Source organism: Kogia breviceps, chromosome 4, assembly GCF_026419965.1.
Source record: "Kogia breviceps isolate mKogBre1 chromosome 4, mKogBre1 haplotype 1, whole genome shotgun sequence".
Taxonomy (NCBI): Eukaryota; Metazoa; Chordata; class Mammalia; order Artiodactyla; family Physeteridae; genus Kogia; species Kogia breviceps.
In genome coordinates, this window is record NC_081313.1 from 158297528 (window position 1) to 158585885 (window position 288358).

General features: G+C 36.9%; 1 protein-coding gene across 2 annotated transcripts; it reads left to right on the forward strand.

Moving 5' to 3' along the window:
- The first annotated feature begins 4913 nt into the window (after window positions 1–4913).
- Window positions 4914–129913, forward strand: GABRG2 (gamma-aminobutyric acid type A receptor subunit gamma2). Of its 2 annotated transcripts, XM_059059801.2 has the most exons (10): window positions 4914–5600; window positions 39567–39718; window positions 41423–41490; window positions 43761–43981; window positions 46242–46324; window positions 48965–49102; window positions 118167–118319; window positions 123854–124059; window positions 126100–126123; window positions 127440–129913. In XM_059059801.2, the coding sequence occupies exons 1-10, from the start codon at window positions 5494–5496 to the stop codon at window positions 127713–127715; spliced, it is 1428 nt and encodes a 475-aa protein (XP_058915784.1). In that variant the 5' UTR covers window positions 4914–5493; the 3' UTR covers window positions 127716–129913. The 2 variants fall into 2 exon arrangements, with proteins under 2 accessions (XP_058915784.1, XP_058915789.1); XM_059059806.2 differs by lacking the exon at window positions 126100–126123 and having other exon boundaries at window positions 5004–5600.
- Window positions 129914–288358: the final 158445 nt, after the last annotated feature.

A 288358-nucleotide genomic window follows, 5' to 3' on the forward strand; every position in this document is an offset into this window, starting at 1 on the left:
ACTTTGTGCAGTTGTTGACATGTATTTTATATATATATGTGTTATAAACTCCAAAATGCAGTGTTATAATTTTTTTTATAATTTTTGCCTTAAAAAGTCAGGTGTTGCTTAAAACAAATATATATAAAACTATATAGTTTCCTCACATGTTACCCATTTTCAGGGCTCTTGCCATTGATCTGAGTTCCCATCTGCCATCACTTTCCTCAGCCTGAAGAATTTACCTTAGCATTATTTTCATCTCATCTCTGCTGGTGACGAATTCTCTCAGCCTTCCTTTATTTGAAAATGTCTTTTTTTTTCCTTTCACATCTGATGGACCTATTTACTGGATATACAATTCTATGTATAATTTATTTGCAGCACTTTAAAGATATCATCCACGGTTTCTGACCTGTTGTTTTTGATCAGTAAGCCATCATTGTAATACTAACCCCTAGCAATTGTAATGTTTCATTTTTCTCTTACTACTTTCAAAATTTTCATTTAATCTTTAGATTTTAGGTGTGTGACTATGAAGTTCCCGGGTATAGTTTTCATTGTGTTTACCTGCTTGGGGTCTACTAAGCTTCTTGGATCTATATGGTATATTTTCACAAACTTTGGGAAAGTTTTTGGCCAATATTACTTTAAATATGTTTATGTTTATTCTCTCTTTCTTCTCCTTCTACATTACTTTATCAGGCGGCTTGATATTGTCTCACAGTTTCCAGTAGTTCAATTTTTTTCAATATTTTTCTCTGTGGTTTTCATATTGGATAATTTTTTTTGATGTGTTTTCAAGTTTACCAATCATTTCTTCTACTGTTATTCTTCAATTACCAATCTGATATTAAAACATGCATGATTTTTTTTCTTTTAGGCATTATAAATTTCAGTTCTAGAATGTTCTATTTTGTTTTATTTCAAAAACTAGTTTCCATTTCTCTTCAGAGAGTCCCTACTGTACACTCATTGCCTATATAAGCATCATGGCCATGTTTTGTTTTAAGTCCTTGAACTGTTTAAAATAGTTGATTGAATGTCCTTATTTGCTCATTGCATCTCAGGTTTGGTTGGTTTGTACTAAATGCAATTTTTAAAATTATATGTCTTATTGTTTTGTACTTTGTATGTCTTATGACTTTTTTTTTTTACCATGTTATCAGATGTTTTACATATTACCAGCATTCTGATTATAATACTCCTCTGAAGAATATTGATTTTTGTTCTACTAGGAGTTAAATTTTCTTTTTAATTTATTTATTTTATTGATTTTAAGCTGTGTTGGGTCTTCATTGCGGTGCAGTGTCTTTTCTTGTTTTGGAGCATGGGCTCTAGGTGCCCAGGCTTCAGTAGTCGTGGCTTGTGGGCTCTAGAGCGCAGGCTCAGTAGTTGTGGCGCACGGGATTAGTTGCTCCGCGGCATGTGGGATCCTCCAGGACCAGGGCTCGAACCTGTGTCCCCTGCATTGGCAGGCAGATTTTTTTTTTTTTTTTTTTGCGGTACGTGGGCCTCTCCCTGTTGCGGCCTCTCCCGTTGCGGAGCACAGGCTCCGGACGCGCAGGCTCAGCGGCCACGGCTGACGGGCCCAGCCGCTCCGCGGCACGTGGGATCTTCCCGGACCGGGGCACGAACCCGCGTCCCCTGCATCGGCAGGTGGACTCCCAACCACTGCGCCACCAGGGAGGCCCTGGCAGGCAGATTCTTAACCATGCTCCACCAGGGAATTCCCTTAGTTAAATTATTGACAAATCACTTTAATGTTGTATAAGATTAGTTTTTTACTGTTTTCAGGTTAGTTTCAGTTTTGTCCTTAGGCTTAGAGCAAATCCTTCAAACTCCAAATTCAGTATCTCCTACAGGGAATGGCAGCTGAAATACTGGCTCAACTTTTTCAGTCTTTCAGTTTTTGTTTTCTTGCAGTCTTCTTGGTGCCTTTCTGCTCTTGCCATTCAAAAACGAATATCTAAACAAAGTTTGCATGTAGATCTGGAGTCTTACCTTTCTGTTGTTACTTTGTTTCTATGATTTCCCCCTCCCCCCCTTAATTTGAGATGCTCTGGCAGCTCCAACTCCCCTCTGAAACCTCAAATCAGTAAGATTGTTGCCTTCTGATAATTTTAACCATCCTGTACCTCTGCAATTAAGGGTTTTCCTGGGATAGGGGACTTTCCAAGCTAAAACCAGGGAAGTTCCAGGCCAATAGGGAGAACTTGATCATTTTTTAAGTGTCCTCAGGGAAAAACCTCCTAATCCTAGATCTCATCCAATTCAGTTTCCTCTTTTTATGGTCAAATCTTCACCACTTTCGGCCTGCTTTTGGTAACTTTCTAGTAGTTTACATGCACTTTACATGTTAATGTTTTGTCCACCAGTTATAAATGTTATCTACAGGGTGGTTAGTCAAATTCATCATTAACCTAAGTATTTTAATTCTGCAAGTGATAAGAGATTTGGTGTGAACAACCAAATTGATCCAAGTTTTGACCTTATAATTCACTTCTGTGTGTAGTAATTATAATAATAGTAATAGTAATAATAATAATATATATCATAATATATAATAATGTATTATAATAATATAATATCAAAATAAAAGTAAACTTCATTCAGAGAAAATTAACCTGCCAAACAATTCTCCAATATATTGACAATGGCTTGTTTGAATAAGAAGTTGCAGGTGGTAGTTTTTATCTTTAATAATGTAAAAATATTAGTATAAAATGTAGGCATATATACACATATATTGTTTGCAATGAAAATATGAACATCACATTTATCAAATAATGGTAAGTTAAATATGTATCACAACATATCTTCTTAAAAATGGGCAAGATTAAATATAGCTAAAATGTGATTATAAAAGAAATTACTAGATAAAGTGTCTTATAAATACCAGTGAATATATGTGTGGCAAAATCTTAGAAAATTTATTAAAATACTTTTTTTTCAGAGAGCAGCCGCCAGATAGGAAAGCTCCACAGAGGAAAAATGAAGCTTACTAGCCAGGAATAGCACAGTTAAAATTGTACCCAGATACTATAAACAGTAAAATTTCCTCTATGGATTCTCTTAATATGCTGAGAGGTATTCCATTATTGAAATAGATTATAATTTACAGGGATCATTATTATACCAATAAGGAATCAGAATTTGAATTACTACTTTGTGAACGTGATAGCATTCATTCTCACAGCTTCAGTATGCTTATCACTAAACTCAAGGGGGAAAATTTTTTTATATTGGAAAACTGGAAATGTTGTATTTGGTAGAACGCAGAATTGTCGCATCAGTTTTTATTTGCAACCTAGTGGCCTTACATATATGTTGGGTTTGGCCTCCTTTGTATTTTAAAAATTAGGACATTTCTTACAGTTGTATTCCCATTTCCTCTGGCAACTGCCTGGAACAGAGCAGTGGCAACTCCATTCAGATGGGATATAGCCACCCCAGTGTGCATGGTTTCCACCACTTTAGTGTTTCACAATTAGCCCTTTTCTTTTACCTATCTCACTTGCTTGGTTTTTGTAGGCATGGGAGCATGTAAGCGTTGGCCTACAAAAATATGAGAGAATGTCTTTACTGAAAACACAACAGTATACACCTATTAACAATGTAGGCTCTTTCTGTAAAAAAAAAAAAAAAAAAAAAAAAATTATAAATATAAGGAAGGCCAAAATTCCTCACAGGGCAGTAAGGGATAAGAAAATTGCAAAAAATGGATTTGCATTTGTTCTGCCTCTAATTTAGTCACCAAAAAAGAAGTCAGTTGGCTACTGCACGTGAATGTTGTTGGTGTTTTAACTGGATTTTGTTCAAATGCCATAAAATAACTGCCTAAGTTCTAAAGGCATGCAGGATTCCAGGCGTGTCTGTTAGGGCTTTTTTGCTTCAGAATGTGTCTCCTCAGCCTCAAGGAAGCCACCAGTACTTCTCTCTGCTTTCCTTAAGTATATTTTAGGATTGTAGATGAAGTGTGCACCTACTCATCCCATGTTCTATTTCTATGCCTCCTGGACTCCCTTACGCAAGTTCCCTACCTGGAAGACTTTCTTGTAGAAAAGGCACTGGTTTTGAAATGACTCCCTGCTATGTTCCAGGAAGGGGTCTGATCGGTCCTCTTCACTTGTACTTCTACATGAACATCTTTGCTGTGGTCTCAAGTTTGCAGGAACCTTGAAACACTCCACTTTCTTCTCCATGATGAGTGAATGGGATTTCCTCTGAGATGGGTGAGCTAGGTTGGCATAAAGGGATATCTCCCATGTATCAGTATCCATGGTAACATTCTAGGCAAGAGGCAGCATGCTAACACCACTCATCCACCCCAGAAATGTTCAGAATTGTCACCAAGCAGAGCAATAATAACAAAAGTCAAATCCCACAGAGCAAACAGAAATCCCTTTATATTGTTAATGACCTCTTGACCTTCCCCTTTGTCCAACCTCCTTTCAAAGAGCAGCCCCCTATTTTGTGGTCTGTAGACTTTACTCAGGCAGCTATTTTCATGCATTTATTTTCTTCAACCTTCAAGAAGTTTGTATTTGTACATTTTCACTGCGGATGGAGAGCAGAAAAAGGAGTGAATACTGGGGATCGTAGATTCTTCTTGTTTTGTAATTCTGTCAATGTTTTCTCCCTTCATTAAAATTGAAAATTTACGAAATCTGTTTTCTTATGGGATGGTTTACAGAGAAACAGCCAATCCTCCCCCACCGCCTGCTCCCCCTCCCGCTACAGTGTAACCATGATTTCTAATATTGCATGATTTTAAATAAGGATTCTTGGCAGATCTGAAGAGAGAAACCTTCTGTCGTTGGTGATATAGTATATGGTCTTCCTAAAGCACCTCTTGTCCCCATGAAAGCCCGTCCTTGCATACTTTTGTGTGCAGGAAAGGGTTAAAAGGCGCTGGAAAGACACCACGCATGTGTTAATTCCTGCTGCAGCAGCACGCATTGTTTCCACTTTGACCTCATAGTTAATCTGCGTGATAGTTAAATCACGCAGAGGCTCGTGTATTTCTTTTAAACACACACACACACACACACACACACACACACACACACACACACCTGCTGCCCTCTAAAAGAAAAATCAAATCAAACAAATAAACAAACCTCAATTGATGGACCTGGAGGAGTATGTGTGAGCGTGGGGGGCCAGAGTATGTGTACGAGTGTGCATGCGTTTCCCTTTCCCTTATTTGTCTCCTGTGCGTCTCTCCCTGTACCCTCCCCCTGCCTCAATTATATTATTCCCCGAGACTTGGAAGCTGCTCCCAGAGCTGACGCTTTGATGGTATCTGCAAGCGTTTGTGCTGATCTTATTTCTGCCCCCTGAATATTAATTCCCGAAGCTGCTAGCAATAAAGCTCCCCAGTGAAGGGACCTACTAGAGGCAGGTGGGGGGAGCCACCATCAGTTCATAAGCATAATAATAATACAAAGGGGAGGGATTCTTCTGCAACCCAGAGGCTAGAGGCAGGGGAGAAAAAAAAAAAAAAAAGCGATGAGTTCGACAGATATATGGAGCACAGGAAGCTCAGTCTACTCGACTCCTGTATTTTCACAGAAAATGACGGTGTGGATTCTGTTCCTGCTATCGCTCTACCCGGGGTAAGATATGCCCTTTCCGGCGTCGTTTTGTTTCAGCGAGGTTGGGGGAAGGGGTGGGGACAGAGGAACTCGGGAGACCACCCAGATTTAAAAGACTCTTATAGGATTTGGGGCTTTGTAATTTAGGGGAATGTGAATATTTGGGGCGGGGAAAAAGGAGGGAGGAAAGAGAAAGGTCACTTTCCTTTATGTATTAATTTATTGGATTTTCTTTATTTGTTTTAGAATGGAAAAGCTAACGTCATAAAGACTTTGTGTTTGGGGAGTAGCATTTTGATAGTACTGTAATCTGATGTCTAGGTGGGCTGTGCTGATACATGCCGGCCTTTGAGGCCATGTTGGAGGCGTTTGGGTGCGGGTCTGGAGGAGAAAACTGCAAATGGGGTCCTGGCGCACAACCGGGGGACATGTGTGTGTGTTTGTGTGTGTGTGGCGGGATGGGTTCTGTTCCTGTATCCAAAGTATTGCTTGCTCCTGCACCTGGGCATTCTTAAGATCAGCCAGCCAGGTTTTCTATCCAGCCTCATTGACTTGGCCCCAGACTCCCTGGTGGGCTAACAGGGTTCAGCACCAGGGACAGCAGTCCTGTCAGGGCCAAATGAAACGAGGCTTGTCTAACCCCACGGGACAACTTTACATCTACACAGGACATCGTTATAGTATAGACAGAAGGCCGATGGAGCCAAGGAGCACTAGTGACGTCTGGGGACCCTGCTCTGATTATCCCTAACCCCTCCTTGAGATAGGAGGGGCATTGCTGGGCATGGGGTAGAGAATGTAGTTAATCAGTGCATGGAGGGATATATGTCTGGAAAAGAGTTGGCTTTGCTGCAGTGTTGAAAAATATGCTGAGCCAGGTGAATGTGATGCCAAAATTGTGAAGTTATGCATTAATGTCTTAGAGCCTTGTTGCACTGAATAGAAAAGATGGGAAAAGGGGGTGGTGGATTTCCCAAAATCCTGAGCAGGTGTGTGTTGTGAAGTGTTTTGCACCTAAATTTTTTTGAACTTCCTTGCACCAGAGGTATCAAAGAACTATCCCTTCACATACAGTTCATCATTTATCCATCCACCAAAACAACCCCCCTGCCCAACACGTACCATCAGGATTTCCAGAGGTCCATTGTACATATATTACTTGCACTCTTCTATACTGTCACTTTGAAATAAAGCTGTAAAAATATTACCCCAAATCTGCTCAAAAAGAAAGAAAGAAAGAGAAAGAAAGAAAAACTAGCTATAGAAGAAATCAAGCCATTGCCCTAAGGTTTTCCTGGGAGTTGACACTCTTATGTAGTAGTTGTAACAAAGGGAGATAAAAGGGATGGGGGTTGAAAGATTATTTTATTTTATTGAAAATTTCTAGTTAACTTAACTGGTCCTCCATTCTCTAGGGTAGGTAATGTGAGGTACAGATTTCAGTAAAAAAGAGACCCAAGCAAAACAAGGAGTGAAAGTCTCTCTTTGGAGTCTTTGGAGTTTCCAAGCAGAGAGAGGGGCCTGCTTAATTCTACCAGCACTTTTCATACCTTCCTCCTTTACTATAAAAATAGAATATATTTTCTTTAAGAGTGTAAGATTAAGTAGTTTTCTCAGAAGAAGGCTTTTTACTGGAAATGGTTTATGTGTAATACATTTTAGTGGAATACTGGAAAAACATTGTTTTTAATTAAAATTTGCACACATGTTTTACTATTTAACGTTGTATGTAACTCTTAATTTGTTTCAGACATTATAAATATAAATCAGAATTTATAGTTGCTTGTTGATAGAAAATATCATTCTCATGTTCTTACCATTTATGAAACCTGTGGATTAAAATCTAGTCAAGACATAGGGAAATATGTCTTTCCTTCTTACACACTTACATCCATCTTAGTAAACAACTTCATAACTGAATAGATGAGAATATTTTTATATATTTTACTCCAATGGTCTTATAGTAACCTAAAGTGTGCAATTTTATTATTTTTCCTAATACTGTCATATTTGAGATGTCTTCTTATTGCAACAGTCCCACCTTTTCTTTTCCAATTATCATATAAAAAGTAATACTTAGTGATACATTTTAATTTTCAATTCTTATCATAGTAGCTTAGATGAGCTTTTTAAACAGCTCTAAATAATGGGAGTTATGTGTCATATAAACTCTCCAATAGGAGGATATTCACATTTTCTCAGTAATAACAGAGAATGGAGTCATTGCAGTTTGGTGCAGAGAATGTGATCAGAGTTTCAGTTTGCTGCAATCCCATTAAAAAAAAAAAAGCCATTTGAATGGCTGAATAGAGCTGGATGAAAATAGGAGCTTTGATCTCTGAAGCTGATCTTGAAGAAAGACAAGTGACTCAAAAAATGTGGGATTCTGGGAGCAGTTTGAAAAAGGCTTTTTGGGTAAACAGTGGTAGTAGAACTACCTAGAAACTTGAAGGGAAATTTAAAAAAAAAAGAAACATTTAAATGACTTTGCATTTACATAACTCCAAAGAATATTTTTCTCTCTCATTAAAATGACTAAATTAATTAGATTGTGTCTCTACAAAAGTAAAACAAAGAGGAATATGAAGCATTGGAGTGAGGATGTTAATAGCTAATATCTCTTCTTATATGTGGGATAGTTAATTTCTGAAACTCAAAACTATCTACACTGCCACATATCTTATATGCAATGCTATCATAGAAATGGTCTGGGAAACTTGCTAAACTTATTCTTGAACCATTCAAGCTTGTTATTTACTATCCTTCCAAATTCTCCACTTGATTTTATTAGAAAAAGAAAAATGAAATCACTTCCTCAGCATATTTAATTGCTTACCGACGTAACATTTCAAATAGTCTACCCTGAGGCAAGTATCTATCTGGAAAAAAAAAGAAAAATATTTATCACCCAGTATTTCCCAGGATCCAGCTGCTCACTACCCTCTAAACAAAATATCTGGATTGTAGGCAGGAATTTAAAAATTAGCTTTTAATTTAAATTCGTTACATAAGTGTCTCTGATATCCTAGACTCAGTTTAGAATACCTAATCTCAAAATGATTGAATTACAGAATGTTTAGTGATAGAGGTCCCTGTTCTCCATATTTTAACATTTGCTTCATATCAAGGATTTCTGCTCAAATTGGAAGAATGTTAAGACTTACTTTAGAGACTTTATCTTTGTTGTAAATATTATTTTACTAGGGTTGTGGCTACTTCTCACCATCATAACTTCATAGTCATTCCAAGACAGACTTTCCACAGCTTAAGTACAAGTAGGCTTTATTGGAATGACATATACTTGTTGAAGGGGAGCAGAATTTGCCAACCCAAAATATGCCTCTTTGGCTTAAGGATTATTTAAGGTTGATTTATTTTTAAGAAACAGCAGATACAGGTGAAGCTTAAAACTGAGTGGAAGTTACCCTTTTTAAAAAGGCATTCACATTTATAATGGAAATCTCTATTTTTAAGGGTGTCTCTCTCCCTGTACCAGAAAGAAGAGTTTGGCTAAATACCGAGAAACCAATGGTGAAGGCAGGGACTTAAATCTGCCTAACAACCATCCCCCTGTTGACTGTGCTTTACTTAATAACCTCCCATAACTGGCTTCCCCTACTCCCAACATCTTCTTTTGTCTTTAGCTGGAAACGGTATTTAAGATGATGACTTGGGCCATTTGAAGGACTTACTCAGCTTTCTGGGTATCTCCCATGTATACAGGAAATATACATGTTATTACTGTTCTTTTTTTTTTTTTTCTTTTCCTCTTGTGCATCTTTTTATTACAAGGATGTCTCAACCAAGAACCTAGAAGAGTAGAAGGAAAATTTTATTTTTCCTCCCCTACATGGTCATCCAAACTACTTCTGGTGAATTCAGTGATCACAGAAGATTGGTAAAAAGTTATAATTAGTGCAGTTCAGGAATTGTTTGGCCACCCAGGTATCAGAACAATTTAAAAATTCAGGATTTCATTTGGGATGGGCACATTACCTATTCAGGTAAATGTGAAAGAAAGAATTCATCTTCTGCTACTGGGTTAGAAGAGATCCATGTGATATCTTCAAAGTCAGAAACCAGATAGTCACAATACAATATTTTCAGATTTTCCAATCTATTTGTGTCATGTATATACATACACTGAATCAAATTTTTAAAATATATAAATATTAACATATAATAGATTTTAATTAACATATACAAAAATTATATAATATATTTTAAATGCATAAAATATAATTATATTATACATAACATACACATACACACACACAATTTTTACTAAAATCTGCAACATAGTTGTCAACCACATTCGACAGACTTGGAAACCAAGATTATAGAGAGATTAAATGACTTGTTTAAAGGCAACAGATAATTAGAAGTAACATCAAATAATAATAATTATGTATGTGGATAGAAATAGAGTTCTATAATGAAAGGTGTATACATTTATATATACTTCCTACCATCCTGGGGTTCCTTCCTGGATCCCTTGGTGGGTGCTTTCCAGGAACCAGGACATGGTTCTCACTCCAGTCAGCAGCACTAATTGACCCGCCCCCACCTCCCACCCCCGCCATAGTTTGCAGCAAGTCACTGTGAGCTCCATGCATGACCTGCCAACAGTGATGGTGCAACTGGAGCTTTCTCCCTTGTGTAGCGCCCCTCCCCCGCCCTTCAGCACTTACCCAGTACTTTTCACCACTTTGCCCCAGACCCCTTCTCCCATAGCAGGATCTCAGAAGGCCTTTCACCTCCCTCCCTTGTCTCTTGGGCCATCGCCGCTCTGATCTCAGTGTAACTTTTGCTAAATACACTTTTTCTGTATAAATAAAAAATGACGTGGAGTTGTTCTCTGAAAAAATATTGTAAAATGTATATATACATACAAGATAATGATAACTGATTATATTTTAGATCTGTCACTAATGATCTTCTGAATTTTGTTTTGTGTTTTCGGTTTTGTTTTATTCCTGAAGTTTTTGATCAGTTTCATTTCATCAGTACTGTTTGCTCATAAGTGTAGTAACTAGACTAGATTATTAAGATACCAATCAATTTTAGTTTTTATAATTATCTGATTTCACCTTCATATAATAGAAGTTAGAATAGATACCTTACATCCAATCAGTGCACTGAATAAATTAAAATATTGAATCTACATAGTAGTGTGGTTTGAGGTCCTCAGTCCCATCAGTCACTCTATTTTTAAATTTACCTTACAATTTTGATTGAAAGCTCTAAACAGATATACTTAGAAATAATCTACTCTTCAGTTGTTTCATGAGTTTAATAACATGTTAAATGATATTATTTAGTCCCTGGGGAAAAATACATTAAGAAAGTATATTTTCTTAATGGTTATGTGTAAATAAAGCATAGTTTAATCTGCAATTCAGTCATTACCCAGAAATTTAACTACTGCTTGCCATCCCATTTTCAAAGAAGAGACTTTGTCCTCCACTGAGAAAATTTATAGGGTAATTTGCTCAATGTTGTCCCATAGTTTTCCTACAGAAATTCTATATTGAGGCAACCATACTGAATATTAAAGTAGAAATAATGTTACTGTTTCAATATCTGTTTATCTCTATCTTCAATATATAGATATTTAAAGTTGACATTTTAAATCACCTCAGTCAAACGAGCAACAGCTTGATTAACTGTGGCACGTGAAAACTTAATATCAAAGTGCTTAAGTTTTAATTTCTAGAGGAATAAAAAGTTACACTTTCTAGAAATTAAGGCTTTATTTTTTTTTTCTGAGAATGTTTTCGTGCACACTTTTATTCTCTCTATAGCTTTGTAAGGTAGATGAGGAAGATAACATTTTACCTTGTCCAGGTCTTGAATGTTGGTTGTAGAGCAAGGGTTGAGACTTCCCCAGCCACATTCCTAGTGCAATACACCACACCAGTCAACAATAGTCACCCTTTTTCTTTGTAAAATTCAGAAAATACTTGGATTGTTTTGAGGTGTAAAAGGCTTCTCCAATTTGCTTTACTGGGAAAGTTATTAGCTATTCATTTCTTCCATATTCTAGAGAATACACATCTTTTAAAAGGAAATAAAAACCTCCTTTTAAGTTATACATTCTTGGCTTACGGTAAAAATAAAATTTATCTCAAAATCATAATAATCCCCACTGTATTATGAAATAAGAGGGCAAAATATGGTAATAATTCTATATTATTATAAAAATCATTATGGAATTCTATAAAGTACCATGTAAATGCTAAGTAAATAGTGCTGATATTACATTCTCTACCCATTCATAAAGAAAACCATCTGAATACCAAATAACATAATAGTGAGGAAAATAAAGAATGCTTTTTAAGCAAAGGTCCTTTGTAATAATTGAAACCCTGCCATGAACTCAAGTATAGTAGTAGAACCAAAGTCTATGTGGTGAGACAGATAAATATCAAGTTCTGTAATTTATTTAGGCATATTTAAATAAAATGGCCAAAACAAACTGAATATAACTTTTCAGTGTTATCTTGGTAGGAAGAAATAAATGACTTACTCTTATTTATGATCTTTTGTGCAGGTTAAAAGTCCCTTTATATAAACTGCTTTTGAAAACACATTTGAAATACAATAAGTGAGGGAAAAAACTCTAGATATAAACTGTAGAAATGAATTAATTCTTAATTCATTAAAGGAATAGTATTGCAGCCAGGTATGTTCTAGGAACTTGGTATATAATTATGGGGCAAAAGTCTTGATGTCCGCCATCATGGAGTTTGCAGTCTCATGGGGTGGCAGGCAATGATCAAACCGATATACGAATAATTATTAAGTTTTACTCAGGTAAATGCTACACAGGAAAGTCATACGGTGCTATGAGAGAATATATCAGCTTTCTAACTTGATGAAAGCATAGGCTAGAGAAACTGAGTGAGATCCACAAACTAGCTGAAACTGATCTACAATCATCTAATTGGTCAGTTTTAATATTTCAACATTCTTTTCTTGGTCATAATAGTCTTTGCTGGATTTTTTGCCCTCGGTTGAAGAGGTTGTCACTTGAAAAGTGAATGGTATTTTTGGGGAAGAAAAGTGGCGAAAAATTTTTTAATGTTCTGAAAACTATTTTTCTTTACTATTTAAAAAATTATGTAATAGACAAGAACTATATTAAGGATAATTAAGTAAAGTAACATGTCATTTATGACATTATTTTAATATAAACTACATTTACTAACCAATGGCCAGTTGATGGGCTTTTGCTCCACTCACCCCCATCCAGTAGGTCTTCAAGTTATATATGCATAAAAGTAGATCTGTTTTCCTGCCACCACCTCCAACTAAGACATCTTCTCTGATTCTTTGTCAATCCAATATAAATAGTCAACTACAATCAAACGGGGAAAAAACACATGACCATCTTAATATAAATACCAGTTGTGAACGTCAATTAATTTCAGATTTGGATATAATACGATAAGAAAAATACAGTGAATATTTTGGGGATTTTAGAATTACATGCAAAATGCACTGTGTATGACCTATAAAAATGTGTACAGAAGGAGACCCGACACCTTGTGGGATCTCAGTTCCCTGACCCGGGATTGAACCCGGGCCACTGAAGTGAAAGCCTGGAATCCTAACTGTTAGGCTACCAGGGAACTTCTGCAGTGACTTTTCAATATTGATAAGTTATAATCTTTCAGCAAGAGAATAGATGCTAGTAATTATATGTTTATAAATTATCAACTTTAAAAAAATCTATTTTACCTATTGTCTTCCAGTATCCCCCTTCATCTTATTCTTAGAATTAGCAAGTGTGCATTTAGTTCCTTTCAAATAATCATCATTCTAAAAGCAAGGTGTCCTATACTCATACACATACACACAAATCTGCAACTTTGGCTAATGCCCTTTTTAATCTCATAAAAGAATGCTTTTCCCATTATATTAAAGAGATTGAGTAAATATGTATTCTTGTTAAATTATTCCAAAAGAAAGAACAAACAAGGTACTTTAAATCTAAGGTAGTATTCAGATATTTCCGGTTTTTAATAGAAAAGTAATTTTGCTTAGTATTTCTTAGAGGGAAAATTTTAAGTGATAATTTTTAAAGTCAGTAACAACATCTCAGTGATTCCAGGTAAAAATTATCATTTAACTAAATTACCTCCTTTTAACTTAACTTTATTAATAAAAATGTGCATTCTTTATTTTAAAATTAATTCTTAATAATTTTCAGAAAAAAATTGTTGAATTTTAAAGAAGTGTACATTTGAAATTGATTATTCTTCATTAAATTCCACAACAAATTATTTACTTAAATTATTTAAATAATTACTTCATAACCTTCATAAACCCATACTTTATTAATCAAGTTATTAGAAATTGTAAACATTTAGACACTATTTTTTTTTTTTTTTTTTTTTTTTTTTTTTTGAGGTACACGGGCCTCTCACTGTTGTGGCCTCTCCCGTTGCGGAGCACAGGCTGCGGACGCGCAGGCTCAGCGGCCATGGCTCACGGGCCCAGCCGCTCCGCGGCATGTGGGATCTTCCCGGACCGGGGCACGAAGCCGTATCCCCTGCATCGGCAGGCGGACTCTCAACCACTGTGCCACCAGGGAAGACCCCCAAAATGTAGACACTTTTATTAGTTTATTCTACATCCAGGTAAATTTTTCATTATTTTTTATTTTATTTTATATTAGAGTATCATGGATTAACAATGTTATGTTAGTTTTAGGTGTACAGAAAAATGATTCAGTTATACATATATAAGTATCTATTCTTCTTCAAATTCTTTTCCCATTTAGGTTATTATAGAATATTGAGCAGAGTTCCCTGTGCCATGCAGTAGGTCCTTGTTGGTTATCTATTTGAAATATAGCAGTGTATACGTGTCAATCTCAAACTCCCCATCTATCCCTCCCCTCACCTTTCCCCCTGGTAGCCGTAACTTTGTTCTCTAAGTCTCTGAGTCTATTTCTGTTTTGTAAATAAGTTCATTTGTATCATTTTTTTTAAGATTCTGCATATAAGTGATAGCATATGATATTTGTCTTTGATTTACTTTGCTTAGTATGATAATCTCCAGGTCCATCTACGTTGCTATAAATACCATTATTTCATTTTTTAATGGCTGAGTAATATTCCATCGTATATATGTACCACATCTTCTTTATCCATTCATCTGTCAATGGACATTTAAGTTGCTTCCATGTCTTGGCTATTGTAAACAGTGCTGCAGTGAACACTGGGGTGCACATATCCTTTCAAACCATGTTTTTTCTAGATATATGCCCAGGAGTGAGATTGCTAGATCATAAGGTAGTTCTGTTTTAGTTTTTAAGAACCTCAATACTGTTCTCCATAGTGGCTGTACCAATTTACATTCCCACCAACAGTGTGGGAAGGTTCCCTTTTCTCCACACCCTCTATATCATTTACTGTTTGTTGACTTTTTGATGATGGCCATTCTGACTGGTGTGAGGTGATATCTCATTGTATTGATGGTTTTGATTTGCATTTCTCTAATAATTGGTGATATTGAGAATTTTTCATGTGCCTCTTGGCCATCTGTACAACTTCTTTGGAGAAATGTCTATTTAGGTCTTCTGTCCGCTTTTTTTATTGCGTTGTTTTTATGATTTTGATCGGCATGAGCTGTTTGTATATTTTAGAGATTAATCCCTTGTCGGTCGCATCATTAGCAAATATTTTCTCCCATTCTGTAGCTTGTCTCTTCATTTTATTTGTGGTTTCCTTTGCTGTGCAAACGTTTTTGAGTTTAATTAGGTACAATTTGTTTATTTTTGTTTTTATTTTCATTACTCTAGGAGATGGATTGAAAAAGATGTTGCTGCAATTTATGTCAGAGTGTTCTGCCTATGTTTTCCTCTACGAGTTTTATAGTATCGGGTCTTATATTTAGGTCTTTAATCCATTTGGAGTTTATTTTTGTGTACGGTGTAATTTATAAACTAAATTATCTTTGGGAAGTCCCTTAACCCTATAACCACCATTTGTTTTATATCTGTAAGACATTTAATTGATATTGGTATATTGTAGTATGTAATGCTCACCCCTAAAAATGTGGAGAATGAATGATAACAGAAATACAGCCATGTTTAAATGTTATTAATTTAAAAATCTTTAATTTTATGCCTTCTATTATGAAATGATACTTAAAATATGCCTGAATTTTCCAGTAACTGATTTATTGAACATGCTGGATTTAGATAGCTATGGTCTAGAAATTGTGATTCTCTTTAAACGTCATCTATTGAATCTCTCTTCCCCACACCTGAACAATACCTAACGTAAAACCAATGAATTTTCCATTCATTTTAGAGTTTATAATGATCTCATTTTCAGGTATTAAAGTCTCATCTAAATTGATCCTTCAAACTCTCACTCACTTTAAATTTTTTTCTGTTCTCTGATCAGCCCTGATCTAAGATTTCTGCTTCCTGCCTGACACTATTTCTTCATTTTTTTTTGTTGGGCTCCTCTTCTATTTTTATTATGCTGCTTTTGGCTTTTTCAAGATTAGAGTGGAGGGAGGAAGGACAGTTACCTTTGTGGAAAGATCTCATTGTACTCTCTGGGTGAAAAATGCCTAAGTGTTTAGTCATTCTTTCATGGGGGGTTGGATGGATTCTATGGAGCTAACCCTCTGCCTCCTTCCTCCTCCTGGGGACCTTTAGAATTGCACTCTTCCCTGACATGGGTCATGCTGTATGGGGGCTTGATGTTTTATGACAGGCCCTCAGCTCCACTCCAAAGATACATCTACCCCGACGTTCTACTAGCATTTTCTTGCCAAGTAGACTGTTTTTCTGGCATCCATTTAGCTCAGGAGGAATGAATGAATGAAAAACAAACTCAGGAAAATTGCTTGTCAGCTTCAGAAAGTGAAGATGTTTTTCTCACTCAGATTCACTATTGGGAGTGTTCAAACCAGCCTATCACCTTTAGACTTTTTCAGGAAAAAAAACAGGCTACATTAGTCATTTGGACTGCTTAAATTATAAAGACCACAGGCCAAATTTTGCTAAGAATTCTCTATCTACCTTGTGTTCAAACGGCATTAAGAAGCAGATATGCAAGTTTTCTGTTTTGGGTAGAGATAGCAATTACCCCTGTTAGTCTCCCCTAAATGGTAGACATCAATGAGTGGGTTTCTTAACTTTGTTTTCCGGTTGCCTTGAGGTAGAGGTGGAACATGTATCACTGTGAGGAGGGGATATGAAACTGCACAGTTCTTTCTACACTTAGGCCAATAAACTTTTTCCACAAGAACTGCTCTCTTACTGAATCCTTAAACTTCTATTTTACGGCCCCAAAGTGGGTGAAGGAAAAAGAACCCAAGACTGGTTTTTGGCCTTCTCTAGCATGTTCTGCCTCTTCTTGGCAGCCTACCACATTTGTGTTAAATGAGAATATAACACTTCTCACTTATTTTTCTCAGTTCTGGGACATCAGTTATGTTAACAATGGGGAAAGTATTTTTAATATTACGTTCCCCATGCAGTTTATTTCTTCCTGATATCCACTAGTTAATTCACCTTCTTCAAATCTTTGCTCAAATATTGCCTTCTCAGTGCCTACACGGATTACTCAGTGTAATACTGCAAACGTCCCTCAACTCTATACTCACAATTCCACTTATTCTCTTCTGTGTTTTACCTTTCCTTAGTCTTCAGTAATTAAGTAGAAAATTTTTTATTATGTAGCTTACTGATTTATTATTTTCACTTTTTATTTTCTGTCTTATTCAGCTAGAATCCAGGATTAATGAGAGCAGAAATGCTGTTTCTTCCACTGTTATACTCCAGGCTTTTAGAGAAGTGTCTTGCTTCTAATAGGTGTTCAATAATTACTGTTTAATTAAATAATAAAAACTGCATCTCCTTTTCCCTGAAATTTATCTTCTCTTAAAAAAGGAAAAAAGGTACTTCCCTGGTGGCTCAGTGGTTAAGAATCCGCCTGGCAATGCAGGGGACACGGGTTTGAGCCCTGGTCTGAGAAGATCCCACATGCCACAGAGCAACTAAGCCCATGTGCCACAACTGCTGAGCCTGCGCTCTAGAGCCTGCGAGCTACAACTACTGAGTCCATGTGCCGCAACTACTGAAGCACGTCACGTGTGCCTAGAGCCTGTGCTATACAACAAAGACAAGCCACCACAATGAGAAGCCTGCACACCGCAATGAAGAGTAGCCCCCACTTGCCGCAACTAGAGAAAGCCCACGTGCAGCAACGAAGACCCAACACAGCCCCCAAAATATTAATTAATTAATTAATTAATTTTAAAAAAAGGAAAAAAGAAGAATCTTTTCCATAGTACCTCACCCTAAGTCCAGCATATATGGCTGGTGACCAAAACAAAGAAAACCAAACAAATCCTACAGAATCATGCAGTCTTTAAGAGTATAAGCTATGGAGCCACACTTGACCAGGATTCATATTTCTACCCTTGACATTTACTACTTGATGGCCCTCAGTAAATTTATTAACTGCATTCATCCTTAGTATCTTCATATAAAAAAAGGAAGATAGGGCTTCCCTGGTGGCACAGTGGTTGAGAGTCCGCCTGCCAATGCAGGGGACACGGGTTCGTGCCCTGGTCCGGGAAGATCCCACATGCCGCGGAGCGGCTGGGCCCGTGAGCCATGGCCGCTGAGCCCGCGCGTCCGGAGCCTGTGCTCCGCAACGGGAGAGGCCACAGCAGTGAGAGGCCCGCATACCACAAAAAAAAAACAAAAAAAGGAAGATAATAATTCTTCAAAAGCTACTTTTGAGTAGCAATTGACATAATACATAGTACATGGCACATAGTAAATTTCTCTTACGTGTTGTTTTTGTTTTTGTTACTACCACAGGGTCATTATTTATTTCCTGGGGGTATTCCTAGAGACACAAATAGTCTCTCCACCCCTGTTAAATGCTAAATTTGGGGAAAGTACAGGAGAGGGGTTTCTTAATAAAAATTCAGTAATTTTCTAATCCCCTGTCTTAATTTGTATAAGATGAGAAAATTGGATAAAAGTCCATAAGTTTCTGGAATTACTATATTGTTCATCCATTTTAGATCAATATTAAAAACTTGATAAAATTCCTAACACATGTGGATTAGGTCCCAATAACAATAAAATATGTGCTGACACGTGGGACTTCTTCCTGAAGACAGCTTCTTTAACTATATGCAAAAAAGAGAGAACTGATATTTTTCTATTCAAGGTCATAACTGAGTCTTCATTTTTCTGTGTGCCTTATGGATCTGATAATAGAGTGAAATTCAACCTCCTCTGTCACCTAGGTTACTGCATCAGCCACCTAAAGTACCTTTCTGTTGCCAGTTTTGCTACCTTCTGATTCATTCATCACATAGCAGAGACTTTTTTCCTAACAAATATTTTCCTATAGTCCATGCTCTAGTAGGTCTGTGTTTTATTCCCGTCCTACCCCTAGTCTCTTCATGACATTTTTTTTTTCTTAGATTCCTTATATATGTGTTAGCATACGGTATTTGTTTTGGGGAGGGGAAAGGGTAAGCTGTGACGAAGTGAGAGAGTGGCAGGGACATATACACACTACCAAATGTAGGGTGGATAGCTAGTGGGAAGCAGCCGCATAGCACAGGGAGATCAGCTAGGTGGTTTGTGACCACCTAGAGGGGTGGGATAGGGAGGGAGGAAGACGCAAGAGGGAAGAGATATGGGAACATGTGTATATGTATAACTGATTCACTTTGTTGTAAAGCAGAAACTAACACACCATTGTAAAGCAATTATACTCCAATAAAGATGTTAAATTTTTTTTTTCCTAAATAAGGATGTAATTTAGATTCAATAACCTGTTGAGAGTTTAAGTGTAGAGTTAGATAAAATCTTTTTCAAATGTGTACACCGTGTATCACCACCACCCATATGTATATATACATACATATATTAGTTTCCAATATATATTGGTTTCCATCACACTTGGAGGTTTTCTTTTGCCCTTCCAATTAATCACCCTTCTATGCCCCCCCTTCTCCTTGACTTCAGACTATAAGTAATCTCCCAAGTACATTCTTAATAGATGTTTAAGTATCAATGAAATATTTCAGGAAAATCAAGATGTACATAAAGCAGAAGTTTCAAGATAGGGGTTATACACTCTGACTCAGGTGACCTGAATAGTGTCCTTCTGAATTGCTATCTGGTGAATCACATTTTGTTTAAACCTCAGTGACTGTGTTCTGGCACTATGCAACATGCAGAAGCTATAGCATTGAACAAGGCAAACACAGTCCTTGCACTTGTGGAATGTATATTTTAGAATAAAGACATGCTTTTAAAAACATAGCGCTACATTATATATAATATATCATATATTAAACCATAGTTTTATAAATCTTCTTATAGACAATATCCTACATATATATTGATTTGTTTCTCTTATTGCCTCTGATCTAAGTAAATTTGTGTAACCAGATAGACATTTTACACTCAACCATTTTTTAAATCCACATATCCATGTGATTCTGTCCATTTTCCCCTTGAAACTGGCTAACATGGGATATCATTTGACTCTTGTTGAGCTTTCAAGCACTATGTTAAATGCAGAATGAAAATAAATGCAAAGTAGACAAATTTCCTCCTTCCTATGAAGGAAGACAAATTTCCTATGAAGGCCTTCTGCCTTTCTGCCATAAAGAAATAGGTATTGCATTCCTAATGCTTGTTTGACACTGTACTAGGGACTGGAGATAAAATGGGAAGAAATACAGACATCTTCTTAATCCTCTTAGACATTGCAGTCTAGGGACAGGCAGATAGTAAACAAACAAATTTCAAATTGTGGTAAATGTTGAATAACTAAAAGGTGTGCTATGATGAAGAAAATAAAAAGTTGTTTTAGATAGAATACTCAGGAAAGGCCACTCTGAGTAACGGATAAGAAGTTGAGACTATAAGAGTATTAAAAAAATTCAGCCATGAAAAGATTGAAGAGAAGACCTCTCTCATTATAGGTAACAGCTGATTGCAAGGGCCCTGAATGGAGAAAAAACTTGGTGTGGTTTAGGAACTAAAAATAGCCCACATGGCTGGAGGACAGTGATCATGGATGAAAAAGTCAGGATATAGGATCTGGGAGTCAGAAAGCTGCTTCCTATGATACAACTTTGAGGCCATAGTGAATATTTAGAATTCTGGGAAATACTTCATATAATAATACCATCCGTTTTATTCTTTTTTTTTTTTTTTTTTTTTTTTTTTTGCGGTACGCGGGCCTCTCACTGCTATGGCCTCTCCCGTTGCGGAGCACAGGCTCCGGACGCGCAGGCTCAGCGGCCATGGCTCACGGGCCCAGCTGCTCCGCGGCATGTGGGATCTTCCCGGACCGGGGCACGAACCCGTGTCCCCTGCATCGGCAGGCGGACTCTCAGCCACTGCGCCACCAGGGAAGCCCCCATCAGTTTTATTCTTAAGGAAGAAGTGTGCCTCTATGATTTGGGGAATGGTGAGGGTTGCGATTTACCTACCAGTTTTCAGTTGCTGGGCAATTAACTAAACTGTTGACTTATAGCTTCTTTAGAGTTAGATATAGTGTTGACCTACATCTTGCTACAAAATCTTAGCAGGATCAAAATGATTGATTCTGCTATTACATCAGTTATTTGAAACATAGTCATTTTTTTTTTGGTATTACTATGAATGCCATAAAATTATGGCACTATGAAATGATTGTACTATATATAAACTTGTGTTTAAACATATATTTTTATAAAGATAAATAGTTTGCATGTAAAAAATGGCAAAGATAGTTTCTTAATTCCAAATTAACTAATATGTTTTTTGGGGGAAGCAGTTATTTTCCTGAATGATTTTTAAATTTTAAGAGATTCTCATAGGGAGCATTAACAAATGTACACTTATTTCCTAACCATAAAATATATTATTGAACTTAACCTGCATAAAATAGAACCACAGAATGTAATACTCCTTCTAAGAGCCTGAAAGAGATACAAAGATCTGTGTACCAAATTAAAAACAAAACAAAACAAAAAAACACTACCATTTTATTAATAAAAATTTCCTTCTCCCAAGGAGATTTTAAAATTGTTAGACTCAATTACCTCATACTTTAGTATCAGGAAATTTTACAAAAGTCTCATGTCAAAGAACATTGTGAAAAATTCAGTGATTTAGTTTACAGCATAATAGTTTTGTTTTTGTTTTATTTTTAAGTTAACATAGAGCAAACCTGGCCTTTATTGGTGGACAGTTGTATGAATTTTAACACACATGTAAATTCTTGTAATTCAGTATCTCGAATCAGGATATGGAACAATTCTATCTGCTACCCCCAAAGCTCCTTCCTACTACCCCTTTGTAGCCACACCCATCCCCCACTCTTAACTCCTGGCCACAACTGCTCTGTTATTCATCACTGTAGTTTTTCTTTTCAATGTCATATATGGGACTTCCCTGGTGGCGCAGTGGTTAAGAATCTGCCTGCCAATGAAGGGGACAGGGATTCGAGCCCTGGTCCTGGAAGATCCCACATGCCACGGAGTAACTAAGCCCGTGTGCCACAGCTGCTGAGCCTGTGCTCTAGAGCCCTTCAGCCACAACTACTGAGCCCATGAGCCACAGCTACTGAGCCTGCGTGCCTAGAGCCCATGCTCCACAACAAGAGAAGCCACTGCAACGAGAAGCCCACGCACGGCAATGAAGAGTAGCCCCCACTTGCCGCAACTAGAGAAAACCCGCGTAGCAACGAAGACCCGATGCAGCCAGTAAATAAACAAACAAATAAATAAATTTTAAAAAATAACATTAAAAAATAAGGAATGTCACATATGTAGAATTGTATAGTTCACTCAGCATAGTGCCTTTGAGATACATCTAAGTTACTGTGGTGTGCAAAAGCACATGAAAAGAAGTTCACCATTACCAGTCTTTAGGTAAATGCAAATTAAAACCATAATGTGATAAAACTACACACCTATCAGAATTGGTAAAACAAAAACAGTACTGACAAGACCAAGGGTTGGTAAGTATGTGGACCAACTGGAACTCTCACACATTATTAGTGGGAATAAAAAACGGGGAACAATTTGGCAATTTTGTATAAGATTAAGCATGAATCTAACATTACTGAACAATCTCACTCTGATTTGCATGGGAGAATTGAAAACTTATGTCCTGGAATAATGGCTTTTATAATTATCTAGTTAATTTGTTTTCAGAAATGCTTACATAAATATGATCACATGAGGTTTTCCAGACAAAATGGTGATTTCCTTTATTTGACTTGAGAGTACACTCTTGATTGAATTAATCAGAAGTTTCTTAATGGTTATGAGATCTTCTTTGATATTACTTGTGATCATGTACCTGAGGATATTGGAAAGAGTGGAAAGAATAATGATAGGGAAGATGCAGGGAGAAGCATGGATTCTGTGGGAGCTCCTTTTTAAATTTGTGCAATAGGTTTGCAGTCTCTTGAAAAAGGTAAAAATATACTACTGAGAAAAGACAGTAAGTTGTTATTCCCTTAAGTATTTTCTTTGTAATATGAATTCTTTACCATTTAAAGCATTTAACCTATCGTGTGACAGGGATCTAAATTTGCAAAAATATAAATAACACAAACTGACCTTTTTTCTATTATACAAACTTTTAGTTTTTTTATGAAACCAGCATGCTGATTTAAAACACCCTTAAACTTTGAAGTTAAGATGATTTCAAATCCATTGGGATTTTGTTTTTTACATTGTTCCAGAATTCTAAGAACAAAAGTAATTTTGGACTTTCTAAAATACATCCATAGAATACTTACTTATGCTCACTGCCAGCACAGAACTTTTTAAAAAACATCTACCATATTTTCATAGGAAAAAAAGTAATAATTCCAAGTGCTGAGAATGGTGTTTAGCTCATAGGAGATATCTGCGAATAATCACAAATTAGTGAATAAATATACAACTTCTATGATCTGGAGTATTCATAATTCTTAGTTATGTAAATTTATGTAGAGAGAAACATGGACTCTTGATATAATGAAGGTAGAGGGAATGAGGAGGAAGAAAAATGAGAGCAACAAAACTGAAACATAACACTTGATTTACTTTTTCAAGTGATTGATAACACATTGATTTTCAGAAAATGTTTTATCCAGGAAGAGCCACATAATGAAAACTTAAGAATCGTCTTCTAAAAGTGGCCACACCACACGAACAGATTTCAAATTTGTATGACTTGAACTTAAAGACTACAGCACGATCTTCTAGAAAAGAAACAAGGGAAAAGAAAAGAAAAAATGTAGAGAAAGAAACATTCCCAGAATCATGGTCACTCAGATGTACACATATTGATAAAATTCCTACATGAAAATGAAAATTCAGTCAGCCACCTGAACAAATTTGTTCCATAGTTTCAAACATCTGTATATTAACAAAATCAGAATATTTCATTTCTTGCTATGACAGAATAGAACAGACTATAGTGATATGAATTTCCAATACATCTAAAGTTCATTTGAGTTTAATACACTTGAATATACATCTGAATATATGTTGATATTGCATGCAGTATAATCAGGCTTCATTTTTATAAACTGGCTCTCAATGACCTTTATACTAAATTTGGAACAGTTTGGCATCTTGTTCACGGACTATGAGAAAATACACATTCGTTCTCCTACCCACCTGTTGCTCCCTTGTAAATAAGTGGACAATTTTGCATGTTTATATATACTACCTTCTATTTTGCTCTAAGAGGAATGAAAAGTTTTATCATTTCCCCAAAACGTTTTATGCTCTAGAGAAAAATATTATTCTTACCATAGAAGTGGAGATTTGGAACTGATTACAGAGGCATGCTGATAGAAATAACCTTCATTCATATCAAGTTGGAGGTGCTGGCAAACAGAGATTAGTCACGTTCTACCATGTGACAATGTTTTTCTTATTGCCTTGCACTGTTAATAAGTGTTGCATTTTTTCTAGCTATTCAGGTGTTTGTCTCTCCAAATAGATGAGAGGTGTTTTGATATCAGCATTGTACTTTGCACATCTTTCCATCTGCAACTGTACTTGGACAAAAGAGTCTCAAATACAGGCTGATTAACTGAAGGACTGAGGAATCCAAATTCACAAGGCATTGTTCCCCAGGTTCAACCACCTTCATGACTTTTGCCACATCTAAGTGACACTTGGTTATTTTTTTACTTAATATTTCTCATAAACCTATGTCTTTTTTTTAAATTAATTTTTTTGGCCGTGCCATGCAGCATGTGTGGGTTCTTAGTTCCCCAGCCAGGGATCGAACCCATGCCCCCTGCAGTGGAAGCACAGAGCCTTCACCACTGAACTGCCAGAGAAGTCCCAACCAATGTCTTTTAAATCTAATTATTTTATTTAATAAACTTAAAAGTAATTAAACCCAGAAAATCAGTTTCATTTTTCATAACAGAAGAAAACTGCAAAGTAAATGCAGTGAAGCCAGAACAATGTTATCAAGTTTCAGTTATACATTATTATCTACCAGAGGTGCTAAGCTTGTTGTTGCTCTTCTTTAGAAAGTAGGTTAGTGAATTGGAGAACATGGTTGTAACTAAGGCTTTGTCTTTAATATGATTGGATGAGCGGAAAGAAAATTTAAAAGAGAAAAACTTTCTAATTATGGATTTCAGTGTCTTTTAATGCTATGCATATGTGACACTTAAAATTGTCTTGGGTACTAGCATCAGGTGTCCCAGACTTTGGGAAACACTGTTATGAAGTTATCTTAATAGGACATAGGCTTTTAATTGCAAATGATGCTAATTTGAATTTCCAGTATACCTTGAAACACTATAGTTAGTGACATTTATATGACTCGCTTGAGAGCAGTTACCAATGTGCTATTTATTCAGAAAAGAAAGTTCAAGCAACTGTGTCATGCTCTCTTGCAGTAGCTCTTCATCCTGGCTACACCTTAGAATTAGCTGAATATCAATGTCTTGGTCTAATCCTAGTCTAATTAAATTAGTAACTTAAGAGGTAAGCCTTCAGCACTGTTATTTTTTTTAAAACCCTCTAGGTAATTTTAATGTGCAGCCAGGGTAAGAACAACTGGTCTGTATCCAGCATCAGACATTCAGTGTGTGCTGGACAGTGTACATTCTTAGTGAATGATAGTAATCATATAAATGAAGAAATTCAAAGTATTTCCTTTTTGGACTGTTTCTTGATGGTAAATAATTATATTCTTCTCTGACAGTAGCTTTATGTTTTGCATATCTTCGGTGGTTAAAATTGGTCTTGGATGTCAATAGTCAGAAAGTACCAAGAGGGCTTCCCTGGTGGCTTAGTGGTTAAGAATCTACCTGCCAATGCAGGAGACACAGGTTTGAGCCCTGGTCCGGGAAGATCCCACGTGCCGCAGAGCAACTGAGCCCATACACCATGGCTACTGAGCCTGTGCTCTAGAGCCCACGAGCCAGAACCACTGAGCCCATGTGCCACAACTACTGAAGCCCGCGCACCTAGAGCCCATGCTGTGCAACGAAAGAAGCCACCATAATGAGGGGCTTGCACATTGCAACAAAGTGTAGCCCCGCTCGCTGCAACTAGAGAAAGCCAGCACTCAGCACTGAAGACCCAACACAGCCATAAATAAATAAATAAATAAATTTTAAAATAGCAAGATATGCAAACTTCATTTGTGTTTCTAGAGTGAGAGAGAGCAGCCCCAAAAGCTGTGTTGGCTAGTTTGTCACCATGTTGTAATAGTTCAACAACAATGCAAGTACAGTATCTAAGTTCTGTTACCTTATAGAAAAAAAAAATTACTGAATGAGACCCACATACTTGGGGCCCCAATTCAGGTAACTGCCTTCTAAAAATTCTACTTTGGTGTACAGTGTGCAAGATAAGTTATCTCAGTTTCCCCAGGATAATTCAGATTTTGAAGCCATGTACGCTTTGCCACTTCCTTTTTTTTTTTAAACATCTTTACTGGAGTATAATTGCTTTACAATGGTGTGTTAGTTTCTGCTTTACAACAAAGTGAATCAGTTATACATATACACATGTTCCCGTATCTCTTCCCTCTTGCGTCTCCCTCCCTCCCACCCTCCCTATCCCACCCCTGCCACTTCCTATCTGTGGCAGTGTACCCAAGCAAAAAATTGAGAATATTATTTTGCCTTCTAGTGTATTTTTCATCTCAGTTATTGTAGTCTTCATCTCTGTTTGTTCTGCATATTTTCTCTTTGTTAAAAACTTCTAACTTCCCACTCTAAGCATCCATTCTCTTCCTGAGTTCTTTGATCATCTTTTTTTTTTCTTTAGATACCTGCTCCTTTTAATCACAAAATAACACAGTTCTCAGTTTCGTTTCTGCCTTGTTCAATTCCAACTATAGCCTTTTTAACACAACATTTTCCTATTAACTGAATTGTAAAAAAATACAACCAAGCTTGTGCTCATTAAATATACATGTATATAAAAACCATACAGGGCTTCCCTGATGGCGCAGTGGTTGAGAGTCCGCCTGCCGATGCAGGGGATACGGGTTCGTGCCCCGGTCCGTGAAGATCCTACGTGCCGCGAAGCGGCTGGGTCCGTGAGCCATGGCCGCTGAGCCTGCGCGTCAGGAGCCTGTGCTCCACAACGGGAGAGGCCACAACAGTAAACATCCAAAAAGTACAAATTGATTATGTTAGGAAACTTTTACAGTGTTAACAATCCTGTTTTTCTCTAAATCTTTAGTAAAGGGCCAAAGGTCAAATCTCTCTGCACAAAAACTCAATGTGACTGAACTCCTGAATTCAGTGTCTAGGCGTGCTGTGTACAAAATTAACTTTAATATGTAGTCCTTAAAAGAAAAAAAAAAAGACAAAATAGTAACCAAAAAACCAAAACACACCAGGGCAAAAAGTTCTTCTTAAATCAAATTCTATATATTTGTGAATTCAGCAAAATAATTTCTATAAAATAAAACAGAAAAATATTTAAATAGAATAAGGTGGACTGTATCTGTTTGAAGGGGTATTTGGTTTTTAGACAGATTGAGCATTGGTAACTTGAATGTGTGTAATTTTTTGAACCTGTCTTTGATCATCTTTAGATCATTACTCTGAACACTTTCTCAGGTAGATTGCCTATCGCCACTTCACTTCTTCTTCTGGGGTTTTGTCTTGTTCCTTCATCTGGAATATGTTCCTCTGATGTCTTATTTTGTCTAAGTTGCTATTTGTATTTTTTCTTCTTTTTTTTTTTTTTTTTTTTTTTTGCGGTACATGGATCTCTCACTGTTGTGGCCTCTCCCGTTGCAGAGCACAGGCTCCGGACGTGCAGGCTCAGCGGCCATGGCTCATGGGCCCAGCCGCTCTGCGGCATGTGGGATCTTCCCAGACCGGGACACAAACCCGTGTCCCCTGCATCGGCAGGCAGACCCTCAACCACTGTGCCACCAGGGAAGCCTGCTATTTGTATTTTTATGTCTATGGTAGATTAGTTATGTTTCTTGGCCTTGGAGAAGTGGCCCTCTGTAGGAGGAGTCCTATGAGTCCTAGCAGTACACTCTCCTCTCAGCACCCAAGCTATATGCTCTGGTGGTTCCCCCTAAGAGGGCTGCTTGGGTCCTTCTGTTGTGGCAGGCTGACTCTGTGGGTAGTCTTGTAGGCTTGGTTGGTCCCTAGTCTGGTAGGTTGCCATACCCTGCCTTGTGTGGATGCTGCTGGCTGCTGTTTAGTGGGGCCTGGTCACGTGGTGGCTGATTGAAGAGCCCTAGGGGGCCACAGGGCTAGTGCTGGCTCACTGGTGGGCAGAGTCACGGTGCCAAAGATTCTGGGGCCATTGCCTACCCACTGGCAGGTGAAGCCAAGTCCTGGGGTTAGTGCTGGACTTACTGGCAGGCAGAGCTGGTTCCTGGAATCTGGCTGCAAGGCCCAGGGGTCCCAGAGCTCATTTCAGATCTTTGGTAGTGGGTGCGGTTTCTGACACAGTTGGGTATGACTGCTGGGGTGTCCTGAAGGTTGCATTGGCCTGCTAGTGGGCAGAGCCAGCGCCCAGCTGGTCCCAGGGTAGGGTCTGAACTGATTTGTAGGATCATAATTTTCTTTCTTCTGGTGTCTGCCCCTGGCAGGTAAGGTTGATCTAGAGGCTTGTGCAGGCTTCCTGGCAGGAGGTGCCAGTGCCTGCCCACTGGTGGGTAGAGCTGGGTCTTGGCCCTCTAGTGACCTGTGCCCATGTCTAGGGGCATGTCTAGAGGTGGATGTGGGCTCTTTAGTCTTTAGGTAGCCTGTCTGCCACTGGTGGGCCTGTGTTCCCACCCAGTTAGTTGTTTGGCCTGAGGCGTTACAGCACTGACACTTATAGGCTCTTGGGTAGGGCCAGGTCTTGGTGCCAATGAGCTATGGCATCTGCTGTGTTCCCCAGTACATCTGATGTCAGTGTCTATGTCCCCAGGGTGAGCCATAGCACCCCCCCTCCCCCCAGGAGACTTTCCTAGACCAGCAGGTTAGGTCTGGCCCACAGTGCTCTCAAATTACTGCTTTTGTCCTGGGTCCCAGTGTGCATCGGGTTTTGTGTGCACCTTTAAGAGTAAAGTCTCTTGTTTCCTGCAGTCCTGTGGGGCTCCTGCAAAGCCCTGCTGGCTTTCAAAGGCAATGCTCCAGGGGCTCATCTTCCAGCTACCAGACCCCTGGGCTGGGGAGCCTGACGTGGGGCTCAGAACTCTCACTTCTGTGGAAGAACCTCTGCAATATAATTATTCTCCACTTCGTGGGTCGCCCAACTGGGGGGTATATGATTTGATTATATTGCGAGTCCTCCCCCCGACCTGTCTCATTGTGGTTCCTTCTTTATGTCTTTAGTTGGAGAAGGTCTTTTCTGGTAGGTTTCAGTCTTTTTCATCGATGGTTGTTCTGCAGATAGTTATGATTTTGGTGTGCTTGTGAGAGGAGGTGAGCCCAGGGTATTTCTACTCTGCCATCTTGGCCGCTCTCTGAGATTATTATTTTTTATCATTTTGTAAATTATCACATAAAAGTGCTTTATAAGTAAAGGAATAAATTAAGAATGTGTCAGTTTAACAATCATTGTTGTCATTACCAAAATGTATTATTATTTATGACATAAGAATTCCTGTATCCATTGATATGTCTTTCTTACCACAATTTAGCATCAACACTTATTTTTATTCTGACAGCCATAGACAATTCACATGACTTTAGAATTGCTTTCTTGGGTTAACCTTGGCCTTGTTTCCTTTTTAACCTCCCTAAATGTCACTATTTTCAATATATGTTGTTTGAGTTTTCACATGCAAGGAATCGATAGCATTTAATGAAGAGAGTGATGACAATCGCTGGATGGCAGTTTATATAGGCAGTTCATTTTAATATTACCTATAACTGTGACATATGCACATTTGTAAAGAGTGAGTTTTACCAAGTTAATTTTCACAAACATTGAACCTTTAAAAATAATCTATTCTCTCACTGATTCATTCAGTATTTTGAAAAAGTATTCATTGGTGTTTTGTCAAGCGCCAGACACTTGCAAAGTTTTGGGAAACAACACTGTTGAAGATAGATATTTCTTGCCTATTATTTTGCTTTTAACATTCAAGTCTAAACCAAAATTTTAAACACTCTTTGTTGTTATTGTGAAATAACATAATATAAAATGTATATAAAGTACATAAATATGGACCAGTGCATCATCATTAATTGAAATAAAAACTCATGTTACCACCCACCATTTCTGAAAATAAATATTGCCAACACCCCAGAAGACATCCTCAACTCCCTCCTGATTTCTATCTAATTTCTTCTCCCTCAGAGTAATCACTGTTCTGACTTTGACCTCCATAGTTGAATTTTACCTGATACTAAATTTTATACAAACAGAAGCACAGCGTATGTATGAGTGTGTGTCTTGGGTGTATGTGTTGCATCTTTTGCTCAAATGCTTATTTTTCAGATTTATTTTGCTGCATGTAGTGGTAGTTCACTAATTTGTATTGTTGTATAGTATTTCATTATGTAAATGTGCCATAATTTATTTATTCATTCTACTATTGATTTAGGTTATATAGATTTGTATTACCAATAATGCAACTGTGAACATTCTTGTACATGTCTTGGGGTAGATGTGTGCATGCATTTCTTTTCGGAATAAATCTAGGGATGCACTTGCTAGTTAATAGGATACACAGGTGTTCATCATTAGAATATAATGCCAAAATGTTTTCCTTCCAGCAGTGTTTGAATGCTAGCCGCTCCACATTCTCCCACTTTTATTTATGAGTGAGTTAAAACAAATACACAACAACAGCAACAGCAAATGCAGTGAGGGCACTAACTGTAGGAAAATAGACTTCAATGATTTGCCTAGAACGTGACGTGATATGTTTTTTTTCCTATTTATACCCTCTGTTCCTAGTGACTGCTGTGGTTCTCTTCTCCACATTTTCCCTCCTTATCTTAAATATCCCAGTTTTCATTTGCTCTCTGTGAAGTCCACATGCTTTTGGGGATGTTGATTTCATCTTTGATACTAGTGGTAGAATATATAATTATACTAAAATAATGAATATAGTCCCACCCTCTAGCTATAGATATGGCTTCATATGTATGAATTCATATGTATTCAGGACAGTGATTCACAAAATGAGACCATCTGGGGACTTCTAGAAAAGTAAACTGGAAGAGTTTATCTCTGTTTTCGTGGATATAAACAAGGAAGCATAGAGGTAAGGAGTTGTTGCTAGCATCTTGTGACTGTACAGTTAAGCCATCTTTGGGTTCAGGGTGATAGCATGGAGGACAGAAGGGTGAGACAGAAAGAGTCTGAGTTTTTAAATACATAGTTGAGAAGCTGAATCAAAGCACCATGAGGCTTATCCTACATTAAGCTTTAAAGTTATATATCCCTCCCAATTTAGTTTGAATGTTTTGATACTTGCAAAAAAAATTCATCTTAGCTAATAAACCCCCAGAGAAATTTATTTGATATGGGTCATTGGCGATTGCTAATAAACTGTTAGCATTTCATACATAGGAATACATAATCTGATAATTGACTCAGTCAAATAAACACACTTACCAACAGCTGTTGACCTAATTGTCAAAAAATTGAATGGGGTATGAGCTAAGGGGATCATTGTAGGCAGAATAATTCACACAGAATCGATAGTTAGAATTTACCCCCCCTGCCCTCTACCCTCTGTGCATATACACACTCACATACTCACCTGTGCATAGAGCACCCTTCCCAACAAGTGCTGCACAGGTTCTTACATGTCCTTACTAGGAGAGATAGAATCCCATAGGCCACTAAAGGCTGTGTATGAAAGAGTAACTTGGCCCCAATGCTCCTACTCACTAAGCCACAGTGTTTCTCAGGAATCCCTGGTCCTCCAGGACAGTACCGAGGAAGTCTCCTCCTCCCATGATCAGAGTGTAAGTCCCCTGTGCCCTCCGAGGATATATACTCACCTCGCATAGCTGTTCCTACACTTTATACCAAAGTCCACCTTTTGCTGTGCCTGGAAGACATTCTTTGAAATGAACTAGCTTATGCCTTACCCTTACAGTGTGCATTGCTTTCCAAGTCATGAAAGAGTTTAAGTGAGGCAGCTGATCACATCCGTTAAGTTAAATTACAAGCTCTACTTCTATTCCCCAGTGTGGGGAGATCAAATCATTGGTATCTGCAATGGCAAGTTTATGAAATTTGAACGTTATTAACTTTGTGCTGAAGGTGCTTTACTTTTATTGAACTCAGGCATAAACTAATTTATTGTCCTAAGGGAAAATGAGCTCGAGCAGCCATTTGTTTTAGATGATCTTATTTTTTTGATGAATGTACGGTCACAGATTCTTTGGTCCCAATTCTTTTTTCAAAGCCTAGCAGCATAATGGTTCAACATTTTGGTTTTGGCAAGCTAAAATGAGTATTGGTAAATATCATCATTTTTCTTCATTTGCAAAGTGGAAATAATTGTAGGAATATCAATGTTTTAAAGATTAAGTGGGAGAATGTATGTGAAGTCCTTAAAGTTATCCGTTGAACATGGTAAATATTTAACAATAGCCGTTGTTGGTAATATTATTTATCTTAGGAAACTAGTTAGCAAAAAAAAAAAGATTCTTTTCACAAATTTTAATTGTAAATTCCATGCACTCATGGAATTTTTAGTTTAGTAATGGAAACAGACAATAAGCAAGTCAGTAAACATACATTGTAACAAATGCTATGAATCAGTCAAAGGACTGGCTAGAACATATAAAGGGTCAGGTGGGTGACAAAGGTAGATAGAACAGGAATGACCTCTACTCCTATTCAGAAGGTGATTCTTGTGTTGAAAATTGAAAACTTAGAAGGACTAAGCCATGCCCAATATTGGTTTAGGAGTTGGAGAGAAGAAAAGATTGTAGGCAGAGAAAGAAAAATATATATTCTGCGTTTATGATACCAAACACCAATGGATTTGAAGATACCCAAATGAAAAGACAAATGTTTTTGTTTCTCACCCAAATGTTTGCTGTTATACTACCCTAGGAGAGTACAATGACTAGATTTTTCCTCCTACAAAACTCATAGCTTATTGAATCTGTAAAAATATGAAATACCTGGATTAAAATTGAAAATTGCATAAACTGCATGATTAATCTTCACAGTGACAAATATCCAAAATATGTACCAAAATTCAAGTAAAATCTTCTAATTGCGAGCAACCTCTCACTGAACATCTATTCAGTATTTGTTTGTTTTTAAAAGCTTCTTTGTTCTTAAATAAAATTGATTTTTGTTTCTGATTATAAACATGAACTCATTACATGTTTGTAATCATGCATAAATTCAAATGCATAAAAATGTAAAGATGAAAATTAAAATTAACAATCTAATTTACAACAGAGAGATTCAGAGTCAGAAGAAGTAAAGTAGGAAACTGGGAATCTGGTTTTTTTTAAAGATCCCACCCCAACACAAACACACACAAACACACACAAACATACACATAAACACATACACACACACACACACACACAAGAGTATGCACCCCTGGTTTAAACACTTTATGACTGAGATTCTCAAATTTTAATATGCGTATGAACCACTTGAAGATCTTGTTAAAATAAAGATTCTGATTCAGGAGTCCAGGTGGGGCCCAGGGTTCTACATTTCTAGAAATTTCCCAGGAGATTCTTATGCTGCTGCTCCAAGGCTCTTGGCTGGATGGCTTTCTAACAATGTTTTTAAAACTTTCAAAGATGAAAACTTTATAACCTTTTCTGGCACTGTCTTTCAGAAATTATCACTCAGACTACAAAAAAAAAAATGTTTTTCCTTATGGTAAGTTAATTTAAGAGTAATGTTAACTTCAGTTCTTTACCTTTATAAGATTATGTTTAGTCTATAAAGGGCATAATAAGGGGTAATCACTTCTAAAGGCCATTACATTTGTTTATTTTTATTATTATTTTTAAAATATCAACCTTTTATTTCTGATATTTGAATGCTCTTTGAAGAGGAAACATAATGTAGTACTAATTTGTAATAGTGGTGGGTTCTTTCCCAGATCCTTGAAAGTTAATAATCTTAATCTCCAGCATGATCTCTGAACTCTTAGTGTATGAATTTATCAAAAAATAGGGTGTGATAGCATAAGCTGATGTGAGGGAAGTTTCAGAGGCCTCACTTTGAAACAGTGGTACATGGGAGAAGATTGGAAAGGTTATTTGTACTGCAAAGCTGTTAAGTCTAGTGAGAAAGTGAAATAGGTGTAAACCATTGTGCTCCTTTATCAAAAGTCCATTACATTTATTTATTTATTATATTTTTATTTAATTTTCATTTTTAATTTTTTTAACATCTTTATTGGAGTATAATTGCTTTATAATGGTGTGTTAGTTTCTGCTTTATAACAAAGTGAATCAGCTACACATATGCATATATCCCCATATCTCCTCCCTCTTGCATCTCCCTCCCACCCTCCCTATCCCACCTCTCGAGGTGGTCACACAGCACGGAGCAGGTCTCGCTGTGCTATGCGGCTGCTTCCCACTAGCTATCTATTTTCCATTTGGTAGTATATATAAGTCCATGCCACTCTCTCACTTCGTCCCAGCTTACCCTTCCCCTCCCCATGTCCTCAAGTCCATTCTCTACGTCTGTGTCTTTATTCCTGTCCTGTCCCTAGGTTCTTCAGAACCTTTTTTTTTTTTTTTTTTTTAATTCTATATATATGTGTTAGCATATGGTATTTGTTTTTCTCTTTCTGACTTACTTCACTCTGTATGACAGACTCTGGGTCCATCCACCTCACTACAAATAACTCAATCTTGTTTCGTTCTCTAGCTGAGTAATATTCCATATTATATATGTGCCACATCTTTATCCATTCATCTGTTGATGGACAATTAGGTTGCTTCCATGTCCTGGCTATTGTAAATAGAGCTGCAATGAACATTGTGGTACATGACTCTTTTTGAATTATGGTTTTCTCAGGGTATATGCCCAGTAGTGGGATTGCTGGGTCGTATGGTAGTTCTATTTTTAGTTTTTTAAGGAACCTCCATACTGTTCTCCATAGTGGCTGTATCAATTTACATTCCCACCAACAGTGGAAGATGGTTCCCTTTTCTTCGCACCCTCTCCAGCATTTATTGTTTGTAGACTTTTTGATGATGGCCATTCTGACAGGTGTGAGGTGATATATCTCATTGTAGTTTTGATTTGTGTCTCTCTAATAATTAGTGATGTTGAACATCTTTTCATGTGCCTCTTGGCCATCTGTATGTCTTCTTTGTAGAAATGTCTATTTAGGTCTTCTGCCGATATTTTGATTGGGTGGTTGACTTTTTTTGATACTGAGCCACATGAGCTGTTTGTAAATTTTGGAGATTAATCCCTTGTCAGTTGCATTGTTTGCAAATATTTTCTCCCATTCTGTGGGTTGTCTTTCATTTTGTTTATGGTTATGGTTTCCTTTGCTGTGCAAAAGCTTTTCAGTTTGATTAGGTCCCATTTGTTTATTTTTGTTTTTATTTCCCTTACTCTAGGAGACAGATTGAAAAAGATATTGCTGCGATTTATGTCAAAGAGTGTTCTGCCTGTATTTTCCCCTAAGAGTTTTATAGTACGCAGTCTTACATTTAGGTCTTTAATCCATTTTGAGTTTATTTTTGTGTATAGTGGTAAAGAGTGTTCTCATTTCATTTCTAATTATAGTTTTTTACATGTAGCTGTCCAGTTTTCCCAGCACCACTTATTGAAGAGGCTGTCTTTTCTCCATTGTATATTCTTGCCTCCTTTATCAAAAATAAGGTGACCATATGTGCGTGGGTTTATCTCTGGGCTTTCTATCCTGGTCCATTGATCTATATTTCTGTTTCTGTGCCAGTACCATTCTGTCTTGATTACTGTAGCTTTGTAGTATAGTCTGAAGTCAGGGAGCCTGGCCATTACATTTAGATAGGTGCCTTTAGCTAGAAGTTCAAGTTTATGTTTGCTCTCAGCCCACTCAACTGTTAAGTCAGTTTTCTTGCATCATTATCAATCTATTTCTGCCCAGGATTTCTCATGGAGTTCACAGTTCCACAGAATGCCTTATCTAATGGTCATCTTCATTATCCCTAGAGAGCCCACCTATAAGCGAGGAGGTCTTGACTCCAGAGAATTCTGAAGAAACAGCCAATTTTGAATGAGAGAGGTTCTTTCTTTCTTTTTTTTTTTTTTTTTTTTTAACAAATCTGGAAACACCCTCAGATTATTCATCAGCCCCATTAATTTAGACCTCAGCTGGGAACACTCTAGAGAATAAAAACTTCATTTATTTATAATGTAGGGGTTCATAATTTTTCTTCCTGGGTAACATCTGTTTTTAGTTCTTCTCAGTCCATTCTAGATCAAAGCCTGGAAGCAGTATCTGTAGATTCAGGTTTTAGTTAAAAGATTGGAATGCTTGTTATAAATCTACTTTCAGGGCTATGTGTCAGGTACTGTGCTAAGCACTTAGTAAGTATTATCTTAACCTTGCACAAAAATGTGATATGAATACGAGTATTAACTCTATTTTAAAGATGAGAACTTTGTGAAGATTAACACGGTTAAATAATTTGCCCAAGGTCATAAAATAGTAAGTGGCAGGCAAGATATGAAGCCAGAAGTCTAACCTGGTACTTTCTAACTCCTGAGTATATGCTTTTAATCTCTCTACTCTATTTTACCTCTTTATGGCTAAGTGGGCATCCTGAAGTATGGCCAAATCTGTCACTGACACTTTTTTGTGAAATAATCTATTTGATTATTGTTATGGCATCCAATAGATGATGACTCTAAGAGAATTACTGGTGCAATTCTAGAAAGTAGTATTCCTTTTAAGAAATATGCTTTTTTTCTTTTTTTCAAAAAATATTTATTTGGTTGTGTGGGGTCTTAGTTGCAGCAGGCAGGCTTGTGGGCTCCTTAGTTGTGGCAGGTGGGCTCCTTAGTTGCGGCTCTAGGGTTCCTTAGTTGCAGCTTGCTAGCACCTTAGTTGTGGCATGAGGGCTCCTTATTTGTGACATGTGAACTCTTAGTTGCAGCAAGCATGTGGGATCTAGTTCCCTGACCAGGGATCAAACCCGGGTCCCCTGCATTGGGAGCATGGAGTCTTATTCACTGCACCAACAGGGAAGTCCCAGAAGTATCCCTTTTCTTTTCATTTAATGTATTTTCCCTCCTGGTCTGCCAGAAAATAGTAATAATGGTAACATGGCACCATCATACTTGGATTATTTATTTTTTAGTATGAGGAAGTGCTATGAACAAGCATACCAAACTATTTAATATATATTCTCTTTCCTTGAAGAAACTTTAATAGGATGCTTTTATCAGAGAGGGAAAGAGGGAAAGGGGAAGGGGAAGGACAGAGATGGAGAGAAAGGAAGGAAGAAGTTGGATTTTTTTGAAGAGGCACTTTTGCCTGAACAAATTCAACAGTGATAAAATTTCATAATGATGACATTCAACATCCAGTGGGCCAACTACATTCTTTTCTCAATGAGTTATCAAGGGGATTTGAAAATTTCTTTGTCAGATAACTTTTAATTTCTTCTTAAACTAGTAAGATTTAGGTCATAGGATTAGAACTCTATTACACAGAGTTCATCAGCTCTAGAGAAATGATGAATTGATTACTTGCTTACTAAGTTGATTCATGCCAGTCTGGCAGTTTGTGGGCGTGAATCTAATTATCAGTCTCTTCCTTTCATTAATAGGTTGGAGCAAGTTAACTTCTCAAAAGAGGAAGAAGTAGTAAGATTTAGGTCATAGGATTAGAACTCTATTACAGAGTTCATCAGTGCTCTGGAGAAATAATGAATTGAGGCTTAAGAGGAATTTTCCTAGCAGACAACTGCTCTCTGCCTGCATTGAAGTAATTCTCTCTGAGAGCTGGCTGAAGCTTTGTCCAGCCCCTCATACATACCCTCTAAGGGTGCTCTATGAAATTCAAATTTTGTTTAAAGTTCTTATGTTAACTGAAGTGCAAGATATAAGACTGGCTATGTCAGGTTTTATGCAAATGTGTGACTCAGTTTTTATGTTTCCTATTCATAAAGCTTTAAAGGAATCAAAAGATTACTTACTTACTAAGTTGATTCATGCCAGGTGATTACTTTTAAAATTTCATCTCCCATCCTCATTCTCAAACCAGATTAATCACATAATCAGCTTTCGCCTACCATATGTAGTCATCTATCTATTTATCTGTACATATACATATGTTATATATGTATATATTTATCTATCTTGACAAATGAGTATAATTGAGTGTCATGTATGGTTTGAGAATAGTGTACATATTCGGGGTAATGTGGCAGTGATTTGATTTCTGACAAGATTCTTTCTTACCATATATTTAAGAAAATACACTGAAGATGAGAACACTGGGATGAGAAACTTTATTTTGTATTTTTTAATTTCACCATAAGCAACAAAAGTAACCAGAAGTTACTGAATATAGATAAAAAATTAAAATGGCAGCTTTTGCAAGGTTTTACATTGCCCCTGTCTGGCAAATATAATCATTTTGTGTGTGGAGGGGAGGAGGATGGAGTTTGGGGCAGGGGAGAGGCAAACTATAGGAATTCCAATATCCTTCAAAAATCAGCCTTAGTTTCTGGTCCAATTGTGGCTTTTCTGACAGGTTTTGGCCTAGAAAACTGAATCATAGAATATTATGTCTCTTTTTGATTATTCAAAATAGGTAATTTCACTTCTGTGAGTGTAGTACATTAACCATTAGTATGAGTTTCTAGCTCAGGAGCTTTTGCTGTAATAAAGAGTGGTTTAAAGTCTACAGCTACATCTTTCTTCATAGTACCAGGTTCTTAACCATCAAAGATAAATGAACCGCCCTTGCTTTCAGTGCAAGTGAGGGAAAAAAAAATACGCATAACACACACCCTGGAGGAAGGAAAGGCAGCAAGACTGAGCCTCTCCTTAGTAATTCAATTGAGGGGGGAGAGACTTGTCTGGCAGTTTGTGGGAGTGAATCTAATTATCAGTCTCTTACTTTCATTAATAGGTTGGAGCAAGTTAACTTCTCAAAGGAGGAAGAAGTAGACATTATGCCTGAACTCCTAGACTACATTATGATCATTTAAGCATTGCTTTCACAAAAATAGTTGTGTTGTTGTTGGTTTTTTTTATAAGCCCTTTGTGAAATTGGGCAGGTGGACAGGAAGAACATCAACTATGGAAAAGGCAAAAGTAACTGGTAAAACATGGTATACTTAGAGATGGGAGGACAGAGCATTCTGGAAAACTGAAGAGTATACTTTAATAGATTTTAATCTACATCTGTGAAGTTTAATTAGCTAGACTAACCCTCAGCTGAGAATCTTCACTGTAATCCAGTGTAACGCAGTCCTGTCATCCTGTTTCATTTCTCCTTTCCTACCAGTGGTCTGTGAGTAAAAGTCAACTTGGATGGAGTCTGTATGTTTCTTGACCAATATTTTGTTTTCTTAGCCTCACTAGCCAAAAATCTGATGATGACTATGAAGATTATGCTTCTAACAAAACATGGGTCTTGACTCCAAAGGTTCCGGAGGGTGATGTCACTGTCATCTTAAACAACCTCCTGGAAGGATATGATAATAAACTTCGACCTGATATAGGAGGTATGTTAAAACCTTTTGTGATGTGGGTTAGATAAAAACAAGTCTACCACATTAGGAGAAAGCAGCAGCCCATTTCAATAACCAGAAGGATATAAATGATACTTTTACTAAATCCTGTAAAAATAAAAAATGTATAAACAGCATTCAGGTCTGGGGATAGACAGCGCACTGATAAGTTCAAAATGAAGAAAGATGATTTTCAAGTTAGCTTGAGAGATAGAAATTTAAATTTTCCTAGACATCTCAGACAAAGACTATGGAACAAAAGTGACAACTTCTTTCTGAAGAAACATCAAAAACAAACAAGCACACACTACTATATATAAAATAGATAACTAATAAGAACCTACTGTATAGCATAGGGAACTCTACTCAGTAATCTGTAATGAACTACATGGGAATAGAGTCTAAAAACGATTGGATATATGTATATGTATAGCTGATTCACTTTGCTGTACACCTGAAACTAACACAACATTGTAAATCGACTATACTCCAATAAAAACTAATTTTAAAAAAAGAAAGGACATACTGTGTATGTCTATAGCTGTGTAACAGACAACCACAAAATTTCAGTGGTATACAGTAATAAGCATTTATTTAGCACTTTGCTTGGGGTGGTCTAATCTAAGTTCAGCCAGGTTGGAGCTGCTCATTTCAGAAAGCTGTACTCTCATTCCACTCCTGGGACCAGCAGACTAGCTAGGAGTATCCTTCTCATGACAATAGCAAAGAACAAGAGAGAAAATAGAAGCTCATAAGGCTTAATGCTTTCGTCCACATATTATTAGCCAATGCAAGTCAAATGGTCAGGCTCAAAGTTCAGAGGCAGAGAAGTAGCCTCACTGATGTGAAGGCAAGGGTACAGATTCAGGGAGGAGTGAAGGATCCAATCCATCACAGAGAATTACAGCATGGCACTTCAAGGAAAATGGATAAAGATGCGAGAAATGTACTTGTTGAATTGAAGGCCAGAATGAATGGTATTAAGAATCCTCATTCATTAAATGTTAAATGAAAATGGAGCACATTCATTAGGTCATGGATGTAATACTACATGATTTTTAATATCAGTCCTCTTTGACAAATAGGTGTGTATTGGGTTTCCATATGGTTTCCTCATATTATTTGTTGAGTCACAGAATTCATTAAATCATTGAGGAAGATTGATTTTGTATTGGCTAGAGGTGAATGAGGATAAAGTGGTCATAAAAGGAATCAACAGGGAGGAATGTTTCAAAAACAATTCATAATACTTGTTTTTTATGTCTCCTTCATGTTTCTAATGCATATTACTTTCTAAATCACTAAGTAGCTATTTTTTTCTATATGGGCCCAGTCAAGTTGGAATAGTTAGAATGCCCAAATCAATTCTAGAACTTAAAGGAAAAATAATAAAATTCAGGATATCTGAGAGATGGATGAAGAAAATCTGAGCAGTGTTTTCTTATTTATTCATTTTTATATAATCTTAAAAAGATAATGAGTTTTAAGACTCTGCTATGCTTAGTTATTGTGATTATGTGCTTAAGATACTTCTTTGAAAATAAATAGCTAAATGTAGCAAATTAGTCACTAGCAACAAGTTAGCTGTGAATAAATCACTTCTAATGTAGCAAAATAAATCTCTATAGCATAACAAGGACTAAGCATTAAAATATTACGCTCCTCCATATGCACATATTTCTATGGTTCTCTTTACAGTGAAACCAACATTAATTCACACAGACATGTATGTGAATAGCATTGGTCCAGTGAATGCTATCAATATGGTAAGTTTCTAATTGTTTGTCTATTTTATTAACATATTAGAGAGGAAATGTGGTAACATGGAAATAGCAAGGGCTAGACCAACAAGAAAAATTTGGAAGGGAGAGAAAATCTTTCAGATCCTTTTTTCTCCCCTGTAATATAAAGCTAATTATTTTTAATGATTTGTTACAAAAATTAAATGTGATCATATGTATAAAATTACCTTGGGTAAATGCTATAATCTTAAAATTCAACACTCTCTGCTAATTTGGTAGGTCCTGCTTACTACAAAATAAAATATAGTGCTCTACTACTTTTTAGAATATTCAAGGTGTGAAGAGGTCATAGTTTGCTTCAAATCAGAATTGTTTCTCAGAGGAAACAGTGCATTAGATTTAACAATAAATGTAATTTTGTTCTTTTATAAAGCTTTCTATCCAAATTTGAAATAAGAAATTAGATTGGAGCCTATATAGAAAAGAGTAGAACATAACATAACATAACATAACATTAGTGATACTGTAACTTTAAAATAGTGTTTGCCAAGCAAGCAATAAGGATGCTCTGCTGAGTCAGAGATGAAAAACATTAATTGCTTTCAACTGGGCTGATTAAAAAAAGTATACCACCACCTGCATACTCCATGCAAGTAAGTTTCCTTGTTTAACTATTAAACAAATGCTAACATGTTACTTCTTTACAACTAAAATTCTGATGCAAGTTGTAAATATCTAAGAAGAATCAGCTATATATGTAGTTTATTTAAACACAGAACTTACAGTTTCAGGAATACTAGTGCCCAGAACTACTGCCCCAGGATCACAGTTTATGAAATGCTGGTTTAAAGAATTTTAAACCTTTTGTTTGTGTGTGTGTGTTTGCCAAAATGTGGATCAGAAATTATTGAGTTACTCTACCTATTTGCACATCACTTATTAGTTGATAAAGAATTTCATAAAAGAAGTTCCCCTCTCATTACTTGTGGACTGCAAATATGCAATTAACTTGTAAACAAAGTGGTATGACTTACCCTAGTGACAATGTAGTGAATTACAGTGAGATACAGGGGCAGGAGTACAAGGATATAATCCAGAACAATGCAAAGGAGGCAAAGGAAGAAGATTATAGTCTCATCCTGATTATTTTGTATTTTTCATCATACATGGTGGTAGGTTGAGGGGATTCGAGTAGGAAATGTGAATGACTCCTGTCCCCCAACTCTCATGTTCTAAGAACACTGGGGGTCGGGTTCTAAGAACACCAAGGGTTTGTTCTTTAATTTTCTCATTTACAGACATGATTAAAATAGAATTAGAAAATCATGCTAAATAATATCTAAATATGACAGGCAAATTAGATCTTGGGTGTTATGACTCCAGGTCTAATTCACATCACACTTTCTTTTCTTTGATTAATGTTGCCACTTTAGCAATATATATGTACATGAAGGTATAATTATTACAGAGTCACTTGTCATCATAACACTTTTTAAATATGTTCTGTGATAGAGATTAGTACAGTAGTAAAGATTGTCTTTTGGTGCATTTCCTCTTGTTTATAAAAAGACAACAACTGTAATAGTAAAAACTAAAAATAGTTACCTTATTTTGGGTGTTTGCTATCTGCCAGACAGGGCACAAAGTGCTTTTTGTGTATAGTGTATTCCCCTTTTCTATCTTCATACTACCTAACAAGATAGATTCTCTAGGATCCTCACTTCATTGTGAGGTGAGGCAGCTTAGCTTCCAGAGCTCTGGTTTAGAACTGTTTTGAGAACTGCTCTGGACTTTCTTTTACTCTGTAGCAGTGGTTTTTGAACCTGAATAATTGATCTCCTCAAGAGACAATTGGCAATGTCTGGAGATATTATTAGCTGTCACAACTTGGGGGTGGGGTTTGTTTTTGGTGCTACTGGCACCTAGTAGGTAGACACTAGGAATGGTAGTAAACATCCTAAAATACACAAGACAGCCCCCATGACAAAGAATTATTAGCTGGCCCAAAATAACATGAGAAACTGCTCCATAAATACCTACTGCAAACAACCATATCAGGGCTATGATCTTTTGCCAGAATTCACTCAGGGTCTATTTTTTTCATAATGTATTGTCTACAAAAGATGGGTGAGTCTCCTTAGCCAAGCTTCTGCTTTCTTTTGGACTATTCAAAGCCAAAGTAGCTTTGCTTTGTTTGGGCAATGAGAACATATGTGATAAATGCAAACAAATGCTCTACAATACAATCCTACTATATAAAAGATGTTCCATTTCATTTTTTTTCTTTAAAACAGGAATATACGATTGATATATTTTTTGCCCAAACATGGTATGACAGACGTCTGAAATTTAACAGCACCATTAAAGTCCTCCGATTGAATAGCAACATGGTGGGGAAAATCTGGATTCCAGACACTTTCTTCAGAAATTCCAAAAAGGCCGATGCACACTGGATAACTACCCCCAATAGGATGCTGAGAATTTGGAATGATGGTCGAGTGCTCTACACTTTAAGGTAGTCTTTTGGAAAAGGAAAGGAGTAATTGCTGGAAATAAAGCAAAGAGCAATCATGTTCTCTTAAAACGAAAAGAACAAAAGATGTCAAGCCTAAATCAGGGTTGGCATGCTTGATCAAAATAGTATGTGATGATACAAAATTAGGTTTTTTTCTGTTATCAATGAACTTTTCCAAGGGACACAGGTATAACATTTTCTTTGACTGATGTGAGAACTCTGTTTTCTCACAGGGACATGAGCCTAATAAAAAAGGAAGCACAGCAGATATTTAAATTATTTGTATATATTTTCAATAATAGATATGAATAGTATGATTCTTCTAGATCTTAGTATCCAGGAACTTTTAGCTTCAAAATGTTTCATGTTAAATGCCTTTCTGACATATATTTTATGCCATAGGTAATATTTAAGATATAAAATATAATACTTTAAACTGGATCCAAAGCCTTTATCATCAGAGTTATATCAGTTACTGGAAAAAAGAGCCACAATTACAAAAGAAATTCATTGCATATATTTTAATTTCATCATGAGTTTTATTAAATTAGATGTAAGGTAATGACTAGAATTAGACTCGAAGTGGAAATCAAATTTTGTCTGCTAATTAAGAGCTCAGTCTAACTTTGGAAGTATTAAGTAAAGTCACACTATCTCAAGTCCCTTTATCGTTCTCATAATATTATAGTCATTTTTCCACTTGTATTAACTTGCAGAGTCACTGTACAATATTAAATTATGGACCCCAGCTCAAAAATATCTCTCATAAGATTCATTCAAGATTTGAATGAGTTTGCCAGGCTATATAGAGAGATGATTTTATTCTTATCTATAATGCTTATCTATAATGATAAGCATTATCTATAATGAGTTATGAATATGTTGCTTATCTGTAATGAGTTGCTTATCTATAACGAGTTATGAATATGTGTGTATACACATAGATATATATCTATGTACCTATCTGCAATCTACATTATCTTCAATTTTAACATTTCCAGTTTAATTTGGAGAAATGATACTAATAAAATATCTAATTTAATTATAATTTCACTTATGAATAAAACTAATCTTTTCTTTGGAAGAGCGTATAATTACTGAGTGACAATGATTAAAACCTCTAGCTTTGGAGACATAATCTTGGGTTCAAATCTCAACTATGCCACTAGATTTGTGACTTTGGACAAGTCCAAGTACAATATAGCCATAATAACTCTTATTAAATGAGAGAAAAATTCACCTTACTCAGTGCCATGCAGACAATTAAGGGCTCAATGATTATTAATTATATCTTAAGATCAGTAATTGCTCTATTATACCATAGAAAAATAAAATCTCCCCAATTAAAATTTATGCTAAACTTTTAATATAAAAGTTTATAAAACAACTTTTATTACTTTAAGATTGATACCTGTAATTGTAAGAAATATAGCTAACAAATATGAAATTTTAAAAATCATCAACCCATCACCATTACAATTTAACAATATACTCATACTTCCCCAAAGGTGGTCAAAACGTCTAGGACTCCTTTCAGTTTTCTCCCTCCTAGAGTCCCAGGCTCTATTGGGAAAGAAAATCTGTATGTTTAATAAGCACCTTAGATGCAAAATAATTGAAACTCATTGGCAAACATTTTTCTGATATGTCTGTGTATATGTATTTAACATTTCGTGATTGCTATTAGACATTCTTCTACTCTTTAACATCCTATATAATGCCTTTATAGTGTTCCTTTGTAAGAATGCATAATACTCCATTGTGAAACATAGGTGTTTTTAAACTCACATATAGTAATTTAAAGCTAACAGCTAACAAGTACTTATAAAGAGAAGGTACTGCTTTAATTAGCAGATAAGATCTGAGAATTATCTGCATTCATTTACATGCAAACAGTGAATGAGTTTACGTTCTTAAAACAGTTTGTTCTATTCAGTAAGTTAAGTGCAGTCACTGAGCAATCTCCTGTGCAATTAATTTGCCAAAAAAATTATGGGATAATAAATATTGTGTAAATGGAGTTGAGGTCAATGAGATCCTATTGTTTAGTCTGTGAAAGTAAATGGACTATATTAAGTCTTAAACAATTTTCTCCTGGACTTGGTGAATTTCTTCAGTGAGGATCACCTTGTGTTATCAATAAGGATGGGTGACATACTCTCCAGGAATAAAAACAAATGGTCACGAGAAATTGTGCTAATGTACATTTTTTAAAACAGTCTAAAGTTTTTCTATTTATGTTTCATGTCTTTCTATTTAGGCTGACAATTGATGCTGAGTGCCAATTACAGTTGCACAATTTTCCAATGGATGAACACTCCTGCCCCTTGGAATTCTCCAGTTGTAAGTAATACTCATTCTATATTCTGCATTCCCTCTCACCACTTAGTCTTTCTGATTGCAATATCAGTTAATTGGGAGACTTAAACAGAATGCAAAATTGCATTAAGCAGTGTTGTTGACTTTGAAGATTTTGACAATCTCTTTCATCATAAAAAGGGATCTATTTTATCAGGAATTACAAATAGATTTCATTGAGGCATAAACTTTTAATAAACTGGCAGTTGTTTCCTGGAGCCCTTTGTTGAGAAGGATTGTAAAGCTTGTCCTGGTCTCAGTAGAAAGAGGTAAATGTGCATTATACATCTCCACTCCCTCCGCGGGTCCAGAAGAGAGTAGCAGTACATTTGCTAGTTGTTTTCTCCCTTTACATATCAGGACACACAGAGGTCCAACAATGTTGTTTGTTCATTCCAGTTTTGATATACCTATAAAGATAACAAAATTGAAAATTACCTCTTCCACCTGGAGTTCTAGTAATACCTAAAACTAGTTATCTACCAGTGAGCAAAAGACTGATTTTTGGTGTCATGTGGGTCCAGTTCAAATCCCAACTCCATCACTAAAGACTTGAGCAAATTACTAAATCTCTCAATGAGTTCATAACACAGGTGCCCGATAGAAATTATAAGACCTGCCTCACCTCAGTATTGTTTTGTTGATATATGTAAAATGGTTGGTACACTATTATGTGTGGTACCTCACACATAATAAGATTTAATCAAAAGCTCTATTTTATTAATTATTATTATTATCATCAGATAATAGACTATAGCAAGAAAAGCATGATGATTCTAATACAAATTCTAATACATAAAATATGTATTAGAATCATCATGTATACATGATGATTCTAATACAAATTAAGCTTTAGTAACCTTCACAGATATTTTCTGTCTGAATCGAAAACAAGCCTCATTTTCCCCACGTTTGCCTCACTGTTTGTTCTGCATTCGTGTTAGATTGCTCACCTCCTTCTTATTTGGGGACTGTCAATTGTGCATATTGGGTAAAATGAAAAACTGGCTGTGAGTTTTGAGTTTTTAATATAGGTATAATTTCCCAGCCAGGGAGTGATGGAGACTCCTAAGAACCAACTAAATCATAATAACAATACTTTCAAAAAAAAAATGAAAAGAAAGAAAAAAGATGAGAAAACCAATCACCTGTTTCAATAAACATCATTTCCAGAGAGAACCAAAGGAAAACTTCACTGTATATTATATATATTGAGAAAAATTCCCATTATAAATCTTATTTCATATGTTCTACTTCATCCAAGGATAGAATATTTTTTAGTGAAAGCTTACCTAAGGTTTAGGAGATTGGATTTCTTTTCCCAACTGGGACTACTCCTCCAGTGAGTCAGCTAAACCTTAAGAAATAGTGATTTCTATGCCATCAGGTTCCTGATTGACTATTGTCTTCTGAACCCAAAGTCAACTTAATAGTACTTATTGCTATTAAAACAATTCAATCACCAACATGTTCTCCATAGGAAGTTCCTTAATATTATCATTCGTAGTCTCAGTTTTCACCACATCCAGCCCTACCAGCCTGCTACCACCACTCAATAGCAATCTGGGGATTCAGCTTTCTTTTTTCTTCTTATTAATAAAATATAGTGGACAAAGAGTTGGACCAAAAGAAAGGAAAAAAAGGAAACAAGGGATTTTATTCCAAGATGTCAATCAGCCTCCATAATCAAAATTACCTTTCCACAGCATTATTAGAAGACAAACAATTGAGAAGATTTCTAGTTTTGTCATCTATCTTACTTGAGTTTATTCTGCAGCTTACTTATAAAATTATGTTTATGCATTCAACAAATATATATTGACCATCAATTCCATGAAATAAGTATGATCATCATCCCCATAAGTAAATGAATAATTTAGAAGAAAAATTGAGAAAGTTTTCTAGGATATTATGGCTAAGAAAAGGTACTGATAATCACTATATTATCAGTGTAATATTTCTTTCATGAATGCTTTCTGGTGTTTTGGCTGAACATAACTGAGCTGTAAGGAGTCTACATAGTTCTCATTGGTATCTTCCCTTTGGTATCTCTACTTACTGCTTTTAGTTGCAGATTTCTGTGTATATTAAAATGAAGCCTCAACAAATTGAGAGAGAGAATAATGTAAATAGTTGAGGTAATTTTTCCCAATCATCTTCTATTCCAAGGACATGCCCTGGGGAGGGATTTGAGTCTGCTCTTCTTCCATCATTTTCTGTTTTCTGCATGACTCTCAAAATCTTGCCCTGTTGACTCCGTTTCACCATAAACAATATCTTGCATATGTACTATTTACTATATATACTGGCTACTTTTTATATCTTACCCCAGACAATGTAAAGTATGCGTATAATATATACAAAACCATGTATAGTGTACCTTCTATGCAGTTTAAGTGCTTTTCATGGGTAATTTTGATCTCATGGTTTTTAAATCTAATTTCCCATTAGGATATGGGAAATTGTATTGATTTTCCCTATGGTAATGCTCTTTAGTCCAAGATCCTCATCTAAGTCAAAACTATCTCTCTTGGTATCTCCCTCAGTGTCTTGTTCATAGAAGGTGGTTGCCACATATGTTCATTTTTAATCATTTAAAATGTGTGCTTTTTTATCTCACGGCAGATGGCTATCCACGTGAAGAAATTGTCTATCAATGGAAGCGTAGTTCTGTTGAAGTGGGTGACACAAGATCTTGGAGGCTTTATCAATTTTCATTTGTTGGACTGAGAAATACCACTGAAGTAGTGAAGACAACTTCTGGTAAGATGCACTCAAAAATCATTTTGAGTGTCCCTTCCAGAGTTTAAATTCTGGTGTATATGATTTAGAAGCTTTCAACACTTGTCTAGAAATGATATTCAGAAAATTAAATGAAGTGTTTTAATTTACTAGAGAGAATTATAATTGATATTCTAGTACAATACATAAATATAAATGGATTTTATCAATTTAAAGCAAATTAGATTCAAATTGGATAAGCAAATTATTTGCTTAATTCCCTTAAGAAAAATAAGTAACATTTATTAAAAAAGAAGAAAATACTTATTAGGCATAGGTATAATGTTTCTTTTAAGAAATATGTTTCATATTTAAACTATCACATGGGGAATATTAACTTCTCAAAAATGCAGAAGAGTGACCAGACTGGATATGAACTAATTCCATGTTCAGTAATTAAATATTTTGAACCGGCTTCATCAGTGAATAAGGGACTGGGTTTTGGTGTCAGACAGGCCTGGGTTCAAATCCCAACTCCATCATTTGCCAGCTACATATTTTAAGAAATTACTGAATTTCTCAGGGGACCAGCTCTCCCGGATAACCAATGTGGACAAAAAGATCTGCCTCACAGTCATATTGTATGTATTAAAAAAAAAAAAAAAAAAAAGGTAAAATGCTTAGAATGATACCTAACACTTAGCATTCAATAAGTAGTAGTGCCTAATAGTATTAGTTATAATTATCAAGTATGCATGGGACCTAATGTGGTCAGGACTTCAGTTTTTTTCAAGAGAAACTAAAAATCTATAGTATTTTTATATCAAATATCATAATTTTTAATGGTATTAATTGAAGGTGATTTAAAAAAACATGTGGGGCAAGTCAAACATATTTCCAGACCAGACCTGTCTCATGGGTGGCTATAGGTTAATACAAACCCTCTGCAATGCTGAGTGCATTTTTTTTTTAAATTTATTTATTTATTTATTTTTGGCTGTGTTGGGTCTTCATTTCTGTGTGAGGGCTTTCTCTAGCTGCCACTCTTCATCACGGTGCACGGGCCTCTCACTGTTGCGGCCTCTCTTGTTGCAGAGCACAGGCTCCAGATGCGCAGGCTCAGTAGTTGTGGCTCATGGGCCTAGTTGTTCTGCGGCATGTGGGATCTTCCCAGACCAGGGCTCGAACCCGTGTCCACTGAATTGGCAGGCAGATTCTCAACCGCTGCGCCACCAGGGAAGCCCCTGAGTGCATATTCCATATAGATTATTCCAGCTACTCCTTTTTAAAGTTATGTGAATTTAAATGTCCTAATTTCAAATATAAACATTGTGTTCATAGCTTACCATATTAAGACATACTTTTTGTATTTGTTACCATGAATTAAGCTGTTTTCTGTTGATTTATTCATGCATACCTGATTGTTTTCCTCCTGAAATTCATAGGACATATTTTTGTGTTGACTAATTTAGAAAAAGGCCTTGGTCTGTTGTACAAGGAGAAATAAATTACGGACCTAGACAGAAATGGAAATTTAAGAGTCTACCTTCATAAGCATCATCCTCTAAATCAAAAACCTAACATTGTTTTTGGCATTTGCAGATTTCTTAAAAAAAAAAAAAAAAAAAAAAAAAAAACTCTTATGTTGCAAAAAGAATCTGAAATAAAATCAAAGAAATGCTCTAGTTTATTTTTTAAATGTGGCCTTATGTTCTCTTATTCATTGGAAATACTGACCATCAAGTACTAGAACAGTCTTTATTTTGGTCCCCAAAACAGATTCAGGACTGCCTTAGAACAGGTCTTCCATCTGTGAGAGAGCACATGTAAAAATAATCTCTAAGTCTATATGCTTCCAGAATAAGAAATTGGGCATTAAATTCTGTTGTATGTTCGTATCTCTGTAGTTATTACAGCACCCTAAAACAGAACCCACAAATTTATGACTAGCAGATCTTTTGTTCAGTCATTTAAGCCCGGAGTGGCATTAAAACCAAATGGTGGTGAGGGAAGTGTTGGCTTTATATCATAGGGTTTGACAGCATCCCCTCCCCAAAGAGTCATACTGAGAATAATCTAGAGTATTTACTGTCTAGTAAGAGATACATCCAAAAGAAAATAATCTATTTACCTATAGCATGGCAAGAAAATTTATCAAGGTATCACAAGGCTATTACTCTTCCTAGAGAAATCAAAGCAAAACTGTATTGGTATCAGATTTGATATTGAGTAGCATCATTTAATTGATTGTATCAACTCCTTGTGAATGTTAATATGGGGGTTAGCCTCCACCTTGGTCTTCCTGTCCACTCCCTGCTCTTGCTGGTTTGTTTTTTGTGTGTGGTATCATTTCAGTTGCCTCTGGGAAGAGAAAGGGCTGAGTTGAAAGTCAACACCAATGCCAACAGGCAGCCTGGTTATTGTGACAGTTGATTTTGTAATGATTGGAAGTTTCTGTGTGATCTTTGTTTTATTTCTGATGCCATTCTTATCTTCAGAGAATGGCTCCATAACTAGTTAATATCTACAAGGAAGTTACATTAACAACTTTCTTGGGAAGTTATCAGAAGATCAGAATTATAGCCTTTTTGAATCTTGGCCATTACAACAACGTGGTTTTCTCTTAGACTTAGAGTAAATGTATCTCCCTTTGAGAAGCCTCTGTCAAAACTGGGAGAGAATAGTGCCTAAAATTAGGCCTAGTTTACTGCGGAGATTGCTAATCGTCACTCATTCGTAAGTTCACCTTTCATGATCTTGTTATATCTAAGTGGTGACTGTACTGTGGGTTCCTTAGTGTATTTTTTCTTTAAATTGATTCCTTGTTATTAGTAAAATGATTTTTTAAAGGAAAGTTCATATTAGGACCATAATTGGAAAATGAGAAGCATTTGACATAAATAGAAATTGATATAAGAATATAATGAAGAATGAACAAATGTTCTTAAGTTTTCAGTGCACATATTTGTGTTCCCTGGGCTCTGAGTATGTGGAAAAGGAAAGAAAGAGATAGTATAGAAAAGGAAAAGGGTAACTAGCACCAAAGTAAAACACTGCCTTGGTTTAAACAGAAGGGTAGAAGAAGCAGGAAGGAATTTTCTTACACGTAATTCGAGGCTATGTGATAATTCTGTATACACCACCTGAATCATCTTTATCACCATTTATATGTGTGTCACTCCTGAGAAAAATATTGCCGCGGTGGTAGATTGATAAGACTTGAAGAATACCTTTAATTCTTGGTCAATACAGCAAGATAGATTCTGGATCCATGATTTCTCTTCAAACCATCCCCTCTTCCTGATTGTTCTGTGTGTGGTAATAGCACTGTCATTGTCCCAGTGAGCCAGGCGTGAACACTCAGAGTCACATGTCTGCCTCCCACATCTAATGAATCACGAAGGCACGTATACCTCTGAAATATCTTGTGTAACTGTCCTCTTTTCAGCTGCCTTTGCCACTGTCCTAGTTCACGATCGTGTCTGTTCTCATCTGGACTCTGTTGGGAGCCTATTAAACTACATCCCTGCTGTCAGTCTCTCTTTTCTACAGTCTATGCTTTATACATTAATCATAAAAGCTAGCACTTACTGAGCACTAACTACATGTACCATAGCAAACATTTTATATACATGACCTACTTTAATTCTCATTACCATAGTCATATTTAACATCATTAACACTGAAGGTATGACTGCGGTTAAGGAAACAGACTTCTAGGGGTTCATTTACTTGCAGGGATCAGATTTGGCAGCTGGGACATGAATTCAGGTGGTTTGCTTTCAGACTCATGCTGTTAATCACTGTACTATTTTTATTTGCACTGTGTCCCAGTAAGTCTTCCTGAACCATGGCTTTCCTCATGTCCCAAGAATTCAGGAGATTCAATTAAGCACAAGCTATTGTTCCTAATATGTAAGCCCCTGATCTCAGGAACTTTCCAGCTTGGTTTTCTATAATTTCTCAGCTTGTGACAGAACTACTTTGTTAATATTTTCATGAATATAAATAGCTAATCCTATACACACATGGAATTTCAGTCTCCTTTCTTTTTTGAATGGCTTGTGAACTCAGCCCTACCTTCTTTATGACTTTAAAACATAAAAAAAAACCAGCTTCTCTTCAGTGAGACCTTTCAGACCTTAATACCAGAATGCGCACTCTTGGAGCAGACAGCTCAGGTTTGAACACTGGTTTGTATACATTACTGAATATATCTAAGCTCAATATCACCAATGTTACAGAGTTACTCTCAGGATTAAGTAAGATAATCCACTGAAAATGCTTAAAATTGTGCCTAACACATAGAAAGGATGCAGTAAATGGAAGGCACCATCATCATCATCAAACTCCCCCAGGGCATTTTCACCTACTTTATGAAAACATAATTTCCACCTTATATTTTTTTAGCAGTTGTTTTATTTCCTCTTTTCTGCCCTCTCATTCCAATTAGTCATAAACTTCCCAGTGGAAGCCTTCTTTTAATCATCTTTGTATCCATGATGCTATTAGCCTGGTGATTTGCTTAGAGTTGTTGATCAGTAGGTAATTATAAAATGGATTTCTTGGGACAATTATATTGATAAAACCATAAAATTTCCCTCAATTAAATACGCAATGCAGAATTCTACTATATATTTTTCCATTGCTCATTGTTTTCTCTCAAGTAGAAGACCTTGTTCTTTCTAGTCATATTGCCATGGACAGTTCACCAAATTATCGACATGATTTTTGGTATCAAGCAGAGCTTTGTTCCTGATGTTCTCATCCTGAGATGTGGGTTAGAAAACTGGGCAAATGAGTTTCTTAGGAGAACCTACATTCTTGGGATACCGTTGCCATTATTATGAATCAAAAAGAAATACCTCATGTTCTTCCTACATTAGCAAAACGTGAAATCTTTTTTTCTTCCAGTTTTATTGAGATATAATTGACATACAGAACTATATAAGTTTAAGGTGTACAGCATAATGATTTGATGTAAATAGATCATGAAATGATTACCATCATAACTTTAGTGAACATCAATAATCTCATATACATAATAAATTAAGGAAATAGAAAACAAATTTTTTTTCCTTGTGATGAGAACTCTTAGGATTTACTCTCTTAACTTTTAAATATAACATATAGCAGTGTTAATTTGTCATGTTGTACATTACATGCCTAGTACTTATTTATCTTATAACTGGAAGTTTGTACCTTTTGGCTACATTCATCCAGTTCTCCCTCCCACCACCCCTGCTTCTAATAACCACAAATCTGATCTTTTTTCTATGAGTTTGTTTTTGAAGTCTGATTGACCTACAACACTATGTTAGTTCCTGGTACACAACATATTTCTATACATTTCAAAATGGTCACCATGATAAGTCTAGAAAACCGTTAAATCTTCCATATCGTCTTTAGAAGTGTAAACATCATTGTTTCATAGTTTTTTGGCATTCCCATGTACATTAACTATTATATACTTCCTTTTAGTCTTTAACCCACCTTTTTGGCTTCGATTCCATGTGCAAGTTATATTTTCTTGATTTCTATTACAATAAATGCATAAATACTAAAATAAAATTTAAAAAAGAACTCTGTACCACTAAATTCATCTTACTTTTCAACAGTGGCATGCAGACCACAATTTTAGAAACACCAGCTCCGTGGATAACGTCCATGTTCGTTGCTTGATTTCTAAAATATATGTAATCTACCCTATATCTTCAAACATTGCCCATTAGTCTCACACCATATCCTTTATTTTCTTGAGGTTTTTTGGATAAGTTGAACCTATTTCAGGTCTTTGTGCTCATTTTTCTTAATACTAACCTCAAGTTCAACCTTCTCTGCCTATATCAGTGTACATATTGGTCAAATCATTCTCCAAATAGAAAAAAAAAGTAGGGCTTCCCTGGTGGCACAGTGGTTAAGAATCCACCTGTCAATGCAGGGGACACTGGTTCAAGCCCTGGTCCAGGAAGATCCCACATGCCGCGGTGCAACTAATCCTGTGCGCCAAAGGATAGCCAAGACATGGAAGCAACCTAAATGTCTATCAACAGATGAATGGAAAAGAAGATGTGGTACATATGTACAATGGAATATTACTCAGCCATAAAAAAGAATGAAATAATGCCATTCGCAGCAACATGGATGGACCTAGAAATTATACTAAGTGAAGTAAGTTAGAAAGAGAAATACAAATACTCTATGATATCACTTAAATGTGGAATCTAAAATATGATAACATGAACTTTTTTACAAAACAGAAACAGACTTGAAGACAAAGAAGACAAATTTATGGTTACCAAAGGTGAAAGGTGGGGGAGGGATAAACTAGGAGTTGGGGATTAGCAGATACATACTACTGTATATAAAATAGATAAACAACAAGGTCCTACTGTATAGCATAGGGAACTATATTCAATATCTTGTAATAACCTATAATGGAAAAGAATATGAAAAAGAATATATATATCTAACAAAATCACTTTGCTGTCCACCAGAAACTAGCACAATATTGTAAATCAACTATACTTCAACTAAAAAAAAAGAAGGTTTAACTATTAAAAAAATAATCCCACATTGGAATTTTAAATTCCAAGGTTGCTCTGACAGTACCAAGTGAGGAAATGGGGCTTTAGAGGTGGAGAGGGGCTGCACAGAGGAGTCATAGGAAGTCTAAGGAAAATTGTTTTCAAGGTGACAAATTTCATTTCTGCTTGCATTCCGTGGGCAAGAACTAGCTGTGTGTTCCTGTGGAGATAAAAATGGGGCCAGGAAGTGTAGCTCAGTTGTGTGCCAGGAAGGGACAGTGGGTTTTATGACTTTCTAGCATCTGTGAAACATGCATGACATCATTTTATTTCTCACAAGCTTCTCAGAGAAGTAATATTTTTCATTTTACAGATGAAGCAACTTAAGTTTAGAGGAGCTAAGTAATTTGTTCAAGGCTGTTCAATAGAGTTATTTACCCAGTTCCCAAGTTTTTACCCCACTGCCTTTCACAAACAAACACATGAGGTAAAGAGATGAATCAATCAAAATAAAAAAGTTATTTCTAAACTTGATAATACCTACTTTTATGGAGACAGTGCAATGAAGTAATAGCATTTAATATGATAACTATATACATATATCAACAAAATGTTAACTTATAGGAATAGCAATTATATTTACATGGGGCAATAACATCAAGTGAGAAACAATTTAGCAACAATATTTTACTTTTTCAGAAACATATTTATTGCTTATAAGATATTATTATTCACTTGTTAAGTGAACCTATGGATCACCAGCCAGATCTGGCCTTAACTAAGAAACTGTTGGATCCAGTATATTTGTATAATAGTGTTACTTGCAGAAGAGTCTCATCAGAAAGAAAACATAATAAAAGGATTGCATGACTACTATTTACAGTATTTTTGAGGACTAATATCTTATTTTGACCATCTATCAAAACCAACCAGGTCAAGACAACATTAATTTTTATCCAAGTATATGGTGTTTCCTAATTCAATCGAAATTCTTTTGCTACGTTTAAAAGACATATTCATCAATGTGACTGATACAACTAAAAGAGCTCTCCTGTTCAGCTGCTGTCCCCAAATAAATGTAAACCATTAAATAATTTTTAAAAACATGAAATATGAGATGGTGGAGACTGACTCTATAGACACTGTGCTCTGTACACAGACTCATTGAATGTTTCTTTCACTCTATTTGATGCAGTCAAATAATTCCTTCATTTTATTTTTGCATTTTTAGAAAATAATGCTATCCAGTATTGCACCTATGCAAATTTGAGCATGTCAGAGTCTGAAAAGGGCATTAAATAGCAGTGAGGAAAATAATGCTTTTTGTTTTGTTTTGTTTTGTTTTGTTTTATACTTAACTTTCTTTTCTTCAAAAGGAGGTTATTATGAAGGTCAGGGCACACTGCAGGCGTAATAGCCCAGAAAAGCATTTCTGGGGTATACAAGCTGGAGCTGAGCAGAATTTGTTTACTGTTCTTATTTGCCACTCCTGAAGTCTACCTCGTTTAGGAAATCAAGAACAGCTAGTTTTATTAATCCAGGGCAGAAAGACATCAGGAAAGCCCAAGGACTAGAGAATTGACACATATGTTAAGCATGACTAAGTATATTATTTTTTTGCTTACTTAAAAAAAAATTTCTTCGGGCTTCCGTGGTGGTGCAGTGGTTGAGAGTCCACCTGCCGATGCAGTGGACATGGGTTCATGCCCCAGTCCAGGAAGATCCCACATGCCGTGGAGCGGCTAGGCCCGTGAGCCATGGCCGCTGAGCCTGTGCTCTGCAACGGGAGAGGCCAAAACAGTGAGAAGCCCGCGTACCACAAAAAAAAAAAAAAAAAAAAAATTTATTGAAGTATAGTTATGCCAATGCTGTGCCAATCTCTGCTGTACAGCAAAGTGACTCATTTATACGCAAATGTTTTTAAAAATTCTTTTCCATTATGGTTTATCACAGGATTTTGAATATAGTTCCCTGTCTATGTTATACAGTAGGAACTTGTTTATCCATATTCTAAATATAATAGTTTGCATCTACCAACCCCAAACTCCCAGTGCATCCCACCCCCCTCCCCCTTGGCAGCCACAAGTCTGATCTCTATGTCTGTTTCTGTTTCATATACTGGTTCATTTGTGTCTATTTTAGATTCCATATATAAGTGCCATCATAGGGTATTTGTCTTTCTCTTTCTGACTTCACTTAGTATGATAATCTCTAGTTGCATCCATGCTGTTGCAAATGGCATTATTTTGTTCTTTTTTTTTTTTTTTCTCCTGGCCGTGCCTTTTGGCATGTGGGATTTTAGTTCCCTGACCAGGGATCAAACCTGCACCCGCTGCAGTGAAAGCATGGAGTCTTAACCACTGGACCGCCAGGGAAGTTCCCCTGTTTACTTTTATATATGCTGTCTCTGCTATTCAAGAAACTGACAGTGCTTCATGTTTAACATATACACCACATCATAAATGTTTAATTTTTCACATTTGTCTCCTAATTGATCCACCCCCAAATTAACTAGACCTTGTTATACATCATCTCTCAGAATAATGTCAAAAAGAAATACTAAAAAATAGCATTTTCTCTAGTTCTTCTCCCCTACCCTCCACAAACCTAATTGTTTTGCCCATAAGCATTTCTCTATCAGCTCTATAAGATGGTATCTTTATTTGTGGTAGAATAAATGACATTGATAATAAGATGAAAGCTTCAATGTAGATAACTGAGTTTACTGGAATAGTTTCCAAACATGATTTCTAATCTGCCTTTACTCGTATGACTTATAGCACCATTCACTTTGATTTTCATCATATCTACTGTTCAGTGCTAAGTGGTGAAGAGCTTTGTAATATAAAAGACATGTGTAATGCATGAGCTGTGAAATACCTCCTTGCTAAACATATATATAATGCAATCACGAACATTAATTGTAACCACTCAAGGATTAAATGATTACATTTTCTAAGTTGGTGATTTCTTGTTACCAGTATTAGTAACTGAGAGTAAAATTAGCTTGATAGAAAAATAAAATTTTAGGGCTAAATATCAAAGATTAAGGCCAGTTGTAATTTTACTTAGGGTAACTACTCCAAAGAGGTAAAAATCACTGTTTGTAAATTGGCAGTCAATTGTGTAACTACAGACTATAGCACAAATAATTAGACATGGACAGAGTTAAATTTTATTTATTTCCATCAACATTGAACAGTTGAGAAATTTCATATGCAAATCTTAAACATCTTTACATCTTAAATATCTGGGTTGTCATTTGCATTTGAAAATGATTGGGTAGAGCTGAATTCTCACCTGTCCTAGTGGGTGAGGCACACAATCTCCTTTACCAAAATTCCTAACACCCCCTGTTGTATTTTCAGGACTATATGATTTTCTTCTTGAACTATTGTTTCCTTATTTTGGAAAACTATATGCATCTCATTCGAACTATATATATCTCACTTGAAATAGGGGGAAATAAAAGATAATTATTTCCCAAATGAGAACACATATGTATCTGTGGAAATGAAGAATATTCATTTACTTTTAATAGGCAGAGAGAATTTCTATCACAAAATGATACTGTGTGAAAACTATTAATCAACCAAGGTTTGCCTGAGAGTAGACAGTGAGTTGCAGAGAAGTGTCAGAATCTAGCCAACCTAGATCTCACTTGCTTTTCACATTCTACAAATGGGTTTATTTATCATAAATATCTAGCATATGCAATGCAAATTGATTTTAAGTTCATTCAGTTTATCTCTACCACCTGCTTTCATGGAAAATGGATTTTAAACAGAGTTGTGAAGTTCTATATATGGACATCTGTGCATCTAGTCTTCTCTGTATTTTCCTTTTATCTTTTCTTTCAGCTTACATCTAAGCAACTAAAACGTGTGTTGCAACTTTCCTGCACATTACTGATTAGCAGCCTTGCATAGCCAATTAACACTTTTTCCTTTATCTTCTTTGATAAAATAAGGCAGTTGGATATAGGACAAAAAAACACTATGATTCCTTTTAAGAGAGTTTCCTTTGTGGTTGTGTTACCATATAGTTGAATGGCCCTGAGCAAGTCATTTTCTCTTTTGGCCCTCAATAGCTTCATCTCAAAATAAAAAATTTAACTTGATTAAATGTGAAGGTCCTTTTCACCCCTAAAATGCTGTTCTGTATTTCCTGATATTTAGCAGCTCTGTCATAAAGCAAATGTCTGGTGGGTATTTAGGTTTTCCATGTTCCCATGGGTTCCTAAGAGAAATTTCTTCATGTTTTCTTATTCTGTAAAACTCAGCAATTAATAGATCTAGTTTATCTGTCAAGTATAGAGAACTCTGGGAGCTACTGTGGGGCAAGAGGCCCAGGGGGTTGCCATAGAGATGATTGGTTAATTAGTTAACGTATGAAAAAAATGAATTTGGCCTGGGAAAAATAGGCCCACCGTGGGTGTGAATAGCGAGGGTGGAATTTCATGGAATTCATGTGAATGAGAAATTGCAGAGGATGAAGATAGGACAATGGCTGTGACATGGCTTTCATAGAGGAGAAAGAATAGACACCTGGCATCCTAAAACAGAAATAACACTTGCAATCAAGAGCACATAGTATGAAATTAATTTACTATTTTGTGTTTAATTATATCAACTGGGCTGCTATGAATCAGCAGTCCATTAAAATAGTACTGATACTACCAACTCTGTAATAAATAAGAATATAATGTGCTAGCATTTGTAATACCTTTATATGTATATCATCTCATTCACTTTTCACAGTAATTCTATAAGGTGATACTTATTATCCAGGTGGCATTATGATGTACAAGCAGTCTTGTAGAAAAGTATCCAGAAATGGTAGAGACTTCTTCCAAGACCATAGAATAATTTACTAAACAGATACCTGTGTTTGCTGAGAGGCCAGTTTTCCAATCCAGTGATGACTGAGCTGTTCTGAATTTGTGTTTGCAGAAAGACTTGTCCTTGGCTATATTTTTGCCTAGTGTATAAATTCTTTTCTCTTTATTGTTATGGCATCTATCTATCTATCTATCTATCTAAGTTGACTGCACACATGTAAGGTAGAATCATACTGTATTTGTCAGGTTAAGCTAGACTATGCTATGGTAGAAAATAACCCTCAACTCTCAGTGGTTTAAAATTTATATATAATAATATACGTATTCTTGTATTGATCTTTCCGCTGTGTTTTTTCATTCTGTGGCATGCCACTCTCAGAGTCAAAGGTGAATAACAAAAGAATAAAATGATTCTTAAAGTTTCTACTTGAAGAAGCAGGAAGAACTACAATTCTGCAGCCTGTGGAACGAAAACCACATTCACAGAAAGAGACAAAATGAAAAGGCAGAAGACTATGTACCAGATGAAGGAACAATATAAAACCCCAGAAAAACAACTAAATGAAGGGGAGATAGGCAACCTTCCAGAAAAAGAGTTCAGAATAATGATACTGAAGATGATCCAGGACCTCAGAAAAACAATGAAGGCAAAGATGGAGAAGATGCAAGAAATGTTTAACAAAGACCTAGAATAATTAAAGAAAAAACACCTAGAAGAATTAAAGAACAAACAAACAGAGGCGAACGATACAATAACTAAAATGAAAAGTACCCTAGAAAGAATCAATAGCAGAATAACTGAGGCAGAAGAATGGATAAATGACCTGGAACACAGAATGGTGGAATTCACTGCCATGGGACAGAATAAAGAAAAAAGAATGAAAAGAAATGAAGACAGCCTATGAGACCTCTGGGACAACATTAAACACAACAACATCCGCATAATAGGGGTCCCAGAAGGAGAGAAGAGAGAGAAAGGGCCTGAGAAAATATTTGAAGATATTATAGTCAAAAACTTCCCTAACGTGGGAAAGGAAATAGTTAATCAAGTCCAGGGAGTGCAGAGAGTCCCTGGCAGGATAAACCCAAGGAGAAGCATGCCAAAAAACATAGTAATCAATGGACAAAAATTATTGAAAGCAGCAAGGGAAAAATGACAAATAACATACAAGGGAACTCCCAAAAGGTTAATAGCTGATTTCTCAGCAAACTCCCAGAAAGGAGTGGCACGATATATTTAAAGTAATGAAAGGGAAGAACCTACATCCAAGATTACTCTACCCAGCAAGGATTTCATGCAGATTCGATGGAGAAATCAAAAGCCTTACTGACAAGCAAAAGCTAAGAGAATTCAGCACCACCAAACCAGCTCTACAACAAATGCTAAAGTAACTTCTCTAAGTGGGAAACACAAGAGAAGAAAAGGATGTACAAAAACAAACCCATAACAATTAAGAAAATGATAACAGGAACGTACATATCGATAATTACCTTAAACATGAATGGATTAAATGCTCCAACCAAAAGACACAGGCTCGCAGAATGGATACAAAAACAATACTCATATATATATGCTATCTGCAAGACACCCACTTGAGACCTAGGGACACATACAGAAAGAAAGTGAGGGGAGGGAAAAAGATATTCCATGCAAATGCAAATCAAAAGCTAGAGTAGCAATACTCATATCAGGTAAAATAGACTTTAAAATAAAGAAAGTTACAAGAGACAAGGAAGGACACTACACAGTGATCAAGGGATCAATCCAAGAAGAACATATAACAATTATAAATATACCTGAACCCAACATAGGAGCACCTCAATACCTAAGGCAACTGCTAACAGCTATAAAACAGGAAATTGACAGTAACACAATAATAGTGGGGGACTTTAACACCTCACTTACATCAATGGACAGATCATCCAGATAGAAAGTTAATAAGGACACAAGATTTAAATGACACAATAGAACACACAGATTAAATTGATATTTACAAGACATTCCATCCGAATAGAGCAGATTACACTTTGTTCTTAAGTGCACACAGAACATTCTCGAGGACAGATCACATCTTGGGTCACAAATCAAGCCTCAGTAAATTTAAGAAAATTGAAATCATATCAAGCATCTTTTTCTGACCACAATGCTATGAGATTAGAAATCAGTTACAGAGAAAAATATAAAAAAACACGAACGCATGGAGGCTAAACAATACATTACTAAATAACCAAGAGATCACTGAAGAAATCAAAGAGGAAATCAGAAAATACCTAGAGACAAATTAAAAGAAAACACGATGATCCAGAATCTATGGGATGCAGCAGAAGCAGTACTAAGATGGAAATTTATAGCAATACAGTCCTACCTTAAGAAATAAGAAAAATCTCAAATAAACAACCTAACCTTACACCTAAAGCAATTAGACAAAGAAGAACAAAAAGCCCCAAAGTTAGCAGAAGGAAAGAGCTCATAAAGATCAGAGAAATAAATGAAACAGAAACAAAACAATAGCAAAGATCAATAAAACTAAAAGCTGGTTCTCTGAGAAGATAAACAAAATTGATAAACCTTTAGCCAGACTCATCAAGAAAAAGGGAAGAGGACTCAAATCAATAAAATTTGAAATGAAAAAGGAGAAATTACAGTGGACACCGCAGAAATACAAAGCATCATAGGAGATTACTACAAGCAACTCTATGCCAATAAAATGGACAAACTGGAAGAAATGGACAAATTCTTAGAAAGGTATAACCTTCCAAGACTGGACCAGGAAAAAATAGAAAAAATGATCAGACCAATCACAAGTAAGGAAATTGAAACTGTGATTAAAAATCTTTCAACAAACAAAAGTCCAGGACCAGATGGCTTCACAGGTGCATTCTACCAAACATTTAGACAAGAGTTAACATGTATCCTTCTGAAACTATTCCAAAAAGTTGCAGAGAAAGGAACACTTTCAAACTCATTCTATGAAGCCACCATCACCTGATACCAAAACCAAAGATACTAGAAGAAAAGAAAATTACAGGCCAATATCATTGATGAACATAGACACAAAAATCCTCAACAAAATACTAGCAAGCTGAATCCAACAATACATGAAAAGGATCATACACCATGATCAAGTGGGATTTATCCCAGGAATGCAAGGATTCTTCAGTATACACAAATCAATCAATGTGATACACCATATTAACAAATTGAAGGAGAAAAACCATATGATCATCTCAGTAGATGCAGAAAAACCTTTTGACAAAATTCAACACCGATTTATGATAAAAACTCTCCAGAAAGTGGGCACAGAGGGAACCTACCTCAACATAATAATAGCCATTGTAACAAACCCACAGCAAACATCATTCTCATTGGTCAAAAACTGAAAGCATTTCCTCTAAGATCAGGAACAAAACAAGGTTGTCCACTCTCGTCACTGCTATTCAACATAGGTTTGGAAGTCTTAGCCACTACAATCAGAGAAGAAAAAGAAATAAAAGGAACACAAATTGGAAAAGAAGAGGTAAAACTGTCACTGTTTGCAGATGATATGATACTACACGTAGAGAATCTTAAAGATGCCACCAGAAAACTGCTAAAGCTAATCAATGAATTTGGTAAAATTGCAGGATACAAAATTAATGCACAGAAATCTCTTGCATTCTTATACACTAACAACAAAATATCGGAAAGAGAAATTAAGGAAACAATCCCATTCACTACTGCAACAACAAAAAAATAAAATACCTGGGAATAAACCTACCTAAGCAGGTAAAAGATCTGTACTCAGAAAAGTATAAGACACTGATGAAAGAAATCAAAGATGACACAAACAGATGGAGAGATTTACAATGTTCTTGGATTGGAAGAATAAATATTGTGAAAATGACTATACTACCCAAAGCAATCTACGATTCAATGTAATCCCTATCAAATTACCAGTGGCATTTTTTACAGAACTAGAACAAAAAATTTCACAATTTGTACGGAGACACAAAAGACCGTGAATAGCCAAAACAATCTTGAGGGAAAAAAAGGAGCTGGAGGAATCAGACTTCCTGATTTCAGACTACATTACAAAGCCATAGTAATCAAGACAGTATGGTACTGGCACAAAAACAGAAATATAGATCAATGGAACAGGATAGAAAGCCCAGAGATAAACCCATGCACATATGGTCACCTTATTTTTGTTAAAGGAGGCAAGAATACACAGTGGAGAAAATACAGCCTCTTCAATAAGTGGTGCTGGGAAAACTAGACAGCTACATGTAAAAGAATGAAATTAGAACACTCCCTAACACCGTACACAAAAATAATCTCAAAATGGATTAAAGACCTAAATGTAAGGCCAGACACTATCAAACTCTTAGAGGAAAACATAGTCACAATACTCTACGACATAAATCACAGCAAGATCCTTTTTGACCCACCTCCTAGAGAAATGGAAATAAAAACAAAAATAAACAAATGGGACCTAATGAAACTTAAAAGCTTTTTCACAGCAAAGGAAACCATAAACAAGACAAAAAGACAGGCTCAGAATGGGAGAAAATATTTGCAAATGAAGCAACTGACAAAGGACTAATCTCCAAAATATACAAGCAGCTCATGCAGCTCAATTTAAAAAAAAACAAACAACCCAATCCAAAAATTGGCAAAAGATCTGAATAGACATTTTTCCAAAGAAGATATACAAATTGCCAACAAACACATAAAAGGATGCTCAATGTCACTAATCATTAGAGAAATGCAAATCAAAACTACAATGAGATATCATCTCACACTGGTCAGAATGGCCATCATCAAAAAATCTAGAAACAATAAATGCTGGAGAGGGTGTGGAGAAAAGGGAACACTCTTGCACTGTTGCTGGGAATGTACATTGATACAGCCACCCTGGAGAACAGTATAGAGGTTCCTTAAAAAACTAAAAATAGAACTACCATATGACCCAGCAATCCCGGTACTCGGCATATACCCTGAGAAAACCATAATTCAAGAAGACACATGCACCCCAATGTTCATTGCAGCACTATTTACAATAGCCACGTCATGGAAACAACCTAAATGCCCATTGACAGATGGATGGATAAAGAAAATGTGGTACATATATACAATGGAATATTACTCAGCCATAAAGAGGAATGAAATTGGGTCATTTGTAGAGGCGTGGATGGACCTAGAGACTGTCCTATAGAGTGAAGTAAGTCAGAAAGAGAAAAACAAATATCATATATTAACCTATATATGTGGAACCTAGAAAAATGGTACAGATGAACCAGTTAGCAGGGCAGAAATAGAGACACAGATGTAGGGAACAAATGTATGGACACCAAGGGGGCAAAGCAGCAGGGGGTGGTGGTGGTGGTGTGATGAATTGGGAGATTAGGATTGACATGTATACACTAATATGTATAAAACAGATAATTAATAAGAACCTGCTGTGTAAAAAATAAATAAAATGAAATTTAAAAATTCAAAAAAAAAATAATATATTGGCAGAATTTTGATAACAACCAGTAGTACATTTTTGTTAATATATTAGATATTCTGCTGTTGGCTAAAGTCAATAAAGTGGTAGAGTTACTGAAAAAAAAAGTTTCTGCTGCTTGATAGGCATAAATCATTTGTTTTTGCCAAAGTAAGTCACATGAGCAAGCCTGATGTCTATAAGGTGGGATGCATGCTTCTTTTAGACAAAGGGCCACAAGTGAAGGCCTCTGTAGGGATGGATTTGGTAGAAAAAGACAGCAAATATTTAAAACTACAAAACTGTAACCCAAACTTCCCATTAGTATAATCCTTCATGCTATACCTAGCCAGCCAACCTGGCCATGTAAGTACCTATAGCTCGAGATCACACATCAGGATAAGTCACCCCCAACAAGGGAAAGGGATGAGTTACTCTCAAAGAAAATAGAGCCCAGGCATAAAAATGTCTCTTACTCTGAGAATACTCCTCCTGAAGAGGAATTCTCCTCTTGTTTTTGACAAGCCTGCTTCACTTTGTCAATGATCTAGAGCCATGATTTATGTAAAATCGGCTTCAGAAGGAGCAGGTAAGAAGACACAGTATTAACATGAAAATTATCATAGGGTGATGGGAACTGTCAAGTTTTATAAATCTGGGGAAGATTGCCCTTGCTGTACTGCTGGAACAGCTTTATTAATTATAATGGAAAACAAGTCTGTAAATATTGGTCCCATACTAGATTCAATTTTCCAGATATTAGGCAGTGGTAACTTCTAAGAAACACTAAACCAGAATCATCCTCTTGTCAGGAGGGGGAGATAATTGAACATGATTTAATAATGAATGACCACAAAATAATGAAAAGGTCAAGCTTTCTTGATTACTGTAATTTTGTGCATGGAAAAAAAATCCTTAATATTTCTAATAGTCCTATGTTAGAAAACAGTATAAACAAAGTGGTTTCAAGTAAAACTTAAATGCTTTCTTTTTTTTTTTTTTTCCACGATACGCGGGCCTCTCACTGTTGTGGCCTCTCCCGTTGCGGAGCACAGGCTCCGGACGCGCAGGCTCAGCGGCCATGGCTCACGGGCCCAGCCGCTCCGCGGCATGTGGGATCTTCCCGGACCGGGGCATGAACCCGTGTCTCCTGCATTGGCAGGCGGATTCTCAACCACTGCACCACCAGGGAAGCCCAAATGCTTTCTTTTATTTAATCTTAACAGTATGCTATAATTTTAACTACTTCCTCTCTGAAACATTCTTAAAATTAATTATGTTCCTCTGTTTTATAGATGAAGTACGTGAAATACAGTGCTACCAATAATTTAAAATATTTCCACATGGCTAGTTATTAATGGAACTAGAACTAATCAACGGGCATCTGTGTCCACAAGCTACTATACCCTGGCCACTACCTAAGACTAAGCTAATATAAAAAGAAATTTTCATTTCATTGGCTGATACTGTATGAGTGAATAGCAGGGGATGTTTTGGTTCTAAAAAATCTGCCACTACTAATCTACACAGAAATAGTGTTGATAATGATGTCATGTGTAGGTTAAAGACAGCTTTCATGGAGCATTTCACATGCAATGGGCACTATGCTAAGTACTTTACAAGATTTATGTAAACCCGCAACAGCTTTAGAAGTTACATCTTATTGTTATTTCTGTGATCACATAGCTGGTAAGTGGCAGAGCTAGGATTTGAACCTGTGATCTAAGAGAGGGTCATAGAGTTTTTGTTGGGTCTCATTTGTAGGACGTAGTGATTTCTTTTTCATTAAGAAAGAAGGCTATTCACATGAATAGATGTGTGTGTGTTGTGTGTGTATGTGTAACACATAATAAAGGACACATGTTTTCAAGGTACCTTATGTGATTTGCATGTTGTAAGAACCTGGTATGTTTTGTTTTTCAAGTTGATGGCAATATTCAGAGTGTTGATAACTGACTCTAACCTGATAGGTCCAGTTTTTTTCTTACAAAGATAAGAATGAGGAAGTAATAGAAGTGTGTTGAACAAAGCTAGGTAAAATGCTTTCTAGATACTAGAAATAGTATCTACAACTCAGAGGAAAACTCTGGATAAAATTAAATTGATATTATATTAGTAAAACATCACTCTTAGTAAAATTTGAAGGGGAAAAAAATATTTGGTTAGGAGTGAGAAGGTCTGGCCTTAAGTCCTAGCAGAACTCATTAATAGGTATATACATCTGGGCAAATCATTTAACCTCTTGAACCTTACTTTGCTTATCTGTAAAATGGAAGAATTGTCCTATCAGAGTTGCTATGAGACTTAACTGAGATAAGTATCTGAAAATGCTTAGGAAATTGTGAATAGTTTTGGAAATAGATGACAGTATGATCATAATATAATTATATTTTCCTCTCTCTAACTCTTGAAATTAAAAAAAAAGTTTCTGCATGAAAATTCCAGGCATATTTAATGACTCTGAGAAAAGTATTTATAATTTATTGAAAGTTTGGAGAAGGTAGTGATTGATGCAATGATCCACTCCTGCTTGCTTTGTAACCTTCCAGTTAGACCAAAGAAAAGGAAGAAAGCTGAATTGTGTGCAAAAAAGCAGAAGTGGGAGTGGGAGTGCTCTTTTAATGGCTGTCCCATAAAGTGGCTTTGGAAGAAAAGTGCTTGAGGATTTGGGAAAGTGATACTAAGCTGACTTGTTGACTGACCCTGAGTAATTTGGAGTGTCTAACACACATAAACACACACACATTTGCTAGATCCATCAGAGGGGTTCATTATTTTCATTTCGCATTACTAACAATACCCTATACCAGCAGTCCCCAACATTTTTGGCACCAGGGACGGGTTTTGTGGAATACAATTTTTCCACGGATGGGTGGTTAGTGGTTCAGGCAGTAATGGGAGCGCTGGGGAGCACTGGGGTGCGCTGGGGGTGCTGGGGAGCGCTGGGGGGCGGCAGATGAAGCTTCGCTCGCTTGCCTGCTGCTCACCTTCTGCTGTGCGACCCAGTTCCTAACAGGCTGCGGACCAGTAGCGGTCCACGGCCTGGGGTTTGGGGACCCCTGCTCTATGCCACAGTTATGTAATAAAGACAAAAACACCCAAATCAAAGAGACCCTGGACTTGGCCAGTCAAGTTACCTTATTTCCTAGATTAAAGAAATGAAATCCAGAGAAGTAAAATGGCTTGCCTAAGGTCTCCCAGCTAGTTTCATAGGAAATGAAGCACCTAATAATTGGTTTTCAGATCTCATCCAAGCCTGTTTGTTAAGTTCTGTAACTCAGAAGTTTACTTTGGCAGCTCCTCTCTCTTGCATCAGATATTGAAGTAAAATAGAAAGAAGAAAAATAAAAATCAAGAGGGAAAGAATGACTGAGTTAAAAGGTGACCTGTTTGTACTTTCTGTGTTTGTTAGAAAATGTTGGTAATCGTTGCTTTCTGAGGAGTAAGTTACATTGGCTTAGCTTTTGTGATGGTGTAATACTATGCAGTATTAGTTGAAATATTATGGAGTGGTGAAAGGAAAGCTGGAGTAGAGAGTCTTAAAACCCAGGTTCTACTTCCAGGACTGCCTCTAACGTGCTACATTATATCCTTGATCAAATCCCTTTGTGTATCAGTTTCTTATCAGTAAGACGTACATGATATTAGCTGGAGTCCTTTCTCAAAAATGTATGGAGATAATCAAATGAGACAATGGATGTGAAAATGCTTTACAAGTTGGGAGTGTGGCACGTGCAAAGCATCATCATTATTGCTTTAATAATTATCCATAAGGACCCCTTACAGCTGAAGTTCTAAAGATGTGTGTGTATGTGTATATATACATATCTATCTATCTATCTATCTATATCTGCTTTGAAGTTCAAACACACACACACACACACACACACACACACACACACACACACACACACACACACACACACACACACACACACACACACACACACACACCCCTTTGTGCCAGTAAGGAGACTAAGACATGAGGAAAATGAATCATTTATCTCCAGAAGGAGCAAGGCTGGACTGGGAATGTGACTCAATTTCCTGCTTCTCACTCCTGTGTTCCTAGGATCAGATTTTGTCATCAGAACTTAATAAGGATGACAAGCTGATAACAATCAAGGATATTATTACAGCAACATGAAAGGCAAAATTCTTGTTTCTTTCTTGCTACTTTTTTGGTGGGGAAACTGCTATTAAAAGATCAAGGCGAAATGTGGAAATAAAAGGATGAAGGGAGTTACACTCAGAGGAAGATAGAGAAGGATGGAATTTGGGTGGCCCCTGGGATGAATGCATTTTCACCCAAAGCCAATAAGGGAGCTGTAGCTTTGACAGCTTTGAAGTCCGTGGGGTGTTTGCGGAGAGCACAGCAAGCTACATTCAGTCCTCTAACTTTCCTGGGAATCAAAAGTTAAACTGTTAGATGAGTGTAGGATGGAAAACATTTTGAAAGGAGAATTCATGTAGAGATTTGGAAACTTTAGGAGGATTATCCTTTCATTTCAAAGCATTCAGGGCAATCTCTTGCCTCTAGGAGAGGATGCAAGGAAAGTTACAGAACTTTGCATTAGCGCTAGTCTCTGTTCTGTTTGGGACGGAGAGAAACAAATGTTGATTTCTTGAGAACTGATGGCCTCCTTGAGCATTTCTAGTAAGATAATTGCTGTATTTTGTATTTTAAGACATCACCGTTATCCAGTATTGTAATAATAATGTGATTTATTTATTGAAAACGTGCTATGTGCAACAAAGGGCCTATGGAAATTTCTATGAAGTATCTCTTTCAAGTATCCTCGTAAGTACCTCAAAACAAATATGATGAGTACCCTCTTTTCAGAGATTAGAAAACTGTGACTCAAGGAAATTAGTCCAAGTCTTCACAGCCAATAAGATAAGTAGGGGTTGAAATCAGATCAAACAGGCCACAAATCCCAGGTTTTTAAACTTTCTGATCTGTAAGATTCTTAACAAGGATGCCTTTGGTGAGGGATAGGGGATGAAGAGGAAGAAGAAAAAGAATTTTGCAGTTAAAATGTACTTAAAAACCACTGTAAGTTGAGACCAGCTTGTCTAGGAGGCACTTGCCAAAATAGTACTAGGTTATGCCAAAGGCAGGTTCAAGGGCGCTGTTCTTTTGTAAAGGTCACCTGTTGGGCACCTGAATGTGTCAGCTTCCTTATTTCTTAGAGGCTTATTTACCACTGAATTTCACCAACTCTAGGAATAGAAACTCAACGTAGATTAGGGAATTCATGCAAATTAGTGGGTAAACCCACTCAAAACATATTGAATAGAAATATGGTTTCCACACTTTTTTCTTTTAACTGACTTTCATCGCTTTAAAGAAAATGTACCTTACTTTTAGGAAAACGTTTAAAAAATCCCCAAATACTATTTTTTTTTGCTATTGAGATTATTGATTCCTAGTGACAATGTTATTTATTCTCTCAATTAGTCCATGCAGAGAATATTAATTCAGCCATTTTACAAACTAAAAAAAGGGAAGCTCAGAAAGGATAAATAACTTGCTCGAGGTCACATGGCCAGTGAGTGGAAGAGCCAGAATTCGGACTCAGTCCAGACTGCAAACCTGCCTGTATACATCTATGCAACACTGCCAAACTCTCCCAGGAGTGGTTCCAGGCTCTGGTTAGCTCCTTTCTTTAGGGTCAGCTAAGTTGAGCTCCTTGGTTATTTATTCAGGGCTTCTATGTTCCAAGCATCATTAGTAGGGTTCAAGACGAGCAATTAGACGTGGTCCTTGCCCTTGAGCAGCTCTCAGTCCAATGGAATGACAATGAGCCGGATCTAACTGAATTTTAAATAGTATTTTACGTGACTCTCTATGTGACAAGACTGGTAAAGCATCACACACAAAAATCCATACTTTTTACTACACTAGGGCACCTTAATGCACATATGCTTCAATAGCATGTCATCCTCACTTTTTTTTCTTTTTCTGAATAAAGAAGCCATTATCTTTAAAATATCTCAGATTCTTAAAATACCTTAGTATGTGTTTGGAATATAATTTGAAAGCACTGGTACAGTCATTATCCAGTTTAAGGGCTATTGTAGTTTATAATTGTGACTGCTCCAGGGGCTTATGTTAGAGAGGTGCCTACCTCCACCCACCCCTCTTGCTGGCAGTTAGGATGCTCACCCCCATTCATGCAATGCCTGGTGCCTCCCAGACAGAGGTGGTGGGAGAGAGGTGTCTGTATAGACCAACTGCCAGCCCAGCGAACTGGAGTTTGCTTGGGAAACCTTTGCTAAAACGTTAGCCAATGTGGCATTTCTATAGCTGTGCCAATTTAATGTTGAGTGAGATGCTGCATGGTTTCTGCATGTCTTCCCCTGTCTTTTACGTTCAATTTTTGGCCCATGGAAGTACCAGCATGAGCTTTGCATCTAGACAAATCTAACATGTCTGTAGCTCTAGATATGATAATCATCTGACGTTGCATCCAACCTTTGAATTTACCCTCAGTCCCTCAGGAGTCTTTTCTGTGGCCTAGGAGAATATAATAGATCATTGTCAAGGAGAGTATTGAGATCTCTTTGAGATCCATCGCTCTAGTGTTACAATTTCATGTCTAAATATGAAGTTATACGTACTGGATTTCTCTGTACAAAGGAGATATTAGGAGGTTACAGTCAGCACTCCAGCACTGTAGCTTTTATTTGAATAATGCAGCCTTCCAGTCTAAGAGGTAGACTTGGGAGAATTTTGGATGAGCTCTGATGCCATGTCTGCAAGCATCATGGGCTTGGGCATGTTTCTAGCTTGAGTCATGGTTTCCATGCCTATAAAAATAAGAATTGAAATATTCTATTTGGTAAACCATATTATATAATTGCATTGTATAATCATTGAACTCTATTGGATCATTTGTACTGCATTGTACAGGAAGGAAACCAGCCAGGTTAGATGAATAATTTCCATTGAAACATGGTACTGAAATCAAACGTTGTTTTCATTAACCAAGGTATTCTTCAGTTAGTTACTTTCTTTATTATTCATTTAGTATTTCGTAGCATATATGATAAATAAAATCTGTACCAAGAGGTATTAGATTTCAAGTTATATGAGGTAAGAATCTCACTTTCAAAAAGCTTAAAGCCTAGTTATTTTAGTTATTTATCCAATGATTATAAAACTGTAGATGCTCTCTTTACTCTCCTATGTAATTCACTTAAACTAGTCTACACATCTACCCTTCCCATTCCCTCTGTTGAAAGTGTTGAATGATGTCCTTGGCAAGTTGAACACTCTAGGCTCATGGTTTACTCTATTACATGTCCATATAATTCTGTCAAATTTAATATTTACCCAAAACAAGTTGGGTTTCTGCCCAAATCTGTTCATGAATGTTGAACTATACTATTTTAATGATATATTAACTATTACATGAAGTCATACATTTAGGTGTGGGTTAAGAATGATTATAAAAATGACAAATATTAAAACAACTTTTGCACTTGATATATCTTAACTGGATGAATTTAGATGTGTGGTCCATTAATTTAGAGTCTATTTATGCGTGAAAGGTGACACTTTGAAAACCAACTGGCAGACTCTTGTTGAATGAAAAAGAGCCTTGGGCCTATTTTTCTTAATGGTGGATAAAGTGTGCACTTTGTAGATTTTTAGGTTAAAATGCATTTTAAAACATTGTATAAATTATATTGTTAAAACCTGATAAAAGATCACTTCTGATTAACTAACCTACCACAAGCTCTTTCTGTTTTGAGAGGGCTTCTCCTTTATAGGACTGAACATAGATAAACTGCCATAAAGTCCAACTTCATCATTATCTCCTTGGCAGCTAGTACAGGACCTGACACATAGTAGATGCTCAATAAATGTCTGTTGTAGAATTGAAGGAAGATAGCTAGCAAAAAGAATCATGGAGATAGAAACATTTGAACTGAATCTTGAAAACAGGGAGAAATTAGATTTTATTAGAGATGTAGACAGAGCAGAAAGAACATCAATGTGTCCTCATGAGAGTAAGGGATTAAGGTTTGATGTAATTAAGATTTGTAGGCATATCTCAGAAAAATGATTTACACTTCTGGGCTTCTACTTCTCACAATTGTTGGCCTTCAATAGAGAGTGAGACTGTGACATCAGGAAAATTAATTCCTGTTTTTACTGAAAAAGCTTAGTTTGGCACTTGAATGTCTATGCCTGTAAAATGTAGGAGAGCTAGATATCAAAGGGTCATACAGAAACACGCATGCATGCAGGGATAAATTAATGCTATCACTAACACGGCAATGTCTTCATGTTATTGAAGGCGAAAATCAGATTCAAAAATTATTAAAATTACATAAAGAAGCATAATACAATTTGTGGAATTGAATGAGACAAGTTTAATAGCTATCTTTCCTTATTCCACTAGCCTAGAGCTTGAAATATTTTGCTGACTGTATAAGGTACATACAGAGACACAAAGAAATACACATACAAACACACTGATGCATATGCTTCTTTTAAAATCTAACAAAATATGTACTTATATACTTTGAAGTAATTTTGAATTGTTCAGAGTCAAAAAGAAGTTGTATTGGTTAAAATTAAGGAGGAAGTTGAATATTTAAGTGCAATTCATAGATCCTATGTCCTAATAACTGTAAGAGTTAGACCTGTTGCAATGTTATACCTGTAAGAACCAAATCAAACCAAAGCAAGACTAAACTAACTGGCCAAGTCTTCTATAAAATTGAGTTAATATTGTCTGCATTACAGGATTATCATGAGATGCACAGGGACACACTGTAGGACACACTATAGGAAACAGGCCTTGCCCCATAGCTGACAGAGTAAATGATGGAGCAGTGTCTGTTTCTCCACTGTCATCCCACTACTATTCTACTCCCTCTCCTTGAAACACTCAGTCCTTTACTCTATGGCTAAATCACACACAACCTTCAAACCCAAGATCTAGTGACATTGTATGTGACCTTTTCCCCAACTATTGCTGCATATATTGCTATCTTTACCATTTTTATTGTACTGACAACTCATCACCATGCTGCTAAGAACTTTGTGTTTCTTTAATTATGGCACATATGTTTCTTGCCTCTCTAAATGGGTTGTAAATACACTGAAAACACAAATGTATTAAATGACGCCTCTTGTGGCATGATTTTGAGTGGATATTTGGTGGAAGCTCAGGCCATTCTTGGGGAAATGTCTAAAGCCTAGTTGGTCACTTGTTCTTGAGAAAACACAGTCAACATTTTTCAAGTTATGGAAAGATCCTCATATTCCTTTTGTCTCGATGTAGCCTAAGTAAAATTTACTTTTAGAATCAAAATGTGTGTCAGACAGGATTATTTAAAAGTCACAAATATCAGATTCAGTAAGTCAAAAAGTGTTTATCAAAGATCTGGCTTCTCTCCATGTCTCCCATCTTTTATCCATGGTGTTGGTTTCATCCTCAGACTCTACACAGAACCACCATGGAGGTCCAAATTCTCACTTTGTTGTAGTAAAATGGCTGCAGTGAGACCAGACCTTATATCATCCCACCGCACTGTCAAAGTACTCTCTCCTTGGAGTGCTTGGTATTTCTCCTCTGTTGGCTTTAAATTGGGTCAGGTTCACATCACTAAACCAATTGCTCTAGGCATGAGAATAGGACCCTCACATTAATCTCCACCCTACTGGGAGATTGGGATTGACATGTATACACTGATGTGTATAAAATGGATGACTAATAAGAACCTGCTGTATAAAAAATTAAATAAAATTAAATTTAAAAAAAATCCCCACCCTAGGATGTGGAATGGGGTGTGTCCCACCCAAATTCAATGACTGAGGAAGGAGAACAGGAAATTCTCCAAAGAATATTAGGGTATTTTGGTCAAAGAATAAGGGTTGGAGGGGCTAGTGAGTAAATGACCTGTAAAGATCCATAACATTGGTGCTGTTTTTCTTAAGCCTACAGAACATTATAATGAAATCCCAGTAATAGGAAGAAAAATAAATAAAAAGAGACATCACTTTAAAAATATATTAACATCAAATTTACCATTTCTCATTTAATATTAAGCCTAGAGGTTAAGAGCAATCTTTGGTGTCAGACTATAAGCAGAATATATTCTCTTATATTTCTTTTTTTTTAACATCTTTATTGGAGTATAATTGCTTTAAAATGGTGTGTTAGTTTCTGCTGTATAACAAAGCAAATCAACTATACATATACATACATGCTATTATCTCCTCCCTCTTGTGTCTTCCTCCCACCCTCCCTATTCCAACCCTCTAGATGGACACAAAGCACTGAGCTGATCTTCCTGTGCTATGCGGCTGCTTCCCACTAGCTGTTTTACATTTGGTAGTATATATAAGTCCATGCCACTTTCTCACTTTGTCTCAGTTTACCCATCCCCCTCCCTGTGTCCTCAAGACCATTTTCTATGTCTGTGTCTTTATTCCTGTCCTGCCCCTAGGTTCTTTAGAACCTTTGGTTTTTTTTTTTTTTTTTTTAGATTCCATATTTATGTGTTAGCATACTGTATTTGTTTTTATCTTTCTGACTTACTTCCTTCTGTATGACAGTCTCTAGGTCCATCCACCTCACTACAAATAACTCAATTTCATTTCTTTTTATGGCTGAGTATTATTCCATTGTATATATGTGCCACTACTTCTTTATCCATTCATCTGTCAATAGACACTTAGGTTGATTCCATGTCCTGGCTACTGTAAATAGAGCTGCAGTGAACATTGTGGTACATGAATCCTGTCGAATATGGTTTTCTATGGGTATACGCCCAGTAGTGAGATTGCTGGGTTGTATGGTAATTCTATTTTCAGGTTTTTAAGGAACCTCCATACTGTTCTCCATAGTGGCTGTATCAATTTACATTCCCACCAACAGTGCAAGAAGGTTCCCTTTCCTCCACACCCTCTCCAACATTTATTGTTTGTAGATTTTTTGATGATGGCCATTCTGACTTGTGTGAGGTGATACCTCATTGTAGTTTTGATTTGCATGTCCCTAATAATTAGTGATGTTGAGCATCTTTTCATGTGTTTGTTGGTAATCTGTATATCTTCTTTGGAGAAATGTCTATTTAGGTCTTCTGCCCATTTTTATATTGGGTTGTTTGTTTTTTTGATATTGAGCTGCTTGTATATTTTGGAGATTAAGCCTTTGTCAGTTGTTTTGTTTGCAAATATTTCCTCCCATTCTGAGGGTTGTTTATTCATCTTGTTTATGGTTTCCTTTGCTGTGCAAAAGCTTTTAAGTTTCATTAGGTCCCATTTGTTTAGTTTTGTTTTTATTTCCATTTCTCTAGGAGGTGGGTCAAAAGGATCTTGCTGTGATTTATGTCATGGAGTGTTCTGTCTGTTTTCCTCTAAGAGGTTTATAGTGTCTGGTCTTACATTTAGGTCTTTAATGCATTTTGAGTTTATTTTTGTGTATGGTGTTAGGGAGTGTTCTAATTTCATTCTTTTGCATGTAGCTGTCCAGTTTTCCCAACACCACTTATTGAGGAGACTGTGTTTTCTCCATTTTGTATTCTTTCCTCCTTTATCAAAGATAAGGTGACTATAGGTGCATGAGTTTATCTCTGGGCTTTCTATCCTGTTCCATTGATCTATATTTCTGTTTTAGTGCCAGTACCATACTATCTTGATTACTGTAGCTTTGTAGTATAGTCTGAAGTCACAGAGCCTGATTCCTCCAGCTTCATTTTTCTGTCTCAATATTGCTTTGGCTATTTGGGGTCTTTTGTGTTTCCATACAAAAGGTGCAATTTCTAATTCTATTGATTTGAGTCTTCTCCCTTGTTTTCTTGATGCGTCTGGCTAGTGGTTTATCAATATTGTTTATCTTCTCAAAGAACCAGCTTTTAGTTTTATTGATCTTTGCTATTGTTTTCTTCATTTCTTTTTCATTTATTTCTGATCTGATATTTATGATCTCTTTCCTTTGCCAACTTTGGGATATTTTGTTCTTCTTTCTCTAATTGCTTTAGGTGAAAGTTTAGATTGTTTATTTGAGAAGTTTCTTATTTTTTGAGGTAGGATTGTATTGCTATAAACTTCCCTCTTAGAACTGCTTTTGCTGCATCGTGTAGGTGTTGGGTTGTGGTATTTTCATTGTCATTTGTTTCTCGGTATTTTTAAATTTCCTCTTTGATTTCTTCAGTGATCTCTTGTTGTTTTAGTTTATTGTTTAGCCTCCATGTGTTTCTGTTTTTTACAGATTTTTCCCTGTATTTCATATCTAGTCTCGTAGCGTTGTAGTCAGAAAAGATACTTGATACAATTTCAATTTTCTTAAATTTGCCAAGGCTTAATCTGTGCCCAAGATATAATCTATCCTGGGTAATGTTCCATGAGCACTTGAGAAGAAAGTGTAATCTGCTGTTTTTGGATGGAATGTCCTATAAATATCAATTAAGTCCATCTTGTTTGATGTGTCATTTAAAGTTTATGTTTCCTTATTTATTTTCATTTTGGATGACCTGTCCATTGGTGAAAGTGTGGTGTTAAAGTCCCCTACTGTGGTTGTGTTACTGTCCATTTCCCCTTTTATGGCTGTTAGCATTTGCCCTATGTATTGAGGTGCTCCTATGTTGGGTGCATAAATACTTACAACCGTTATATCTTCTTCTTGGATTGATCCCTTGATCACTATGTATTGTCGTTCTTTGTGTCTTGAAATAGTCTTTATATTAAAGTCTATTTTGTCTAATATGAGAATTGCTACTCCAGCTTTCTTTTGATTTCCATTTTCATGGCATATGTTTTTCCATCCCCTCACTTTCAGTCTGTGTGTGTCCCTAGGTCTGAAGTAGGTCTCTTGTAGATAGCATATGTACAGGTCTTGTTTTTTTATCCATTCAGCTGGTCTATGTCTTTTGGTTGGAGCATTTAATCCATTTACATTTAAGGTACTTATCGATATGTATGTTCCTATTACCATTTTCTTAATTGTTTTGGGTTGGTTATTGTAGGTCTTTTCCGTCTCTTGTGTTTCCTGCCTAGAGAAATTCCTTTAGCACTTGCTGTAGAGTCGGTTTGGTGGTGCTGAATTCTCTTAGCTTTTGCTTATCTGTAAAGGTTTAAACTTCTCTGTTGAATATGAATGAGATCCTTGCTGGGTAGAGTAATCTTGGTTGTAGGTTTTCCCCTTTCATCACTATAAATATGTCCTGCCACTCCCTTCTGGCTTGCAGAGTTTCTGCTGAAAGATCAGTTGTTAACTTTATGGGGATTCCCTAGTATGTTAATTGTTGCTTTTCCCTTGCTGCTTTTAATATTTTTCTCTGTATTTAATTTTTGATAATTTGATTAATGTGTGTCTTGGCATGCTTCTTCTTCGATTTATCCTGCATGGGACTCTCTGCACTTCCTCGACTTGACTGTCTATTTCCTTACCCATATTTGGGAAGTTTTCAACTATAATCTCTTCAAATATTTTCTCAGTCCCTTTTTTTCTTTCTTCTGCTGAGATCCCTATAATTCAAATGATGGTGCATTTAATGTTGTCCCAGAGGTCTCTGAGACTGTCCTCAATTCTTTTCATTCTTTTTTCTTTATTCTGCTGTGTGGTAGTTATTTCCATTATTTTATCTTCCAAGCCACTTATCTGTTTCTCTGCCTCAGTTATTCTGCCATTGAATCCTTCTAGAGAATTTTTATTTTCATTTATTGTGTTGTTCATCATTGTTTGTTTGCTCTTTAGTTCTTCTAGGTCCTTGTTAAATGTTTCTTGTATTTTCTCCATTCTATTTCCAAGATTTTGGATCATCTTTACTATCATTACTGTGAATTCTTTTTCAGGTAGACTGCCTATTTCCTCTTCATTTTTTTGGTCTGGTGGGTTTTTAACCTTGCTCCTTCATCTGCTGTGTATTTCTCTGTCTTCTCATTTTGCTTAACTTACTGTGTTTGCGGTCCCATTTTTGCAGGCTGCAGGTTCGTAGTTCCCATTGTTTTTGGTGTCTGCCCACAGTGGGTAAGGTTGGTTCAGTGAGGTTTGAAGGCTTGCTGGTGGAGGAGACTTGTGCCTGTGTTCTGGTGGATGAGGTTGGATCTTATCCTTCTGGTGGGCAGGACCATGTCCGGTGGTGTGTTTTGTGGTGTCTGTGAACTTATTATGATTTTAGGCAGCCTCTCTGCTAAAGGGTGGGAGTGTGTTCATGTCTTGCTAGTTGTTTGGCACAGGGTTCTAGCACTGTGGCTTGCTGGTCGTTTTGTGGAGCTGGGTTTTAGCATTGAGATGGAGATATCTGGGAGAGCTTTCACCGTTTGATATTATATGGTGCTGGGCGGTCTCTGGTGGACCACTGTCCTGCACTCAGCTCTCCCACCTCAGAGGCTCAGGCCTGTCACCTGGCCAGCGCAGTAAGACCCTGTCAGCAATATGGCTCAGAAGAAAACGGAGGGGAAAAAAGAAAGAGAAAGAAAGAAAAGAAATGAATAAAATAAAATTATTAAAATAGAAAAAAATATTTAAAATAAAAAAATTTTAAAGTAATAAAAAAAGAAAGAGAGAAAGAAAGAAGAGAGCAACCAAACCAAAAAACAAATCCACCAATGATAACAAGCACTAAAAAGTATACTAAAAAAACAAAACAAAAAACGGACAGTCAGAATCCTAAAACAAAAGGCAAAACAACGCTATACAGACAAAATCACCCAAAGAAGCATACACATGCACACTCACAAAAAGAGAAAAAAGAAAACATATATATATATATATATATATATATATATATATATATATATATATATATAAAGGAAGAGGGCAACCAAATCAATAAACAAATCTACCAATGATAATAAGCTCTAAATACTAAATGAAAATAAACATAAAACCAGAAACAAATTAGAAGCAGAAAGCAAACCCCAAGTCTACAGTTGCTCCCAAAGTCCACTGCCTCAATTTTGGGATGATTCATTGTCTATTTGGGTATTACACAGATGCAGGGTACATCAAGTTGATTGTGGAGATGTAATCTGCTGCTCCTGAGGCCGTTGGGAGAGATTTCCCTTTCTCTTCTTTGTCCGCACAGCTCCTGGGGCTCAGCTTTGGATTTGGCCCCTCCTCTGCATGTAGGTCGCCTAAGCGTGTCTGTTCCCCACCCAGATAGGAGTGGGTTAAAGGAGAAGCTGATTCGGGGGTTCTGGCTCACTCAGGCTTGGGGGAGGGAGGGGTATGGAATGCGGGGTGAGCCTGCAGCAGCAGAGGCCAGTGTGATGTTGCACCAGCCTGAGGCACACCGTGCGTTGTCCCGGGGAAGTTGTCCCTGGATCACGGCACCCTGGCAGTGGCGGGCTGCATAGGCTCCTGGGCGGGGAGGTGCGGATAGTGACCTGTGCTTGCACACGGGCTTCTTAGTGGCTGCAGCAACAGCCTTAGTGTTTCATGCCCATCTCTGCTGTCTGAGCTGATAGCCATGGCTCATGCCCGTTTCTGGAGCTCATTTAGGCAGTGCTCTGAATCCCCTCTCCTCGAACACCCTGAAACAATGGACTCTTGCCTCTTAGGCAGGTCCAGGGTTTTTCCTGGACTCCCTCCTAGCTAGCTGTGGCACACTAGCCCCCTTCAGGCTGTGTTCACACAGCCAACCCCAGTCCTCTCCCTGGAATCTGAACTCTGAAGCCCGAGACTCAGCTCCCAGCCCAGAGCCCCCACCTGCCCCGGCAAGTGAGCAGACAAGCCTCTCAGGCTGGCGTGTGCTGGTTGGCACCGATCCTCTCTGAGGGAAACTGTCCACTTTGCCCTCCGCACCCCTGTTGCTGCGCTCTCCCCTGTGGTTCCGAAACTTCCCCCCTGCCACCCGCCATCTCCACCAGTGAAGGGGCTTCCCAGTGTGTGGAAACTTTCCTCCTTCACAGCTTCCTCCCAGAGGTGCAGGTCCCGTCCCTATTCTTTTGTCTCTGTTTTTCTTTTTTCCTTTGCCCTTCCCAGGTACATGGGGATTTTCTTGCCTTTTGGGAAGTCTGAGGTCTTCTGCCAGCATTCAGTAGATGTTCTGTAAGAGTTGTTCCACACGTAGATGTAGTTTTGGTGTATTTGTTAGGAGGAAGGTGATCTCCACCTCTTACTCCTCAACCATCTTGATGATGCCCCCTTCTTATAATTCTTTAATGATGTTTTGTTGGTAGAAATGGCCCAGAGTTGGAAACAGTGGCATTGTCAATAGCAAAATTATTACACAACGTTATTAAATGATGTTTACTTTGGTCACTTTATATATTAGGAATGGAAACTGAAGCCAGTAATGTAGATGCAAAGCAAGAAAGCTGGGTAACCAGCAGATTATGAATGCTGTGACAAGCCCATGAGATGATGCTACCAAAGCAATCACAAGGCCGTGTCTGTCTTCATAGGGGATGATTCAGTGGTTTTCTACCATGGTCCAGGCAGAAAGGAAAATGGGAACACTTGTGAACTGCACAAAGAACTATACAAAAGCATAACATGCATTTAATGAAATATTTTAGCAATTAATGGAAAGAGATTTCAAAGTTGTATGTATATTATCACCGAAGCAAATTTTAGTTCTTAATTTAGCTGTGAAGAGAGGACTTTGGAGTAAGGCAGTATACCACGGTATAAAAATATTATCATTAAAGTCAGACCAGCTGTGTTCTCATCCTGGCTCTGCCACTCACTAGCCTGGCCTTGCGCAAATCACTTTAACTCTCTGGGCCTCAGTTTCTTCTTCTTTACAGTAAGACTGATAAGACATTTCTTTTCATAGGGATACTGTGAAGACAACAGCAAGAACAAAAAATCGTATATAAAACACTACCTACAATGCCACACAAATATTAAGTATTCAATAAACTACAGCTTTTAAAGTCCATAGTATCTTATCCACAGTATTTGCTCTCTAGCTACAGTATTAATTTGAAAATTAAAGTTTTTCCATTATCATAAAAATAACGACTTGATCTCAACTCATTTGACAGAAAGAACTAACCTGAAAAGACATGAAGCTTGTCATAGACCTAATCTCACTTAAAGTATGAGCGTCCATACCTTTTCCTGCAGAAACATAAATATGTTTGATTATAGCTACTGCCTCAGACCCTTCTGAATTGTTCCATGACTGTGTCATATGCCTTGTGTTACTTTTGTAAAATATTTTTAGGAAATTGCTTCAAAATATATCTACCCCCAAAGAGGTGTGGGATAAAGAATGAAGTCTTTACTGAAATCTCTGCAGTTGATCTGTGTTACCACTCATGGCAGTCATTAAAATGACTTACAGAGACCTAACTGACTCTTTTCCCCTTTATGGTAATGAAAGGGCTTTGAAATAAAAAGAGGATTGGAATCACGGATTGGAATCACTCGGCTGTTGCTTTATTCCAAATGTTTGTTAATTAGTCCTTTACCTCTTTGATTTGTTTAGAGTATGAATTCTCTCAATACATTATGGATATTCTAGCATCACTCCAGCTACTCCATCAAGGTATAGATTTCCAGACTGCCCCCCCACCCATATCTGCAGAATTAGAATCTCCAGAGGTGTGGCCTTGGAGTAAGCATTTTAAACAGGGTCCCAAGGTGATTCTTAGGTGTAAGAAAGTCTGAGAAGTGCTGTCATTGATCCTAAGCATAAGCTGGCTTTCTTATTTCCTCTTGCATGAGTGATGCCATCTCACCCCAACAAATTTCTTCCCATATTACACTGTATAATGCATTCTGCATTCCTATTTCCAGGGGTACCATTTGAAGTCCCTTCTATTATATTTGATATGCCCTGGCATATTTGGTTGTACCTTTCTTATTGCCAGTGGTTGCCATCTGGGCTTTCTAAGTGGAGGTCTTGGAACATCTTCTGGAAAAGGAGAGTGCATTAACCTTCTTCAGAAAATTAATCCGGAGAGAGCAAGGAATACTAAGGAAACTCTTGTTCTCCTTTTAGAAATGGCAGGAGTGTAACCAAAGGCATGGTTTCTTTCTTACTACAACACCTGACCAAATATATTAAGAGTTGTTTGGTAATGTAGTTGTCTCTGTGGTCAGACAGTACTATGGAGCTTCACATATTTCAAAGGAAAACACCTAAGTAGACATTAATTTGTACCTTAGAATCATTAACTTCCAACTGGCCACAGCTCTTTAAACAAGCATGGGGAAAACACGGGCTAAGTAATTGGAAAAATTGAGCTTTAAACCACAGACTCCCAATTGACCAGTTTAGTGAGTCACTCTTTATTTATTTTATTTATTTCTTATTTTAAAAATTAATTTATTTGTGGCTGTGTTGGGTCTTCATTTCTGTGCGAGGGCTTTCTCTAGTTGTGGCAAGCGGGGCCACTCTTCATTGCGGTGCACGGGCCTCTCATTATCGCGGCCTCTCTTGTTGCGGAGCACAGGCTCCAGACGCGCAGGCTCAGTAATTGTGGCTCAGGGGCCCAGTTGCTCCGCGGCATGTGGGATCTTCCCAGACCAGGGCTCGAACCCGTGTCCCCTGCATTGGCAGGCGGACTCTCAACCACTGCGCCACCAGGCAAGCCCTCATTATTTATTTTAAATGGATGTTTCTTTATCTATAAAATGAAGAAAATAATGTGTACCTCAGAGTTTACTTGGAATAAATGAATTATATAGAGGGCAAAATATAGCACGTGGGCATTCAGTATTTTATGTAACAAAAGACTATCTTCAACTCATTCTAGAATTGAATTATTTTCTTAGCAAAATAGCTGCAGAGTGACAGGAAAATCAAGATACACATGTGAGCATCCTCATACACAGCACAAGTGGAAGTTACTAGCCCCAAGAAAATGAAACTGTGTTGAATAAGTTTTGAGTAACCTCTGTGGGTGTCAGTGACAACATGAATGGCAAAGCAAAGATAAATATAGGCTAAGAGGTATAAAACTGTTCACCCAGCTGGCTATTTGTAAACTCCACTGAGATCAACAACAAGTATAGCAAAATATAGAGGAGTATGAGCTAAGAAGTATAAAATAGGAATCTTTTAAAAGAAATTCCAAAGATAATTCTAAAAGTTGCCCATTTGTCTTTTTGTCTTAACATTCTTCCATAAGCATGTTGCAGTATATATTTTGACTTCTTCGACTGGAAGCCCAATCTGTTCAGTAGAGATGGGGAAGTTGAGGCTTTATGAAGCCAGGCAGCACTTCCGAAACACTGGGTTTAATAGTGGCAGAGCAAAGATTAGAAACAACAGGGCTTGATTGCTGTGATATCCAGTGTTCTACACACTATAGGGATCATATCATTGATGAAACTTTCATCATACATGTAGAAACTTTTAAAATATTTTATGAGTCTCTTCTTTGCTTCTCTATCCATAATTCATCATATACTCTGTCTCGTTTACATTAGTGGCATTACAGGCTCCACCAATGAAACTGAGGAAAAATACTGACAATTTATTGTGGGGTCTATGAAATTCCATGAAACGAATGGAATATAAATCAGAAAAGCCAAATAACAATTAAATAGATCTAGATACCACTTACAGGCTAAAACTTTGCTTAATGTGGCTTTTCTAGCTATAGCAATATTTTGCTTTGTTTAATGAACATTTTTATTGAAGGATAACAAAGTGCAAAAACAATGTTTTCGGCTCAGTGGGGTTTTTTTTCAGCTTTATGAAGTCACTTAAAATTTTTTTTTCTTTTCCATTACAGTTTATTACAAGATATTGAATGTAGTTCCCTATGCTATAAAGTAGAACCTTGTTGTTCATCTGTTTTACATATATATATAGTATTATCTCTCTTCTAATCCCAAATTCCTAATTTATCCCTTCCCTACTTTTCCCTTTGGTAACCATAAGTTTGTTTTCTATGTCTGTGAGTATATTTCTGTTTTGTAAATAAGTTTATTTATATCGTATTTTAGATTCCACATATAAGTGACATCATATGATATTTGTCTTTCTCTGTCTGACTTACTTCACTTAGTATGATACTCTCTAGGTCCATCCATGTTGCCACAAATGGCATTATTTCATTCTTTTTGTGGGTAATATTCCAATATATATATTGGATACGTGGCTACATATATATATATCTCACATGTTCTTTAGCCACTCATTTGTTGATGGACATTTAGGTTACTTCCATGTCTTAGCTATTGTAAATAGTGCTGCTGTGAACATTGGTGTGCATGTATCTTTTCGAATTAGAGTTTTCTCCAGATATATACCCAGAAGTGGGACTGCTGGATCATATGGCAACTCTATTGTTAGTTTTTTAAGGAACCTCCCTACTGTTCTCTGTAGTGGCTGCACCAATTTACACTCCCACCAACAGTGTAGGAAAGTTCTCTTTTCTCCACATTCTCTCCAGAATTTATTTGTAGACTTTTTAATGATGGCCATTCTGACTGGTGTGAGGTGATACCTCATTCTAGTTTTGATTTGAATTTCTCTAATAATTAGTGATGTTGAGCATCTTTTCATGTGCTTATTGACCATCCATATGTATTCTTTGGATAAATGTCTGTTAGGTCTTTTGCCCATTTTTTGATTGAGTTGTTTGTTTTTTTGTTATTGAGTTGTATGAGCTGTTTGTATATTTTGGAAATTAAGCCCTTGTCAGTTGCCTTGTTTGAAAATATTTTCTCCCAGTCCATAGGTTGTCTTTCTGTTTTGTTTATGGTTTTCTTTGCTGTGCCAAAGCTTATAAGTTGATTAAACCCCATTTGTTTATTTTTGCTTTTATTTCTTTTGCCTTGGGAGACTGACCTAAAACAACATTGCTATGACTTATGTCAGAGAAGGTTTTGCCTCTGTTCTTTTCTAGCAGTTTTATGGTGTCATGTCTTATATTTAAGTCTTCAAGCCATTTTGAGTTTACTTTTGTAAAGTAAAGGCGTGTTCTAACTTCAATGATGTACATGTGGCTGTCCAGCTTTCTCAGCACCACTTGCTGAAGAGACTGTCTTTTCTCCATTGTATATTTTTGCCTCTTTTGTCAAAGATTAATTGACTGTAGGGTGTGGGTTTATTTCTGGGCTCTCTATTCTGTTCCATTGATTCATATTTCTGTTTTGGTGCCAATACCATGCTGTTTTGATTACTGTACCAGCTCAATGAATTTTTAACAAAGGGAATACACCCATGTTGTCACTAACCAGATAAAAATATAGAATATTATTACTAACACCACAGAAGCCTCTCTAATAAATCTTTATTACCCACTTATCACTACCCCCATCACTATGCTGATTTTTATTTTCTTAGCAGAGTTTTAAAGTTTACATAAATGCGATTATATAGTGTGTATACCTTTTCATCTGGTATCTTAGATTTAGTGCATCCATCTATGTTTTGAGCAGCATTAGTTCATTTATTTTCACTGATATATAATATGCAATTTCATGAATATACCACAATTTATTCTATTCATGATGAATTTGTTTTAGTTTTTACTACTATAAATAATGTTGCTTATAGCAACATTCATGCATAAGTCTTTTGGTGCATTTATAATTTTTTTTATTTTTATTTTTTTTATTGGAGTAAATGTTCACTGCAGCACTATTTACAATAGCCAGGACATGGAAACAACCTAAATGTCCAATGATAGATGAATGGATAAAGAAGATGTGGTACATATATACAATGGAATATTACTCAGCCATAAAAAGGAATGAAATTGGGTCATTTATAGAGATGTGGATGGACCTAGAATCTGTCATACAAAATAAGCCAGAAAGAGAAAAACAAACATTGTATATTAACGTATATATGTGGAATTTAGAAAAGTGGTACAGATGAACCTATTTGTAGGGCAGGAATAGAAACGTAGACATAGAGAATGGACATGTGGACACAGGGTGGGAAGCGGAGGGTGGGACGAATTGGGAGATTAGGTTTGACATAAATACACATTTATACATTTTTTTATGGACATATACCCATGAGTGAAATTTCTGGATCATGAAGTATGCAGATATTCAGTTTTTGTAGAAACTGCTAGCTTCTCAAGGTGAGTGTCTCAATTTACACTCTCACTACAAGTTTCAGATACTCTACATACTAGGCAATACTGGGATTTCCAGTGTCTTTTTAAAAATTTAATTAAAAAATTTTATCCATTCTGATGGATGAATGGTGGTATTTCATTGTAGTTTTAACTTACATTTCCTTGATGACTACTGAAGTTGAGCAGTTTTTCATATGCTTATTGGTCACTTGCCTATTCTTCCTTGTGAAGTGCCTGCTCAAGACTTTGTCTATCATTTTCATCTTTTTCTTATTGGTTTGTAGGATTTCTTTACATATTCTAGATACATATTTTTTGAAAAAAATATATGCATATCTTCTATTCTCTAACTTCCATTCTCACTTATGATGTCCTTTAATGAACAGAATTTCTTACTTTAAAGCAAGTTTTTTTTTTTTTTTTTTTTTAATTTTAGTAGTGGGTTTTTTTTTTTGCACCTTGTTTAAGAAATATCTGCCTACCCCAATGTCATGAAGAAATTTTCCTAGGCTATATTCTATAATTCACATTTTACAGTTAGACCTTTAATATTTATGACCATGATCCATCTGGAATCATTTTTGTGTAAGGAGTAATGTAGCAATCAAGAAACAAGTTTTACCAAATGTATATTTAACAGATCTATCAGTAACTTTTGAAGACAGTCCTTTCCACAGTGCATTTCAGTGGCAACTCTGTAATAAATTGAGTGACTGCATGTATGTTTCTGATATGAAATTTAGTCTGATTTTCTTTGTGCCAGTGTCACATTGTTTCAATTACTCTTGTTTATAAATATATTGATATTTAGTCTTACAATTCCTTAGCTTTATTCTTTCTCTTGGCTATTACTGGTTCTTTTGATTTTTACGTAAATTTCAAAACGATCTTATCAATTTTAAACAAACCTGAAATTATGATTGATACTGCATTGAATCTACAAATAAATTATGGATAACTGACTTCTTTATAATATTGAGCCTTCTATGAACAAGGTATATATATCCCTTTATTTACATCTTCTTTAGTTTTGTCTCAAACTTTCTAGTTTGTGTCTGCACCCACATGTGTGTATGCATGCATGCATTTGTGTATAGGTCCTGCACATTTTTTATTAGACATCATAATAGACAAAGGCAAGAGGAAGAAGGAGAAGGAGGAGTGGGGGGAGGAGAAGGGAATGAGAAGGAAAAAGGGGTGGAAGAGGAGGGAGGTGGAGGAGGAGGAAGGACAAGAAGAACAAAAACAAGAAAAACAAAATCAAGAACAACAACAAATAAAAGAAGAACAAGAGTGAGAATAGGAACAAGAAAAAAGAAAATGTAGGCCAGTCTTGCTCATGAACTCAGAAGTAAAACTGTAATCCAAGCGTTGACAAATATACTCCAATGTTATATAAAAAGGATGGTATTTCATGGCCAAGTAGAGTTTTATTCCAGGGATGCAGGGTTGGCTTAATATATAAATTCAAACAGTATATGTCAGACTCATCACAGTCAGAGAATAAAAAGAGAAAAGCATGCAATCATCTCTGTGGATGCAGAAAATTCATTTGGAAAACCTATTTCCCATTAATGACTAAAAAATTAGTAAAATGAGAATAGAAAGAAATTTCTCTAGTATGATAAATGGTATCCAAAATAAAAACATATAGGGACTTTTCTGGTGGTCCAGGGGTTAAGAATCTTCCTTCCAATGCAGGGTACATGGGTTCGATCCCTGGTCAGGGAACTAAGATCCCACATGCAGGGGACAAATAAGCCTGTGTACTGCAACTACTGAGCCTGTGTGCCACAACTAGAGAGCCCATGTGCTGCAACTACTGAGCCCGCATGCTGTAGAGCCTGCATGCCACAACTAGAGAGAAGCCCACCCACCACAACTAGAGAGAAGCCCGTGTGCTGCAACGAAGAGCCCATGTGCCACAATGAAAGATCCCACATGCTGCAACTAAGACCTGACACAGCCATAAATAAATAAATAAATAAATAAATATTTCAAAAAAAAAAACCTATAGCAAACATTATACATTGTAAAATATTGGAAGATTTTCCACTGGAATAAAAATATAACAAGGTCACTAAATCAAATGTCAATAGAAAATTATTTCTAAATACTAGAAACAATAATTAGAAAATCAACTGATGGCATAGATTGTTTTCCAAAACGCCTCTTCCTGGTCTGTCCTGGAACTTCGTTTTTTACTACCATAGCATCATAAAACTGCTGAATCAAAAAATATGAGTTACTGCAGTTTTCTTCTCATGAACATTTTAAGACAGATTCTGGATGCCTCCTTTGTTTCCTGATGCCTTCAAACAAAATGCTTTCATTTCCTTTAAAAAAATTTTATCCAGCTTTTATAGTTTTATCTCATCAGGAGGTTTGGTTAAATATAAGCGCCTCCTTTTATAGTTTGAAGTAGGAGTCAGTATGATTATTTTTCTTACTCTGACCATTATTAGCATCCATTAAATTTTTATTTTTGAATTTTTTCTTTAATTGCAGTTAAGTCAAAATTAGCTATGAATAAAAATTTTGATAAAAATCTTTGATGCTTTTAAGCCCTAACTGTATTTTTCATATGTTGCCCACATAATTTTTCCTGATATTCATTAGGGCAGGAAAACTGCCTTTTGGCATCTGTTTTACACCCTGGCATAGAATCTGACATATATTCTCAATAAATATTACTGAGAAAAATCACCTTATTGATTTTAAGGTGCATATTTATTTTACATTTTAATCTGTCTAAAGTCAAGGCATTTTAAAACCAATGTTATCTCACAATACCTGTGAGGCAAGTAGATTCTGGCACAATAAGAGAGTACCAATATTAAAACACCTTAGAACATATTGAACATGATAATCATTTATGTTTGAAAACAAAATGCTTAGTCCTTTTAGTTCAAAGATGACTAATTAAATGTCTGGATATTCTACAAAGACTTAGCAACTGTCTTTGCGAAAAGATGGGGCATAGATACAATGTCTGAAAATCATCTTTCTAATATTACTTCCTTTCCAAATTCTGCTCCCTCTTGCTTTAAACATATATTGAACGTCAAGGGTATGTTTATCTGGGATTACTGATGGATGGAATACAGTCATACTTATTGAAATCTTTCAAAATTTTCTATGTATCGATGAAACTTCTGTTTATCCTTTAACTATTTTATATGATTATGGGATTTTATAGAATACTTTATATTTAACAGTATTTTCCTATGGAATTTGATGGGCATTAACCAATAAAATAATTATGCATTTTTAAGACAAATACAAAAAAATCTGATTTAGTTCAATATGTCTTGGGAGTTATATCAAAAATGAAAAGGAATATATATATATATATATATATATATATATGCATGTGTGTGCTCTGCACACAGGTATATTTATAAAGACTAACTGTAGCTATCATTTATTGGGTATTGACCATGTGTTAGGAGTTAAGCTAAGTGTCTTATGGCATTGCTCTTTTTATCATTATAGTAACTATGAAGAATTAAATTATTATTCTACAGATGAGAAACTGAGACACAGAGAGGTTAAGAACCTTGGCTGGGGTCACCTAGAATGTGGCAAAGCCAAGACTTGAAAATGGGCCTCACCCCAAAGAATATAACTGTGTTAAGGCTTTTATTTGTGTGAAATATTTGAAATAATTCCCACTATACAAGCCATGTCTTCAAACTACAGTCATCATAAAATCTAGGGAAAAAGTGAATCTCTTATGTCTACATGAGCAAAATATAGTAGTAACCGGCAAATCAAGATTAGGACTAACTAGAATTAAAGTAATTCCCAGACAGGAACAGAGATGCTTGATAAACCAAAGAAGGCCCCCCTGGAAAATAGAGTGCTAGAAGTGAGATCATCTAGAATTGAGATTTTGATAGGCTGAAGAGAGAGGAGAAGCATTTAGGCAAGGATAATAGCACAAATAAAGGCTCAGATATAGAAGGACCACGCTTATTCAAGCAACTGTGAATAGTGAGTGTTTAAGGAGTCCAATTAGCACCTCATTTTTGTCTCCTGTGTTCAAAAACAATTGGAAAATTAAACAAATGAATAAGTAGAAAGTGACCAGAGTATCCTCTTTATTACCAGCAAAGCTGATAACTGGAAAATCTCATAAACACCTGTGAGATAGTAGACTTTATAACATTAAACCCCAGAACTAGAATTATCCACCCAGAAGAATTAAGATTAGCCATGCCTGGAAAAGCAGAGTAGAACACATGTGCCCTATAGGGCTCTCACTCCCAAGAAGGAGGAGGAACAGAAAGGAATTGGGCAATGAATGTCCAGTTTATCCTTCTAAAGCTCACTACTCACCCCAGTAATTCCATCTCCCCTGGGGTGGACTGAAAGGATGTGGAGAGGCTAATAGTTACTCTAGCAGAGCTCCTTCACAGGGAAGGGAACATCAGGAGTAGATATGCAGCATCCCTCCACATTGAAAATCTATAGCTAAAATCCCCCAAATTGGCTACTTTTCTTAATTTTCTACCTGACACGATGGTAGAGGTCCACTCCTTCATTCCTGCTCCTCTTAAATATTCCCTGTAGCAATTAAATAGAACTGAAATTACTCCTCTGCAAAAAGGCTCAAGGGATCTCATAAGTGACCTAAAAAGAGCATCTTCTAAACATAAGAACAGTCTTGAAATAAATAAGATACACTGTCCTCTGTTCCTTTTGGAATGGAGGGACATGTGTGTATAGTTTCACCTAAGCATATGAAAAAATGCATGGAAGACAAGGTTTCTCACCTTGGGTCATGCTACCTTTTCAGCTGTACCTCATATGTGTTCAGTAGTTCAAATAATTGAATATGAAAAGATTAAGACTGGGATAAATATGCTGTAACCTGAGATGACAGAGATTTTCACTTTCTGGTAAAGGAACAACTAAAGGAATCTATTGTCTATTTTTTTCCTAACTCCTAGAATTTATATTTATTTGTGTTGAATCTTTTGGCTAACTATATTTGATACTGGAGTCCTTTTTAATCCTCTGGATATTCACTGTTATCTTGCTGTCTCCTCATGTATCCTTTCTGTTGTTAGTGTCTGTTTTTACAAATCATTTAAAATTTTGTTATGAAGTTATAAAATAATCAGTGGTATCTAAATTTTAGTGACTAAGACATTTCCCACCAACATTGTGGGTGACATGGACACTGACAGGGCCTCAGCACAAATGTATGTAGAAGCTATACTTTAAGTCCTGATGTATAAGGTTTGTTGGGGTCCTGGGCACATTTCTGAAGAGTTATGATTCCCAGATTTCTAGATACTAACTGGTAATTACTGTAATGTCGCTAGGGTAAAAGAATGCCTGCATTGTCTAAGGAACAGCAAGAAAGTCATTTTGGCTGAGAATAGGCATCAAGCACAAGGAAATTTGGGTTGAACCAAGGTGGTGGTTTTGCCAGATGAATCTGATGAATGGCAGCAGAGTTGAGAGAGTATAAAAGAGGGTGTGTAATGATCAAAGAATTGACACAGAGTAAGGAGAGAGAGAAAATATTGATGCAGTGAGGGAGAGTAAAAATGTTATAGAAATAATGGATTAAAGGTCCCTGTTAGGTCAAAAGATTTTGAAGACCAGACTACCTGAGGGAGTTAACTAGAAACAAATGAGATGCTAATCATATGGCAAGATTCATAAAACAGAGATTATGGAAAAGTTGCAGTTATTAATTTTTTAAAACATGGTGTTGAATATGCCACACAAGTGGGTGAATGAAGTAGTATTGAGACCAACAACACTGCATCATCAGATCTGAGGAATTCAAGGAACTCATGTGACAGAGTTTTATAGACTGAAAACTGTGAATTGATATCAGAGGTGTCAGAGAGTGTGGCAGTGGGCCAGGAGTTAAAAATCTTCAAGTAACTAGGGGAAGAAAATCTGGGCATACTAAGATTAGGCATGGTAGATTCAAGGTAGCTAGTGTTGATGTGGTTGTAGAGGATATGCCTGGGGAGGAGTTATCTGCAACTTAATCTTCCCCTATAAATGAGGAAAGACATTCTGGAGAAACAGGTTTCCCCAGTGTGTGGTGAAGCCCACCACAGTAGTTGACACCTGATGACTGGAAAGGCCTGGAGAGTCATTGTTTTAGACTAGTGCATTGATTCACTCTTGACCTATGTTGGGGAGGATGGGATTATACCAAGTGTGAAATTCCACGTGACACCTTTAAATGAAGTTGACACTTTGGGGGAAGGCAGATATTATCCTAGCATGGGGTTTCCCTACTCAGCCTCATAATGGTGATAGAAGGCCTAGGACATGCTTCATATTGCTCTAGGACTAATTCCAACTTCCTTAGTATGACGCACATGAAACTCAATATCTTCTTCTCCAAGCTTTCCTTCTCTACATTCTCCTTCACCCAGTCCAAACACTGTACATCACAGTCACAACAACTGTTGATAGCTTTTTAAACATTTAAGGCTCTTATGGGCCTTAGGGAATTTGCATTTGCTGCTTCCTCTGTAGAATGTTCTTGTATTCTTCACTTGACAACTGCTATTTCTCCTTCATTACTGAGTTGACATGAAGCAACCTCTGAGAATGTTTGGAACTCTCTTCCTTTGTTCTCCTCATTCAGGGCACTTATAAGAGCACCACAAATTGCCAGTTTACCTGAAGTACGTGAGTGACACTTTTTCAGCCGGGACATTCTTGGTTACCCTTGCATCTGCAGTTCTTACCACTGGGAGTGGCTTTATTTTTTAAATATATTTTTTAACATCTGTATTGGAGTATAATTGCTTTAAAATAGTGTGTTAGTTTTTGCTGTATAACAAAGTGAATCAGCTATATATATACATATATCCCCATATCCCCTCCCTCTTGAGCCTCCCTCCCACCCTCCCTGTCCCACCCCTCTAGGTGGTTACAAAGCATGGAGCTGATCTCCCTGTGCTATGCAGCTGCTTCCCACTAGCTATCTGTTTTACATTTGGCAGTGTATATATGTCAATGCTACCCTCTCACTTCATCCCAGCTTACCCTTCCCCATCCCTGTGTCCTCAAGTCAATTCTCTACGTCTGTATATTTATTCCTGTCCTGCCCCTAGGTTCATCAGAACCTTTTTTTTTTTTTTTAAGATTCTATATATGTGTTACCCTATGGTAATTGTTTTCCTCTTTCTGACTTACTTCACTCTGTATGACAGTCTCTAGGTCCATCCACCTCACTACAAATAACTCAATTTCATTTCTTTTTATGGCTAATATTCCATTTTATATATGCGCCAAATCTCCTTTATCCATTCATCTGTCGATGGACACTTAGGTTGCTTCCATGTCCTGGCTATTGTAAATAGAGCTGCAGTGAACATTGTGGTACATGACTCTTTTTGAATTATGGTTTTCTCAGGGTATATGCCCAGTAGTGGGATTGCTGGGTCATATGGGAGTTCTATTTTCAGTTTTTAAGGAACCTCCATACTGTTCTCCATAGTGGCTGTGTCAATTTACACTCCCACCACCAGTGCAAGAGGGTTCCCTTTTCTCCACACCCTCTCCAGCATTTAACGTTTATAGATTTTTTGATGATGGCCATTCTGACTGGTGTGAGGTGATACCTCATTGTAGCTTTGATTTGCATTACTCGAATTATTAGTGATGTTGAGCATCTTTTCGTGTGTTTGTCAGAAATCTGTAAATCTTCTTTGGAGAAATGACTATTTAGGGCTTCTGTCCATTTTTGGACTGGGTTGTTTGCTATTTTGATATTGAGCTGCATGAGCTGCTTGTATATTTGGGGAATTAATCCTTTGTCAGTTGCTTCGTTTGCAAATATTTTCTCCCATTCTGAGGGTTGTCTTTTGGTCTTGTTTATGGTTCCCTTTGCTGTGCAAAAGCTTTTAAGTTTCATTCGGTCCCATTTGTTTATTTTTGTTTTTATTTCCATTTCTCTAGGAGGTGGGTCAAAAGGATCTTGCAGTGATTTATGTCACAGAGTGTTCTGCCTATGTTCCCCTCTAAGAGTTTTATAGTGTCCAGTCTTACATTTAGGTCTTTAATCCATTTTGAGTTTATTTTTGTGTATGGTGTTAGGGGGTATTCTAATTTCATCATTTTACATGTAGCTGTCCAGTTTTTCCCAGCACCACTTACTGAAGAGACTGTCTTTTTTCCATTGTACATCCTTGCCTCGTTTGTCATAGATTATTTGATGACAGGTATGTGGGTTTCTCTCTGGGCTTTCTATCCAGGTCCATTGATCTATATTTCTGGTTTTGTGCCAGTACCATACTGTCTTGATTACTGTGGTTTTGTAGTATAGTCTGAAGTCAGGGAGCCTGATTCCTCCAGCTCAGTTTTTCTTTCTCAAGATTGCATTGGCTATTTGGGGTCTTTTGTGTTTCCATACAAATGGTGCCAATTTTTTGTTCTAGTTCTGTGAAAAATCCCATTGATAGTTTGATAGGGACTGCGCTGAATATGTAGATTGCTTTGGGTGGTATAGTCATTTTCACAATGTTGTTTCTTCCAATCCAGAACTTGCTATATCTCTACATCTGTTTGTATCATCTTTAATTTCTTTCATCAGTGTCTTACAGTTTTCTGCATACAGTTTCTTGTCTCCGTAGGTAGGCTTATTACTAGGTACTTTATTCTTTTTGTTTCAGTGGTAAATGGGAGTGTTTCTTTAATCTCTCTTTCAGATTTTTCATCATTAGTGTATAGAAATGCAAGAGATTTCAGTGCATTAATTGTGTATCCTGCTACTCTACCAAATTCATTGATTAGCTCTAGTAGTTTTCTGGTAGCATCTTTAGGATTCTCTATGTATAGTAACATGTCATCTGCAAACAGTGACAGTTTTGCTTCTTTTCTGATTTGGATTCCTTTTTTTTCCTTTTTCTTCTCTGATTGCTGTGCCTAAAACTTCCAAAACTATGTTGAATAAGAGTGGTGAGAGTGGGCAGTCTTGTCTTGTTCCTGATCTTAGGGGAAATGATTCCAGTTTTTAACCATGCAGAACAATGTTGGCTGTGGGTTTATCATATATGGCCTTTATTATGTTGAGTTAAGTTCCCTCTATGCCTACTTTCTGGAGGGTTTTTATCATAAATGCGTGTTAAATTTTGTTGAAAGCTTTTTTTGCATCTATTGAGATGATCATATGGTTTTTCTCCTTCAATTTGTTAATATGGTTTATCACACTGATTAATTTGTGTATATTAAAGAATCCCTGCATTCCTGGGATAAACCCCCACTTGATCATGCTGTATGGTCCTTTTAATGTGCTCTTGGATTCTGTTTGCTAGTATTTTGTTGAGGATTTTTGCATCTCTGTTCATCAGTGATATTGGCCTGTAGTTTTCTTTCTTTGTGACATCTTTGTCTGGTTTTGGTATCAGGGTGATGGTGGCCTCGTAGAATGAGTTTGGGAGTGTTCCTCCCTCTGGTCTATTTTGGAAGAGTTTGAGAAGGATAGGTGTTAGCTCTTCTCTAAATGTTTGATAGAATTCTCCTGTGAAGCCCTCTGGTCCTGGGCTTTTGTTTGCTGAAAGATTTTTAATCACAGTCTCAATTTCAGTGCTTGTGATTGGTCTGTTTATATTTTCTATTTCTTCCTGGTTCAGTGTTGGAAGGTTGTGCTTTTCTAAGAATTTGTCCATGTCTTCCAGGTTGTCCATTTTATTGGCATATAGTTGCATGTAGTAATCTCTCATGATCCTTTGTTTTTCTGCAGTGTCCATTGTTACTTCTCCTTTTTCATTTCTAATTCTATTGATTTGAGTCTTCTCCCTTTATTTTTTGACAAGTCTAGCTAATCGTTTATCAATTTGTTTATCTTCTCAAAGAACCAGCTTTTAGTTCTATTGATCTTTGCTATCGTTTCCTTCATTTCTTTTTCATTTATTTCTGATCTGATATTTATGATCTCTTTCCTTTTGCTAACTTTGGGGCTTTTTGTACTTCTTTGTCTAAATGCTTTATGTGTAAGGTTAGGTTGTTTATTTGAGATGTTTCTTGTTTCTTAAGGTATGATTGTATTGCTATAAACTTCCCTCTTAGAACTGCTTTTGCTGCATCCCATAGGTTTTGGGTTGTCGTGTTTTCATTGTCATTTGTTTCTAGGTATTTTTTGATTTCCTCTTTGATTTCTTCAGTAATCTCTCGGTTATTTAGTGGTGTGTTATTTACACTCCATGTGTCTGTATTTTTCACAGATTTTTTTCCTGTAATTGATATCTAGTCTCATAGTGTTGTTGTTGGAAAAGATGCTTGATATGAATTCAGTTTTTTTACATTTACCAAGGCTTGATTTGTGACCCAAGATATGATCTATCCTGGAGAATGTTCCATGAGCACTTGAGAAGAAAATGTAATCTGCTGTTTTTGGATAGAATGTCCTATAAATATCAATTAAGTCTATCTTGTTTAATGTATCATTTAAAGCTTGTGTTTCCTTATTTATTTTCATTTTGGATGATCTGTCCATTGGTGAAAGTGGGGTGTTAAAGTCCCCTACTATGATTGTGCTACTGTCGATTTCCCCTTCTATGGCTGTTAGCATTTACCTTATGTATTGAGGTGCTCCTATGTTGGGTGCAATAAATATTTACAATTATAATATCTTCTTCTTGGATTGACCCCCTTGATCATTATGTATTATCGTTCTTTGTGTCTTGAAATAGTCTATTTTAAAGTCTATTTTGTCTGATATGAGAATTGCTACTCCAGCTTTCTTTTGTTTTCCATTTGCATGGGTATCTTTTTCCATCCCTTCACTTTCAGTCTGTATGTGTCCTTAGGTCTGAGGTGAGTCTCTTGTAGACAGCATATATATATGGGTGTTGATTTTGTATCCATTCAGCTGGCCTATGTCTTTTGGTTGGAGCATTTAATCCATTTACATTTAAGGTAGTTATCAATATGGACGTTCCTATTACTATTTTCTTAATTGATTTGGGTTTGTTATTGTAGGTCTTTTCCTTCTCTTCTGTTTCCTGCCTAGAGAAGTTTCTTTAGCATTTGTTGTACAGCTGGTTTGGTGGTGCTGAATTGTCATAGCTTTTGCTTGTCTGTAAAGGTTTTAATTACTCTGTCAAATCTAAATGAGATCCTTGCTGTGTAGTGTAATGTTAGTTGTAGGTTTTTCCCTTTCATCACTTTAAATATGTCCTTCCACTGCCTTCTGGCTTGCAGAGTTTCTGCTGAAAGGTCAGCTGTTAACTTTATGGGGATTCCCTTGTATGTTATTTGTTACTTTTCCCTTGCTGCTTTTAATATTTTTTCCTTGTATTTAATTTTTGATTGTTTGGTAATATGTGTCTTGGCATGTTTCTCCTTGGATTTATCCTGTATAGAGCTCTCTGCCCTTCCTGGACTTGATTCACTATTTCCTTTCCTATATTAAGGAAGTGTTCAACTATAATCTCTAAAAATATTTTCTTAGTCCCTTTTTCTCTTCTTCTGGGAGGCCTATAATTCGAATGTTGGTGCATTTAACGTTGTCCCAGAGGTCTCTGAGACTGTCCTCAGTTCTTTTCATTCTTTTTTCTTTATTCTGCTCTGTGGTAGTTATTTCCACTAGTTTATTTTCCAGGTCACTTATCTGTTTTTCTGCCTCAGTTATTCTGCTATTGATTCCCTGTAGAGAATTTTTAATTTCATTTATTGTGTTGTTCATCATTGTTTGCTTGCTCTTTAGTTCTTCTAGGTCCTTGTTAAACATTTCTTGTATTTTCTCCATTATATTTCCAAGAGTTTGCATCATCTTTACTATCATTACTGTGAATTCTTTTTCAGGTAGATTGCCTATTTCCTCTTCATTTGTTTGGTCTGGTGGGTTTTTACCTTGCTCCTTCATCTGCTGTGTATATCTCTGTCTTCTTATTTTGCTTAACTTACTATGTTTGTGGTTTTCTTTCTGTAGGCTACAGGTTTGTAGTTCCTGTTGTTTTTGGTTTCTCCCCCCAGTGGCTAAGGTTGGTTCCATGGGTTGTGTAGGCTTCCTAGTGGAGGGGACAGGTGCCTGTGTTCTGGTGGATGAGGCTAGATCTTGTCTTTCTGGTGGGCAGGACCATGTCTGGTGGTGTGTTTTGGGGTGTCTCTGAACTTATTATAATTTTAGGCAGTCTTTCTACTAGTAGGTTGGGTTGTGTTCCTGTCTTGCTAGTTGTTTGGCATAGGGTGTCCAGCACTGTAGCTTGCTGGTCGTTGAGTGGAGCCGGGTCTTAGCGTTGAGATGGAGATCTCTGGGAGAGCTTTCGCTGTTTGATATTACGTGCGATTGCGAGGTTTCTGGTAGAGCAGTGTCCTGAATTCGGCTCTCCCACCTCAGAAGCTCAGGCCTGACACTTGGCTGGAGCTCTAAGACCCAAGGTCATAGCACTGTTACTTATCTGCAAAGTTGGGATTCATTCCCGCCTTGTGACCCCAAGTCCAGTGTGCTTTGATTTCCCCCTTGTATTAAAAAGAGGATCTGTATATTTCTGACTCCAGTTCACAGAACTGGCAGGGAAGCCACCTGGTTTGACAGCAGAACTCTCCCCACACAGGAAGCATCAAGCACTCACGAGGCTTGTCCTGGGTGGCCATGAGATGAGTAGTTCCATTTCTGCCTGCCAGAATCTTAGAAGTTTCTATAGAAACTTCTCTGTAGAGGTTTTAACTGGGTTCAGTCTAATATACTATCCAGATGGTCTCAACAACACCTACTCTCTCAAGGTTGTGTCCATGAGACAGCTTCCTGCTCAGGGAAGCTGGGAGTTGCTTATAGCAGGTGATCAATAAACACCGGTTGCTATAAAGCTATTTAACTCTCAGTAGTAATTGATCTTCCTGAACTTTTATTTTCACTATTCCAAAATTCCAGATGTAATTCCCAGACATCATTATCCCTTCAAATCTACCTCATTAGAATTCAACAGTGGCACTCTTAAAGGATAACAGAAAAAATATCTTAAGACACATATGTAATGGAGATTAAGAGACCAGAATTGCCTGGAGCTCCTGGATTCATGTTAAGGATTGTTTTTAGCGAAGTCATCAAATCACACACTGACAAATCTATGTGTTTTGAATATGAATGTCATTTCTTTTGGCATGAAACTCATCTCTTCACTATTGCCTATACTTTAGATATTTGGGGAAAATGGATTTTTCTCCCAAATTAAAACTATGCTAAAAAAATTGAGATTATTCTAGGTTCGTATTAGGATGTTTCAGTCTATCTTCTTTATCTAAACACTGATATGATTTGCTTTAGAGTTTATGACTAAACTTAAGCTTTTTGTAAGATTATAGAATTGGGAATATTCTTATTCATCATGTAATCCAACCCCTGGAAGCTCAAATCTCCAGACATGAGGAATATTGAGGTTTGGACTTAATGGTGGATTAGACAGTCTTCTCAGTGTGGCTTAGATGGAGCTGGATATGATTCTAGACTCATATGTGCTATGACACCAGAAATCCCAACATTAAAACTCTTGTCCGTTGAGTTAAAGCATTGTGTCTACAGGAATCCCCTGTAAAATGTAATGCTGCTAGGAAAGACAGTCATTAGACAATTAGTCTATCATGTCTTCTTTCACCTAGATCAACTGGAAGGAAGGGAATGTGACACAGTTAAGTGTAGACATGAAGAAACATGTCCAAAGAGTTACGTAACTTATCTAAAGTTATCTACCTAGTAAGAACTCGTGTCAGGGTACAGGTCCAGATTTGATCTCAAAGCCCACACTATTTTCACTGCATAAACATGACTCAGAAACAGTGTTGCTCAGGGAAAGCAGGTCAGAAAGCCCTGTGTGAAGTTGGGCAGTGGGTGGAAAGGAGATCTTCAGTCACACAGGACAGAGAGCATCAAGAGGAAAAGGCCAGAGAAATGGAAAACGTGAGATATAATTTCACCCTCTATCATGCTTTTGTTTAGATCCTCAAAATTAAGCAGAAAAATGGAAAACTGTTTACTTATAACTGCTGGTCTGACTTCCTGAATACTTTTCCTTTCCCGGGGATTAGCAAATATGGCTACATGCCAAGCCAAGTATCTCTGCTGCTTAGCTATCCCGAATTTTCTTCCCTGGCTAAGATACAGTGAGGAGGTATATTGATTACAGTTCAGATTATCATCTGGGTCATTCAACCTACATTCGGCAAGTGGTGTTCTTTTACTCGTGCAGGCAGAGAGACACTGTCAGTGTCTCCCTGAAGGACAGTTGACTAAGTATGGTGAGACAGTTTGTTAGCATCCCTTCCCTTTTCAGGGTTTCTTTTACATAACAGCACGTCACAGCTCTTCAAGGAACAATGCTAGAAACTGCCCTGGCTTCCCTTCTCATAACATACAGGAAGGAAACATCAGCACTTGCAAAATACTCTTGCTTCAAGCCCAGCTCTCAGCTGGCAGATAATCAATTTCCCCCAAAGCCAACCTCCTCCCACTCCTCTCCTCTCCATCTTCTGCAGTATTACGCATGGTAACCTATGACAGAGGATGAACTTTGAGTTTCCAGTTCTCTAGGAGGAAAGTTGGGGAGTGAGGGGCCTCTCTTACATTCCTCATTTCTAAGATGAAAGAACTAAACAAGTTGATGTCTAAAATTGCATATTTCTATGGGTTTAGTTATTGTGTTATCATTTCAGTATCATGCACCCCAAAATTGGTGCAATGCTTTTAAGGGAAAGTCACCATGAGAACATTTCAAATTGAGAATCAAGTTACTGAAATTTTTTAATTTTAGATCTGATCCTTTGTGTCCCTGGATGTATAATTTTAAGTCTCCAAGTTTCAGTTACAGCTGGACTAGATGATGTTTGAGATTCCTTCTAATTCTAAATAGTCTAAGCTATATGCTGTCTCTTTTCCTTTTAATACATTTTTTACTTACTTTAAAGCGATAGTGGTTTAAAGGAATGATTTTACAACTAGGAACAAAGGTGGTCTATTTATATTCTATTCTTTATCAGTGTCTTTTCTTTGTTTTTTAAAATTTATTTACTTTATTTATTTTTTGGCTGCATTGGGTCTTCGTTGCTGGGCGCTGGCTTTCTCTAGTTGTGGCGAGTGGGGGCTACTCTTTGTTGCGGCGCGTGGGCTTCTCATTGCGGTGGCTTCTCTTTGTTTCAGAGCACAGGCTCTAGACGCATGGGCTTCAGTAGTGTGACACATGGCCTCAGTAGTTGTGGCTCATGGGCTCTAGAGCACAGGCTCAGTAATGGGTGGCACATGGGCTTAGCTGCTCCACAGCATGTGGGATCTTCCTGGACCAGGGCTCGAACCTGTGTCCCCTGCACTGGAAGGTGGATTCATACCCACTGCACCACCAGGGAAGCCCAGTGTCTTTTCTTAATAAGAACAATGGCTAGACAATATAAGAGAACTACGAGGAAATATGGGGAATGTTTATGCAACCACAATTTTTTTGGTATCTACAAAAGATGAACTACACATAAGCTTGGTGACTTTGACATTCGCGTAGATTATGAATTGTCCATTAAAGCTGACACATGTATAAAACTCTTAGAGGAAAACATAGGCAGAACACTCTATGACATAAACCACAGCAAGATCCTTTTTGACCCACCTCCTAGAGAAATGGAAATAAAAACAAAAATAAACAAATGGGACCGAATGAAACTTAAATGCTTTTTGCATAGCAAAGGAAACCATAAACAAGATGCAAAGAAAACCCTCAGAATGGGAGAAAATATTTGCAAACGAAGCAACTGACAAAGGATTAATCTCCAAAATACACAAGCAGGTCATGCAGCAGCTCAATATCAAAAAAACAACCCAATCCAAAAATGGGTAGAAAACCTAAATAGTCATTTCTCCAAAGAAGATATACAGATTGCCAACAAACAGAAGAAAGGATGCTCACTCAACATCACTAATCATTAGAGAAATGCAGATCAAAACTACAATGAGGTATCACCTCACATCAGTCAGAATGGCCATCATCAAAAAATCTACAAACAATAAATGCTTGAGAGGGTGTGGAGAAAAGGGAACCTTATTGCACTGTTGGTGGAAATGTACATTGATACAGCCACTATGGAGAACAGTACGGAGGTTCCTTGAAAACTAAAAATAGAACTCCCATATGACCCAGCAATCCCACTACTGGATATATACCGTGAGAAAACCATAATTCAAAAAGAGTCATGTACCATAATGTTCACTGCAGCTCTATTTACAATAGCCAGGACATGGAAGCAACTTAAGTGTCCATCGACAGATGAATGGATAAAGAAGATGTGGCGCATACATAAAATGGAATAATAGCCATAAAAAGAAATGAAAGTGAGTTAGTTGTAGTGAGGTGGATGGACCGAGAGACTGTCATACATAGTGAAGTAAGTCAGAAAGGGAAAAACAATTACCGTAGGCTAACACCTAACACATATATAGAATCTAAAAAAAAAAAAAAAAAAGGTTCTGATGAACCTAGGGGCAGGACAGGAATAAAGACACAGATGTAGAGAATGGACTTGAGGACACGGGGAGGGGGAAGGGTAAGCTGGGATGAAGTGAGAGGGTAGCACTGACATATATACACTGCCAGATGTAAAACAGATAGCTAGTGGGAAGCAGCCACATAGCACAGGGAGATCAGCTCAGTGCTCTGTGACCACCTAGAGAGGTGCAATAGGGAGGGTGGGAGGGAGACGCAAGAGGGAGGGGTTATGGAGATATACGTATGCATATGGCTGATTCACTTTGTTGTAAAGCAGAAACTAACACAACATTGTAAAGCAATTATACTCCAATAAAAATGTTAAAAAAAAAAAAAAGCTGACACAGGGCAAAGAAGAAAAGAGAGAGACCTTTTCTTTTTGCAGAGAAGGGATCTTCTCTTTTTAATGTTTGGTCTTAAAACATCACCAAAAGTATCTTCCCTACCTTTGCAAAGTTTCAAGATACTAACATTTAACTTAAAGCAGCTATTTTCAATTCTGTAACGTTCTATACTTGCAAACCAGTTTACAAATGTTTCCCATTACTACTTCCATGCCACAAAAATCAATATATTGTTACAGAATTTTTGGGGGGTGAAGGAGCTATACATTAATAAATTCTACAAAGTGCACATCCTATAGAAACTGCTTGAAAACAGTCAGTGAGATTTTTCCTCCCTACAGGGAAGGCTGTAGAGGGGAAGAAAGGGACTTCCATTTTCTCACTATTTATAAACACCAGATTCCAAGTGGGCTACAATTTCATTAATGCCAACACCAAGTCCTCCTTGGGAAATCTCTCCTGATCAGCTGCTTGAGAAGTTGTTTCCTTAATGCTGAGAGAACAGTAGTGCTTAGCAAATAACATAACTGTCTAAAATTAAGGATTATTTTTTATTGTTTCTTTGCAAATCATAAAAGCAGTTACTCCACAGTAAGCATTGGTTAAATCTGAAGTTTATTCAGAAACTCAAGCATGGGAAAAAAGAGACAATCTAATTAAATCTTTAATGCATAAAACTATAGTTCAGTTTTACAACTCACAATGTAGTTATTTAAATGACAGTATTAATGAAGACGAAAAGGTTCTCAGGGTAAATTGAGGGATGTGGCTCCTGGTGCAAGTTGCATAGTGAGAACCCTGACCTCTGGGAGCCCCTGTACTCCTGGGAGCCCCTGTACTCCTGGGAGCCCCACTTTCTCTTTTGGAAAATGAAGAAACTGGCCTGGTCTCGAAACTCTCTTTTAGCTCTGACACTGTAGGATCAAATCCAAATTCTAATTCAGCAATGAAAGCACTGAAAACTCCCTATGTAATGAGGCCAAAGACACAGTTTTGGTGAGCAGAGCATTACACCATTGCTCTTGATGCTGATTAGACACAGAATACCATCTGCGAAAATAAAGCAAGTGCCAACTCAAAAAAAAAAAAAACAAAACAAAACAACACATGGATTTGGAAGGCTTTTGATCATCTCCTGCATCACTCCTGCCATAGCAGAAGTCAGATAGAAAGCAAATGCCGCATACTACAACTCACATGGTCCTCCTCTCAGAAGAGCTGCTCTCAGAGGCCCATTTTGCTCAAAAACAAAATCCTCATCTTCCCTGTGGACAGAGAATGCTGGGCATCAACCCCCTGGTCTAGACTGTCCTGTACAAAATGAAAGAGACACAACACTATGTGGCAAACGCATTGATGCTAGAATTCATTCTTGGACATATAAATTGAAAACCAAGACAGCCCTGAGGTCTGAATCCCAAATATAATCTGAAAAGTGGATGTGGTTGCCTACTTTTTCCAAGTTTTCATATTATTTTCCTTTATTACACAAGCAAGTCCACTACAAGGGTGTTTGGGTGGATAGAAGGAAGTGATTGTGCTACCAGTGAAGTAGAGGCAGGACAGATGTCGTCTCACCAGCTCTGAGGTGGACTCTTGAGTCTGCAAAGACTCATACCTCAAGCACAAGGCCTGCTGCCCACAGATAGGGAGGCTTCTGGTGTCACGGCTGCACTGTGGCCTTCTCATGCTTTTGTCTGTAATGGAGTCTTCTCAGGGGAAGGAAGAGAATGGATTATTCTGCTCTCTTTTCTTTTACCCCAAGTGGCCATTACAGTGCAAAAGGTGAGGTCCTGTCAGGTGTAGAGCTATAGAATCTTTAGGTTTAAAACCAGAGGAGGAAAGAATGAGATTAAGTTTTTGATTTTCTGACAGGTGGAGAAAAATAGAAATATTTATTGTAAATATAAATCAATATGCAAAGCTCTACATACAACTAAATTCTCAAGGTCATGAGACCCTCTGACTTATGTAAAGAGAGTTAAAAAAGAAAAAAAAATGGTTGTAACATTCAGGAACACATATTAAGCACCTACTATGTCTCAGTCTATGTTATAAACACTCTACAGGAATCATTCTACTTAATCCTCATCACAACTCTGTGATGTAAGGGTGACTATCACCTACATTTTTCCATGTGGGAAAACCGAGACAACAGACATTAAATAATCTGCTCAAGGTTATGGAGCAAATGAATGTCCAACTAAGAAATAGCTAGTGTTTTTTATCTTTTCTTTTTTTGGTTAAATGTCTCATTCCTCCATTTTTTTAAAAATAAATTTTAAAACTCCCATTGGTGAAATCTGGACATATATTTCAAATATGCAGATTTAAATAACATCACTAATGATAATTTTTCAATCTTAAAATAATATTTAACATTTGGTATAGGATTTCCACAAGGTCTGTTATCTAATTAAATCAGTCATATTTTGTAAAGAAGTCAAAAGAGGAGAAAGAGATTTAACCAAAGATCACACAACAAGATAGTAGCCAGACAAGAATTAGAACCCACGTGCTCACTTTGAGTTGCAGTGCTTTTCCACCCAAAAGATGAAGTTTCATGATTCAGAGATACTGAGCTTTTTTAGAACCAACTCTATGTAGTAGATATAATTTATGATGTAGTTGATATTTTTTACGGTAGTAATGACTTTTGACAGACATCTTAAAAACTACCTTGAATATCACAAAATGCAAAACTTCCTGGGTGAAAGAATTCCAGCAGGAAGGAAAACAAAATAAAGCAAGACAAACAAAAAAACAAACCTTTAAAATAGAGTGCTTGGGCATAGAGCAAAGAGCAAGTTGAGATCAAGTTTTTAAGCCTGCAATTGTGCACAGTATCCCTAGGAGTGATTTGACATCTTTGGGAACATTTTGTGATCTGACCTTTTGCAGTCATTGCCTGCAGTTGCCTGAATTCAGATGTCCTTTTTCCAGCTGCTTTCAAAGTCATTTTAGAAAGCTTGGTATTCTGGTAACATTAGGTTTCTCAACCTCTATGGAGTCTTTTCTTTAAGCAAATGTCAGTGCCTGGGTTAGACTAAGCACGTCTGCCTTCAAAGGCAAAGTTATGCCAGACCCATTGAAAGAGTGGGAAAAAAAATGAGAAAATAAAGTATTTTTGCTAATATGCTTATTTCTCCAGAAGAGTTTTCTGGGTTTTGAGGTACAATTACTAATAATATTTCTCTTTGTCTCCTGACTTTGAAACCATTTGTGAGATGCATTCATAACTTCAACAGAGGTCAAATATCATCTTCATTGCTGGTAGCATTGGTTTAGAGGATAAATTTGTAGTCAGAGTTGGGATTCTTACTGTATCTCATCCAAATCTAATCTTTGGTATTAACCAACTCAAAGGAGATTTGGGTGTGCAAGACCAACATACTTGCTTAACTGGCTAGCTCCAACTGAGTCCCTGTAGTAGGGAGTAAGTGAGATAAAGCTCTAGATTAACCTCTAAAAATTAGCCCATGGTTTGACTCAGGAGAGCTAACCAAATGGAGAACAGACACAAGTGACTGTCAGATCCATCTAATAAGGAAACACAAGTAAGGAAATTGGCTAACTGTGCCAATTTCATCGATCAGATAACACAGAATGAATAAATTGGGAAGAAGTCAGCAGGGAATGTTTTATTTCCAGTACTTCTGAAAGGGTGGAAATCCCTATTTAATAGGTCAGGAAAAAATGAGAGATAATGAAAACCATGGCTGCTTATGCCTAAAGACTTCATTATCCAGGGGCTGAACTATGAACCATGCCTTTTCCTACTGGGAAGTCTTGCTTCTTTCCAAAGATGAAGTCTGGGATTTCTATTCGTTTCCTGAGGAGTACAGTCTCATCATTTCTATGCTGGAATGGCAAAATATAACATATTGGTCACTTTTCTGTAGCCCTGGGATTATAACTGTGAGAAATCAATTGAAATTTCTAATTACAAGGAGCATAAAGTCCTTCCTCAGCTAGCATGTACCTCAGGTTGACTGGAAGTAAATGACTGCTATCTTTCTCATGATTTCTCAGATTTTCACTGATACCTCCATTAAGCCAGTCTAATTTTCTTATCAAAGTTGACAGACAGATATTACTCTAGTATGGTGTATGTTCCTTATTGGTATCTCTTTTCTGAGCTATTAAAAATATTTCCAGTCAGCAACTTGAAGCCAGGAGAACTAAGTGGAATATGAATTCACATTTTAAAAATTTACCTGAAATGAGACTTCTCAAAGAGAAACATTGTGAGATCTGGTGGTATCACTGTAATATGCTACATATGGAGTAACCACACATAAAAGGACATTTTCTTACCTTTCAATACCAAGCTATGTTGCTATGTAATTAGTCTGTACTTCAGAGTCCAAGCTGAACAGAAAAGAATATGTAATTTTTATGACGTAAATTTGTGAACTATATCAAAATGATATGTTCATATAAACAAGAACAAGGCTGACTTCTTAACTATTGTTCCTGACAGTTGCAGGTAGCCTTTTAACAGAGGCTAAAAAAAAAAAAAAAAAAAAAAAAAAAATCACTAAACAGGAAGCTGCATGTACTACTCATCTATACACTGTCTCTGAAAGGTTACAAAACACTTTCCCTACCATTAGAAAATATGGTTTTTCACCACAGCCTTAGTGATAGGTGTGATTATCCCTATTTTACTGGGAGAATTTGAACAATTTACCCAAATCCCTGCACCTTGTTAATGACATCACTAGTACTTGAATTCTGGGACTGGATCCTGTATATTTTCCACTACAGTGAACTACTCTGCCCTTATGTAAAATATGTTTTAGTATCTAGTCAGATGTTTGTAAGAGTTAAGTTTAAATACACTAGGACATTGCGTTTCTTTTGAATGGATCAAAGTAGCAAATGCATTCATTTGTATCTTCAGCTTTAGATTTCTGAGCCAGAGTTGTTTTATTTATATAAATCCCAAGGTGGATTCATTTGCTACAGTGTCGGAATTTGATGATGGGCTCAAAATTACAAAAGCCGTGTTGAGCTAAGAATCAGTGGTGGCTTTTTCAGAGGGTAAGGAAGAGAAGCTATTACACTAATACAAAGAGTGTTCTAGAAAGGAGTGCAGAGAACTGAGATCTTAGCAAATGCCTAGGTCCTATTTGAACATAGAGAAAACCACTATCTGGAGGCTTTGCCAATATTGAATTTCCTTTCATCTAGAGCTGTTCTCCAAGAGGAAAATTCTAGAATGGTTGTTAAGTTAGGCTGGCATCCTAGACAAATGAATTTCAATCCTCCTAAAAGTAACAGGTCTATTATATAAGGTTTAAGAGCAAATGAAAGGAATTTTTCTTGTTATGATTGGGGCCCAATCATATGGCCCAATCATCCATACCAGCCTTCTATATTATAACCCCATTCAGTAACTGCTCAACTTTCTGCTTTTCTGCTTTATCTCCATGAACCTTATCACTGGCTCAAAATGGGCAGGCTGTTTACTATGAAAAGAGTACTGGTTTGGGAGGCAGGAGTCTTGGGTCTGCCACTCTGTGTCCTTGGATAAAACACCTGTCTTTTTCAATGGGTCTCAATTGTTTAATCTTGAAGAGGATAGACTTGATTGATATAAATGCTAGGACCCTTTCTAACTTTAATTCTCTTTTGAATGTTTAGTAGCACTTCTATGCTTGTATGTGCCAGAATGGTGTTAATTATATTCCACAGATTACACTACTTTGTAATCGTAACGGACATTAATAGGCCTTTTACTGTGTGCCGGGAATTCACCAGGCAGGTTATATATCTTAACTCTTTTTATGTTCATGATAACCCTATGAGGTATATTCTCATCATCCCTACTTCACAGATAAGAAAGTCAAGACTCAGAGTTAAGGCACTTGCCTAAAATCATACAACCAGTGAGTGACAGGACTAGAACTTTTGAAGCGAGCCTGACACCACAGTCCTTGCAGTGGACGCTTTTGATGTCCCCTCCTTCCCATTACCTTTTCTGAGCTGGTGCACCTATTGCTCAGGTGCTGCAAGGGTTGGCTGCTAGCAGCTCATCACTGTCCGCCTCTCTGGAGGACTGCCTTTGACCAGCATAGAGCCATATGATCTAGGAGATTAAGACCACCCCACCTTAGCCTGTGGAGTACAAATGACTGCTGCTCTGGCCTCAAGGTGGGACTAACTCTGTGGCACAGTTTGTTCCAGAACCTCCTGGAAGCTCTCCTCCTCAGGCTGAAGGAAATCCATGCTTATCTTTTTTTCTGCTCTCCTTGCCTGCTTCCCTCACTCCCCATTTTCTAACAGCTAAACCGCAACACGTCACCCTTGCAGGAATTCTGGACTCCACCTTGGCTTCTAACTTGAAGCAGCTCCTGTCCTTCAAGACAAATCTGTGCTCCCTTTCCTCAGTGCAGACAGTCAGAGCGAGTCTTGAAAAGATGGATTTATCCTGGAAAATAATTATAAATCACACTTTTTATTTTTCATTGTATTCTCCCCAATTGCTATTTTGTTCTTTTTTCATTACCATATGAGCTTAAACAAACAACAGATGAAATAATAAGGAAGTTTTGAAATGAAAACACATATTAGACTTAACGTGGAGAACTGCGATGGCTTTTTCAGCCCTTTGTCCTCTTCCTTCCCTAACTGAATCTAGCTGAGACGCTCAGATCACCAATCGATTCTTTAATAAGCATTATGCAGCCACTCTGATGCAGCTGATTTTTCTTCTTTTTCTTCTTCTTGGCAAGCAGCTAAGACTACTAACAGCTCACTGTGACCTTATATCCACATCTTTGGGGATTAAGTTCAGCAAGGTATCCAGTAAAAAATATTTCCAGAAGCAATAATTTCTAAAGTAACGTGTAATATTTTAAAAGTCCATGTTGATCTCTGCCTTGGTCTTAAATGCTTTGGGTGTATAGTTCATCCGGAATTTTTTTTCATGGCCATCTGAGCTACAGCATTTATTCATTTAACAAATAACTGTTGAATTCCTTCTGTGTACCAGGCATTGTACTAGATGCTGAGAATGAAATAGTGAGCTAAATAGCTATAGCTACTTCTGTCATGGAGCTCATGGGTTAATTATAGTCTAAGATGTAATTCAATATTCACACCAATCATATACTTCCAATTAAGATCAGCTCTATGAGAGTCATGTGGTGCTATGAGATCTTACTGAGAACATCTGATGGAATAACGGCTTCTGTGATGATGGGATACATTCATTGACATCTGAAGAAAGAATGGAGTTAAGTAGAGATGGGGATATTAGACTTTGAGCTGAGCGAATCAGCATGTGAAAAGACCCTAATGTGAGAGGCAGCAGGGAGCATTTAAGGAACTGCAAGAACCCCAGCTGGAGTGTAAAGAAATACTATTTAAGATGAAGCTGGAGAATAGTCAGGGAAAAGACGACACGAAGTCTTACAGACAAGTTAGACTTTTTTAAAAAAAAAATCTTTATTGGAGTATAACTGTTTTCCAATGGTGTGTTAGTTTCTGCTTTACAACAAAGTGAATCAGTTATACATATACATATATCCCCATATCCCCTCCCTCTTGCATCTTCCTCCCTCCCACCCTCCCTATCCCACCCCTCTATGTGGTCACAAAGCACCGAGCTGATCTCCCTGTGCTATGCGGCTGCTTCCCACTAGCTATCCACCCTACGTTTGGTAGTGTATATATGTCCATGCCACTCTCTCACTTCGTCCCAGCTTACCCTTCCCCCTTCCCATATCCTGAAGTCCATGCTCTAGTAGGTCTGTGTTTTATTCCCGTCCTACCCCTAGGCTCTTCATGACATTTTCCTTTTTTAATGTGTCCTGATATCAATGGACAACAGTGGAAGGGTTTGGAGGTATATGTATATGACATGATTGGAGGTGTGGAAAGTATTTCAGAAATTGGAGGCAACATAGGCAAATGAGGACAAAAGAATGAACAGTACCCCTCGGGAGAGCAGAAGGTAAGTCAGGTTGGTTGGGCATAAAATGGAGAGATTATAAATGGTGTGAGACACAGCTGGGATGGTTCATTGTGGACCAGGGCAAAATGGACTAGAATCATGTGTTGAGTAGAATGGATTTTATTCTGAAAAGCTTGAAGGGAATGGCATGAGCATAAGTGCATTCTAGAAGGATTAGCTTAGACCAGCATTGTCCAAATGAGCTTTCTATAATTTAGTAACTTTTATAATTTTATATATAAATAGCTGTTAAGCACTTGAATTGTGGCTTGATCAACTGAGGAAATAGAATTAAAAATTTTTTTTAGTTTTCAATTTTACTTAAGATGGCTACCACTTAGCACAGGTCTAGTCACAGTACGGGGTATATGTGTGTAGCGTGTGCTGGTGTTGGGGGCGGCTGGAAGGTTGGAATGAGGAAAAGGATTGAAGAGGTAAGCTGGGAATCTGGGAGAGATATGATGCCAGGAAGAATAAAGACAGGAAAATCATAGAAGCATGAAATGAAAATATTTAATTTACTTTGTCTAGGGCTTAGAGAACATGAAGGGAATAATGAGAGGGAGAGAAACCTAGATTAAACTCAAAATTACAGGGCTTCCCTGGTGGCGCAGTGGTTGAGAATCTGCCTGCCGATGCAGGGGACACGGGTTCGTGCCCCAGTCCGGGAAGATCCCACATGCCGCGGAGTGGCTGGGCCCGTGAGCCACGGCCACTGAGCCTGTGCGTCCGGAGCCTGTGCTCCACAACGGAAGAGGCCACAACAGTGAGAGAGGCCCGCGTACCCCAAAACAAAACAAAAAACAAACAAACAAACAAAAAAAACCTCAAATTACAGATGGCCTTGCATGCCACACTAAGGAGTTTGGACTTTCTGTGAAGAGGAGCACGGATCTCTAAAGGTTTGGGAAGACTGACATTTAAGCAGAACTGTCAAAAATGTGCTTGCCAGAAACTTCATCTAATCAGGGTATGTAAGATAAATTAGCATCTGTGTGTTTTATTAGAGTCCTTGTGCCTTGGAGTAGTGACACTATATTCATATGTCTTTCTTAGCCTGAGGACTCCCTCATGGCAAGGATTACAGTTTAGCTATTTTGCCCTCTCTTGACCTCCAAGGACCTAGTTGCCAGAAAAATGTTGAATGTAATTCCAGAAGAGCTGAGAGCCTAAGCCATGACTGGGAATGGTTGGCGAGTGACAGATGCAGAAACACTTGGGAGTGACATGCATAGAAGTTAGCAGCTGATTAAATGTGAAAGCCTTTTCTCTCCCACAATGCCCTAGGTGCATAAGGTCAGGGATTGGGATTCTGCCCAAGGACTGGGTATTCTACTCATAATTTTGGGCATGGAGCAAATCTTGAAAAACACTTGGTGCTAATTGAAAGGCAATATTTAATAAACATTTTTTTGCAGTGTTTATTCCAAATATCTAGAAGTAAAATATATTGTTATGTGCTTCCAGATTACCTTCCAGCTTACGTCAGTGTACACCCCTACCAAGAGTGTGTAGCTCTGTTCTCTCTCTGTTTTGTCAGTACTAGAAATTATCAGTTTCTTTCGCTGATACCGTAGGCTAAAAATGAAATACTATGATTTTACTTTGCATTTCACTGATCACTACTGAAGTTGAGAATCTTTTCTTGTATTTAGTATCTATGAATTGTCCATTCATTTTTTTCAGCCTAGTTAAAAATGTGGGTCTCTTTCTCAATAATTAAGAGCATTACTTATGTATCAGTGATATTAGCCTTTGATTTCTTATTTATTTGGGAAGTATTTTATTCAAATGTGATATTTTGCCTTCTAAAATGATTTAAAGGAAAAATACCTATAATACACAAGTTCTAAGTTTTACATGGTAAACCTGTAATTTTTTTCTCCTTTATGTTTGTTTTATGGTGTACTTGACAAAGCCTTTTCCACACTAAGGTTATGAAGATGTTTAATTATATTTTTTCCTTATGTAGTATTTATATTCATGCTTAAATTTGAATCTTCAGTAGATCTTAAATTTATTGTTGTGTGTTAGCTGAGGTACAGATCTAATTTCAGAAAACCCTTTTCCTAAATGAAGTTGTAGCCAACAAACTTCCCTGCCTGCCTGTGGTCAAAACCAGCCCTGTGGAATTATGCCTCAGATTCAGTGAGGAGTGATAAAGGAAGATCTACTGCATTGTCTCAACACATCTCTCTCTGTCTCTCCGAGTTGTAGTAAGAGACAAAATAATCTTGTTATTTAATTTAGAATCAGTCTGTGAGATTCCATGGGTCTGTATCTCCACATTACCTTATATAGTGCTCTTTGCATAAAAATGATTAAAAATATTTGTTGACACATAAAAAAGAGACTAGAGAAAGGAATGTAAGGAAGAGAATATTAACACTAATTATGCCTTCAACTTAACCTGGTAGGGAATATATGCTCTATTCAACTATATTTAAGTGGAATAAGAAACTTGGAAGAGGAACAAAGTGGTTTTAGTTTTTTCAGCATCCTGACAAAATGTTTAGGAGGTTTAAAGATAATATTTGCAAGCCATACAGCCCAGTGTCTGCACATAGTAGGTCCTCATTCCTGGTAACTAGAAAATAGTTATTATTTCAGGCGTTCACTGGAGGGGAAGATGTCTCTATCATGGACTCTTTAAGTTTTTAAGAGGAGATAGCTTCATGTATGAAATAAGAGCCTAAACACTCCAATATATCTGAATTTTAAAGCTTTCAAATGGTTAACATCACCTAAAAATATAATAACTGAAGTTCATTATTCGCTAATGTTGCTGTCTTCCTAAAACTAGACATAAGATTCTTACAAAAAATAAAAACTGAACATTAATGGGTGTTATTCAACTTATATGTCTTCTCTACTCAGTCATAGGCTGTGTGTGTTACATTCTAAATTAGGAACCAAACTAATTTCTAAAATGCTATGACTTTAAATATCATATGTTAGAATAAATCAATAGAATAAATTTGAAGTGGCTGAAATAACCACCTTTGACTTTAATCCTTTTGGGCTTGGGGAAATCACTGATGTGGCACTTTCAGGAGATTTGATTTTATAGGGTCCTCAGCTGGAGAGTTTTTAAAAATACAGAAAGTGATAGAGCCTTAGATATAAGACAGGCATCAGGCTGTCACTGTGAAGCTGCTTTGCTTTTAAATGGCCCATTCCCAAGTTTGAATCCATAATCTAGTGACAGAAAAGCTTTGGATTTGCTGGCAAAGATGAAAGATGCTCAGAAGCTATTACCTTAAAATAGAAATTGATAGATAAATACGCTGTAGAAGCTTAGATTCTGACCTAATGGGAAGTGGAGAATTAAATTGAGATAATTATCTGTTCACTTGAGGCAAAATTAAAGTTCACCTTTAACAAAAGTCAGATCATTAATGCCAAAGTGTAGATTCTCATTCACTTACATGATAAGGACTAAAAAAGGAGTTACTAAAATTGTCTAGATTTATCTAAAATATTATAATTCATAAAGTTTCATTTAAACACGTTTAAAATATGCAGAGTATTCTCAAGGACTTGGAAAATAGGGAGAAAAAGTGCCCCCTGAATATTATTATTTAAAAAGAAAACGTCTCTTTCTTTGTGTTTCCTATGTAGAATAAGAAACTTGAATTCGCCTCTAGTATTGTGATCAAAGAAACAGGAAAGAAAAAGATATTAATAGGGATCATCTCAAGTTAAATGTCTTTATTCCTCAATCATCACCTCTGTTATATTCTAAATCAGAACAAAAGCAAAGACCAAACAAATTTATGAAATGCTATGACTTTAAATAGCTTAAGCCCAAATAAATCAACACAGAGAAGCATCATCTCAGGGAACTAACCAAAATCTAGTTATGATCAATAAGAAAATTCCTACCTTTAACTTTTCAGGGATAATTGCTAAATAATGGCTGATTACTGCTCTTGGACAGGGAACCAATGTTCCCATGGGAGCCTAATTCCCTAATTAGTTTCTGGGTCACTAATGTTGCCTTAACCAGGATACTGAATTAGCTAAGTGACAGTTCATCAATCCACCGAAGGGCAGTATTAGGATGTATTCATAACCCCACTTAGGAAACACTGCCGGATTAGAGGAGTCTTTACTCCCTTGAAGAGTACCCAGTGAAGGGTTTTCCATATCAGCAGCTTCGAAGGGTGTGGAGTGAAGCTTGAGAGGGGGAAGGAAGAAGTGGATTAGGTAGTAAAAATTCACCCAGCTAAGTCAGTCTTCTCCCCATGAAGCTTCTAAAGTGCCTTATTTTCGAATCAGATCTAAATCATCTAAGTAAGTAGAGAGACACAGACATGAAGCCAAATAATTCAACTAAAACACATGATTTGGATTTCACTGTCCATGCATTTTAGGACAAATCACAATTTAGTAAAGAAAAAAGAAGCAACATTTGAAAAGTGGTCTCGTGTTTTGCCTCACATTAGGAGAGTAGATATAGTCTTTGAAACTGATGTTCTCTAACAGTACTATAAAGAAACATAAATATATAGTAACTGGGATATGTCTGTCTATATATTTTCTAACTTCAAAAATTAAAATTTTGTAAAATTTCACTTGGAATCACACAAAATGAAAGACATGGAATTTTAAAAACAATGCATACTTCATGATTTTAACGAATCATAGACTTGGGATTATGTCACATTACATTGTTCTCATGCATAGCTATATGGTCGTTCTTGGATTCCTTGATTACTCTCTGTATTATTTACATAAACTCCTTTGTAACCCAAATGTTCCAGAATACAACTTCTTGATTTTTGTTTCTCTCTCTGTATTTAAATATATAAATATATTCATTCATTTAATCATTTACTCAACAAATGTTACTGAATGCCTATTTGGAATCAAGCAGGATGCTAAGTATTGATAGGGCAACGATGGGCTAGAGTAGGCACAGTCTGTGGACTCATGCAGATAAAGTCTAATAGGTGGGTCAGATATTACAAAATAACCACACGAATGAATGAGAAATTACAAACTGAAGTTAACTGCTATGAAGGAAAATCGCAGGATTCAACAGAAATATGAGAAAATGTCTCAGCATAGAAATGTGGTTATAAACTGAGTAAAACAGTCATTTATTAGTACCAAGCACCAGGATATTTCTCTCTGGTTTGTATGGAGAAAAGTCCTGAGAACAAGAGGAAATTGTTCCAAATCTTAGGATTCATTGCAGGCAAGAAAGGCACAGAGCAGAAAAACACTGTTTCTTTCCCTCTCCACCAAACAAAAAATTTCACATTGTGTGTATTAAGTAGGCAGAGAAGGCAATGTCAAAAATCACACGAAAGAAGAAAATACGAGCAATGTGCTCAAAAACGTTTCCTTCCATCAGTAATCACATTGCTTCTAAAAGGATCAGAATTCAGTACAGGTTGGGTTTTGCTTTTTGTTGTTTTTATTCTTAACACAGGTGGGTTAAAACTTTCAAGTGCACATAAGAGTTATATACATGCTTATTTTCAACCACTTTGCAATTCTGTTAAGGGTTTCCATGGTCTGTCTTTGTTCTGTTCCAGGAGATTATGTGGTCATGACGGTCTATTTTGACCTGAGCAGAAGAATGGGATACTTCACCATCCAGACCTACATCCCCTGCACACTCATTGTTGTCCTGTCCTGGGTGTCTTTCTGGATCAATAAGGATGCTGTTCCAGCCAGAACTTCTTTAGGTGAGACACAATTCTTTGTGTTGTACTGTCCCAAGGTAAGTACCAAATACAACTAATCTTTATTCCCCTTTAAAAATTGACTTGCTTTTAATTCAGTCATCAATTACATAGAAATGCCATTTGTTTCATTTTAAAGAAAACTAGCATGTTAAAAAAAAGAAGCAGTGTATAAAGTTTCCTAGTTTTGTTTGGCTAAATTACCTCCATAGGCTTTCTTCGGTAAGTTTTAAAATAATTTAAATTAACTGCGGGGAGCGGCGGGGTGGGGAGCTTTTCTTTTCAGTAGATTTTTTTGTTTTGATCTCTGGGCAGCAGCACACTAGAGCTGCTCACACCAGCTCATGAAAGCTGATTGTGTTTATCTTTTCCCAAAGTCGGGTTTAGTTATGCCACATTGGTAGTGAAATCAACCAAGGTGAAAATATTAACAACAGGGAAATAGGCAAACACTAAAAATCAGGGGCACCTTTTTTCTAGGGAATCAATTGTTACACATTTACTAGCACACCACTGGCTATTGATTAATGTCAACATGCATAATTATTGTGACATTTGAAGACATACATACACAGTAATCGGCTCCTTATAGAAGAACCATTGAAAAGATTATTTTGGGGAAAACATAATTACCTGTGAAATTCTGGGACCCCTCTCTCCACTTTTAAGATTATTTGCAGTTTGCTCGCTCTCTTGTATATGGTGATATCTGTCTTGGAGTTTCTCATCTTTTTCCTCACACAAGGAAAGAGGACTCATGTAGATTACGACAAAGCCACAGACTCACAGGGACATTGAAGGCTAGGCCCATGAATAAAATTCTCATACTACATAAAATTTCCTAAAGACTTAACTAAAACTACTGAAAAATGAATTATAAAACCACTGTCCTCTTTTATCATCTGTATGAAAACTAGAACCATATTTCTTGCTCACTCTTTGACTAGAGAGGCAGTATCATGTAATAGTTAAGAGCTTGGATTTTGAAGTCCAGAGAATCTCGATTTCAACCCACATATATGGTATGGCCTTGGATGTGCCCTTTAGTCTCTACAAATCACATTTTACTCACATGTGAAACATATATCATTTCCTGTACCTAACTGTGGGGTTTTATTAGGTGAAATTAGGTATTCCATGCAAAGTTCACAAAGCATAGTAGGACCTCAGAAATGTTAGCATTTACAGTCATTTTCTGACAAAGTGATCTGTACCACGTTATTAAAACTGAGGGCAAAAAAAAAAAAAAATAACAAAACTGAGGGCAGAAATGATTGCTGGGAAAAAAAGACATCATTTGCATTTTTGTTCTCCTCCAAACCTAATTTAGTCTCCCATCTGTTTCAAAATAAAGTTATTTTCAGTTTTTCTGTTATATGAGGTACTTTATGTTACAGGCTCTATTTAACAATTATAATGTCCTATTTAATGCTACATGCTAAGACAAACCCCAAATGTGCTGAGTCTATTACTTTAGGACTATCACCTGTGACTGTGAGTGGTGTATTGCATTACATGCTTATATGTCTGTTACATCAGAATGTAAATGTCTTTTTCACTCCCAGTATATAGTGCCTGGCACATGGCTGGTACCTCAGTGATTATTCAAGGAATGTATGCACTTATGAATGGATGGAAAAAATGCACTGATGCATTCCAACCTACCCATTCCAAAACTATTTTAAGGGAAGGATTTTAAATCAATCTCTTCTCTTGAAGTCTAGTTCCTGCTGGTCAAAATCCCTCTTAAGACCACTCTGGTAGCTCATTTCCACCACTTACTCAATGAGTGCTCACTGGCAAAGGACATATGGTAGGAGAAGCAATCAGGTGAGTGGGCTGAGGCACGAGGGACGGGTCCCCACGCAAAGAGCAGGTAGGTGCTCCTTGTATTTGCTGATCATTTACTGTAAGTCAGGCGTCTTCAACATGGTCCCCATGCTTTTCCTACTCTTCACAACAGCTGCATGTAGAAGTTGTAATGATAATAAAGGTTATTATCGCACTTTTAGAGCTAAGGAAGCAGAGGTGCTGTAACGTTAAATGACATTTACAAGGTCACACAGCCAGCAGATAGTAGATCTGCACCTTGGCTGACTGACACCTAGATTTGCTCTGGGTGAGACCTTGTTGAAGGCCAGTTGTGGGAAAAGGTAGGGTGCTGAGCTGAGCCGGTTTCTCTGTTTTTGCTTTCCTGTCTCACTTCTTTAGATCAGTGCTTCTTAGATTTAACTGCACATTTAACTCAGTAGGGGGCCTTTAAAAGTACAGCTGCCTTGCATAGTCCAACCTCAAGAGATGCTTATTTCATTTGTTGACAGCATGGGTTGGGTGTCAGGATTAAAAAAAAAAAAAAAAATTCCCCAGGTGATTCTAATGTGTGATCAGGTTTAAGAACACTAACCTAGATTTCACTGAGTCCAATTACCTTTTTGCAGTGTTTACGATCAAGAGTTGAACCAGATGACATTAAACATCTGTGAACTTCAAGTTTATTGCCATAGAACAGTTAGAGAGCCAAGTTATTTGATGAGTGAGATAAATATACCCATGTGGCTCAGAGATTGACTGCTTTCTAAACTCACATCACCACAGAACGGGGAATATTCATTTTGGAACTTATAACACTTGAGTATAGTTTGGTACACAAGTGGTAGCTGGTGAGGTTTAATCATGATGTAAGGATGATGGGTGAAACAAGGACAATACGAATTGGTATTTTTCACCCAACTTATGAGGTAAGGTAAACATGCCTGAAGAGCTTACTTCATGCCAAGACTGGAGGAATTGAAAAAAAGCTATGGATATTTTTCATGTATCTCAGGTAAGAGGACTCTAATTTCTTTGCTTAGCAAAACTAGGCTTAAAAACAAACAAAAAAACCACATCAGGCTATCTCGTTGTTGGTTGGTAAATCACTTAAAACTACCATTTGTCTGTTCTTCATTGTTCTCTTCTCTGTGGCTCCAGGCAGACCTGAAAATATCTTGAAGCATTTTTTAAAGATTCTTCTTTTACATGGCTGTGATGAACTTCCATGTAGCCTAATAATATGAGACAGGCCACCTTGTCTTAAGTGAGCTTATCCATGGTATCTACTCTGACTACTGACATTTCCACTTCCCATAGGTCATATGTGGTTTGAGGCCTGAGTGTGAAGTCAAGACCAAAGTGCCAATGTAGTTTGGAAATTCCCCCATAAAAATATCAGCTGTGATTAGGTATAATCAAAAACGTCTACATGAATTAACGTATAGACAACCTAAGTGAAGCTGTTTTTAGTTTGAGAAGCAGATCTTTCTTCTCTAAAATAAATGATAATAACATCTTCTATTTATTGAGACTTTACTAGGAATTGTCACTCTATGTGCATTCTTTCATTTAGTCTTCCCAAGAGCCTTAGGGAGTTCCCCCAGTCACTGCCATCCCCAGTTTGTAATTGAGAAACTTGCCCATTCTTATGTTTCCATCATGACAACATGGAAGGCCCACATATCTACATCATATCCCAAATCAGGAACTTACAGTAGCTCCCAAGTGTGTGGCGCTTCGTCCTGCATATTATGGACCTATTTATAGAGAGGGAATACAACAGTGTGGTTCAGAGCATTGCGTTTAAAGTCAGACTTGCTAGGCTTGTATGTCACCTCTATCACTTAACTAGTTTATTCCTTCTGTGCTGAGTTTTTCTCACCTGCAAGACAAAAACAAATGAACACAACGATGTGAGAGAGGGGCAGGGACACATACACACTACCAAATGTAAATTAGATAGCTAGTGGGAAGCTGCCGCATAGTACAGGGAGATCAGCTCTGTGCTTTATGACCACCTAGAGGGGTGGGATAGGGAGGGTGGGAGGGAGGGTGACACAAGAGGGAAGAGTTATGGGAACATATGTATATGTATAACTGATTCACTTTGTTGTAAAGGAGGAACTAACACACTATTGTAAAATAGTTATACTCCAATAAAGATGTTAAAAAAAAAAAAGAAATCATAAAAAAAAAAATGAAAACAAAAAACAAGGATGACAGTGCCTACCTCATTGTGAGGATTTTGTGGGATAATTACTTATACAAGTACTTAACGTAGTACTTGGCCAAAGGAAGAGATTCTTAAGTGTTAGTTTTAATTGCACAGAACAGTATCTATTTCCCCCAAGTCATCAATGTGGATTCCTATTTTCAAATGTAGGTTGAGTCTCTAGTCTTTCATATATACACTATTCTTCAATTGTTTTATTTATTCATTTGATATTTGTTGAGTCCTAGCACTATACGCACTATGGGATTACAGTGGACATCCAAGATATTTTTCTTATCTGTTGTCTCAAAGTATATAGACTAGACAGGGAGATGGAGGACTCCACGATCACTAACAGATGCAGAAATTTAGACTGTTGAAGTGACTTAAGTTCCCGTAACTGGAGCTATAACCTACGCAGATACTGAATCTGTGTTGCCTTTATTATAATTAACATAGCTGTTACAGAAGGTAAGCCCCTGACCCTTCCCCTGTAGATACATATAGGTTGTCTTAACTTTGTTCTTTGTTATTAAACTATTATCGGGGAGGACTAGTTTGCATGGGCACTGTTGCACAAGGGGGAAAAGAAGCGCTTTGAAATCAGACATTTAATTTTTGTGTTTAAATCCTTCTACTTTACTGTCTGACATGGCACTGGTCCTTTAGCCTCCTTTTCCTCAACTATAAAATCAAAATGAAAATACCTGCTGTAAAGATTCAAAGAGAGAATGCACATAAAATGCTTATCAGAGTGCCTGGCGTGAGGAAGTTTTCAGTAAATATTAGTTACGATATTACTTCTGAGATACCTATTTTCATCACAAATAGCCTCTAAAGAATCTATCCATCAGAACATGTCAGTCGCACACAACGGCACCTCCTCTACTTAATACTTTTAAATGACTTCTCCTTGCACTTTGAATAAAATGCAAACTCCTGTGCCTGCTCTGCATGATAGAACTTCTATTTCCCCAGCATCACCATGATTTCCCCGCCCATCCCCAGAAGCCAGGTATTTAAAAAATTCAAAAACAGATAAGGTTTCCCTTCCTCAGAACCTCCCTTTAATTTATTTAGTGCTAATAGCCAAAAGGTTGGTTTCTTCTAGTTTTTTAAGCTTCGCCTTAAATACCACCTCCTCAAAGAGGCCTTCCATCTAACATCCCTGCTCTTCTGCATGGCACATACCATAATTTGTAATTATACTTTTCTTTGCTTACTTGATCCATGGTGGTGTCTTTCGCTGAAATACAAGGGGCATGTGGGCAGGGACCATGTCTATTTCATTTCTCAGCACATTTTCAGCACCTTTCTCAGCACATACGGTAGATGATACATAGTCGGCAGGCAATACACATCTGTGAACTGAGTGAATGAATTTGAGTTACACCTCCTTTCCCAATACTGAGGTTGCTCCTCAGAAGTCACAAAACACGTTTGGTTTTATTAGTGACCGTTATCCAACTTGCTGATGTGGTCTCATGATCTGTTTTATTGTGTCTTCCTCCAGGCATTACCACTGTCCTGACAATGACGACCCTCAGCACCATTGCCCGGAAGTCGCTCCCCAAGGTCTCCTATGTCACCGCAATGGATCTCTTCGTATCTGTTTGCTTCATCTTTGTCTTCTCTGCTTTGGTGGAGTATGGCACCCTGCATTATTTTGTCAGTAACCGGAAACCAAGCAAGGACAAAGACAAAAAGAAGAAAAACCCTGTATGTATCATTTCCTTTTGGGACCTTTGACATTTGTATGCAGAGAGATCACCTGGTTTTGGTTTGGTTTGGTCTTGCTTAGCCTGTCTGCAGGCTATCCACACTTTGGGCCGCAAGATGAAAAGGGACTCTGTGACTTTGGCCAGGCCATAAGGATTCATTAAGGTCATCAGTTATTTGGGAAAGACCTGATTCACTAAGGCAGACTCTTGCTCTCTCTATTTCATTGGGAGTGTAACCATGGCTGAACAATGCATTCATCTTCTAGTAGCTTGTTATTTTAGGTTTCATTGATTTTCATCTTTCTGCCTCTTAACTAATATTTTTAAATTACTGATGTTTTAACTTACATTTTTCATCTAATGATTTCCAATAGGAAGCCACAAGGTTCTTAAAGTTTCAGGGATCACCACACTGCTGCAAATAATGTGCGTGTGTGCGTGTGTGCGTGTGTGCGCGCGCATTGCCAGAGGACTTCTATTGGTTTTATAGTTAGAATGTATTTTGTTTTTAGCCTCCCCTTTTTATTTTCTCATATATAAAATGAGTATTACGGAAAAGACATATCTTATGAGGCTGCTGTGAGGAATAAATGTGGTAATGGATGTAAAAAACATTACATAGTACCTTACATTTATAGTTGATGTTGATGATTTACGCAGTTACCAACCTGGATTGAGTTCGGTGACTTGGAAGCAGGTAGCGTGGCTTCACCTTGCCACCTAACTTTAAATAGAGTTGATGAAGCGTAAATAAAAATGCCTAAAGCAACTGCCTTTTATTATGGATGTTGAAAAGAGCATGTAGCTACCCGTCTGCCCACTTAAACGGAGTGTTTGGTTCATAGGAGGCCCCATGAAAATTAAGGTCCATTTCCTTACAATACTGGGGCAAAGGAACTCCTGAATATATAGCCTTTCCTGGTCTTCTGCTCTAAGAGCTATGAGGGTCATGATAGTGGCCATCTTTCTGACCCATGGCCTTTGGGGAGCTGAATTATAACCACAGAATCTAGCTGATGCTAGATTGCATCCTGAGGCATCTCCAGAAACCCAGGTGAAATTCTACAAATTGCACACGTTTACTTGAATGTAAGACATTATAACGGGTGAAGAAGCATCATTATTCTTGACGATTAATGCAAAAGAAACTGTTATCTTTAAGTGCCCAAATATTCACTATACTTTATGCAGCCCTCTCTTTCTCTGTCTGTATTGCCTCTCTTTACCTTTGCATTTTCTCTGTCCTTAGTTTATTTTCCTTGTTGTGTTGTTTTTTGTTTTCTTCCCCTCCTTCACTTGCTATTTCATTTTCCCCCGAAAGATGGTTCTACTGACACTCAGCGTTATTACCTGCCAGTAGAAACAAGGATGTGAGGACTGGCTAAGGACAAAGCCCTCTGATCCTCTCTATTGTGGAGCGGATTTTGTTGCAGAGATAGAAACACTTGGATTCCTTAAGCCAGGGTCATGAGATGGCAGAAGAAAAGAAGGCAGAGGAGAAAGGGAATTAAAGAACCTGCAAAAATGAAATTACCTGAATGAACTTCATGCATTTTTCCCCTTTTAAGCCAATTAGATGATTTATCAGATCAAGAGCCCAAGCTGTGAATGAGAAGCTGAAATTTCATTTTCCCATTTAATATGCCCTTGAGTTCATTGTGTCAAGGCTCTCCTAGTAAGGCCTCCTTGATGATAATTAGAAAATAAAATCAGTACTTCTGTACAGGGAAAATGGGCAATAGAAGGCTTCCTCACACGTGAAAAATACTGGCTTTTGCAGTTAGATCACTGTGGATTAATTTACTGAAGATTTCACTAGCAATCAATCAATCACCAAATTTCATTTTCCAACTTTAGGCATATGCTTTATTCCAAGCTCAGAACTGTCCTTCTGTGTTTACAATTTCAGTTCATTTCACTTGCTATGCTTTCAAAATGTATTTTTAATTTATCTTATTTTGTCTCTCTTTTTTTTTTTCTCCTTTTTTCATTAAAAAAAAAAAAAATGCGATTCTCTTTTCTGTCTACAAACCCAAAGCTTCTTCGGATGTTTTCCTTCAAGGTATAATGTTTTTTGGAATGGAAATTCACTGCATGCAACTGCTGAATTTAACTATTAACGCTTACATGGTGTTTTATTTATTTTTTATGAGCAGACATTTAAGTATCCCACTAGAGATAACACATTTAAGATGGAGAAAGTTCTATAGATTTCTAGAATTGATTCAGCAACCCTACATTAATTCAGAGGTTTTGACCTAACATGAGGCTAAAAATATCTCTAAGTTCTATGAGATGTCATTAGTAAAGTGGGCCTCTTTAAACATCAAAGCCAAGACTTACTCTCTCTTCTCAGATAAAAATGGAATCCAGTTTCACTGGTTGTACCTACCATGTTCCATATATACCATAAAATTTGACTCTCTAAATCCTAATTCAACAAAGGACTGTTTTTCAATAAGTACATGCAATAATCTCCACTGACCTGAATTTAATGAGATTTCTATTCTCAGCTGAATTCTGATAGCTGACTCACAGACAATATGATTTGGATTTATATTATCCTAAAACGAACTCATCCAAATTAACATTAAATAAATGTTTGAGTTTTCTAGCAATTTTGTAATTGGTGCAGCAGCAAAGATTAGATTTAGTTAATTGGTACTAGTTTCTTCTCATGCCAGACAGAGTTTGATAGCTAGTAACATTTAAAAAATTTTTTCATTAACATGTAGGTTAATATTGCTGACATTCTGAAGCTTCTAAATGGTGAACGTTAGACAAAGTACTTACATATTCCAGTAAAACATAAGTAAGTCATACCATTGTGGTATAAACTCAGGAAACTTCTACATTTATATATATATATATATATATATCTTGACATTTTCTATTAAAAGCATTTTAGTACATTTGCTCAGTGTTATGGGGTTAGTATTTGCCTATATAGATGAGCATGACACAAAATTTGATTTCAAAATTGACGCGTTTTTATTTCTCTGTTCTACTCATGTGCAACACCATTAAATGCCTTCATGTAACCAACCTCACATCTAATATTTACTAGAATAAGATTCCATGTAGTTGTTTGATTTAAATCTTTAAACTTTGAGTTCTTTTGGTGTTCAATCTTCTTGCTATAGCTATTAGCTTGGGGGTATTATTTTCAGCTGCATTGCTTAAGCTCAAAATTTGAAATCTGCAAATGTGCTATCCTTCTAAGTTCAATTTTACCATTGTAGATCATGATGTCATAGCAGTTCCCTGAGTACTCATTTTCAGATTCATCATTCACATTGGTGACACTGTGGAGAAATGGTCTAGGATTTAGCAAGTCTAACTAACTCTGATCCCTCTCCTTCCCTACCCTTATCTCAGGCCCCTACCATCGATATCCGCCCACGATCAGCAACCATTCAAATGAATAATGCCACACACCTTCAAGAGAGAGATGAAGAATATGGGTATGAGTGTCTGGACGGCAAGGACTGTGCCAGTTTTTTCTGCTGTTTCGAAGATTGCCGAACAGGAGCTTGGAGACATGGGAGGATACATATCCGTATTGCCAAGATGGACTCCTATGCGCGGATCTTCTTCCCCACTGCCTTCTGCTTGTTCAATCTGGTTTACTGGGTTTCCTACCTTTACCTGTGAAGAGGTATGGGTGTTACCGATGTGGGTCTTACTCACTAAATCTCATGGAGAGAGAATGTGCTTTCTAAGTCCACTTATATAATCCCCTGAGTGGTTTATAATACTCTGAATTTGTTTCTATGTTCTAACCTGGTAAATTGTATTCATGTCATCTTGTTTGCACCCAACTCTCCTGTGGTAAATAAGTGTAATTTGAGCTATACTGTTTGCTGTGTCTCAAACCTGCAAGGCAAAGTGAAATTAGAGCAAGAACATTGAAACCAAACAAGATTTTTTTTTTCCACTACAGGAATCACAATAGTGAAAGCCATGACTATTTACAGTGGTGGTATCTTTACTCAATTCAAAATACAATTAGACACAAAAGATCCAAAACTGTATCCTCTGTTCATCTGGGGTCAAGTTGTGGTAAATTTGATCCCAATAGGATATCTCCCTTATTTGAGAAAAATCACAACCTGCTTTAAATATAGGAGCCTACACTAGAAATCTATTTCATCTCCGGCCCAAGATATGAGGAAAATTTCCTCCACATCACATGTACAATGATGTAAATATTTCAATAACGTAGAATGCTTCAAGTTTAATGCATGCATCTCTCTAGAGCCAAAACAAATGGATTGAAGTTAACATCATAAAGTATTGTCTTTTATTCTGTGTCTTCGGGCTGTAAAAGAATCATGAATGTAATTATAAGGGCTTGGGGTTTGGAATTGGAGGGAGGAATTTTCTCTACCTTCTCCCTCATGCATGAAGATTCAAACATCTTATTTTTTCCTCGTATGACATATTAAAACACCTTACGTAAAATACAGACTGGTAATTGACATCTGCCACCTTGAAATATGCCCAGTTTCATAGAGAATAAAGTAAATGTGTGTGCTTGCTGCTATTTTTTCTTCCTTTTAGGATGATAGGTCATAACAGAACTTACTCTCCATCTCAAGATCTGCTTCTAGTGACTGTGAGTGCCTTGTGGGCAGAATCCTTGTCATTTCCTCTTTGGGTCCTCAGCACCTTGTATAGTGCTTGGCACATAGCTGGCGCTCAGTAAATGTGGTTGGAAGTGAACTGGCTTTATATGCTTCTGGTGAATCTCTCTGAGCTGGTCTGGAACCAGTGATTCATCTTTTCACATAGGCATTAGGCAGCGCTATTTGATCTTGTAGAAGTAAACAGAAGGATCCAAAGAATCTGGGCTATTTTTGTTCATTATCAAACATTTACTTTAGGCAAAGTCCATACTCCTTTTGGAACAATATTGACATCCTACATTTATGTACAGAAATGAATCTAGTGGGGCATAATTAGAACCTGTGTATTACTGTTCCAGGTTTGGAGGCGAGTCAGCTCTGACCCATCCACCCTTTCACTGAGGACACATGACAGGCATAAGCAGGAGTCATACCTGACTGGTGTTCAGAATGGAGTCATCGACGCTCTGTGAAAACCAAAATGTACTGAAGTTAACGTTTACAAAATGAAAGAACAAATGAAAGACTTACATGGAGGTTGAGCCTATGACTGTGTCCTCATTCAAGGATATTGTATTCACATGAAGTGGTGGTCCCAGACTTCAAACATGATGAGTTGAGCTCCATTTTCAAGTATTCATCCTGAATCCTTATTTTTCTAAAATAGCACCCTTTGCAAGTTCTTCCTTTTGGCAATCATTACTCCAAGTCAGAATTCAATCATAGCTATAGATAATCTAAAAAAGAGTAGAAAGGAAGAGAAAGTGGCATTGTTAATAGAAAACCATGTAAAGTCATGATCAAGTCATCTGAATGAATCCTGAAATACATTTAGCTGCCAATTTTACAAACCTTTACCGTATCAGTGCTCTAGTATATAACCTCAAACACATGTAAATAGAATTAATTATTTTCTTGTTTTGAATTGTTAACATATTAAATGTTGACTCTTTGGGAGAGTTGTTGGCAAATTTTCAATGACGAGAAACATGTTATTATTGTCAACTTGAAATGTATTCCGTTAATGGGGACACTCAAAAAAGCTAGCTTTCCAATGTGTGCATAATATTGGCAACATGAATATATATTATACATAATCTGATTCTTAATTATCAGCTGCTCCTGGTCTATGTATTTGAAAACCTTTTCACAAAGGGAATTGCTCAATATGTGGACTTTCACAATAAAAATGCTGCATTCTAATCTATGGTGGCAGGTCAGTGGTCTGGTTGGACTTGTCTTAAAGAGTGTGGCCCCTCTTCCCTGTCTCATTCTCCAACACTTCCCTCCCTTTATGTGACTTTTACGTGTGAGCAGTGCAATCATGTTTTGCATGATAATATTCCTCACTTCAAAGAAATTAAGAGATGTGTTTGGGGTGTGGAGTAGAGATACAAGACAGAAAAGGTATGAAGTGGGTGAAGCTCAAGACTTCTGTGCCTAAAACTCTGGTGTGCTTAAGAATACGGACAATGGTGTCAGACATCATTGGGATCCCAACCCTACCACTGACCAGTTGTTTGACAACTGTCAATTCAGCCTTTATAAGCCTCCATTTTACCAGCTGTAAATTGGCCACCCCATGTGGTGACACCAGCTCTCTGCTGCCGTGCTCCTCCCACTCCCATCAGATCAGATCAGCTCCCTAAAAGCATCCAGAACTATTCATATAGGTCTTAAATGTGGCTCTGTAGCATGATGTTTCATTTTTAGAGTACTTGAATTGCAAACCTTCCTTTAAACTATAGGCTGAAAATCCAAATCTCTTATTGAAAGAAATCTCACAGATCATTTTCACAGCCAAAGAACCCTTCTCTGTAGCCCCCAAAATTAAAAATATAGGGAGCCAGTATCTTATTTGCTTGAAGTCCTTTGAAATTCTCAGAAGAACCGAGTTAGCATAATCCTTTACAAACACAGCTGCCGTAACCTTCCTCTAGCTGTCATGCTCTTGGCCCCTTGTGGCTTCCTGCGTCCAATTTAAACATCTATTTCTCACCTTCCAGACACGTAAAAAAATTAGTTTTCACTTTGGTCTTGTCTTCTATCTAACTCCTTGACCTTATGTTTAGCTAAGTACATATTCATTGGATGGCCTTCATCCCTTTTTTAAAGTCTCAATATTATTCTGACTAGTAGCAGCAAGTTTTGTCTCTAATGAAGGTCAAATTAAATTTAACCAAATGATGCGGTCATTGGGGATTATGTCAAAAATTGTTATCTCTGTGACTGTCACTGTGGATTTTTGTTAAACATGTAGAAGAAAGGGAGAATGACCTAGACCAATAGCTCTGCTAAATATTTTTAATGCTCATTGAGTTGCCAGAGGTCACACAGCCAGTTAATGGCAAACCCAGGAGAGCACCCCAAGTATTACTCTTTCTACTGCCCCTCACAGTCTTTTAGGACTTGGAAGTCAAATTGTGGAATACATTCTTATCTTCCTGTTAATGCTTTTCTCTTTTGGATCTGCCAAATTTGAAGATGCCTTCTTACCCTGATCTTGACTTCACTTTCATTGCAGTGAGATAAATTTTAAAATATGTAGCAACAGAGATAAGTTGATAGATTTTACATTTATTTTATTCTCTAATACGATGAGCAATCACTTTTCAGTGTTACCCACTGCTTTCAGAATTCTGTTGCAAAGAAGGGATCGATCTCCAAACATCTGAAAAATTGTAGACCCAGAGTTGGCCTTTGTCCCTCTGAGCTTGGAGCAATAGAAAACCAGTTTCCTACAGCTAGTCTCTACAGGCTCATTCTTTCGACTATATCAGAAAAGTGGTAGGAATGCTCTATTATTACTTGGTCTGAGGTTAGGAACCATAGGCCAATGACTTATTATTGTTTGTATAACAAAATGGAAAAGCAGAGGCTCTTACTCCGGATTACACAGGTTCAAATCCTGGCCCTTCTAAGACTTTACTATTCAACTTTTCTCTGCCTCAGTTTCTTCATCTGGAAAATGGGGATAATAATGGTTTATAACCCATAGTTTTATTATATGGAATGACTGAAACAATACCAAGGAATTATTGGATTGTTAGTAATTTTCTTCAGCACAGATACGGAATGTCAGAAAACAAGGGGCATAAGGGTCATAGTCTACTTTGCTTGAGAATAACGATAATCATTTATGAAGTTAATTACTACATTTTTCCACTTTGTAGGAATGCAGTACAATAAACATCTTTATTGGCATCACACCACACTTAGGAAATTCATGTACATAAAGAAAATTATAGAGCTAAGTATCAATAAATAACTATTCCCAAGTAGAACAGTGTATCATTTAAATCATTATACGTGATATGCATGAAGATAAACATGTAGATATCTTTTGAAAATTTAACATGATCATTTCCCTTAAAAATCCCCAATAAGATGATTGCTAAATAAACATGCGAAACATTATCAATAAATGTGTAGCTCTATCTTAATACAGTATTTTTTTTGCAATGTAAGTATTTAGTTATATACATTTTGTAGCTAAGTATTAAAAATCCTTAATGAAATGAACATGAGGACTCAATCATTACTGAGGACTATTCCCATACTAAAAGAAAAAAATGTCACTGGACCAGGGATAGAGACTTTAAGTCACATCTGAAGATTTTCCAAATATTCCTATCTTGGGAGACTCAGTCTCTCACATGTGAATGAAAGGGTTTAGTCCCTTCTCCTTTTGACATATCTTAATTCTATCACTCCTCTGCTGTTTATTATGGTATGATATTATTGATTATCATCTAACATTCAGGCTCTCCTAAACTCTGCCATATCTCCACATAGCTGTCTTTTGACTCATCTGTCCTATTTCCTCGAGTCTTCTCCAAAATAGTGCCATATTCCTAGAATACATTTGTCGCTCCACATACTGAAGAGTCACTAATTAAGGATTCAACCTGGTCCATGAAGTCTTTCCAGTGTGACTGAAGTACGATAAGCTATTTTCTTTCACCTCCTCCAGCACTTGATGTGATTTTTGAATAGTCTAATCCTAATGTTTACCTCAGCTAAGTACTTACATTCATCTAATCCTCTTAGTAAACCAATTTTAAATGAACCATTATGTGACAAGAATATGATATAAATAATTCACTATCCATTTGCATCTTAAATCAGGTTTTTTATCCTCTGTATATACCAATTTGCTATACAAATTTGCCTCATAGGTTTTTTTTCCTGTTACTTGTATTTTTTACGGGTCTGTAAATAAGACCCCTGTCAAAGAAGTTTTGATTAAGCATCTATAAATTCAATTCAATATAAAGCTTTCAGTAAACACATATTGCAAGTTTCACATAGGGCACTGTGAGTGTGCAGGAAGACATGCATTTTAGGATATTATCTGCTTCAAAATGCCCACAATATGATAGACGAGTCAGACAAGAATACAAGTAACTATAATGAAGCTGCACAAAATAGTTGTATGTAGAAGAAATTGTTCTAACTGTGGGTGACCCAGAAAAGATTTCCTCTGTAATACAAAGCATTCTACCATATGTGAGGAGGACCCAGTACTGCTTTAAAACTTTCTTTCTGACTACTAATGAAAGCCTTGTAGAAAATTTGAAAAATATGAAAATGCACAAAGAAGAAATACTATCCTTTATCCACTAGCAATAGTTAACCACTAAAAGCATCATTTATCTTTTTCTCCTTTTTCAGTTTTCTTTCTCTATATATTTAAACAGACCGATGATATATAGATAAATGATAAATAGATAAAGGTGTAGATACAGATATAGGCATAGGTAAAATACATAGGTATGTTTTGTAGCCTGATTTTTCACACAGTTATGCATGTGTGTGTACATATGTAACATAAACATTTTCTGGCATTCTATTATATCACACAGCTATACTATAATTTATTTAGCCAGTCCCTATTCTGCTAATTTTTGTGGTTATAAGTAATGCTATAATCAATATCTGTATATATCTCAGTTACTGTATATATCTCCCAGTATTTCTATAGAATAAATACCTAAAAGTGGCTTTAATGAATAAAACGGTATAAGCATTTAACAGAGTCCTGGCAGAAACCAGATGGTACACTCAGAGGGATAAGTGAAGAAAAATTAATGAAGGGGTTAGTTGCAAAGATGTGGGCGAGGTTAAGACCCACCAAGAAAAGGATGATGTAGTACCATGGGTCTACCAACAGTGGAAAGTCATTATTGTCTGAATTAGTGTCCTATTGCCACTGTATCAAATTACCACAAACTTAGTGACTTAAAACAGCACAAATTCATCATCACGTCTGAAAGTTGGAAGTCTCACTGTCTAAAATACAAGTGTCTTCTGAGCTGACTTTCTGCTGGATGCTCTAAGGGAGAATCTGCTCTTTGCTTTTACAAGTTTCTAGAGGCTTTCTGCATTCCTTGGCTAGTGACCCTCCTCCATCTTCAAAGCCAGCAATCACATCAGTCCAACCTCTGTTTCCTTCATCATATCTCCAATTCTATCTCTGACCTCCCACTTACACGAACCATTGGGATTACACTGGGCCCACCCACATAATCCTGGATATTCATCACCATATCCTTAATGTAATCACATCTGCAAAATCCCCTTTACTAAGTAAGGTATATTCACAGGTTCTGACGATCAGAACATGAGCATCTTTGGGGGACTATTCTGCCTATTACACCCCTCTAGTCCTGAAAAGTGCAAGAAGGAGGAGCATTAATGGAACCTAGAAAATACTGTGGAACAGAAGCCACCCAACAGGAGCTGTGGATTTAGACAGATGATATAGCCACTGCCAAACAGTGGTCAGCGAGGGAAGGAGGGTGAGGATATTACCCACCATTCTCTCTTCTCCTCATAAAGCATCCCATTGGTCAAACCAAATGGAAAGTAGTAGAAGGCAGGGAAACCCACCCAGATAGCTTGGGCCAGAGAGGTCAATGTAGTAGGCATGCCACATAGTGAGGACGGTGGAGAATGAATCTAGAGAAATGGATGGAAACTATCCGGCAAATCTCTCCCAACATTAGCACATGTAGCACAGCCTCTTTGCACCCTAGTCGTCATAACTCTCTGATGATAAAGGTGAAATTTAGGTCATTTCAATGGATTCCTATTCTATGAAAAAAGTAATCTTTAAAAGGAATCACAGTGGAATTCTAGAGACCCATATATTTTATACCATGTGTTCTATTCAGCACAAATAACTTTCCAATTGGCTTTACAATTGGCAAACACCTTCAGAAAACTGCTTTCTGGGAGTTAATGTGGGTTAATAGCCACGGCCCTCTGGTGAGCCCCATGGCAAGGATGCCAAGTCAGGCAGTGATTTGCAGTCCAAAGCAGCCTGGAGATGTTTTAACAGAGGGTAGACCTTCTGATCCAGTATTTCTCATCTACTATTGCTCAGTTTAAAAGGAGACAAGGCTTCTGAGTCAGTGGGAACCCAAGGGTACAATCCTATACTGGGTTCAAGGCTGAAAATAGCAAAGCCAGAGTCCTCTTTCTGTAAACAAAATGGCTATAGGACAATTAAAACTTAACTGGCATAACTTAACTGAAAGTGAGTACAGCTGAACCATCTGGTGAATGGATAAATTCAGTAGGTGCTTTGAACGCAGTGTCCAACAGAGTACAAGACTATGATTTCCTCCCAGGGCAGTGCCCCCACTCTTTTGAAAGTCATGGGAAGAAGTAAGTCCTCATTAGGACCGGATTTGAACCCTGCTGGACAGAAGAATAGGGCAATTCTACTCGGTACTTCAATTTAGTTCCTTTTCTGTTCTAAGCCTCTACTGACTCTGTCTCTCCCCTTTCACTCTTTCACTGTTTTTGTTTTTTTTTTTCCCCCAAACGACTTGATCCCTTTGTAAGGTAATGAACATGTGATTCAATTCAGTAAATACGTTGAGCACCTACCATATGCCAAACACTGCACTATGTTTGGAGCTATCATGGCACAGGCTTTGTCCTTATAGAGTTTACAATATAATGCCAAAAAAGTATTAAATTTGAAATTCAGTAGGTGGTGAGAATTATTAATGCATAACTAAAGATCTGATTACAAAATTCTTACCCCCTCTCAGATCCTATATATATATGGGAAGTTGCCATGGGGCACAATATAAAGGACCTTGATAGAAAATCGAATCAATTTTATTCCAGCTCTATTTTTACAACAAGCATTATGACCTGGGGTGGAAGGGCGGAACAGCAGGCTCAGGATTTTCTAATGAAGGATTTGGACCACATGAACTCCAGGTTTACCTTTTATATCTTATATTATTGAATATATAAGCTATGTATGAAACTTCACATAAACATCGTGAGTACTAATACTTCCTTCGAAAAAGAATGGAGCAAATGGATGTAGTTTCTTGAGTATCAGTAGATCTGTTATTATGTTTATTTAGATTTAGACTTATACTAGCTCACTTTACAAAATGCATTTCTTAGATTGGTCACAAGTTTTAACTATACAACTGCATGTAGAAAAAATTAAAATAATATTCTAGTAGTTGGAAAATATTCTACAAGATGTATGAAAAGAATAATCCAATTGTGAAAATATACCTATATGTATATCCATATCCATACAGTAGCCTTCATTTCTTAGTTTGAGATTATGAACCCTTACCAAATGAGGAAATCCTTGATGCTATGTACCCTGATTTGTGCTATATACATTTACCAACCGAGAATTAGGCACATAAAAATTGTCTTTGTGACACGTGACCTGAAATAGTTTTCTCTATTCACAGTCTCAGTCCTGTAGGCTTATCTCTCCTGACCAGAGTCACATGGCCCTCTCACTGTGTCTAAATCTCAGTCACTTTGAGAGTCAGCTTTCAGAGAGAGTTCTCCCATGAGAATCATCAAGTCTTTTGCCACCCATCTGAGAATGAGCCATGAAAGTCACGCATGTTCAAAGCAAATCATGACCTGCAACTTCTCTGGGATCCTAACACTGGGTCCTTCAAAGTAAATTTTGAGTTGGCCACCTAGTGTATTTTAAATGAGAAAATCATAAAGATAACTTATGAATGTGTTAGAAAGATAGATAGATGACAGAAAGTTTTAAGAAAAAATGCTAAAAATATTGATGATGTTTAGAGCAGTGGACATTTTCTTTTTAATCCCATTCTGAGTTTTCTAAATCCTCAGTTGTTCACATGAATTAATCCTACAATCAGGAAAGGGATTTTTTTTTTTTTTTTTTTTTCGGTACTTCGGCCTCTCACTGCTGTGGCCTCTCCCGCTGCGGAGCACAGTCTCCGGACGCACAGGCTCAGCGGCCATGGCTCACGGGCCCAGCCGCTCCGTGGCACGTGGGATCTTCCCGGACCGGGGCACAAACCCGTGTACCCTGCATCGGCAGGCAGATTCTCAACCACTGTGCCACCAGGGAAGCCCAAAAGGGATGTTTTTAAATTTAAAAATTGCTATGATAAAAATCTGGATTTTAAAATACATTATATGTAGTCAGCTTAGAAAAGAACTTTCTTAGAGAACAAGGAATTCTACTTGGCAAAGCAGACTGCCGCGGTATGTACAATATTCACACACACGTAAACACACATACAAATACACAAGAGAAAACGTTTTTTTCAAACTGTTATATGTTCTGAAAACCAGAAGTAGAGCGCATTTACTTTCTGCTATTGCTCAAACACATTCCCTGTCCTCTCCTCCAAGCCCTTCTTGTTTCAGCTGGCATTTCAGGAAACTATATGAAGACAGCCCGTCCCACACCTGCACCTCCACTTTCATTCTTTTCTCTTTGAAAAATACAGAAAGTGCTCAAGGGAAGCACCAGGGTAATAGCTCTGGAGATTAGAGTTCTCTTTATATTTCTGTCATTAGAGCGGCCCATGTGGCAATAGTTAATCTGTGTTCCACCATCCCACAGTGTGGTTTTAAATGTTTCTACAGTGATGGGGCCCCCAAACTGGGTCGTGGTGGCCCTCCTCCAATTCGTGAGAGCCGCTCTGCTGTGAGGCTGATGGAAGAATACTGCAACATTCCTCTTCCCTAATGTGGACTGGTTAGGAATGACTGAATAGTGTGCTTTGCTTTCCACAGTACCCACACAGAGATAATTAAGTGACATGTTTACAGGACATGGTAGAATATGCATATGGATTGTTTTTTAATATTATAGAATCTCACACCTTACAAGGACCTTGAAGATCATCTCCTTCATACAGTGAGACTTTTATTCAATTATTCATTCATTCATTCATTCAAAATATTTGTTAAGCATTTACTAAGTGCTAGAAATGATGTTCCATGCTGAGGGTAGAATAATAAAGTCACAGAAACTGGCTTCTTCCTTCTTCAGAAAAAAAACGGTTCCCTTATTTAATAAATATTTCTAAGTACCTACTGTGTATGAGACACTGTGAAGCATTAGGTCTAGAAGAGTAAACCTGCAGCAAATGGTATAGAGACCCATATCCAACGTATACTTGCCCAACCTTCAACTGGCAGCTCCTAAATTTCTTTGCCTTGGGTTATTGGAGTTAATTTTGCTGTCTACACAGTAGGTTACAAGCGTTAATACATTCTCTTTCAGTCCCCTGCCCTCCCCTTAGCTACCTTCAACCATTACCTGATGAGAGCTGGTGACAGGGTGATTAACTAGTCTGGGATGAAGGGGCTACCCAGGGCTAAAAGTGTAACTTTCAGCACAACCAGCATAGTACGTGAATATGCCAACTCCTCTGTCCTAACTCTGAGGCACAGATTTTATACTGGCTCCCAGAATGCCTCAGCATATTAAACTCCACTTACCCAGAGTGGTAATGCACTTGGGCTCTTCACTGACTACTTCCCTTCCCTGTTTCACTTCTTACTCTGCCTCCAGTTCCCTGATATCACCTCCAAAATTATCTGCCCTTTGAATAATCCTTCTCTCAGGCTCTTCTTCAGGGGAAAGCTTGGCCAAAATAAAGTCATGATGCCTACTCTTGAAGGAACATAAAGTGTAGTAATAAAGTCAGGTAAGAAAATGGTTAATGACAATGCAGTGTGATGAACTGTATGATCAGTAAAATGACCATGCACTCTGGAAGAACACAGGGAGATCTTGGTGGGAGAGAGCTGGTTTATAAGAGAAAACTCTATCCAGACTGAAGCATGAAGGATGGGTTGCAATTAACCCACGGAATGGAGGAAGAAGGGTAACATTTTTATTTTTTTTATTTTTTTTATTTTATTTTTTTTTTTGCGGTACGCGGGGCTCTCACTGTTGTGGCCTCTCCCTTTGCGGAGCACAGGCTCCGGACACGCAGGCTCAGCGGCCATGGCTCACGGGCCCAGCCGCTCCGCGGCATGTGGGATCTTCCCGGACCGGGGCACGAACCCATGTCCCCTGCATCGGCAGGCGGGCTCTCAACCACTGTGCCACCAGGGAAGCCCAGGGTAACATTTTTAGGCAGGAGAAAAAAATCTTTTTAAAATCTTAGAACTGAAAGAAAGCACAGCCTGCTTAGGGATCTACAAATAGTGTCCAATGGTTGGAGCTTAGAAAGAAGTGAGTAGTTGGATAGAGAAGAAGAAATAGATTTAAATAGACACTAGGTCACAAATGACCTTGCAACCCCTAGTAAGGAGAGTGAACTTTATCCTGAGGGTAGTGGAATGGCACTGACAGGCTTTAAGTATGCAAGGAAGTGACATGATTGGATGTGACTTCATAAAATCACTCAGACTGCATTGTGAAAAATGGACTGGAGGGGTCATGACCTGAACCCAGCTAGGAAGCGCTAAGCTGATTCAGGGGAAGGTTAATAGTGTTTTTTTTTTTTTTGGTTAATAGTGTTGTGAACCATGGGGATAGGTAGAATGTGCTGTATTTTTAAAGTATTAAGGAAGTAAAAGTTAGAAAATTTGTGATTTATTAGATATGGTCTATAAGACAAAAAGTCCTGTTTCTTGTTTGTGTAAATGGACAGAGATTGGAAAATCATTGCGATAGTAAACCAAATGGAAGATTTCAGTTTAGGATCTGTTGGGTTTGAGTTTTTGTGGAGAAACCCTTGCATATATATCATTAGAAGCAGTATTAAAAATGGCTAACAGTATGGAATTAGGAATCAAACACATGTGGATTCTAGTTGTATGTATTGAGTAATTTATTAAATATCTCCAAGCCTCAGTTTATTCATCTTAAAATGGGAACATCTTACAATGAGATAATTTGTGAAATGGGTTTAGCAGAGAGCCTGTTCAGTAGTTATTTCTCAATTATTATGACCTTTACATTTAATAGTAGTATTACCATCTGAGTGGTGATAATGTAGTAGATACTTGGATCTGAGGTACTTAGATTGGAGCCAAGAAGAAAGAAATGAGCCAAAAATATAGTGTAAATTATTAGAATATAAAACAGTACATGAAGATCAGGAAATGGATAAGATAACTGAGGGAAAAGGTTTAGAATGAAAAGGGGAAAAAAAAGAAGATGTAACCATGAGGAAAATAAAAGGAAATTTTTGTGAGGAGGCCCAGAAGGACACAGCAAGAAAGGTGTGGTGTCACAGCAACCTCAACCCCTCTCAAGTTCAGTGTGACGTGATCTGTTCACAAACAGATCGGATTCTGCACAAAGGTTAACTAAACCTGGGATTGAGAAGTTTCCATTGAATTTAGTAGCAAAGAAGTCAACAGTGATTTTATCTACAACAATTTCAGCTGAGTGGAGGTGGCAGAAGTCAGACTGTAGTTGTCTGAGGCACAAATGGAAGCTATAAAAAATAGAGATAGCAATTGGAGACAACTTCTTTAAGACACTGGGTTTTGGAGGGAAGAAGAGAGAGAAGAAAATAGCTCCAGGGAGTCTAAAAGAGGTGAAGGGAAAGCTTTATCTTTTAAAGATGGGAGAGAATTTTACAGGTTTAAATACTGTTGGGAAGGAGTCATAGAAAAGAAAAGGTTGAAGATTAAGAAAATAAATTGTATCACTAATAACCCAGACTCTTAAAGAGACTGAATACAATGGGATCTGGTGCATAGGTGAAGGACAACATCGTTAATTTCATGACTAAAGAAAGAACAACAACAAAAAAATTGGTGCAGATGTGATGAGGTGTGAACGTGGCTTGTCAAAAAGATACTATACAACTGATGTATCATAAGATCCAGGAAGGAGAGCTAATACAGTAAATATTGATGGAGATGGTGAAAAGTCACAGAATAAATCTACATTACACAGATTCACAGACACCAATCCAGATCTACAGAATCATTATCTCTGAATTATTTGACCTAAGATTATACTTTTAACAACATCCTAAGTAATTTTTATGAAATAGAAGTACTTCAAATTCATGAAGAAGCATTTGGGAGCAGTGACCTATTTGGCATTAAAGAAGAGGTCAAAGAAAGAGATGAAACAATAGACCAGGGAGATTAGAGGAAAGAGATGCTGATCACAGCAAATTCCAGGTTATTGGCATTGACTGATCATCAAAGGTCTTGAGAACTGATATGTTCGAAGGACTCAGGTTATGTTATTGGATGAGTGATCCATACAGATGTTGAAGAAACTGAGAATCTTTTTAAGATTTAGGATGAGGAGCAAGACTGTCAGTCAGATGCTTAATTCTCCAGTAAATGATGGGGAGAAACAGGAAGATCTGTGAACATCACCCGTGAGTAGAAGTAAACAGTGACATAACTGAAAGTCATACCTCTTGAATGATTTTATTTTTAAATTTAATTTAATTTTTAAATAGTTTAGGAAGGTATAATTGCTTAGAATGGTTTCTCATAACTAAGGCTAATTCTGGTCTCACCAAGCAAATTTGTTGGTACAGAAGAATAAAGAGAACCAGAGGAAAAAAGTGAATTTTTCTCCATAAAATTTCTAATTTCCTTGATTTCTGCTATAAGTTTTTCTCCCTTATATCACCTCTATATTTTACAGATGAAGAAATGGAGACCCACAGATTTAAGTAACTTGACAGAAGTTACAAAGTTAGTCATTGGTTAAATTATGGTCTAAAACATAACTACCAAATGTGCTTGCCAAAATAACTCACTGATTTATATGGAAATTCTAGAATCTTCTCTAGTTGTAAATGATAACTTGCATTGTAGTCAAATTTGTCAAGGCTAGTTAACTGGATGGGGTTAGCTACTATGGCCTGAAGCAGAGTTAACCAGCATCTAGGAGACAGACTTCCTGTCCAATCACTTAACCTAAGTACCTGGGAGCACCTAGCCTTGAGAAGTTGAATTGTTTTCACCTTGTATTAGTTTCCTGGCTATTTAAAATGACAGAAATTAGTTCTCTCACAGTTTACGAGGCCAGAAGTCTAAAATCAAGGTGTTGGCAAATCCATGCTCCCTCCAAAGGCTCTAGGGTAGAATTCTTCCTTGTCTCTTCCAGCTTCCGGTGGCTCCAAGATTTTCTTGATTTTGTGGCCACATAACTCCAATCTCTGCTTCTGTCTTCACATGGCTTTCTCTTCTCTATGTGTCTCTTATAAGAACAATTTGCACTGGATTTTGGTTCCTCCTGGATAACCCCAAATAATCTTATCTTGAGATCCCTAATTTACTTACATCTGTAAAGACCATTTTTCCAAAAATGATCATATTCACAGGTTCCAGAACATGGACATTTATTGGAGGTTTATTGAGTGGGGGTCCATTCAAACCACTACATACCTCATGTGCCAATTTTTGCAAGTTAAAAATGATTCATTGAAATGTCACTGGATAAGGATTCATGTCCATGAAAAATCACCTAAGAGCATGGCATTGTATGCTCTAAGAAAGGAAAAGAGGATTGGAGATGGGGGTTGATATCACATATGCCTGATGTTGCACATGCCTTTCCTGTGCCATCATGGTTAGCTTCACATACATCTTCATTGGAAGATATATATATATATATATACACATACACATAACATATATATACATATATATACACGATGTTTAAATTGTTCTCAGTCTCCTATAAGGGCTTTGTTAGTCATTGGATAATTATCATAGGATGTTGTTAGTTTGCAAACAAGGAAATTACATACCAGGGGTCATCGGCACAGAAGTTAATGAACACCCTAGAATATTAATGGATAGATTTCAGGGATTCTGTAAATACTCTAAATTTATGTGCATTGTTTTCAACTCAAACAAATCAAAGGAGAAGCTTCAGTGTATATAATTTGAAAGAAATGCTGGGTAGTTGTGTTCATCCTGTTCCTAGCTGTCCTATGTACTACCATTTCTCTCCAAAGTAGCTGCATCATTAGACTTTCACCAGAAAGAACATGAGAGAGTTTTCATACTCCTGCTAATACATATTACTTTAAAATTTTTAATATTTTTTCTAATCTATTGGGTGTGAAATTGTGCTTTGTTTTAAATTGCATTTCTCTTATATTCATGAGGTTCAAAATCTTTCCTTGTGCTTGTGATCATCCAAATCTCTTTTGTAACCTATTCACCTATTCACATCCACCATACATTTTTCTTCCTATCTCTCCTTTCATTCTTCTTTTTTCTTTGTTTGATCTTATTCATTTGTAGGTTTTTTTTTTTTGTGGTCTGCATATTTAGCCTTTGCTGTAGACAAGTAGATGTTCTAAGTATCTTCTTTCAGTCTGTCCACTGTTTTTTATTTATTTATTTATTTTTATGTTTTTATTTTTTGCGGTACGCGGGCCTCTCACTGCTGTGGCCTCTCCCGTTGCGGAGCACAGGCTCCGGACGCGCAGGCTCAGCGGCCGTGGCTCACGGGCCCAGCCGCTTCGCGGCACGTGGGATTCCCGGACCGGGGCACGAACCCGCGTCCCCTGCATCGGCAGGCGGACTGTCCAACCACTGCGCCACCAGGGAAGCCCTGCCCACTGTTTCTTAAACTTTATGCTGTCTATCTCATACAGAAGTTTTTAATTCATTGCAATTAGGTTTGTGTACTTTTTCTTCAGAAAGCCTTCCCTAAACAGTGGATAAAAACTATATTTATATATTTTATTGTAATAGTTTTGTACTTTTAATTATTTTTAAATTATTTATTCATATTAGAATTTATTTTTATATGATTTAAAGGATTTAATATAATTCATATGCTTAACTACTTAATCCAACAAAAATTATTCACTAACCAATTACTTCCCACATTAAAATATGTGCTACCACTGCTACACAATACATATATATTTTCAGAATCTCTATCTGATCCATCTATTTATTGGTCTACCACAGCATAACTTAATGTCCACACAAATTTATAAAGGATATGTAAATATATAATGTATGCATTGCTGCATTTATGTTAATAATATAAACTTGAAAGCAGCCATTAAGAGGAGACTGATTATTATAAACATCATACTTCCATGTAATGTGTTAGTATGCAGCAGCTAAAGTAAAGATGTGGATCTAAGCTCATTGATATAAAAAAATCCATAATATATTGCTAAGTGGAAAAAACACACTGTAAAATTATATCTATTTATCTATTTATAGATAGATACATATAAAAGTCACAAAGCTGCACTTTGCACTTATATTCCACATGTAAAAAAGGTGTACACATATGTGCCCATATATACACAGATACATTGCATCATAAATACATATTTTAAAAATATGGAAGGGTTTACACTAAATTCTTGAGACTGTTGATCTCGGCACATGTCATGTTTAGGGTATGAGGAAGAAAGAGAGGAAGCGCATGTGGGAGAGAGGAAGAGAGGAAGAAGGGAGGGCAGGTGGGTGGGTGGGAAGGAAGGAGGAACAGTTAGAAGGGGAATTTTCACTGTATTCTTTCTACCTGTAGGTATGGTTTTAATATTAGAAAACAAGCATCTGTCTTTTATTATCAGAAAAACAGGAACCATCTATATGGTTAGATGTGCACATATCAGTTTCCATAATCATACCCAGAGCCAGAACTACATAGTTAATTAGGTATTATCAAGTGAAAACAAAAAAGGTTAAGTTTTCTCCTCTCATAGATTAATAGAACACTTACAAATGCATTGGCTGTATTAATTTGGAAAACTGTACTGAAAGGTAAGGGAGATATTACATGAGCTGGTGTGGTCAGAATGTCCTGTTTGATGAGTGGCATTTGAGTAGAAGCCTGAATCGAGCAGGAGTGGGAGTCTTGCAATATATTCATGGAAAGAGTATTTTAAGCAGAGGGAACAAAAAGCGCAGTTCCTGACTGAGGCTAGTCTAGGAGCAGTGCGGCTGGAGGGAGTGAGCAAGGAAGGAAGGCAACCACTGGTGAGATGAGGAAGGGTCTTGAGGCCATAACGACTTTGGACCTTCATCTTTCATTGACAGGTTTTAGCAGGCATGGTAGGATGGGGAAAACAAATAATGATAAATAAACAAACAAGATAATTTTAGAAACTGATAGGAAATTCAGGAGGCACAAAATAGGAGACTAAAATATCTGAGAACAAAAAACTCACAGAGGCAGGTGCTATGGCACCACCAATTTTGATTGGATGCTTCTAAAATGTCAGCCACTCAAAAGAACCAGCTTTTTGTTTGCATTCTGTTTTACCTCACTCTTGTGGTTATAAGGGTTCAAATATTATTTAGCCTTCTCTTATTTTGTTTCTCTTCCTAAGCTTTCTTGAGTGTACTGATTTATTATTCCACGACTACCTACCAGACCTAGTGTGTTTCAATCCTCCAATATAGTAGATTCCTCTTTTGAGAAAAACTGCCCAACAACTAATAACTACAATACACATTTTGCAAATAAGAAAACTGAGACTCAGGGGGGAAAATTATCTAAGGTCATTCAGATTGCACACATTTTCTGTACAGGGTCCCAAGCAGGTAGGAAGAATAACCCGTCATGTGACATGGCTTTAAACAGGGGTCTTAGTTCCCATTCAGACCAAAGACTTGTCTCTTGCTCCTGGGCCCTTGTTAAATCCTAAATCCCTAGATTAAACCGATGGATAACCATAGTCTTTACTCCCCTCTTGCTACTTGAGTGTTGTGTACACTTCATGTCTGACACCTATGGATTTTCCTCTCCTTGTGTAAGTCCAACCTTGCCAGCAAAATAATAAAAATAATGTGATTTATGCTATCCAGAATTTTAAGATGTTTGCAGCTAGAATTGTGCCAGAACCAGAATTTAATGGGTTTATACAACTGAGGAACTGAGGAATAGTTATGTTCTCATATACAAGGGACATAAAAATCTAGTATTTGCAGTGTTACAACATTAAAATCAAACTGTAAGTAAGCATTTACATATGACCTAGGTTTGTTTTTTTTTTTTTTTTAACTAACGCTAGAAAGACCAATTATCTTACTGTGTTAATGTAACAGTGTAAATATGTGTATATTTTGATATATTTGTTTTTTCATATATTAGCCATCTATCCGCCACTTTCTTAACCCATTCTCCCTTTTTTTTTTTTTTTTTTTGTGGTACGTGGGCCTCTCACTGTTGTGGCCTCTCCCATTGCAGAGCACAGGCTCGGGACACGCAGGCTCAGTGGCCATGGCTCACGGGCCCAGCCGCTCCGCAGCATGTGGGATCTTCCCAGACCGGGGCACGAACCCGCGTCCCCTGCATCGGCAGGCGGACTCTCAACCACTGCGCCACCAGGGAAGCCCCCCATTCTCCTTTTTAAGAGTAAAATTTCTATACAGTGAAATGCACAAATCCAAGTGTACTATTATATGACTGTTGACATATGACTACGCCTATGTAGTGCAAAGAGATATGACATTATCATTACCCACAGAGAGTTCCCTCATAACCCTTCCCAGGAAATTCCATCTGTCATCTCCGAAGAGGCAATCACTATTGTAATCTTTCCACCTTAGTTGACTTTCACTTGTTCTAGAATGTCATATAAATGGAAGCACACTATATGTACTCTTTTGAGTAAGACTTCTTTCTTGTGGATAATGTTTTTAAGATTCATCCATGTTATTGCATACATTAGAGTTGTTTATATTTCTGAGTACTATCCTCTTCTACAAATATAGTAAAATGTCTTTATTCATTCTTCTCTGATGGAAAATTAATATTTTTTTCTAGTTTAAGGCTTTACAAATAAAGCTAACATGAATGTTGTTTTTCAAGTAACTTTTGGGTATATACTTTCATTTATGTTGGGTACATATCTAATAATGAAATTGCTAGCTCATAGGGCAGATATCTGTTTAATTTTATAAGAAATCACCAGAACATTTTCCAAATATACTGCAATATTTACCAGTCCATCAACAATGGTTCAGTTGTTCCACATCACTGAAACATCTATTGGTGTCATTTTCTTTTAACTTTAGTCATTCTGGTGAGTGTATCTCCTTGTGGCTCTTTTATTTATTAATATTTCCAAAACTATTTCAGTGGAATTGACACTTCCAGAAGATACAGATTGATTACTTTGGGATTTTGCATACCACCTCCAAGAAACCACATAATTCAGAGGCCTATCCTTCAATTTTGCAAGCATGGCACCAAGGGTTAGCTTTTCTTGAAGACAACTGCATTCATTCAGTCCAACTACTGCCACACCAAAGATTCAAGTCCTCAAATTGATTAAAGGTAATTCCATTGAGAAAAGCAATTTCAGAGAAGGAGAGTTTGGGAAAGCAAGGTACTTTTTGATGTGTGCAATCAACGTTCTTGGTTTTTAATTAACCATATATTCAGTGATTTTGTATATATCTGTCACAAATAAACCAGAGCATATTAACTGAATAAGAGAAATAAAAATAAGGTTATTACAATTCTTAAGACAGTTTACCTGCTTTCTTGGCTATCTGCTACCTTTTTAAAGCTATATAGCATAAAATATGTTACCTGGCATTATAAACTATACAACAACAGGATAATCCATTGGGTGAAATCTGTAAACACTACCAAACAACTCCTTGTAAAATCACAATTTACATTGCCTACTTTTTAGATGGATTGATGTGAATTTCCTCACTCAGCTATCATGCACCATTAATATGTCTTACACCATTAATACGTTACTTCCAAAGAGGTAACTATTAAAAGACATTGTTTAATTTAGATGCTTGTGACACTTTTCCCAAGGGTGTGAAGAAAGAGATATAAGAGAGATATAGGAATTGAGTTTTCCAGCTGTGGGAAATCTGGTTCTGTTTTTTTTCTTTCAGTTCACTCTAGTGGTTTTCTTATCAAGAAAGCTTCATGTAGATTCTTAATCATTGGAATCATTTCATTTCCACTTTAGGAAAGGTCTATATCAACTACTCGAGTTTGAAAATAAGTTTTATGTTAAATCTTTATCAATGATTTATATGCAGACATAATTTGGAAGCTTTCCTATTATTCTTACTACTTTTCTATTCTACAGCATTAACATAGAAATAGTAATAGTCTGTAATTGTTGAGTCCTGCTATGTGCTGCTAATTTTCTCATGTTAATGTTTTTTAAGTATTCAATTTCCTTTGCCAATTTCTTTATAATTTATTTTTATGAAAGTATCAGCTGGCACCCCAGGGATCTTGCATGTGCCCATGTCACTTTGCAGTAAGAAGTAGAACTTTCAGACAATGCATTAGACTCCTATTTCCCTTCTTGATAACTTTTCAAAAGAGATGTTATTATGCCCATTTTATAATAAAATATATACAAGATGATCTGGTTATTCCCTCAGAGACAGGATGGACCTCCACGCAAAATTTGGTTTGGATGTTGAGAGTGATAACACACATGCACCAACATGTGCAAAGTAGGGGTTGCAATACATGGTGAATCACTCATTTTAGTTTCCTTATATTTTTTTTGTTTTGTTTTGTTTTGCGGTACGCGGGCCTCTCACTGTTACGGCCTCTCCCGTTGCGGAGCACAGGCTCCGGACGCGCAGGCTCAGCGGCCATGGCTCACGGGCCCAGCTGCTCCGCGGCATGTGGGATCTTCCCGGACCGGGGCACGAACCCGTGTCCGCTGCATCGGCAGGCAGACTCTCAACCAGTGCGCCACCAGGGAAGCCCAGTTTCCTTATCTATTGAAGTGTGTTGCTGATTGACACTTTGTGAAAGGCTGCTAGTGGAAGTGCATTTGGATTTTCCCCAATCACTCCTCTAGCCCATAACGAGGCACACATTTGTGTCCCACCTCTCAAAATATACTTATGGAAGTACCTAATTGTCTATATAGAAAATTCATAGATGACCATCTCCCTGAAATGACCTTTTTTAAGAATGACCTTGACTGAGACACTTGTCTGCTCTGAGGCTCATTCTCCTTTTCTGCAAGATAGACATAATAATGCCTTATAGAGTGGATGCAAAGATTAAATGAAATAATGTACATAAAGCAAATAGAATGCTTGAACCATACTACACATTCAAGAAATGAGAAATACTAATACTATTACTGTGATAGTGTTTTTAATGCAGCACCAATTGAAGCAGATTATTCAGTAATGTCCACCTCTGACCTTGAGTCTTTTTAAGGCTAGATATGACTAGAAGATTCAGTTTACATATAACATGTAAAATTGCATTTTAATGTTTTATAAACTCCAATGAAACCAGTTGGTTTCGTAATTTATTCGAACGTAATTTATTCCTTTGGGAAAATAGGATTCAAAGAGAAAATCAGAAAGTTCAGGATCCAATTCTTTGTGAGCACTACATCTTTTCTACTAGTTTCCATTGGCACCCCACTGCCCCCGCGGCTCCCGCACCTGCAACAAATAAATTGTGTTTGTTTCTATAATATGTTGTCTCACACTATCTACAGAGAACATGAAAACTATGATATTTTTAATATAGGCTTTTTTACTCCCCAGAAATTGGGCTAAAGGAAGGTGAGACTCTATCAGAGTTGCCAAAAGAGAAATGTTTAGTGATAAATTATCTATCTGAGCACGTACAGTGAACATACAAGATATACTGCAACTGTCACATCGAATGTGAGCATGATTAGAATAAAGCTGCTCTATGTCAGGGCCTTCCTTAAATAAAAGTGACAAGTTCTGACAGAATTTCTGTCTGGTGTGAATGAATGAGAAAGCAGCATTGAGACGATTTCCGAAATAGCTTTGTGTGAAGGAAACATTTAAAATTCAAAATTGTTCTGCTCCATACTGTCTGCGGACAGCACTTTGGAAAGGAAAAGCAGTATAGTTTTACAGAAGCCACACTTTTAGCAGGCTCTGATGGTGTGGTCTTTCTCCCATCATCTTTCACTTCTGGCAGGAGCTGGTCTTTGATCAGCTGTGGGTAAAACATTGTGGTTTTCAAAACTAAAGGGAAAGCCAGGCTCAAAAGGCAACTGCACTCTGGTCTCCAAGGTCTGGTCATTCTCTCCACTAATCCATTTCCCAAGAGAGCAGCTTACCTTCCCAGAGGTAGTCATGTGCCTTCAAAGGAAAGAGGAAGCTTTACTGCAGTTATAGTAGCTCTTGCTCCAGAATCTATTGAGAGCTAACAGTATGACTTGAATATGTCCTTTGCTTTCTCCTTGAATCATTTTTCTTTATATAAAATGGGAATAATACTCACAACAATTATTATATCCATATACACCTTAGGTGCCCTGATAGACACAGACACAGAAAATGTATAAGATGCACTCTTTGCCTCCAAAGGCTTCACAGTCCAACAGCTATTTACTGAGCAATTAGAGATGATTTAAAACAATATTTAAAACATAAAGCACTATGTCAATACAAGGATTCACCAGAATATTTAATCTACACCTGTGCATACACATACATGACACAGACACACACATTGAGAAGGAAAGATACACAGAGGGACAGTGGTTAGAAAAGAAACTTGTAATTATTACCATCTTTGGTGTGATTATAAGTAATATTTGATTTTGTACTTATTGTGTTTTTCAAGAGGAATATGTATTGCTTTTGTAATAAAATAAGCAAATAAGTGTTATTTCATCTGTATCCAGAAAAAAATAAACATTCTTACAAGAAAGCAATTTTGTAATTTCCCTCATTATCTGATGCCCACATTCACTAACTAACACAAATATGACCTCTCTGCTCTCCTGCAGACTATTTTCCTATAAGGGGAGGGTAAAGGAAACGGGAAAGGGATGTGATACAAATTTTATGCCAAGGGAGTTTTGAAAATTCTAGGAATTCAGTGATCAGGTAAAGGAAAATCAGACCTGATGACCAATGCTGAATGGAGGAGGGTAGCTGTATTGTTCAGTCTAATCCTGAGCGCTTACAACCATGCCCACTACATAACAAGTGCTCAGAAAAATCTTTGCTGTTGAAAGGTAAGGATGAGCTCCCAGGGCCAAGTTTTGGCTATGACACATGAGTCAAGAGATTCTTTCTTTTTTTTGTTTAAGTCTTAGTTTTCAAGAAAATGGAAAGACAAGCCACAGACTGAGAAAAAATATTGACAAAAGACACATCATAAAGGTCTGTTAGCCAAAGTATACAAAGAACACTTAAAACTCAACAATAAGAAAATAACAACCAATTATAAAATGGGACAAAAACCTTAACAGACACCTCACCAGAGAAGATTCACAGATGCCAAATAAGCACATGAAAAGATACTCCACATCATATGTCATCAGGGAAATGAAAATTAAAACAACAATGTGATACCACTACATACTTATTAGTGTGGCCAAAATCTAGAATCCTGACAACACCAAAAGCTGGCCAGGAGGTAGAGCAACAGGAGCTCTCATTCATCACAGGTGGAAATGCAAGATGGTACAGCTACCTTGGAAGACAGTATGGTAGTTTCTTACAAAACTAAACATACTCTTACTACATGATCTAGTAATCATATTCTTTGGTATTTAAATATTACAGTAGTGAAAAGTCAAAGGCATTGAAAAGTTATATCCACATGAAAACCTGCATATGGATGTTTATAGCAGCTTTTTTTGTATTGATAATTGCCAAAACTTGGAAGCAACCAAAATGTCCTTCAGTACGTGAATGGAAAAAAAAGATGCAGTATATACAGATAATGGAGCATTATTCAGTGCTAAAAAGAAATGAGTTATTAAACTAAGAAAAGACTTCGAGGAACCTTAAATGCATATTATTAGCAAGTAAAAGAAGCTAACTGGAAAGTGCTATACTGCATGATTCCAACTATAAGATATTCTGGAAAATACCAAACTACAGAGTTAGTGAAAATATCAGTGGAGCTAGTAAAAAAGGGTTGTGGTCTATGGGAAGGATAAAAAGGCAGAGCACAGAGGATTTTTAAGGCACTGAAACTACTTAGGATAATCCTGTAATAACAGACAAGTCTTCGTACATTTGTCCAAACTCATAGACTGTACAACACCAAGAGTGAACACTAAACTATGGACTTTGGGTGATTATGATGTGCCAATGCAGGTTCAGCAATTGTAATCAATGTACCAGTCTGGTGGGGGTACTGATAATGGGGGAGGCTATGCATGTATGGGGGGCAGGGGGGATACGGGAAATCTTTGTACCTTCCTCTCAGTTTGGCTGTGAACCTAAAACTGCTCGAAAAGAATAACGTCTTAAAGTCTCAGTTAATAAAAAACTAGTTGCAGATTCAAATGTTTTCGTAGAAACACTTTGTAGAAAAAGCCCTTGAATTGAATATGATCAAGTGTCCAACCCTATTCCCTACATGAAATACCTCTGCAGTCATCTGGGGATCAATTAAAAGCAAAAGACCTAAACAATCATTTAGTTGTATCAAGATATATTGTATCAGCTACCTATTGCTGTGTAACCAATATTCCCAAAATTAGTAGTTTAAAATAACAAATTTTTAAAATCTCGAGGCTCAACTGGTTGTTGGCAAGCATCCAGTTCTCACCAGCTATTTTCCAGAGGTTTTAGTTCCCTGTCATGTGGGCTTTTCTACAGGGTTGCTTAGAACATGGCTGCTTGTTTCCCCTGGAGAAAGTGATCCAAAGAGAGAGAGAAGTCCCAGTGCTTTTATGGCTTATCTCAGAGGCTTATACCATTAATTCCACTTTATTCTATATTTTTAGAAGTAAACACTAAGTCAAGACCAATTCAAGGGAGGGGTATCAAAGAATTAGATGACATATTTTTGAAATGATCACAGATGGGCTCAATTCTGGGGGCCGAGGGGGAGTCAGAATCACAGTTTTAGCTCTGGCAGTAACTAACTGTCCCTCACCCCTCCGCTTGACAGGGCCAGGATCAGTTATATTCTGACTCAGTTAATAGTGCTGAAATGTTTGACCCAACAGCCAAGTATGCCTGTATGAAGGCCCTACCCTGGTGAGTACTAAGATGAATTTAAGAGTCCACAGAGACCAGTTTCCATTTTATTGCATGGTTTCACTAACAATCATGCAATCCCCCAAATATGAGATTGTTTTTCAGTCCTTTATTTGTTCATCCTTGCCTTTCCCAACTGGTGTTTTTTTTTTACTATCTCAGAGGAAATTAATGTCGTACCTAGGAAGAGATGGAAACCAGAGACCCCTTTCCAGGTTAAATACTTGTGAAGGCTTTAGCTCCTATTCTCACAGCCAGAGGGGAAACTAAACAGGTTATTTAAATAAGAAAATAAATGCCTTCTTTTTTTTTCAATATGTTATTCCCCCCTCTCTCTTCCTCTTTCCTTCCTTTCTTCCCTCTTTCTCTCTCTCTCAATATGAAAACATTCACAGTAGAAACTATTATTTTAATCAAGTCTCCTTACAAAATTTACACAATTGACCAAGCAAGAATTGTGCTTTCTGGTAGTTAAAAAAAGTCTGGCTGAGAATCATACTATTACTATTCCTATCTTATGACTGCAAAGCACATCACAGTTTATAAATAACCTTACATATGTGATTTTATTTCAGCTTCCTGAAAAACCTGTGTGAGAGGTAAAATAAATATTAACCCTTCCATTGTATATATAAGTGGGGACACACAGATGCTTGGTATGAACTCAAGTCATATAACTGCTACCTTAAAGATATTTTAGAATAGGTTAGTGTTGAAAGGGGATGTGGGAGAGAGAGAGAATGGGAGATGGAGATGAGAAGCAACTACTATCCCATGGCAGGTACCTGATGGAGTCCATGCCAGACACCAGGCTGCTGAGGCCACCCAGCTGACTCTCAAAGTGAACACAACACTCTTATTTGAAACAAGAAGAACAAACTATGAAGATTTTTTTAGGCGTGGCGAGTCACAGCACTGTGGAAAATTCTGAGCCTTAAAACTTGCATTTCTTCCTGGAATTTCTCCTCTATTTGCTGGAAAAATTGTCCTTGACTACAGTCAAAAGCAACCCAAAATAAAAACAAATTATCAACAGTTAGAAACACCTTGTCCAAATCAGTCTATGAATTTACTCCAGTGCTTCTCAACCTTGAAAAAGCATCAGAATCCCCTGAAGTGTTCCTTGAAACAGAGCGGTGGCATGAGATGCCTCTGTACCAGGGTGCTCTGGCTCAGGAGCAGTGGGGTGGAGCCCAGCACCATGCATTTCCCGGGCTCTGATGGTGTTGCCTTTCTCTGCATTTTCCTCTCTATCACTACATATCCAGCTGTATCGTGGCAAACACGTATGGGACAGAGAAAGATACCATCCCTCTGTGGGAGGGGAACAATTTCCCTTTACTATTTTGTCACTAGGTCTAACATTTACCACGTTAGTAACTACTTTCTTCGTCCTAAAAGCTCTAATGAGGCACAAAGTTGAAAGATGGGGTAATACTTTAGACTTCTTAACACCCATTACCATGAAAATTGACGTGAATTAAGCAAACACACCAGTTAACAGAAGAATAGGACCCTGAGATAACAGGACAGAGGAGAGATTTACTTCAATGGGGGCTGTAGGCACTGGCTGCCAGGAAAGGCAGGCCAGGAAGGATACCTCCAAATTCCTAGGCAGTGAGGGATACAGGAGAGTCACAGAAGTGGAGGAGGATGCACAGAGAATAAAAGGACCAGTATAGACCCCACATTTGAGATGGTCCCATCTGGGGGTGACTAGGCACTTTCTAATGTAGCTTTGTTTAATCCTTGGTTTACCTCTTTCCTGGATATACTATTTCCATTTAAAAAACATGCTTACTGGTCAATACCCTTTTTGTTGGTGCTTTCATGTGGACCCATCCCAAGCCAGGATATCAAGGTATCAATCTGCTGTTGCTTAGTTAGTCTCTCAGTGTCCAGCAACATCCAATAACAAATCAATAATTGCCACCCAATGAGGTATACCAGGCACAGAGTAACTACTGTGTCCAAAAACCCAGGGGGCATCGTTGCCTTAGTGGGAACAACTTTTTGCCATAAGCTGCAATCCACATAATTATCAGTCACGGACATTTATATCTTAAAGGCTCAACAGAGTCTGTACAGCTTGGTGGATAGATCCTAGGACCTGGTGTTGGCCACAGCCTCTCTCGGAAGTGGCTGTCATTCTTATGTAACTGGCTGAGCAGTATCTTCATGTGACGTATAAAATAACTCCAATATCCGAATAGGCCTATTAAATGCTGTGCCTTCTTTTGGTTTGCGAATTTTTTTTTTTTTTTTTTTTTTGCGGTACGCGGGCCTCTCACTGCTGTGGCCTCTCCCGTTGCGGAGCACAGGCTCCGGACGCGCAGGCTCAGCGGCCATGGCTCACGGGCCCAGCCGCTCCGCGGCATGTGGGATCTTCCCAGACCTGGGCACGAACCCGTGTCCCCTGCATCGGCAGGCGGACTCTCAACCACTGCGCCACCGGGGAAGCCCTGTTTGCGAATCTTTAAGGCCAACAGGTCTCTTTTAACTGGTTCAGGGATTGTCCTCTGAATATTAGTCCATATGTTTCCTAGGAACTTCGTTAGGGTGATCAGCCTCTAATTTGCCAGGGTTAGTCTTCCAGCCCTAGTTACTCAGATATTGAAACATCTTATCTAAGGCAACCTGTCTTTCCAATCAGAATAATGTCATCAATATGATGGTACCAGTAGTTGTACTAGTATCCTAGTTTTTCTAGGTCTCTGCCTAACTACTAGAGACAAATCACGGGGGAGTTTAGATAGCCTTAAGGCAGCACAGTAAAATTATGTTGCGACACAAGCCATGAAAAACCAAATTGGTTTTGATCATCTGTGAGTACTGGGGTGCTTAAGAGGGCATTAGCAATGTGTTCCGCTGTATACTAACACCTTCAATCAGTGCAATGGACCCACATGGTTATGTCTGGAATTGCAAGGACAAGAGGGACTACTGCCACACAGACTTTGCAGTAGTCCACAGAGAGGCAGCGTGTACTACGGAATTTTTTCACTGGCCACATAAGGCTCTTACAAGCTGATGATATTTCTTTAAGCAACTCTGTCTCCACTACCACCTTGATCAGTGCCATGAAATCCTCCTACCTTTGGCCCCTCTAGTATCCTACTCTGCTTCACAGTAAGACATGACTAAGCAGAGGAAGACTGACGGACTCCCAGCTAGGCAATTTTTCTACTGCCACTGTTCTAATCATGGTATTTCCCCAATGACAACAGTTTTCATGAGAACATCTTTAACACGTCTAAATCCCACAATATATTCAGTATTAGCAGTTACTAATTGTACACTGGCCCCAAAGGATTCACCCAGATATTTAATCAGTATATGGCTAAATCTGAGAATTTTTCCAAACCCATTTAAAGTAATTAAAAAAAAAAATCACATCCATGGGTGCTTCCCACAACTAGAGGGTGAAAAGTTTTGGCAACCTTGGTTGCTGTAAAATTCTCAACACATCTTGACCAGTGAATCAGACCTCTAGTCCTCTTTAGGTAACCTTAGTCCCTACCCTAATCCTGTTTGTTCTTGAAGAGGGTAAAATCTAGGTAGAGAGGTAGCGTCAAAGTTACTGTGTCAATACCAGTCCAAACAGCACAGACCTCAGCAAAGGGGTTGAGATCCTCCTAGCTCACCTCTTATTCGTACACAGCAAATGGCACAATTAAATAGGGATTCTCCTCTGCTAGTGCCCAGATCTTCAAGTTGTGTGTCCCTTTCATGGCCTGAAAGTGAAGGGTACTATCATCTGGGGGCAAATCATTTATCTTCTTAGGGATTGATCTAATAGCTAGATTCACATGGCCCTACCGGTTGGACTTTTTTTTTTTTTTTTTTTTTTTGCGGTACTCGGGCCTCTCACTGCTGTGGCCTCTCCCGTTGCGGAGCACAGGCTCCGGACGCGCAGGCTCAGCGGCCATGGCTCATGGGCCCAGCCGCTCCGCGGCATGTGGGATCCTCCCGGACCGAGGCACGAACCCGTGTCCCCTGCATCAGCAGGCGGACTCTCAACCACTGCGCCACCAGGGAAGCCCCCGGTTGGACTTTTAATTAGTTTCCTTTTCTCTCCCATAGCCTGCAGGCCACTTTTCTTGTCCAAGCTTTCCCAGTAGCTTATTTCCTAGTAGCCGGACAGTTTTCTAGAGCTTACTCCCAGGACACAATAGGACAGTTCATTTTCCCCAATAGCATGGTGGTGCTGATTGCAGAAACTGATCCGTCTGGCCCAGGTGACTATTTCGCACCTGGGTGCTCATTATCTCCATTACGAATCCAGGTTGGGGTCACAGTGACTCTGAGAGAAGGTATAGCTTCCCCTAAGTCTTCCGTGGGTGCTTTTCAGAAGATTAAAAACTCATCCTGGCCAGGCCACTGTTTCATATGGGTGTAAAGACCCACTGCAGTAAGTCCTGATCAGTCTTTAAATGTTCTTTCCCCTGGGCCCATGTCATCAAGCAAGGCAACTGTGGCCAGGTTGGCTTGGAGCACTGGGTTGATTGTTAACCACCTAAATGAATTCCATTCCTTCTTATCCAGCAACCCTTGTATAGCTCCCTAACATGCTAACCAGATAAGTCACAATTTCTATTATCTCATTAGGCTTTTAGCCAGATAGAGCTCTAATTTCTCTCCTTCTGTGAGTAACCAATCGTCCTTGATTACCAGCAAACATTTCATCTTTTTAAAAAAAATTTTCTTGGCCGAGCCACACGGCTTGCGGGATCTTAGTTCCCAGACCAAGGATCAAACCTGTGCCCCCCCGCAGTGGAAGCGCAGAGTCTTAACCACTGGACTACCAGGGAATTCCCAAATATTTCATCTTTTGACACAACTACGAGTTGGAGGAAAGTGACCTCCATTTGCCAGTGGTGCAGATGGTGACTGACAACCCCCGTACACTCTTTAGCTTCACATGATCCTGCTGCTTTTTACCTGATTCTAACCATGAAGGCAATTCATCAGTCATCTCAAGGATGATGATCCAAAACTAGCTGTCTCTGTTGTTACTGAACACTTCAGCAACCATGTCCACTCCTACCTATCAGGTTACCACACTTAACCAGCCAGTCCACAGGACTCCAGTTGTCATTCGTCCAAAAGAGCATTGTGACCTACCAGCCAAAGATTGGAAGCCAAATTTGTCAAAAGGCTGACAGATGTGACTAGTAAAGAAAATGTAAGCCCAGATAGATTCACATAGTTTATGACTTACATACACAGTGAAAACAAGATCAGCAGTGATGTCAGCTCCCCATGTCACAGGATGACATTAAAGCAAAAGGGACCAGGTGACATGCAAACGAGTTAGGAACCAGGCTGTTTCTGAGGGACCAATTCCACACAGGAACAAAGCCGTTTTATCAGCAGCAGCTATACCCTAAGAGGGGACAAGGCAGAAAGCCCCTTGTCCTATAAGAATTAGGGAGACAGATGAGAAACTGCCCTGGGAAAGCTTCTCTCAAGATACAGAAGTAAGTGAGAAATTGCCTTGAATTAGCTCCTCACAACACTGCTTATCTCTCCCTGTTTCTAAGACTCACAGGGCATTCTGATAAGGCTAATGTCATTTGTGATTGACTCTTACCTAGGTGGCCTGTGTTGTACAAGGTCACCAGGGCACTGGCATAAATGTATAACAAGCACAAGGGAAACCCATGGGTTAGGAATTTTGCTCAGAAGAAAATATTTTGCTCCTTTGTTCCTTCTGTTATTCTGAATAACTTACTCCTGTTAATCTTCACTCTTGGGCTTCCCTGGTGGCGCAGTGGTTGGGAGTCCGCCTGCCGATGCAGGGGACACGAGTTCGTGCCCCGGTCCGGGAAGATCCCACATGCCGTGGAGCGGCTGGGCCCGTGAGCCATGGCTGCTGAGCCTGCGCGTCCGGAGCCTGTGCTCCGCAACGGAAGAGGCCACAACAGTGAGAGGCCCGCGTACAGAAAAAAAAAAAAACAACAAACCTTCACTCTTTTGGTATCTTGACTAGACAAGATAGGTTCTTTCCATCACCTTAGATTTTTTTCTATAAATTCCAAGATCTTTTCTAATATCATTACTTTTTCATCACATTCTTGCCTAAACATTTCTCATAAAAGACACTATTTATTTCTCACTTGGTGAAGCTGTTATCCTCATTTGACAGCTGAAGATTGCAGGAGAGGGCTTGCCCATGGCCAGAGTAGGCTTACACCATAATACACTTTAGCACATTCTCCCCTCAATATCAAATTGATTTTTTTCATATATGTCTGATCATATACATTTTCTAGTTAAAATCTTCCAATAGATTCCCCCATAACATAAAATTCAAACATTTAACATGCATTTAAGGTTCTATTAGGATCTCACCTGCAAACTTCAACCCCATCTCCCACTATTCCCCAGTCATTCACTATACTTCACCTACTATGTCTTCTTTCAGTTGCTCAAAAATGCAAAGTCCATTCCTGCCTCAAAGGCTTTGCCCTGGTCTTTTTCTCTGCGTGGAATGATCTTTTCAGTTCTCTGTGGAACTGATACTTTTTTATCATTCAGGTCTCAGACTAAGTATCACTCTCAATCACCACATTTAGTGTTATCAGATTAACTAGAAATAAGTTGATTCAGAATATGAAAGAGCCCAATTCCACACTGGCAATCAGATTATAGGTTTTCCAAGAAGGGAGTAGAATTCTAAACTGCAGAAACAATGAAGGCTGCTGCAAAGGTTAATCAAGAAATTCATGCCAAATTGGGAAAGATTTCAGCAGGTGTTAAAGAGTGAGCATGTAACGGAGTAGAGGAAGAAGAGTATATTCACAAAATATGTAGGTCGAAGTATATAAGCTCTGTGGGAATAAAGGCTATCGTAAGAGGTGAGAAGAGACAGGTTGAGAAATAGAGTAAGTGAAGAAGGACCTTGAATGTTGGGCTTAATACACGAGATGATTTGATTTGTTAGTTTTTTTTTTTTTTTTTTTTAAAGACAGTGCGTCACTGAATACTTCTGAGAAGAGGAATGATTTAGTGAAAACTGTTCCAAAGAACATTTTGCCTGCTATTTGCAGAATGATGTAACAGTTATACTAATTAGAGAAAATATATGACAGAAATAGTAAATATATACTTATCAAAGCAAACCTACAGCTCAGTAATGTTTAATTTGGCTCTTCTAAAATGCTGCATGCAGTGGGTTGGTCGTTTAGTGAGCATATTTTATATTAATAAGAGTTTTCAAATCAAGAATTTCTACTTCCAACAAGGACCTACTGTACAGCACAGGGAACTACATTCAATATCTTATAATAACCTATAATGGAAAAGAATCTGAAAAAGAATGTATGTATATGTGTGTGTGTGTGTGTGTGTGTGTGTGTATACACATAACTGAATCACTTTGCTGTATACCTGAAACTAACACAACATTGCAAATCAACTATTCTTCAATTAAAAAATTCACAAAAATAAAGAATTTCTATTCCCGTGTGTTTTCTTAGAATTAATGTCACTTTACGGGGTCTCTTGGGAAGTTAGTTAAAATTTCAGGGCAGACTTTTCTTTTGGGGAAAATAGGAACCATTTTAATTAATTTTCATGCATCTTTATCTATAACTCTGAAAAGAACATTCAGTATACAGTCAGAAGATCTATTTGTAATCTCATTTTTCCCATTTACTATTCCATTAACATTGAATAAAATACATTAAATAATTTTTATCCATACAAACTAATAGGGGCAAGTGTGAGGTAACTCACCATAAGTTTCTCAAAATCACACTTTCTATATCATGAGGTATTCTTCAAATGTCCAATATATAGAATAGGTGGAGTACGACAAAGGAAAATGCAATGTCTTCAATTTATGTAACAACAAATAGTTAATGTGTACCTACACTCTACCAGCATTTTACTAAATGTTGAGATAAAGTAAGGATCAAAATATGCCAGCCCTCAAGAAAATTAGTCTAATAGACAAAATACTTTCTGCAGTCCAGCTATATACCATCTTCTCTATCGCTATGAATGCACTATTCACATAGAATGAGTTTCATACAAATCAAAGAGAAGCTGGTGTTAAAGTGATTAAAGGAGGAAGCTATTAGACTGGGGTGGCTCTAATACCTTGGTAGCCTACTAAGCAAACCAAAACCTAAGCCAGAGTCAATGCACTAGAATCCAAGAAAATGAAAGAACAACCAATCACAAAATCATGGCTACCTAGGCTTTCCCGAATAAGGTAACTGCTTAAGCTATAGCCAATCAATAATTTCCTTGCTTTGCTTCTGTATCTTCTCTTTAAAACCTCTCCCCTAGCTCCTGTCAGACGGAATGCTCCTAACCACCTTCTGTTTGCCAGTGGTAGATTCTGACTGATGTGTGTTCAAATAAACTCTTGAAAATTTTTAATGTGCCTCCGTTGATCTTCTAACAATGGTAACACAGATCAGAACTATATTTCTAGAGTCATATACTTTCTTTTTATTCTAGATTAATTGCTGTATTATATATGCAACATACTTGACATTAGTAAGACATATCCAGATTAAATGATATGGCTCTATTTTGAAATATTCCACCCTTCAAATGATGCTATAAAAAACAGAGGTCAAGTTGACATAAAGACACAGTGATTATCAAATTTAATTTTCTTTGCATTGTATAGTTATCCTCCTATTTTAATGAAAGAGAAAAAAAGAATAAGTAAATATTGTGAACTTAAAAATTGTTCACACCATGCTATATGCCCTCTTACATTTTAAAATAATTACTATGATAATAAAAAGAGCTATTGTTTTCTTACTATATGTTAGGTACTCTACTTTGCATCTTATGTACGTTTTCCTATTGAGTACACGTAGCAACCTTATAAGGTCAAAATTTGCAATAAATACATTTAAGTTTTCTTGTTTAGCTCAGGATCCCTTCTTTGAAATTACCATCTACTATATGAATAGATGGGCCTCAGTATTACACTTACTTACATGAGATAATCCTATCCCTTTGGCCACAACTGAGTAGAGCACAACAGATTCTCTCTCCTGTTTCAGACTGGACACTAGAATACCGAGGAAATTAAATGATGTGGGCTTAAACTAGAAGACAATGCACAGTATAGGCCAGAATCTGTGCCTTGTCAGAACAAACCCATGTATAAACAGCAATTTTAGAGGCTCAGATAAGCTATGAAAGCTAGAAAAAGCTGATCTACAAGTAAACTATGGAGCATTAGGAAGGCTCACAGCAAGACTCAGAAGCAGAAATTCCTGTCACTGTGTGTGATGACTGAAATTTTTTGTTCTGTCAATAAAGTTGCTTAGCGTGCACATCAAATAAACCACTTGTTCACTTGAATAGTATTATCATATTCCTATGCTATTATTACTATTACTTTGTGCTAAATGATACCTGATTAAGCATGGGGATTTCATGTGTTCCACATTCTAGTCAAAATTTGGTATTTTAGTATTTATATTAGCCATTCGAGGGTTTGTGAAATATATTTTTGTAGTTTTAATTTTGTTTCCCTAATGATTAATGATTTTGAGCACCTTGAACAAGTTTATTGGCTATCTATTTATCTTTCTTCAGAAGTATCCAAGACTTCTGTCCATTTTTAATTGGATTGTTTGCCTTTTATTATTTATATGCTGAAGTTTTTTAAAAAATATGACTATGAGTCCTTTGCCAGGTGTATGTATTACAAACATTTTTCCCAGTGTGTGGCTTGTTTACTCATTTTCCTACTGGTGTCTTTAGATGGGCAGACTTTTTTATTTTGATGAATACAATTTATCACTTTTACTTGTATGGTTATTACTTTTCTGCCCTGTCTGAGGAGTATATGCTTGTTCCAACATTGTGAAGATATTCTCTCAAACAGTCATTCAGAGATTTTATTCTGGTTTTATATTTATGCCTATTACCTAACTCAAATTATTTTTTGTATATATAGAGAAAAGGGGTTGAGGTTCATTTTTAAAATCAAATATCCAGTTTTTTAGCTCTTTCATTATACAAATTTATTTTTGGTACTCCTCTTGTATTTCAGTTGGATTATTTCTATAGATTTGCCTCTCAGTTCATTGATTGTTTCCTCCATTGCTTCTAGGGGTGCTGTTATATCTATCAATCGATTTCTTCATTTGGTTTATTTTTATAGTTTGCATCTCTTTGATGATATATTCCGTTTGTTCATAAACACTGCACATAATTTCAATTAAATCCATTAATATATTTATTATAGTTTTCAAAACTCCCTGTGTGAAAATTCAGAAATCTAGACAAACTCTGCATCTGTTTAAATTTACTATTTCCTCTCTTCACCATGGGTTACATCTTGTTTCTTTATGTCTAGTCACTTTTATTGTGTTTCAGACATTGGATATAAAAGTACCTAGTATATTTTAAAAAGTGATATTTAGCCTAGAAAAGGGTACACCCTTGTTTCTGTAAGGTTTCTAGTAATGGAGCTGAGTTCAAATTTATTTCATCTCGATCCAGACTTTGCTGCAGTTTGATTGATTTGTTTCACCACTGACTTCAGCTATTTGAGTAAGGAATGATGTTTTCATCAAAGCTTGGAAGTTGAATGCCAGCAAACTTTGGGAAATCACTTTCTGATTTCAGTCTGGCTATCAGCTCTTTGGGGCACTGGGTAATTCTCTTTGATGTCCAGGTTAATTCCTGTGAGTTTTTCTGCCTTTGGGAATCTATCGTCCTCGGCTGCCCTACAATTAACCCTTTAAAGCTCCACTGCAATGTTCTCAGTAAACATCAAAATTGCAGAGGTTTCAGTGGGGTTTCAGCAACACTCAGATAAGATTTGGAGTGCCTTGGATTTATCTCAGCTTTCCTGCCCTCTTCCCAGCCTTTGGCAGCTACTACCTGGCATTTGATGATAGCCTACTGCATCCCAGGGGGTTGTTCTCAGCTCTCCAGCCCTGCTCAACTTTAGTAAGCCACTGCCTTACACTTTGAAAAGAACCTTTGGTTTTGGTGGGGCGGGTTGGGAGCCGGGGACCTCCCTTAACTCTCTTGTCTGCCTCAGCCTTTGACTAGGGAGGTGGCTTGTAGAAAGAAAGTTAGTTGAAGGATGCAAGTAGCTCAGTGGCTGAAGCTCCTCAGTATTCTAATCTATCTAACCAGCCCACAAATGGCCATTAAATGTTTATTAAATGCAGATTTCTCCACATGCCTCTCTGAATGATTTCTTATCCTCCTCTCTCTCTACCAGAAATCAAAGCAACTGCAGGCTCTTCCCTCTTTAGAGGGATTCATTACTTTCTGAACTTGTGTTCATACACCTTTTTGCTACTATTGTTTTGAATTCTCAGTTCTTTGATTTTTGTTTTCTTTTTTTAATGATGACTTTGTAGCTTCTCTAGTTTTGTTGCTGTGGTTGTTAGCATGAGGAAGAAAGTCTCTTAAAATGTTTTAACATCCTAATGGAAAGTTAATATTTACTATTAGGCTTATATTTTAATTATTATTTTTATCAAATAATAATTAAAATTATTAGTTATTATTTTCCTGAGCCATATTTACAAGAAAAACTAGTTGATTTTAAAGAGGACTGTGGTATTTCTTAATATAAGCTCTCATTTTAAAAGAGTTCATATTAAAATTTTAATACATTTCTCAGCTATCCATATTTTCTTCTAATTTTCTCTTCTGTAAATTTCTACAAGTAATTCACATAGTCAAAACTGTGTCTATCTGTATTAGTTTTATTTTATATAAGTAGTGGGGCACCATTTTCAATTGCTGTTCTCATGATTTCCAAGCTACAACATTTCCAAGAGGCTTTTGGAAAGATTTGATAAAATATGCTATTAATTATAGACCATATCCAATTTTTCTGAGCAAAGAGAAAAAAAAAATCAGAAAAGCACTTCTCAAAAACCACAGGTATATTTTCCTCAAAGTTCTCTTTTTCAGTCAAAATAATCTCAAGGAATTCAAGAAAGAAAAAATCTAAGGTGTTATCAAATATCCTCACTGACCAAAGTAGTTTTCTATAAGTGGTTCACTTCTAACACTTATGATTTATTTCTGAAACTCCACCCAAAATGTCATTTCTTTATGCTTTATTATTCTAGGATGTTCCATTAATTATGTCAGCTAAAAAGGAGATATAAAATCATCCAACATAAAAGATGGAATACAGCATAGAAATTTTGCAATAAACAAACATTCATCAAAAAGAGTCATGTACCAAAATGTTCACTGCAGTTCTATTTACAATAGCCAGGACATGGAAGCAACCTAAGTGTCCATCAACAGATGAATGGATAAAGAAGATGTGGCACATACATACAATGGAATATTACTCAGCCATAAAAAGGAATGAAACTGAGTTATTTGTAGTGAGGTGGATGGACCTAGAGACTGTCATACAGAGAGAAGTTAAGTGAGAAAGAGAAAAATAAATACCGTATGCTAACACATATATATATATGGAATCTAAGAAAAAAAAAAAACAGAAAAAAATGATCAGAAGAACCTAGGGGCAAGACGGGAATAAAGACGCAGACCTACTTGAGAATGGACTTGACGATATGAGGAGGGGGAACGGTAAGTTGGGAAAAAGTGAGACAGTGACATAGACATATATACACTACCAAACGTAAAATCGATAGCTAGTGGGAAGCAGCCGCATGGCACAGGGAGATCAGCTCGGTGCTTTGTGACCACCTAGAGGGGTGGGATAGGGAGGGTGGGAGGGAGGGAGATGCAAGAGGGAAGAGACATGGGGACATATGTATATGTATAACTGATTCACTTTGTTATAAAGCAGAAACTAACACACCATTGTAAAGCAATTATACTCTAATAAAGATGTTAAAAAATAAAACAAAAAACAAAAGAAAATTCATTGCAAAAAGAATAATTAAAAATAATGAGATTAGTTCTACATCTAAACTTGTATTTTAAAAGTAATGTCCCTTACTAGTACCTGTCTTGTGTCACAATAAAACTGTAGAGAAAGCAAGAAATCATCTGATTTCTTATATGTATTATACTTCAAAATGGATTTTAGAAATATATGCAGTTTTGTGCATAGGAATATAACAATACACTGTGACATGCTGTGAGGGAAGAGTGCCTATTGCTTTTCAGATCAGAGCAATGTTCTGAAGACCCTGAGTTTCAAAAATCTTCTATTAAGTTTTCTTTACAGTGCTTTTCTTATAGAATTCATCTGTTGGAGTTGTATATGCCTTTATGAGAAAAAATAATTTTGCAATGACAATAACAATTATAATTTAGTGAGGGTTTATAAGTGTCAAGTACTATGCTATAGGCATTAATAAACAACCTGATTTAGTCTTTGCAACAACATTGTGAGATAAGTTTTGGTGCTCCCATTTTATGGGTGAAGACAGAAATTTTAAGTGACTTGCCCAGTGTTACACAGTTACCACTTGCCAAACCTCGGATTAAAATCTAGCACCGGGCTTCCCTGGTGGCGCAGTGGTTGAGAGTCCGCCTGCCGATGCAGGGGACATGGGTTCGTGCCCCGGTCTGGGAAGATCCCACATGCCGTGGAGCGGCTGGGCCCGTGAGCCATGGCCGCTGAGCCTGCGCATCCGGAGCCTGTGCTCCGCAACTGGAGAGGCCACAACAGTGAGAGGCCCGCGTATCGAAAAAAAAAAAAAAAAAAAAAAAAATCTAGCACCATTGATTTTTTTTTTTTTTTCCTGTACTATCCGAAAATATAAGGAAAGCCCTAAACTGTATCACAGGCATTAGCATAAGAAACACTGCCTGAATCTGCATCCTTACTGTAAAAGAAATATAGCAGGTACAAATGAACATAACTTATCAATAAATATGTGTGATTTGTTTTAAAATTAATTGTTATTCTGCACTAGAAAGGAAAACTGAACTCTAAAGGAAAATTGTTAATTGGTCTTACCCTGCTTCTGATGCTAGGAAAGGTTAATCATGACAGGCATTAAGTATACGAAAATCTGTGCATTGTAAATACAAGAGAATGTTTCACCAACAAGTACTTCATGGATAAGAACCCATGAAATTATCATTGTTCTCAGTCATCTAACAAGCAATTCTAATCAGCAGCTTATTTTAATTGTGAGATCACAAATTACAAGTGCAAAAGGCTCTTCCCCTTCCTCTCCTACAGATATGTTGAAGAATACATTTTAATTCACAAATACTTAAATTTTAAGGATAGCAGAATGTAGCCATGCAAGTGTAAATAATGATGAACCTTTTGCTTCCTGGACTTCGAACTTAAAGTATTTTTTCCTTGGCCTATGCAAATTACATTCCCAGAAATCATCAGATTCTTCTTTTCTCTTTAATATTTTCTCTAAGGACTCAAATGGCAGAATGTGGTCTTTGTTTTCCCAATATCATGATGATAAATGACAAACCACAGAGCTAGATGCATCAAATTCTGAAAACGATTTCACAGGTCATAGGAGAGTGATAAATGAAACTTTCTAAAAGGTTAGTCAATACCTCCTCAACTCTGCTATAGATAGCTCATTATGGATAAATGCCAGTTACAATCATGCTTATGACTCTGTTCTGTCTGTTTAATTTAAAGCACCCTAAGCAGAGGAAGTGTCTTGAGCTGTGACTGACACATATCTATAGATATCAGATTGTTTTCCCCTTTAGAGGGACAGATGGTTCAGCTTAAAACCCCAGAGAATTTCTGTAATATCTACATGTGTGAGTTAGAGAGAAAGTAATTTCTCTCTTCATCCCTCAACACATATACAAGAAGTTATTTTGCAAATGTTATTGCTTTCTTAGAAATCTTTTAAATGGATGGTAGTCCAGGGCTCTTTCTGGAATGCTGAGAAAGGAAGCACCAGCAATTGGAAATAACCCAAGTTGGGTCATAAAATTCAAGGAGACTTAATATGCCTTAAAACCTGTTGGTTCATGTAGCATTATTGGGGGATGGTGGGGGGAGGAGATTGCACCCCTTCTTACGGACATATTCTGGAACCGTGGTTCTCAAAGTGTAGTAAGGGAAAAAGGAGCATCAGCATTTGCTCATAACTTCTTAGAAATGCAAATTATCAGGCCCCACTGAAGATTTAGTGAGTCAGAATCTCTGTGGGTGGGACAATCTGGGTTTTAACAAGGACTACTGTTCAGTCTAGCTCCATGATACTCAAGTGTTGCCTGAAAACCAACAACATTGGGAGCCCATGGTAACTTGTTAAATCAACAGATTTGGGGCTCCATGCCTACTGGTTCAGAATCTGCATTTTAACAGGATCCCCAAGTAACCTGCTTCTACATATGTGTTGAAGAAGCATTGTTCTATAAGGTTGACAGATGTGTGGGGTAAATTTCACTATTTCTGCCTGTATAAAAAGGTAATATCACTCTTTAACACTGAGGTTAGAGAATGGGCAAAAAAAAATCTTTGTCAAGGCAATTCTCTATCAAGCACTATTCATCAATTCAATAAGCATTTCCTGAGCATTTCTTGAGCACCATGTTCTGGGCACAGTTGTAAACACTGATTTTAGGAGCAATGCACAAGAGGAAATGAGCTTACTCACTACAAAGTAATCAGCATTGAAATAAGAGTTGAAACCCATTTGCTATCCTTGCTGTAAATGAGACTAAGAAAGAAATCCTGAGGAGAAAGTTGTCATCTAAATAGTCATTATTGCAGTTATATTGATTAACGTCTACTGGTATATGATATTTGTACCTTCATATCTATGGCACAAAATATTCCAAAAGATTGATCTTGCTTGTTATGGATCAGAATTATAATTCTAGCATCTAAATTGTGTCATGAGTAATATGTGAGGTAGAGGGAAAATGCAAGCTAATATTGCATACATGTTGAGATGATCCAGCAGAGGTAAAACCAGTAACTGTTTTGTTGACTAACACCCTACTTAGGGGTAGGTGGATGAGTTTTATGGATTCATGCTTCTATGGCTGTTTAACAAAAATCTACTCATGAAATTTCAATTTAAATGTGATATAAATTAAATATTTGGCATTATATATGTGTTGAAGCAAGAGTCTCATGATAAAAATTACTCACAGTAAGAGACTACTACAAGTAACTTGCTAATAAATTGGACAACCTAGAAGAAATGGACAAATTCTTAGAAAGGTACAGGTTCACAAGACTAAACCAGGAAGAAATAGAAAATACAAACAGACCAATTACAAATACTGCAATTGATTCCATGATTAAAAAACTCCCAATAAACAAAAGCCCAGGACCAGACGGCTTCACAAGTGAATTCTACCAAACATTTAGACAAGAGTTAACACGTATCCTTCTAAAACTATTCCAAAAAATTTCAGAGAAAGGAACACTTTCAAACTCATTCTATGAAGGCACCATCACCTGATACCAACACCAGACAAAGCTACTAGAAGAAAAGAAAATTACAGGCCAATATCATTGATGAACATAGACACAAAAATCCTCAACAAAATACTAGGAAACTGAATCCAACATTACATTAAAATGATCATACACCATGACCTAGTGGGATTTATCCCAGGGATGCAAAGATTTTTCAGTATTTCCAAATCAATCAGTGTGATACACTATATTAACAAATTGAGGAACAAAAACCATATCATTTCAATAGATACAGAAAAAGCTTTTGATAAAATTCAACATCCATTTATGACAAAAACTCTCCAGAAAGTAGGCATAGAGGGAACCTAACAACATAATAAAGGCCATATATGACAAACTCACAGCTAATATCATACTCAATGGTAGAAAGATGAAAGCATTTCCTCTAAGATCAGGAACAAGACAAGGATGTACACTCTCACCAGTTTTATTCAACATAATTTAGGAAGTCCTGGCCACAGAAACCAGAGAAGGAAAAGAAATAAAAGAGATCAAACCTGGAAAAGAAGAAGTAAAACTGTCATTGTTTGCAGATGACATGATACTATACATAGAAAATCCTAAAGATGCTACAAGAAAACTACTAGAACTCATCAATGAATTCATTAAGGTGCAGGATACAAAATTAATACACAGAAATCTGTTTCATTTTTTTTTTTTTTTTTTTTTTTTGGTCATACTGCACACCTTGCAGGATCTTAGTTCCCTGACCAGGGATTGAACTCATGACCTTAGCAGTGAAAGCATGGAGTCCCAACCACTGGACTGCCAGGGAATTCCCAGAAATCTCTTGCATTACTATACACTAACAAGGAAAGACCAGAAAGAGAAATTAAGGAAACAATTCCATTTACCATAGCATCAAAAACGAATAAAATACCTAGGAATAAACCTACCTAAGGAAGCCAAAGACCTGTACTCTAAATATTATATAAGATGCTGATAAAATAAGTCAAAGATGACACAAACAGATGGCAATATATATAATGTTCTTGGATTAGAAGAAACAATATTGTCAAAATGACTGTATTACTCAAGGTGATCTACTGATTCAAGGCGATCCCTATCAAATTACCAATGGCATTTTTTATAGAACTAGAAAAATTTTTTTTAAAATCTGTATGGAAACACAAAAGGCCCTGAATAGCCAAAGCAATCTTGAGAAAGAAAAACAGAGGTTGAGGAATCAGGCTCCCTGACTTTAGACTACACTACAAAACTACAGTAATCAAAACTGTATGGGAGTGGCACCAAAAAAAGACACATAGATCAATGTAACAGGATAGAAAGCCCAGAGATAAACCCAAGTATCTATGGTCAATTAATCCATGACAATGGAGGCAAGAATATACAAAGGAGAAAAGACAGTTTCTTCAATAAGTGGTGCTAGGAAAACAAGACAGCTACATGTAAAACAATGAAATCAGAACAATTCTCTAACACCATATACAAAAATAAACTCAAAATGGATTAAAGACCTAAATGTAAGACCAGATACTATAAAACTCCTAGAGGAAAACATAGGCAGGACACTCTTTGACATAAATTGCAGCAATATCTTTCTGGATCCATCTCCTAGAATAATGGAAATAAAACCAAAAATAAACAAATGGGACCTAATTAAACTTATAAGCTTTTGCACAGCAAAGGAAAACATAAAACGAAAAGACAAGCTACAAAATGAGAGAAAATATTTGCAAACAATGCAACTGACAAGGACATAATTCCCAAAATATACGAACAGCTCGTACAGCTCAATATCAAAAAGACAACCCAGTCAAAATATGGGCAGAAGACCTAAACAGATATTTCTCCAAAGAAGATATACAGCATGGCCAGGAGGCATATGAAAAGATGCTCAACATCACTAATGATTAGAGAAACGCAAATCAAAACTACAATGAGGTATCACCTCACAAAGGTTGGAATGGTCATCATGAAAAAGCCTACAAATAATAAATGCTGGAGAGGATGTGGAGAAAAAGGAACCCTCCTACACTGTTGGTGGGAATTTAAATTGGTATAGCCACTATGGAGAACAGTATGGAGGTTCCTTTAAGAACTAAAAAGAGAGCTACCATATGATCCGGAAATCCCACTCCTGGGTATATATCCAGAGAAAAGTATAATTTGAAAAGATACATGCACCCCAGTGTTCATTGCAGGTCTATTTACAATAGCCAAGACATGGAAGCAACCTAAATGTCTATCAACAGATGAGTGGAAAAGAAGATGTGGTAATATACATACAATGGAATATTACTTATCCATAAAAAATGAAATAATGCCATTTGCAGCAACATGGATGGACCTGGAGATTATCATACTAATTGAAGTAAGCCAGTCAGAGGAAGATAAATATACGATATCACTTATATGTGGAACGAAAAATAAAGGATACAAATGAACTTATTTCTAAAACAGAAAGAGACTAACAAAGAAAACAAATTTATGGTTACCAAAGGAGAAAGGGGAGTGTGGGTGAGGGATAAATTAGGAGTTTGGAATTAACACATACACACTACTATATATAAAACAGATAACCAGCAAGGACCTACTGTATAGCACAGGGAACTCTACTCAATATTTTGCAAGAACCTGTAAGGGAAGAGAATCTGAAGAAGAATGAATAAATAAATAAATAAATAAATAAATAAATAAATAAATAAATATCTGAATTGCTGTGCTGAATACCTGAAACTAGCATGATATTGTAAATCAACTGTACTTCAATTAAAAAAAAAAGTATTAGGAAAATATCTAACTAGTATTTATAGTGACAATGAATAAAGATTTTTTAAAATAAATGTATGCATAGTGAATCTACTTAAGCAAAACTATTTAGTAATTTGATAATATTGAGAAGTAATATTGTATAACATTTAAGAACTTAAACTCAGGTCAGACTACAATATAAATTCTGTTACTTAACTTCTTTAGAAATGAACTTGATTAAGTATAAAACAGAGATGATAATTATTTACCTATAGGATTATTGGAGGATTAAAATTGTTAATACAAATATGCAGAACAGTGACCAGAATATTGTAGGCACTATGGAAGTGTTAGTGTTGACTAGTTGCAGTACTGATGATACATACAAAAATTATGAAAGTTGTACACAAACAAATGACGTTTGAAAGAAACCAAAGCCAAGCCTATCATGGTGTGAAGGAGAGAGTTGTCCAGAGAAACCTAGAGAGTAAACACTATAGCATAAAAATATGATGATAGACTTTTTTTTTGGCTTTTTATTTATTTTTTAATTATTTTTTAAGAGATCTTTATCGGAGTATAATTGCTTCACGATAACTGTGTTAGTTTCTGTTGTACAACAAAGTGAATCAGCCATATGCATACATATATCCCCATATCCCCTGCCTCTTGCATCTCCCTCCCACCCACCCATACCACCCCTTCTAGGTATTCGCAAAGCACAGAGCTGATCTCCCTGTGCTATGCTGCTGCTTCCCACTAACTAACTATTTTACATTTGGTAGTGTATGTATGTCAGTGGACTTTGATGGACCTGGTTTTCAGTCTAATCTGCCATTTATGAGTGCTATTACTATGTACTAGTACTTAATTTTCCTAAATATGGATTGTCTTATCACATTTAGATACAGTAGAAGCTAACTTATGTGGTTGTCTAAAAATAAAATGAGGTAATGCAAATAAAGAGATAAACAGAATATGCAATATGGCTAACAGTAGGGGTTAAATAATCATTATTTCTATTTGTAATACCTGTAATCAAGCTGAATTCTCATCAGAAAGCCTAACATCCAGGAGATAGTAAGGTCGTGAGAGGCAATTTGCTGTTTTTCATTATTCTTGTTTTTAAACCTCAGAGTCCTGAGCTCTTATTCCATCAAACTGTTGAATAGCATGAAACACGTCCTTTGGATAACAATTACTTGCATCTATTATTTGGTAGGTATTAGGACCTCTCTCATTGTATATGGTTTCTTTCTAGCACTCGACAGGTGGTTTATTTCATGGAAAAAGCACACACTTTGAGCTCAGATTAACATGAGCTCAGACCACACGGTACTATGGCTTCCAATTTTTATGCTTTGAATAGAATTATTAGCCTCTTCAATTTTAGGTTCCTAATTGGTGAAACTGAAATAATAATATCTACTTTAGAAATTTCTAAGAAGAAAATTCAAACAAATATATTTATAATGCTAGGCCCATAGATGTGACATATATTTGTTATTAATATTTCTTTGCATTTTTATTCATTTATTCAAAAAGTATTTATTAAAACACTGTTATTTGTTAGGTATGATTATTCTACTTTAACAGTAGGACCGTGTCACTTTATCTTTGTACCACACAGTATCTGCTACAGTATTTTTTCCTTATTAAATGTTTGTAAATGTGAATATACCATTACTATAGTATCTATTGTCTTGGAGAACACTATAAAAATTCTAAGCTTTTTCTAGTGTAGTTTTTTACCTGGAAATATTTACACGGTATGGAATTATCACAGTTTATAATTTAGCAGACTCAAGAGGTGTCTAAACATTCATGGAAGAATATTTCAATGTCTCACTCTGTTCCTGTATAACCTGGCAAATTATATGATGTAAACTTGCTATGATTTGGCTGTTTCAAATTTTCATCTATAATTCTCATTCATTCATTCATTTGTTTATTTATTCCACTTACGTTTTATTCATTGCACTCATATATTTAGGTATTTTTTAACCATTCCTTGGGTACATAAGGACTTATGTCATGAAAAATTTCAAGGTCCAAATTACTATAAGCTATTTCTTAAAATAAATTATATAAATGCAAAATATTATCATTTTTTAGAACACATGCTCTTTAGCTTTCTCATAAAGTGAACTGAATAATAGAGAGGGATTTTACAAGTGCATGCCAGAATGAACTGTTGAGTTATTGAAGGAAGAAATCCCATTAAGGATTAAACGCATCTAATATATTGTGTGAAGATTTGAAAATAAAATATGTCCCTAATGAAATATTGGTGTAGAAAAGATCATGGTGTATTGATATACTTTCTGGAACAGTAACAATAAAATTATCATCGTATTAAAAATAAAACATTTAATCTTTGTATTTTCCTTGTTGCTTCAACAACACCTTAAAGAACTGTATTCATAATGTTAACGCTGAGCCCTCAACACATAGGCATCACACTGTCTAATATGTGATCATTATATAAGTCATAGGGAGTCAAAGATTACAAAGAATTGGGCTGTTCTATAATCCCCATTGTGTCTTCTCAAATCTAGGGGAGTTGTTTGCGTTGTAGGCATAATGCTAGGTGAGCCGAATCCAACTTTACTATGGTCATAGCTATATCTCACAGTACTGTAGTTCCCACTTATCTGTGGTTTCAATTTCTGTGGTTTCAGTTACCTGCAGTCAACCATGGTCCAAATATATTAATGGAAAATTCCAGAAATAAACGATTTATAAGCTTTAAATTGCACACCATTTTGAGTAACATGATGATATCTCAAGCCCTCCCACTCCGTCTTGCCTGGGATGAGAATCATCCTTTTCCTTCTCTAGAGGTTTTTTTTTTTTTTTTTTTTTTTTTTTTTTTCCGGTACGCGGGCCTCTCACTGCTGTGGCCTCTCCCATTGCGGAGCACAAGCTCCGGACGCACAGGCTCAGCGGCCATGGCTCATGGGCCCAGCCAATCCACGGCATGTGGGATCTTCCCGGACCAGGGCACGAACCCGCGTCCCCTGCATCGGCAGGCGGACTCTCAACCACTGCGCCACCAGGGAAGCCCCTCTCTAGAGTATTCTACTTATTAGTCACTTAGTAGCCTTCTTGGTTATCAAATCTACTATCACAGTATCATAATGCTTGTGTTCAAGTAACCCTTATTTTACTTAATAATGGCCACAAAGCACAAGAGTATTGATGCTGGCAATTTGGATGTTCTCTTACTGTGCCTAATTTATAAATCAAACTTTATAATATGTATAGGAAAAAAATAGTGTATATATAGGGTTTGATACTATCCCTGGTATCAGGAGTCCACAGGGAGTCTTGGAACATATCCCCCATAGACAAGAAAGGACTGCTGTATTGAGTGCCTACTATGTGCCAGTACTGGGGTAGATGTAATGGATGCACAAATGAATAAGACAGGGTTCTTGTCTTCAAGGATCTCATATTATATGTATGGATATAGATACCAATTATATAAGTAATTTCAATATTTTTAATACATGTTATATCCTAGTAACTATAAAGTATTAAAGGAACACAGAAAAGTGGCACAGATCTCAACACTGTACAATCTGGCATGGCTTTTCAAATGTGAAGACATTGAAACCAATTTTAAAGAAGGAAGGGAAAGGAATTCAATTGTGAAGGTTGGTATTTGAGGCCTGTGGATGGTATAAAAAGGCTTGGAGTGGGCTATTCAATTCTTTTTTTTATTTTGAAGGGAGATACTTTTGGAAAATCCTGTAAAAACAAAATAAGAGAAACATGATGATAGAATCTAATGGGAAGAGCAATCCATGAAGTCTAGCAGATCTAGCTCTACTGGTTGTGACTTGTGAAACAGAAAGAACCTCTTGGAATTAGTTTTTGAATTATTAAAATAAAGCTATTCAATCATCAGAAGCTACCTAGTGTTACTAAGTTTTGAGATATGGTCATGTGTATATTAGTCGGGGTGCCAGCAGGAAACAGATGGCATATTCAGATTGGATTACTCAAGGGAGTTTAATAAAGGGCTATTTCCAAAGATGCAGCCGTGTCAATACCAGGGCTGGTTGCAACCCTGAAGGGGTGAGTGGACAGAGTAATTATAGAAATTCTTAAAGAGTGTCATGTGGAGATGGCCACCTGGAGAGGAGATTTGACCTTTAGTTAAAGGATGCAGCCAGGCCAAGGAGAAACCACAGAGTTGGGTGAATAAATACCCTGAATGCCCTCTATCTATATTTCCATTTGCAACCCAATGGAAGAGAACAAGGAATAAATAAAGGTTAGCCTTTGGGAGGCAGAGAGCAGGTTATATAATAGAAAAGATGATCTGGAGGACATAGAAGGCTATCCAGCATCATGTAATTCATGAATCAAAAAGGGAAAAAATTAACATGCATCCACTTAATTATTTTCCAACCTTTCAAACTGCATTGCTTATAAAATTCTTTACCAAAAGTTTTATGAAGGAATTTCAATAATTAAAGAATTCTGTGTGTGTGTGTGTGTGTGTGTATGTGTGTGTGCTGAAACGGGTTCTATTATGCCTTCATAATTCTCCTGAGTCTATATTGCAGGCATCTTAGCTGACCTATTCATCACCATCAGAGGTATCATTGGATGAGCTGAGTCTATTTAATCCCTCTTCTGTAGAATTATGTTAGAGCAACAATACCATAGACCTCACCCAACAATAAAATTAACCACCAGGAAATGTTTTATAGCCCGATAAACCTGATCTAGCACAGCTAGTATTATTGCTAGATATTATATATTCACAACCTATGTTTGAGGACTAAAGCCAGGTAGTTTTAAATGGAGATATTCAATGGTTGAAGAATAATAGATGCCAAGGAAAATACTAGGAGAAGAGCCAAGAGTAATTTTCTGTTGGATAACTCTGAGATCCTAAGTTTGATTTTCATCGATTGGTTCCTAGTCCAGTTTCAAGGTACATATTGCCAGTCCCACATTAAACAGTCAATGACAAATTTCAACAAACAGGTCAGATGCTCGGCTCCCCCTTTGGTTCTAGGAAATATTAACCAGATGAATTGACTCTGAAGGGATATTCTAGCTACTGTAAGAGAAGGTGGCCAATATTTTCCATTTTCCACACTGAGGATTTAGTTCCTGTCCAGACCATAAGCTGATTTCAATGTACTGTCCCTAGTGTATTAACATTTATTTTTTATTTGTTCTATGTCATCTACTGTTATTATATAACAGGTTCATATCCTTTTCATCTTGTAGTCTTACATCTTTACCATGTCTTATCTTCTTTCTATCGTGATAAAGTAAGTAAAGCTTATCTTACGGCAGAGATGTTCTCTTCATTGAAAAGCCACTATAGCATTCAGGAGATTTAAATAAGATCAGGCCTCATTTAACTACGAACTCCCATTAGAAGACATTCAATTATTTTGTTTTATTTTATTTGTTTGTGTTTATTGCAAAGATTTAGAAAATATTCAATGAATGAATAACTGAAAGCACTCAAGGAAGGAAAATGATGGCCGAAATTTTGAAACAGGGAGATGTTTTCTATCACTGTTTAATCACTTTACATTTTAGCTCTTCACGGGAATATAGTTATATTGCAGCTGTTAAGATATAAAACAAAGATTCGTTTTTATAGCTTATTTCCTCTTGTGTAATATTTCTATCTGCAATATTAACTTCCAGGTTGTCAATTTCCTGGGTAGTACTAATGAAAGTCTGCTGCCTGTTTCAAAGCTACATCTGTCTGCAGAACCTAAGGTGCCAAAGCTCACTTAAACATCTATGTGAATCCTTCCATGGTATTATTTTGGAATGAATAACCTGACTCTGTCTTTGGGAAATGCATTTCTGGATGGTGGTTGTTGCTGCTGATGTGTATGTGTGTGTTCCATAGATTTTCTGGTGGACAGGGGAGGGGTGAGGAATAGGTCCTGCTGTAAGACCAAACCCCATGGGTGGATACTCAAGATGATATAAATAATGGTAGGGATCTATTTGAATACATGGAAAATGTTTAGAAAACTACCCAGTACATAGTAATAGTACCATAATAATAATTATAATAATCATCAACAGCACCCCACGTTGTGGTATAATAATATAAAGAAAATATCTATCTTCCACAAGGGAAACGAAGGCAGGAGAATAGGTAAAAGTGCTGGGGTAGGCGGTACTCATGAGAAGATACCCTATAAAAAGTTTCATCTGTGTTGTAGTTTTTGCCTTGAACCTTGACAAACTATTGTTAGCATTTGGTGTCCTCACACTGGCAGCTTCTGCTTTTGCCCCCACTGACCTTGAAGTGGTACCATTTTTTTTTACATTCTTGAAAAACAGACATAAAGAAGACTGCAGGAGTCATGGTTTTCCTGTATCAGAGACTTCTTTGGATGTCAGTTTCAAATCCCTCCAAGACTGATTGTAGGCAGAGGCGGGAAAAGGTTTGTTAAGGAGGTTACCTAAAAGATGCATATGCTATATTTTTGACCACTTACTAAAAATACAGATTAGATATGTTTGTTCACTTTGTAATTTTGCCTTTTGCTTTCAGCCACAACAGTCTCCCTTCCTCCTTGCCAGCTCTTTTCTCTGCAACCAATAACCCCCTCTTCAAGCAACTCTGCTCCAGCCCCTGATGACTTACCTGCTAAGTCAAAGCCCTGTAACCATTGACCCTTTTAAAAAGGCACTTTTGTGACCACGATCATTGTTACTTGAACAAACTCAGGGCTTTTGCTCTCACTACAAGCAGCTTAACAAATTATTTGTCCCATAAAAGTAGCTTGCTCAATGGGGAGACAAGAGAAGGGAATCCTGTTACTAAGGAGAGTCTCTATTCCAGATTTTATCTAAACATAATAATTTATTATAGGGAAAAGTAATACTAAAAACCTCCAGAAGTATTTTAATTCTTTAACATTCCAAAGTGTATTCTTAGCTATATTGATTTCCCTTGACCACAGGTGTAAATTAGCCTACAGAAATGTGTTTATTACACGGTTTAGCTTGACAGAGTGAGAAAGAGAGCCATAGCTTTCTAGACTCCACCTTCTTGACACAAGCTATAATACTAATTCGGGCTGACCATTTGTTCTTCTGTCTGTTTTTCTCTTTAAATAAAGTCTATTATGAAAATAGAACAATTATTCTTTCCGAGGGACTTTTTTTTAAAAAAAAAAAAGATCCACTGTTCTAGAGAGAATACCATTACTCATTTTCATTCAGCTTTTAATCTGTAAATATACTTTTAGTGCCTGTCAAGAACCCAATCTACCCAGAACTGAAATATATGAATTAGCATCTTTGTTCATTAAGGGCGAAAGGAAGGAAAAGGAGAATGGAAAATGGAGGTGGGAACTATAAACTTCTGTGCCAGTACTGGGCTGAATTCAATATATAAATATATATATATATATTAAATTTATATTATATATATATATTTCAAAGAAGAACACAGGTAAGAAAGAATACAAAAGGAAATAATGGATCACTAAGATAAAGTAGTTCTCGAGTAGCATTGGTTAAGTTCAAGGTCAGGATACAAGGATAACCCTCCTGCGTTAATAGGAGTCAGTTAATGGTTAAATCCCGTCAATTTAATTATATCTACAAGAAAGAAATAAGAGAATGTGGAAGTCCATGTGGGATGGAGATGTAGGAGACAGTTTCATGGAGGAAAAGTACTTGATATGAACCTTAAACAATGGCTATAGATTGATCTCATTACGGGAAGAATGGGGTTACTCCAAAGAGTGGGACGGTGACAAGGTGCTGGAGGAACAATGAGAACATGCATCTGATTAAAGGAGTTGAGCAATTCTGCCAGGGATTTCAGCGTTTGAAAGGTGTCATCATCATTTGCCAGTGAGTTCAGCACTGCTCAACCGTAATTAAATCTAGCAGATGCTAAATTAAATTACTGGAAGCTGTAATCTTCAAGTTTATGAGAAAACTTACGGAGAAGATTCTCAGGATCCCCTTTAAAACTAACAGGATAAATTACATAAAATGAAGTATAATTATTCTCCATTCACATTTTTTCCCCAGTGTATTCTGTTTGGTAAATTTTGGTTGTCATAGTGTTAAATAAAACCCTGCTTTAAAACATTTATTTTGGATTTTGGCCAAGGATAGACTGGTAGTAAATTAAAGATATGTCATATAGCTCTACTAATAGGACTTGCAATTATTTTCCCACCACCTTTCTCTTCCCTCTCCCCCTCCATCTCTTCTCCCCTTTTCTCTCTTCCTCACTGAAAAGCAATTCTCTTCAAAGCCCAGAAGCCTTGAAGTAACTGCTTTCTCAGGAGTCCGAAATTTGTATATATCTCCCTATTTATTTAGCTCTTTGAATATAACTAGAAATTTCTTTACACAACTAAGGAAGATTGAAACCTCACACTCTGTAGCCATTCATAGTATTGCCATGAATGCAAAACATGTGGAAAAGTTGCCTGACTGTTTTGTAACCTCTTAAAAATATCCCAGTTAAAGAGTATATACAGTAGTGGAAAAACTCTTTCTCATAGTAATCTTTTCCTTTTTTTTTAAGGTCGCACCACTCGGTTTGCGGGATCTTAGTTCCCTGACCAGGGATGGAACTCAGGCCCCCGGCAGTGGAAGCACAGAGTCCTAACCACTGGACCTTCAGGGAATTCCCAGCAATCTTTTACTTTAAATAAATGCTTAAAGCCCTTTTACTCTTGTCACTCTTGTCACTAATGATCTTTCCGTAAAGCTCCCAGAGCGGGTCAATATAGAATTTTCAATGTCTCTTATCTTTCAAAGGAGCCTCTCCTGTGGAAAGACCCCTAGAGTCTCAGCAAGGCTAAGAAGGCTGTCTTTTCAAACTGCAAAATTTAATACTCTTTTTTAAAAAATGGTGGTGATTTATTCTTAATACTGGAAGTGAAATGAAGAGGGGTTTAACTCAGTAATGACACTGTACTTAACGACTCCAAGAGAACAGTCCCATATCAATTGCATATTAGCGGTTAAAGGGGCCACAACTCAATCTTTCTGCTCTCTGAGGTTGTAAAATTAGGAGAGCATATAATCAAGGATGAATATCCAAATCGGAAACAGAATTCTACTTCATTAATCTGGAGCAATACTCTCTAACTCACTAAACGAAGGGCTTCTGAATATTGGAGAAGGTGGCTTAAGCTTGAAGTCACAATGAGGCTTCCTCCTCCATTCCTCTCTTGAATTGAAAACAGCTGTATCCAGAGAAGATTCAGTTTTGTAACATTACACTTTGAATAACCTGCTTTATTGAATATTGTTAGTTATTTTATACCGTCGCTTACCTAATCTTAAATTTTTAAATGTATTTTTCAGGCTGTGTATGCATGTGTGTGTATTTCCATCATAAAGGATTTATGACAGACATAGATTTTTAATTTATTCCGAATATTTCTGAAAATACATACACACATGTGCTCTCTATCATCTATCTATCATCTATCTGTCTGTTTGCATATAGATGACAACTTAAATCAATATAGTCTTTTTGAGCCAAAATTCTTTTTCGTCAAAACCCTCAACATCATTGCATTGCCTTTGAGCCTTTCATGCTATACAGGAAAATTCTAAGACAGGCATTTTCTTTCCCATGTAGGCAACATTTTCCCCCTTGATATCGAAAAGTTACATTTTCTTTATTCTTAAATTTTAAATAAAATTAAAATAACATATCTAGGTACGAATTTTTTACACTTTGTGAAGTTTATTCATCTGTATGTTCAAATCTTCCTCTCAAGAAAATTTTGAGTATGCTGTATCATTTCATTGAATATTTCTTCTCTGCATTCTTTCCAACACCACCCACTCTTCTCCCAAAATTGAGTCATCCTCATGCATAGAAACTGCAACTGCTGTATATATTAATGTCTTTCAACTATTATATCACTTTATTTTTATACTGTGGATCTCAGTGAATATCTCATTTTTGTCCTCTATACTTGTTTGATTTTTCTCTATCTTTATTTTTAATTTAGTAATTGTGCTGTTCATCAAATGTATTTTTCTAATTTTAGATTTTCCCCACCTCACATCTGCTTGCTTTAATTTCGTAGATTAGACAGTTTTTATAATCCCCTCTTGTTTTTACACAAAATGTCTCAGATACAAAATTTTTTCTCTGATTCTTCAGGGTTATTTCTTTGTGTGGGCTGTAATATATACTTTGCATAGGTTCCATATTTTTCTTTTGTAGTAGAATCTGAAAGGAAGTTCCACTCAGTAACATTGAACTTACCGTGAACAGTAGCTATTGGAGCCCATCTGGAACAAGTTTTCTGCTTCTTGCAGCATGTGTTTTGAGATAAATCACTTCCATTTCATTCATTCATTCATTCCATAAAAAGTGCATTTTTACTAGGGCCAGGACATGGGCAATGAACATATAATGGAGAACCAAGTAGGCTGCTTTATTTGGCTACTTGCTCCATGAAAGAAAGAGAAGAATTCCAAAGGACCAAAACATCTCAAAGGGAACAATAACGCCATTACTGTTAGTAGTGAAACTTCTCTCCCTGCCAGACTGTAATATTCTTTAAAAAAGCAAAGTGGAGGGAACAAGAGGTCAGCCACCCTTTCTACCAACAGAATGGAGTACAGTTTTACTTCCTGCCATTATTTTCATTGCTATGGTCACCTTTTATCATTGCTTTCTAAAGCCTGATGCTTGCCAGGGTCTTCCCTGAAAACAATGCATATTAAGAGACACAAGTGGGAAAGGGACAGAGGAAACCTATTTACTTTACTAATTATGGCACTGTGTCTACAAGGGGCCAGGTGGAAGAGACAGCTTCTCTGTCTTCTGAAAACTGCTAACACAACAAGCTACCTCGTGCATTAACTGTGCTTCTAGGAAGTCTTCTTACCATTTACTTGCTAAACAAAAGCCAGCAGCTGAAAACTTAGGACCTTAGTGATCACTAGGAAGAATAAAGTAATATTGCTTTATCTCGCCTCTAAGGACGTGAAAAAACTGCCTTTTTAAAGGACTTAAGCCAAGTACTGCTACAAATGACATGTACTGCTGCTAAAACTTCAGATTCAAGTTTAACAATTATTGTCTGAATGCTTATAATATGCCAGGCACTGTGCTAACTGCTTTCACATTACTGACTTTCTTAACTGTTAAGAATGTGTTATAGGGCTTCCCTGGTGGCGCAGTGGTTGAGAATCCGCCTGCCGATGCAGGAGACACGGGTTCGTGCCCTGGTCCGGGAAGATCCCACATGCCGCGGAGCAACTAAGCCCGTGAGCCATGGCCGCTGAGCCTGTGCGTCCGGAGCCTGTGCTCCGCAACGGGAGAGGCCACAACAGTGAGAGGCCCGCATACCGCAAAAAAAAAAAAAAAAAAAAAAAAAAAAAAGAATGTGTTATAAAGCAACAGCAAATCTCTCCTTATTACAGGTAAGAAGACTATGATTCAGGGATTTCCCTAGTGGTGCAGTGGTTAAGAATCCACCCGCCAGTGCAGGGGTCACGGGTTTGATCCCTGGTCCAGGAAGATCCCACATGCCGCGGAGCAGCTAAGCCTGTGCACCACAACTACCGAGTCCATGTGCTGCAACTACTGAAGCCCACGCGCCTAGAGCCCGTGCTCCGCAGCAAGAGAAGCCACCCCAAGGAGAAGCCACTGCAATGAGAAGCCTGCGCACCACAACGAAGAGTAGCCCTGGCTCTCTGCAACTAGAGAAAGCCTGCGTGCAGCAACAATTAAACATAGCCAAAAATAAATAAATAAATAATTTTTTTAAAGACTATGGCTCAGAAAGTTTAAGGGATTTTCCTAACAGCATAGAAAAGCAGGCCTAGATTTGAGTGAAGTTCTCATGCAAACCGCTTAACAAGCCTAACTCAAAAAAAATAACAAGGATATTAAACATATACAGCTTTAAGGTACAGTATATGTATGCTCAACAGAATGCATTCATTCATTGATTTGATTTTCCAAACATCATTATATTTGACATCTTTCATATTTTAGGAATAATTTATAGGAAGTTTTCAAATAGACTGGCTTGTTTAAGCATCAAAACTATTCATTAAGAAAAGCAAGATAGTTAGGGCTTCCCTGGTGGTGCAGTGGTTGAGAGACCACCTGCCGATGCAGGGGACACGGGTTCGTGCCCTGGTCCGGGAAGATCCCACATGCCGCCGAGCGGCTGGGCCCGTGAGCCATGGCCGCTGAGCCTGCGCGTCCAGAGCCTGTGCTCCGCAACGGGAGAGGCCACAACAGTGAGAGGCCCGCGTACCGCAAAAAAAAAAAAAAGCAAGGTAGGAACTTCCTTGGCAGTCCAGCGGTTAGGACTCTGCACTTCTAGTGCGGTGGGTGCAGGTTCGATCCTTGGTTGGGGAACTGAGATCCCACATGCTGTAGGGCCAATTACACAACACTGTAAATATACCAAAAATCATTGAATTGTATGAGTAATGCAAGTGAATTGTATGGTATGTAAATTATAACTCAATAAAAATTTAAAAAAGAAAGAAAAGCAAGGCAAAGGCAATTAATCCCATGGTACAGAAAAAGAAGCTAAAGTTTAGAGAACTGAAGTGTCTGATGCTGTTTGCTTCAATATCTAGAGTCAGGGCTCTCTCTCGCATCTATCACTCTGCATTTGATCATGTGCCCCCAATTTGTGTCATTACTCACCAGTAGTTAATGCCTTGTAACCTCCTATTGTTACCGGAACTCAGAAACTCCTATCATGTAGCCTGGAACGTGTCTAAATGTAAAAATAGTCAATTTTTATTGACTGATGTCATACACGGGGAAAAGGGAAAGCCAGCATGGGGACATGCTGAGTGAATCTTTCTGAGTGATTCTGAGAAAGGAAAAGTCAATGTTTCCTATTCAGAAAGTATCCCAGTGCGATGAGAATTTCTCAGTGAGGAATCCAGACAGTGTAACAGACAAATACTTTCTCCCCATTTCATTTAAGTCATGAAGAATGAAGTAAGTAAGAGGAATGTAAGTTTGGACCACATATTCTGTTGTTTCATGGAAACAGAAGAAATTCTGGGCTCCAAATATGTCTCAGAGTTTTCTGATGCACGCACAACCAGCCTGGAGTCTGAAAATTTGACAACATCAGCTGGAACTAAGCAATCACAGAACACAAAATCTTGCAGTTGGAAGGGCCTTCAAAGTTTATCCACTCCAACCCTGTAATATCCCTAAGATATGATGGTCCAGCTTCTGCTTGAACCTCTGATGAGAAAAAATCTACTAAGCCCTGAGTAGGTTTATTACAATAAACTGAGTAAACTAAGCCCTGAGTAGGTTTATTACAAGCTAGCATTCATTCTTAGAAATTCATCTGTTCATAAATTGCATCCATGGTTCTCAATTACTTCCCAGGAGTCTCACTGAATAAGTACAATCAAGTTTACTCCTTCAGAACCTCAAGTATTTAGAGAAAGTTATATCATCCTGGGTCTTTTCTTCTTCAAGCTAAATAAATATCTGTTACTTTGTCAACTTTTACTCATGACACAAGGTTCTGATTCCTGTACATTTAAGTCTTTTGCTTTTTTTGCCTTTTAATTTGATAATACTCTTTTTAAAGTCCTACCTGTATGCTGATTAGGATTGGAACATGAGACCATCACTGAACAAACCCAACAGACAGAAGAAGGATTTTCAGGTAGTTAACTCTGTCAGCTCTAATGTGTAGAACTCTTTTACCCAATGAACTTGTTAAGTCACAAAGGTTGCTCCAATTACAGCCTGTAATAATTTAGTCATTTTGTTTGTTTTAGTATTTCACCCAGAAAATAAAACTTCTTTGTATTTCACTCCTTCCTTTCTCTTTCACCCACTTCTTACTTCCATTTATATCTTCTCTCTAAAGGGACTCCTTCTGACACATGCAATTACCCTGAGAGGATAACTGGGGAAAATCAGTCCCCAGCCCCAATAAGAACCTATTGGTTTGCTTTTCACACTTGTGCTTTGTCTCATTTTCCTCCTTTATTCTTTCAATGTCATTCACCATCATTGCTTAACCCTTTAATACTCAGGAATGGAATTTATTCTTATATTCAGGAATGGAATTAAATCATTCATTCAGCAAAGTACTACTGATATTAAGTGTCTACTACATACAAGGCATCAATGGGCATTGGAAATCAATGGAGACACCTAATCAGAGATTTCGACTCAAGCTCTAAATTTTTAATTAATAAAATAGCTAGTGTTTATTGTACATTTAGTATAAGTCAACACTATGTTAAGCAAGCATTTTCATGCCTTATATAAATTCACCCTCATATAACTTCAGGAATATTGTTATTTTAATTTTACAGATGAATAATCTGATGCTTAAAGTAGTTAGAAACATGTCTATCTATCACAGATAGTCAGTGGGGTGCTTATAAACTAAATCTAAGATTATCCAATGCCAAATAAAGTCCACTATCTCCCCTCCAGAATATAATAAATACGGTGCATTATTTGGGACATAATTTCAGCAGTCATTGTTACAACTCCCTCTTAACCTATTCAGTTTTAAATTTCCTTCAATTATTTAAATCTATTTAAGGTAAAAGTACATCTTCTTTTACAGAAATGTAGTTTATTCTGCCCAGGGATAGCTGTCTAGTTCATTGCCCATTTAACCAGCCAAAGACAGATATTTGTCAGGGATCCAGGCAGTCCGTCACCTCTCATTTGAAGTTGTTCAGAACACATTTTGAATTTCATTGAACAAATAATGCACCACTTCATAAGGCATTAATGATCGTCATAGGCACTCACAGCAGAACTGTGTGGAATACAACAGCAGTTTAAAAGATTACATAAAAAACAAAAACAAAAGCCACGATGTTCCATCTCTAAAGCTAATATGCTGGACGAACTGATTTCATAATTTTTGCTTTACCTGCTGAAGTATCAGGGTGTTGTGCACAAGACAATGCAAGGCAGGGTATCCTTTTTTTAGACTGTATCCTCTAAATGCAAGGTAATTTTGGAAATTGTTCAGAGGGTTGGGAGGAAGTAACTCAAGGGGCATCAAAGAAACTGCTGCCACCTTGGAAGGAAGCTGTAGGGGCTCAGCTCCAGAAAGTCATTTAGAAAAAGAAACTATTGAGGGAACAGACTTCCCTTGGAAGAATGAAAAAGCTTCATTATCTAGTACTAGAAAATACTCCTGAGTTGAGCCTAAGGAAAGGTCACGCCTCTATCAAATTAGCCATTACCTAGGCATGAGTACTATGGGATATGCTTTTGTATTTATCTAAACTCCTCCCGAGGAATTTTTATTTCAATTTTAGTTTTTTTATAGTACTAGTGCTCAAAGATCTGTTTTCAAAAGAGGGTCTAGACACATAGATATAAAATGAACACGTCAAAGCTTACACTTAACTCATTAATTAAGAAGAGAATGAGTAGGATGTTACTTTAGATTTTCAAAACAAAATCTGAGAGGAAGGTGACCGTATTGGCCTATCACGAATGCTGAAATGAATGTGCTTAATAGATGCAGAACAGGCACAACTGGTCAATCTGCATGCAGCAATAATCAATAATCAACTGAATCTCCACTGGACACAATTTACATTGTTATAGATAAGAATCTATGCATAATTATCAGTTTTCTACAACTTACAGACCTGTAAAATAGCTCAAAAAAAAAAAAATGAAAAGCAGAGATAACCTGGAGAGGAACGATACACATGACACTCAATAATCTTTTGGCCCATTTCCAGTCTTTCTTAATTTTTCCTTGTAATAGGACTTTATTTTAAATGAAGTTTAGAGTTTTATGAAAATGTCCTGATATATATGTGAAATTTTACAAACAATTTATTTAATATAAGTGTGAATGTGTAAATGAGGATATGTAAGCTATATTAAAGATGTTATCTGTAAAAGGCATTGACCATTGCAGAAAATAATTTAAAATAAAATATCTCTTCATATATACATATATGTGTGTATGTATGTGTATATATATATATATATATATATATATATATATATATATATATATATATATATGTTTGTCTTCTCCAGAAACATTTCAATTTCTTAGCAAGAAAAGGTTAATGAATCAGGCATCTCCTATGTGAATGTACTAGAAAAGATGCAGCTAAACTTAGATTCATGTGTTAGACATGTATTTATTGAGTACAGGTTGTAAATAAAGCATTTCAAAGCAGAAACAGAATTAGCTTGGGCAAAATAAGTTCACTGGACATTATTTTCAGCCTGTCAGAGCAGATGCTAAATAAAGCAGAAAGATGTTTTAGATTTAGTCTTTAATATTTCAAAGGATCCCCTGTTGCAGTAATTCCCAAAAAGTTCTATACAGGCTATTTCCAGACTGTTTGCTACCCCAAAAAGGCAAATTCCACTGCCTTCCTAAATCCCTGGTATTCCTTGAGCCACGGATTCAACTGAAAGCCTCTTGTCAGAGGCTTCCTAATCACATGCAAATTATTGGAGTAAAAAAAAAAAAAAAAAAATCACACCGCCTTAGTAGAAAGAAGCCTCCGGAAAGGAAGCTTGCCAACAGCATTGTGTCTGATAGAATACGATGCATCTTCTTCTGTCCTCCGTTAAAAAGTTAAGGACACCTAACTTTGAACCCTTTCTTCAATATATTAAGGCAGTGTTCCAAAGTCCCAGGACTGTCCTTTAAATCTGGGTCATGTTTTCCCCATTGGTATATCTAATGAGCATGTTTATATGCATTTAAATGCAAACAAACTGCTGTTGGGAACAAGCTAGGGGACATGCAATGAGTATATATTAATTCAGGTTTCAAAAATGCAGACATTTTCTCCAAATAAAGATATATATCAGTGAATTTTAGATATGATTAGATGTATGTAACAAATATATCCTGAGCATCAATTGGTTGGTGTAGACATGGCCTCTATTCTCAAGGCCCCTATAGTCAAATGAAAGAGATAGCCTTATTTGTTACTAAATCTGGAATTACTCATTATCTTAAAATACAGGGTTTAGCATTTTTTAGGTAAGGTGATGCCAAGAGATCAAGAGATGCCTGCCATTGAAAAGAGAGTTTGAGGGAGAGGACTCAAATCAATAAAATTAGAAATGAAAAAGGAGAAATTACAAATGACATAGCAGAAATATGAAGGATCACAGGAGACTACTACAGCAACTATATCCCAATAAAATGGATAATCTGGAAGAAATGGACAAATTCTTAGAAAGGTACAACCGTCCAAGACTAAACCAGGAAGAAATAGAAAATATGAAGAGACCAATCACAAGTAATGAAACTGTGATTAAAAATCTTCCAACAAACAAAAGCCCAGGACCAGATGGCTTCACAGGTGAATTCTAACAAACATTTAGAGAAGAGCTAACACCCATCCTTCCCAAACTCTTCCAAAAAATTTCAGAGTAAGGAGTACTCCCAAGCTCACTCTATGAGGCCAGCAACACCCCGATACCACACAAAGATATTACAAAAAAAGAAAATTACAAACCAATATGACTGATGAACATAGATGCAAAAGTCCTCAACAAACTACTAGCAAAGAGAAACCAACAACACTTTAAAAGGATCATACACCATGATCAAATGGGGTTTATCCCAGGGATGCAAGGATTCTTCAATATACACAAAACAATCATTGTGATACACCATATTAACAAATTAAAGATTAAAAACCATATGATCAGCTCAATAGATGCAGTAAAAGCCTTTGACAAAATTCAACACCGATTTATGATACAAACTCTCCAGAAAGTGGGCACAGAGGGAACCTACCTCAACATAATAAAGGCCATATATGACAAACTCACAGCAAACATCATTCTCAATGGTGAAAACTGGAAATCATTTCCTCTAAGATCAGGAACAAGAGAAGGATGTCCACTCTCACCATTATTATTCAACATAGTTTTGGAAGTCCTAGCCACAGCAATCAGAGAAGAAAAAGAAACAAAAGGAATACAAACTGGAAAAGAAGAAATAAAACTGTCACTGTAGATGACATGATACTATACATAGATAATCCTAAAGATGCCACCAGAAGACTGCTACAGCTAATCAATGCATTTGGTAAAGTTGCAGGATACAAAATTAATGCACAGAGATCTCTTGCATTCCTATACAGTAACAACGAAAGAACAGAAAGAGAATTTAAGGAAACAATCCCTGTTACCATTAAAACAAAAAAGAATAAAATACCTAGGAATAAACCTACCGAAGGAGGCAAAAGACCTGTATCCAGAAAACTATAAGACACTGAAGAAAGAAATCAAAGAAGACACAAACATATGGAGAGATATACCATGTTCCTGGAATGGAAGAATCAATATTGTGAAAATGACTATACCACCCAAAGCAATCTACAGATTCAATGCAATCTCTATCAAATTACCAATAGCATTTTCACAGAATTAGAATAAAAAATTTCACAATTTGTATGGAAACATAGAAGACCCCAAATAGCCAAAGTAATCTTGAGAAAGAAAAACGGAGCTGGAGGAATCAGGCTCCTTGACTTCAGACTATACTACAAAGCTACAGTAATCAAGACAGTATGGTACTGGCACAAAAACAGAAATATAGATCAATGGAACAGGATAGAAAGCACAGAGATAAACCCACACACCTATGATCACTTAATCTATGACAAAGGAGGCAAGAATATACAATGGTGAACAGACAGTCTTTTCAATAAGTGGTGCTTGGAAAACTGGTCAGCTACATGTAAAAGAATGAAATTAGAACACTTCCTACCACCATACACAAAAGTAAACTCAAAATGGATTAAAGACTTAAATGTAAGGCCAAACACTATAAAATTCTTAGAGGAAAACTTATGAAGAACACTCTTTGACACAAACTACAGCAAGATATTTTTGACCCACCTCCTAGAGTAATGAAAATAAAAACAAAAATAAACAAACGGGACCTACTGAAACTTAAAAGCTTTTGCACAGCAAAGGAAACCATAACCAAGATGAAAGGACAACCATCAGAATGGGAGAAAATATTTGCAAATGAAGCAACTTACAGGGATTAATCTCCAAATATACAAACAGCTCATGCAGCCCAACGTCAAAGAAACAAACGACCAAATCAAAAAATGGGTGGAAGACCTATATAGACTTTTCTCCAAAGAAGACATACAGATGGCCAAGAGGCACATGAAAAGATGCTCAACATCACTGATTATTAGAGAAATGCAAATCAAAACTACAATGAGGTACTACCTCACACAGGTCAGAATGGTCATCATTAAAATAAATCTACAAACAATAAATGCTGGAGAGGGTGTGGAGAAAAGGGGATGCTCTTACACTGTTGGTGGGAATGTAAATTGGTACAGCCACTATGGAGAACAGTATGGAGGTTCCTTAAAAAACTAAAAAGAGAATTACCATATGACCCAGCAATCCCACTACTGGGTACATACCCTGAGAATACCATAATTCAAAAAGTGTCATGTACCACAATGTTCATTGCATCTCTATTTACAATAGCCAGAACATGGAAGCAACCTAAATATCCACTGACAGATGAATGGATAAAGAGGATGTGGTACATATATACAATAGAATATTATTCAGCCATAAAAAGGAATGAAATTGCACCATTTACAGAGATGTGGATGGACCTAGAGACTGTCATACAGAGTGAAGTAAGTCAGAAAGAGAAAAACAAACATCATATATTAACACACATATGTGGAATTTAGAAAAATAGTACTGATGAACCTATTTGCAAAGCAGAAACAGACACAGAGAAGAAATGTATGGACCAAGGGTCTAAGTGGGGGGGTGGGATGGATTGATAGATTGAGATTTATGTATGTACACTACTATGTATGAAATAGATCACTGGTGAGGACCTACTGTATAGTACAGGGGGGAAAAAAAAGAAGGTACAATCTGTTTACAGGACACATATTAAGTTAACCTTAAAAATGCAGTCCAATATGCATTACGTGCAGACAAATACTGTTTGATTCCACTTATAGGAAGTACCTAGAATAGTCAAATTCATAGAGTCAGAAAGTACACTGGTAAATGCCAGGGCCTGGGGTTTGGGGTGGCGGGGAGGGAGAATGGGGAGTTAGTGTTTAACGGAGACAGAGTTTCAGTTTAAGGAGGTGAAAAATTTGTGAGATGGATGATGGTGAGAGTTGCACCACGATGTGAATGTACTTAGTGCCCCTGAACTGTACGGTTAAATATGGTTGACATAGTATGTTTTCTGTGATGTGACTTTTACCACAATGAAAAATCATTTAAAAAAAAAGAAAAGAGAGTTTGTTACACTCACAGATCCCATGAAAATGTCACACTGTGTGGGTGCCACTAGGGAAGTAGTGGGGTTGGTCAGGAGGAAAGGGAGAGGGGGAAATGTGAGCACGAGCCTTCACAGTGGTTTCTATGGGAAAGAATGGGCGAGGCAGGGTAAGCATGCTTAGGATTGGCTAGCTTGAATAATTTCAGCGAGATCTGGGGCATAGGGGCTGTCCCTAGTTTTGTGGTACCTGGCCCTGGGGTGACAGGGGCAAGTGGATAGGGTCGCAGAATGCGAGAGCCCCGTGAGAGAGGTGGTTGAGGACGTCGGCTCTGGACTAGCTGGTGTGCGTCTGAAGTGTGCTCTTGGGGGAGTGGTTTACTATGTCTAGGGATTGGCTGACCCTGGACGGACAGTCCCTCCAGGGTCACCAGGCCCCTGATGTCAAAGCGTCAGAATATAGAATATGAAAGACATAGTTAATACACTCATACCTAATTATTTTTCTTTATACTCAATACGTAAAGTTGTTGGCACTACAAGCAGAGAGCTGTGAAGAAAGGAAGAAATGAGAAGGAAGAAAATGATAAATGATACCAACACCAATGAAATTTTTTTAAACAGGTCAGAAACCTTTGTAATCCTTTCCAGCTTCTTGTAACAAGAATAAGATGGACAAGTAGAACAAGCTGTGATTCCAGAAGAAAATTATAAATAATAACAGCAACTACTCAGGGTTTGCTTATCGTGAGCCATGTGCTAGGCTTAGTGTTTTGCATACAGTTATTTTATTTGATGCTTCTAGCAACTCTAACAGCTTTTGGAAAGTGAGGCTTTGAGAGTTTCAGTAATTTTCTCAAGTTTACATAGCAAGTAAGTATTAGAGCTGAGATTTATGCTGAGATCTGATGCTCTCTAGAGTGAGAGCTGTTCATTGTTACACACACTTATTTATATATGCATGTATGTGTGTATTCACACATGTTTTATTGAAGGGAAGAGGAAGAACTTTTAAATACATCATTCAAATTATATACAGTAAGACTTTAATTTCCTAGAATGATTTATAAATGGAGTATGGTAATTAGATTATAAGAGTATTGACGAGATAACTATAAATGTCTTTCTTTCAATAATAATAACTGGAAATCTTTATAAACCATAGTCTTATCATAATGAATTTCTTCTAGGTAATCTAATATTATCTTTGATGATTAAATACCTGTGAAGGCCTTAGTGTCAACATTAAGAACATGAGTTGGAACTGTATTATCCTAAAGAAATAGGTAAGAACTTAAATGAGCTGACTTTCCCTATTTTGAAAATTGTATTTGTTGTTGTGGCTGTGATTTTTTCACCTCTTAGTCCTAAAAAATGTAGTCACAGGAAAAAATTTACATATATATAATATAATATATATAGTTTATACATACATATATATAAACTGTATATGTGTGTGTGTGTGTATAACTATATACAGAGGGACAGTTAAGGCTCATGGTGGGCAGCCCCAAAATATGCCACAATGGCATATTGATTATTTGGGGTTCTTTTTAGTGCATATGATTATTTTGACTTAAAATTGCTTGAGAAGCAGTGATGCAAGAAGGAAGCTCTGAGCCTCCTCTGTTTCCCTTAAAAACAGGCAATAGGGCTTCCCTGGTGGTGCAGTGGTTGAGAGTCTGCCTGCCGATGCAGGGGACACGGGTTTGTGCCCCGGTCCGGGAAGATCCCACATGCCGCGGAGCGGCTGGGCCCGTGAGCCATGGTCTCTGAGCCTGCACGTGGGGCCTGTGCTCCGCAACGGGAGAGGCCACAACAGTGAGAGGTCCGCGTAATGCAAAAAACAAAAAACAAAACAAAACAAAAAAACAGGCAATAAACCTCACATGAAAAGTGCACTCCCTGCATCTGGAGGAAAAAGGACACCCTTATCAGAGGTAGGAGTCAAACAGGCTTGTATAAAGAAGCCTTGTCACTTCTTTAATTTACTACCCCAAGCCCAAACTCTATTTATATTCTTCACTAATTAGGCAGACAAAGCCTAAGTTTCGTTGTCCTGTCAATTCCTCACAAATTTACTGTTTTTTTGGTCTAAAAAGTATGAAAGCTGCCTGCTTCGGCCACTTCTTACGTCCCATTTCTAAGAGACCTCATGCACATGAATAAAATTTGTTTCTTTTTCTCTTGTTAATCTCTCTTGTGTCAATTTTATTATTAGTCCAGCCATAACAACTAAAGAAGGGTAGAGAGGGAAATTTCCCCCTCCCCAACAAGATATATCAAATACATAATATATAAAATATAATATGTAATAATAACCTGATCTATATCAAATATATTATATATAATTTGATGTATATATAAAAGGGCTTGATAGAGTGGATTTACTAGTTCCTAAATTTCATCTATTTATCATTAGCTGGGAACTGATTTGGAAAAAAAGAGCCAATGTCTCTGAGATTAAAGAGAATTGAGAGAAAGGGCTTTTAATATATAACTGTTCCAAGATCCTATACTGTAATGGATGGAGCACTGGCTCTGGGCTCACGTGATTTGGGTTTGAATTCAGGCTACAACTTTCTAGCTCTGTGAACACATTCTGATCTGTGAAACGGTGGAAATTCCTATCTCATGAGATGGTTGTGAAGGTTAAATAAAATAATGAATGTAAAATGCTAGTGCAGTGTTTAGTTCATATTAATTAAGCATTCAATAGACCTTCGTTATTATTGCCATCAGAGGATGATGTGGTCTCCTGAAATTAAACATCAAATATGCCTTTAGTATCCTTTCTTGTTCCATTCTCAGCTGAATTTCTGCACCTCTGATGGAACCTTAGGAAAGGATTCTCTCACCCACAAGTTCCTAGCACTACTGAACCTGTCTCACTTCATTAATTTCAAGGGGGAAAGTGACTCCAGCTGAAGAGAAGCAGAGGGTAAAGCACAATCTTCAAGCCTCAGGCTCAAGAGGCACCGTGGTTCTGAGACAGAGGGTGGTGAGGCAGAGTGCAGCAGGCAATGGTTTAATTAGCCCTGGTAGAAAATGAGATGCTAATTGGTCTGCTCCTGCCTACCCTAGGGACTTACATTCTACACTTCTTATCAGATGGCCCCTTGAGTCTAATTTCTTTGGAGGGAGACTCTTGCTGCTTATAACTTTCTCATACCAACAGTAAGGTTACTGCTCATAATTCCCGAGTTTGGTGCAGAATTGGCTCAGTTCCCAATCGTGAAGTGAGCAGAGTCCTTTAATGTCTGAATGTCAGCTATTCAGCTTTTACCCCTCCAATGGATTCTTTTCCCTCCAAACGGATCCTGTCCTGGAAACGTCTTGATTAATTACCAACTCCCAGTTAGATATCACTTTATATTAATAAACATAGGGATGAGCCCAGGTTTCTCACAGTCAACAAAATTTTCTTGGGAGAATTCAAATTGTAATAGCAAAGTCTAGCACAAGATGTGATGATTTCTAGGATTATGAATTTTCTAATCACTCAGCTATATTAGGCCATATAAAAAAATACATAGTAAGCTTTATATGCCCAGGCTCTCCCCACAAGCATCCCCGTTTCAAAGCTCTGCCTTTATACTGCCTGGAAAGAGTAATCTAAAATAGTAAGTTCCCCCACTCAGGCCATTCCTGATAGAAACAGGACAAGTTTACTATATAAAGAGGGTGATATTTTAAAATATATTATTGTGTGTTTCTCTTTCACATTTCCATGTGCTTGACACTCTTCCTGGTGAGTCCAAAGCATCCAAGTTGATGGTAGGAAAGTAAATTGTTATAGCAATATTCACAATAATGAAATAAGAAATAGTTAATATTTTGCTCTGACATTTAGAAAGAAGAACAGATGGAATTCTGAGCCTTTTGTTTCCTAGAGACAGTGATTCTGATCACATACCATAGTCATCTTAAAAAACATGATCTCCACAAGCAACTGAAGATACAAAAGGCATCACTGGTGGTGATCACCACAGAGGGATGGATTTTGAGTAACACATATAAGACCTCTTGGAATTAGGGGTCAAACAAAACAACTAAGAATTCATAACCTGAGGACATTTCAACATTCTCAAGAGCTGAAAGTATCACGCTAGAATTCATGTCATTTGCTCATATTTGTATTATTTGTTATATTATTTGTTCAAGAAGTTGAGGTAGGGAAATATTACAAATTGTTGATGATTGTACTGCACAATTATTCTGGTCATCGTTTGATCTGAATTCAGGCCTAGTTCCAAAACTGATCCTTGTCTTGTTTAAAATACCATATATAAATCATTGTACCAAAGAGAATATACTGGTTGTACAAACGCAGCTGTCTTTCAGTCTGGCCTCTGCCCCTCACTAACTAGGATGTGGATGCTTGAGATAAAGTACAGATGTGTTACAGATAAACAGTAAGAAGCCACATGTTCTTCACATGTTTGTTTGGAAATGCAAAGACCCAGCTATACTGTAGCCAATCTGGCGTAATCAGATCTTCTTTTAATTTTTTTTTTTTTTTTTTTTTTTAGTTTGGAAGTGAGATACAGATTAGCTAATCAGGTGGCCTAGTGTACTGGGACAGAAACTAAAAGCCCCTGTAGGGGTTGTTGCTTTGTGAAAATGAGAAACTCTATTATCATCTCAGGGATTCCATTCCCTGGTGATTTCTATAGCTCCCTCATCTTCAACATCTTCATATCTAATATTTAGCTCTTACCTTAAATACTAAATGCACAAAGAGGTTGCCCCTGACCCTTGAATATAAGAAGTAATCTAATAACTCATTATAACACAATCCTGTTTTAATTCTCTACTTGACACTCCCTTTTATCTGATATTTTCTTGTGTGTTTAATTGCTTATCATTTGTCTCTCCCCATTTCCTAGAATAGCAGCTCCACAAAAAGGGGAAACTTAACTGCTCATTGTTTTGTGCCCCTCTCAGCCTATCTGTAACCAATGTAGTGGCTGGACTGGCTCTTGTGATTCTTATTATGATTTCAAGACACCCTTCAGCAATCCATCAGAAAACTTTGGAAAAAAGGGTTATTACTTACAAGTCCTGGAAATTATAAATACATGGCACACCTGGGGCCACATAGAGAGGTCATGTGTACAGAGAGAAAGAGAGACAGAAAGAGAGAGAGAGAGAGACAGAGAGAGAGAAAGAGCGAGAGAGCGAGCGAGCCTGGGGTTCTACTTTTATTGGCGTTGAGGGTGGGGTCCTAGGGTTTCGTGGGCTCTCTCTTTATTGATGAATTTAAAACATGAGAGTGGAATTTAAAGAGCAGGAAGAGAAAAAAAAAAAAAAAAAGATGGCCCAAATGGTTAGTTACCAAAACCTACCAAGATCTCTAAAATGAAAGAGCCAGAGGTGGAGTGGGAGGGGATAAGGAGGGAGTGTGTGGCCTGGCTCTTTATCTAGTCCTGTGGCTGGCAATGAGTTTGAGACAGCCATCTTTGAAGCGAATGTCTCAGTAGTCAAAGCTTAAGTCAGGCACTTATAAAGAACAGAAAACCCAACTATACTTATGCATACCATGGGATCCTAAGTACATATAACTGTGCCTGGCAAATAGTAGGCACTCTAATAAATATTTGCTGAATATATATGTTTATAAATTAAATTATACGTATGAGTCAAAAGATGAACCTTACAACCTAAGGGAGGAGGACACAGGAAGAATAGTCTGCTCACTTTCCCATTTCCCTGAGGTTTTTTGTAATTCCATTACTTACAATTCCCTATGTCCATAGTTTTGTTTGGCCTCTGCTTCTTCTAACCAAAAATGATGGCCAAGCAAAAACTTGCTTTTCCTCAGTTTCCTCAGAAACTGCTTAACCTCAGTTTCTTCCATTTTAGAAGTTTCCATTTTAGAAACTTGTATGTTAGTCTGTATTTGGTTCACCTTCCCAAGACTTCCTAAGAAGCATTTCAACCTTAGGGTTGGTAAGGTGATGTGCCCAAACCCATACCCCCAGCCTGCTGCAAAGCCCCTTGACTCCTAGTTTAGCACATTTTTATATTGCATCTTGCCACCTCCCATTTTTACTGAATTATAGTAAGTGCTATTTTATTTTAATGAGTATGCTAACGTGTTGGTGTTTGTCTCAGCCTGACCTTGTATATGTTTGTCTTTGCTGCTCTGTTTCTATTTAAATTGCAAGCTCTTGGGAGGAGAAGATGCCAATTTAACCACCCCACTGCCTCGTGCTTCTGGAAGCTTAGCAAACACTATTTGGGTGATGATAATGATGATAGACTAGGCATAATAATATTCTTCTTTCTCTCTAGGGAACAGTGTGGTTGCTTTATTTTGCATTTTTTGTTCCTCAAGCGATAGATACTTCGGGAGTCTTCTGAAGGTCAGAAAATGGAAGCAGCATTTTCCATCAACAACTTTTCTTACTGGAATTCTGAACTGTCCCCAGATTTGCAAAAGGAAACAGAAGTGTGAAACTCAAGAGGTAGTGTGGAGTGGAGCTGTCGTTTTATATTTGTTTTCCAGGACACTGCTGAGCATAGCAAATATAAGTGGTCAATGGCACATTTCATTTTCAGGAGAGCAGGTGGCACTTGAGGCAGGGGAATTGAAAGGATTCGGGATATGAAGGAGAGAAAAGACGATAACAAAGGAATGGAACCTGAGGCGGCAGTTGACACTGTGCCTAACACAATGTATTGTTGGGGAGGAAGACATTTTCCTCTACCCTTCTAGGTTCCTCTGCAGGTCTAAGAATTAAATTGACGTGAGCCAGATTAACAGGAGAAAATCAAACAAAAACCTTAATAACATGTGCACATGGAAGAGACCCAGGAAAATTGAGTAACTCACCAAAATGGCCAAAGCCCTCATCATAAACACCATCTACAGCTAAAGACAAAAGAGGGGTAGTGGTTTGGGACCTCAAAGAGGAAGAAGGCAATTCACAAGAAGTCGGAAAAGCAAATGTTTGGTAAATAAAGATTTGCTGGGCTGTGCAGAGATGATAGGACACAGAGTAGAATCTGATCTCTAGGCCCTGCTGAGTTTCCTGTACCATACCTAGCCAATATTCTTTGCAGATATCTCTGATGATAGCTCTATTTCTGGAACAGAACCTTTATCTAAGTTCTTTAGGCAGCTAAGGGGAGGTTTTTTTTAAAAAAAAAAAAAAAAAAAAAAAAAAAAACGACTTCCTGATTCGTGTCTTAAAAATAATCAACCTAAATTAATTCTTATGGCAAAGAGACATTTTGGGGTGGCAAAATTTGCTCCTCTATGGTATGCATTCACAACAAAAATACAGAATTTCTCTAACTTGCAGAAAAGCTGGAGTAGCTGAGTTCCCACAGGCCACTTAATGACAATGAAATGATAAGTTGCATAGTTATAGTGGCTAGGTTTTTGGGTCAAACTACATTGACAGGTGTTCCATCTCTAACAATTCCTAGATAATACCTATTATTTAGGGTTGTTGTGAAGATTAAATGAAATAATGCATGCACAGCTCTTCAAACAATGCCTTTCCCATTGTGGGCACTCAATAAAAGTGAGTTATTACCATACTGTTAACACAAAAGCAAATAAAAAAGGGGGCTCACTCATCAACCAGTTATACAACAGTTAAGTGGCAATCCACTGCAAAAGCCTACTGACAATGTGTCCTGAAAGGACTTTAGGATGAAAAAACACAGGATGAGGCATTCTGTGCTTTGGATAAATGGGTCCCTAAGGAATTAGATGCATATCTCAGGAAGAATTTCAATGACCCCTGATTCTTGCATCTAGCCGTACACAGAAAAGCACTAAAATCATTAAACTTGAGATATCTGTTCTTTGTGATTAACAGTAATTTTTTTTACCAGATGTATGCTTGACTCCATGTATCTCCCAGCCAAAAAGAAGTCCATATAGATACTGGTTCCTCCCCTATCTCTTCAGAGCAGTTTATTCAGAGCTGCTGAATGGTTGACTCCCAGGCTATAGTCCTCAGTAAGACCCTGAAAAAATCTTAAGCTCACAACTCCCAAGTTGCACATTTTTCATCATGTTGATGATACTCTTTATATTTAAAGCTTCATTCTTATGAGCAGAATGACAGGATCTCCTCAGCTTGGAGACAGAGTGATCACAAAATTTGGATGGCCCACATTTCTAAAAATGTTCACTACTATGGGTTGAGACATTATAGTGTTACCAACGTGTAATACAGGATTAAGACATAATCACCAATTAACACATTATCATTAATCCATTTATCCTATTAATGACTGATAGCCTGAGGGACCTGAGGGGATTGGCGAAGAGAAAATATGAATGTGTGAGGCAGACAGTTGCTAGCTGTTCACCCATCCACTTCCTCTTTTTCCTGGGCACACAGATGCTCTTCATGCCCCAGACGACCTTCCAGTTAGGTGTGAGCACCGGCTTAAGTTCTGCTCAGTGTTACGTGATCAAAAGTGACAAGTGCTCCTTCCAGGCCTGGACCACAAAAAATGTCCCACATAATATCCCCACTACTCTTCCTCTTACTTGATAAATGAGCATAGAGATACTACAGGAAGCTGCATGCTGAAGAGGGACAAAATTCAGGTCACTGATAACATTTTGAAATTTTTAAAAAATGAGAAGTAAACTCCTCATGTGTTAAAACCATTACACATTTGGGGGTTTACTTATTCCAAAAGCTAACATTAAGCTAATTCATAGAAAATATATATGTATGTTTCAATGTGTGTAAAGTTTAGAGAATGGGGCATCATAGGAGATAGAGAAGGACTGAAGCAAATAAGCCATAAAAATGCCTGTGGTGCCATTTTCTAAGTAAAATGCTGTTAAGTTAGAGGGCCCGCAGTTCACAGGACTCAATATTTTCGACACCATTTGCAAGTTTGGGAGCCCCAGAGATGACCCTTTGAGGTTCAAAGTTGTTATGCTCATAGTTACAATTTATCACAGCTAAAAGATATAGATTAAAATTAGTAAGAGAAGAGAACCACAGTACACACTCCAAGAAAGTTCCAAATGTAGAGCTTCTAGTTGTTCTTTCCCCCATGGAGTCATGGATAGTATTACTTTCCAAGTACAGACATGTGACAATATGCACATTATGTTGCCAACCAGGGATGCTCACCGGAGCCCGGAGTCTAGAATTTTTACTGGGGCTCCATCATGCAAGTATGATTGACCTCTGACATTGTTGATCTCATTCTCCAGGCCCTCCAGAGGTTGAGCTGATATCATGTGACCAAAACCCCCCCACCGTAAATCACACTGTTAAACTATCTGGAATGACATTGGCCTCCAGGCAAACAAAAGTCTCCAAGGGTTTAAGAGATTACCTCCCAGAAACTTAGGGCAAAATTTAGATATCTCTTCAATTCTTTACTACACAAAACTGTTTTGTTATTCTTATGACATCAAAGAGGGCAAACAGGCATAGATCCTTCACACAAAACACAGTAATGTGTTACTGAAACCAAGCAGGACCCTGTGGGGCTCCTGGGGACAGAAGCCTTTCCTTGTTCCCCATTTCTTGTTTGTAGGAAATAGGCTTCAGCCTCCATGACATTCCCTGAGTTCCAAAGGGCAGGTTCAAACAGTTGTTAATCAAGGAAGGGAAGGGATGCAGAGACAAGGGAGGAGCCGTCAAGAAACAATTGCGTAGCCTTGGGGAAGGGTCCTGGTTCCAAATCAAGGAATACACATAACAATCTTTTTGAGCTCTTCTACAAAACTAAAACCCCCAACAAATGGAAGACATTAACTACTGGATGAAACATTCTTCATTCCAGAGAAGGTCATAGTTGGATAGCCTCGAGAACCTGAGAGGCTTATCAGGAGACCACCTGAGGCCAGATTAGTGGCCTCACACACCCTGATCCTTACCAGCAACCCCCCATCCTTGAACTGTTGCTATAAAACTCCTCACCAAATGCTCCCTGGGTTGGGAAACACAATTGTTTTCTTTTTTAAAATTTATTTGTTTTTAATTAATTTATTTTTGGCTGCGTTGGGTCTTTGTTGCTGCACATGGGCTTCCTCTTGTTCCAGTGAGCAGGGGCTACACTTTTTTGTGGTGCATGGGCTTTGCATTGTGGTGGCTTCTCTTGTTGCAGAGCATGGGCTCTAGGCACCCGGGCTTCAGTAGTTGTGGCAGCTGGGCTCAGTAGTTGTGGCACCTGGGCTCTAGAGTAGAGACTGAGTAGTCATGGCCCACGGGCTTAGTTGCTCCGTGGTATGTGGGATCCTCCCGGACCCACATGGGATTGAACCCATGTCACCTACATTGGCAGGCAGATTCCCAACCACTGTGCCACCAGGGAAGTACCAAGGGACACACAGTTTTTGACAGTAGGAGCCCACTGTGTCCCTCTTAGCCTGGCAAAGCAATAAAGCTATTCTTTTCTACTTCACCCAAAACTCTGTCTCCAAGATTTGATTCAGCACTGGTACAAAGAGGCCGAGTTTTTGGTGTCATTATTATTAGACAATCAGACTCACTGACACAAACTTCTGTAGATTCTGTGATTGTATGGAAAAGGAATTGAATGAGGCATGAAATTCAGTCCTCAAACTCCTGGCCAACCTATTTTTCATGGGCTTGTATAAACCAATAGGAAGTGCCTTTTTCTAATTCATATGCACTAAGGAGGCAGATAAATGGGTTTTTTTTTTTTTCTAATCTGACAAAGACATGGTATGTGTGAGAGGCAGCCTTGCATATGTAGTTGAGACAGTGTAAAAACAGTGTTTACATCATTTCAGTCCACACAGAGCTTCAAGATGGTGGAGGAGTAAGATGTGGAGACCACCTTCCTCCCCACAAATACATCAGAAATACATCTGTATGTGGAACAACTCCTACAGAACACCTACTGAACACTGGCAGAAGACCTCAGGCTTCCCCAAAGGCAAGAAACTCTCCACATACCTGGGTAGGGCAAAAGAAAAAAGAAAAAACAGAGACAAAGAATAGGGATGGGACCTGCACCTCTGGGAGGGAGTTGTGAAGGAGGAAAAGCTTCCACACACTAGGAAGGCCCTTCATTAGTAGAGATGGGAGATGGGTGGCTGGGGAAGCTTTGGAGCCATGGAGGAGAGCGCAGCAACAGGGGTGCAGAGGGCAAAGTGGAGAGATTCCCATACAGGGGATTGGTGCCGACCAGCACTCACCACCCTGAGAGGCTTGTCTGCTCACCCACCGGGGCGGGAGGGGGCTGGGGGCTGAAGCTTGGGCTTCGGAGGTCAGATCCCAGGGAGAGGACTGGGGTTGGCTGTGTGAACACAGCCTGAAGGGGGCTACTGTGCCACAGCTAGCCAGGAGGGAGTCCAGGAAAATGTCTGGACCTTCCTAAGAGGCAAGAGACCATTGTTTCAGGATGCACGAGGAGAGGGGATTCAGAGCACCACCTAACAGAGCTCCAGAGATGGGCGCAAGCTGCGGCTATCAATGCGGACCCCAGAGACGGGCATGAAACGCTAATGCTGCTGCTGCAGCCACCAAGAAGCTTGTGTGCAAGCACAGGTCACTATCCACACCTTCCCTCCTGGGAGTCTGTGCAGCCCACCACTGCCAGGATCCCGTCATCCAAGACAACTTCCCTGGAGAACACGTGACATGCCCTAGGCTGCTGCAATGTCACATCGGCTTCTGCCCCTGCAGGCTAGCCCCCCATTCCATACCCCTCCCTTTCCCCAGCATGAATGAGCCAGAGCTCCCAAATCAGCCATTCCTTTGACCCCCTCCTATCTGGGTGAAGAACAGATGCCAGAGGGTGACCTACATGTGAAGGTAGGGCCAAAGGCAAAGGTGAACACCAGGAGCTGTGCGAACAAAGAAAAGAAAGGGAAATTTCTCCATGCAGCCTCAGGAGCAGCAGATTAAATCTCCGCAATCAACTTGATGTACCCCTGCATCTGAGGGATACCTGAATAGACAATGAATCATACCAGAATTGAGGCGGTGGACTTCGGGAGCAACTGTAGACTTGGGAGTTTGTTGTATGCAACTGACCAGTTTCTGAGTTTTATATTTAACTTAGTTTAGTTTTTAGCACTTGCTATCATTGGTGGATTTCTTTATTGGTTTGGTTGCTCTCTTATTTTATATTTTAATTAGTTTTTTAAAAATTTTTCTCATTTTACTAATATTTCTTAATTTTTTTATTTTAATGACTTTATTTTATTGTATTTTATTTATTTATTTTTCTTTCTTTTTTTCTCCCTTTTTTTCTGAGCTGCATAGCTCCGGTGTCTTCTGAGCCGTGTGGCTGTATCTTGGTGCTCTGGCCAGATGTTAAGCCTGACACTGTGAGGTGGGAGAGCCAAGTTCAGGACATTGGACCACCAGAGACCTCTCAGCCCCATGTAATATCAATCAGCGAGAGCTCTCCCAGAGATCTCCGTGTCAACGCTAAGACCCAGATCCACTCAACGATCGGCAAGGTCCAGTGCTTGACACCCCATGCCAAACAACTAGCAAGACAGGAACACAAACCCACCCATGAGCAGAGAGGCTGACTAAAATCATAATAAGTTCACAGACACGCCAAAACACTCCACTGGAAGTGGTCCTGCCCACCAGAAAGACAAGATCCAGTGTCATGCACCAGAACACAGGCACCAGTCCCGTGTACCAGGAAGCCCACACAACCCACTGAACCAACATTACCCACTAAAGGCAGACAGCAAAAACAACGGGCACTACGAACCTGCAGCCTGTGAGAAAGGAGACACCAAACACCGTAAGTTAAGCAAAATGAGAAGACAGAGAAATAGCACATGAAGGAGCAAGGTAAAAACCCACCAGACCAACAAATGAAGAGGAAATAGGCAGTCTACCTAAAAAAGAATTCAGATTAATGATAGTAAAGATGATCCAAAGTATTGGAAATAGAATAGAGAAAATGCAAGAAACATTTAACAAGGACCTAGAAGACATAAAGAGGAAACAAACAATGATGAACAACACAATAAATGAAATTAAAAATTCTCTAGAAGGACTCAATAGCAGAATAACTGAGGCAGAAGAAAGGATAAGTGACCTGGAAGATCACTTATCACTACCACAGAGCAGAATAAAGAAAAAAGAATGAGCACTTCCCTGGTGGCGCAATGGTTGAGAATCCGCCTGCCGATGCAGGGGTTACGGGTTCGTGCCCTGGTCCGGGAAGATCCCACATGCCGCGGAGCAACTAAGCCCGTGAGCCATGGCCACTAGGCCTGCGCGTCCGGAGCCTGTGCTCCGCAACGGGAGAGGCCACAGCAGTGAGAGGCCCACATACCGCAAAAAAAAAAAAAAAAAGAAAAAAAGAAAAAAGAATGAAAAGAATTGAGGACAGTCCCAGAGACCTCCAGCACAACATTAAGTGCATCCACATTCAAATTATACAGGTCCCAGAAGAAGGAGAGAAAAAGAAAGGGAATGAAAAATATTTGAAGAGACTATAGTTGAAAACTTCCCTAATATGGGAAAGGAAATAGTCAATAAAGTCCAGGAAGCACAGAGTCCCATACAGCATAAATCCAAAGAGGAACATGCCAAGCCACATATTAATCAAACTATCAAAAATTAAATACAAAGAAAAAATATTAAAACAAGCAAGGGAAAAGCAACAATAACATACAAGGGAACTCCCATAAGGTTAACAGCTGATTTCTCAGCAGAAACTCTGCCAGAAGGGAGTGGCATGATATACTTAAAGTGATGAAAGGGAAGAACCTACAACTAAGATTACTCTACCCTGCAAGGATCTCATTCAGATTCGATGAAGAAATCAAAAGCTTTACAGACAAGCAAAAGCTAAGAATTCAGCACCACTAAAACCAGCTTTACAACAAATGCTAAAGGAACTTCTCTAAGTGGGAAACACAAGAGAAGAAAAGGACCTACAAAAACAAACCCAAAACAACTAAGGAAATGGTCACAGGAACATACATATGGATAATTACCTTAAACGCGAATGGATTAAATGCTCCAACCCAAAGGCAGAGGCTTGCTGAATGGATACAAAAACAAGACCCATATATATGCTGTCTACAAGAGACTCACTTCAGACCTAGGGACACATATAGCCTGAAAGGGAGGGGATGGAAAAAGATACTCCATGCAAATGGAAATCAAAAGAAAGCTGGAGGAACAATACTCATATCAGATAAAATAGACTTTCAAATACAGAATGTCACAAGAGACAAGGAAGGACACTACATAATGATCAAGGATCAATCAAAGAAGAAGATATAACAATTATAAATATATATGCACCCAAGGTAGGGGCACCTCAATAAATAAGGCAACTGCTAACAGCTATAAAAGAGGAAATCGACAGTAACACAATAATAGTGGGGGACTTTAACACCTCATTTACACCAATGCTCAGAACATCCAAACTGAAAATAAATAAGGAAACAGAAGCTTTAAATGACACAATAGACCAGACAGATTTAATTGATATTTATAGGACATTCCATCCAAAAACAGCAGATTACACTTTCTTCTCAAGTGTGCATGGAACATTCTATAGGATACATCACATCTTGGGTCTCAACACAAGCCTCAGTTAATTTCAGAAAATTGAAATCATATCAAGCATCTTTTCTGATCACAACACTATGAGATTAGAAATCAATTACAGGGAAAAAACGTAAAACACACAAACAGATGGAGGCTAAACAATACGTTACTAAATAACCAAGAGATCACTGAAGAAATCAGAGGAAATCAAAAAATACCTAGAGATGAATGACAATGAAAACATGACAATCCAAAACCTATGGGATGCAGCAAAAGCAGTTCGAAGAGGGACATTTATAGCTATAGAAGCCTACCTCAAAAAAAAAAGAAATATCTCAAATAAACAATCTAAACTTACACCTAAAGGAACAAGAGAAAGAAGAACAAACAAAACCCAAACTTAGCAGAAGGAAAGAAATCATAAAGATCAGAGCAGAAATAAATGAAATAGAAACAAAGAAAACAATAGCAAAGATCAATTAAACTAAAAGCTGGTTCTTTGAGAAAATAAACAAAATTGATAAACCATTAGCCAGACTCATCAAGATAAAGAGGGAGAGGACTCAAATCTATAAAATTAGATATGAAAAATGAGAAGTTACAACAAACACTGCAGAAATACAAAGCATCCTAAGAGACTACTATAAGCAACTCTATACCAATAAAATAGACAACCTGGAAGAAATGGACAAATTCTTAGAAAGGTATAACCTTCCAAGACTGAACCAGGAAGAAATAGAAAATATGAACAGACCAATCACAAGTAATGACATTGAAATTTTGATTAAAAATCTTCCAACAAACAAAAGTCCAGGACCAGATGGCTTCACAGGTGAATTCTATCAAACATTTAGAGAACAGCTAACACTCATCCTTCTCAAACTCTTTCAAAATGTTGCGGAGGAAGGAAAACTCCCAAACTCATTCTATGAGGCCACCATCACCCGGATACCAAACCAGACAAAGACACTACAAAAAAAGAAAATTACAGACCAATATCACTGATGACTATACATGCAAAAATCCTCAACAAAATACTACCAAGCAGAATCAAACAACACATTAAAAGGGTCATAAACCATGATCAAGTGTGATTTATCTCATGGATGCAAGGATTCTTGAATATACACAAATCAATCAATGTGATTCACCATATTACAAATTGAAGAATAAAAACCATATGATCATCTCAACAGATGCAGAAAAAGCTTTTGACAAAATTCAGCACCCATTTATGATAAAAACTCTCCAGAAAGTGGGCACACAGGGAATGTACCTCAACATAATAAAGGCAATATAGGAGAAACCCACAGCAAACATCATTCGCAATGGTGAAAACCTGAAAGCATTTCCTTTAAGATCAGGAACAAGACAAGGATGTCCACTCTCACCACTATTATTCAACATAGGTTTGGAAGTCCTAGCCACGGCAAACAAAAAAGAAAAAGAAATAAAAGGAATACAAATTGGAAAAGAAGAAGTAAAACTGTCAGTGTTTGCAGATGAAATGATACTATACATAGAGAATCCTAAAGATGCCACCAGAAAACTACTAGAGCTAATCAATGCATTTGGTAAAGTTGCAAGATACAAAATTAATGCACAGAAATCTCCTGCAATTCTATACACTAATGATGAAAAATTTGAAAGAGAAATTAAGGAAACACTGACATTTACCAGTGCAACAAAAAGAATAAAAAACCTAGGAATAAACCTACCTAGGGAGAGAAAAGACCTGTATGCAGAAAATGATAAGACATTGATGAAAGAAATTAAAGACGATACCAACAGATGGAGAGATATACCATGTTCTTGAATTGGAAGAATCAATATTGTGAAAATGACCATACTACCCAAAGCAATCTACAGATTCAATGCAATCCCTATCAAATTACCAATGGCATTTTTTATGGAACTAGAAAAAAAATCTTAAAACTTGTATGGAGACACAAAAGACCCCGAATAGCCAAAGCAGTCTTGAGGGAAAAAAACGGAGCTGGAGGAATCAGACTCCCTGACTTCAGACTATACTCTAAAGCTACAGTAATCAAGACAATATGGTACTGGCACAGAAACAGAAACATAGATCAATGGAACAAGATAGAAAGCCTAGAGAGATAAACCCACACAACTATGGTCAACTGATCTATGACAAAGGAGGCAAGGATATACAATGGAGAAAAGACAGCGTCTTCAGTAAGTGGTGCTGGGAAAACTGGACAGCTACATGTAAAAGAATGAAATTAGAACATTCCCTAACACCACACACAAAAATAAATGCAAAATAGATTAGTGACCTAAATCTAAGACCAGACACTATAAAACTCTTAGAGGAAAACATAGGAAGAACACCTTTTGACATAAATCCCAGCCAGTTCTTTTTTGATCCACCTCCTAGAATAATGGAAATAAAAAGTAAAATAAACAAATGGGACCTAATGAAACGTCAAAGCTTTTGCACAGCAAAGGAAACCATAAACAAGATGAAAAGACAACCCTCAGAATGGGAGAAAATATTTGCAAATGAAGCAACTGACAAAGGATTAATCTCCAAAATATATAAACAGCTCATGCAGCTCAATATTAAAAAAACAAAAAACCCAATCCAAAAATGGGCAGAAAACCTAAATAGACATTTCTCCAAAGAAGACATACAGAGGGCCAAGAAGCACATGAAAAGCTGCTCACCATCACTAATTATTAGAGAAATGCAAATCAAAACTACAATGAGGTATCACCTCACACCAGTTAGAATGGGCATCATCAGAAAATCTACAAACAACAAATGCTGGAGAGGGTGTAGAGAAAAGGGAACCCTCTTGCACTGTTGATGGGAATGTAAATTGATACAGCCCCTATGGAGAACAGTATGGAGGGTCCTTAAAAAAATAAAAATAGGATTACCATATGATCCAGCAATCCCACTACTGGACATATACCCAGAGAAAACCATAATTCAAAAACACACATGCACTCCAATGTTCATTGAAGCACTGTTTACAATAGCCAGGACATGGAAGCAACCTATATGTCCATCAACAGATGAATGGATAAAGAAGATGTAGTACATATATATACAATGGAGTATTACTCAGCCACAAAAAGGAACAAAATTGGGTCATTTGTTGAGACGTGGATGGATCTAGAGACTGTCATACAGAATAAAGTAAGTCAGAAAGAAAAAAAAACAATATTGTATATTAACGCATATATGTGGAACCTACAAAAATGGTACAGATGAACCGGTTTGCAGGGCAGAAATAGAGACACAGATGTAGAGAACAAATGTATGGACACCAAGAGGGTAAAGTGGCGGGGGGTAGGTGTGGTGGTGTGCTGAGTTGGGCGATTGGGATTGACATGTATACACTGATGTGTATAAAATTGATGAGTAATAAAAACCTGTTGTATAAAAAAATAAAATTAAAATAAAAAATTCAAAAAAAAAAGTCATGTGCCACTATGTTCATTGCAGCCAGGATATGGAAGCAACCCAAGTGTCCATTGACAGATGAATAAAGAAGATGTGGCACATATATACAATGGAATATTACTCAGCCATAAAAAGAAACGAAATTGAGTTATTTGTAGTAAGCTAGATGGACCTAGAATCTGTCAGACCTAGATCTGTGAAGTAAGTCAGAAAGAGAAAAACAAATACCGTATGGTAACACATATATATGGAATCTAAAAAAAACACGTTCTGAAAAATGTAGGGGCAGGACAGGAATAAAGACCCAGATGTAGAGAATGGACTTAAGGACACGGGGAGGGGGAAGGGTAAGCTGGGATGAAGTGAGAGAGTGGCATTGACATATATACACTACCAAATGTAAAACAGATAGCTGGTGGGAAGCAGCCGCATAGCACAGGGAAGATCAGTTTGGTGCTCTGTGACCACCTAGAGGGGTGGGAGGGAGACGCAAGAGGGAGGAGAAATGAGGATATAAGTATACAGCTGATTCACTTTGTTATACAGCAGAAACTAACAGAACAATGTAAAGCAATTATACTGCAATAAACATGTTAAAAGATTGCTATTGAAATCTTTTTGGTGTTATATATCATAGTCTGCACAGACTGTTTTCTAGAATTTTATTCTCCATAAGTGTGATTTGGGTAAAGTATATAGTCCTGGCTTATCAGAGAGCCTCAGTCCTCTGGCCACATTTATAGCTTCTAGGATGGCTGCATTTCTCACACTGGACCAATCAGAGTTATTCCTGAAACCTTCTCCCCAGCTACCAGTAAAGATGGTATCTTTTTCAGATCAAGAGCTGTAGGATAATGGAAGTTTCTGGCTACCTGTAGGCACATTAGTGACATATGAAAAGAATGTATCTGTGAAGAAAAGCAAGCAGAAAAAGCAGAGCTAAGAGACAAAGAAAGAGAGAATTTTGTTGACACTACACTGATGAACCCCAGTGTGTCAGATGAGTTTGTCTTTGGACTGTTCAATGAGCCCAACAATCTTTTTTTTTTTTTTTTTTTGCTTTAAACTGCTTTGAGGTAGATATATAACTTAACATTGAATGACTCCTGAGTAATGAAGTAAAGAAAACATTAGAAGTGAACAAAAGAAAGGAATAGAAGTAAAACTTGCCACTCTTCTAATAACCATGGAACTTGCTGGAAGTAAGTAGGAGTGTTTGTCTCTCAACTGCCCACTTGACATAATTTTTCTGTCCTTGACGATGCTACCATGGCTTGCTTGTGTTTCTTCAGTTGGTTCCCCTGTCTCAGGATACAGTAGCTATAATCAGGGACCCTATGTTTATGACAATGATTGAGTTAGCTGAGCCAAGAATGTGCCTGTCAACAGATCCTCTCCATAGGAAGGGTTGGGAGAGGTTGGAATTAACATATACACATTACCATATGTAAAGTAGATAACCAACAAGGACCTACTGTATAGCATAGGGAACTATACTCAATATTCTGTAATAACCTACAAGGGAAAAGAATCGGAAAAAGAATGTATATATGTATATGCATAACTGAATCACTTTGTTGTATACCTGAAACTAACACAACATTGTAAATCAACTATACTCCAATATAAAATAAAAATTAAATTTAAAAAGTCTAATGATGATTAATGAGCTCATTTGTCTCATAATTCACAAGTAACTTAATAGGTTGGCCTATATGATTATAGGGAGACAAACAAAGAGGTGATTTGTATGTGCCCAACACCTTCGATTCAGCCAGTCCCATAGGACTGGGACTTATATGTCCTTCAAATTAGGGAGTCAGCAAGTCATTTGTTTCTGATCTGTTACATGGAAGATTTTAATAGGGGAAGAAACTGTTCTTTCTCTCAACTAAAATTAAGGTTCTTCTGAGAGATCAAAGAAGAATGCTATAGCTACTTTTACCACTATTTCATAATTAAAAAAAACCTAATATTTATAAAATATTTACAATGCACAGGTGCCAGGTAGTGATAGGTGTGCATATGAATATGTAATCATATGGCTGTCTGGACCTAAGTGACCTAGAAGCCAGAGAATTTTTATCTAAATTACCTAAATATGACCAAAGATCTGAATAAACAGATCCATTGATATATTAAATTCATACTCAACAATACTTTTTAAAAACCATGCTTAACCCCTCTATCATAGCTTCTCCAAGTGAATGTGAGATTATAAATATGGAAACTTTGTCTTTTATGTGTACTCAACCAGAATGTCTCAAGATATTAGAGAGGAAAGGACAATTTTCAAATTGTTAAACACATAATTTTCATACAAATAGCGAGTGAGCATATGTCAAAATTTAATTTGTGTCGTTAATGAGAGAACCAGCAGAATGTTAAGAGATCATGTAGAAAGGATTTGAGAAACTGGCATACAAGTTTAGTGGGGAAATGACTGCTCAAATAAGATTGCTGTATTGGAAAATATCCTACAAAACAATAAACCATGATCTTTGGGATTATCATCTCTATTAGATAGGAGAAAAAAATCATCATTTGATACCTGTTTCTACAAGTTAATGGCTAACTTAAGAGGGCTGTAAAACATCCAAGCTCTGATCATTAGCCAAAGTTACATTTTCTGAGAGCATCAAATATCATTCATATGAGCTTACTAGAAAATAATCTAGCATCATATTGGAGTCACATAATCAACATGTTGATTTTTTTCAAATTTTGGATAATTTTCCTACAAGGAGTAACTCAGCTCAAGAGTAAGCCAAATTAATTGATCTTACCTAACTGAAAATGGAGTTTCTGAGATAACTGAGGGGCCTCATTAATTTTTTTATTATTCCATGATAATAAATAATAAAAATATAAATTTTAATTATTCTTAGCAAAGATATATTTCAAATATTTGTAGATCTGCCATGGGATACCAAACAAACATGGTAGAAGCTCAGGAACATATATCCAGGAAAAGATACAAATTGAGTTGCTTATAATGTATAAGTAGAGGCAGGGAAAAGTTTAGTTCAGAAAATTAAATAAGTGATAATGTGGTCAGTGTTTCTAAAGGGACACATGACCAGCAGATACATCAGCAATAATAAGAGGTAGTAGTTTTACCATGAAGAACTTTTAAGATATTCAGGGTTGTTTCCCCCCTGAGTGGATAATTTTTTTTTTTTAAGATTACATCTTTCTCTACATTTCCACACAGTGTGTGAAATATTATATATCTCCAAAGTTTAAAAAGAAGGAAGGAAGGAAGGAGGGGAGGGAAGGGAGGGAGAAAAAAAAAAAAAAACACGTTGAATCAAACCATAAGTCTTAGTACATAATCTGTATCATCATTATCATTTCCATCATCATCTTGCTGTACTCTCATTTACCTCTTGAAAGTACTTTTTTCCCCTCAAATGTTAATTAACATTTTATTAAAAATACAAATTACAGATGAAATTTCTTATTTCATTAAATGAGAGGGTTTTCCCTTCATCGGATATTCAGCTGCCTCTAAACCCTCTCCTGCCCCTTGTCTTGGGAACAGTCATTGGCACTGTTCTTCTACCACAATCAAAAATCCCTGCAAATTAACTCACTTGATATGCCATCAACCAATAGTGTCAGGATTTCAGAGACAGGCAGGATATTAAGCTATTCCTAGACAGGTAAAGATTAAGCAGGGCCCATTTGATCTTTCCTGGTTGGAATCAGTAACAGGAGCCTTCTGGATCCATGAAGAATTTCCAACTAAATACAGAGGCTAGAAAAGCCAAGCATAGAAAGACATAAAAAGAAACACAAAATCAGCCCAGCTCTGGGAAACTGTGAATGATGAGTTGCATAAATTTGGAAAGTATGGCATTGGGTGAGTTTGAGTCTGGCTTGGTAGTTGTTTGGGGGTTCAGTATAATATCTTCAGGACATGGATTCTCATCCTCGTGACTCTGAGCTAGCAACTTCATCCTACTATCCTCAACAGAGAAAATAAATCCATGAACACCCGGCATTACACAACCTGATTGTGTATAATGCTAAGAGGGCAGATTGTTAGTGGTTTGAGGTATTCCTGTTGAAAGTCTTTAGGTGAGAAACTTTGTAATCATACCTAATGAAGGTATATTTTGCACTCAAGCTTTCCTTTGTAATCATTGTACATGTTTATCAGTAAGAACATGAGGGAATTAAAATTTGATTATGATCAACGATTATGACATTGATTATGACACTCAGATAAAGTAAATTAGGGACAAATGAATGATGTATTAAGTATTTAAACCAGGAGATATTCCTTGAGAAAGGGGCAGCCTTCAAAGTCATCTACTTGAAGAAAAGGATGGGGTTTGGAAAAAGGAGCATCCCTAAGCACAAATCTTCCTAACCATAAAGCCTCAGCTGGATGACAAGTTATCAAGCACAGCTCTCTGGAGGCTGAATAACTGATTCCACTGCCTATTGTTAAATATATCCTGGAGCCTAAAGGAGTTGATTCCTAATAAACTCTGAGATTAAACTCCGATTCCTGGTGGCAAAATGACAATTTACAATTTCAATTATAGTTAACCAGGGAGAAAGACTGTAGCAGCAGAAAACAAACCAACAAGCTGTGTTACACCAAGACAATCAAACTGATCTTCCATCTTAGCAGGAAAGAAGGTGATTATTTTACAAGTCTTAACTGCTTAACGTTTAAAGGAGAATGAAACCTATCTTAAGTAAGATATTTAGGGACAGGAACCATGCCTTCTTCTTAGTGGCCTATCTTACTCAATCCACCACTTAGAGAGAAGGTAAAAGATAGCACACAGCACTACTCAATCTTCTAACCCATCAGGGTATGCAGTGAGTCACTGCTGATCACCAAGCCCAGGTGAAATATTACCTCCTTTGTGAATTCTTTCCTAATCTTAGCAGGCAGGGTTAGGCATTTCTCACTGTTTTTTAGTTACTTAGTTTGGTTAGTTTTTTTTTTTAAATCTTAATTTATGTATTCATGCATCAAAAATCGTTATACATCTACAATGTACTAGACATTGTAATAAATGTGAGAGATAAATAGCAATGGATATGTACAATATGACACTGATCCACTGCATTTCAAATTTTTGTTTTTATATCTGTCTCTGTAGGCACCTTAAGGGCAGAAACTGCTGTCTAACTTAATTTCTTATCCCCCAAAGTTAGCAGGGTTTGGGAGGCATTGCAGGATCACAGTAGTCTCTTCTTGTATTTTTCATACTACTTCACAGCCAGTTCAAATCACATATCTTGAATGGCTCATTCTTAATTACTTCCTAACTCAGTTCAACTCTATATACTCTGTTATTTTTATCCCTATGTTGCTTATCTATACCTTTTTGGCTACTGGCTGTGTGTCTGTGTATGGATTAGTCAGTCATTCTTCATTATATGTCGATAAATGTTTACTGAACATTGACTGTTACAGGTGTGGCATTGAATTGCCCACACTGAGAGGAGAGGTTATCCCATTCATACTTAATATTGTCCCTTCTCCAACTAGAATCTGGGACCCTCCAAAGTTCATAGAGAATAAGAACTTAATTTTGGTTAGTTTTGTATATTTAAAGGCTAGAATACAGTAAAAACTTTCCCCAAAATTAAATTAATTGGGTCATAAATAAATGTATTTTGTTTTTCCTCCCCTCCCCCACTCATGGCAGTTACACTTGGAACACAGCTAAGCATATGGTAGGACTGCAAAAGAGCTAAAGTTTATCAAGTGCTTCTTATATGTCAGATGAAAGGTTAAAGTCTATGGAAACATACTATCATTTAATTTTCCTAAAACTTCATAAGGGTAGTCTACCATTCAGATTCTATTTGTAGATGAGTAAACTGGGGGTTAAAGAGATTTAAGTTAGAGGCAAGTGGTAGACCTATGACTCACATGTGTCTTGTATTATTCTATCCTAACAGAGAATGGCAGATTCCTAGATTGATTAATTGTGAAATTTAGAAGTGGTGCCTTACTTCTAGGGTTATTGTCTGAACTGGCCTTGTATCTCATATGAAAAGTGCCCTCAGGGAGGAATCTAAAATACAGAGATGTGTATTTCTCCGTGTTCTGCCTGCACTACTTGCTCATTCTCTCAAATCCACACTTGGTTTGACTCTCCTGGGTTCCAGATTCCTGACATAAAAATCTTTTTCACTTCTACTGGCTGTTGTCTTTGATTTGGCATCTTTTGACTTTTTTGGCACTTGCTTTATCCTTGTACATTTTTCTACCCACTGTTTGCAGCTACAGCCTGCTTGGGGAGTTGAGTTTTGAGCCTGACACCAGGACTCCTTCCTTTGCTCTAGAGAGTTATAAAAAAAATCCCCTCTAAAAGCAAAAAATAGGAAACACCACAGTTTCTCTAAACACAATGATTACATAGATTTATTTCATAAATGATTTGCATGATTCTTAAAAGAAACTCTTTTCAAGACAAAAGCAATGTTCCCTAAACAATAACTAGGTTATACTATGCCTGTTTCTTTTTATCCTATTTTCTCACTTGCTTCTCGTGAATTTCAAGTAATATTCTATTTGTCAATTCTTACATAAAATCACCTGTCTCTTTCAGTTATCAATGTTTCCTATTAGAAATGAAGACTTCATGTTTGCTAAAATCTTAATAATTCTCAAGGTTATATTAAGTAGAGCTTTATTTTATTAAAGTGAATACTATCTTACGAATATTTCAGTAACATTAGCAGAAACATAGAATAAAGTAAACAGCTTCTGCAAGCAAACATCTTCATTTTAATTATTATTTCAGATATATCTTATGCCACTCTCTTTTCCACTTAATGTAAAAGCCTCCTTCTCCACCGAAAACTGCACAGTCCAAGTCATGTTTAATAGTCAATATTTTAATTGCATATGACAGTAAAATAAAGTTGTTATTTCACCTTAAAAAAATCACACTCTTCTAAAAAATCACATCGGATCAATTGTGAAAAAGGAGAACAAAACTGGAGAACTCACAAAGCCTGATTTCAAATTTATCACAAAGCTACAGTATCAAAACTGTGTGGTATCAAGAAAAGGAAAAGAAAGCCACAGACTGGCAGAATGTATTTGCAAAAGACACATCTGATAAAGGAGTGTTACCCAAAATATACAATGAACTTTTAAAACTCAAAAATAAGAAAACAAACAAACCAATTAAAAAGTGGCCAAATATCAAAGAAGGTATCATATGGCAAATAAGCATATGAAAACATGCTGCACATCATGTCCACATAAAAACTTGCACACAGATAATTACAGTAGCTTTTTCATAATTGCCAAAACCTGGAAGCAACCAAGATGCCCTTCAGTAGGTGAATGGATAAATAAATTGTGATACATCCAGACAATGGAATATTATCCATAACTATAAAGAAATGAGCTATCAAGCCATGAAAAGGCATGCTGGGAACTTACAGTCATATTGCTAAATGAAGGAAGCCAGTGTGAAAAGGCTACATACTGTATGATTCCAACTATATGACATACTGGAAAAGACAAACCACAGAGACATTAAAAAAAAAAAAAAAAAAGATCAGTAGTTGCTAAGGGTTTTGGGGAGTGAGGGATGAGTAGGCTTAGCACTGAGGAATCCAGCTACAATGATGGATGCATGTCATTATACACCTGTCCAAATGCATAGACTGCACAACACCAAGAGTGAACTGTAATGTAAACTGTGGACTTTGGATAACAATGATGTTTCAGTGTAGGTTCACCAAGTGTAACAAATGTGGGGGATGTTCGTAATGGGGGGAAGTTATGCTTGAGTGGGGGTAGAGGGTGTATGGGAGATCTCTGCAACTTCCACTCAATTTTTTTTTTTTTTGGCTGCACCCCAAGGCATGCAGAACTTCCCCCACCAGGGATTGAACCCACACCCTCTGCAGTGGAAGTCTGGAATCGTCACCACTGGACCACCAGGGAAGTCTATCTTCCACTCAATTTTGCTTTGAACCTAAAACTTCTCAAAAAAATAAAGTGTTTTAAAGAAAAGAAAAGCACACTCTCCTAAAGAAATTATATTATATTCCTTGTGGTTTTAACTTAATCTCTATTTTCAGAATCATCAAGGTGCCAGTTCACAACATTAATTTTAGAAGCCATACATCTTAATTTATCCTTCTTCTCTTTTAGAAATGTGAACAGTTCATAATGCCCAGTGGAAATACAATTAGTGAAGTGCCAACTGGCAAAGGACGGGAGAGTAGGCACAAAGTAGAAAAAGTAGAGCAACAAAGTTGTTGCCCTCTGAGGGATTTCAATACAAAGAAACAATACAAAAGGGAGTATTGGAAGATAATGAAGAAAAACTTTGGACTGCTGCAACAAATATAAACAGATTATTTTAAAGAGCTGCTAAGGAACAGCAACCAACTCCTTAAAGCACAGTGGTAAAACTAGAATGCTATAGAAAAAGAAAATGTCTAAAAAAGAAATATAACAATTTTAGGACAATAAAAAACAATCCAAACCTTATTCATAAATCCTGCAAAACCAAGACTGTTCCTGTGACACCAAGAAAAAAATGAATAAAATACACTCTGATAAACATCACTCAGAGAGTCATTTTTCAGTACCCTAGGCTTTGAAAGAGAATTTGTGTTTCCTTGTGTCTCAACATATTTGTAGCTCTCGTTAATGCTTAGAAGGAATACAACTCTGACTTTTATCTCTAACTTGCTTGGTATGTTTGATTTAGGTTGATAAATTTGTCAATAGATTTATAGTCTTTTAACAAATTGGGACTAAATATAATTATCAAGACATTATCAAATATCTGAGTCAAATAAGAAGGGAAAAAAAGACATCAATCTTATTTCCTTGTTATCATAGTTTAGTTTCCAATAAACATGCCTCCTACATCCCAAACTGCAAGACTAATTTTATTAAAAACAAATATTATAATGAGCAACATCTGATGAAATCAGAAGTAAATTGCTAGATTGTGTGCATCACTGAAATTTGAAAAGAAAATACTTAACCACTAATTATGTTGTGTGCTATCACTTAATATTCTGGCACACATGAGATTATTCCCTCCTACATATTATTTTTGTAATTTGACCGAGCTGCCAACTACAAAACAGTGGTGCCCAGGTTATGGTTTGATGGTTGAATTTAAATAGAAATTATCTTCAAATAAATGAATCTTAACTTGTAGCATATCATCATAGTAAATTATCCTTTTTCTACTTAATAATTGTTAATGAAATAGTGAAAATCTCAAATACCTATTCAAAGAGAAGATACAGGTTAGAAAAAGATTTAAAGAAATGAAAACACACTAGAAAACTTAGAAACTATGGGATCATAACATTTTAAAGATTAAAACAACAAGAAGCATCTAAAGAGAAATTTTATGTTTTCGACTGCCATTATTTATCCTATCTAAACTTGAATTTGTCTCCTAGACCTAAAAAGAAAGCAATCTATTGTCAACTTTTTCTTTATCTCAACCTCACACAGTTGTTTCTTCTCCAGTATTATTAACATTTTAATGAACTAGGTGTCAAAAATCAGATTTTATCAATTTGACAACTTCAACCGAATTGAAAATACATATTTCATTCCACATATTAAAAACCAATTCTACAAAAATACCTGAAAAATATGAAAGTATAAATGTAAAATGATGTTTAATGGGGAGATTGGTTCAAGACAGAGGAGTAAAAGGACTTGTGCTCACTCCCTCTTGTAAGAACACTGGAATCACAACTAACTGCTGAACAATCATCAACAGGAAGACACTGGAATTCACCAAAAAAGATACCCCACATCCAAAGACAAAGGAGAAGCCACAATGAGATGGTAGGAGGGGACAATCACAATAAAATCAAATCCCATAACCACTGGGTGGTGTGACTCACAGACTGGAGAACAACTATACCACAGAAGTCCACACACTGGAATAAGGTTCTGAGCCCCATGTCAGGCTTCCCAACCTGGAAGTCTGGCAATGGGAAGAGGAATTGCGAGAGAATCAGACTTTTAAGGCTAGTGGGATTTGACTGTAGGACTTCAACAGGACTGCAAGAAACAGAGACTCCACTGTTGGAGGGCATACACAAAGTGGTGTGTGCATCAGGACCCAGGGTGAAGGAGCAGTGACCTCATAGGAGACAGAACCAGACCTACCTGCTAGTGTTGGAGGGTCTCCTGCAGAGGCAGGGGGTGGGTGTGGCTCACTGTGGGGTCAAGGACACTGGCAGCAGAAGTTCTGGGAAGTACTCCTTAGCATGAGCCCTCACAGAGTCCACCACTAGCCCCACCAAAGAGCCTGTATCCTCCAGTGCTGGGTTGCCTCAGGCTAAACAATCAACAGAGACAGACTCAGCCGAACACATCAGCAGACAATCAGATTAGAGTTTTAATGAACTCTGCCCACCAGAGCAACACCCAGTTATACCCACCACCAGTCCTTCCCATCAGGAAGCTTGCAAGCCTCTCAGATAGCCTCATCCACCAGAGGGAAGAAAGCAGAAGCAAGAAGAACTAGAATCTTGCAGCCTGTGGAACAAAAATGACATTCACAGAAAGACAGACAAAAGGAAAAGGCAGAGGACTATGCACCAGATGAAGGAACAAGATAAAACACCAGAAAAACAACTAAATGAAGTGGAGATAGGCAACCTTCCAGAAAAGGAATTCAGAATGATGATAGTGAAGATGATCCAGGACCTTGGAAAAAGAATAGAGGCAAAGATTGAGAAGATGAAAGAAGTGATTAACAAAGACGTAAGATAATTAAAGTACAAAAACCTGGAAGAATTAAAGAATAAACAAACAGAGATGAACAATAAAATAACTGAAGTGAAAAATAAACTAGAAGGAAATAATAATAGAATAACTGAGGCAGAAGAACGGATAAGTGACCTAGAAGATAAAATGGTGGAATTCACTGCCACGGAATAGAATAAAGAAAAAAAGAATGAAAAGAAATGAAGACAGACTAAGAGACCTCAGGGACAACATTAAATGCACCAACATTCACATTAGAGGGGTCCCAGAAGGAGAAGAGGGAGAGAAAAGACCCAAGAAAATATTTGAAGATATTACAGTCGAAAACTTCCCTAACATGGGAAAGGAAATAACCACCCAAGTCCAGGAAAGGCAGAGAGTCCCATTCAAGATAAACCCAAGGAGAAACATGCCGAGACACATACTAATCAAATTGAAAAAACTTAAAGACAAAGAAAGATTATTAAAAGCAACAGGGGAAAAACGACAAATAACATACAAGGAAATTCTCATAAGGTTAACAGCTGACTTCTCAGGAGAAACTCTATAACACAGAAGGGAATGGCATGATATATTTAAAGTGATGAAAGGGAAAAACCTACAACCAAGATTACAACCAAGATCCTACCCAGCAAGGATCTCATTCAGATTCATTGGAGAAATCAAAAGCTTTACAGACAAGCAAAAGCTAAGAGAGTTCAGTGCCACCAAGCCAGCTCTACAACAAATGCTAAAGGAACTTCTCTATGTGGTAAACACAAGAGAAGAAAGGACCTACATAAACAAAACCAAAACAGTTAAGAAAATGGTAAAAGAAACATAAATATCAATATTATCTTAAATGTGAATGGACTAAATGTTCCAACCAAAAGACACAGGCTCGCTGAATGGATACAAAAACAAGACCCATATATATGCTGTCATGAGACACCAAATTCAGACCTAGCGACACATACAGACTGAAAGTGAGGGGATGGAAAAAGATATGCCATGAAAATGGAAATCAAAAGAAAGCTGGAGTACAAATCCTCATATCAGATAAAACAGACTTTAAAATAAAGAATGCTACAAGAGACAAGGAAAGACACTACATAATGATCAAGGGATCAATCCACGAAGAAGATACAACAATTATAAATATACAGGCACCCATCACAGGAGCACCTCCGTAGATAAGGCAAATGCTAACAGCCATAAAAGGGGAAATCGACCGTAACACAATCATAGTAGGGGAATTTAACACCCCACTTTCACCAATGGACAGATCATCCAAAATGAAAATAAATAAGGAAATACAGCTTTAAATGATACATTAAACTAGATGGACTTAATGGATATTATAGGAGATTCCATCCCAAAACAAGAGAATACACTTTCTTCTCAAGTGCTCATGGAACATTCTCCAGGACAGATCATATCTTGGGTCACAAATTGAGCTTTGGTAAATTTAAGAAAATTGAAATCATATCAAGTATCGTTTCTGACCACAACGCTGTAAGACTAGATAGCAATTACAGGAAAAGATCTGTAAAAAATACAAACACTGGGAAGCTAAACAATACACTAATAAATAACAAAGATATCACTGAAGAAATCAAAAAGGAAATCTAAAAATACATAGAAGCAAATGACAATGAAAACACAATGACATAACACAGAAATTAACACACCATTGTAAAGCAATTACACTCCTATAAAGATGTTAAAAAAAAAGAAAATATGAACAGACCAATCATTAGTAATGAAATTGAAACTGTGATTAAAAATCTTCCAACAAACAAAAGCCCAGGACCAGATGGCTTTACAGGTGAATTCTATCAAACATTTAGAGAAGAGCTAACACCCAACCTTCTCAAACTCTTCCAAAAAATTGCAGAGGAAGGAACACTCCCAAACTCATTCTACGAGGCCACCATCAACCTGATACCAAAACCAGACAAAGATATTACAAAAAAAGAAAATTACAGACCAATATCACTGATGAATATAGATGCAAAAATCCTCAACAAAATACTAGAAAACAGAAGCCAACAACACATGAAAAGGATCACACACCATGATCAAGTGGGATTTATCCCAGGGATCCAAGTATTCTTCAATATATGCAAATCAATCACTGTGATACACTATATTAATAAATCAAAGAATAAAAGCCATATGATCATCTCAATAGATGCAGAAAAAGCTTTTGACCAAATTCAACACCGATTTATGATAAAAAAAAAACTCCCCAGAAAGTGGGCACAGAGGGAACCTACCTCAACATTATAATGGACATATATGACAAATTCACAGCAAACATCATTCTCAATGGTGAAAACCTGAAAGCATTTTCTCTAAGATCAGGAACAAGACAAGGATGTGCACTCTCGCCAGTATTATTCAACATAGTTTTGCAACTCATAGCCATAGCAATCAGAGAAGAAACAAAAGGAATACAAATTGAAAAAGAAGAAGTAAAATTGTTACTGTCTGCAGATGACATGATGCTATACATAGAGAATCCTAAAGATGCCACCAGAAAACTGCTAGAGCTAATCAATGAATTGATAAAGCTGAAGCATACAAAATTAATGCACAAAAATCTCTTGCATTCCTATACACTAACAATGAAAGATCAGAAAGAGAATTTAAGGAAACAATCCTATTCCTCACTGCAACAAGAAGAATACAATACCTAGGAATAAACCTACCTAAGGAGGTAAAAGAGCTGTACTCAGAAAACTCTAAGACAATGATGAAAAAAATTAAAGAAGACACAAACAGATGGAGAGATATACCATGTTCTTGAATTGGAAGAATCAATACTGTGAAAATGACTATACTACCCAAAGAAATCTAGAGATTCAATGCAATCCCTATCAAATTACCAATGGCATTTTTTACAGAACTAGAATAAAAAATCTTAAAATTTGTATGGACACACAAAAGACCCCGAACAACCAAAGCAATCTTGAGGGGAAAAAAAGGAGCTGAAGGAATCAGGCTCCCTGACTTCAGACTATACCACAAAGCTACAGTAATCAACACAAAATGTACTGCCACATAAACAAATATAGATCAGTGGAACAGGATAGAAAGCCCAGAGGTAAACCCACACACCTGTGGTCAACTAATCTATGACAAAGAGGCAAGGACATACAATGGAGAAAAGATAGTCTCTTCAATAAGTGGTGCTGGGAAAACTTGACAGCTACATGTAAAAGAATGAAATTAGAACACTCCCTAAAACCATACACAAAAATAAACTCAAAATGCATTAAAGACCTAAATGTAAGACTGGACACTACAAAATTCTTAGAGGAAAACATAAGAAGAAAACTCTTTGACATAAATCACAGCATGATATTTAAAAACCCACCTCCTAGAGTAATGGACATAAAAACAAAAATAAACAAAGGGGACCTAAGGAAACTTCAAAGCTTTTGCACAGCAAAGGAAACCATAAACAAGAGAAAAAGACAACCCTGAGAATGTGAGAAAATATTTGCAAATGAATCAATGGACAAAGGATTAATCTCCAAAATATATAAACAGTTCATGCACCTCAATATTAAAAAAACAAACAACCCAATCCAAAAATGGGCAGAAGACTTAAATAGACATTTCTCCAAACATGACATACAGATGGCTATGAGGCACATGAAAATCTGCTCAATATCAGTAATTATTAGAGAAATGCAAATCAAAACTACAGTGAGTTATCACTTCACACCGGTTAGAATGGGCATCATAAGAAAATCACAAACAACAAATGCTGCAGAGGCTGTGGAGAAAAGTGAATCTTCCTGCACTGTTGGTGGGAATGTAAATTGATACAGTCATTATCAAGAACAGTATGGAGGTTCCTTAAAAACCTAAAAATAGAATTACCCTATGAGCCAACGGTCCCACTATTGGGCATATACTTAGAGAAAACCATAATTCAAAAAGTCACATGCACCCCAGTGTTCACTGCAGCACTATTTACAATAGCCAGATCATGGAAGCAACCTGAATGCCCATTGACAGATGAATGGATAAAGAAGATGTGGTACATATATACAATGGAATATTTCTCAGCCATAAAAAGGAACGAAACTGGGTCATTTGTAGAGACGTGGATGGACCTAGAGGCTGTCATACAGAGTAAAGTAAGTCAGAATGAGAAAAACAACTATCGTATATTAACGCATCTATGTGGAATCTAGAAAAATCGTACAGATGAACTGGTTTGCAAGGCACAAATAGAGACACAGATGTAGAGAACGAACGTATGGACATTAAAAGGGAAAGTGGGGCAGCAGGGATGATGGTAGTGGGATGAATTGGGATTGACATATATACACTAATATGCATAAAATAGATAACTAATAAGAACCTGCTGTATAAAATAAAACAAATTCAAAAAAAATAAAATGATGTTTATATGAAGCATTGTTTGTAACAAGAGAGACAGAGGGAGAGAGTGCCAAATAACCGTCAGTAAGAGACATAATATATTAAACTAAACTATGATCTATTATAGTATATTCCTGCTATCCTCAACTTATGGTTAAATTGTGATATGATCACAATATGAAAGGTAGAAAAATACATGCTTATATGGAACAAACTCCAAGATTTATTTACCAAAAAGTAAGGTTCAGAAGATGTTTTATAGTATAAGCCTATATTTGCAAAATAAGTGTAATTTTTCAACTAGTAGAGTATTAAATACCTAGAAATTTAGTAGTGTTTTAGGTCTGAAATATTTCATATTTGGGTGAAACACATATATTATTTTTTTCAAGTTAAATATGTCAGCAATACAAACAGTAATATTAAAAACAATAGAGGTATCAGAAATTAATTTTCTTTTTAAAATTTGCTGCTCACATCAATCACATTCTGAAAAAAATATACTATAAAACATGTTTAATTGGAGACAGTACAACTCAATAAAATAGCTTTGCAACAGTTATCCTAAACCCACCATTATAATTTGCATAGTATGAGAAATAATCTACTGCCAATTTGTGAATGTTCATTCGGCCATAGCCTATAAACCCAGCAATAGACTGAGGAGTGGCCTTGGCTTGGTTATTCGTGGTTCTCATCAGGAAAACAAAATTTCACTCCTCATCCAGGTGATGAAAATCCCTTTGAAACTATTCAGATTGTAATAACTATAATTTTGTGGTAATTATCCTGCAAATTAAAACTCAAACAAGAAAAAAGGCATTTCACAATCCAGAAACAACAGAAAATAAAATTAAAAACTACATGAAAATGAACAGCAGAATTCTCCAAATCTCAGAGTAAACAGCTTGCTCAAGCGAGATAATTTAGAACCCACAGAAAATTAAAACCTACTTATGATAATGGGTTTAGAATGATAATTATAGAATGTTATATACAAGAAAATGGAAGACCTCATCTCTGTATGGTACCAGATAGACTATAATTTCCCGACCTCGACCCTATTTACCTTTGGGGCCAGATAATTCTTTGAGAGGCTGTCTATTTCATTATAGGATATTTAGCAGCATTCTTGGTCCTTTACCCACTAGCTGCCAACAAAACTCCTCTCTCCTCCACTCTCTCATCTTCTTCTGTGATATTTCAAAAATGTTTCCAGACACTGCCAAATATCCTTCAAGGGTAAAATTGTTCCTGATTGAAAATTAATGACATAGATTATACTGACTAATTTGGGGGGGTTAAATTTTTTGCTATGATCATTAATAAAATATACATTTCAAATCGCAACTCAGTACCCAAATATATACACAAATTGGGATATGTATATGAAATATTAAACAATTATTTTGGCATCGTCACTGATCAATCAAAATAGACAGTGGTGGTAGTGCTAGAAGATCCTAAGGCATGAGGAAATCTCTTTAGCTGTTGGACTCTGAAGAGCTCTAATGAGAGGACCCAAAATGTTACTGTGTCCCTGGGATAGAGAGCACCAGGAGCCACGGAGCTCCTGACTTTCTACTAACTATAGACAAATACTTGATTATTGTTAACAAATGGTTCAGCAAATGCTAGTGTGAATTGACTGAATACTATTATTTATAATAGAAATAAATATTTTATAAAACAATAATTGACAATGCATGTTGATATTTTCTTTTCTCTCATTACTTTCTCTCTCTCTCTCCCTAGATTTTCCAAGGTTGGCACCATCTACTAAGTCAAATTTACTGATCACAATGCTAAGGTATAATTCACACTTTGATAAAACCTGGACTTAATATGTATTATCTCAATCACACAGGTACTACTGATTTATATTCATATAAATAACCATGGTGATTTGGGATAGCTTCCTTGTGCAATGTCACACAGTTTTGGGGATTTGACACAGTACTGGTACCAAGATGGAACCTATTCATAGGTGCAGTTGTCAACTGCCTGGTATTTATGATATAAAGGCTACTGAAGGATGTCTCTAACTCAAATTATATCAACTACTGACCTGCTTAAAATTCTCTCAATGACCAGGCCTTCTAGGCCTTCAGCACTGAGAGCCTGGTTTAAGTTCAAAGACATTTTATTGGTAGGTCAATAATTAAATATATTATTAGCCTTTAACCTCATTGTATTAATTCAAAGTATTATGTAGTGGTTTAGATTATGCATATTAAAGTCCTGCAGGACTGTATGTACACCCTGGCTTTGCTGCTTTCTATCTATGAATCATTGGGCAATTTAATTCTCCAAGCTTCACTCACTTTTCTTAAAAGTGGAAATAACAACAGTATGCAATACATGTAGTTACTGTGAGAATTAAATGTACATAAAGGTTAACTCAGTTCCCAGCATTTGGTAAGTGCTTCAAGAATGTTGCTATTAAAAATGATAATACTGATAAGTTAATAATATGAATATCAAGCCATGTCATTCTGTGAATCTTACATAGAGAGAATATATAACACGATGATTTGGAAAAGAAGGTCAAGGTTGCTTCCACTCAAGACCAAAGTCTTTTTGGATCATCTTTCTTGAAAACTCTTGTAAGTCACTTAATTGTCATAAGTGAAAATTTGTCACTTAAAAAGATTAATAACTAAGGATTTCTTTTACTTAAGTGCATAGGATACACATTACATTTTAAGGGAGAGGAGCTGTCTTTAAAACATTTTCAGTAAGATTTTCCAATTAAAGCATTTGGAAGCATTTGGAGAAAACAACTGGGTTGCTATTTTTAGAGACTTAGTTTAACAATTGCTAGGCTTCTTTGCTTTTTAAAATTCATTTTTCACCCCTTGAAGGAAACTGTAGAAATGTTCTACTGAATTGAGTCTCATATGTGCACACATCTGCCACATAGCAATTCACATATGCTATGATATAAAATGCTAGATTGACACCAGCCTCCTGCAGCTCCCTCAAATGTGGAACTATTAGGGGGTGTTTTCTGTGTTGGAAACTGGCAATCCTCACACAATCTCATCTGGAAGACCCAATAAACTGGAAAAAAATAGAGCTGAGTAGTTTCCATGGTAGGAAAATAGGTATTCCTGCTTGAAAAATTACCGGAACTGGCTCTTCTCTTTCAGAATTGAACACAGAAGAAACTGTGTGAGAAATACTATACTATACTGGAGAAATAATCTGTGTGGTGAGGTAAGGCTATGTCGGTGGTGAAGTAAAAGGATATCTTTGAAATCCAGGTAATGGCACGTTAATTTTATGTTTGCAACTCACCCTGTGATCCTTAACCTCATTTAGCATTAATATAAAGTACAACATAAATATAAAATACAACATAAAACCAAAAGATCACTGAGATCAATTAAGATCAATTAATGGAAACCCATCTTCATATAGATGTGGTAAATGAGATAAGCATTCTCTGTTTCTGCTTCTCTCCTTAGTTTAGAGTTAATTCTCAAACTTTCTAGGAAAAGAATATTGTTTTTTAAACTATATTTTCAAATGCCAATACAACAGGCTTCTGGTATGGTGAAGATACAGTAAACATCCTACCTCTTCCATCTAATACAATTTAAAACTTTGGATAAAGGACATAAAACAATTTAGCCTATAAAAACAAGGATTATAAAAAGTAAATAATAGCTGATGGATTGGAAAGGAAAATCAAAATATGAAGAAAAGCTGACACAGTGGCCAGCTCCCTCTTTTTCTTTTTACTCCTCTATCATGTTTCTTGGACTCACAGTCTTGATGAATTGGCAACTGCATAAAGCGTGTAGCCATGGAAAACCCTTTCTTTCTGGTCAGAGAAGTGGGAGAGGAAATCTCTGGAACAGAGAGAATGGTGGATATATTCTTTTTTTATTTTTCTCTCCTAGCTCTGCCTTCCCTGGATACCAAACTCAGTCCCCAAACTTCAATCCTAGGCTGTGGAATTGGTCACATCACCTAGGTCCATTTATTTGCCCCAGAGAAGAATACATTTCAGGAGATTTAAAACAATGTGGGGATTTAAAATCTTGCTTTTTGGCAGAGAACAAGAAGGGTAGGCTCTGAAAGACAGTGAAGGGGGGAAATTATGGAGAAGAGAAAGTTTGAAAAGAAGATAAGGAAGAAGTGTTACACATGAAATTGTAGCTGTGCATCTATGGAAATGATCTCCAAACTAATGACCTGAGAACTGCCCTATGGTGTAGGACAGTATCCAGGTTCCAGACATGTCCCTGGATATGACATAAGCAGGCTTGATCCAAATAGCAAAACAAAGGCTTTAAAAACTGAACTGACATTAGAACCAAAGCCCACATAAGAGAGAAGAGGACGTGAAGCCTAAACCAAGTAAGATTAATTATTTGTTAAAACAAACAAAGAAGTCAGTATTCTCTAGAGGATTTTAATGTGACCCAGAGACTCAGAAAATAATATATCAAATAACTGGGTCATAATACAAAATTAATCAACATACAAAGAGACATGAACATCTCAACAACATTCAAGGAAAATGGGAATTAGTCAATGTGAAACACACAGACATATCTTGGAATGATCAGACGAAGATTTTAAAGCAATTACTATAACCGACCTTTGTGAATTAGGAGTACGAAGTCTTGAAACCAATGAAAACCTTGAAAATTTCCTTAGAGTAATATGTTATTCTAAAAGTGAAAACCACAACAATCAAATTTTTAAAAAATTACTGCATGGACTCAATAACATATTGAAAATTATAGAGGAAACAGTCAGTGAACTTGAATGTAAACTAAGAGAAATAATCCAATCTGAACAAAAGGGAGGCAAAAAAAATTGAAAAAAATAATGATCAAAGCCCCAGAAACCCATGGAATAATACCAAAAATGTTTAACGTTCTTGTCATTGTAGTCTCATAAGAATAGGGGAAGGTTTGTGTCACTCCCTGAAATGAAAAAATAATGCCTGAAAAACTCCTCAAATTTGGTGAAAGAGAAAAAATCTGCAGATTTAAGAACCCCCATAAGCTGCAATTACAATAATCTCATAGAAAACTATGAGATCGTTTTCTCATAGAAAACGACAAACACATCCTAATTAAAATGCTTAAAATCAAAGATAAAGAAAAAAAAATGGCCAGAAAAATTACATGTGATGTGTAAGGGAAACAGTAACTCTAATGACTGTTGATTTCTTATTACAAACCATGGAAGCCAGCAGACAGTTGAACGTTTTTTTTTTTTTTTTTTTTCTGTAGTACACGGGCCTCTCACTGTTGTGGCCTCTCCCGTTGCGGAGCACAGGCTCCGGACACGCAGGATCAGCGGCCATGGCTCACGGGGCCAGCCGCTCCGCGGCATGTGGGATCTTCCTGGATCGGGGCACGAACCCGTGTCCCCTGCATCGGCAGGCAGATTCTCAACCACTGCACCACCAGGGAAGCCCTGAACATGTTTCTTTAAGTGCTGAAAGCAAACAACAATTTTGAAAGTAAACCATAAATTCTGTATCCAGCAAACATACTGAGGAATGATGATAAAATAAACACATTCTCAGATAAAGGAAAACTAAAATAATTTATCTCTAGCAACACTGCTCTCAAGGGTATGTTAAAGACTTTTTAGGCAAAAGGGAAATGATGCCAGAAGAAAAACTGAAAAATAGGAAATAAGAGAAAAGTAAAATAAATGTTAAATATATATGTAAATATAATAAGCCATCTTTCTCCTCTTAAGTTCTTTAAAGTATGCATGACAGTGAAAACATATATTTAAAATTGGCTGGGGGGTTTTCAATTTATCCATATATAATACATATGACAATTACAACATAAGGGTAGAGAAAAGGGACTAAAAGTTTTTAAGGGCTCCACATTTCACTTGAAGAGGTAAAATATTGATTCTATGTGAAATGTGACAAGTTATAAAAACCTTAGAGCAATCAGTAAAATAAATGTAAAAAATATATAGTGAAAAATTCAATAGATACATTAAAATGGAATTCTAATTATTCACATATTATAAATAAGGCAAGAAAAAGAAAAGAGAAACAAAACACAGATTAAGCAAATAAGAAAAAAATAATAAAAGGGTAGTCTAAATCCAAACATAAATATTACATTAAATGTAAATGATCTAAGATGACTAATTTAAAGACAAAGATAATCACATTGGTTTAAAAAATACCCAAATATATGCTGTTTATGTGAAACTCAGTTTAAATATAATGTTACAGATAAACTAAAAAAAAAAAAAAAAAAAATGGAAAAAGTTATACCATGAAAATACTAATCAAAAGAAAGTTACAGTGGCTACAGGAAGGAAAGTTACCAGAGATAAAGAGGGACATTATGTAGTAATAAAAAAGAACATTTCTCCAAGATATATAATAATCATAAATTATATGCACCTAACAAAAGAATTCCAAAATACATGTGTATGTACTGGAGAAATCAACATTCCCTTCAACGTAGTTGATAGAACAAAGAGATAGAAAATCATCAAGCTAATAGAAGATTTAAACTATACCTCTGTGACATATAATAAGAAATATATACTCAGACTTTGTCTCTTGTTCTGTCACAGAGCTCCTAAAACCCTTGGAATTTCCTAAGTGTTCAGAGCAATAAAAGTGTCTTTTGTTAAAAAGATACAAATGAACTTATTTACAAAACAGAAGCAAACTTACAGATACTGAAAACAAACTTATGGTTACCAAAGGGGAATTGTTGGGGGGACGGATAAATCAGGAGCTTGGGATAAACAAATGCACACTACTATATGTAAAATAGAGGACCAATGGGGACCTGCTGTATAGCACAGGGAACTTTACCCAATATTCTGTGATAACCTATATGAGAAAAGAATCTAAAAAAGGATGAATATATGTATATGTATAACTGAATCACTTTGCTGTAACCTGAAACTAACACAACATTGTAAATCAACTATACTCCAATAAAATTAAAAATAACAACAATCACAACAAACTACCACTCTGATGAATGGGGCTGGGTAGTGGGGGATGGTGGCCTGAGCACCTAATTTTTCAATGTCAAATTTCTCAGGACTCTAAAATTAGAATAAGGTTGATAAATACAAAAAAAGTGGTTTTTTAAAAATATTAATAAGATGACTTTTAGGCCATACTTAAGGATGAGGGCTGACTGCCAGGAGAACCAACCATGTGATTAGTGGGTTGGAACTTTAAGTCCCATACTCCTGACCTCTGGAGAAGTGAGAAGGATTGGAGAATGAATCAGCTGCCAACAGCCAATGATTTAATCAATCATGCCTATGCAATGAAGCCTTCCAAAAAACCAAAAGGAGAGAATTCACAGAGCTTCCGGTGGGTAAACACATGGAGATTTGGGAAGACTGGTGTGCTCAGGGAGGGCATGGAAGCTCAGTGCCCTTTCCCCATACTGTGCCCTATGTATTCCTTCCATCTGGCTGTTCCTGAGTTATATTGTTTCATAATAAACTAGTAATCTAGTAAGTAAAATGTTTCTCTGAGTTCTGGGAGCTGCTCTAGCAAATTAACTGAATCTGAGGAGGGAGTCATTGGAACTTCCAATCTATATAACCTGGGGAGTCAGAAATCTGGACTTTCAATTGGCATCTGAAGTTGGTGTGGGGCAGTCTCATAGGACTGAGCTCTTAACATGAGGGATCTGATACTATCTTCAGTTAGATAGTGTCAGAATTGAGTTAAATTGTAGGACACCCAGATGGTATCTGGAAAATTGTTTGGTATGGGAAAAAACCCCACCCCTGCAAATGTTGGAATTGGGTCCAGAACCTTTCAGTTGGTGATCAGAAGTGAGATCAGAATTAGAAGCTTTAATCTTCAATTGCCTTGACCTAACTGACATTTATAGAACCCTCAACCCAACAAATGAGAATACACATTCTTTTCATATGTATATGAAATACTCAACAAAATAGAACATGTTCTAGGTCACAGAAAAAAATATTAAAAAATTAACCAAAAAAGGAAATTATGCAAACTTTACCTTGTTACCATAATGGAATTTAATTAGAAATCAGCAACAGAAATATATTTGGACAACCCCTTCATACTTGAAAATTAAACAACATATTTATAAATAATCACTTGGCTAAGGAGGAAGTCTCAGGATAAATTCAAATATATTTTGAACTGAATGAAAGTGAAATATATCAAAATTTGTGGAATGCACCAAAGTCAGGAGTTATAGAAATGTATAGCATTAAACGCATATACTGGAAAAAAGAATAAAGGTCTCAAATCACTAATTTTATACCTCAAGGATCTAGGAAAGAAAGAGCAATATAAACCCAAAGTATGTATAAAACGTTAATAAAGATATGAGCAGATATCAAAGAAACTGAAAACAGAAAAACAATAGAGAAAATGAAGTCAAAAGCTGGTTCTCTGTAAATACCAATAAAATTGATAAACTCTAGACAGTGACCAAGAAAATGAGTATAAACATAAAGTTCTAGTATCAGGAATGAAAGAAGGAATATCTCTATAAACTCTACAGACACTAAAATTTAATGAGGGAATACTATGAATAACACTGTTTTAGTCAACCCAGGCTGCTATAAAATATATCAAACATCAAAAATATTTACTTTGTAGCTTACCAACAACATACATTTATTTCTCACAGTTCTGAAGGCTGGATGTCCCATATCAGGGGCCGGTATGGTTGGATTCTTGGCAAAGACCCTCTTTCTAGTTTATGATGGCTGCTTTATCACATGATGGAGAAAGAGCTAATTAGCTCTCTGGTCTCTTCTTATAAGGCAATAATTCCATTCCTGAAGGCTCTACCCTTGTGACCTAATTATTTCCCAAAGGCTGCACCTCCAAATACTATCACACTGGAATTAGGGTTTCAGCACAAGAGTTGGGGGAGATACAACCATTCACTCCACAGAAAACACTATCAACATAAATAGACAAAATGAGGAAAATAGAGCACTTTTTTGAAAAACATAAACTGAGAAAACTCTCTTGCGAAGACAGAGATAATATAGATAGTCCTAAATCTAAAAAAGAGATTGAATTCATGGTTAGAACCCATTATGAAAGAAAATGTTAAGTCTAGATGGTTTCACTGGTGATTTCTACCAGATGTTTAAAGAAAAAATAAAAATAACACAAATCTTACATAATATCTTTCAGAAAATAGAAAAGGAAACACTAATTCATTTTATGATGCCAGGACTGTCCTCATACCAAAACCAGACAAAAAGAGTACAAGAAAATAAAATCACATTGCAATATTAATCATAAACATAGATACTAAAATCCTCAACAAAATATTAGCAGTTTAGTCTAGCAATACATAAAAAACATAAAATATCATTACCAAGTGAGATTAATCTCAGGAATGCAGTATTAAAAATCAATATTAGAAAATCAATCAATATAATCCACCCTTAAAAAGAAAAAGCACAGTAGATGAAATAAAGCATTTGACAAAAGTCAATATCCATTCATGATTTTTTAAAAATTCAGCAAAGCAGGAAACTTCCTTTACTCGATAAAAGGCAGCTACATAAAACCTAAAACTAACATTATACTTAATAGTGAAAGACCGAATGCTTCCCCTTAAGGTTAAGACCAAGGCAAAGATGTTCATTCTCACCACTCCTATTCAACATTATGCAGAAATTCTATTAATCACAGTGAAACAAAGAAAAGAAATAAAAAGCATTGAAATGGAAAGAAATGAAACTGTCCGTATTTATAAAAGACAAGATTTTCTATGTAGAAAATCCTAAATAATTTGTAGAAGAGCTCCTACTACTTATAAGTGAGTTTAGCAAAGTCACAGAATATAATGTGAACATAATAAAATCAATAATATTTTTACATACTATCAACAATTAGATACAGATATTTTTAAAGAGTTCCGTTCATAAGTTCTCCCAAAATGAATTACTTATGTATAAATCTAACAACATATGCATAGTATATGTTGAAAACTATAAAATGCTGATGAAAGATCAAGTAAGATCCAAAATGTAAAGAAATATATGGTGTTCATTGATTGCAAGATTCAACATAATTAAGATGTCGATCCCAATCAAAATTCCTGCAGGATTTTTTGTAGGCATACACAAACTAGTTTCAATATTTATATGAAAAGGCCAAAGAATCAGACAAAAAAATTACTATAAAGCTATAGCAATCAAGACTGTATGTTATTGGAAAAAGAACAGTAACATAGATCAATGAACAGAATAGAAAATCTAGGGGAAAAACCTACATAAATATGATTAATTGATTTTTTTAACAAAGAGGAATGACAATTCAATGGAGAAAGGAGAGTACTTTTAACAAATACTGCTTCAACATTTGGACATTTGTTTACAAAAAAAAAAGAAAAAAGGAAACAAAGTATCACAACCCATGCCTGATGCAAAATGGATTGTAGAATAAACTATAAAATGTAAGGCTTTAAAACTCTTAGAAGAAAATATAGGAAAAAAAAATAGATTATGTGTCCTTCAGTTAGGCAAACATTCTTAAACATATTTCAACTCACATGTTGTTCAACAAAGGACTTGATATTCAGAATATATAAGTAACTTTTACAAATCAAGAATAAAGAAACAAACAACCCATCAAAACATGGGCAAAAAGATTTAAACAGCCACTTTAACAAGAAGATATATGGGCTGCAAATGAGCATGTGAAAAGATGCTGAATATTATTAGTCATTAATGAAATGCAAATAAATACCATAATGCCATACTGTTACACACCTGTTAGAATGGCTATAATGAAAAACACTGATAATACCAAATGCTGGTTAGTAAGTGGAGCAACTGGAAGTGTACTGATAGCAGGAAAATGGTACAGCTACTCAGGAAAATAGTTTGATCATTAATCATAACACTTTAAATATTTCATTCCACTCTCTTCTTGCTTGCATAGTTTCTGAGAAGTCAGATGTAATACTTATCTTTGCTCCTCTATAGAAAAGATGTTCTTTCCTTCTTTCAAGATGTTTTCACTCTCTTTGGCTTTCTAAACTTGGAATATGATATACCTGACTGTATTACTATTATTGGCATTCTTCCTGGTTGGTATTCTATGAGTTTCCTGAATCTATGCTTTGATGTCAGACATTAATTCTGGGAAATTCTCAGTCATTATTGCTTCAAATTGCTTCTGTTCCTTTCTCTCTTTTTTTTCCTTCTGATATTCCTATTATGCATATGCTACATCTTTCGTAGCTGTCAAATAGTCCTTGGACATTCTGCTCTTTCTTTCTTCTTTAAGACTTCCTTCTCTTTGCTTTTCAGTTTTGGAAGTTTCTACTGTCATATCCTCAAGCTCAGAGATTCTTTCCTCAGCCATGTTCAGGCTATGAATAAGTCCATTAAAAGCAGTGTTCATTTCTGTTATAGAATTTTTTGATCTCTAGCATTCTTTTTTTTTCTTAGAACTCTATCACCCTGCTTATATTGACCATCTGTTTTTGCATACTATCTACTTTATCCATTAGAACCCTTAGCATATTAATCATAGTTGTTTTAATTCTCATTCTGAAAAATCCAACATCCCTGACATATCAGAATCTGGTTCTGATGTTTTCTCTGTCTCTTCCAACTGCATATTTTGCCTTTCAGTATGCCTTGTAATTTTTTGTTGAAAGGTGTACTAGGTAAAAGGAACTTCAGTAAATAAGCCTTTGTAATGTAGTGGTAAGGTGTCCAGGGAAAGGAAGTGTTCTACAGTTCCATGATTAGGTCTCAGTTTGGTGAGCCTGTGCTCCTGGACTGTGAGTCTCACCAGTGCTTCTCAGTTTTTTCAATTCTCTCCACCTTAGGTGGGACAGGATGGTTAGAATGGGCTGGAATTGGGTATTTCTCTTCCCCAAGGTAGGTGTGGCTCTGATAAAACTCAAGCACAGTAGCCTCTGGCTAACTAGTTTCTCCTGAGGCAGGCCTTGTTAAGAAGAACAGAATTCTCGGCATATTTCAGAATGGTTAGATTTCCTCTCTCCCTCCCGGAAGCATGGAGGTACGAGGGGACTTTTTTCCAACATTCACTACGAGAACCTGGTAAAGTTTCTGGAGGTAAAACTAAAGAAAGCATGGGGGTCCCTCTATGATTGGATCTCCTGGACTCGGACTTTGTCAAGAGACAAGGGAATTCTTTGAGGAGTTGGAATTATTTTGTGTCCTGATTGTGTTGTTGTTACATAAGTCTAGGATGTGGTAAAAACTCAGAAATGTACAATAAGAAAGGTGAATTTTACTTTATGTGAATTTTTAAAAGCCAATACAGTAATAGAATTTTTTACTCTTGTTTAAAATAAAAGGAACCCTCAAGAAGGTTTTCTATGCTATTTCCTCTAGTACATTTATAGCTCCAGAATTAGACATCATGCCAATCATATTTTTTGACTACACTATAACTCGCTGAATAACAGCATACCACATGCAGCCATAGGACGAGAAACACTGACACTAACCAAGTGGCACTGACACAAAGTCTAATGAGCCAACACTTTGTGAACCGATGGTTTAGCCAAAGGGACCATTAAGTACAACATACTATTTAATAAAGTGGTGGGGAGAGGTAATCTTAAGGGGGGAAGGGGGGGAACACAGAGTAAGAGACAAATTCCCTTTGCTCTTGAGTACTGTTTAATGAATCTAATTAGTAAGCCTCAATGGTCCTGTAGAGGCTTTGGGGATTTTTGCATTCATTTAAAAAATGAAATGCATGTTCTGGCAGCTCCTGAAACAGAATGTTAAGACGAGAAATGCAACACAAAAAGCAGTCACCTTGAATCAGAACCGAAGAGCTGACTGGAGATGCTGCTGAGACTGTGAAGAAGCTTCTTTTTTCTTTGCAAGATCACCTTTCATTTCAAACCACCAGCTTCACACAAAAAAATGTAGGGATGAGGGAGAAAAAGAACTGTCATCTGGGGCTGGAGCCACTGGGAGGTTAAAACTCTGGGGGATTGGAAGAAAAATCAAATGGTCTAAGGTTGTGAATGAATTTAGGAACGGCAAGTTGGCAATTAAGTTGGACGTTAATTAATCAGCAAAAATAAAATGGGATGACCACCTAGCATAAAGTCAGTGGTGAAGACTTGTATTTCCAGCCAGTCCTGGAGGGAAGTTTAGGGTTTGTACTTCTTCAGGGCATCTTTCTAGAGTGTGCCAAGACAGATGCCAGGCTGCCTACAGAATCATGAAGGTCACATTTCTGTTCTTTGCCAGAGGCTCTGGGCCCATGTCAACATCACTAAGAAATGCTTTCTTTCAAACAAGATCTGTTTCTTATTCTAGACCCCATCTCCTGATATCATCTCTAACAAAACACACTTGCCCTGGGCTTTAGTCAGTCACAGTAGCGTGGTGGACTGGCAGCTTTCTGCTCCGTGGCACAATAAGAAAGGAAACAGACTTGACTTTCAGCTTGCTCAAGAGGTACAGGTATAAGGTGAAGCTATCTTAGGCCATGGTAATCATCCCTATATCCCAAAGTCATGGGAAGTTTTCAGTCAGGTGAGTCCTCAAATAAGACAAGCAGCATAGGTCATTGCAGAATTAAACTGGCATCTTTGGAGCATTTTGTGGGACCACTGGAAGTGACAACTGGAAAACCAAACTAAAGGCTTGGCTTTGCTGCCTGCCTCACTATATCTCACAGTTTGCTAAGGCCAATCTACATGACTAGGGTGAAAAAACTTAATAAACAAAAATAGGAGTGGATGCTGGTAAAATGCAAGCCATGCTCAGGCAGGATAAATAGAATCTCCACTGGATTTTCTCCCAGATAATTCTGTCAAAATGCAAATGTTAGATACTTAGCAACAGATGCCGAATAAAAGGGAGAATAGGGGGCTGACTGGTCATCTAGTATTTGCTGAAAGATTATCAGAAAGTAATAACAATAATAATAATAGATTAAAATCAGAAAGGAAAGATGGTAGGTAGAAAGGAAAATATCTGATTTAATACACTCATTTTTCATTTAATATTTTCATTTTTCACCAACTCTGAGAGCACCTGAGCTGTGTATGTATCATTTGACTGTTTAAAATGCACAAGTAGTTTACCACCTGAGGAACCCTAGAATGATGTATCCTGGCGTGTGAATCACTTGAAGAATAAAATCTGTCTCTATGAAATTCATCCAAGGCAGATCAAATCTAGAATTCCACTAAATTAGGCACATCATAAATGTTTTGTGAGGTTATAATGAGGTCCCTTTATTATTATTTATTTGACTGTTCATGTGAGTTAATACTTCAAAAGCCTCTTCTTTTGAGAATTATCTGAATCTGTTCATAACTGGTCATAGTACTCGTAAATTTCCAGCTTTCACAGAACGTAAACTACATGAGTATCTGTGGTCATATTTATCCCAGAGTACCAATCCAGGGACGAGTGAAAAAATTCAATCACCTAAATAGCTTTTTCAAAATTATATAACACAGAAACAACCTGCTTTTATTGGTATTTTTCATTTCCTTCTAAAAGCATAGCTAATTATGCATACAACTTTGGTCAATTCATTAAAAAATAAATAAATGAAATAGCTAATTAAATGGTATAATATGTTACAAAACCATAGGAGTTTGGCTTAAAATTTTACTTTTCAATTGTTTTTATATAGACAGTTTTAATTGACAACTGCATTGATACAGCTGTATCAAACACTTAGATCCAGTCTATGTGTGGAGATATGCTTTCAGGGATAACTAGCCAAACAAGCAAACATCAAGGATACTGAATCTTTTTTAACTTGAGGTTGAGCTATAAACTTTAACTAAGCCATGCCCTCAGAAACTTCTAAGTGTTAGGCAATAAATCAAAAATACCATTCATTCCCTCCAGGAAGAGAAAGGCTAAAATCAGGCTAGTTGGCAGAATTGACATGGTCTGTAAGTGGTCAGAGCATCTGTTATAAACTCAACTGCCTAAAGGCCAGGTAGGAAACCTAAATAACTGATGGAATCTGGGTGTGGAGGCTATGCTGACAGAGGAGCAGATGTCCTAAGGCACAACAGAGCCACAGGCTTCTCTGCCTGTCTTTCTAAATGCCATAGCTTGTGAGAAAAATTGGCTAGAGCTAAGAGAAGTTTTAAAACCAAGTAAAAATGACTTAACCAATTGTTACTTTGTGTAAATGTAAGTTATATGTATCCACATCTTCCAATTTTAAAGAAAGCAATTTAGTACAGTGTTTTTTATTCTCTATTGAGTTACACACACACATATATGTGCATATCATATGTACATATGTACATATGCATACATATACACATATGGGTGTATATGATTACATATCTATCAATATGTGTATATTTAAATACAATAATTTATGAAATCTAAATATCTATTTATGGGCTGAATTGTGTCTCCTCAAAATTAATATGCTGAAGTCCTCACCCTCTTACCTGAGAATGTGACTGTATTTGGAGATAAGTTCTTTAAAGGTGGAATTAAGTTAAAATGGGCCATAATCTGATATGACTAGTATTTTTATAAGAAGGGGACATTAGGACACAGATGGTTTTAGAGAGAAAACCAGGGGAAGACACGGGGAGAAGAGAGCCATACACAAGCCAAAGAGAGTGGGAGTAGCAGAGAAAGCAACTGTGCCGACACCTTGATCTCAGATTTTCTCTAGAATTATGAGAATATAAATTCGATCATTTAGGCCATCTACTCTGTGGCACTTTGTTATGGTAGCCCTAACAAATTAATACAATTACCATCCAGTTTAAAATGTGTGAATAGTTATAACAAAGTTGAATGTATTTTGACTACATAAGTCATCTCTGAGTTAGAAATCATAGATGTTGATTTATGAGCTACGGTGATCTTTCCATCATAACCCCTCATTTAATGGCTCCAATACCAATGACCTCGCTTTGGGAAACTTTAATTAGGAGGAGTATCTATTTCCAAATAGCTTAAGAAAATTCATTTTTTGCTGTGTGACCACAGTCTCTGTCACAGGACTTCACCTTACTTTCAACAACATTGTTGAACTAACAAAGTAAGTAAAGCAAACAGGTGGACTCCAAAATTAGTCACATCTAACTCTATAGTCCAGTAGGAGAGCTTGGAATTAGATTATAAACTTGTTTTTTACAGGTTCCTACCATACAGCCGCTGCATCTGGGCAATTTTTTCCTTTGCTTCAGTTTGTTTGCTGCTGTTATTTGCAGGTTTGTTTGCTTACAAAGGAAAGAAAAAAAAAAAAAGGAACTGCACTGAACAAATAACATCACATAACTATATTTGAAACTGCATACTTCATGATGTCAAATGATGACAGATATCACTAGGTCCCAAGTCAAGATCAGATTATCTTAAAACGTATTCATCTTTTAATTATCTCTCAACTTATGTTAACTTTTCATTTCTTGGGCCTCTGGCCTCCCCTGGACATTTTCCTAGCAAAATACTTCCCTGAGGAAATCTCATATGTTTTAAAAAATTCCAGATGATAAAGTTGTATCAACTGAATAAAATGCTTTTTAAGAGCTTTTAAACATCATATACATACTAGAACAAGATTCTGGGTTGCTAAATGTCTGTAACATTTCTTCAGACTTAAATATGTAGCTATTTTAAAAGCTAAAGACAGAGTGATCAGGGAAGTCTTTCATTGCTTTTCTCCATCTCAATGTTCTGTTTTAGAAATCTTTGCTGCAGGTTTTTTGCCCTCAGGCTTCTAGAGTTTTAAGAAGTCTTAGTTCTAACCTTGGAAAGACTTTGACAGCAGGATTAGAGCCAAGTAAAATAATGAAAGAGGCAAATTAGTCTTCAGTGTTACTTACGTAATTTTCTTCAAGTCCTACTCAGAGCTTTCACCCAAATTTCTTTATATCCAAGATCCCATCCTCAATTTGGGTCACTGCCCCAGATGAGATTATTCCAGGAAAGTGCTTTATGTTCTATAACTCAATAAGCCTGGAGTCTGAGCACAGAGAGCTCTTAGTAGCAGTGGGACCATGAGCAAGTTATCTGGCCTCTCCAGTACTCAAGTTTCATCATTGGTAAACCTGAACCAACCTCAGTGACCTATTGTCAGAGATAAAGAGATCATCTATATAAATCACTTAGCACAGGACCTGTCACATGAAATCCACTCTATTTGTTATCAAGGAGACTAGGCTCAGGCTCTGAGTAAGATAAAATAAGCTTACTCCATTCTCTTTCTCCCACTAAATATAGCTATAAAACCTGGATGGAATGCATGAACAGCTATTTGAGTGCTGTGAAAGTAGACAGTAGCAGAGAGATTGGAAAGGAAGATCAAATTTTGAATACAACTGACATATCCATGAGCTTACTTTTTTTTTTTCCCTTTTGGCAACCCCCAGCCTGAATTCAATGCGCCAGAAGTGGGCACTAACGCACAGAGACAGAAAACTCTAGTTAAAATCCTCTAGCTCTGGTTCCATAGTGGAAAAGGAAGTTTAACCCTCAGAAGATTGTGGAAATACAACCCTTTGGTTTTTCCTGCTCTCTTTTCTCCTACAACCCAGCCCTCAACAGCTATATACAGCAGTAACCACACAAACTAAAACTCTGGTTTAGGGAAGTTTTCCCCTTGGATCAGTGGAGTTATGTCTTTAAGAGTATGGGGTCTATCCTTTGTTGCTTTTATTCCCTCTCATCTGTTAGTTTGCCCTGACATGAGATCAGTTGATAAAGTATATGGAGGAACAAGGTAAATACAGCCTCAGCTTTTTGGTCATAGGACCAAAAACAGGAGCCCCAGGGAAACAGAAAATATTAGGATGGCTGAAGAGAGGCAGGAACTTGGGAAAGTAGCCCAAGAAAGGTTTCTGTCATCTCCTATGCTCACCCCAAGCTGCACACACAAATCTGACATTATTTAGCATACTAAAGATACTAAGAACTGAACTAACAGACCAATGCCCAGGTCCAAGACTGGTGACTGGGTGATATATGCCCAGGACAGATCAGAATAGTACTGCAATGGCTTTGAAAACCACAAGTTGGAAATTGCAGTTGAATCTAAACTGGTCTATTACCTGCTAAAACAAATATACCACATTTAGAAATTAGTGAGGTCTCACTCTCATATGATAATATTCCACATGTCTAGTATTTAATCCAAACTTACCTGGCATACAGATAACTAGAAAAATCTCAAATCAAAAGGAAAAAGACAATCAACAGATAACAATGATAATATGTCACAAATGTTGAAATTACTTGACAAATATTTTAAAGCAATTAAAATGTCAATACTATTAAAAGCCATCTATAGGGTCAATGCAATTACTATCAAGATTCCAATGACATTTTTTTCAATTTTTAAAGAAGTAGAAAAACACTCCTAAAATTTATATGAAACCACAAAAGACCCTGAATATCCAAAGAAAACCTGAGAAAGAACAAAGCAGGAGGCACCACATTTCCTGATTTCAAGCTACAAAACAAAGCTCTTGTCATTAAAACACTATGGTCCTGGCATTAAAAAAAAAAGACAAACAGACCAATAGAACTGAATCAAGTGCCCAGAAATAAACCCAAGGATATATGGTCAGCTAATATTTGACAAAGGGGCCAAGAATAATCAGTAAAGACAGTCTTTTTCAATAAGTGGTGCTGGGATAATTAGATATTCACATGTAAGAGAATAAAACTAGATCCATATCTTACACCACTCACAAAAATTACCTCTAAATGGATTAAAGACACTAATTTGAGATTTGAAACCATGAAACTCCTAGAAGAAAACACAGTAATAAAGCCTCTTGACATGCATCTTGGTAGTGTTTTTTGGATATGATACCTAAAGCACAAGCAACAAAATAAAAAATAAACAAGTGGGACTACATCAAACTAAAAGAGTTCTACCCAGAAAAAGAAAACCTATGTAATAGGAAAAAAATTTGCAAACCATATATTTGATAAGGAGTTAATATCCAAAATATATAAAGAACTCATACAACTCAAGAGAAAAAAACCCCAAATAACCCAATTTAAAAATAGGCACATAATCTGAACAGACATTTCTCTAAAGAAGATATACAAAAGGCCAATAGGTACATGAAAAGACACTCAACATCACTGGTCATTAGAGAAATACAAATTAAAACAACAGTGGGATATTACCTTATGCTTATTAGAATGGCCATCATCAAAAAGAGAAGAGATAACAATTGCTGACATGGATGTGGAGAACAGGGAATCCTTATGTACTGTTGGTAGGATTGTAAATTAGCCACTATTGAAAACAGTATGGAGGATACTCAAAAAATTAAAAACAGGGCTTCCCTGGTGGCGCAGTGGTTGAGAGTCCACCTGCAGATGCAGGGAACACAGGTTTGTGCCCCGGTCCAGGAAGATACCACATGACGCGGAGTGGCTAGGCCCGTGGGCCACAGCTGCTGAGCCTATGCATCCGGAGCCTGTGCTCCGCAATGGGAGAGGCCACAACAGTGAGAGGCCCGTGTACCACAAAAAAAAAAAAAAAAAAAAAAAAAAAAAATTAAAAACAGAACTACCAAATGATCCAGCAATTCCACTTCAATCCAAAGGAAATGAAAATATTAACTCAAAATTATATCGGTACTCTCACATTCATAGCAGCACTATTTACAATAGCCAAGACACTGAAAGAATTTAAGTGTCCACTGATGGGTGAATGGATAAAGAAGTTGTCACACACACACACACACACACACACACACACATTCACAAACGTTGCAATATTATTCAGCCATTAAAAAATGAGGAAATCCAGGCTTCCCTGGTGGCGCAGTGGTTGAGAGTCCGCCTGCCGATGCAGGGGACACGGGTTTGTGCCCTGGTCTGGGAAGATCCCACATGCCGTGGAGCGGCTAGGTCCGTGAGCCATGGCCACTGAGCCTGTGTGTCCGGAGCCTGTGCTCTGCAATGGGAGAGGCCACAACAGTGAGAGGCTTGCATACTGCCAAAAAAAAAAAGAGGAAATCCTACCATTTGCAACAACATGATGGACTTTGAAGGCATTATGTTAAATGAAATAAGTCAGACAAAAAGACAAATACTGTATGATTTCACTTGTATATGGGACCTGAAAAAAAAAAAAAGAAAAAAACAAAAACCAACAACAAAAGCTAAAAAACCCCCAAACTCATAGAAAAAGAGATCAGACTGTAGTTACTAGAGATCCGGTGGTGGTGGTGGTGAGGGAATTGAAGGAGTTTGGTCCAAAGGAACAAACTTCCAGCCATAAGATAAATAAGTACTAGGGATACTGAAGGATACTGAACAACATGATGACTACAGTGAACACAGCTGTCTGTTGTATGGGACAGTTGTTGAGTGAGTAAATCCTAAGAGTTCTCATCACAAGGAGAAAAATTGTTTCCTTTGTTTGCTTTCTTTTTTTTACTGTATCTATATGAGAAGATGAATGTTAGCTGAACCTGTTATGGTAATCATTTCACAATCTATGTGGATGAAACCATCATGCTTTATGTCTTAATCTTATACAGTTACACATGTCAATTATTTCTTAATAAAACTGGAAAAAATAGTCTAGTAAGCAACTGTGAACATTATTGAAACAAAATTTAAAAAGTAGAAAATCTGAGCAGAACAAATTGAAGATATAAAGAAAAAAACAAAAAGTAAATGTTAGAAATAAAAATCTCAGTACATAAAATTCACTGGATGACTCAGTTGCAGGATGGAGATTATAGTGGATTTTAATACAGAGCAATAGAAATTACTCAACATCATTCAATTATTATCTGGGGAACAGAAAAAAATATTAAAAGAAAAATAAGGACTTATTGGACAATAACAAGAGATCTAAAATATGTGTCATCAAAGTTCCAGAGGGATAGGAGAAAGAGTGTGGCACTGGAAATAATATTTTAAAAAATAACTGCTGAAAATTCTCCTTCAGTGGAGAAAGACACAAACTTACAGATCCAAAGAAGCACAGACATTCAAAACAGGATAAACTCAAAGAAACCTATTCCTGTGACTTCATAATCAAACTGCATATAACCAAAGATAAAGAACAATTCTTGAAGACAGCTAGAGAAAGGACATGTTATATATAGTGAAACAGCAATTTTTAAATTGTAAAAATATTTACAAACGATGGCAAAATAAGACATATCAGATGAAGGAAAACTAAGGTAATTTGTTTCCAATGAAACTGCTGTAAAGCATAATTAAAGGAAAGTCTTAAGATATAAAGGTAATAATACCAGGAAAAACAAAACAAAACAAAGTTGGAAGGAGAGGAATGAAGAAAAGCAACAAAAATGGTAAATATTTGAGTAAATATATTAGCTTATTATTTTCCTTTTGAGATTTGTACAGTATATGTAATGATTGAAAAAATATAAGATTATTGTATAAGAATTTGCCTAGTCTTTGTCCCAGGTTCCTGGCACTAGACTCCTAAAACCCTTAGAATTTCCTGTGTAATAGGAGTGTCTTTGTCATGCATGACCCCCTTTGGATTACCCTTTGTATTACATTTTTATTGCTTCTGAAAATGAGATGACAAGCCCCTAGATCGTTTGAGAATTATACTGGCAATGTCAGAAAGACCAACCATGTGGTTAGAGGATTGAGTCTTTGAGCCAGTCTGACCTCTGGGAAGGGCAAAGATATTGGAGACTGAGTTCAATCACATGGCTAGTGGTTCAATCTATTATACCTATGTGATAAAACATCAATAAAAACTCTGAACATCAAAGTTTGATGGAGCTTCCTGGTTGGTGAACACACTGCATAACTTGCCTTGATTTCCTGTGGAGAGGGTATAGAAGCTCTGTTCCTGGGTCTCTTTCAAACCTAACCCTATGTGTGTCTTCATTTGTCTGGTCCTAATTTGTGCCCTTTATAATAACACTGCACTTTCCTGAATTTTGTGAGTCATTTTAGTGAATTATTTAACCTGAGGAGGTCATGGGAAACCTTGAATTCATAGCTCATTAGAAGTGTCAGTGGCCTGGGGAATCCTGAAGTGTAGTGGTCTCTGAAGTAGAAGCAATCTTATTGGAGATCATGTCTTTAAACCAGTGGAGTCTGATGTTAACTCCTGGTGGTTAATATGAGAATTGACTTGCAGCACACCAGTCAGTATCAGAATAATGGTTGGGGTTTTTAATGTACATAGACATTCACACATAAGAAAACCATGAAATAAAGAGGTGTAAAAAGACCTATACGGTGATTTTTACATTCAACTTCAAGTTGTAAAACACTGACACCATAGACAGACTAAAAAGTAGGTATACTGTAATCCCTATCTTAAAAAGATACAGAAAGAGTTTCAGTCAAAAAAACAACAGACACATCAAAATAAAGTACTAAAAGATGTTTAACCCAAAGAGAACATGAAAAACAAGAAACAGGGATTTTTTCTTAAAAACAAGCAAACAAACAGGAAACAAATTAATAAAATGGTAGGCCTTAGTCTCCCTAGGCTGCCATAACAAAATACCACAAACTGAGTAGCTTAAACAACAGACATTTATTTTCTCACAGTTTGTGGACCAGAAGTTCATGATCAAAGTGCTGGCAAATTCAGCTTCTATTGAGAGCTCTCCTCCTGGCTTGTAGACATCTGCCTTCTTCCTGTGTCCTCACATGGCCTTTCCTTTGTGCTCACATGGAGAGGGAGAAAGAGATCTGGGGTCCCTTCCTCTTCTTTTTTTTTTTTTTTCCGGTACGCGGGCCTCTCACTGCTGTGGACTCTCCTGTTGCGGAGCACAGGCTCTGGATGCACAGGCTCAGCAGTGGCCCAGCCACTCCGCGGCATGTGGGATCCTCCCGGACAGGGGCACGAACCCGTGTCCCCTGCATCGGCAGACAGATCCCCAACCGCTGCGCCACCAGGGAAGCCCCCTTCCTCTTCTTATAAAGACACTAGCCCTAGTGGATTAAGGTCTTACCCTTATGACCTCACTTAACCTTTATTACCTTCTTCTATTATAGGTCCTGTCTCCAAATACAGCCACATTGGGAACTAAGGCTTCAAAATCTGAAATTTGAGAACACAATTTAGTTCATAGTAACATGTAGTGTAGTCTATCAATAATTTCATTAAACTACAAAATGTTAATTCATACCAATTAAAAGACAGAGATGGATTTTAAAATATTCAAGTATTATGTTCACAAGAAACTCATTTCAAATATAATTATGTAAATGAGTTAAAGGTAAAAGAATGAAAAAGGATATACCGTATAAATACTAATCAAAAGAAAGTTGGAGTGACTCTATTGATATCAAACTGTAATTGTCAGAGCAAAGAAAAATACCAGGGATAAAGAGGGATATTACCCAATGATAAGGGGAAAGAGGGTTAATTCACCAAGAAGACCAAAAAAATCCTTAAACGTGATTGCAGCTAACAACAGAATTTTAAAATATATGGAGCAAAATTTGAGTAAAAGATGAAATATACAAACACAACATTATAGGAGAAAACTTCAACACTTTCCTCTCAGTATTACAGGGACCTGGTAGACATAAGATCAGCAAGGATACAGAAGAGTGTAACAACACTATGGATTAATTAGACTTCATTGACATTTATAGGACCCTCCAGCAAAAGCAGAATAAACTTCTGTTCAAGTGCAGATGGAAACAATCAAAAAGACGAGGGGCTAGCAAACTACAGCTATTGGTCATACAAACCAATATGCATTGTACACTATGAGAGGCGACCACCCAACAGTGTGACTAGCAGATGGTGGGGGGCTTTGGAGGAATCTTTGCATCTGGTTATCACACTCTTCTAACAGCGCTCTCCATTGCAACTTTACTACAGTTGTCTAATGTAAGGAAGCAAAAAAAACCCCAAAAAAACCAAGAAGAAATTCCTCGAAGTCTTTGAATCACCAAAGAAAGTATACATCGGCAAATGAGGACATGAATGATGTTAAACATCATTGGCCATAGGGTAATACAAATTAAAACCATGATTAGATTCCACTATATACTGACTATAATAGCTAAAATGAAGTAATATTGACTATAGCAAATCCTGGCAAGGATGCAAAGCACTGGGAATTCTCTCACATTGCTGGTGGGAATAGATAATGGTGCAAATAATTTGGAAAATGGTTTGGAAGTTTCTTATTAAGTTAAAAATACACTTACTGTATGACCTAGCAATTCATTCCTGGGTATGTATCATAGAGAAATAAAAACGAATGTTAACTGAACATCCTGTACACAAAGGCTTATAGCTATTCTTTCATAAGCATCAAAAACTGGAATAACACAAATGTTATTAATCAAGTACAAGAATAAAGAAATTGTGGTACATGCATACAAAGGAATAAAAAGGAATGACTTTTCATGACCCGGTCTGGGAAGATCCCACGTGCCATGGAGCGGCTGGGCCCGTGAGCCATGGCTGCTGAGCCTGTGCGTCCGGAGCCTGTGCTCCGCAACGCGAGAGGCCACAACAGTGAGAGGCCCGCATACTGCCAAAAAAAAAAAAAAAAAAAGTATTAAAAGGAATGACTGTTACACACAGAAACTTGGATGGATCTCAAAGACGAACATCAGGCAGAATATGGAAGAAATCTGCCTCAAAAGCTTATACAGAGTATGAGTCCATTTAAATGACATTCTTGAAAACACAAAATTATAGTAACTGAAAATAAATCAGTGATTTCCAGGGGTAAAGAATGGGGTTGTAAGGATAAAAGGATAGCAGAAAGGACATTTGGCGGGTAATGGAACTGTTCTGTATCCTGATTTTTGTGGTGATTGCCTGAATTTTTCTGTTCATGTGTTAAAATGTATATAACTGCTCACCAAAATAAAGGTCAATTTTACTGTGTGGTAATCTATACAATAAAAGCAAATAAATGAAAAATGCAGTTGCTATTATTATCAGTTTTCTGGCATCAACAAACTAGTACATATTGGGTGTGCTCAGAAAACAACACATCTAACTTTGTTCATCAAATGTATATCTACTAAAAAAGAGAAACTGTTATTACTGATATTGTTATAATTATCTGATAAGCCACTTTCAAAGAATTCTGAAATGACCTCTAACAATCTGATAAATCATTTATATTTCAATTATCTATTGCTGTGTAATAAACTTGTGGCTTAAAACAACACTTTATTATTTTATATTTCATTCCTTAGCGTGATGGTTTCTCTGCTGATTTTGTCTGGGCTCACACATGTGACTACATACTGCTCAAGAGCTGGCTGGACTAGAAGACCCAAGATGGCATCAATGACTTGTCTGGCATTGATCTGGCTGATAACCAGGGAAACCCAAGTCCCTTGCACATGCCTTTCACCCTCCAGTATTCTAGACCAACTTCTTTATATGGTGCCTCACAGCAACATCCAAAAGGATGAAACTGAATGCTAGACCAATTGAGGTCTAGACTACTGGATCCATAATGCCACTTTGCCATAGTCTGTTAGTTAAAGCAAATCACAAGACCAGTCCCAACTCCACATGGGGATATTGATTCCACCTCTTCATTGCAGAAGGCACAAAATATTTGGGATGTATTTTTCTGTCTACCAAATTATTTCATTCTTATATTATTACAGAAGCTAATGACCAACTGAGGATAAATTTCTGGGTATCCTGCAAAGATAAAAATTTCAGTCCTTTTTCCAAACCAGTAAGAGGAAAGTTCTTTCCTTTATGCTGTTGATCCCATTTTTCATGTGACTAGCCCTATGTTCATGATGTCACTTACATGCACGGCCATCTTTATTTGTAAAGTCTTCTTTTGGTTCTCTTAAGGATCAATTGAATATGGCAGCTGTTTACTTATTGCATAGCTCAGGCCAGCACCTAGTTTCCTACAAGGCAGACTTGACGATGTGTTGACACTTAGAATTTCAGTTTGTCTCAGAGGAAGAAAAAAAATCACACTACATTGGAATGACAATCATTAAATTTACTGTGCATTGGTTAGGAAATGGAAATAGTAGTCCTCACAATTCTCTGTCAGCTAAAAGAGAACATTCTTTTGATTAAAAAGTTGGAGAATTGTTACACTTTGCAAAAGGTGCTAAGTACTTTTCCCAAAGGAAGTAATTTCCAGATTTCTATCTTTAGAACTGCTTTTCCCAACATAATCTCTGCAAATATGTTTTTAATCCTCATTTCCACGTCTCTCTATTGCCTTGGTTTTAACTTAATTATTTTATTATTACTATTTCTTGTGGTCTGCTTATTCAATATATGAAAGGTTTGTGACTTTGTATCTATTTACCTATCTATCTCTTTATACATATACATACATATTGATGCTGCAGTTGTTTTGTTATGTAAAACAATGTAGATGAGTCTTCTATATTTCCATAGCTGAATTTAGGTTTACTGAATAACATAGAGATTTGTTTTAAGGCCTCTTTTCTTTTCCAACCTAGCAACAACTTTCAAAGGACTGTTCACTTGCATTAAGAAATTCAGGAAAAAACAGCATCTGTAAGGAATGTGAAATGACCCTCTGCTACCAAATGTGTGTTGTGCCTTACATTACAATGATTTCTTTCCTTGTTTCTACCTTAAAAGTAATGCTCTAATTAGTGTCATCCTTGCACTTTTCTGTTAGGCACAACAAGCAGTTTATAATCAGCCAAGATGAAATGGTGACAATTATAAACTTTGGGACAAATTGCATGTACAGCAACATTCAATTTTCATAACAGCGGGATACAGCAGTTGGAGGTAGTGTTGACCAGCAAACATTTTTATTAAGAGGCATGTGTAAAATGACTTTTAATTTTAATTGTAGCTTAGACAATTGTCAGAAAACAGAGGTACCATAGCCTCTGCTTCTAATTCAAATTTAAAATCTGCCTTCCATACTAAGTATATTTAATGCTACCATTGGTTTGATAATCTAGTCCTGGGGTCCATACATTGTGCTTTTTTAATTAGCCCCATATTCATTTGGTCACTTGCTCCACCAAAACAAGGCAAAACATTAGGACCGAATAGACTGGATGTATTGCTCTTGAAAATAAATGAGGACACTCAGGAATATATTCCTCAGAGCATGGGGATAAAGGCAATTGTTGCGAGGAGTCGTATAAAAAGCCATGACAGGGTTGTTCAGAATAAGATACGCTCCAAAATATTTTTAATAGTGAGTCTTCTTTAAGTGATGGATCTCATTAATTTGTATCGCAAACTATACCATCCGAAGACTAACAAAATGACATAAAGTTCTTAAGTTGACGCCAAATTTCTTGTTGTATTCCATCATTTGCTTTAGTAGTTAATAAAATTTAATTTCTCTTAACACACAGCCATGATTTAAAGAACGGTTTTACCCTCTAAATATCCTCTAAATAAAAGACTTATTCTTTACTAGAACGTCTCCAGTTTTCTTAGCAGTTTGGTTGATCAACATCCTCTTTAAAGAGCCCTTATAAAAAATTAGACACCGTGTCCATTAGCATGAAGCACAAAGGGATATTCCTCTTCTTTGCTCTGTTTATTCTGTTTATTCTGTTCATCCCAAGGTTTTAGTAGGAGTTTTCAGAGTCATTTCACACTGTCGATATTTACTGAGGTTATCATCATCTAAAAGCCTGTGCTTTATTACTATGGATTTCTGTCAAGCCAAATTTCCCCCATCTAATATTATAAGTGTGTTTTTGTTTAACATTTGTTTGTAGGTAGGGGGTTCAGGGGGAAGAGATGTTCAATATTTTTCTTCAAGATATTTGAAACCTTCTGATTGGTGATACTGTCAACTATGTTATTAATCATGCCTCATGACTTTGTGTAATAAAAACTTATTTTTCTTCTTCATGGATTATAGAATAAGTGTGTAAGGAGTATCTAAATAAAAGGAAAACAGATTTCTAAATATATCTTGTTAATTATTAAGTTGTCATGAATATTCAATAAAACTTGAGTCACAGAAAACTAGACTGCAAATTTGACAGAAAAGTTGATTTTTGGCAGTCTATTTTTAGAGGAAATTTAGACACAAGGTAAGTAATGAATACAGCATGAATAAGTAAGCACACATACACACAACTCACAAAGCATAACTTTCCTGGCATCTTCACTCGCATTTTAAACTATTCTATAATTTTTCCTTTATACCTATTACACTTAATATTCCATTCACTTGAAAATGATGTTCAGAATAATAAATCTAAGATTGTAGATTTAGCCCATTATAAAATATTAAGTAAATTTCACTACATGGCATTTTCAAAACCAGGAAAGCTGGTGCAGATATTTTTTTCTGCTTTATTCTTATCTAAACAAACAATTCAATTCTTCAAACTTCTTCATTCAGTTTCCTTCTATTCATTTTGACTTTTTTTATACCAAAGTTATTTTATTTCCTTCTTTTTCTAATTTAAAATAAAACATACTTACAGAAATGTTATATATACACACTCATCTCTACTTTTCCCTTGGGAACTCATCTTGCTAAAAGAACGCTAGAACTGACAAAATGGATTGGTTTACTTCAGAACAAGGACATATTATAGAAAATCAATTCATTCGTACAATAGATACTAATTCAATGTTTACTATGAGTAAAGTATTGTGCTAAGGATCAAAGTGGTGCCATGTGTGAATACAACTCAATCTCAACCATAAAATAGGTTCTCAATATGTTTTTTAAATGTTGACTATATCCCAATTAAATGATTTTCATTTGATATTTGAATCAGCTAACTTCTATTTACTTTTGAGTTTATTTATATTCAAGTGGCTATTACATAAGAATGGCAGAACCTAACATATATGGAGAAGCTAATTTTAAATGCCAATAAGCCAATCTAAATGGAATCTGAGCTGTCTAGGAAGCAAAAGTTAAATTGGCTAACTCCACAAGTTGAGACTCATACGCTGAAGTCAGAGCTGTATTTACCACTTCATACCAAAAATTTTCTCGATAATGAATATTCAAAACAGAAACCCAAGTAAAATACATAAATCAAAGTATGATCTTACTGATCATTTATGCCATAACAAATGTATTTATTTTATATTTATTTATTATAAATATTTATATTTATTTCCTTTATTTGAATATTCTCAAAGAGCAAATGCCTCTGGTGTATTTCGACATCAACAAGGGGAAGCATTTGGGGTACAGGAAAGTGTTTTGGTTTAGAAATCTAGAAACTTTGTTGCTGGTCCAAAATTTGTAACTACCGTGGTATGGGAGCAAGACATGATTATTTTGAGTTCTTCAGTCTCAGATTTCTCATCTATAAAGGAGCAAATTGCACTGATCTTCTCCATTTAAACTAAGAGTCTCAACACTCCACACGCTCCAAATCACCTCTTCCCTTGGTTCCACATTGTCGACTGGAATGAAGGAGTGCCCAGATGATTCTGCATTTTCCTGGTAAAGACTTTTACTTCTCCTTCCCCTTCTAGAGTGTCACTAATAATATTTGCCTTGATATTTCCCAGGACTTATCATTCCTCTTATCTTATTTACATCATTCACTACTAGAAGCCTGTTATATCCAGGTCATCTCTCAGCCCCTGGCTCTATCCCCACAGAGATCTGTGGATAAGCAATGAGGCAAATCCTTCACTGCCACTCTGGCCAATATTTTCTGTTCCTTGTCACACTATTTTTCTTTATAGCATTTATCACCAACTCTCATATCACATATTTTATTTTTATTTATGTTTCTATCTCTTTCCACAAATATATAACCTTCACAAGGGTAGAAATTTTTTAAAAATCTGTTTTTTAAAACAGTTAAGATTTACAGAAAAATTTTAAAGATAGTAGGTATAGAAGACATCCATGTACCCCTCACCCAATTTTCCTATTATTAACATTAAACATTAATATGGTACATTTGTTACAATTAATGAATCGATATTAATACATGTTATTAACCAAAATCCACACTTTATTCTGATTGTCTTAGTTTTTACCTAATGACCTTTTTCTGTTCCAGGATCTCACCCAGAATATCACATTACATTTAGCCCTCACGTCTCCTTCGGCTCCTCTTGGCTATGACAGTTTCTCAAACTTTCCTTGTCTCTGATAATCTTAACATTTTTGAGGAATACTGGTAAAGTATTTGGTTGCATAGCCCTCAGTTGAGACCTCTCTGATATTTTTCTCTTGATTGGACTAGGGTTATGGATTTGGAGAGGAGGATCACAGGTAAAAAGCTATTCTCATCATATCATATGATGGGTAGATACTACTAACATGACGTATCACTGTTGATGTTGACCTTGATCAGCTGGTTGAAGTAGCATTTGTTAGGTTTCTCCATTGCAAAGTTACTTTTTTTCTTCCTTTCCATACTGTACACTTTGGAAAGAAGTCATCATTCAGGGCCCACATTTACAGAGTAAGGAGTTATGTTCCACCTCCTTCAGAGTGGAGTATCTACAAAAATTATTTGGGATTCTTCTACTCAGGAGATTTATCTACACCTATCCCCTCCATTTATTTATTTACTCAATTACTTATTTATACCTATATAGATCCATTGATATTTATTTTATGCTTTGGGTTATAATCTTTTATTTATTTAGCTCAGCTTTTGTCATTGGTTGCTCTTTTAGTTGGCTTCTGCTTCCCTTGAACATACTACCAATTTTTTTAAAAAAGCATTTCTTTGCTTTCTGACAACACAAGATGTTTCAGGCTCATTTTGTATTTCTTCCATCTTAGTCTTAGAATCAACAACTTCTTTAAGAAACAGTGGTTCCTTTTATTGCATAGTGGTATTAGAAACACAATCTGGGTGTAAAGCTTGCTTTTTCTTACTGGAGCATTCTCTAATATGTTACCACATAGATTATTCTAGCCTCTTCCCAATGCTAATTTGTAAACTTCCATTACAACAGTGTGAAACCTGCCCCTCAATCTCTGCCATCCATTTATTTAATTGTTCAGTTCTGGTATACATGTATCACAATTGTTAACTCATACTCCCATGGGAAACTATTTCATCAGCTAGAGAACACTACTTACGTAAAGTTTCTTTTGCCTTTATTCTTACAGACTTCAGTTATTTCTAAAATTTACTTGGGTCAGTAGTTGTTCTCCCCTCCAATTTCTACAGTGAGATTGTTTCATAAATATGTAATACAGTTGGATTATCTGGTCACATTCTACATTCTATTCAAGAAATCTCAATGTCTTAAATGATTTTCTTTTAACTTATATGAATTAGGATTTACTCCTTGTACTGCAAATTTCTATGGATTTTGGCAAAAGCATAATGTCATGTATCTACTATCACGGTATCATATGGAACAGTCTCACCACTCTAAAAAATTCCCTGTGCTTCACCAATTCAATCCTCTGTCTCCAAAGCCCTGGAAACCACTGATTGTTTAATCACTGTTACAATTTTGTCTTTCCCCAAATGTCATGTAATTGAAATCATACAGTATGTAGAGGACTGAATTTTTTATCTGATTTGTTTAGTACTGTATATCTAGTATACAGAATAATTCCTTGCTTATGTGGGCACCTATTATGGACTGACTGCCTAAGCCCCTCCCAAATTTATATATTGAAGCCCTATCCCACAATGTGATAGTATGTGGAGGTAGGTCCTTTGGGAGATAATTAGTTTTAGATGAGGTTATAAGGAGAGATCCTCAAAATAGGACTAGTGCTCTTGTAGGAAGAGACAAGACATCTTATTGTCTCTCTCTACATGCTCACTGAGAAGTCATGTGAGCACAGAGCAAGATGGCAGCCATTTGTAAGAAAGAAAGAGAGTCCTCACCAAGTATCAAATCTGCCAGCACCTTGATCTTGGATTCCCCAGCCTCCAGAACGGTGAGGAATAAATGCCTGTTGTTAAAGTTACTCAGTCTATGGTATTTTTCTGTAGCAGCTCAAGCTGACTATGACAGGACTCAATATATATTTTTGAATGAAGGACTGGAAGGATTATTCATGAGTTTCTTTTTAGTTCAAAAATGCTATGGCTCTACAATAAGTTGTTTTATGATTTTATTTCCTCTGGCTTTCTCTCATACTCTTTAAAAGAATTACGGAAGAAAAAGAAAATCATTACTGCTTTCAATGGTGACTGTAATATAATTGTTTTCCTAAAGTTTTTTTTTTTTTTAAACCCCACATTTGTTTATTTATTTTTTTTGGCTGTGTTGGGTCTTCATTTCTGTGCGAGGGCTTCCTCTAGTTGTGGCAAGCAGGGGCCACTCTTCATCGCGGTGCGCGGGCCTCACTCTAGCGGCCTCTCTTGTTGCAAAGCACAGGCTCCAGACGCGCAGGCTCAGTAGTTGTGGCTCACGGGCCGACTTGTTCCGCGGCATGTGTGATCCTCCCAGGTCAGGGATCGAACCCGTGTCCCCTGAATTAGCAGGCAGATTCTCAACCTCTGCACCACCAGGGAAGCCCCTCCTAAAGGTTTTTTGAAGTGAATTTGGAGGTATGTCATTTATAGTGATTATTGTTTTGATTTAAAATAGTATATAAGGAACTATTTAGATATTTAGAAATACATAAAAATGATAGCAAGGAGATTTTATTCTACATGCTCATATTTTTCTATGAAAGTGCTTTTTTCATATTTTCTATGAAGATATGTTTCATATGCTCTATAGTTTCATATTTTCATCTTATGCAGCATTTTTCAAGGGATAAAAAATGACCTTTACATTCTTCCATACTATTGTTAAGGACTAAACATAAGAGAGTAGAAGTGAACTGCTTTACCTAACCAGAAGGTATAAATGGAGGCCCCCCCCTTAAGAAGAAATCTTACACAAAAACAATGTTTTCAGTCTTTCCTGATTTTTAAGAGGCTCTCAGTTAAGAATTGGGTGGAACAAATGTAATGGTTATTTTTCTGCAGTGCTTTTTGCTCATATTGTCCATGCACAGATTAATTTTCAGGATATCAGAGGGAGTTTGTTAGGTTATGATTTCTATCTAAAGGAATGACACTATATAGATTAAAGTACCACAGAAGAGTTTCTGTTAGTTCCTTGCATTCATTTCATTACTGAAGACATCAGTATAAAGCTTAGTTTAAATTAAGGAATCATGTACAAGAGTAAATCTGTTCTGACCAGGATGACAAGTCTATGAGCTTTCCAAAATATATCAAAAAAAAAAAAAACTTCTAGGATTTTGATTATCAATTTCAAGCTCTATGAGAATTACAATATGATTCCTAAGGTCATAACTGCTTTACAATTAATGCAACCAGAATTTTAGTCCACACAAAAGAATGCGATCTTTCCAAGACTAAGCAATCAACAGAGTCATAGAAGAATTTTGGTATTTATGTTAGTTTGGATTTTGATTAATGCCAAGCTGTAGTTGGGATGGTTTTTCAAACCTACAGACAGAAAGCCACTTTTCCTGAAGTTTCTCAGCGACAGAGGGTATTTATATAAAGCGTGGCATATAATATCCTGTTGTACTTAAGTAACTAAAAAATCATAATGTCTTCTGATAATAATACTGCTTTGATGAAAAACATCTCTTAGCTACGTAATACTTCCCCAACCCCTGCTGAGATAAACACATTGGTTATCATTTCCTCTCAGTCTTTGCTTCATTTTCACATCTCAAAGCTATTCTTTTTTTTTTTTTTTTTTTCAGCCTGGCTAGGATTGCTAGATATACTAGAAAATACCTCCTTAAATTTGCATTTCAAATATAACTAGGAATATTTTTTAGTATAAATATGTCCCAAGTATTACATGGCACATGGTTATACTAAATCAATTATTCATCATGTATCTGAAATTCAGATTTAACTGGATATCTTGTATTTTTATTTTCTAAAACGCTAAGCCTAAAATTAGACACACTGCTTATCATCCTTTAATGGAATTAGTCCTATTAAGCAGTTGTTTTAGTATTCGCTCCTTCAGAAAGTCCTATATACAGTGAAGCTCTGATTAAATACTCAAAGATTTTGAGCAATGAGTTATCTTATTTAGTGTAAATAATCACTTTGAGCTTAATTTTATAGGCAAAAATTTTATATTGATCTCATGCTAATCAACCCCCAGTCTAATCTCTTAAAAATTATCCTCAGCTCTGCCTCACAGAACTTTGTTCTCTTTCCCCTAAGTACCCATTAAAAAAATATGTATACATAAACATTTTTTTCTTTTAACCTATACAACCCATTAGAATATTTCTTATGTTATATTGCCATTTTCATTTATTGTATCTTTTTGTTAAATTATAAACTCCTTGGGGAAAATAGATATTTTATCTTTGTATCTCTTAGATTAACACATACCACTTTCTCATTAATTGAATTAGTGGAAACATTAAGCGACAATGAAATGGCAGCTAAGCACTGATACTGCAGTCATTTGGGAATGGTAGATGGTAACTATATACATTCCAAATCAGTTAACAATCTCATACCTACTTGTTAGGTCAAGGCAGAAAATAAACCAGACAGCAGATGTTTAGATGAAGCCTTCTCTAATTTATGCCTTTGGGAAAATATATATGCTATGTTGTATTTTTGGTTTTTTGTTTTTTCAGTCCACGGAAAGTAGTTGAAATCATTTAAAATGGATGATATTCTCATCATAACAATTCCACTAGAAAACTAGGAAAAAAAATTGGGATTGTTATCTTTCCTTTTTACAGATGATAATCCTCAAATATTTTGGTCTTTTATTATTTGAATCTCAGGAATAATGTGACATAATGAAAATAGCTGTTTTTAAAATTTCCTAATGCTTTTAAGTATCTAGAGTAAATTAGCTGTATTGAATTTTTTTTCCTTAGCAATCTTTGTTTTTTTCCTGTACTTATTCCAGAAAATTCAGTTTGGCTTATAGAAAACCTGAGCCATAAAAATCAAAAGTTATTTTGAATCTATTCAACCTATATACATTTTTATTATAGTAAATGTCTTATTTTAATATATTCAACATAATGTGACCTTAAACTGTTAATGGTCTATGTTAAGTAACTAAACTCAGAGTGTAGCACATATCAGCTTTTTTGCCCAGCTTCAATTTCTCCACCTTCTAATAAGAAAACTCTGATTTTATTTGGGGAACCACACTTTCCTCATTAGATAGAATCTAGTTGGAACTGTCAAAGACTGTGTACTTCTCTCAGGAGATAAATGAATACTTCATGTAAACTAGGACAAATAATATCCTCTCCATGGAATGTGAGCCTGGAGGAGAGATAGAAAACAGAAGATAGCTGAGACTCTCCATTAGTCCCGACTTCCTAGATCCTGTCCTATTGGAGACTTGATTTTGTAATTTTTTTTTTTAATGGAGTTAGTTCATATCCTTCCAGTAAATTCCATTCATTTAATTAAGCAGAATCAGTCTGGGTTGCTTAAAACTAAAGAAAGAATGAAATGTCAAACCCTCCGCAGATATAAAGTGTAGAATTCAAAGCACATTGCCCTTGCCTTACGTGAGTACATTAATGAATCTTCAAAAATGCAAAGGAAGGTCCAAAGTTAAGTAAGGGACAGAGATCTAAGTTATTCGGCGTAGAAACTATGGGAACAGGGAAGTGGCTAAAATAGAGAAATTGGAAAATCTGAGTGGCGTCTTGAGGATAAGAGGAGCCGAAGAAAGGCTGGAAGAAGCAGAGAAGAGTGACCAATGAGAAATTTCTGGTGATAACTGAACCCTGTATATAGGAATACCTAGTTTCAATTTTAAAATGCTCTGCAAAACCAACAAGTATTTGTGGAAATAATATGACTGCACTCAAATTTTGCTATATTCAGGAAACCAATCATACCAAAGAAGTGTGGTAGAGATCTATACTGGAATTAAGAGTGTGCAAAGAAGGTAGAGAACCACCCCAGGGAACTCTTAAGTAATTGAAATAAGCTATCATCAGAATGGATGGAATTCATGACCAGGTGTATCCATGCATACTAAAGCCCTCCGACATTTCCAGCATGTTTATAAATAAGGTTACAGGTATCATGAAGTCTTCTCTATATTCTTGGCTTTGACATTGATTTAGAGTATGATCTAATAAAATACATATGGGGTAACTTCTGATAAAAATGACCTCTGTTCAAAACACTGGTTGCTTTTGTTGAATTTTTGTTTGTTTTGACTAAAAATTACACTTGTTTTTGGAACTTATTTAACAAGAAAATGTGTAGAATTTTCTACAGGTCAGGAACTCTTTTAATCACTTAAAAAATGTTTTTAAGTTGTCACATAATAGCCCCAGTTTCCAGCTGTTGAAACTGAAGCACAGAGAGTTCAAGCAGCTCCTCCAAAGTCACATGGTAGTGAGTGGTGGAATCCTGGAATTTAACCCAAGAGTTGATTCCTGGAGTCCATGCCCCTCAGGCATAAAATCTGCTGTGCTGACAAAGTGAATGAAAGACAAAAAAGAGTAGACTCTGGAATCAAACATACCTGGGTTCAACTTATTGATTTTCTAGCTATGTGACCTGTTTATTTTTCCCATGTTGTACTGAATTTCAAAGAGGATTGAGTTTCAATTAATTTTTCACCAGATTAAATATGACTTAGAATTTGGACTGCTTCAGAATTTTGTTTTATTTTATCTCGTAATCTATCTGTTCACCAATATTTTTTGAGTGCCTGTTACATGCCCGGCACTATTATCATAAGTACAGTTATGACACAGCTTGCTCATCTTATGAAACTCATATATTATGTACCTACTAGTTCCCTTAACATCCTATAATAGAAGTCCAAGCCATAATTTGTGTCCCCAGTTCATTCCATTAGAAGCCAACCAGCACTCTAAATATATGCCTGAAATTTATCAAATTGTCTTCTGAGGAAAAAAGAAAGATCACTTCACATCTTGAAGGCAGATAACATATTTTCAAATAATGTGACCCTCTTAACCAGTCTGTATTTAACCAGGACAAAGACAAGCTTCATTACAGATGGAAATGAATGGCTTTTTGCCACAAGCAGATCATCTCACTGTCAAGAAGCATCTGAGGCACATCAAAGAATGGTAATTAATGTTAGTGAGAAACCCAACAAAATCAATTCTTTTTCTGCATTTAGTCTCCCAGGAGGAGTTTGGCTTCAGTTCACTGCTGAGGGATAGGCTCCTTGAATTTGGGAAAATGGCACTGTGATTATTTGGTCTGTTTAAACTAGACATGCTTCTCTTGGGATTGACTATACAATCACCATAACTCCTTTAGAGATACATTTAGATGTGGATTAATCATCACAGGTCCATAGAGACTGCAGTAAGAAAAAGACTAAGCCCTACAAATCACTGCAATTTGTAATCTTTGCAATCACTGCAATTTCTAGTTGGGATCAAATATAGTAAGTACTAGAAAGAAATGACGCCTTGATCACAGGAGAAGTTAGGTGTGCCTTATATTATGGCAGTGGGTCTATAAAGGACATTTGTTTTGATCTGTTTGCCTAATCAACATCTACCCTTCCTTCCTTTGATAAGAGCAGACTGTCATTAATTTCTGGATTCACCCATTGCTTATTATTAGTCTTTGGGCTCCAATTATGAGTATATTATCCAGCCTTGGCCAATCAGCATGTTCTCTCTTCTGGCCACAGTAGAACAGAAACATGACCAAAGTCAGCCAGTTCAATGAAATGGAATCCTTGGATTTTCTGGAACTTAGGAAAGTGAAACTTTCTCTTATGCTGGGACTAACTACTCAGAGGATCACACATAAGGCTGATAGTGTTGGTGTTTTCCACGTGGCAAGAGACTGACTGAATGGGTCCGAAATGAAGGAAAATCACAACACAGAGAGAAAATGAGTTCTGGTGACATCACTTGACATCCTGATTCTGGACCTTCCTGGAAAAAAATCACTCTACTTTGCCCTTGTATTTTTAAGTTATGCAAGTCACCAATTTTTTTCACCTAGGTCAGTTTTAGTTTGTTTTCTGTCTCTAGGAGTAATCTAGAATTGTTCAAACTTTCCTCTTTGAAAAATATGGGCCCAAGTTAGGGTTCTATGAGACAAGAATGGGGAAGGGTGTCCAGTGTGGACTAATATATATAAAAAAGCCTACAACATGAGGGTATCTTGACTTAGAAAAGTTTATTCTACAGATAAAGTCCAAGAAGACAGGCAAAAACAAATAAACAAACAAACAAACAAAACTAGATCTGAGGCCAAAGTTTGGGAATAAGTCCAGAAAAGAGTTGTTGGCAAGGCTGAAGCGTGGAGGTGAGGCAGATTCCCTAAAGATAAAGCCTTTTTTTTTTTTTTTTTTTTTTGGTGGTACGCGGGCCTCTCACTGCTGTGGCCTCTCCCTTTGCGGAGCACAGGCTCCGGACGCGCAGGCTCAGCGACCATGGTTCACGGGCCCAGCCACTCCATGGCATGTGGGATCTTCCCGGACCGGGGCACGAACCCGTGTCCCCTGCATCCGCAGGCGGATTCTCAACCACTGCGCCACCAGGGAAGCCCAAGATAAAGCCTTTTATAGTGTGTCTTTCATCCTATGGTTGCTGAGGTAGTTCCAGTGAAATTCACCAATGGGGCAAATGTTCTGAGTAGAGCAGCCTATAATCTCTTATAGTAATACCTTTGATACACAATATATCTAATTTCTGAATGAGTGATTTTGATGGGAATTATATCCCAAAGAGACTTAGCGTAAAGTGTACTGAAAACTCTGAAAGTCAGTACTTCATATGCAATAGGAAAAGGAGGCTCATTTAGCCAGGAAAACTTGTTCCCCTGTTACTGTGATTATACTATGAAAAATGCTTGGCATCGTCCACAATCGAGGTATTAGTGTTTCAATTTTGCATTCTTATGTTTGAATTTGTGTGAAATGTTATTCACTGTGATTCTTTCTTTGAGCAAAATTTGGCTTTTCCTGTAGGAACCTATTATGGTATGGCCTAAGGCTCCATACATTAGACTTCAACCTTTCAGGACTGCTCCTTGAGTCATAATTAAAAGTTAGCTGTAAAATGCCACATAAATTGGTCAAACTACTGTCCATTTGACTTAGGTTCCAGGAGGAATATATTTTTGGTTTACAGTATTACGTCATTAAAAAAAGTGGGAAAAGGGCTTCCCAGGTGGCGCAGTGGTTGAGAAACCGCCTGCCAATGCAGGGGACACAGGTTCGTGCCCTGGTCCGGGAGGATCCCACATGCCGCGGAGCGGCTGGGCCCGTGAGCTATGGCCCCTGAGCCTGTGCGTCCGGAGCCTGTGCTCTGCAACGGGAGAGGCCGCAACAGTGAGAGGCCCACGTACCACCAAAAAAAAAAAAAAAAAAAAAAAAAGTAGGAAAGAATGAAAGCTTTTGACTGTAATTCATTTATATTTTATGGAACAAATGCCTCAGCTCTTATATTTTATTATTTATTATTATTTTTTTTTTTTTTTGCTGTATGCGGGCCTCTCACTGCTGTGGCCTCTCCCGTTGCAGAGCACAGGCTCCGGACGCGCAGGCCCAGCGGCCATGGCTCACGGGCTTAGTTGCTCCGCGGCATGTGGGATCTTCCCGGACCAGGGCACGAACCCGTGACCCCTGCATCGGCAGGCGGATTCTCAACCACTGCGCCACCAGGGAAGCCCTCAGCTCTTATATTTTACTGAGTTTTTAATTAAAAGATACATACAGTTTTAGGTAACTATTAAGTCAAAGCATTTCTTTGATGCGTTGCTATGGTTCAGCAACTTTTATAAAGTATGTCATATTAATCATAAAACTTTTTCTGGGATACAGTCACTAAAATGACTTCATATATGAGGAACATCCCCTTGAATGGCATAATTTTATACTTAAATTTGACTTTAGGTGGCAACTAACTTTACTTTCTATGCCTAATTGCAACTACTAAGCTCCTTTTTCTGATTTATAAGGCTCTGTGGAGCCTGGCATTATTTTTGTGGGTATGCTTTCAGTTGACACACTCAAACCCGATTAAAGAAGAAGAAGAGGTATAAATAAAGTTCACCTGGAAAAAAAAAAACAAAAAACGAAGAAGAGGATGAAGAAAAGGAAGAGGACCATGCATAAGGAGGAGAAGGAAGGAGAGAATTAAGGATGAGATAGCATTAGGTACAGCTGGATCCAGGCGTTGATGCAGGACCATCATCTTGCTCACACTCCTGATACCCCAACTCTCCGCTCTGCTTCTCTCTGTGTGGTGGCCTCTTTTACATGGTCAACAACCGATGGGAAATCAAAGGTCACAGCATTTCCGCTTAGTTACCGCAATGGAAGAAAGTTAATGTTTTTGGTCCCAGATTCTGTACATAAATCCAGGAGAGTACTCACCTTAGCTCTGCTTGTGTATGCTAGCAATAAACAGGAAATCTAATCTTATTAAGTGATATCTGTGTGATTCTTTGTTATTTGAGTGTTCATATTGACTCCATGCCAGACTGTACCACTTTGGGTGTCAGGACCCTTCATTATAGATGTTTACCTCCCCTATTCCACCAAGGATTCAGCTGTGTCCATAACAACAGATTCATACATACTAGCTGCTTTCTGACTGAGTGCTAACATAATGCTTATGACAAGGGAATACCATACTACTTAAATACACAAAATATATTGGCATGGCCACAAAATTCCAAAGCACCAAGCCTTTTCACGTTTCAAGGCCTTCTCACGTACTGTTCTCTCGTCTCCCTTCTCTATTACCTCTCTTTATCTGGTCCACTTCTCAACAGCTTAAATATCATTTTCTCAGAATCTTTACCTGATCACCCCTCCCAACCCGACTAGAGTAGAACATCGAGTTTACCTGTTTATAGCTGCTGTTTTTTGTTTCCCTTATAAGCAATTATTGTAATTGTAAATAATTGGGCAATATTTGTTTTCCCTCGGAAACAGATGCACTGCCTAAATTATTTACTTCTGCACTGATAGCACTTTATCATCAAAAGCACTGAATATGTATCTTTTTACAGGAATAGACAGATGATTAAAAAGAATGTTAACTCTAGAATTGCATTTGTTAAGACTTCTTTGTAGTATGCAATCAAATTTGGCAGCAAAAAATCTAATCGTGAATAGCCAAGGCACCATCAAGATCTCAATACTACTGCTAATGGTCACATGATAATTTTAGTTACTATAACAAATACACTGCCACATTTTAGTAACTTACACATGTAAGTGTCTCGCTTGCTCACATAACTACTGTGCAGATATTCCTGGTCAGTGAGTAGCCTTTCTCAGTTGGGTAATTCAGGGACTCCTTCAATCTTATGGCTCCACCATCTCTAGGAGCTTGAAATCCTTTGCATCCAGCAATAAGATGGAGGATGAACAAGAGTATGGAGAAGACATGCCCAATTTTGTTAATCAACTTAGTCCAGAATTAAAACACATCACTACAGCTCATATTCCATTGGTAAGAACTAATCATATGGTCCCATCTAGATGCAGGGAAATGTAGCTTCTAGCTAACCAGCCACTTGCCAGCACAGCCATATAGTATGGATGGAATAAATAAGAATGTTTGGTTGGCAGCTACTGATCGCTGTTTGGATAGTAGACAGTACATTGTTTATAGACAGTAGACAAAGTCTCCAGTAAGCTGATTTCTAAGATTCAAAAAGCTATGGAACATCTTATCAACAAAACTGGCAGCAAAATGAACAATTCAGGCACTCAGCTATTTTTTCTGTAGTGAAGACAAAACAAAACAAAACATCAAAACACAGAAATGGAAACCTGCTGATCTATTTTCTTTTTTATGGTTCTGTTTCTGTTTTCTGTTTCTTACTGCTCATCTTGTTTTTTTAAATCATGTGGAAATACAACCTCAGGCTGGGTTAGTATAAGAGCTACAACAGACTTCTGTGATTTCCCTCTCAGATCTTAATTTCTCTTATTACTTCTTAATATTTTTAAATGTTAACCCCAAAAGAGATGATATTAGTTAGCATATATAATCACAATGTCTATGTGCTATCCCATATTTACTATGTTCTATCTCATCAAGAAGATGCTAATTAACGGTTTGGTATGTTTAACACAGCAGTATGCTATTTAACATCTTCACAAAACATGAAGGGTAAAGGTTACAACACTATTTTACAGACTGAAACACAAAAACAGGTGGTAATCACAATATTGTGTTCTGAGGTTAAAATACTGGCAAATTAAATAATCTATCAGCAGATGTTGCATTATTTTAATTCCTTCAGTTTTAGATGTAAATGAAGTCTAAACTCATGAAAATAGTGTGCAAACGAAGAGAATATGGAGACGTGCACAGAACACTGATCTGATGTATGCAATACTTTTTCCCTGAGAAGATTCTCACCATAGTCAATTTTATTTTGGTCAAGAATTCATAGCAAGTTACCACTAGTGATTTCTCAAAGCCGCATTTATTAAAGGCTCGTATAATGATTTTTAAATAACTTTTCACAATTTTTTTTCAACTGATATAAAATCACCCCTTCCCATTTGCCACTATTATTCATTCAACAAAAATCATTATTTTGTCATTTTCAACTGATATAAAATCACCCCTTCCCATTTGCCACGATTATTCATTCAACAAAAATCATTATTTTGTCATTTATCTACTTACTCATTCAATTTATTATTTTAATTTTTACCAAGCCTCTGATATGTAAATAGACTACCCTGCTAGGTGCTACTGGAGGTATATATACTTTCTGCCCTAAAAGAACTTGTAACTGATTCTTTTCATATCAGAACTATTTATACTACAACTGAATAATCATATATAACAAGACACCAGTGATGTTTCAGAGACGTATATGGTAAATGTTGAGTAAATTAAACAGATAATTATGCTATGTGTTCTGAGAATGAAATTTTTTACAGTGGGAAGTAGTAACCAGAGACACCTTCTTGGAGGTAGTATGGATTAAAGACCTTGGAGAATGCATATGAGTTGAATAGTAAAAGAATGAGCTAGGGAATTCCAAAGAGGAAAACAAAGTGAAAGGAACACAGAGAAGGAGGCCTGAGTATAACTTGGAGAGGGAAAAATCAGTAGAGTATTATGGCTGGAGAGTGGAAGGTTCAAGGAGCGAAAAGGGAGATTTGGGAGCTGATAGAATAACCACCCAATTTATCTTGACAGGAGACCAGATGATTTCTAAGATGTCAATGATGAGGAGATCCACTTTGCACTATTGTGGTGAGGGATACGTTTCCAGTATAGAGAACAATACATGCAAAAGCCCAAAGAAAATAAAAAGTATTCATTACATAAGAAACTATTTACTCAATATGAATAAAAGGTAAAGTGTCTATGGAAAAGGAGAAGAGAAGACAATGTTTGGGATTGAGACACAGGAGTCTGGGGAGGTGGGTTATTTGGGCCATAATGAGGAGGGTGTGTGTGTGTGTGGGGGGGGTTATTTGGGCCATAATGAGGAGGGTGTGTGTGTGTGTGTGTGTGTGTGTGTGTGTGTGTGTGTGTGTGTGTGTGTGTGTGTGTGTGTGTGTGGTACGTGGGCCTCTCACTGTTGTGGCGTCTCCCGTTGCGGAGCACAGGCTCCGGACGCGCAGGCTCAGCGGCCATGGCTCACGGGCCCAGCCACTCCGCGCATGTGGGATCTTCCCGGACCGGGGCACGAACCCGTGTCCCCTGCATCGGCAGGCGGACTCTCAACCACTGCGCCACCAGGGAAGCCCGAGGCTATTTTTTATCATGTTAAAAAAGTTGGATTTTACTCTGCAAGCACTGGGAGACACTGAGAAGGGAGAACAAGGGGAGAGCTGGATGGAAGATGATGCTAAGCTGCATCGGGCATGATTTATAAGACAAAGGCACAACTGGAAGCAGGAAGTACTATTACTAAAAAGTTGGGGTGATTCAGATGATAAAGAATGATGAAGTGGCATAGGAAAGAAAAGAAGTCAACAGATGAGTGACAAAGCAAAGAGAAAACTCTTAATTTCTATGCAAATAGATGATGGTAGGTCCATTTTAGGACCTTCATAGTTCATATATTTCTACTTTTGGAGTCCTTACTCAGTGTTGTATTAGGCATATTAAAATATACCCACAAACCCAATAAATATCATGAATAATTATAATAAATAAATGAAAGTGAAGTGTTCTAATTTTTATAATTTTGACTTTATTATAAGATAAATTATTCATTTTTCTTATGATATTAATCTTATTGGGTTTGATTATACTTCACTATTTTAATATCTATATAAGAATTGCAATGAACTGCAGTTGTCTAGCTGTCATAAAACAATTTGTAAACAATTAAGCAGTTATTAATTTAAATTTTTCTGTTTGTATCTATGCATATGTAGATTTTATACATTATTTCAAACATTTTTCAGAAGCCTTTCAAAGCTTTATGGTCCTAGGCACTGAACCTTACATGTAAAATTACCTTGGATGGTGGTGACCCTCACTGATTTACCAGGAACCATAATAGGAAGGACACATATCATTCCTAGTGCCTCCAACCACATCTTTTTTATTTTCATGTACTAAAGTTCTAAATGAATTCTTTAAATTCACTAAACACTTCAGAGTATTGTAGATCATGGGCTAACTTTGCCCACATTCTTGTGTGGATGTAACCCAATGGAAAAAAGAAGCGAAGTGAGAAATCTGCTTTCCACTCAGACCCTTCTCCTAAACACAGTCATTTGTGTTCTTAGGGAAGGAGGAAAAGAACACAGTGGCTGCTCTATCCCCAGCAAGCCCAGACCACTCAGTGGAGCTATTTCCAGTAATGAAAGGGCCCAGCATGTTGCAGAAGGGCAGGTGCTAGACTGACGTCAGCCATCCTTAGGGCCAGTCTTCGGCAGGCACATATTCATCTGCCTATGAAAAGTGCACCCTATGAATCCTCACTACAACATGTCATGGCAACAACACTGATTTAGACTTTCTTCTTGACCAGTTGCCATTTCTATGGAAATGAGAATCACCTTCTTCCTCCCGCTGTTTGACAATCGCCAGCTAAGCCTTCTGGAGAAGTGAGCAGTAAGAAGCCAATGCACTTTACAATAATGCTACAGTAGTGAAGTGAATGTATGCCAAAGCTCTCAATTCTATAACAAATTAAAACAAAAAGCGAATTTTCTTGAAAAAGAAAACGCTCTTCAAAAATATTTTTTCAGTTACCCTTATGTTATATAATGTGCTCAAAATCTAATTTACCACTGTGTCTAAGGCACATTAAATATCTTTGACCTCAGTAATTTGATATAAATCTGTCATGCAGGCAATTGAGACTGACACTCAGATCTTACATATTTTTGCTCTGATCACCACTTTTCAGAGGAAAGTAAAGCAAGCTAAGAGATGGGTTAGGAGGAGGCAAAGAAGAAAAAGCAGGAAAAAAAGAAAAAGGAGAGAAAAAAGAAAAAAAATAAAAGGGGAAAGAAAAAAATCAATTAAAATAATTTTCCCTCTTTTTCTCTTCCACAAATGGTTAGTTCAAACATTAAAAAAATTTTTCCAATCTAATTATACCTACCCCAAATCAAGTTTTCTTCATGAGTATAAAAGTAATATTGGCCATTTAAGGAGATCAGTTCTTGTCCTCCTATTTTTAAAGAGCATCCAAAATTTCATTCCACATTATTTAATCCAATCCTATACATATAAATTATGTCCACAGCACAATCTACCCTTAGCTCCAGCCAAAGCTAGTTTTTCTAGGAACCCACATACACGAGGCACATCATCATCCCATTCTCTAAAAGACTAATTCATATTATCTATTCTAAGAAAACTTTAGCATCTAGAATTTGATCAGCCAATTTAGTCAGTATACAAACTAGCATAATAATAAACACTGCCTTGTTCTCACCTCACGTGTGTTCATTCACCTCCCGAGACTGGGAATTCTCTGTGAACATGAAGCAAGCATCATGCTTTGAGTAATCAAAAACCCTGGACCCCAATCTAGATGAATAGAAGATATTATATAAATGTGTACTAATTGATTTCTTTAGCCCTTTATCTAATTTTTGGTACATTGGTATTATCTAGGCTGCCTAAGCATGCCTGTTACCACGCAAGAAAGAAAAGGAATCAGATGGTAAGAAGTTACTTCTTTGTCCTGCTCTGAAACTAGCTTTCTCTCCAAGGACTTTTTTGCTTTCGTTCACTAAGAAAAATTAATCTGCTGAAAAACTGCTAGTGCCCATTTAATTAATTTAGCCTAACTTAAACTCTCTGTTGAAATATCTACCCAGCATTTTGTAGAGTCCATTTTTTCCCTCAACACATTCTGTAAAGAGCCCTTGTGTAATTATTAGAACTGTGAATTAAATAGATACCTTCTCTACGAATTGTTATTCTACCCAGGACCAAAGCCATTTCTTGTTGGTTCAGTTACATTGCATGTATATACCAATTATTACAACAAGCTTCACCAGTACTTGTTAAATCTCCTCTACCTTCTATATTTGAGACCACCACTCAAGTTGTCTTCCTTCATAAAGTTTTTCTGCAACAACTATTATCTCTTTTCTGACTATCTACAACCAGAAAGTTTTGTACCTTACTGTTTTTCTCATTATTTCATTAGCATTTCATCCCCAAATATGACAGAAGCTCCTTGAAAACAAGGACTATATCTTTACTGTGTTACCTCCACAGATCTTCACTGAGCAGCTGTTTACTGAGAATACATCACATGCCAAACTCAGGTTAATATCTGAGGATACAGAGAGCATGCATTCAAATCCAAACTCTAGAGAAGCTCTCAATCAAGTGAAGGTGACAGATCTGTGAACTGATGAATTCAGGAAGGTGTGATCAATTCTACAGATGAAGAGTTGTGAAAATATAAAACATGGGCAATGAATTTTGCCCAGTGTGGTCATATCAATAGATACTTAATCTGAGTCCTAAAAAATAAATACAGTTTCTTAGGATAAAACTTAGAGAAGGGATCAGAAAGAGAAAATTCCAGGCAGAAGTAACAGCTGGATTCATGGAAAGATTTTCCTCAAAATTTAGCACAAAGCTAAGCAAATAGCAGGGGCTTCAATAATAGTTTCATTTTAATTAATGAAGTTCCTTTATATTGACTGGTAAAATCTAGATTAATATTTTCAGTAGACAAAATCAGAAAAAAAGAGCTTTTACTTTGTATTTAATGTGCTCCCTTAAATAAAAAAGACAATTCAGTTATAAAGAGAAACTTGTCAAATATTCAGTTTGATGCATTTTCGTGATGTAAACCTACACATTATTCAAAGCTTTTAATATTCCCTACTGTTCTGTTCTAATTAACGTGAGCACTGTGTTTGAAGGACAAAGTTTAGTCTACAAAGGCACTGTCTGAAGTAATAGCATTCGCATCTTGGTTGGTTTCTCTTATGAAAATAAGGAAGGCTCACATCCAGGTGTGAAGGAAAGTACTTCCCCAGTCATCTATTTAGGTATAAATACACCTCTTTGGTTCTAAATTCTAAATACCTTAGCATTGTCTCCTATGTTTTTGCCAAGTGTAGCTAAAATATGAAGTTTCACTAACACTATGGAACCATATTTATATCCAATTAGACTCTAAATATCCTTAATGAATGCAAGACAGACACCAACCCGCAATCACACACAGTCTTCTGTCGAATGGGAAAGAGGCAGGAAACTAGGAAATGGTCAACCATGTCTCTGTGATCAAAAGACTCATATGGCTCCCTGTCACTTTGTAAAATACCATCAGATTGGTTTTCATGCTCTATAGACCCTACATGGTCTGCTCCTACAGAATTCCCCTTCATCATGGCCTACCACTCTCTCTCTCTCACACTGAACTTTAGATATATAAGCCTCCCGATTCATCTTCAAAAGTGTCAAGTTTATTCCTATTCCTGAACGCATTTATTTGTTGTTTCTTCAGCAAGAAGATCTCCACTCATTTTCGAAATTCATTCAAGAGTCTATACAAGTGTTACCTCTAGAGAGGTTGTTCCTGACCATGCTGTTTAAAATAGGCATCATCTACCTTTATCATACTCTAATAGCCTTTGTTGCTTATATCACTTCCTGAAATCATCTCCCTCACATGCACATATGCACTACTTTAAATGCCTATCTCTCTTCCAGAGAGGAAAGGCAGTTTGACTCTATTATTCACAACTATGGCTCCAGTTTCTTGAACAGTGCCTCACATGTAATAGATGCTCAATAAATATTTCCTATTTTTTTGTTGGTGTTGGCTCATGTATACAGAGTGACATGAAAGAGGGAGAAATATCTTTTTGAGTATCCTTTCCCTTTTGAAATTTGCATCTGATCATCCAACATACATTTTCAGCCCCATTTTGGCTACCTTCACTATGATGCTAGAAGAGAAAAAAAACCATCACATCTGATAAGCACTTGACATAGAAATACGTCAAGCCAATAGTAGAGCTCTTCCAGATGAACACATCCAATTATTTATTCCACAGATACTTCTTGAGCTCATAATAACTGATACTGAGACTGCTCCTAATAATTGAAAAACATAGATCCTGATCCTGCTGGCTAGGAGTTTAAAATCTAGCTAGTAAGAAACACAGCAATCCAATAAATGCACGTATAATAATTTGATTATAATTATGAAACATACTATGAAGAACAACAAGGTGCTATGATGCCATATAATATAGAGAGTCCAATTTAGTGCGGTGAAGCAGTAAAGATTTTCTTGGGTATGGAGTATTTATGCTAAGACTTGAGGGATTAATATGAAATGACAAGGAAAAGTAAATTTTTAAAAAGGAAGGCTGCAACGGAAGGGGAAAACATTCTAGGAAGAGGGAAAGCTTAAGGACAGAGAAAATGTACTGAAGAATTTTAGGTAGGGTTGCCAGTATTGGCAAATAAAAATACAGGATGTACAATTAAACTTGAATTTCAGATAAACTATAATTTTTTTCAATATAAGTATGTTTCATATGTTGTACAGGACATAACAGTAAAAACAAAAAGTTGTTTATCTGGAGTCAAATTTAAGTGGGCATTGTAAATTTTATCTGAAAAACTATATTACAGGAATTGAGAGATGACCAGAACCCTTTGATCGGGTAGGAGACAGACTAAGGGTGAACATAGAAATTCTTCTTTTGCTTTTTACTTATTCACTCATGTATTCTATAAATATCTTACATGTATTTAATGTGTCTTGCAGTCCTCAATGTACCTGCGGATATAGTCAAGCAAGATACATAGATGAATCCCCTACTAGACTATCGACCAAAGACTGGTGAATATGTCTCTGTATTGTCAACCCCTAGCCCAACACTTGGCACAGAGGTGACTTCCAGAAAGAGAAGTTCAGTAACTGAAAATATATTAATACAAAATGATGTTACTAAACATCCACTGGTTTTGGTTCCATGACAGAAAGTTAGCATTTCACTTACACATAGAAACACTTAAAATTTAGCTCAGTTGGTTATTAGTGATCATCTCACTGTGCTCATCTCACCTGTGTTCTATCTCAGCTGTAATGAAAGATGAGAATGGAAAGGACTTAAGCCTATGGTGCACCTTGGACTCTCCACTTTGGCTTCAAACACAACAATACCTCAGAGATGACTGACTGTGTCCATGGGTGTTTACTGTCATATCATAATTTAGTCAATTTTTTTATTTACTAGTAAATTTTAGTAAATATTCGTCTAAGGTAGTGAACACATACACATGGTCATTAAAATAAAAATATCACTGAAATACTCTCCAAAAACCATCATCTAAGCATTTTGATTTTGTTTAGTGGCTCTCATTCAGTGGGCATTTGGCAATTTCTGGAGACATTTTTGACTGTCATGGCTGTGCATTTGGGAGAGGCAGTTATTGGCATCTAGTGGATAGAGGCCAGGGATGCTGGTAAACATCTTAAAGTGCATAAGACAGCCCTTCCACAATAAAGAATTGTCCAAAATGTCATTACTGTCACTAATAAAAAACCCTGATATAAATCAGTAGTTAGCTTGGTTTGAAACATATATTTTAATTCATAGCAATCCAATTTTGTCAAATACAAATACAATGGCATGAGAGAAAATAGTACATGATTGTTTTAAGATAATGGGAGTTTACCATTCTGGACTACTTAATACATGGTGGACCATTTTGCACATTTAAACGTCACAAAAATACACTGAAGTCAATTGTATTAATTGCCACTTTACATTTTAGGAAACTAAGACTTGAAATGATTAGCTAACTTGCTGATAATTGAACCTAGGTATTCTGAGGCCGAAACCTATATGCATATCCCTTCTAACATAGTCCTCCACTGAATGCATTCAATGGAATGATCACAATAGATAATTGATTCCATAGCTCAAAATGTTTTCAACTGAAATGGTAACAAACTCTTCCTGCCTGACTATTGCCAACATTTCAAACTGATATATACTTTTTTTCTACCGATAATTATGAGAGCATACCTACTCTTCATAACTGTAACTATATATTCCCTTTATTGAACACCATCTGCTCTGTTTTGAGTTGAATCAACTTGTTTATTTTTAGGGGTTTATAGCTGTTGAAGAATCCCTCCCCCACCCCACATGCATGCCTTAATTAAAGGTTTCTTTCTCTGCCTCCATTCTCAAGAAAGGGAATATCTTAATTTGTTTTTAACAACTGTCTTCAGCTTCAGTGTCAGTTAAGTAACCATACCATCTTCATACTTAAATACTTGTGTTTTCTTTTGGCTTTAAATCCTTTGTTCTTTTATGTTTAAATTTAACTCCAAATGTAAATGGGATTATTCAAGCCTAATAGACCCTAACAATCATCCCATGAGTTCCACAGGTGATTTGCTTCCTAATTACCACTTAAAATAATACATACCTGGCTACTTTTATGCTCATATATTCATTATTGCTATATGCTGTTAAATAAAAACAGATGCACAGAAAGGGGGTAAAATTGTATCTGCAAATTATTGCAGTAAATTGGATGTTTATTCACAGAAACATCTAACTGATAGTCACTTGTTGGCAAGATTGGACAAGTTTCAAAGTAACTCCAAAGGAGATTCAAGCATAATGTGAAAAGGAAAGTCTCCACAGAGCACAACAAAGCACGTTTGTGTTTGCTGAGGAAACTAGTATGCCCCCATCACAAAATGAGTTTCCTAATTTTGAAGTTGAGATTTCATTCATTCACTGTGAAGTTAACTGCAAGACAGGAATTACTTAGTTTCAGTGAAAGAAGAGAGAATGTTGCTTCTGATCAAGTAAATTTTAAAGAAAATACAGTCAGTTCCAGTTTGTCATTTGGGTATTCTCCATTTCTTTCAGAATCTTACCTTAACACTTTCATATATTACTAATGCAAATGGAAATTGGTTTGATCTTTTTGGAGAGAAATTTACAAGCAAGAATGTTGTTCTTTAGAATTCTTGTTTGAGGCATTAGAAACTGACTAGCCAAGTGAAGCAGACAGGACTTCATTAGCAGGATATCTCAGTTCTTAGAACTGAAGGGAGCAGGTTCAGACAGAGGTAGAAAAACACTGGGAGGAAGTACATGAAGCATGAGCTAATGGATATCTCTTAGGGAGGCTGAAATGAAATGAACCAGGTTGAGGTATTTTTAGTTTTTTTGACTATACTCTTCATTTTCAAAGAGGTAGCATTTGATTGACCTGCCCTGAGTCACATGTCCATTATTTTTCTAAGCCAGAGCAAGAAACCTTAACCAACGTTTTCACAACAATGTATTCCAAAGGAAAAGGTTGTTGCCAATAAATAAACAGATAAACAAATAGACCCATCACATATCAAAAGGCTTTAAAATAAGTATTCCTTTTGATCAAAAATGGACCTCTGGGTCATAACCTGGGGAAATAGTCAAAGATGTTTTCAAGATTTACATCTAGTAGTTAATTTTATGAGAAAGCTGAAAAAATTCCATACAAAATATGAAATTAAAAATATAATCAGACTAAGGGTCTGAAAGTTAAAAGTATAATTCAATTTTTGTTTAAATGACAATGTACTGATGAGAAAGTACCATATGAAAATTACTTTAAGTAATTTTATTATATACATTTTTTCTTTTCAAATCTTTATATATATTTTCAAGCTTTACTGAAATATAATTGACGCATTATATTGTCATTGTATAAGTTTTAGGTATACACATATAATTATGAAATGATTACCACAATAAGGTTACTTAGCACTTGCAATGCCTCACATAATTAATATTTTTTTGGTGTGTGGTCAGAACATTTACGATTTACTTTCTTAGTAAATTTCAAATACACAAATACAGTACTGTTAACTATAGTCACCATGCTATACATTAGATCTGCAGAATTTTTCATCTTATTACTGGACGTTTATACCCTTTGTTTGTCCCAACATCTCTCCAGTTTTCTCACCCCTCCCCCCAGCACATGGCAACCACCATTCTACTGTTTCTATGAATTCAGCTCTTTTTTTGGCTTCTACATGTAAGGGAGATCACACAGTATTTGTCTTTCTCTGTCTGACCTACTTTACTTACTACAGTGCACTCAAGGTCCATGCATGTTGTTGTAAAAGGCAGAAGTTCCTTCGTTTTTATGGCTGAATAATATTTCATTGTATGTATATACCACATCTTCTTTACCCACTGATGGATACTTAGGTGGTTTTCATGTCTTGGTTATTGTGAATAATGCTGCGATGAACATGGGGGTGTAGATATCTCTTCAAGAATGTGGTGATTTCATTTATTTGGATGTATACCCAGAAGTGAAATTGCTGGATTATATGTTAGTTCTATTTTTGGTTTTTTTTGAGGAACCTCCATATTGTCTTCCATAGTGTCTGCACCAATTTACATTCCCACCAACACTGTACAAGAGTTCCTTTTTCTCCACATCCTCACCGACATTTGTCATGGCTTGTCTTTTTGATAATAGCCATTTTTTAAAAACTTCATTTATTTATTTTTGGCTGTGTTGGGTCTTCGCTGCAGTACATGGGCTTCTCATTGCAGTGGCTTCTCTTGTTGAGGAGCATGGGCTCTAGGCATGCGGGCTTCAGTAGTTGTGGCTCACGGGCTCTAGAGCACAGGCTCAGTAGTTGTGGTGCATGGGCTTAGTTGCTCCACGGCATGTGGGATCTGCCCAGACCAGGGCCCAAACCCGTGTCCCCTGCCTTGGCAGGCGATTCTTAACCACTGCACCACCAGGGAAGCCCCAGTCATTTTAACAAATGCGAGGTGATGTTTCATTGTGGTTTTGGTTTGCATTTCTCTGATCATTAGTGATGCTGTACATTTTTTTATCTGTAGGTCTAGGTACATGTGATCTGGCTGGGAAGCTAAGCTCATGGAAAAACTGGCCTGGTGCTAGGTTGGACCAGGAGCTTGGTTCCAAATAACCTACCTGGAGCCTAGGTTTGGGGGGCTGCTTTGGTGCTGTGCTGGGCTGAAATCTTAGGCTCATGGGACCCCACCAGGAACCTGGGCCATGTGAGGCCCCTGGGACTATGAAAGCCAACCTAGTACTGCGGTAGACTGAGATCCTGGGACTGCAACAAGTCTGTGTGGTGTTGCCGTGGACCTGGTGTGGGATCCCCAATGAGGTCAGGTGCTTACTTCACTCTCCCCCACGGAGGAAGTGTCTCTCTCCATACTGGGCTGTCCAGGCTTGTGGGAAGGGTAACGGGGGTGATATGAAACTGTCTTTCCTACCTTCTTCAATGCATCTTTTCCTATTTCTGTGCTCCATCTAGATGCTGTAATCTCTCACCTGGAACACTTAGCTCTTATACAGGTATTTTCATGCATGGATAGTTGTCCAAATTGATGTTTCTGAGAGGGGATGAGCTCTACAAATTCTCATACTGGCATCTCGCTGATGTCATTCCTCTACCTATATTTTCTTCTTAGTTTTGTATTTAAATTTTAGCAATGGAACTTCCCTTTGTGATTGCAGGAGTCATACAGCATAATGCTAAGAATAATTATAATGTGAATAAAAAAGCATTTTGACTTTAATTTGAACTTCAAATTTATGAAACAGGATTATAGCAGCTGCCTCTATGGATGGAAAAAAAAAAACCAATGAAACAAAAATGTTATTAGTGGTTATCTCCAGATAATATTTTGGAGGGTGGTTTTAAAATTTCTTGCAATACAAGTATTTTTCTTGTAATAAGAAAGAAAAGCAGGAAAGAGTAAAAATTCTTACCTAAACTCAGGTGTTAATATAAATGCTTATGAGATCTTTTGCTAACTTTTTTTATGAGGGAAAGTCAATTTATAGCCAAATTATTAGGGCAATCTGTCCAGATTCCTTAAATTTCTTCATTTATACATCTCATCTTATAGCCTACTGAAAACAAAAGAAGTAATAAACTCAGTGGCTGAGAGCAGAGGCTTTAAAGCCAGTTAGATCTGTACCTGAATCTTACTTTTTCCACTTATTACCCAAGTTGCTTCAATGTTCTGACCTCAGTATCCACATCTATAAAACAGTGATAATAATTTCTATCTCTTAAGATCATTATGGGAATGAAAATCTATATGGATGTTATATCTACTTTACATTCACTGTAGGAATATAGAGTTTACAGAAAATAATTTGTTAGAAAACTAATTTAAAGAAAATTATTAAACAAATTATTAAAAATTTTTATTGTATACAGATATATGTAAAATCATGAAAGTAGAATGCAAGTAGCTGAAATGGGAGAACAGTGCTCTAAAATGATGAATACAAGTTTGAGGAAGCTCTGGCTCACGTAACATTCAACATGCATTACAACAGTGGTCCTCCACATTTTTTGGCAGAAGGGACCGGTTTCGTGGAAGACAAGTTTTTCACGGACAGTGGAGTGGGGGAGCGTTGGGGGAGAGATGTTTCAGGCGGTAATGCAAGCAATGGGGAGTGGCAGATGAAGCTTTGCTCACTTGCTGGCCACTCACCTCCTGCTGTGAGGCCTGGTTCCTAACAGGATGTGGACCAGTACAGGTCCATGGTCCAGGGGTTGGGGGCCCCTGCATTACAACGTGCTATGCTTCTTGAAAAATCACGCCCTTGTTCAACTGCTGGCGAGTAGTAATAGAATGTCTTATTCTGAGAAGCCACAATCTAACACAGAGGTTAGTATGTTGTGATCCATGGATGCCCCTAGTGGTCTGTGAGATCATATACAAACTTTAAATGTCTTAATAGGTATGTCTTTCTTGTCATGAGAATCAATCGCCTTCATCAACATTTCCAAAAGAAATGAGACCCTTAAAATATTAAGAAGCACAGAATTAAAATCTCCAAAAGTGATCACTCCCAATGTCCCTTATGTTGTCTACTTCTTTATTTGCTGCTCTTATCTGTTATTTCCAAGTGTTGCAAATATAAGCTGGCTGCTTGAAAGACCACTAGAAATTAGTAGGAACAAGCCATGTACGTTCCCTCTTTTTCTCATCCTTGGTAATGAGCAAACCCATATGTGGTCGGGATGAAAAATAAAATTGACTTGGCTAGGGTAAGAACACATGAATAATAATTTAGTATAAAACACGTCTTATGCACTTGCTGCTGGAGATGTGGACAGGCATCCAGAAAATAGAATGGCATATTTTAAAACATAAATGTTATATGGTGGTACAGACGAGGATCAGAATATTGAAATGAATTCTTCTGTTATCCCTTGTCTTTCTAATTCAAGACTGAAGTCTGATCTCAATCATAAGCCTTATCTAATTCTTCTAGCCTTTACTAACATCACTTTTCTGAATTCTGATTCCTGGAATGATAGATAGTTTTCTGGCCAACTCCAATCAGTTGTTTGGCTGCTTGGGAGGATTTGGAGGACCCATTAAGGCTCAGCTGGGAAGAGAAACTTGATGATGAGCCGTGTGTACTGTGGGCTCTGACTGGAGACTGGCTGGCCTTAGGCTAGATCAGCACTAAGGAAATAACACAGGACTTACAGCAGAAAAATACCAGAAGTATTTTAAAAACACTCATCCGGAACTGGTGAAATTCCAAAGTTCCACACTGAATTACATCCAGCTAGGTATGAATATCAAGCAGGGTTATGATGACCTTGGTTACTTTTACCTTGGGCATAAAAGTATTAGCAATTGCACTGCTTAGTTATTATAATCTTGAACCATAAACTTATAAGTCACTAGAACCATAGAAATGATCAGTCAGATAAATTCTGCTCAAATTCCATTATCCAGATGAGTATACATAAATAAAACTAGCTACCGTTAAATTATAACAAGCAGTTCTAAGCTGGTACAACAGGTAGCATGGAAACATTTTGGATGACAGTAGAGAAATAAAATGGGCTTTTTCTCTCTGCCATTTTAAGTAAATGACAAGTACTATGCTTATTTATTCTTTAAGTAACCTTGCAAGTGTGACAGTACTATTATTATTATCTTTATTTACAACTGAGAAAATATGTTCAAAAGATTGTGCCCAAGAGTAGACGACAGTTGAACCCATGCATTTAATCTCGACAGTATCTAACTTCAAAATTTAACAATTTAAATTATCCATACTCTGTGCAGATTCTTTTTGCGAATAAGAGGAGGTCAGCTAACAGCTGACCAGGGTAACTATTAAATGCACATTCAGATATCTGATACAAGAGCAAATGAAGAGGGAGTCCATTTTTCAGCAGGAAAAAACACAGGAATATATACCCTCTAGTTTCTTAACTAAAACAGTCCTGATAGGGAGGAAATATGGTCCCCTTCTCTTGTTATTATGTACAGTGAACTCAAATATAAAATGGTATAATGGAATATTACTTAAGAGCATTGGGTTGGGAGCCAGGGTTCATATCTTTGGCCTGTAATACTTACAAAGTGTGTGAAATTTAAAAATCTGTTGTTTAGTTCCTGCATCTGATGAAATACAGATGTAATGAATTGTTATAATCATTTCACATAACTAGACTGTTTCAGATTGTTGTGAGAATTAAAATAATACCTGGCATGGAGTAAGCATCACTGAAGTATTAACTATGATCATAGTTATTATAATAGTAATTACTCATATTCCAGTCCAACCTGAAGTACCAACAATTTAGTTCTGTTTCAATACTTCAGCAGTTCTTTTTAGAATCCTCTACCATGTGCACTTGCTTATGATTAAAAACCCTAACATTAAAAAACATCCTTTCTCACATAAAGCACTTAAGATAAAGTGATAAGCAAAAGAGATGCCTCCCTGCCCTCATAAAATTTTCAGCTGCTCAGAGAATGTAGGAATTGAGATAAATAAATACTTTGGAGTATTATGATGAATGTTTTGAAAGACAAAATATAGCTGTGATGGAGAGGATAATTGGCGTGTTGGGGGTCAGGAAAGGCTCCCTGAGGAGGTGGGATTTAAGTTGAAACCTGGAGGACAAGGAAACTAAGTGAGAAGTAACTCAAACAGAATAAAAGGCATGTGTGCAAAGCTAGGAGGAAGAGAGAAAGTGAGCTAAGCATTCATTATGGCTAGAGAGGACAGAGAAGGAGAATGAAGTAGGGATTGTAAAAACTGACAAAAGGTGAAAAGTACAGACCTTGTTTGGCATTTTAGGAAGGAGGGATTATATTATGAGGGTCATGAAAAGTCATTGAAGAGTTTTAAGCAAGGGAGTGGACAATCCATTTGTTACCAATAGAAAGCTAGAATTTAGCCTATGCTCATTATCACAGACCCAAAAGAACTGAAAGGAATTTAAATGTTTGCTTAAGTCTCTCTAAAAAAAAAAATGCTGATGGGAGGTTAAATTGAATAGATTACAGAAGATCCTAGCATTCGGTTATACCATCTATATTTCCTAAATCAAAGGCATTCCAGCATAACTGCTACTTTTTCCTTTTCTCATGCCCTTTTCAAAATTGCTCCTATATCTCCATTTTCAGAACCACTCCAGGTTTTCTCTTTGTCCCTCTCCTTTCATTCTATAGATCCTTTTCGAGATGAGCCTGGAGATACACAGACCAAATCCCCCTTCATGGAAGTGCTTGCCGACAAGTAGGGGGAGGGCAGTCAGTGGGCAGTCTTCAGCTGTAGGCTCATTCGGGGGATTCCTCAGCTTTAGAGAGCAATCTCTTCTTCCCAGCTCTCACCTTCCCCAGGGCAGCTCACATCTGGTGTTTGAGAAAAGTGGGGATATAAAAGACCTGCCCCAGACATTTCAGCCCAAAGTGGGATAACTCTGTCCATATATACCCTAGAGATTCATCCCAGTGGGGTTCCTTGAGGCTTTGTCAGACCTGCATGGAATTAGTTTTCTCCCTTTGCCCAATCCTGCTTTCTCCCCTTTCCTTTCATGGTTTTGACCAAATAAACCTCTCACACTAGACAGACATGGAATCTAGAGAACACAGTCTGCAAGACTTTGCGTGTCTATTTTCCTCTTCAGGAGAAAGCTTTTGTTAATTCACATAGAAATGAACCTAGTTTTCCAAACTGAATTTCCTTTATTTCTCTCTGCACATTGCTCTGATCAAAAAGAAGAAAGTCTTGTAACCTGAGCAACAAAAACCACCTCTCTCATAAGTTCATGGAGTAACTTATACAGTGCAGTTAGAAAGGTATAGTGATCCTGTGAATTTTCATATATTAATTTTTTGGTTCATGTCACTCTTAGAATCTGTGAATGGTTTCTTCCATGATGTTGTTCTCAGTCACTGAGGTTTCCGGAGCTGGCAGAAAGGCATCAAATCTACTACATTGTGCATCAGAAAGACTGCCTGTTGTCTGCCCACGGAGGCAAACCTACTTTTGTCCTCATAAGTCTTGGGCATTTGTGATGCACTATCATAGAACTGAGAGATAAAAATGGAGAGAGTTGAGAGAAGAAAGAGAAGGATACTGCGAGGTCAATCCACATAACCAGGAATGGGAGGTGGGTGGGGCTGGTATGTTTATTGTTTGCTGAAATTGCTGGGTGGTGGAAGATGTCAGTGGTGAATAAAAGGAACAGAGTTAGTTTGAGTATGAGGCAGTTGGGAAGAAAAAATGGAATTTTTGAGAAATATTGCTGGGAGTTAGGAACTGAATTTCCATTTATGTGTATTGAGAGGTAGGAAAGAGATTGTGGTTTCTTTTTATATTGGTTTTTTGTGTTTGGACTAGAAGAGACCACCAGTATCAGGATTACCTGGACAGCATTAAACCTGATTCTATGGCCTCAGCTCTACAATTAATGGACGGAATTTGGAGCTAGATCTCCAATGTCTTCACTTTTAACAAACATTCTAGGTATTTCTAGGGCACATAATCTACACATCACAATACCCGAAGCACTGCCCTAGTCTAGAAGTCAATCTTCAAATAGGGGAAGTTGTCCCGGAGGATACATAGACTTGTAGGGGATATATAGGCATGTATGATTATGAGGAAATACATATACAGATCTTCAATTTCTGAATGTAGACCTTTTGTAAAGGTGATCTTTCTGAAAAGGTCTGTTGACTATCACTTTTCCATAACTACCTCTGCTTTAAGTGTTTCTCCCTTTGAGGTGGGAGAGCCTAGTTCAGGACATTGGCTCACCAGAGATCTCCCGGCTCCGCGTAATATCAAATGGCAAAAGCTCTCCCAGACATCTTCATCTCAACGCTAAGACCCAGCTTCACTCAACGACTAGCAAGCTACAGTGCTAGACACTCTATGCCAAACAATTAGCAAGACAGGAACACAACCCCACCCATTAGCAGAGAGGCTGCCTAAAATCATAAAAAGGTCACAGATACACCAAAACACACCAGCAAACATGGTCCTGCCCACCAGAAAGACAAGAACCAGCCTCATCCACAAGAAAATAGGCACCAGTCCCCTCAATAGGAAGCCTACACAAGCCACTGAACCAACCGTACCCACTGGGAGCAGACACCAAAAACAATGGGAAATACAAACCTGAAGCCTGTGAAACAGAGACCCCAAACACAGGAAGTTAAGCAAAATGAGAAGATAGAAAAATACAAAGCAGATGAAGGAGCAAGGTAAAAATCCACCTGAACAAACAAATGAAGAGGAAATAGGCAGTCTACCTGAAAAAGAATTCAGAGTAATGATAGTAAAGTGGTCCAAAATCTTGGAAACAGAATGGAGAAAATACAAGAAACTTTTAACAAGGGCCTAGAAGAACTAAAAAGCAAACAAACAAGGATGAACAACACAATAAATGAAATTAAAAATAGCAGAATAACTGAGGAAGAAAAACGGAGAAGTGATCTGGAAGATAAAATAGTGTAAATAACTACCGCAGAGCAGAATAAACAAAAAAGAATGTAAAGAAATGAGGAAAATCTCAGAGACCTCTGAGACAATATTAGATGCACCAACATTCAAATTACAGGGGTCCCAGAAGAAGAAGAGAAAAAAAAGGGACTGAGAAAATATTTGAAGAGATTATAGTTGAAATCTTCCCTAATATGGGTAAGGAAATAGTCAATCAAGTCCAGGAAGTGCAGAGAGTCACATACAGGATAAATCCAAGGAGAAACATGATAAAACACATATTAATCAAACTATCAAAAATTAAATACATAGAAAAAATATTAAAGCAGCAAGGAAAAAACAACAGTTAACATACAAGGGAATCCCCATAAGGTTAAAAGCTGATCTTTCAGAAGAAACTCTGCAAGCCAGAAGGGAGTGGCAGGACATATTTAAAGTGATGAAAGGGAAAAACCTACAACCAAGATTACGCTACCCAGCAAGGATCTCATTTAGATTCAATAGAGAAATTAAAACCTTTACAGACAAGCAAAAGCAAAGAGATTTCAGCACCACCAAACCAGTTCTACAACAAATGCTAACTTCTCTAGGAAGGAAACACAAGAGAAGGAAAAGACCTACACTAAAAAACCCCAAACAATTAAGAAAATGGTATAGGAACATACACATTGATAACTACCTTAAATGTAAATGGATTAAATGCTCCAACCAAAAGACAAAGACTGGCTGAATGGATACAAAAACTAGACCTGTATGCGTGCTGTCTACAACAGACCCACTTCAGACCTAGGGATACATACAAACTGAAAGTGAGGTGATGGAAAAAGATATTCAATGCAAATGGAAATCAAAAGAAAGCTGGAGTAGCAATTCTCATATCAGACAAAATAGACTTTAAAATAAAGACTTATTACAAGAGACAGAGAAGGACACTACATAATGATCAAGGGATCAATCCAAGAAGAAGATATAACAATTGTAAATATTTATTCACCCAACATAAGAGCACCCCAATACATAAGGCAAATGCTAACAGCCATAAAAGAGGAAATGGACAGAAACACAGTCACAATAGAGGACTTTTAACACCCCATTATCACCAATGGACAGATCATCCAAAATGAAAATAAATAAGAAAACACAAACATTAAATGACACATTAAACAAGATGGACTTAATTGATATTTATATGACATTCCATCCAAAAACAGCAGATTACACTTTCTTCTCAACTGCTCATGGAACATTCTCCAGGATAGATCATATCTTAGGTCACAAATCAAGCCTTGGTAAATTTAAGAAAATTGAAATAATATCAAGTATCTTTTCTGACCACAATGCTTTGAGATTAGATATCAATTACAGGAAAAAATCTGTAAAAAATAGAAACACACGGAGGCTAAACAGTACACAACTAAATAACCAAGAGATCACTGAAGAAATCAATGAGGAAATCAAAAAACAGCAAGAAACAAATGATAATGAAAACATGACAACCCAAAACCTATGGGACACAGCAAAAGCAGTTCTAAGAGGGAAGATTATAGCAATAAAATCCTACCTCAAGAAAAAAGAAAAATCTCAAATAAACAACCTAACCTTACAACTAAGGCAACTAGAGAAAGAAGAACAAAACACCCACCAAGTTAGCAGAAGAAAAGAAATCATAAAGATCAGATCAGAAATAATGAAAAAGAAATGAAGGAAACAATAGCAAAAATCAATAAAACTAAAAGCTGGTTCTTTGATAAGATAAACAAAATTGATAAATCTTTAGCCAGACTCATCAAGAAAAAAAGGGAGAAGACTCAAATCAATAGAATTAGAAATGAAAAAAGAGAAGTAACAACTGACACTGCAGAAATACAAAGGATCATGAGAGATTACTACAAGCAAGTATATGCCAATAAAATGGACAACCTGGAAGAAATGGACAAACTCTGAGAAAACCACAACCTTCTGAGACTGCACCAGTAAGAAACAGAAAATATAAAGAGACCAATCACAAGAACTGAAATTGAAACTGATTAAACATATTCCAACAAACAAAAGCCTAGGACCAGATGGCTTCACAGGCGAATTCTATCAAATGTTCAGAGAAGAGCTAACACCTATCCTCCTCAAATTCTTCCAAAATATAGCAAAGGGAGAAACACTCCCAAACTCATTCTACGAGGTCACCATCACCCTGATACCAAAACCAGACAAAGAAGTTGGAAAAAAGAAAACTAAAAGCCAATATCACTAAGGAACATAGATGCAAAAATCCTCAACAAAATTCTAGCAAACAGAATCTAACAGCACATTTAAAGGATCATACACCATGATCAAGTGGGGTTTATCCCAGGAATGCAAGGATTCTTCAATATATGTAAATCAATCAATGTGATAAACCACAGTAACAAACTGAAGGAGAAAAACCATATGATCATCTAAATGGATGCAGAAAAAGCTTTTGACAAAGTTCAACACCTGTTTATGATAAAAACCCTCCAGAAAGTAGGCACAGAGGGAACTTTCCTCAACATAATAAAGGCCATATATGACAAACCCACTGCCAACATCGTTCTCAATGATGAAAAACTGAAACCATTTCCACTAAGATCAGGAACAAGACAAGGTTGCCCACTCTCACCACTATTATTCAACATAGTTTTGGAAGTTTAAGTGACAGCTATCAAAGAAGAAAAATAAATAAAAGGTATCCAAATTGGAAAAGAAGAAGTAAAACTGTCACTGTTTGCAGATGACATGATACTCTACATAGAGAATCCCAAAGATGCTACCAGAAAACTACTAGAGCTAATCAATGAATTTGGTAGAGTAGCAGGATACCAAATTAATGCACAGACATCTCTTGCATTCCTATATACTAATGATGAAAAATCTGAAAGAGAAATTAAGGAAACACTCTCATTTACCATTGCAACAAAAAGAATAAAACACTTAGGAATAAACCTACCTAATGAGACAAAGACCTGC

Coding starts and splice junctions, on each gene's coding strand:
- GABRG2 (XM_059059801.2), top strand. CDS start 5,494: ATGAGTTCGACAGATATATGGAGCACAGGAAGCTCAGTCTACTCGACT. Junction 41,491..43,760: donor CAGTGAATGCTATCAATATG/GTAAGTTTCTAA, acceptor TCTTTAAAACAG/GAATATACGATTGATATATT. Junction 46,325..48,964: donor CCCCTTGGAATTCTCCAGTT/GTAAGTAATACT, acceptor ATCTCACGGCAG/ATGGCTATCCACGTGAAGAA.